This window comes from Anser cygnoides, chromosome 9 (genome assembly GCF_040182565.1).
Source record: "Anser cygnoides isolate HZ-2024a breed goose chromosome 9, Taihu_goose_T2T_genome, whole genome shotgun sequence".
Classification (NCBI taxonomy): Eukaryota; Metazoa; Chordata; class Aves; order Anseriformes; family Anatidae; genus Anser; species Anser cygnoides.
The window spans coordinates 1,641,215-1,929,572 of record NC_089881.1 but is presented as its reverse complement, the minus strand read 5'-3'; the positions used below and the strand labels follow the sequence as shown (position 1 = coordinate 1,929,572).

General features: G+C 37.8%; 2 long non-coding RNA genes across 4 annotated transcripts; one reads left to right on the top strand and one right to left on the bottom strand.

Moving 5' to 3' along the window:
* Nucleotides 1-53,839: 53,839 nt before the first annotated feature.
* On the top strand, nucleotides 53,840-186,044 carry LOC136791435 (uncharacterized). 3 transcript variants are annotated; one of them, XR_010833512.1, is made up of 6 exons: nucleotides 53,840-54,395; nucleotides 68,091-68,213; nucleotides 111,371-111,537; nucleotides 166,756-166,968; nucleotides 185,045-185,139; nucleotides 185,902-186,034. It is a non-coding gene; the product is annotated as an uncharacterized lncRNA (long non-coding RNA). The 3 variants fall into 3 exon arrangements; XR_010833510.1 differs by having other exon boundaries at nucleotides 53,860-54,395; nucleotides 185,045-186,044; XR_010833511.1 differs by lacking the exon at nucleotides 68,091-68,213 and having other exon boundaries at nucleotides 53,861-54,395; nucleotides 185,045-186,044.
* A 71,936-nt stretch (nucleotides 186,045-257,980) lies between these two features.
* Nucleotides 257,981-266,534, bottom strand: LOC106036224 (uncharacterized). Its single transcript, XR_007158602.2, has 3 exons — nucleotides 266,474-266,534; nucleotides 258,598-258,673; nucleotides 257,981-258,274 (listed from the first exon to the last, which is right to left on the bottom strand). It is a non-coding gene; the product is annotated as an uncharacterized lncRNA (long non-coding RNA).
* Between the last annotated feature and the right edge of the window lie 21,824 nt (nucleotides 266,535-288,358).

Sequence of the window (288,358 nt, the reverse complement as noted above, 5' to 3'; positions counted from 1 at the left end):
CAGTCTGTCTCAGGCTTTCATGTCAGGCCACCCAAGAGGATGCTTTGTGTGGAGGGGTTTTCCTAATCTCTGATCGGGTGTTCGAATGCTGAACTCAGGCTGCTCTGTTTGGAATTCAGTACTGCATCTGCCAAGAGTGCAAAAATGGTGTTACAGACTTGTCTCTTTTCTCAGGGAAGTTCTTGCATACACCTTAAAGGAATTGTTATCTATTGCAATGAGCTGTCTTGATAGATTTCATTAAGTGGGTTAAACATTGTATATTGGAATGTCATGTAAAATTTACTATCCATATGGGCTTGCTTTCATGAGAGATTTGCTTTGCTATATTTTTTTCAATATTTTATATTTTAATATTGTTTTCCATTCTAATAATGTATAGTTACAGAGTATCTAGGGCTTTCAGGGCACTGAAAGCTAAACCCTGCATATTACAAGGCAATTAATTTTTGAATTATTTGGTAACTTCAATTAGAGTTACTAAATGATATACATAATTGCTTCATTATATGCAAATATGTAATTGTGAAGTAATTACAGGGTATTACGTGAACCAGGTAAACAGTGAAGAGAGAATGAATTCACATGCATGAATTTGACTGAAGTCTTAAAGTTACCTCCAGATAGAGGCCGTCTACTTCGAATTTCTTTCTGTTACACCAGGGTGTAGGAACATGAACTCATTTTGTGAATTTTTCTTTCTCCTGAATTAGTGAACAAGCTAGCCACAAGAGCCACTGTAGAGTTGTTTTTTTTCCTTCTTTCCTTTTAAAAATACTTTTTCTCATGTCTTCCCCATCCCAAATAGTCTATAATTACCTGGATACAGTTATGAGAAACTTTATTTTTGGCAGGTAAAATGTTTGAAGAACAAAGCAAGACAGGAGCTTTAACGTTTACTAGCAACAATTTAAAGTTCACCACCCTCGTTTTGTATCCCTCTTGGCATTATGATAATGAATTCTGTTTTGCAATTACCTATTCTCATCACAGGCTTTGTAATAGGAGCAAGCAACCAGGCCGAAAGCCAGGTATTTGGTAGAAAGTTCTACCATGTGCTCTGTAATGGGAACCCTTGGCATCTTTTTTTCCCCTAAGTGAAGCTTCAGTGGTAGAAAAAAAGTGTAATAATAAACTGGCATGCTGTGATGAAGACATGACATCAGTGATCATACCAAAGGGGGCACCTTTGAAGGTCAGTTTTATGAGGCTTAACAATTTCTGTCATCCAGATGAATTCAAAACAGAAATCTTATAAATCATGTTGGGACCCATGATGATCCCTGTGTAGTTCTGCCCAAATACGGAACACCTTCCTGGGAATTTTAAGGAAGATGGCCCTAGTGACTGTTATTTCACCATCATTCCAAATGTGAAAATATGATGTTCAAGTCAGAGAGAGAGAGTGTGTGAGAAAAGGAGACAGAAAAAGAAAGTTCATCTTCTGTCTCCATTTCCCTTTAGTGCCAGTGACGGGCCCTGACAAATTTTAAAGCCTCATGTCTTGCAGAAATATGGTGAGAGATAAGAAATTTATTGTACAAATGGCTAGATAGCAGTAGAAACAAACTGACACCTCCTTTTGGCCAGAAGCTCAGTAACAGGTGACACTGAAGATCTCAGTAAGTGTTGCTCCCCAAAAACTATTTGGGATGGGGCTCTCGAGACAGGATTTACATAATTGTTTCATGGCCATGCTGCTTCTGACAGTGCCTCTCAGAGCTGTTTTTATTCCAACCTATTCATTGTATTGTAACCTACAAGCACGTATTTAAAGAACACCTTGTTTCTGCCAAGGACTCAAGGCAGCTGAGCACGTCGACACACTGTTCCATGGGAGATTTAAATGGTCAAAGATTGCAGAAATGCTGGGCAGCTTTTAATGGAGAGGCACTGAAAGTCTTTTGTGCTAGTCCTAATACAGAAAGAAGTTTTAATCAGAACACTTTTCAGAAATGGCATTGTTTCCTACGTGGAAAAGCACTTATCTAGCAAAGTAAATGAGTTCTTTACTACTTCAAAATGTAGACCCTTTTGAAATGTAAATGAGGAAAATGGAGGTCTCAGCACTTGGAAGAGCTCTGATGATTCATTTGCTTTGATGTACCTCCTTGCTGTGCTATACCTAAAGCCATAAAATGGGGCTGCCTTGCATAGTTCAGCTGCATCAAACAAGGAGATACCACATTTAAAAGATTAAGCTACAGGGATGTGTGTTGCTGTGGCTTATGGAAATTATTAGAGGGACAGTCTGTGAAAGCCAGGAAGATAAAGTACAACTGAAATTTCTTAGGTTGCCATGATCCTCCGGTTATTCCAATGTATGTTCTTTGCTGTGTGACATAAGGTCTGAAGAACTTTATGAGCTGACTTTGGGTGGCTGCAGTTTGCTTTTCAAAGATATTTTGTTGATGAGGCACTGGACCATTATAGTACAGGTGCTTGTAATTTGCAGTGGTATCACTGTGTTTTCAGATGGATAGAGGTAGACTAATGGCTTTGAAATATCTATCACTATTCGTTACACCCTGTGAAATGATTTTTAGAGGAATTATCGTAAATCCCTTAAATTTCAAGATCACAAAAACCCTGAAGTAATGTTAAGTCTGTTGAAACCTTTTCAAATTCAGTAGGCTCTGGATAATAATACTAGGTGGCTTAGTAGTGTGACTAGACCTAGTATCTCTATGCTTTTGGGGCAATGTAGACAGCTCATTTAGTTGTGCTGCTTTATTTTTACAATATATACACACAGGAAAAAAAAACATCCAGGTAAGTGAATCTGTTTGTGTCTTGTTCATTGGTTCTCATTTCTGGTTCATTAATTTGTTCTCTCTAAGAACAGTTGGAATGTTAATCATAAAAACTGTGAGCCACTGACAGCAATGCCACTTTAAACTGCAACAGCAAGGAAAATTTCCAGTATTCCTCTACATAAAAGTGGTTTTCTTTCTGTCATTGCACAGACAAAATTGCTATGGAGGCTTGCTCATGCCTAAGACACTGTTATTCCTGACCAGAATCTGCCCTGTCAATTAGCAGTCAGCATGGCAGATACTGCCAGGGACAGAGCTAATGCACTGTGTCATGATTATTGTACTCCTCTGAGCATAAATTGAATGGGGAACAGTTAGTAATTAGCTCAAGCCAAATAGACTCCACACTTGTCTTCTTTTGTCATTAAGGTCCAGGCTGGTAATGAAAGAAGCTCCAGTAATTAGCACAAAACCATGCAAGGGGCCTGACTGTCCTTCAAGAACGCTTTTGCACATGCATTTTTGTTGTAATGGAAATTTGACTTGAGAAAACAATGGGCAGTGATAAGATAATTGAACATTAATAAGCAATAATATTTTTAGAAAGAGAATCAATTTAAGAACCCTTTCTCTTAATGGCAAAGAATAATTAATAGAACAATTATACACAGGTTTATAGGTATGCAATCAGATGGCCCTCTGCCCCAGCTCTCAGTGGCAGAGCAGAAGAGAGCAAGTTTGGAATTTGACTAATATCCCGCACTCCCAGCAGTAAGATTTTCAGAATTGCATTTTGTGCACCTTTTTGGAGAAAAGCTACTTTTTGAAAGTTTTATAACATGTAAGGATGCTTTTTGGCTTTATTTTCTTCAATTTGATTTTCAAGAGTTTAAAAAAAAAAAAAAAAAAAACAAAACACGGCTCTGCTGCCTGAAAAGGTTGGAGTTACACTTATTTTCATTTACTTAGTTTCAGGAACTACATAATAAATGTCTCAAAGCCTTAAAATTGCACATTGTAACCTCTTCATGCATAACAATGTTATAATAGTGAGGTCTGCTTTACCATCAGGACTAGAGGCTCAGCTGTTGGGAAGGTGTCCATGGCTTTCTGCAGGTGTTGCAGGGGTATATACCAGACCTCTGACTTGCTTAAACATAATAGATGTTTAAAGCAACACAGAAAACTTGCATGAACTGTTTGGTATTTGTCGCCCAACCAAACTTGGAGGGAAAGAGATACAGAAATTTTTATGAGATTTTCTGCATTCCATTTTGCTTGAACACTGGAATACCTTCATTTTTCAATTGCAGCAACTCTATTTTTTTTTCAGGGAATGTTTTAGTTGATTTTGTTTGTTCCTTGCTGTTGTTGTTTTTGTTTGTTTATTTGTTTTTAAAACTCATAAGAAAAATCTGATAAGATTCCTTTTTGAGATAATCTATCTGTGCTTCCCAGGGCTGTAATACAATTATACATACCATCCTTGTGCTTTATAACTGCCTGTTCCCAAACTAATGTGAAAGAACATGATGCAAATTTTAGGAGAAGTATTTTTCTTTCTGTGCCTCAAAGCCATTGCAGCTTGCTTCTTCACTCTGATAACAATGTTTACACTTCAGATAGCAACAACCAGTACTAAAACACATCAAGTGTGTGTGTGCAGGGAATGCAATGCAGTGGTTTATCTGTTTTGGCAGCTTGGCTATATTCTTCTTTTTTTTCTAAAAGTGCCATCTAAGCACACTTTTCCCAGAGAGATCAATAGTTTCTTCATGTGTGTAAACTGATGTGTACAGCTTACAAGAAAGATATGATAGAGGAAAACTCTGGAATTGCTGATATAGACAAATTCATTAAGATAACAGTCTGTTTATCTGGTCTTATTGATGTGTTGTAGTTATAGATCACCTATTATTATAGGAATTCATGGCTATTTCTATTCAAGTGATTTTCATCATTAGTTTTGTCCCTACACAGATGGCTGTAAATCAATCCTCCCAAGATTTAGAGGTATGTCAGGTTTAAAAGACAAAATACACCTGTCATTTATAACGATAAAGACAACAATACGCAGCCGTAGTCAATGGGCCAATAGTGTGAGGTCTCCAAGAAGAGCACTAAAGGAAATCACCAGGACCAAATAGATCCTGCTGAAGACTAAGACAAGGTCTTAGCCTTTAGAGCTGACTTAGCAGCTTTAGAGCTGACTGTTGGGCTAACAGCAGGAATCTCTAGTCTATTGACTTGTATTTGCTCAAACCTGGTAAAGGTGACAGATCACTGGGACCGAGGAGACCTCGTGGAGCTCCTGTGAGATGCGCGTGGGATGGCAATCCCTTTAAAGAGAAGACAGAGCAGTTTCTAGAGCCACTGCTTTGGCTCCTTGCATTGGCTGAAGACACAAGGTGCCAAACGTGTGGTTGACGCAGGCACATATTTGCTTTGTGGCAATCCACACTCTGTTCAGCTTTTTTCCAGGATTATTTGTATCTCTTTCCACATCTGTTCTTGCCCATGTTCTTCAGCTGTGGTTCACACAATTGCAGGGTTGTTTTCTGTTTCAGAGGAACTGGTTTAACAGGGGTTGCTTTTCCCTCTGTGACCATATCAATAGCCAAACATGTCTGTTTGTTCAGTTGATAAATAAATAAATCTCTGTACTTCTGGCCTCAGTTTTCCCTTTATCTGAGCAGGTTGCTGCTTTTCTGTCACACCAGGCTCAAGATTTAGATAGACTAGCACTCTGCAAGCAAAATCTATTTAGATAAGTAATAGGAAGAATTATCTATCAATGATATTTCTATTTTCATGTCTCTCACAGAAGTTTTTAGTGGCATTGTTTTTGTCAGATTTATTAGGGGGAGGGATGCAGAGATGATGGAAAATTACTGGAAAGGTAGGTGATGTGAGCAAGAAGTAGCTGAGTGAGATTCCATTCTCCGTTGCACCGGTGTAGGTCAGAGTAACTTCAGTGCCTTCAGCAAAGTGTTACTGCTGGTGTATGGGCACATAAATGAGATCAGAAACTGTTCCTCTTTGTTCAGGATTATAATGCCAAGGTATCTCATGCATTACATATAGAAACCACCAATCATGCTAGAATCAAATCGCTTTTATTCAAAGGATGCTCTTGAGTTCAAAAAATACAAATGTTGATAAAATTCTCACAGTCTACCCAGGGAGGAAAGCAGATACATATTATCCCCCATATTTTGCAAAAAGTAAAGCTGAGACTTAAAAGAAAGAGTGATTTCCCTGAGGAAAATACCCTGCCTACCCCTGAAATATCCTCTTTTGAAATAGTCAGTGTATGATACGAAATGAACTGTGTGAATAAAGCATTGTGATGAATACTGAAATGGGGAGTGATGCCATTCCTTGTATTTAATGCTGTCATTGGCATCATGTTCCTCTTGGCTCTAAACTGTGTTTTTAAATGTTATTCATCGGTGTATTTGGAAAGGAAAAAGGATAGAGCTCATGCCATCATACGGAAACTCATGTGGATTTTTATATTCTCATTGAAAGGATTAGATGGTTGCCCCACTGTGAGCATGATGGTAAGGAGCAAACTGGTTAATGCCACTGACAGGAGTGACTGATGCTCGGGGGAGCTGGGGCCCCAGCTGTGCTCTGGGAGGTGCCCGGTCTGCTGAAGGGACAACTGCCGCAGAGGGACATTGTCTCCATCGTGCAAAGACGCAGCGTGGTAAATTCTGGTGCAAATTTTAAGCTGTCTTGGAAACTATCTTGAGTAGTTTTGCAACTTGCTCTCTTCCTTAGAGGGAATGCCTTTCCCTTACCACTTAAGAAATGTTATGAAAAAGTAAGGGTCTTAGATTTTTATCTTGAATCTAATACTTTGTTTCTAACAGTAAGTGCAAATAACAGGAAAATGTGATGGATGGTTCTAATGCTTTTATTATGCAGTTAGAGTATACATAAAAAAATAATCTGTTTTTAGTACATCGGTGAAAGTGGCTCTTCAGCACAGGTGTTTTTATAGTTATCAAGTCACTTTCTAAAATTTTATATAGTTAATGGCTGGCAGTACCAGGAAACCTTCACACCAGACAGGAAAGCATAAGTGACATTGTGTTAAAACAAGTAATTTTTCACAGCAGCCTGGATTACATTTTCATTGCTCAAATAATACATATTTTTGTTTAAATATGTACCAATGTTCAGGGGTTTTGAATGGAAATAAATGAGTGCTGATGGAATTTCGTGGTACAGGAAAAAAAGATTTCTATGTTTAGCACTTCCACAACTGCATTACCTAAAAGCACAGACTGTTGTTTTTTTTTTCCTTTCTTGTCCGCTGTCAGTTTTGATCAAAGTCAGTGGAAGCAGCAGTCCACTGCTGTTGTTTTGGACATCAGCTGTTTCTTTTTCTGAAAGCTTTTGATTGTAATCATTCATGAAATGGCTTGAGCGTCAGGCACATGGCTGCAAGGATAAGGGTTGATATTCCAGATGGCATCCCCTCAGAATTTGTCTCATCTACTGCTTTATTTTTTAGCCCTGTCTAGGACTTTTTTTTTTTTTCCCCCTTCTGATGAGATCTGACAAATGCTGGTTTATCTGAAGTGTTGACAGATTCTGATTTAATTATTGTCTATGTTCTCCTAGGGAAAACTTTATCCGTGTTATTTTTAATAAGATATTAAAGGAATTAAAATGCTGTGTTATTAAGGAAAGCCAAAATACGTTGTAACTGAGTAAAGGTTCTTATTTTTGGCAATACATTCAAGAAATGGCAGCTGGCTATGCTGGCCTTTCAGATGGCAAAACTGATAACATTTTATGGAGTAACTGTTCAGTTAATGACTAGGGTTTTAGCTGTCTTCCAGAGCAGGTTAGGAAGGGCAGCTTGAATCTGAGTGAAACAACCAAAACAGTAATCCCCAGCTGCTTTCTGAGGAACAGGTATCTTGGCTATCTGCATCTTTGCAAACAGGAGCAATGAAACCATTCACAAACTGGAGTGTGAATGGTTCACTTATTGTGAACTCATTGTTTGCACGCACAGCTCAGCCCTAAACTGGGCTCTATTCATGGATTTGGCAATAGAATTAACCTTGAAGTAACGGTTTTCTTTTCTAATCAGACGGGAATGCAAACAGTAAGCAATGAGTGGGTTTAAAGCTTTGGCTTGTTTGCCATGATAGGTGCAGCTGGCAGCTCCTGCTTCCCCATGCATGTAAACCCATATGGTCATACAGGCGCTCACAGAAATCTGCCAGGTGACAAGTGAGTCTGGCAAAGACTGAAAAATTGGAAAGCTCACTACAATTTAGCACAAGGTCTCATATGAATTCTTTGGGGAATGAGTTGAGTTGAAGCTTAAATTTTAATTTGACGGCATTGTATTTAACTAAGCAGCAACAAAAACTTTGCATTCCTACGCTGGTTCATGGCTCAAAACAGAGGCCAGCAAATCTTTCAAGGGTCTTACAGTAACACTAACAGGGTAGGTGGGGCATCAAAACTGTTGGCTCTAGAGCTGCAGGAAACTGATTTATTTCCCCTCATCCCTTCACAAACCTGATTAGAGTAGCTCTACAAAAGGCCAATCAACAAGAAATATTGGCACTTTTAACAACATTGCAACCTTTTATTATCTCCACCTGCACCACTTGACATTCACAGCTCCTGCTAGAAAGTGTGGGATAGTGTTCAGAGTACAGGAGCTTGTGGTAGGCTCTGGTATGCCATGCAATTAGTGCAGTACTTTCCAAATGATTTTTTAATGTAGTAGAGCTCTTCACTTGAGGATGGGGAAGTTAGTGATCTGTATGAATGCCGAGCTACCTTATACCATAGGGACAGAGTTTTATTTTTTTTTCAAAACAGCCGTGTGGCTGTATGGATACATTTTAAAGTTAGGATGCTGTTGGTGTTTTCTGTCCCTGGGCTTGGTCAAGCTGTATCCCAGGTGCTTCATCAAGTGAACTGGTAAACTAACTTAGACTTTTCTCCATCTAACTGCATTGTGGGACTGGATGTGTCTTGACAGGCTTTACTGATCTCATCAATATTGTTGGCAAATTTTAGAGAAGGAGCAGAGTATGACCCTTGCACTATCCAGTCCGTAGTGTCTTCTTGTTGGATGCTCAGCTTGTGAGAACAAGTGCCAGCTCCTTTGAGTTCAGTGAAACAACCGTCAGCTGATGAGTGTATCACTTCTTGTCCTTGACAAAGCAAAATGGAATTTCTAAGGCTCCTATGCTAATCAATAGAGCTACACAATCCTCTGTTGTATTTTCTTCAGAATGTATTCAACATGGTGTGCAATGAGTTAAAGCTAGGTTCAAATTCTTTTGTGAGTTATAGCAATGCAGATCCAGCTTAACAGCATTACTTTTATTGGAGCATCTGTATCAGTACACTGGATAGCAAAATCTCTCTTTTGTTCTGTTGGAGCTAAGTATTAAAATAAAACATCACAATTCAGCTAGAGAAGTTGTTAGGTATGAAAGGAAAAGCAGAGGGGAACCATCCACGTTTTTTTCTTATAATATTATAAAGTGCTAAAGCCATTCCCATTTGTACTGACCCCAGAATAACTCAGTATTAAGTTTCACAAATGTGTCCTTGTTTTTATCACTGTCATGGTAGAAAAGTAATAAGAAATAGAAAAAAAAGTAAGTTTAATGTAGAAAAGGAAGTGAGGACTGTTGCAATTGCTATTTTAATATGTGTTTTGCTCTACGTTTGTATTATCCACTCCTCTTTGTGCTACCTGTCTCTCTGGTTACAGCAGGTGGTTTATATCTCCTCAGACTTGTTTTAAATATATCCACCACCTTATCTGAAGCCATGCCCTTATGCATAGAGGCTTTCATCAATATCAGGCCAGATTTTGTTTTCGCTTTATTTGCAGAACAGTGTGAACAACTCAGCTGAGCCCAGTGAAATGTTTCAACTGTCCTAAAGCAACCTGTAACAGTCTCATCTGCCTCTTGGTGAAGCTTCTAGCAAAAGCTTCTACTGCTTGTTGCAATATCCAGATCTGAAGAACTATGGCTAATAAAACGAGCATTTATATTAGAGGAAAATCACTTTAAAAGCTGATAAGAGTTGTTTATTGCAGCTAGCATATCCATTTTCAGCAGCTAAATGCTTAGGGGGGAATCAGAGACAAAAACAGCTAAAGAAATTCTTCCTTGGCCTTTTGCTGTGGTTTTTTTTTTGAGTGGTCTTAAGCAGAGCCTCCTGTTTCCAGGCCTCTGGGATGAAAATGGACATTCCCTTGCTGTGCTGTCTTGCAGGGCAGGAAATTTCTGTCACCCCTTTAATTCTTTGAAGATTTAGCTGCTTTTTGTGCTTACAGAGGGTGATGGGAAATTGAAGAATAGGCAACCGATACCTTTTCCCATTCCTTGCAGAAGAGGAGAAATCTGGGCCTGTCAAGGGGGATCTGCATTAAGAGGCATTAAAATAACAATAGAAATGATTTTGAGACAATTTACACCTGATGGTCTCCATCGAGTTAATGATAATGTGTGACAGTGTTACAGAAAAGAGCGTCAGAGCCTAAAACTTCTTAAATGATATAAACAGGATGCACTGACAGACTTCTGGAGGCTAATTTGAGAATTCATATCTGACAGGGATAGAAGAATATGAGCTGTGCAACATTTGTCTAAGACATTTATTTTCAGCTCCTTGTGGGGAGAACTGGAGATCTTTCCACTTGAGCGATGATAAAGCAGAACGAAGAACCCAGCTTAAACAGTGTACTGGTGGGAATGAATCCTCTTCAGCAGACTGGGGCCTTCTCCTCTACTGTTGCAGGTTTTCCCACATCCATTTAGTCTTTTATTTCAATAAAGCTGTAGCTACCTGGGAATCCAATGCCGGGCTAAGATATGCCCCATAAATAAATATACATCTCCACTGAAGTCAGTAGAAGTGGCCTGATTTGATTCAGGAGATGAATACAGGATGAGCAAAAATGTCGGGATTGATTTCTACATGAACTTCTATATTGGAATTTTATGCCAACTTTTATTTTCACTTCTATCAGGGCAATCTCAGCTGACATTGAGTTGATAATAATAAAGAATTTGACTTTCTTCTATTGATGGAGAATTTAATTTGGAAGAAAATAAAACATTAAGATTATGTTGGGACAACAGCTCCAAACCTAATTTACTGAAAGCTTTCCTTAAATAGAATAAAAATCAATGACATTCATTCTGCCTAATCACAGTCTTTTGTTCCTAAACTGATGGAATAATTGTTAATGGCAATAATACAATATTTGAAATAAGAATTATTAGGAAGAGCATCTATTCCATCACAGTGGGAATTTACTGAGGAGTTAGCTCTGTAGGCTCTCCTTTGTGTAACTTCAAATGTCTGAATGCAGGCCTCATGAAGAAATTAAAATGAACACTAAGCAGAAGCCTATTCAATTTAGCAGATGGAGGATTTGGAGGATGCTGCTACTTTGGGGAATGTGTGGTCCTTGGGAGATTTATTCCTCAGCATGGTTTTGCTATGGAGCAAAAAGTCCAATTTAAATAATTCTGTAGACACGTTTTAATTTATGAACTAGTCTCTGAATTTCTTTAAAAGAATACCGCAGAGTTTTCCATGCCACTCTTTCATAGTGAAAAAAGAATTGTTAATCAGGACAGCTAAGATTCTGGCCTTTGGAGGGAATGCTTCCAGAACAATAATTTGATCAAAACATTCTCAGTTCTGTTTATGAATCTGGGAATATATATCAGCTGAATTGCGCCTGTGCTTTTAATATTAATGGAAACAAGAATAAGAATGTGAGAGACTCAGAGGTCAGCATATCCAGATTCCCCAGAACATTAAAAAGGGACACAGGGAAGAGAGGGAATTCAGAACGATTCTCCTCCTCTTCTGCTTTTTCATTATGACTTTTGCACGAGCCTTGTTTTCTGCTCTCAGAGGGCTGAGCAATGGTACACAGGAAAATGTGCACTCAGTTTCTAGGGATTAGTGTGCTTTCTGTTTTTAAATTACTTGACTACCTATAAGCAGAATGTTTGATAAAGGCCAGTCAGATCTCCCCGGACGTTTCATTGGTGTATTCCTCAAGTTTTTGCCCAGCCTTACCTAAAGATAACTTTCAGTAAGATTCTTTGTTCTATACAGTGTATTTGGTATAAGACTCAACTTGTGATCTCAAAAAAAAAAAAAAAGTTCACTAATTAAAAACAAAACAAAAACAAAACCACAAAATGATAACGCCCCCCATCTTGTTCAGGCCAGCTATCAGTTGTAGTTTGTTAAATGGCTGATGTTAGGCTTTCAAACCCTATTTTAAATTAAGTTTAGTGAGAAGCCAACACAGTATTACTATGAAATGATGCTGGCTGCTAGTGAGAGGATCCACGTGTTGCTATGAGCTAACGCAGTAAAGCACAATACATAACAGAGGAAATATCTACTCAGGTGTTTGTTGTTGTTGTTGTTTTTTGATTGCTGACATTACATGTGAAACGGACTATTCACTTATTGCTGGCAATTTATATACAGACCAGTGCCAATACAATGCAACTAAACTGTCTGTTTCATCCATTTGTTTATTTTTCCTGAGGTTTGGAAAGCAAACCCATGACCAGTATTGTTCATGAAAGCCTCTACCTCTTATTAAAGCCTCTTCACATGCTGCTCTCGATCCTCCTCTTTCAGCCTGACCACTGTTCCTATTAAAATGGTCAGCTTGCTGCAACAGGTGCTGGGGTGCTGGTGCTGTTTGCGTTTGGGAAGCTTTGAACCCAGCAGATCCATCTCTGTTTGTGCCAGACTGACCGAATTGAAATCATGTGATTTTAAAGGTGTACTACCAGTAGGAGGTTGCTCAGCATGGGACACAAAGTACACATACAGATTATTTTTCTCCCCTGTTTGATCCTGACTGGGAAGCAGGCTGCTCTATAGAGCCGACATTGCAGCGTCTCTAGCCAGTCTGCGGTTAAAACAGTTGCTGTCGTTTTCTTGCCCTTTCACCACATTCAGATAGTCAATGAGGGCTTATTCAGTTAAACTGCTGCATGTGTAGAGGAAGCTGTGCTGGCACCTGTTACCAGATATGGTTCATCTACATATGCAGGCTGCCAGAAAAGGCATTTTGCTGGTTCATGGAGTATGAGAAATTCGCAATAGAAAATGCATTTTTGTAGCAATTTTTCTTTCAATGTGCAAGTGAAACATTTTCACAGGTTTCAAAGTGTGCTTCAAATAATATCTGAAAAAGTTGCTAATGTAAAACTTGTTTTTCTTTGAAGCCCTGGAAAATCTTTCAAGTCTTATGGTAACATAAGGGGAGATGTTACTGATGCATTTAATCCATGACTTGTGTAAGGTGTATACAAAAGAATAAATAGATATCTGATACAGGACAGGTATTTCTATTGAGTTTCGTGGGGAGGGAACCAAGTGTAGTAGTTTGGGATGTTGGGAAGTTTTTGTTCAGAGCAGATGACCTGTGGACTCTGAGCTGCAACCCCCCCCCCCCCCCCCCCTTTGATGACAGGACACAAGACCCAGTGACCTGGCTTTGACTCCCAAGTCCAATTTTGCAATGTGAAGTAATAGTTTTATATTGTCTTTGCATGATACTTATACTACATCTCTCACAAAGCTTTCATTGTGGCGTAGCTTCAGTAGAACATATCTGCCAGTTCTACCGTAAAGCTCTCAGTTCAAAGTTAATTGCTATATTCCAGGAAACTACTGCTTCCCTTCTCCATTTCCTCCTCTGGACAAGTGAGCACAAGGGCTCAAAGGGGACCAGCAATGCTGTGAAGGAGATGGAAGAAGTTGAGAAGTTGAGGGTAATATCAGTCAAAGAACAAGTTGCTTCCCTCTTCCTAAGCCCCTCCAACAGCGAACTCATTCATCATATGTTTAGTCATACAAGAATATTGGGTTGTATATCTTAGATGAAAGTTATAGTCTTATCTGTTGTGTTTGTCTCTCTAGTTCAGTTTTCTATTTCTTTGTGCTAAATAATAATAATAATAAATACACTTTAACTGTTAGTTCCTGGATTATTAATGCAGAAAGATCATAATATAATGTCTGGATATTGCATTTTCCTCCCAGAGGCACACAGCAGTGTCAGAATCACAGGTCTGTTGTGTTTGCAGAGTGGGGACCTAGAGAAAGGGAAGCCAGTGAGCTGGGAATTCCCACTTAAAAATAAATTGAATGAGTGAATAAAGAAAAGCAGTAAGGCTTCAACAATAAATACCCTCTAATTTAAATTCACATCAACACAAAACTTTTAAGAATTATTTCCATAACTTTAAATAAAAGATGTTTGTTTTAGGGATGATTAATTCATATTGCTTTATGGGTAAGCGAAAGTTGCAGGGAAAGGGTAGTGTCAATTAATGGTTGGAGTACTTCTTTCAGTAAAAGTGTGAGACAATATTTTAGTCAAGTGTTTTTCTAGTTGCTTCTTCCTATTAACATAGTGTTTTAGAGTTTTATGATTCATTTGCGTTGAATGAGTACTGATCTTATCACCAGAGTAAATAAAATTATCGTCATGGTGGTTAAACTAAATTACACACATCAGAAAAAACAACGGACGAAATAAAGAAACAGAATTTATAAGCTGTTTTAGAGTGGGAAGCACTAAGAACTGTGTTGCTTAATGTTTTTTAATTTTGTAAGGAAAAATATAACTTCTTTAAGGAAAAAAATATATATGTATCAAGGTGTGATCATGCTGAAACTTTGTAAATATTATGTATACCAACTAGAGCTCAGGCACTGGGATCCTTCACCAAAACATGATCCTGCAAATCCACCAAAGCAGGTCCAGTACTCTTGCTGAGCGGACAGCAGAGTTGCTTGGGTGAGTTATTAGGGGGACAGCTGCTAAATGACAGATATCTCTGCCAGTGCTCACATTTTCTTTTCAAGGCAATTGCTTTTGAGCACTTGTGGAGTTGGGATACCTCTTCTGCAGCATTTCTTTTTAGTGTGCTGGCCAGTGCAATAACTTCTAAAAAGTTCTATGTTCTTATTTAACAATGTTAATGTTATCTTTCTTTCCTATGTTGTTATTGAATTGCCTGATATCCCTACAAGACTGTTCAGAGACTAGAATGGAAAGCACACCACAATACATTTTTATTTTATTTTATTTTATTTTATTTTATTTTATTTTTTTTAAGGTTGGTATTTATGAGGGTCATGATATTTTACATTCTAAAGACAAATGTGGCACCTTGAATGTGGCTCTCCTTTGTCACTCCCTGGATCCAAACCAGACTTGAGGCCTTGTTTCCATGGAGGCAATGCTTGTTATTAAAGATATTTCTTCTACAAACAGACTTGTCAATTCTCACGCCTTTGGTTCAAGCTTTATAGTTTTAGGCCTTATCTGGAGCTTTTATGTCCTATCTTCTTTGATCTTCTGCCAGAAGGCTTTACATTGTAGGCTAAGGTTATGATGTTTGCATGTTTTACTTGTCAGTTGCTCTGCGAACAGCAAGTAAGAAATGAAAAACTTACACCACAGTTCCTTCCTTCACACAGTGGTATTACAAGTCCTCAAACATGGACAAACCATGTGTTTTTATTTCATTACTCCTACTATTTGCACATTCTTCAAAGTATGTATATCTATTGGCAAGCACCTTAAGTTACAGGTAGTCTCCTCCCTTGCTCTCCCTCAAGATAAACCAGAGTTGCACAGGATTGATCTGGAAAAACATTTTTCTGACAACACTTTTCCCAAAGAATCCTTTAGATTTCTTCATTTATTTTATTTTATTTTATTTTATTTTATTTTATTTTAAAAAAAAATTAGTGAAGGTTTAACACTTCTGCAGTTTGGGTAGAAGCACGGTAAGATTTGTTAGGCCAGAAGGCTTTATCAGATTATAAAGTCACATGGTAGCATATTATTTTACCCATTATACCTCTTTGCATTGCCAGAATTGTATACATCAGTTTTGTTGCCAGAATCATGCAATTCCAACAGGCTTTCAGGTTGTGACAAATGGGAATCTACCATTGCTAGTGATAAACTGTTGCAGTGGCTAATTCCCTCTGTGCTTATTTTAGCTTTCCTTCATTCATCACTCTTTCATTTTCTGCATTATAGAGGCCTTACACTGTGGGTTTTCTTCCTGCAAATGGGGTTATATATCTTGTTCTGCGCACCATTCACTCCTTTCTAATGAACTAAACAGGTTGAATTGTTTAAGCCTCTTACAGTAAAGATTTGTTAATACCCTAGAATCATTACTGTTGTTCCTTGTTTATTCTTTTCTGTGGTCATACCAATCATAATCAATTGAATCATGCAGTAAAGGTTTTTCAGATGAACACTGTTTTCTTTCTTAGAATTTTCTGAACTTTTCCTTATGGAGGCTCAATAAGTGTTTGAAAACTTAAAACATTGTAATAGAGATTGTTCTTCCCGGGGCACAACTTAATGGTGATTAAGCACAAAGAGGACTATCAATTTTTGAACTGAAAGAGAAAGATCTATCTCTAAAATGAATTACAATTTTATAATTAAGACGTAAAACAAACAGATATTTTGAAAACAAAGTTTAGAATGAAAATAATTAACAGTAAAAATACATGAGATAGGTATGTATGCAATTACTCTGTTATGTAATTTGAAGTAACTGTTCTTTGTCCACAGTAGCTAATATACAGGCTATAGAGACCCTAGATTACAATAGGGATAAGTTTTGATATATTGGGAAAACTTGCTAGTGATAAATACACCTGAGTACTAGGAGGAATTTCCATCAGAGATTGTGGAATTTCCATCACTGGAGGATTTACTAGATTTGCTAGAAACAGTTCCATACAGTTGGTCCTAGTTTGAATTTGGGAGCAGAGTCAGTGGATGGCATTTAAGACTTTTTTTTGTGTGTGTGTGTGAATCTGTGGTCAGATTCAAAGTCACTGTCTTCCATTGAATTTGCAGAATGAGAAATTGAAACTTTCAGTCATCAAATAATCTGAGAACCTGAAGTTATTCAGATGCTCTTACGGTTAATATTCATTGGAAGTAAATGGTGCTGGTGATTTCTTCTCTCCCTGGATCATCTGAGGCTATTTTGGGATAGGTGAATGGATTAAGTAGCAAACCAAGGTACCTGCCAATCCAATTTTTGTTAATTCTAAGTTTTTAAAATTCAACTCTGAGCAGTCTCACTACAAATGGCCATGCAGACAAATGCCTTATAAAGAATAACCTGTGGTAAATAATGTTGTGAATTAACAAAGCGTTGGGATGACATTTACATTTTTGCAGTTTCTACTCAAAAGTTTTATTAAGAGGTATTCTCCTCACCACCCTATGTATCTCCTCTGTGTCTCAATTTCCTCTTACATCCAATGTAGAATAACACTTATTTTAGCCTCTAAGGAACAATAAAAATAGGTAATTTTCCAATCAAATTACCTTAATTCTTTCAGTCTCTCAGTCAGCGAGGAAAAAACAAACAAAAAAAAAACAGGCACCCCATATTATTAAGATAACCAAGAGAAGAAGGATTAAGTTGTGGGCAAAGTAGGTAAGGAAAGCTTACTGTCAGGAATGAGAACTCCTGCTGTGAGCCTGATTCATTGAGATGTAACAGAAAAGATCTTTTAGATCAAATGTCTGAGTTGTCTGAGTCTTTTGAACATGGAGAAATTGTGCTGGCCTTTATTGTGGTTGCTGTGTTGATTGATCGTTGTCATGGCTGACTTCTGAACCATTTTTTCAGAGAGAGTTTTACTAGTTAAACATGAGATTTCTCACATAACTGTGAAAGCTTCTCTCTTCATCAATTTCCTCTCATTTCCAAAATTAGACTGTTGTTTGCCTCAAAGTATCTATGTAGCAAACCAAGATCCTGTTTTAATAAAGTTATCTTAACCTATGATGCATTCCCCTAGTGTAATGGTAAAAGTGTGAAACTGTGCCTACAGAGGATATGGGGGCTGACTTTCTAAAACTGTTGAAGTTACACATATAAGAAGTGTCATATTTTTGCTGTGTGGCTATGGCCCCAAGGTGATATAAGGGTTAAAAAAAATTGTGTCTGTAGAGTTCTTAGGATTCTTTTAGGTTTGGTTTTGCAAGTGAAAAGCAGAATTATTATTTTTTTTTTTCAGGATTATTTTACTTTGATTACTAGTCTTGCTGTTTGAGGAAGAGGAACTTACTGATGTAAGTTCACATGAGGATACTCAGCTTCAGATAACCTCTTATAATCAGATTTTGAAACGTATTTATGCACTTAAGAATATAGAGATATCCACAGCAGGATTTCTAGAAGCCTCCAGGCTCACTCCCTGGGTAGGATCAGGTGATTATTTTAGACTCTAGCTTTAGAAAAGGGACACATGCAGCTCAGTTATGGCTTCAAAACAAGTTGTTGCCTGCTAGCTTAGACATCCCAATTGTCTTTGTGACTGACATAATGTCTGTCCTGAGCTAAAATATGTCATACTAACCCTCAGTTTAAGAGTCTTAAACAAAAGTATTTTGCCTAACACTTATGTGGGCTAAGGGGTTAGATATAGTTTTAATGATTCTACTAAATGCTATCTTGATTACATTCACTTGTGCATCCTTGCAAAATAATAATATTATTATAAGCCATTTATACTGATTACATATACTGAGAAAACATTCTTTAAATGTGCTCTGATCCCATTTATTCAAAAATATTTTGAATGACAGTATTCCTTTATCTAGTTGTTGTTCCTCGATTACGTATGTATAGATGAAAACAAAGCTCTTTGCCAAGTGGTCAAGTGACTGCAGAGGTTTGTTCCTCAGCTACAAATATAACTTTGTGACCTAGAGGGAATAACCCTGATCCATAGCTTAAGGAAAGAATGTTTGAAGAAATTAAAAAAAGATAGAGAACCACATACCACTGAAATTGTTACCTCTGAAAAATTCAGTTTTCAGTATTCCAGTGTTTTACCTGTAATTTAATGTGCTGATCCAAAGGTGTGAATCCTTCTGTTTTATCCAGTGGATTTGTTCATGTTCTGAATAATCTGTTGCCCTGTCCTTTTTCATTTTATTTTATTTTTTTTAATGTCTTTTTGTTTGGTCCAACTACTATGCTTCTCTGAGGTAAACAAGCTTTCGTTCCTTCCTCATTTGCAAAAGATTTGATTTAGATTCTCTGCTTTATATTTGTTCTTTAATAAGCATTGCTGACTGGAAGCTAAGCTGAAGATTAAGTGATCAGTAAATTTTTGGAAAATAATTTTTAAAAAAGGAGATAAATAGTACTCCTTTCAGCTTCTCTGATATTTTTATTTATCAGTGAGATACTGTCTAGGCTGCTATTCCTATTGATCTTGATGGGCAGATTGGCTACCTTTGTGAGGATTAAGGATTTGAGTCTGTAAAAAGGTGAAAAATCATTTCAAGGTTTGCCTTTTCCCAACCTCCTTTAGAGCTATTCAGCATTTAAAGAAATTCTATAGACATTGATGGTCCTTTTGGGCATCAAAACTTTTTATCCATTTTGTAAGAGTCACATTTTTAGACAGTTTTACTTGTTGCAAAAGGCCAAATAATTCAAATGTATCTCTTCGCTTCTATGTAAGTCTATTTCTTTGTTTGGGAAAAAAAAAAAAAAAAAGAGAGAGAGAAAAAAGCTTTCATTTTGTTTTTTAAGTTCTATATTTATGGTAGGAAAATTACAATTGGTTTTACATTATTCAGAGAAGAAAATGGGCTGACAGGTTCTGACAGGCTCTTAGTGAGCACCCACATATATGTGCTGCCCAATAAAGACAGACAGAACAAGAATAAATCTTGCATAAAAGTAATTTCAAGGTGTAGATAAAGATGTAAAATTCTTTAATATTTCCCACTGTGTAATAACCCAAACTATCTGGCTATATTTAAAGATAATATTTTAATGATGTAGAAACAGGGATATATGTTTAAATTTGCACATGATCTGCTTAAGAAAAAATAATTTAACATTTTGCTAACAGCTGAATGGGGGGGGTGTTAATTACCCTTTTGTGTGTGTGTAATTCTACAAGTCAGGAAGCAATGGCTTATGACTTAGGCTTGCTTTCTTCAGAATTTACAATATACTGAACTGAGGATAAAGGGAAACAATTGAATTCACAGGTAACTTCTGTGAGAGTTGTTCTATTTGTAGACTATAGTACTAATCTCTCAAAAAAAATTTAAACTAGCAAAACAGACAACAAAACAGGCAGTGTGTTTGTTAAACAGGGACTAATAGATTCACAGATTCACAGATTCACAGATTTCTCTAGGTTGGAAGAGACCTCAAGATCATCGAGTCCAACCTCCGACCTAACACTAAGTACTCCACTAAACCATATCCCTAAGCTCTACATCTAAACGTCTTTTAAAGACCTCCAGGGATGGTGACTCCACCACCTCCCTGGGCAGCCCGTTCCAATGCTTAATAACCCTTTCGGTAAAGAAGTACTTCCTAACATCCAACCTAAAACTCCCCTGTCGCAACTTTAGCCCATTCCCCCTCGTCCTGTCACTAGGCACGTGGGAGAATAGACCAACCCCCACCTCTCTACAGCCTCCTTTCAGGTAACTGTAGAGAGCGATGAGGTCGCCCCTGAGCCTCCTCTTCTCCAGGCTGAACAAGCCCAGCTCCCTCAGCCGCTCCTCGTAAGACTTGTTCTCCAGACCCCTCACAAGCTTGGTCGCCCTTCTCTGGACTCGCTCGAGCACGTCCATGTCCTTCCTGTAGCGATGGGCCCAAAACTGAACACAGTACTCGAGGTGCGGCCTCACCAGAGCCGAGTACAGGGGCACAATCACTTCCCTCGACCTGCTGGCCACACTGCTTCTTATACAGGCCAGGATGCCGTTGGCCTTCTTGGCCACCTGAGCACACTGCTGGCTCATATTCAGCCGACTATCCACCAATACTCCCAGGTCCTTCTCGGCCAGGCAGCTTTCCAGCCACTCATCTCCCAGCCTGTAGCTCTGCTTGGGGTTGTTGCAGCCCAGGTGCAGGACCCGGCACTTGGCCTTGTTGAACTTCATGCAGTTGACCTCAGCCCATCGCTCCAGCCTATCCAGATCCTCCTGCAGAGCCTTCCTGCCCTCGAGCAGATCGACACACGCACTTAGCTTGGTGTCATCTGCAAACTTACTGAGGGTGCACTGGACGCCCTCATCCAGATCATCAATAAAGATATTAAAGAGGACCGGCCCCAGTACCGAGCCCTGGGGGACTCCACTAGTGACCGGCCTCCAACCAGATTTGACTCCATTCACCACAACTCTCTGGGCCCGGCCATCCAGCCAGTTTCTAACCCAGCGAAGCGTACGCCAGTCCAAGCCCCGAGCAGCCAGTTTCTTGAGGAGAATGTTGTGGGGAACGGTGTCAAAAGCCTTACTGAGGTCAAGGTAGACCACGTCCACAGCCTTTCCCTCATCCACCAAGCGCGTCACTTGGTCATAGAAGGAGATCAGGTTCGTCAAGCAGGACCTGCCTTTCATAAACCCATGCTGACTGGGCCTGATCGCCTGCTTGCCCTGCAAGTGCCGCGTGATGACCCTCAAGATAATCTGCTCCATGAGCTTCCCCGGCACTGAGGTCAAACTGACAGGCCTATAGTTCCCCGGGTCTGCCCTCCGGCCCTTCTTATAGATGGGCGTCACATTGGCTAGCCGCCAGTCAACCGGGACCTCCCCCGATAGCCAGGACTGCCGATAAATGATGGAAAGCGGCTCGGCCAGCTCCTCCGCCAGTTCTCTCAGTACCCTTGGGTGGATCCCATCCGGCCCCATCGACTTGCGCACATCCAAGCTCCGTAGTAGGTCGCCAACCATTTCCTCATGGATAGCGAAGGCCACATCCTGCTCCCCATCCCCTTCCACCAGCTCAGGGCACTGGGTGTCCGGAGAACAACCGGTATTGCCGCTAAAGACTGAGGCAAAGGCGGCATTAAGCACCTCAGCCTTTTCCTCATCCTTAGTAACTAGGTTTCCCCTCGCATCCAGTAAAGGATGGAGATTCTCCCTAGTCCTCCGTTTCGCGTTGATGTATTTGTAAAAGGATTTTTTGTTGTCTTTAACGGCAGTAGCCAGATTGAGCTCCAGATGAGCTTTGGCCTTTCTAATTTTCTCCCTGCACAGCCTCGCTACATCCTTGTAGTCCTCCTCAGTGGCCCGCCCTTTTTTCCAAAGATTATAAACCCTCTTTTTTCTGCTAAGCTCCAGCCGCAACTCTCTGTTGAGCCAGGCCGGTCTTCTTCCACGCCGGCTCATCTTTGGGCACGTGGGGACGGACCGCTCCTGTGCCATCACGATTTCCTTCTTGAGGAGCGCCCAGCCTTCCTGGACTCCTCTGCCCTTCAGAACCGCCTCCCAAGGGACTCGGCCAACCAGCGTCCTGAGCAGCTCAAAGTCAGCCCTCCGGAAGTCCAAGACAGCAGTTTTACTGGTCCCCTTCCTGGCCTCGCCAAGAATAGAGAACTCTACCATTTCGTGGTCACTCTGCCCCAGACAGCTTCCGACCACCACATCTCCCACCAGTCCTTCTCTGTTTGTGAAGAGAAGGTCTAGCGGGGCACCACCCCTGGTAGGTTCACTGACCAGCTGCGTCAGGAAGCTATCTCCCACGCTCTCCAGAAACCTCCTAGACTGCTTTCTCTGTGCCATGTTGTGTTTCCAGGATATGTCCGGGAAGTTGAAGTCCCCCACGAGGACAAGCGCCGACGATTTTGCAACTTCTGTCAGTTGCCTATAAAACTCCTCATCCGTCTCCTCATCCTGGTTCGGCGGTCTATAGCAGACCCCCACCAGGATGCTAGCCTTGCCGGCCTTCCCACGGATCCTAACCCACAGGGATTCAACCTTATCATTCCCAGCCTGGAGTTCCACAACATCAAAAGATTCTCTAATGTAGAGAGCCACGCCACCACCCCTTCTGTGCTGCCTGTCCCTCCTGAAGAGCCGATAGCCAGGCATTGCAGCACTCCAGTCGTGGGAGCGGTCCCACCACGTCTCCGTGATGGCAACCAAGTCGTAGCCTGCCTGCTGCACAATGGCTTCCAGCTCCTCCTGTTTGTTACCCATGCTGCGTGCATTAGTGTAGATGCACTTCAGCTGGGCCATCGCCTTCTTCCCCGGCCTAGCCATTGTTTCCCCCGGCACAGCTCCAACAAGCCTTGTTTGAGCCCCGTCCCCCTTCTTACCTAGTTTAAAGCTCTCTCTATGAGCCCCGCCAGCTCCTGGCCTAGGATCCGTTTTCCCCTTGGAGATAGAGACCCATCTGGGGCCATCAGGCCGGGTGCCGAGTAAAGCTCCCCATGGTGAAAAAACCCAAAATTTCTATGCTGGCACCAGCCTCTGAGCCACCTATTAACCACATGAGCTTTCCGCGTCCTCTCCGTGCCTCTCCCTTCCCCCGTAGGGATAGACGAAAACACCACCTGCACTCCCGCTCCCTCCACCAATCGTCCCAGTCCCCTATAGTCCTGTTTGATGGCCCTGAGGCTTCTCTTTTCAACATCATCGCTGCCAGCCTGGACTATCAAAAGCGGGTAATAGTCAGAGGGGCGAACCAGGTTTGGAAGCTTCCTGGTAACGTCTCTGACCCTGGCCCCAGGGAGGCAGCAGACTTCCCTATGTGTGGGGTCAGGCCGACAAATAGGGCCCTCCGTTCCCCTGAGGAGGGAGCCGCCCACAACAATCACCCTTCTTTCTTTCTTGGTGGAGGCAGTCCTGAGGCGTGGAGTCAACTTCCTCACCTCAGGCATCCTCCCGGGTAGGCTTCCTACCTCATCCTCACCCACGGGTCTCTCGAGCCCCAGGGCCTCAAACCTATTGTTCAAGGGCACCTGGGAAGGCGGTGCCGGCAGGGGAGGGCATCTCCTGCGAGGTCGAGCAGGGACCTGTCTCCATTCCTCCTCAACTCGCAGGTCCCCTCCCTCTGCCCGATGGCAACAGGGCAGGGGGTCCACCCCCCTTTGGGGCGTCTCACCCTGGTCCCTCTCCCTCCGCTCCTGCAGGGAGTTACTCCACCAGTCTATCTCCCGCTCGCACTCCCTGATATCCCTCAGCCTCTGCACCTCCTCCTTGAGCTCCGCCACCATGCGGACCAGGTCGTCCACCTGCTCGCACCTCACGCAAGCAGTCTCTCTGCCTCCCGCCGATGGCAGCAAGAGGCTCAGACACTCCCCGCATCCGGAGACCTGAACTGCCGCATGTTTGGACGGGCAGTCGGTCTGGGTGTGCACTGACTTCCTAGAGAAAGCACCGTGTCTGGTGGAGACCATTGTAGCCCAACTGACAGGAGAGTGCCGTTAGAGGAGTTGTCCCTATGGGCGGGTGTGAGCGCTCCGCCCTGCCTGCGCTCACTGCCTCGCTAACTGCCGCGTCACTCCCACCGCGTCACTCCCTGTTTGCCGGCCCTGTTCGCCGCGCTCCTGGTCGCTCGCGCTCCCTAAGGGCTGCCTTTGAACGGCCGGGGGGAGGAGCTGTCGCTGACGCTGCTGGCCCCGCCTACGCCTCGTCAGCCTCCCTCACGAGGGCTGCCGGTGCCTGGCGGCTCCCTCACGTAGGCTCGATGCCCGAAAAATAGCCCTGCCTGTCCCGATCCCGCGCTCCGCTGCAGCACGCGTCTGCCCCGGAGCCGGTCGCCTCGGCAAGTAATAATACTTGGGTAATTGGAGAAAGAATTTATCAATTGTAGAAAAAAAAAGAAACAAAATATTGCTGAAATAACTTACATGAATTAGAAATCCCTGTTCGGTTCTAGACATTCTCCTACAGATCGTTTCAACAGAAAAGAAATATGGGGATAGGGAAGGGTGATGGCAACTGTTAGAATTTTAGAAAAATTTTTATGAGGAAGATATTAAAAGGAATGGGGATGTTAGATTTACAGAGAGAGCTTCATGAGCTTCAAAATAAGCTCTTCATAGCTAGCAATCTAGCTTTGCTGCTTTCTCACAATGAGAAAGCTATTTAGACTTTTTATTTTTTGGTGAGAAATAAAAAGCACAGATGAAATGGAATGGTAATACTTTGAAAAGTTATGACAACATGAACATTTTTTAACATTCTGGATAGATCTGTAAAATGATTCTTGCTTTCAGAGTAGATGATTAACAGATAAATATGAACACAACTATCTTTTCCCCAAAAGGAACAAATTTCTGAAAGCTTAGAAATGGTTCGGCTTTCAACCAGTACATGAATGTTCTGTCTTTTTAACCAATTATATAACAAATTGTTTCCTCTTGCGTCAACGATAAGATTGTTAGAAGTTTATTTCCTTAGGAAATAGCAAAGGAGCTTGAATATGCTCACCTGGAAGTGAGGAACCTCTCCACAAGGCAGCTCACATTTCTGAACAACTTTTTGCAAGCCCACTAGATCAGATGCACTTCTTGCAGTGCTGTAGAAGTGGAATACTCAGAAGCCAACTTCAATGTCACCGTTTCATTTGAAAACACCACTCACGCTAAAATACCTGTTCTGACACTTGTTCCCTATAGCCTGTAATTTATGGTGTAACATATCATTGTTTTTAACACAGCAGAAAGATTTCTTACATTAGTCCTTAGATCTTATTTTTTAATATCATATTGCGTGTTCATAGCTGAATGAGTACCTTTGAGCATTTCCATTTTATCCCCTATTCTTTTCCATTCGTAGAGCATAAGTGTCCAATTTAACATCAAATTTCTCTTCCATGGATTTAATAGCACTTAGTTTGGCACTTATGGAAATTTCATAGGTAGAACCAATCTCTGTCAGCTTCCCCAGGGTGGAAATTACAGGGCGTAGGAGAGAATATGAAGCTACTGAGGGAGAACTGGAGTGATCTCCCTATCTTCAACTCCAGAGCATATTAACAATCATTTCTGAAGTGCCACAGCTAAAATTAGGATTTTTTTTTCTGACAAATACAAGAAAAAAAGATAAAATCTTTTGCAAACTCTTAATCTAAAAGCTTTGCCCTCTGAAATCTTACTGCTGTATGAGTCAGCTGTGCTTGCAATTATGAGTAATTCCAGTGAAGTTATTAAGACATCACTATGTCCAATAGCATTTACAGCAGTGGAGGTCAAATTACAAAAGACACTATTGAAGAAGAGCAGTCCTTTTCTGCAGTTGTGAAATTACTAACTCTCAGAAAAAGGCAGAATATTTTTTATTATTTCCCTGCTTTTAAATTAATACCATTGCTGTTAATTAATAATAACTTAATGTCACATGAATTCTACAGAAAATGGTCTTGGATTATATGGATGCTGGTTTCTGTGGCAGCATAATTCATATCAAAAACCCTTACTTGTATTGTGAAACTTAGAGATGTTTTTAGCACCATAACCATAACCATAATTTGTTTTGAAATTGCCTTTTATCTTTTTTTTTTTTTTTTTTACAGTACAGTGTGGTGCAGATTTTTTACATTATCAAAACATAAATGCTTGAGAGAAGTTACTAATAAAATGTTGTGTTGATGGATTATCACGACTAGGAAAACATGTATGTTAATCAGCTGTCATTGCCTGCAACCTTGATAATATAGTGGGGGTAGCGTTCACAGTTAGAACTTTAGCTCTTTTGAAATGAGCTGGATGCTGTTCACAAGTACAAAACTTAAAACAAACAACCATACCCCCAGCTATTGTACATATATGCAGATTATATATCTGTATTCTTCAAGTACTAGGTGATATTTACATTTGCTTTATTTTGAAACTATTAGACAGATATCTTAACAGTTGCTGCAAAAATGAAGTAGCTGTTCCTCACACAGTTTCTGTTTAACTTCATGAGGTGACTGTAAGTTAAAAAGAATGAACTCTGAGAAAAGTGAAGGACTCTATTCACTGTACTGGGACAAGCTTTTTCCCTGGAGGTTTTGATGAATATTTCTAAACATGTCACTTGCTGACGATGGATGAATGGAAGTAGGTTTGTACTTACAAATTTTTCTTCAAGATAATGGCAAAATTCTTTAGAAGTTGTTTTTTGCTCTCTACTAAGTAATGTTGGTGTGATATTGAATTCACGCTTATCTTGTACAACCATAATTTCATTAAATCAGGGCAGTATCTATTCCTTTTCAGCATTGTCATTTTGGGGTGCAGTTACTGCTCTTAATTGTCAGTGTTTGATATCTTTGAAGCCCTCTTCCACCTATCTGAACAACCTCCAGTGTATGGAGCTTCCAGTCTTACTGAGCCATCCAGTTCTCCTAACACTGACAGCGGTAAGGAGGCTATGCTGGAAGACTAAATAACATCTGCAGGTTTTAAAAAAAAACTTTTTTGAATACACTAACTTGCAACGTAAAAGTGTGACCTGTGTTTCCAAGTAATTGAGACTGACAATAAAGTAAAGGATTTATTCCCTTATCTCTCTGACATATACTAAGCTCTCTCTCATCTGAGACATCCTTTGAAGGATGTGGCCAAGACTTTAAGTTGAGTGGAAAACATCACTCCTCTTGTGAGTAGGACCCATATTGAATATCAACATCGCAATCAGCAAGAACTGGGATTTATTTAGCAGGCATTTGACACAAATTGTATAATCACCCTTATACATAGCACAATGTGAAGTCTGAACTAGCCTCCTATCTCTTTTGTCAGGAGTTCAAGTATGAGGAAACAGCTGTCAGAAATAGCTAATGAGACATATTGATAGAGCTGTATGAATAATTTTGCACACCTGATGTCTATGCAAAGCCCCATAGAAGCTGTGTTATCATTATGCTAAATAATAGGATTTCTATATAATTGTATATTCAGACATGTCAAATATTTTCATGGTATGAGATATGCACATTGTTGTTTGCTGCTTCACATTCCCCACGGATCTGGCCATAAAGTGAAAACAAGACCTCTTGACACAAGCATCACTACCAAGTCTTATTATGTCTTGAAAGGTGGCCCACAAGACTGTATTTTGCCCAGTTACAGCCTGATAGTGAAGCCTCCATGTGAAGAGGATGAGGTCATCAATTTCTGACTCAAATTTGCCAAATTTATGTTAGTCTGCTTCACTAAATCAGTGATGAACAGGCTGGTTAGTAAAATATTTAAGCACAAGTTACCTGATTTACATCAATGGGATAGTTCATGTGCCCAAATATATAATACAGCGTTAAGGTCTATATTAATACTACTCAATCAACTATACCTATGATTAAGCTAAAAGATAAAGCTATAGCTTCTTATGTTTCCTTTAGTGGCAGAAAAATTCTAATTACTGGTATTATATGGTTCTGTGGAAAGTGTTCTTAAAAACCTCCTGAACAATGTTCCACGGAAGTAAGAAAGTAGGAAAACTAGTATAACAATATCCTCTTGTCCTGGTAAGCTAGTAGTACAGAAGCACAAGCCGTATTGATATTTGCTATTGATCAGTCTGTTTGCAGACTGGTTGTCTTATTTTTCTCTATTTCTTCCTTACTCCCATGAAATATTAATAGTGATGTTCTTTACTACATAAAAATGCAGAAACAAAGTGCAGATTACCATGGTTACTTTTTTTTTTTTTTTTTAAACAAGGCATTACTGGAGAGTCAGATTAGTTTAAGGAATGTGTAATTCATTGTCTGCATGATAGTTACTTTGGATGCTGACAAAATTCTATTAATCATTTTTCTAGCTAATTGGGATTTCTATGCCCTTTTCATGAAAGAATATCCTGTTCATAAATCTAGTACATCCAGGACTTATGTTGCATTGCTTTTATTATTATTGTATCACTGTTTCAGTAGTTCCCTTTGAGAACTGCCGACATAGCTGTCAAGGAGATTTACAACTGACTGTTATCCCAGTGTTTTATAGCTCAATCTGCACTACAGTTTCTTTAAAGACTTACCACTTATCCTCTGACTTCAGTTTAAAAATACAATTTGCTTTTTTCCTGTCAATAAGAGCCGTTGGTACTATGAGATGCTGGAATAATCTGTTGCCTGAAGTAGCTTTTAACTTACTTGGGATAGAATTCAGAGTATTCAGAGTATGCCAACAATAATGATTTCCTGTTAAACTAGAAGTTCATTATCAAAATGCACTTCTCGCCTGTATGCACGTCTTTCCTGAGTAGTTGGGCTCATAGCATTGCTGTTCTTTTCCATGTTCTGCTTTGTGCCTCGGTGAAAACACATGGAGAAAAAGCATTCCAGAACTGGAGAACAATAAGTGAAAAAAATATATAAGAAAACATGTCATTTCTTCTCCCCACCTTTTTTTTTTTTTTTTTAATGGTTTCCAAAGAGAGAACACAGAGGCTGAATGTAAAAACAAAACCACAAATAGGTCTGTTTTGTCAGGGTTCATCTATCACTATCTTCAGTTCTTTTTACTAACATTCTGCACTTCCCCAAGTAGTTTACTTCTCCAGCTACATTTTTGTCTTTCTTTCTTTCTATGTAGAAATAGCCAAATTCATCAATACATTTTTTTTCTTGTCATTGTTACTAATCAGAAATCTGATGTTTCCCTCTCTTCTGCCTATCTACTCTAAAAAAGAAAAAAATCCATGTTACTTCTCCTTTCTACCTGGAAAAATATTTACCACTCGGTGTTCTCAATATATAGTTCACCTGCTATTTTTCCTGCTACAAACTTTCTTTGATAAACCTCTTACTGAATAGGCTACCATTTCAACATCTCTTGGTAAATATGGCATGTCTGTGAGGTCCAGCTCTTTGAAGATGAAGGAAATAAGAAGTAAAACATGTACCTTTACTTCATTTCTGTATACTATTGAATATGTATACATGCATATTAAATAATTCAGAAATGCAATTATAAAGCAAAGTGTAGTTGTTAAGAAAGAGAAAATCATTTAATTGTGAACAGCAGAATTAATGAGGCCTATCTTCCTATGGATTTATGTTCTTTGTCTCTGAAATCCTCTCTTCCAGCTGCATTACTCCCAGTTCCTTCCCAAGTCTCCTGTGATGGTCCCACTGGCAAGAAATAACACTTTCTGCAGTTAACGTACAGCTGCCAAAAAGTATGTAGCGGCTGAATCCTGTCTGTATTTCCCTCTGTTAGGGCACTAATTTGCTTCTTTGCTATACAGTTGCTGATTTCCAGAATGCTTGCAGGAGTTTAATACTTCTGTGTCTTTCAAATTTGTCCACAATTGGCCAGTCTTTATGTGGGAAAGGAGTGCTAACAGACATGTAGTATTATTGTAGATTCTTGCTCCTTAGGTAAGAAATTAAAATTGAGGTCAAATTCAAACATACAGTTTGTGTGGAATGCAGTTGTTCTGGAGCACCAGTTATTCCATAAGAATCTTTTACCCTTCTTGTAGACTCTACTGAGTCTATTGAAGAAATAAAGTGCTGCAACATTTCATGTCCTTCTTCAGCTTCTAGTGAAGATCTACCGTCTAATTTATTTCTGCATTTCCATGCTCTGTTGTCTTAATTCATTGCCTCTTCTTCTGGACAAACTTATTTTCATGTTATAATAACATTTGCTGCTGAGCTTTTCCTAAATATGACTCTCTCTTTTATGCGCTATGCTTCTGACTCATGAAGATGTCAGTACATTTAAGAAGAAAACCTTAATAAGAAATTCATAAAACATGAAGAATTCTGGGAATAAACTTAATTTTTGCCCCTCAGGGCAAGGTTAAAAGGTTAAAATTGTTTCTCTCATTGGAACAGGACCTTGGCTTCACAGAACATCAGAGGTATCAAAGATTGCAATCAGTAACATGGGCTGTTTTGGAACACTAAGAGATAATTCAAATAGGAACTCACTAGAGGAAGAGACTCCTTGGTTCATTCAAGACAATATTCTACTTCAGGAGGCTGTCTCTCTCAATCCCTTCATAAATTTACTGATTTTTTAAAGTGTTTAGTTTCTTACTCTTCTTCAGTTGAAGGATTATTTTAAAACCAAAACCTGCCAATAATTTAGAATTTCTTTAATTGTGAGTCTTAATGATTTCATGTCAGAATTATTTTTAACTCAAGTGATCTTCTCCCCTGATGTTCATCTTTTTTGCCACCAGCCCCACTATCTATACATGGGGCAGTCATATCCCCTGTTCTACCCAAACAAATAAACTGTTTTTCTTCTATATGACAAGGTCTGGAATTAAGGTAGTCATTTTGTGCACCTGTATCAGACAGATCTCTTTCTTTAATGAAATAAAATATATGAAAGCTTACGGCCTAGTGTTGTTAATGACCCAGACTTAAAACAGAATTAAAAAAAGAATCAAGAATTGCATAACAATCTCACTAAAATATGTACCCAGCTCCTCAAAGGCTATCGAATATCCTGTTGAATAAATAGATGTGATGGTTTGTGTGTGCCAAATTGGTTGGTGACAAAATATAAACGTTGTATAATAAAGCATTGCTCTCTAAAGAACCCAGGAAGATATACTATAGAAAAGGTACTCTTAAGGAAGCACAAAATTTTTCTAGCTGAATATTTGCCTGTATTTGTTATTTCAAATAAATACCATTAACGTGTAGGCCCTGAATCCATATAAAAATAGGCTTGAAATGGTAAAAGGAATTTGCAATCTTAATAGATTAGAAATAATTCAAAATTCTAGCATGTTTTTGAGTGCTGTGTCAATTTATTTAAACTGTTCCAGTGCCTAAGGTTCTCCAAATCATTGTAATTAGTGTAACTTATTTTGGTGATAGCTTTGGCTAACATTAGCTGAAGGCAGGAGATTTCAAAGTGATTTCTAGATTATTCATAATTAAAACATAGCTATACATACAAAAATTGAAACTGAAAAGAATGGGAATAGGACAAAATGCTCTGGAGAAGATCAGTAGAAATATGCTGACAAGCACATTTGTCAGGTCTAGAAGGTCTAGACCCTTCTGGTGTTGAAGACAAAAAAACCCTCATGAAGAAATGAACAGAAATTTATTTTAAATGTAATTGACTAAATTTGAAAAACATTGATTGTGATTCTCTGAAATAATCATTATAAACCTGAATCTAAAGTATGATCAGCAAAGCTGCTGAGAACACAAACCTCAAGGAAAGGGAAGAAAAATTGGTGTGAGTCTGAAGGAAGAATAAAATTATCTGCAGTTTTATCCACTTTATTATTATTATTACTATTATTTGTTATTAAATACAATATATCAGTGCTGAATTTCCACATTGCTGGAAGGAGTCATTGCTTGCACAAGAAAAGATGTGGCAAAAGTTGTAGTTTTTTAACTGTTTCTCAAAAGTGGAAGCAGAAGATTTTTATAAATACTTGAGCTAAAACATATTATCTGGAATATATTTCCTTTGAAAAAGCCTCATGGCAGGAGTACTTTCAGTAAACTTTATGAATATTTACTAAAGTTTTTAACTCAGGAACAAGAAAGGAACACTATTGGTAGCTTATTGTACCATACTGCATTTAGTTGTCCATTAAGGAGACTCTGACTGAGGTTTGATAGCTATGCTGAATCTTTGTTTTAATTAGTAATAAACATGGAAGGAAGGAATTTGTGAAAGTGGAGTGAGAGATGCATGTGACTTTCTCCCAAGCAGTTCATGCAAATGTGGCATTTGGATCTTGATGCTGGTGTCAAAGTTACGTGTCTTAGAAAACTGTAATCAGGATGGTGACTAGAAGGGATTTAGACAAAACAGAAGTTCCGCAGAAATCTCTCTGAGGGATTCCAGAGGTTTGGAGCAGTTTTGCTTTCCCAGTTGATCACTTCTAGCCTTTGGAGAGGCCTTCCAAAATGCAGTTTCCTCACCCTGGCATTTTTGCCTTTGTTGGCCCATCATAATATTGATATTTTTCAAACTCTGGAATTGCAACCCTTAGAAATTTCAGTCCTTTCCAAAGCCATGGATTCAGATTTGTATTGCAAGCAGGGGACTGCTGCCAGATTCTGCTGTTCATTAATTACTGCCAGCGGCTTGTCTTTTCTCAGCAGCCTGCTGGATGAACAGTCTGTCACAAACTAGACGTCCCACTACTTATGTTTCCTTCAGGCATTGCTGGACAACTGGCAGCACTTCCGCACATGTATCTCATTGCTCTCTTCAGAATCTCATTGCTCTCTGCAGAAGTAACTTAATGATCTTGTCCACGAACATCTTGAAGGAGGAGAACAAACAAACCAACCAACAAAAAAACCCAACCACTGCAGCAGGGTGTCAGATCCCAGCGGAGTGTTTCCTATAATAACTCAGCCAGCTTCCTGCTCTCTCTATTTCACCTGTCCATTCGCAGTAGGCCAGATGGGCTCTGTTAATATTCCCAGGCAGAGCTGCAAACTCCACCACAGTTGAGGATATGTGATCATGTGTTGTATTTTGCTTTGTGTTTTTTTGTGACATAAGCTTATTATGATGTCCCAATATATAATAATTCTGCCTTTCACTTCCACAGCTCTGTAATTGGAATGATAATATGTGTTCTTGGTTTCTTACCAAATATGTAAGATGAATCTTATTTCTTTAGGTATTAAGTCTCCCTTATTCCAGCATTCTCTTTCAACTTTTCTGTGTCTTCATTTATTTTCCAGTTTGTTATCTTAGCCAGTCTTCTGTATAATCCAAATCTCCATGACCCCAATTATATCGTATACTTCTTTTTATCTACCGTGTGTTGTATCAAAAAAAAAAAAAAAACAAAAAAAAACCAACCTGCTAATTTGTTCCTTCTGCTGCTTCTATTTTTGTACGGAGAGCTGACTTGCACAGGACTTGTGCTTTCTCTTTTCATCTCCTCTTATCACCATTTCTATAACTCACCTTCTCCCTGCTGTGGGGAGTCTCGACTTCGTTACTTTTTTTAGTTCTTTCCTGGATCCCTGTTGCCCAAGATTGAAGTCTTGACAATCTGTATGGTGTTCCATAAGAATCAAGTATATCCCATATATCTTTTTCTTTAAAAGAAACAAAAAAGAAAAAAGCATCACTTTCTGAAATATATAACTACTGACTTCCATTAAAAATATCTTAGCTAACCTCATATTCCTCCCATTATAGTTGCTCTTATTTTTCTCTTCATCTTCTCTTTGTGATAATCCATTTGCCTTTTTCCACATTATTTGAAATAAACACTACCAATGTTTTCTTTAAATGAAATATGCTGTCACACAGAAAATCCTCTAAACACTGTTACCAAGAAATTCAAAAGCAGCTATGTGACTTAGAAAACAAAGGGCTGTTTCCACAACCTAGCTCTTATCTTAAATGTTCTTTGGTGGTGGCACTCTCCTCTGGCAATGTGGTGCTGTGCAAGGATACCAGGGTAGGTCTGGCAAGTGATGTAGCAGTATACTATTGGTTTTCATTTCCTAAATCATGGAAGCAGCAGTTCTGAACACATTTACATATCTAATTACAAGGCAGGATATGAAATTTAAAACTGTAAGGTAAGTACCAAGACAGTGCTGCAGTAAGATGCATTTAACTTTAATAATTAGGAGTCCTTGCTCATAAACAGAGTCTTAGAGATGCACAACAGGCCACATGTATGAATAAGTCTGTGCCTACTCAGTCTTTACTGGTCTCTAAGCAATATCATTGAACTGGATTCTCTCTGGGAAATGCAATCACTCATATGTGTGCATTTTCTCCACATCATCATCTCCATTCATAGCTGGGGAGAGTGCAGCTCTCAGGGACTGCTTAGAAGCTGTTTTGAAATGTGTTTTTCATGTTTGAATTGCAGTCATGTAGAGATTCCCAAAGCTCTCAAGGTCCCTCTGTACTATCTGTGTATTGAACAAACAAGTTGAGGGAGTGATCCTTAAAAACTTTGTAATCTAAAAAACAAGGAAGACTGGAGAGGAAGTGGACTGACATCCAAGCATTGCATACAGGAAGAGCAGCCAATAAAGCCTTGATCTTGCAGCAAGGCTTGCAGTGTAAATCTTTAGATGCTATTGCTGTGTCTTTCCCTTTTTCCCTGTTTCTGGATGCACAGCAGATAAAGTGCCCACCAAGTGTCGCAGAGAATAAATAGCTGGATCCCTAGCAGCTCCACAAACCACAGCAGGTTGTGCTCGAAGGTTATTTCAGCGCTTACACAGCATTGCTTTCAAGGAAGGGAACCCAGGACTGTGTTTCTCCAAAGGTAGATACTCCCATGTCTGGTTTCAGATATTTTAAGGCTATGTCTAGGTGGATGGCCACATTGAGTACTTCTCAATGCAGTAGTAATTACTTTTTAGACAAATAGAAGCACCCTGCCCAAACTGGGCATTTGAGGTTAATACAGAGAGTTTGTTATGGCGTAGAGTGTTTTGAATGGAAGCATGAAACCCTGGGTATCTTGAGAGTGTTGGAAGAACAATGGAGCCAGGGACATTTCTAGTTCATATCAAGTGGCAGAGAGACTTCAGAAAGTGTAGTGAGTTGAATTATCAATCCCCCTTATGTGGTAAATACCTCATGTAATTCTGAATCCCATTAGGTGGGAGAACCCTTGGAGTAAAGGTCATTCTTCAGGCTATTACTCATGGTTAATAAAGCCTGGTTTCTTCTTAACTGTGTCCACGCTTTTGACCTCTCCCCCATCACCTATGACAGATTGTCTTTGCTCTGGAGCTCCCACCTATGAACAAGCCCTCCTATGCCCCTGATGTTGAAGCTGATGAACATGCCAGCATGGATGTGGCTTAGACGCTGCTCTGCTCACCCACCCCATCCTTCCTGAACCTGCTGGGTAAATAGACTAGTGAGACCAAGAGAGAGCAAACAGATCACTGTGGGAAAGAGCATTTGAGGTTAGGGCAGTGTCACAGTTTCACAGATGTGTATGCTATGCACGACACACAAACTTTATCTCTTGTCTCATGGCCAAATATAGTGTAAAGCCTGTAATTAACCCTGTACTGCTTGAGGGGATTACAAAGGAGGCATTAGTGTGACAGAGAGACAGAGGGAGAGAAAGCCTGTGATAGCGATAGGTTTCCTTTTTTCTCTCAGTCATCTATGACTTCTATGACTTCTAGGTCTGTACGTAACAGTTTTGCTTACTTGTAAATTGTGCTGGAAATCTACTGGGCATGGGAAAACAGTACTGAAATAAACTGAAGAAAATAGAATGTTGTTATAGAGTACAAGAATTGTAAAAAGGGAAAAAAATGGGCTGAAGAGGAGGTTATGAGAAACCCTAGCTGGATCTAGAATGTATGTTGTATGCTACATGACGTTCTTCAGGCATTTCAGGCTACTTTTATGGGTCCAACAGCACATCTTTGAACTGCTACCATGGCAACTAGCTTGGCTTCAGAGTGCAAGGTGTTGAACATACCCAAGTGGGGTACCTGGAAATTCCTTAGCAGAGAAATGTATTCACTGTAGTGTTATTTGTGCTGAAATTGTCTGGCAGAGTCCTGGACTCTGAGGGACATGATGCATTGGTACATTGAACATCTTGCCGCTACAGCTTTACAAGCAGGCTAAGAAAAAGACTTAACTTTTTTCTGAAAATATTCCCTTTCAATAGGTTTTGGAGACAGAGTAACTGCACTATGGTGCCTATTAGCTGTCCTCCCACTGCTAGAGGTTTTTCAACTCTAGCAGACAGTAAAATTCCCCTGAACTCATTCCGCATACACCTTTTCATCCCCTAGCCCTCTGTGCTGCATGTAGATAGTCAGTCATCACAGGAGGCATGGCATTTTTGCAAGCATGTTCTTGCATGCCTTTTTTTCCATTGGGAGCATTTACAGAGTGGTGGGAGTTGTGTGGGAAGTGAGAGAGGTCTTCAGTGGTCTTGGAGCAGACAGTCAGCCTTGCTGGAGCACTGGAGCAGTGGTACAGAGCAAGGGCCCTGAAATGAAACTGTGCTTGCATCTTCCTTCTCTTTCAAGCTCTTTCTGTGGACCTGTAATGTCCTTAACAGCTACTGTAGAATTAAGCAGTCTTCTCAAATTTGTGTCAGAACTCCTAATTCTTATTAGGTTATTTTTAATCATGTAAGAAGCACTCATAGTAGTAGCAATTAAGTGGGGGGAGAGGGAAAGAAAGAAATAGAAAAAGAAAGGGTTTTGAAACAAACAGGAAAAAAATAAATTACCAACAAGATGTGTGATTTTAGATTTTTATTGCAATCCCAGGTTGAGGAGATACTTTGTAAATATTAAAATAAGAACAATGATTTTAAAATAGTGATTTGAATAACACCTTAGATTATTTTACGGTTTATATTAAACAAGGAAAACAAATCAGTCTACTCTTCAAGACTTAAAGAATACTGCATTCTTGGAATAAAAAGCAAGGCAGTTTTGAAGGAGAAATCAAAACGAGGGAGAAACTTCCGCAAGAAACAAAGGAGTAAGACTGAGTCAGGTCATTCAGATTCATGGAATTTCTAATCTGATATTATCGTGGAACAGAAGACCTAAAATAACTAAAAAACCCTAAAAAAAACTCTGTAAATTTGGATTCAGAAGACACGGGTTTGTTCAAAGCAGGACAGTGTGGAAGTTTTGGCAGGAAAAGGGTATAATGATGCAGAAACCTTAGTTTGCAAAACAAAAAACAGAAATACTTGCTATGCTGGAAGGAAAAGACAGAAACAAACAAACAAACAAAGGCAAAAAAAAACACACACCTGTTTGTGTGGTTTTGAATTAAAAAAAAAAAAACAAAAAACAAAAAACAAAAAACTTGCAAATAGTGCAGCTCAATTCTCAAAACTAGACAGTGTCATGCCTTTACACAAAGGTGCTATGTTTACATTAAACAGAAACGTTTTCTGAAAGTCTGTAGACAATGACAAATACGTATACTTACAAACATACTCATACATGTCGTCCATGATACAGATTGAAGCAGAAGTGAAGGTGATTGCAGAGAAAGAAAAGTCAAAAAATAAGAGGATTTCTCTTTAGAAACTGTTTGAAATTGCTGCACCTTTTGTTTGGAACATTTCCTTGAACATAAGCAGCCTTTTCTTCCTTTGTTTGTAAGATGTTCTCCATATACAGAGAGCAACCATGCAGTTATAACTCTTTTTGCTTCAAACTCTTTTTTTCTAATGCTCAGTATTGTCAACATTGCTCTATTAAAAGTTCACCTTGTTACATACTTGGTTGTGCTCATTGAAGCTCACACAGTCATGGACTGCGCCATGGACTTCCAAGCAGTGTGAGTTCACCAGGATGGTAGGGAAGCAGTAGTGCCATTGTCTAAGTAATGCTCTTGCTTTAACTGCAAAAGTTTAGTTCATTTCTGGTTCATCATGATGAAGGAAGGTACACTGAAACTGAGATTCAGGAAAAAGCTGTAAGGAAAGAGTGGAAAGATTATTATGGGACTAGAAAAACTTTGTTTATTTTAGTGCTGTAGAACAGAAGAGCTGATACAAGCTATATCTGATCCTTTTAAAGGGCATTTAAATTAATAACCTTAATTTAATTATGTAAACTAATTCAATTAAAATTCATTTAAGGGGATAAGAGAAGTGGTGGACAGGTGAAACACCAAGAAGGAGACAGAACTCTTTAAACTAAAAGACAATATCTGACACAGGCAAAGCTCTGTATGAATTACTAATGAATAAATATGACACATACAGGAAATTATATCAATTCATCAGTTCTGGACCAGCTGAGTAATATTAACAGTGCAATTAAGTCAACAAGTTCTGTCTCAAGAGAGACATTATATAATTGTGATTGCTCCAAATGGGATTTTAAGAAATGACAACTTTCAGTATTAGGAAAGGTTGGAATTGAGCCTATATCTAAATCCTGCATTCTTATGCCTCCAAGTTACTGATTAACCTGAAACATAAAGTCAGAATAGGTCAGCCCCCAAGGCAGGGCTAAATGTTGGCCTAGTCTCAAAATGTAATTTAGCTTCATCTGTATTAGTTTGTTCTCTTTCATGTTTTATAGACCTTATTGTGATCATTGCTTTGTTTGAGGCTTTTCAAAGTTTTACCTCTTTGTTTGTTTGTTTGTTTAAGTAGATTTGAAGAAATGTTTTTATTCTTAGTCGGCTTGTTGAAGGCTGAGATTGTTCTGAAGGATCAGTGTCATGCTGCAGGGACAGTCCATTTCAATGTTTTTCCTTGCATTCAGAACGAGATTCTGATATCCCAGAAAATATTGTTTTATGCATGCCATTCCATGTGATTCATGAAAGTACCATTGACAATTAATTTTGTATTATTTTGAAGTTATTTTTCATTGTTAGCACAGCGGTGAACACTTGCATGTGTGTAAAATAGAAACCCAATATGCCTTTTGAAAACTCATCATGAAAAATGTCTGAGGAAATTTTTAAACTACAGTTAATTTCTGCAGTCAGCTAAAATGGCATATATTTGGGTGTAGATATTATTCTCTGTTGAGGATAGCCACAATTTCTGTTTGTTTCTTTCTGCATCTTTTTGTTATATGATTGTACAGGTTGCAATGCAAAAGGCAATAATTTGTAATTCCTCAGTCCTTGATAATAAGAATTAATGTAAATCAAATTATTAAATAATGAATGAAAACTCAACAGTAACAAAAAGCTTTTCTATAATCTGTCTTTAAAGAAAAAGCCTTGAACTTTCTTTATGAATCTGGGCATGTGCTGTTGATTTATAACTCCTGCAGGATAAACAATCAGCTCAACCAATATTGTACCATTGGCAAGCTATTTAACAGAGCTTTCTTTCCAGCCCACATTATGACAGGTCTCATACTCCTAAGCAAAATCCTAATATTATCAATTCATTATTAGTTTGCATTGAAGGCTTAGGTCACATCACAAACTTTTTTTTCAAGGACCCCATCACTATTACTCTCTCTCCCAGAGATAAATAAGGAAATGATGGATGAAACTTACTTACCATAGTTAAATTATCAGTAGAAAATGCATCAGCCAGTCCAGCAGGGTAAAGAAATTTCATAAATTCAATAAACCACCAGCAGTATAATGTGTGTATGTACATGTGAGATGCAATAAAAGCATAGATAAACCAATCTGATTTGAAAGACAGGAGCACACAAAAATTCATGGCTGGCAAACTCTGAGGGAGGCTCTTTGCTGTGTATAAAGCTCACACGGTGTGTCTACACTGGTAGCAAGGATAGCTGGAAATTTCATTAGGGTAATCTTGTGGTGCAAGTGCTTGGTATGGAAGTCAGAAAAGAGAAGTTCAGTACTTTCTGGTTTATTTCTCCTAGGCCTCAGTGACTTTCTTCTTCACTGGTAATACTGGAAAACATTTTCTAAATTACATCAAAGAGTTAGTGAAAGAAATACATTTATTTAACATGAAATGCTTCTCGGCCAGTTTCTGATACTTCTGAGTCTGATGAGTAGGTAATTCCTTACTTGCCTACCAGCTCCATTGATTTTATTAGGAATATTTGCAGATGCCTCAGTATGACAAATATTTAAGATTACATTTGAAGTTTAACAGCTGCTGAATGCTTTGTTGGATCTAGTCCCGAGTGAGATGTCAGTCTGTTTAATGGCAGACAGAACCTCAGGGGCACTTTGCTTTGTTGGCAAAAACTTTAGCCTGTGGCAAGCAAAAGAAATCTTATCTGAGTGAAAAAGTCAAGAAAGATTTTTTTTTTTCCTTAGGACTAATGACTTAGAGTATGACTTCAGTAGGTTTTGTCTGCTTCATTGCTGATCATGAGCCTGATAACTTTGTTCATATGCAGAATACCTTGCAACCATTTTTGGATGTACTAAATGCTTGCTGTGCATGTACAGCTTCCACTCCCTGTTCCCCCCTTCACAGTCAAAAAGTAAAAACAAGGTAAAGACTTTGAAATATATTAACAAAAATTGTAATGATATATATTAATTAAATCCTTCCAAGTACACTATTTGATTTGATTCATAAAATCAATTACTAGACAGTATGCAAAGACAATTGTCAAATGTAAATGCAAAAATGCATTTTAGTAAATATATATTTTTTGTTGTTTTTCTGTTTTTAAAAAAGAAAATAAGTTGAAAGGATGGAAGGAGGTTGAAAGGTAAGGAAAAAGAAATGCAAAAATGAACTCATCTTTGTTCCAGATCTGTTGACAATATAACTTTTCAGCACTCTGCAAATCGTATTTTTACAGTTTTTTCTATCAAACCTTTGTATGAAAAATTAGAGAACAATGAATTCCCCCTCAGTAGTCTACAGCAACGAACATAAAACAGGTCTTTTGTGGACTTCAAAACATGCTGCTGTAGTATACAGTACAGAGAGCACCTTTACTGCTCAATTGATGCAAGCTTTTTCAATCCGTACAAATACATGAAAATTTTTGTGTGTACAGAGTTTCAGACATGAAGGCTGCTGATGAAATAAGCAATCACTCTGAAGCCTCTTTGAAAATGAGATCCCAAGGAATTTTACACATGGAAAAATATGAAGATCTTGATTATCATCCTAGCAATCAGCATGTCAGAAAGTGGGAGGGAATGTGACGGGGAAAGGGTGAGTGCAGTGAACCAAGCCTTTTCATAAGAACTGCCTGCTGGGGCTGTGTGCAGTCAGGCTGAGTGCAGAGCAACATCCGCGAGTGCCCCACTGTCTTCCTGGCCTTAGAGTTTAGAGGATCATAAAGTCCTATGTAGCAACACATCTGTTCCTATCAGATCTGCATTTAAGTGCATTTGGAAGGGTTAAGGGCAAGGGATTTCATTCCCTGATCTTTTTCTGTTTGGCACCTGGTTTTGTGTGTTTGGTTGGTTGGCTTTTGTTTGTTGTTTTGTTTTGTTGGTGTTTTTTGTTTGTTTAACTGAAAGCAAATAATGTGAGTTATTGGAGATTAGAAATGTCACTCACACATGAGAACACTAATCATCTTCAATTAATATAAAAACCAGCATATCGGTAACAATAACTATGGTCTATTATCTTTCTGTCTTGTCAGCGTTTTTTTTCTTGCTCTCCTTAGTTGTTTGATAACTAATCCTGAAGAGATGCCACTGAAAACCTTTGTTGCTGCTGTCAGTCTCAAATGCTCAAGAAAATACATGTGTATTACTCTTTGCATGAAATACCATTCACATAAAAGTCAACAGTTAACTCCCATTTATTTGAAGAGATTAAGGTTCTGTTTTCTGAGTCATTATTTGCACGTTAGCAATGACAGTTTTTATAAGTACTCAATTTTTACTAGTTTTGTTTTATTATTGTTAATGCAGTTAGATTGGGTCCACTGATAATTTTAACAAATATCTGTAACATACATCATTTCATCTCTGTTAAATTGCTTTTGTTTGTTTGTTTATTTATTTATAAAGAAATACGATACACTGATTTAAGTAAATCCACGTGTTGTAAAATGAGGATGGGTTGTGAAAATAGCAATGTAAGTTTGCCTAACAATTCTAATTTAATATGTATTTTTCAGTTGTTTTTACGTTTTTGAGTTGTAACATTTCAGATTGAAATTGTTTGAATTTATCTCCATTGACAGTCATCTTGAGTTTTTCAAACAGTTTTTTTAAGTTTCATCAAGTGATTCCAAACGTTATACATCTAGTAAGGGAGAAAAAGGCTGTTTGACAGCTGTCCCAGTTTATTACATTATTACAGGAATACAGTTTACTGTCAAGAGTTTGTAGATTGTTGATAATTGACAGAAATTTGAGTCAGAAATTTGACAGATGAGATAATGTTGTGGACTACAATTTTTTTTTGATCTTTTAGTGAAAATCCTTCAGGATGCTCTTATAAGCGTGACTGAATTTCCATGACTGCCTGCACAGTAAAAATCATTAGCTGATTGCTGCTTAAGTTTTTAAACAGTTTGTCTGCACGAAACGTGGATGGGACAAAAAAAAATGAATGCTACTGCCTGTCTTGTCCTTCCCCCCTCATTCCTCTTATGTTGGTTGCGTGAAGCAATCTTTGAAATAGGAGGTTAAGATCAGGGAGTGTAATCTTGGTGGTGGATTTAGGCAGTGACAAGTTGTTATTCTGTGGCCGTGCCTCGCATCTGCTGCATTTTGTAAGACTTTGGCCTCTGTTTTCTGAAGTTAAAGTAAAAACCTTGTCCTTTTATTAGAGGTAGTTTATTGAGACCTGTCCTGCAACAGGTAAAAAGACTAGGAATGGAATGATTTTTTTGCTCTTCTTCATTGAATTTTGGAAATATTTTCCAAATAATTTTCCCTTGAAAATATGAAATGAGCTTACTGATGGTGAGCCTATTCGCTCACCCTTGATTTTGCAAAATTTGTTAGGGCTGTGTTCTAGCTGTGCTATTTGTCATCCTTGTTTTGAAGTTGCAGCCATTGAGGACTTTACCTTTGAAAAGAGGCCACTGCTACGAATATGCTTGAGTTACCCTTAGTAGTGTTTTCACCAGTTCCATGAAATCTCCATCCCCAGAGATGTGATTTCAGTGGGAGCTTCTCTTACTGTCACTTCCACTGAGATCAAGATAGCTTAGAAGAGACAAAATAGGAGCTGTGTTATTGAAGTCACATTGTGTCTTCCAAGGCTTCACGGAGGGGAACACAAAGTCAATTTAAAGCATTACAGGTATTTTTTTTTGTTCTTTAAAATTGTAAATACCAAGGATTTAACATTTGAAAAGAAACTGCTTCTATGAATACACTTTAGTTACTGTTAATAGTGTTTTCATTGTGTCAAAGGTGTGTTGAATTTGTTCCATTAAAGCTCTATCTCTTGAGACACAGTCCCAGTGGGAGCATCTCTTACTGTCACTTTCACTGAGATCATGATTGCTTGGAAGGCAAAAAATAGCAACTGTGTCACTTATGTAGGACTTGAAAGACTACAGTGTTTCTGGAAAATGTCACATGCATTTCTTCTTTATTTTTTTTTTTTGGTGAAAAAATATTAAAAAATGAATATGTACATAAAGAGTGAATGTAACATTTTGGATCCTGTTTAGCTCCTTCAGTTCTGTTCTTGCGACCCAGTGCCTACACCAATAGCAGCTGCTGAGCTGCATTCAACCACAGAGACCTATGTACCTTTGGAAAAGAAAAACACATGCAAATTAAAAAGAACAGAATCTGCATTTGTCTTGTGTCAGTCACCAATGAAGCTCTGTGCCACAGAGGATTTCTCTTGCTGAATAAAAGGCATAATGAAAAAGAAAAAACTTGCAATGGGTCCTTGGTTACTGGAACTGGTATGGATGCTCTGAGTGTCAGAGGGTGAGCATACTGGTTTGTGAGTAGGGGGGTAAACCAAGTGTGATGAATTAAAAAAACATATTGCCTTACCCATGAATTTTCCTTCCAGTGACACCCCTGATTTTTATTCAACTTAATACACCACCTATTTCTTTGAGACCATATGTTGAAAATCAATATTGCAAGATATATTTACTAATCTCACAGTGTAACTTTTATCTTGGAGAAGGGATGATTTCAACAGATTTTCTATGCTCACATTATCTTTCTAAGTTTTGGATTTAAAAGATCGTATGTCACTGCATGGGAATCCTTTCCTTCTGCTTGTGTTCAAGCATAACATTTTGCAGAACTAAGAACCTGAAAAAGGGGAAATAAACAAAGCAAACAAAAATATTTTCACTAGAAATAACTGAAAACATAGCCAAAATAGGCAAACCAAAACCAGAGAAATAAATATTGTGATTCTTTAGGGAAGGAGATTGTATCAATGATGAGGTTGCTTCTAGAGCTGTTAGCTTCCCACATGGCAAATAAGCAAAAAAAAGTCTGGCAATTTTTCATATTTTTTTTACAGGAAAGGAAGACACTGGTTAAGGGAAAAGAATACATTCACTTGTAATGAAATCTTTAAAATACTTTGATATTTCTCCTTTGGCATATAAACACATATTAGTAAGATCAAGCACACTATTATCATGCCAATATTTGTATTAAAAATCTTACTTATATAGAAGCCGTTTTTCTTAAGTCTCATAAAATCCAGGTTTGAGTGTAAATAGCCTTGATTCCTCCGCATTTCTCTGCCTTTAGTTCTTATTATCATTTACACGGACTCAACCCTAAAATAATTAAAAAAAAAAACAAAACAAAACAAACAAAAAAATACAAGAGTGTAAAACAATGGATACTATACCACCAAACACTCCCACTTCTTACACAGAAGGACAGGAAATAATAGATTTACAATGTCTTTGGAAAATAATTGACTTATTAATGATTAGTGGCTAACAAAGATTTTTTTCATTCTGCAAAATATATTGATTTTGTTAACTGCGGTCTTCCCCCCCACCCCCCAATTTCTGACATTATCTTATGGAATATGACCTGATAAAAACTTTCTTCATTTTTAGCCTTCATGGAATAACATGAATAAGCTATAAATGGATTAGGATTTGTTATACTTTGTTTTCCTCTTTTATTCATGATGGAAGACAATATGCTTTTAAGAATGAAGGCTTTGTCTACTGATAGCCGTACTCATCCTACCTGTAAAACATAACTTCTTTCACTAGCCCCTTTCAGCTGCCTTGAAATAAAGCAGCTGAGTCCATGAGAGTGGTTAAACGTAATTTCCTTGACTTCTCTGGATTTTGTGTAGGGCTCAGGACTGGAACCCAGAATCTGGAGCACAGGGGTGTGTATGGTACAACTTACCCAACCACTTAACTAGTGGTGACAGAGTGTGTGCCTCTCATCTCACTGAGCTAATAACTGCTCAGCCAAGGTCTCAATTTTATAAGTTAGTTCTATAAATTACTTTGAAAGTGAACATGGGACCAAGATGCAAATATACATATAATTTCTTTTGTTGCAGGTACTCAGTTAATACAAATTTGTTGCTATTTTTAATATGTAGTTTAGGACTTTATGGCAAACATTTTTTTACGTGAAGCAGGCTGAGGAAAACTGTAATTTGACTTCTTAACTTATATGTATTTATTTGTTGTTTTATTCTCAAGAAGAGTTTAAATAGCACTACCAGCAGGGGATCTGACACTAACTTCAGCTGTGTGCCCCTTCTCCAGTCTGTTTACATCTCATTAACAATATTGTTCTAATTGAATAAAAATAGTTAACTTGTACTTCTTCACAGAAGACTCATACATCCCCAAGTAAAAACAAAATTCAATAATTTACACTTTCACACTTTGCTTGATTTAGTTCAGGATCATGGTGATCTTTGGCCAAGAAAATCTCAGACCTAGACAAGTAAAATAAGTTACTTGAGTTCTTGGAATTAGCAAGTCCCACATGCTGTTGTCTTTTTTAATTTTCCACATCATTAACATCTGCAAATGAATATGTAATGCTGAGCCTACAGAAGTCAAACTCTTCTGTCATTAAACATCTTTGCTGCTAGCAATAACTAGTTTTTCTAATGCTGTCTTGTAGATAAATGTGTATTTACCCACAAAATACAATAATATGGATAACTTGCAGAGTTGTGTAATCAATAGACATGTCCTGAGTCTCTGGGACGGTTACAGCTAGCCTTTCCAACTCAGTAGCATCTGCCTTAATTGCTCTAAGTTGCAAGTGGCTTCTAGTAAGTAACATGTAGTTAAAAAGTCAATCTACCGCTGTGGACAGATTTTTGTTACTCCAGGATAACAATGACCAAACCTCGACAGAAGATTCTTCTTTGGCTAAGCTTTATATCAGCAATCACACAGGCAGGCGGAGTTTTTCAGCAATGCTCTCATAAATAGTCTAGTTTGAAAGTAAATGTAAAACAGTTTCCTTTGCAATTCCTGCCTGCAAAGGGCTTGTTGATTTTTCTTCATAAAGGTGGGCCACAATCCTTTATTGCATATCAACTATATGTAGTATGTATAATATAATCATATCATGTATAGACTACACTCCCCCTTGTAATAACCAGATGGATCACACACAGTCATTATTATGGGACTGTAATTTAGACTTTGGATTTCAAACAGAAGCAACCATTAGCTATCATTTGAGCTAATGCAAAGTTGCATTCCTGTGGAAATGTAAAAGGACCATTTCTCAAAGCAGGGCAAATTTGTAGACTCTTCAAATAAACCGAATCCAGCAATTTTGTTAATGCAGCTAACTGGTCTCTATTGCGATAGTGATCCTTACTTAACACAGCAACACCTAATAACAAATATAGCATTATAGAAATCCTTAATAGTTTGTAAAAAGTGACTTTCTTTGTTGTCTTATGGCTAATACGTTTTCTATCCTCTGAAAGCTTTTCTATGTGAGAACTGGCTTTCAGGTCTCTTAAAACTGCTGTCATCCACATGTCTCCCAAAATCCATGTCCCTTGGAAGAGGATTAACAGTCTGACAAACCAAATAAGGAACAGCTTGACCTTTATGGTTTTGACTGCTCTTTCTTAACGCTAACACAAAGCAAAAATAAACAACATCTGATGGCACTCACATATCAGGAAAGATCGCAAAATGGCATTACTCACTCTTGACATTTTGAGTGGCAGATGGGTAACAAATAATTTTTCTCTAGCTTTTCTTGTCAATATTTAGTTTAAAGCACCAAAGCTGATAAATATAGTGCATTTTAGTTCTTGAAAATAGAAATATCATTATGCTTCTCTGGCCTAATTGCAATCTTTTTTAAAAGAACTGAATCAGAATTTGACATGAAAACAGATTTCTTTCCCATTTTGATACAGTGAACACGGTGTATTAAACTGCTGATAAAAATCAGTATCTCATTGTCAAATATTCTCTGTGAGGTTTTCAAAATATCTGTCTCAGTCTTTTGAAGTGTCTGTCACTGACAGGTTGAGAGCCCTGCCAACAATGACACCAAATATTTCTTGTTTCTTAGTTAATTACCCTGATTTATGAATGTTAAATGCTTTACATTTTAATTCAAACATTAAGGAAGTCACCACCAACTCTGTACAGGGTGTGTATGAGCTATGTAAATACAAAACAGTTAACTGTGCCTATCTTGCTCTAATTCTAGTAGCTGCCTAGACCTGTGTCATCACTTATTCCTGCTAATTAGGCTTGCTCTTTCTATCAGTCTCACCTATTCCTGCTAATTAGGCTTGCTCTTTTTATCAGTCTACTGATTTTCTACAGGGCCTATCACTACACAATTAAATTCCTCCCCTGTCTTTTCCCAAGTGTCTTCCAGTGGGGTTTGGAAATTATTTACCCTGTGTTCTGGATGTAAAGCCTTACTGAGTGCACTGTCCTATTAGTTAAGCAGTGCTAAAACCAAACACTACAGAATGCAAAGTATGTGGATCTGACTTGAATTGGAGATCAGCTGAAACTGTGGCCCTGTGCAATTCTTAAAAGGCACATATAGTGCCTAAAAATGAAAGGAAGCTTTTACTAGATTTAAAACACTTTCAGTAGGACTACTTAAGCACAGCTGAAAATCCCACAATATCTACTTCCTATCTCTTACCTGAGGGTGCCTGTACAGCCTGGAAAATTGTACCAATGAGAGGGGTGTTAGACAAATGAACATCTTGTATCAGTAATAGTTACAATAATAGAATTTTAATTGATGCATATTTGATTGAAAGCTCCAGTCATGGTTTGCTAGGCACTTTTTACTTTGGTCATTCTTTTCTACCAGTTGTTTCATGGAGTATAAATATTTGAAATAATATACATATACAGACCATTAGAGTGTTATGTTTGAGGCAAATATGCTTGAAACCGCTTGGAAGCTGACAGGGAAACCTGAATGAAATCTTTATTATGTTCCCAGATTATTTTTTTATTATTATTTTTTGTCTCTACAGATACAGGCCGACTCAGGTTAAAAGGACTATAGATGTTAAAACAAGTTACTAAGGAAGAAAAAACATGTGAAATAAATCTGACATTGATGTTCCTGATAGACTGTAAAAAATGTTATTTGTTAATTATCAAGATATTTCTTCATATTAAATTGCCACATTTGTCTTCCAGCTGGTATCAGTGTCATGTAATATCATAAATGTGTGACTTGGGATAACTATAATATGACATTCTAATATTTTTTTTTTGAAATTATTATTCTATGAAGTGTTGTTCCTACAATGCATTTCCTTTGTTAAAACTGTTAAAGCTATTTGCTGCTTTGAAAAATAATTGTAAAAAGCACATTTAACTTACAGTCTGTTTGCCTTTTTATTAGGTATATGTCTAGCCTCTTCCACCCTAATAGATGAATAAAATACTTTTAGGATTTTTGTCACGAAATCTCCTTAAGGAAATCTCTAGAACATAAAATCATGTATGTACCACCTAGGCACTACATTGCTGCACTCAATCCAATTTTGGATAGTTTTTTTCTTTACAAACATTCCCACTGAATTCAGGACTGCCATTGATGGCATGTAGATCTTCTCAGTCAGACCCTTACACTGACTGTTGTTCTTATTACTCAGCGCTGAAACCACATGTAAAGAAATGATGCAACACCCATGAGCTATGGAGGATGTAAGTGAGAGCTTTGCAAGGAGATAAAATGCTAGTGGATTATTTTCTGCAGATTTTCTGTTAGAAAATCTCATGGTGGAGCATCCTCTGGCCGATGGAAGAGTGAGCATACATTTTTAAGGACTGATGGGGCACACAAGCTTCTCAAATAATTTGTAAAGATTCAACAGAACCAGGAAGGAAATCATGGGGATGGAAAATTGACAAGGTTAAACATCAGTATTAAACCACTTTCTTCTTCACGGCTCTTTTATACATGTTTTCTCAAAAACTCAACCCAAACTGCTGCTGCTACTACTACTATTATTGTTGTTAATTTTTAGGTAAAACTGCAGTTACTGAGTAAATAATTCCCAGTAAGAGTGGTACAGCAGGAATAAATTTCCAAGTCCAAATTAATTTCTCAGAACTGAAAAGGACTTCAGTTCTCTTTTCAGCAGAAATTTGAACGTCTGTATTTTCTTCTTATATAGGGCTTTCCCTCCTTGTCTCTGAAGGTCTGTTAGGAGGTGACCGTGCATCCATGGGTGTGACTTTAAGTTCTGGGATAAGGTGTAACAAATACAGATACAACCCTTTTATCTTCTCATGGCTTAAGACCAGACAAATATAATTTTCCATTCCACCATTAACATCTTCAGTCTCGATACCAAGCTGATGAGGATTCTTCCTGATTATATTTTTATGCAAAATTAGTCTGTAATGTTCGTGCTGAGGATAGATTCTTCTGGTGTGAAATTGTACCCTTTGAGTGCACCCCCCTTTCCTGGCTGCACCAGTCCCAGACTGGAGAAGCATTTTAGCTGGCTAATATTGAAAAAACATGTGTATATATATATATATATATTTCTCTACTGAAAAGAAGCAACAATTAATTGCTTCCTGACTTTCACATGAGGAAAACAAAACCTGGAGAGGTTTCTACCCAGTCCAGGAGTCCTACCTACTCTTTATGTTCGTGGGATGTGAAGGATATCAACATACTGTTCTTGAGCACCAGACTGCTGTCCTTGGACATTATAGCAGTGTGTTGAGATTTCCATGTGTGAGAATAAGATAGATGAAACTGAACTTCTGTTCAGTTGAGGAACTCCTAACTAGACATAACTGTACTATCCTTCTTATTTTAGCTTTGGGAAAAAAAAATTACAGAATGATGAAGAGTTATAAAAGAACTCATAAACCAAAGGAGGGTCAGGAATAAACAGTCTCACAAGTAATAGTCCAATACTCTAACTCTTAAGCAATACTACCATGTCTTTGAAAAATATAGCTTTCTTAAAATATATATAGGTATCATTACCTCAGTCATATGGTGAAAAGTATTTTCCTCACCTTTAGGAAAAAAGAAGCAGGAACTGCTTCACTTTCTCAACCAGACACAGTGTCTGTACCTGGAACAGCTTTTCTCCTGTATGCTCTCTGTGTATAGATGTCAAAATTGTAAGTGTCAAACTTGACGTGAGGTTTGGGTGGGGACCTGTCTGCAGATTCCATTTTCAGTTTGCCAGCAAGCACTTTACCCTGCTCTGTAGCTTGTACCTTTTCAAGAAGCAGAATAACTTCAGGCACTTGTCACACAGTCATTAATAGGTTGTTTCTAGTGGGATCTCTTCACCGAGTACGTGTTAATGTTCGTGATGTGGGTCACAACTCAGTATTGCTATTTTTTCTAATTACCATACTTCAGTGTTTTTTTCCCTCAGCTGGAACATTGTGTTCTCCCAGGCACAGTGTATGTGAAAGTGGAGATATCACAAAATGAGAGGAAAAAATAACCTAATTATCTTCATGGTCCAGAAAGGTCCAATAAGCAATTAGAGAAATGTGTTGAAATAAAAATTGTACAATGCTTCTTTTGACTCTGTTTCTAAACTGTTAAGTTCGCTGCTCGGATTTATCATGGGACTAACTGCTGATAAGAACACTTTTAACACCAGAGTGTTAATGTATCTGAACACAGATGGTTTGAGGTGTTTGAAACTGCATGAATTACTGAACTATAGTATAATTGCAAGGTTGTTAATTGTTCACTGAGCCTTAACTGAAAATACACTTTAATGCATGCTGCACTGTCACTGGATGTGCAGTGATCATAAATGAACATACCCAGTTGCCACGTCAAGAATGCAAGAAAGTGATCTAGTGCACTGATTAATCCATGAATGTGCAGGCTCTGCTCATTCACGCTCCTCGCATAGGTGCAGAAAATTGATCATATGTCACAGAACCTTTGGTAAGAATAAGGCAATGACATTGCTTCATGCTGAGATTCTATAGTTCATAATGAATCAAAGAGAGTGGGAAAAAGTGATGTGTAAGAGGAATGTTTTATTGCAGGAGAGCTAACTGCAGTGATTTTCCATGTGAATCTGGCCCCATACTCATACTGAACCATCTTCAACATGAATCATACCTGAATTATAACGCATATAATTAATCTGAAAAAATATTTACAGACTAGGACTGCATTTGAGAAGAAACTGAAAAAAGGTGATGTTGTATCTGTGATCCATAGTCAAATCCATAATTTATATTCCAAGATTTGATGTGGTTATATAATAGTCTTAATTTATCACATACTATATATGCATCTACTTTATAAGGTGTCCATATTAATCTTTGCAATCTCTCTAGGAAGTGCTAAAGGTAGGCACAGATTCCTACTAGCACGCAGCTGAATCTCGGAAGTCTACTTGGTGAAATATTATTTGTTAAAGACTGAGGGGAAACTGGAAGAGATAAATGTAAGTGCACAGGTGACGAAGAATGTTAATGCTCCTCTGCAGAACCACTTTTTTTTTCCCTATTGTCCAGATGGTTTCATATTTTTGCAATCAGAAGTTCTGAAGTTGGCAACTGACAGAGATCTATATGTTTTGTTGTTGTTTATTTTTTTATTTTTTTTCTGTTTTTCCAGAAAAACAGTGTTCTGTATTCAGTGGTGGTGGGGCAGGCCCTAATGAATTATCATAAGAAAACTTGTAGGCTGCGCGATATGAAAGTTACAGAGGGTAATACCTTAATTTTCCTCCTTCTCCTGGACAGAAAAAACAGCAAAAAAGCATGTTCTGTTTTCCATCATGTATTATGCTTCCTCGTTCATCTTGTCCCTCAGTTGTTACAGGCATTTCTTTTTTGAATCTCTTTGTCTTGCAGCATGGACAATGTATAACCTCTTTTTTTTCCTCATAGACTAGAAGATCCTTTGTATTTTTAGATTTCAAGCTCAATGTACTTATTCTCTGGTTTTGGGTCACTCAAGCCAAACCAGTTCTTGACCATGCTTTGCTGCTCAAGCATAACATACAGATCAGGCCAGAAGAATAATGACAGATATAGGCAAAGGTACTCATGGTGCATAAGACTTAGAACCCAAGACTGCTTGCTGTATACAAGCATTTAAATACAGGAATGCTAGGGTATATGAAATGTAATGTTGCACCTCATTGTTACTCAGATGCATTCAGAAACTATTTTTAGTAGTTTCTCCTTGTAATAAAATTCTAAAAAATTGTATGTCTTGATTCTCCCTGCCTGTTTGCACTCCATTCCACTATGGTGGATCAGCTGTTATTTTTTGACATGAATTTCCTTCTCTCTCTCTCTCTCTCTCTTAATAATAATAATAATAATAATAATAATAATAATAAATGCAGAGAATACTTGCAACAGGCTTAGCTGTTAAAATATGTCAAAGAAGGCTGGGCCATATTGCTTCAGGGTACAGAGATAATTAGTAAGATCTGAGAGGGGAATCTGCTTCCATTTTTCCATTCACTGCATATCCACAAAGATGAAAATTAAAGAGAAAGAATAATGATGTAGAAAACATGAGGTATGAGAGTGTGGGGTGATTATTCTAGGAAAAGACAGTCATATTTCCTTCCTGCATAGGAAGGAACAAAATGTCACACCCAACAGATAAAACAAAAGCAAGGTGGCAAAGAAGATTTCAATTAGATGGGATAAAAAATTACAGTTGGCAAAGTGAAACAGCAGAAATTGAATGTAGAAATATGGCATTCTGTCATTGGTACTTTTAAAGAACATGTGAAATAAGCCTCTGTCAGAAATATCAAGGAACAGCTAATCTTTCCTTGGGGCAGGAGGATGTATTTGGTCATGACTTAAAATCTCCTTCAGTACTCATTTTTCATTGACTGATTTAAGATTTTACAGAGAGACTTTCAGCCCTGTGGGTATATACTAGGAAGTCCAGTGTTGTTTTGTCTGAGAATTTTTAGATGTTTTCTTTCCAGGAGTAAATGGAAAATGTCACACGGAGAATGACCATTCAAATAAATGAATGCTGAGAACTACAGTGTTTTATAGATGCACAGTGAGCAGCTCTGTAATGCAGATTCTTGTGATTGCTACAATCAATGTCAAAAATCCTATTGACTTCAGTGGTTAGAGATAAAAACCTTAAACTACTTGAAAGATCTTAGTTAATCAAGTTGTATAAAATTATTCTGCCATCTGTGTCCAACCAAGCAACTTTTCTGTTCTCGTGAGATGTGACACCCTGTCATGCCAAAAATCCCCCACCATTCTTGGATATTCATTTTAATTAACATTAATGAAATTTGGTTTGAGCAAGTTGTTTGGCTGGCCAGATTTTATGAAAGATTTACCATCCTTGCTGCCCGTTTGCTTTATCACCTTGGTGCTTCCATTTACAGAAGAGGTAGATGCAATATAAATATTAATTCATCAATTTACTGAGGTTAAAAAAGCCTTTCCCCCCACTTTCCTTTTAGTCGTTGGGACTCCACACCTCTGCCTGTTCAGCTGTTTGAGGGTGTCTTGGGGTGAGCTGTGTTCCTTTTGGGCGGCTGATAGGGAGCATCCAGAGGAACTGGTCTGGGGCAGGTGGAGCTGGTCTGGGGGCCACCCTTGGGGTTTGGGCCTGGCTGCAGCCAAGTCTTGGGAAACAGGTGAGCCTTCTCAGAGCAGCTGAGCTTGGTTGAGAGCTTGCTTCTTTCTGTTTCAGCTTAAAACCATTCCTTAGGTTTGGGACCTCCTGGCCCTTCCTGGGATGATGTCTTTGGGGGCTAAGCACTGCAAGGCAGAGCACAGCTGCCTGTTGGTGTGATAGCTTTCAGGTGAAAAACCCTTCCCTTCATATGGGGCCTTATGTGGCTCAGCTGCCCTATTGAAAAGGGGGAGTGCTGGTGCTACAGCACCTGGCAGTGATGTGGGGGGCTGGAGAAAGGGCAGAGTGAGGGGAAAAGGGCCATGAAAAGCAAGAGCCCTTGGCTGGCTTCTCCTTGGGGTGGTGCTGTGGGTGGCAGGGGAGCCACCCCTGGCTAGAGCCAGGCTAGAGCCTGCTCCATCTGGGCAATGCAAGGTAAGTGCTGTTCCTGCTCCAGAGGCAAATTCTTAGGTGATGACTTGCCCTAGGTGTGCTGTTGGTCTCTGAGTTCTCTAACCATGGGCAGTCTGCATACGTGGAGCCAGTCCTGGTGGCTTCGGTGAGTGCTTCATGCTGCTTAGCTCAAGAGTTTCAGCTTATTTACTTGGCTTTTAAGGTAGGGGGGAAACACCTTAGCTGTTGTAACAAAAGGTTTTGCTAATGGTCTTAAAAAAGCAAGTGCAAGTATGTGTTTCTAAGTAGGTCTTGGTGATTGTAGACGGGTTGTCTTTGGTGTGTGATGGGGAAATAATCTGGGGGAGGAAGAGTTTAGTGGTGATGGTGGTGGGGAACTTTCCTCCCTGTTGTTTAGGGTTAATCTGTATTTGATTCTAGACTTGAGCAGACCTGAAACCAAAGTCATATGGACTTGAAGTTTCTAAAGGTCTGAATCTTTGTGGGTAAACAGCCATAATTCTGTTTTTTGTTTGTTTTGTTTTTCATTGTTAAAATGTGATAGAGTACATATTGTTATTTTTGGGATATATCTCAAACTATAGCATTCCCCTGACTGTTTTATCCTGCTATTCTGTGTACAAAGAATGGAATAATGCCTCTGCCTGCAATGTAGAAAACTTATGGAACTCTGCTCCTCAAAACCAATTTCCCACAGAACATTATATATATAATAATTCTCTGTCTAAGTTCCACTTCTTTCATATCCTCTTCTGGTTTAAAACATACTAAAACTTTGCTCTAAACTTGGATTAACAGCTGCCTGTGCACTTAATCAGTAGAATAAACAGAGAATCTGTTATATTATTGCTCTTTAGGATATTGTTCTATGCTTATAAATATGTTCATCTGTAATTTAAGCCTTTTATTTTTCTCTATTGGGTGTTAAATTCAACGTTTTGTGAAGTGTGACATACTCCTCTCTAGAAAAATTGCTGTAATCTATGGAAACTTCATTGCTTGTATGGTACACATTGCTGTAGAGGTACATGCTGTAAGAAAAATCTAAATTACTTTCATTAGTGCATACAAAGCTAAGAAAGATTATACTTTCCATTTGAGGAATTAAGGGTAAACTTAGTCTAAAAAATCTATAATTAGATTTTTCCTAAAACTCCTGGAAAAATCTAGTCTTTTAACAAACTGATGTATTTTAAAGTAATTATATATTAAAGAATATATTGTATTATGCTCTTTGGAATCCCAAGGCAAGTACTTTGGCAGTCAGCTTAACCTTTACTGTGGGGGGGGGGAGCAGACAACTGGAAAAGTTAGATTACTGGTTGTATAACAGTTTTTGTTTTTGTGTTTTGTTTTGGTTTTTTGTTTGGTTTTTTTTTTTAGAAAATAAATTAATACATAGAGCATTTAATGCACAAATTCATGGAGAAATCTAGCTTCCTTGCAGGCAGTGAGAGTCTTATTGACTTGGGAGAAGGCAGGCCTTTCACCTGACCCTGACTCTTGCAGGAAGGGAGGACTGGAAGGGCTTTTTGAAGTCCTAAAGTCCAGTCACTTGCCCTCATAACCAGTTGTGATATCTGGTACTAGTCAGAAGTACACGTTACTTGCTCATGTACACATCTTCCGTTGCATCCACTCTTCTTCTAGTTGTTGCACCTCTGTTTTTCGCTTCCAGGTGAAACCTGCAAATATTGAATTTATTTCTGGGTGTTCCCTTTCCATAGGTGGATATCATTCTTGTTTAATAGACAACAATGGCCTGTCAGTTCTGTTTTTCTGGTTGAAACTCTTTAGGAATATGCAGATAATACTGATGAGTAGTCACTCCTAGTCAGCTGCTACAAGCTCCCTTTTCCAGGCAGCAGGTGATGGACCGACAATTTGTCTGACTGTGGATCCATGATTCCTGGGCAGAGTGTGCTGCTGGCCATAGTGACCCAGGCTAATACTGCTTTCTTTACCTGCATCTTCTTGTACTTTTTGTAGTCTCTCTGCTCCGTAGTGCCTCTTGCTTTTTCTCTTTCCCCTCTCTACCTACGTTCATTTCCAAATGGCCCCACTGAAGCTGGTGCCCCTGGGCCTCAATTCCCCCTGTGCCTCATGTCCCCCTCGACCATGGAGGATCCCAGGTGGCTGCCCAGCTTGCAGAGAGGCAGGAGCAGGTGACCAAGGGCAGCAGCCCTTACGCTGCTGTTTGTGACAGAGGGAACAGGGCCAGCCAAATGCTTTGCTTTATGCAGAAAGAGCAGTAGGCCAGCAGAGCAGCTTAGTGGAACGTATCCAGCTGAAGACCATATGCCATGCAGGCCTGGTTCAGCTCAGGGACTTGGTGTGATCCTCTGCATGTAGTTCATCCTCAGTTCCTCTGGGCTGAGGTCTGCCTGCCTAATGCCAGCTGGGAGTTTGTTGTACACCACCAGGCCTGGAAGTCTCAGCACAGAGATTCCAAAGCCTCGTGTTTGGGTTATTCCAGACTGAAAACTCTCCGCTTAGCGTACGTTATCCCTTAAGCTATTGGTATAACCATTATGTAAGCAATTTGCATAGGAGTCATCTTTTTTCTAAAAAAATACTGTTATCTGTCTGGAAGTCAGCTCCCATTGTATTGGATGGCTATGGGTACGTGTCTCTTAAATCTTGCTATGACCAGAAACAAATTAATTGTATTTGTAACATTTACTGATAAGTGCAAGAGCATTCAAAGTTATTTGTCCTACTCTTTCTACATCTAGGTAAGACCTACTAAGCCTGGGAGAACTAACAAATGCTCGGTTACACTATAGCATATGATGACACCCACTGAAAACTTTTGTTTCAGTGTTCCAACTTTTTAAAATGTTGCCCATAATTCTGAAAGAGGGGCCACACAGATAGATTAGAAGTGGGATCTGGTTGAAAGGTCAGTGTTTTCTTTCTGCTGCTTGGTAAATTCCTTAACTTTTCTGACTTGGATTAGATTAAACTCTTGTTTAGATAGTTTCCCCAGCAACGTTTTGTTTTCAGACATTGCATTTGTTTATCAGTGTATTTTTTTCTGTAACCAGGCCATTCCAAGGAGTTATTCCTTTTGGAGACTGCTAATTGTTTGATAATTGTGTGTACATGCTGGGCATGCCAGCAAGGTATTTGGAAAGGTATATTTGTATCAGCATCATTTGGGGCCATTAAATGAAAATAAGCAGATAAATCCAGCTCAATGAAATCCTGAAGCAATCTGATAACTGTATTTCTGTGTGTAAATAAATCTTGGGTTGCATATTTCCAAATAGTGCATTAGAAGCTAACCAATAACTGTGTTATTGCCAGATGGTTCTGGAGCAGGAAAACCAGCCTGAGGACAGCTGAGGTTCCTTTACTGGGAAGAGTAAGAGAGAGACTTAGCGACCTCAGAAATCTGGAGTCTCAAGATGAAAGCATATTTTGGATCTGAGAGGGATTCCTAGCTGTTAGAACACGACTGTTATTACTTGCTTAGTAATATTTATTACTAAACATTTCTGTTTTTTTTTTCTTAAGGAACTTTAAAGGCCATTTTATATATCTTTGCAACTGGAAGCAAAATACAAACACTTGAGTCCTAAATTTGATTCTTTTATGATATGGGCTATATATTTTGCTATGGAGCAGTACAGTGGGTGTACAGCCAGTTAGAGCAGATACCTGTGTTGAAGTAGAAGGGTTTAGGTATTGGCTTTGTGCAGTACATTCCCAGGTGGAAGCAATAGCCTCCTTCCACTGTACCCATCACCTTCTGGTGATGCTTTGGCTGAGCAGTGCTCTGCATTTCCTCAAGCTGCTCAACACTTCTGTTTGCTCTGTCTGCTCAAATGTTTCTCTTAGAGTTTATTGCTAACTTCAGGGCTGCTCCTTTGTCCTTTGAGAAAGAACTCAGCTTTGTTAGTCCTGTTAGTCTGTTACCATGGTGTTTCCTTCATTCATGTTCCTTTGTGAAAGATGCCCTGGTCCATATAGAATCTTACAAACTACATTTTCATTTAAATGGTTTTCTGCAAGACTTGTGCATATATTTTTGCTAAACTAATTTTCTTTTGGGTTCATTGATCTCTGTAATGAAAGTCTGAGCACTTTTATGAGCCAAAACCTCATTACACTGCACAGAGGCTATACTTTAAGCAGATGTGTTCTGTTACTGTACATTTTAATAAGACTTTATTAGTTTTCTTTTCTGATGAAAGACAGCAGGAAATGTTTCCTTCATTAGAAATGTTGAGGTGCTGGGAAACTTATCTGAAAACAAGAATGCAATGTTTAATTATGGGTTTTGTTATACCTGGTTAATGGGCCTTCTGTGGAAGGAAATCAGTTTATCCCATAGAATATCACTGCATTCATGTCAAGATTATCTTTATGCATCTGATCATATGGCTCCTTTTCAATGAATAATAGTGTTTTTAGTGTAGGATATAAGTTTTTCCTGTTTTAAATGGATATGATGCACATTTTATAACAAGGTATTTTATCTAAATTCTGCCTCTGCCAGTGACAATTCACTCTGATACAGCGGCAGATGCAAAAGTAATTCTACTGAAATGTATTTTCTTCCTTTTTTATGGAAGACTTTCTTTAAGGGGCTTCCTGTGCAACACGGGGTACTGTTATCTGTACATTTATTTAGGTTGTCTGAATGTTATGAAAAGAAATTCCTACTTCATAGAAATGAAAACACTTTCATGTAAATTAATTTGTAAAATCCTGAGTAGTATCTGGAGGGAAAAGAAATGATGAGAAATTAAACTCTGGAGGATTTTCTCAATATGGTGAATCTACTCCAATATTTTATTTCTTTCTGTGACTACTGCCTATGTCAGGGATGCTACTGAGAGCAGGAGAACATGCTTAACTGCAAGCTACAATAGGGTTTTTGTTGTGGTGTTTTGTTTTATTGGGGGGGGGGGGGGAGTCTAGATATAAATCATTATTTCTTCATTCTCTTATTACAGTTGCATTTTAATAGTTTCCTGCGTTAAATAAGAGGTTAAAAGCTTCTTGCATTTTCTTTCCTGCTACTGCTACCTGGAAGGCTATAAATCAAGCAATTTTTTTTTTGTTGCAGCAGTTAATTCTTTGTTCCTAACTTGTAGGTTTGGGGATTTATTTATTTATTTATCAAACAGGAATGTATTTAATTTTGGCTAACCAACGTATGTACTTCAAAACATCCACTTAGAGCAAACTACTGCTGACCTTTCATCTGCTGCAAGGAACACCTCTCTTTCCAGTAAGCAGATTGCTTTGATGTATTTCTAATGATAGGAGTAAATCATACATGAATACAGAGCAGCTTGCTTTTCAGCTGGGGTTTTGCTCTAGATATACATGGAGACAGTGGAATGGTTCAGATTGCAGGACAAATGTTTTCCATGTCTCTCAGGAAGCGATTTGCTATTGATCTACACAGAGTACTTTAGGTTTTAATTTCTTGCAGCAGTTGTGTCATAAGTAGGGAAGTACAGTAGGTGCAAATACCCTACGTGTTGAGTTGAACAATGGGTCACTAATAGTTTGTTGCACAATGAGTTTAATGCTTGGCTATTTGCTTTTGAAGGAAAGTTATACATGCAAGTTAGCCCAAGTGCCCTGACCTTAATACTCCTTTCCAGAAATGAAAGTCTCTAAGTTGTACACTATGGCTTTTTAAACAGAATGACATTAATGTGGTGATTTTCAAATGACGTCAGTTATTTAGATTAACAAGTGCAAAGTAACTGCTCCCTCTGAATTGCTTACAAAATAGTAGCGTATAAGGTAAACCCATAGGAGTTCTGTTAGCATTTAGTGGTCAGTGATTTGGCATCCTTATCCTAATAATGCCTGGGATGATGTGATGCATTTACATCATTAATCTACATTTTAATAATCAGATTTGGGGCCGTATTTTCTGCTGGATTCTTAGAGCTGCTTAATAAAAATGGGACACAAGGGCTCTTGGCTGCAAGTCTTCAAGCAAAAGGTTTGCAGTACAGGTCCTCTGAGCAGCATGCCCTAAGGGAATATGTGGGAGCACAAGGTATCTCAACACCTTTTGACTCTTTTTTTTTTCTAGCTGCAAGCAAGTCATGTTTTTTAGACTGGGAAATGCTCTAAGTTAGTGTTGGGTTTTCCCTAAAAGGCTTGTGAAAACTCTGCAAGCTCATCATTAGTGGACTGAAACATTTTATTTTTTTGTAGTCACCTTTTAAATATATGGTTTTACTTATTCAGTTTATTTTAACACGGAAAGCGTGCTTGTGCTTTGTCATCTTCTGCTTCTGTTGTAATTGAACAGAACAACTCAGGCATGCAATTTTCTGCGTAGTATTTCCTTATTCAGTAAAAAGGTTGGTGGAGTAGCCTTCACTCAAACCTGAGCAACCTCAGCATATCTGTTAATCAGGTGGAAAAACTTCAGGTAATGCAAGAGCTGTAGTGTGCTTCTGAATTTTGGATTTGAGCTCTGACCAAATGATGTGATGTTGTATCCAGAGCTGGAGCCGATGTGCAGGTCTGTGGCAAGCATAATCCTTTGGAGGTACATTTTTTTTTTCTGTTGGGAAGATGATGGGAGCTGGGTCCAGAAAAAGCTGCTTCTCTCAAAGGCTCTCATTGACTTCTGGCTCAGTGGGAGTCTTTACTAGTGCGTTAGCAAAGCTTTTTCTCCTTAGGTATGAAGAATTGCATGTACTCTTGTTTCAGCACTAATTCACAGTAAGAGAAACTTTGGGCATGGACTTGGCATTCTTGTTCCCATACTAAGGCAGTGTGGGGTGTTTTTTTTCTCTCCAGCTTCTATATTTGGAAGAAGATTTTACTGAGGTTTTTATTTAAAAAAGTCCACTTAGCCTTTGTTTGTACTACTGATTGACCTGATTGTTAAACTTACAAGCACTGTGGATGTTTGTCAGTGCCTAAGTAGCAGTATTTTTAAGGTCTGTGGTTCTGGATTTTTCTAGAATTCTACTGCCCAGTCCAGAAGCTTATTGAAATGCATCTCTTGAGATAATATCCAAGAGAGCATCAGAGGTGTAGTCCTTGACCCTGTTTCTTCTCATCAATAGCTCTTAATACTGTTCAATATCCTCTATGAATGAGAATAAGCTTGGGAAGTCTTGCAGGGTAGATGGGTTAATGGATCGATATTGACCTTTCCCATTACAACCGCAATTAAAACTCTGTATGAACTGAAATGACAGGAGCAGTTTCAGTGTAAGCAGGAGGTTAGAAGGGAGTTGCAGGATGGTGCTTTCATCTAACGTTCTTTAAGGCCTTTTAGATGTCTGAAAATGTCACTGAATTGGAATTAAAGATGTGTGAAGAACTCTGAGGATGTGCATAGTTTTTAAACCAAATCTATTGTATATTTCTTTGCTTAATATCAGCAGAATTAATAGATTTTTTTAAAGTCCCCTGATTTTTCTCCTTGTGTTTGTTATGTACTTTGGATTAATAAATTACATTTAGTCCAAGGATATTTTGCAAACAGTGACCAGACTGGGTTAACATCACAGTGCTGTTTCTGGGTCATACCTGTGCGAATCCAGAATGCACTCATTCCATGCCTGTTTGTCCTTCAGCAGGCTCCATCCTCCAGTTTGATAGGCTTTAAACACCCTTTGGCTATATTTTCACATTTTATATGACCACCTATTTCAAATGTTAAGTGGCCTGGTATTTCTGAATTTTGATGAGAGAATCCAGCAAGTAGGACACATCCTTATTAAAATGACTTCTTAGGCAGCTGCAGAATGGAGTCTCCCACCAGGGGCTTCTGTTTTTTTTTGAAATGCTTAATGTTCTGATTCATGCTCAAGTATAAATCTCTTGTTTTGGTGTTTTTTTTGTTTAAGAAAATGAGGTAGCAGTATGGGGGGGGGGGGGGGACACATTTCACATACTTTGTATTAATATAGCATGAAAATGAGAACCAAAACAAACAAAGCATGGGTGGGCAGCTCTATTTACTTGAGAATATATATGGTGTACCAAATCCCGAAGTGTATGTTTGCAGCTGGCTTTATCATTAGTCCTCTTTGTCTACTGTTCTCTTGTCTCTTATTGTATCTATTGTAAAATGCAGAAATATGAGAGGAGCTAATTCTTTACAAAGCATGTTGGACCACCAAATAGCTGAGCTACATTCTATATTTTTGGCTGGTTTGCATAAGAAACTCATGAAGGTTATGCATACAACTAGAAGGGAAAAGAGGAATGCTCATTAATTCCCATGTCTTGTGGTCACAGAGTGTTAATTAAAGGATGAAGTGGAATGGGGAAATAAAACTGAAAAATTTTAAAGGAGATTTAGAAGTAGTCAGGTGATAAGTTAACTGGTTGACAACAGCAAAATTTCATCATTGTGTAGTGCCAGATTTTGCTACCCTGATTTGTACTGAATAGCATTTAATATATGGAAAGAATAGCTCTCAGAGCTTCAGCTTGCTTAGGATGAGAGACCTACTGCCAGCACCAAAGCATACAATCTCATTTGTCCACAGAAATTTGTATGTGTGGAAAGAAAGTAAAATTATGTGCTTTCCAGGTCAAACTACCTAGTATTCCCTTCTAAAGAAAAAAATCCTTTCTTCCCAAGACTGGAAGGAAATGGGATGTGCAGATACCTGTCCTGTTTCTGCTACTACTGCTAGCTGGGTGGCTAGCGTTCTGCTGCAAGAGTTTGAGAAGTGAGCTGGAAGGACTAGGGGGATTGATCTTCTTGGAGGGCTTCACAGTGCAGGATGCTCCATAGCTTCTCTGGGAGAAGCAGGTGGTATTGATCTGTTCTGTGGGAACGCTAAACTTGCACTGAGCAGAAAAATCTCATTAAAGCTCCCCAAGATGCCCTTTGCAGCTATTTGTTATGTTTTAAACATTTTCTGTACAATGGTTTTCTTTAGATTAAATGGCCTCAAGTGTAGCAGGATCAATGCAGCTATCTGGAGACTTACTTTTGGTAAATAAAAATGATTGTAATACAGAAAATAAAACCTATTTGCCATGTTACCTAGCGAAGAGAAGGGAAGAATCTTTAATTTGCTCTGAAGTGATGAAAATCTATAATGCTATTTCTTTGGGCAATTCTTCTTTCCCTCCAATGCTGGAGCGTGTTTTCATCATGGCAAATAATCTTGCCAATCAAACATGCTTTACTTTTTTTAAAAAGAATAAGTTTTTGTGTGTTTGAAAATAACTGCACTTAAAGTGGGACTGTAATGACTATTACATGTCACCTCCTTTTAATCTAATCTGAATCAGACTCTCCCTTTTTTGTTCTGAGTTATTATACAAGCTGTTATATAAACTCATGTATATTTTATGAAGTCTGTCTTTAGATGTCTGCAAGTCTAAACATTAGAAATAGTGTATAGTCTCCTTCCCTTTTTAGATTCCATATGTAGATGTTTATATCTGTGTCTCCCAGTAGATGTCTTAGTGTGATTTAGTCTTGCATCTAGGTTAATAGCTTGGTCTTAAGTTGTTTCTGAAAATGAAAGTTCAGGTTCAATTTGATATATCAAACACATAACACAGCTGCACTCTTTATCTGAAGAGCTGAAAGTACTTTGGAAAAGTTTATGTACTTGTATTGCATAGGGAGCTTTAGGAAACTCTTGACCTCTAAAACCACATATAGAGATAAGTCCTATGCACAGAAGACTAGCAGAAAGGAGACCACCTCCACTCTTGTACTTAATCTGTGGAGGTGAAGCTCCCTCTGAGCAGAAGCTGACTGGCAAAATTCTTTGGTCTAAGTTCAGCAGTGATAAATAGTGGCAAGCAACTTGGACTTCAATTTAGATTTTAGTTTCTCAGTTTGCCTGGTATGCAAACATACCTGTACAAATGCAATCTGCCAAATCTTGTTTCTCCTCAGAGGAAACATTAGTATAGATTAAGCATCTGGAACAAGAGTAGTTTGGTTTCAGAGCTGGTACAACAATGGAGGACCTGGTCTCATAAGAATATCACCTCCAAAAAATGAAATGAGGAAAGCTAAAGGCTTCCTCATTTGATCTAGTTTAATTTGCCTGTGAATGTGACAAAATCCTAGTAGTACAATCCCTTAAATCATCATTTTTTTTCTTGACAGCAGTTAATTGCTCACATTTTTGACAACTTTCTGACCTTTAAATGGTGCCACTTGTGACAGCACTTAAAAATGGTGACTGCTTTTAGAAGAAGCAAGAAGAAACAAGCCATGTATTTCCACTTTAATTAGGATTTGTAGTGTATTAATGACAATCATGTTGTCAGGAAGCTTTACACACTTGGAAGGCTGTTGTGATGGGCAGTTGCTATTCCTTGTCATCTTCCTTTCTTCCTATCCATAAAAGTGAAGAGTGTCCCCTAGGGTAATGTGACTTGGTGTGTAATGCAGAGCTGTTTTTAATAGAATACTGCTAGTGACATGAGGGGAAAATCAGTGTATAATGTGCTGCTAGTCTGCATGTAGAGAGACCAATGGGGATAGTAGGATCTATGATAAACCCCACCTTGTGGTACCACTGCAAGTCATGTGGTGTGCCGGAGTATCTCCTACTATGCAAGCATAATGACTGACTTGATAGATAATCTGTACAAATAACTTCTGAGGGCAGGATAGAGCCCCAGGTTTGTGCTTCTGTCTGAAAGACCTAAGCGCACACAGTTAAGGTCAACTCTGGCCAGTGCAGTAGGTCTGGCTTCATCCCAGTGAGAGCTTGTGGAGTTGGGATGTGGGTCTTTTTGCATCTTGTCCCAAATGAACTGCTTGGAGCTGATGATTGCTGACAGCGCAGTTTGCTTTTGCTATTTTAGAGACCTCCTCAAGTGCTGGGTCTCCATCTCCAATTACATGGGTATTGGCCACATGTTAGTGAGGGAGAAACTGCAGGGGAAGGTGGTGGTGAGGAGGCAGCTGCCACCAGAATAATTCACTGAGCCTACAGCCATCTCTTTAATGTTATCACTGGCAAAAAAAAAAAAGCCTATGGGGCAGGCTGTGAAACATGTGAATTGCTTGTTTTCCCCTTACTAAATGTAATGCTCATCTATAACATGAATTGAAACATGAAACATCTGCACACCTTTTTATACCTTACAGAGAACACTACCTGTGGCTGCTACTAATGATAGGCCTTTCAATGATTCCTCCTAATTAATGGAGTCCTGTGTGTGGTGGTGTGTTATGTTTTTTTGTTTGAGATCATAGATTGAAGCCACAGCATTGGGTTATTAATGTGTAAACTGCTCTTACAGGATTATCTCTAGTACAAGTCATATTATCTCTACTGCACAAGTCCTCTGAGAGCAGTCACTTGTCATTTCTTTGGAAGAAGCTTAATTTAAAGTTAAGGTCACCGAGGAAAAAATCAAATACAAACTGAAGTGTAAATGCATATTTAGCGTTTCCTCTAAGACTCTCACTAGCAGGCTATTGAGAAAATAATATAAAGAATTGAATGCTGGTTCTTCTGGTTGTCTTTAGCAAAGATTCTTTTCTGACCCACTGTGGAAGCAATTTGTCATGTCGTCTTTTATGTAATCTCTTTTAATATTTAATAGTGGGTCATCTTATCTGAAGCAGTCTTATGTTCTTAGGAGAACTAATTACTGTCTCTATCCTAGATCTCTTTATCCTAGTTATCTTAACTTCAAAAGTTATTACCTGATTTCTTTGTACTGTCAAAGTAGGTGAATCAATTCACTGAGCTCTGCTATTATATTCATAAAATCTTTGTACTAGATGGGTAACCCTGTATCAGTGACTGGATGACTTCTGAACTGCTCAAAGAAAGGCTTATCTTAATTTCATCCATCCTGTCTTCCCCAAGTTAAACACACAGTTGCTCTGCATCGTAATAAACTTGGCAGCATTTAGTAGTAGTAAATCCACATAGCTAATATCACAAAGGCTCAACCTTTATGATAACAAAACAAGGCCATCTAGATGTATTGGATGCTGCTGCTTTAGGCATGCTTTTGATGCGGGTCATATTGCTAAGGTTGACCTTTACATACTGTCCTGGTCTGCTCTGGAAAAACTGTGACCTGGTTTTGGAGCTGTAAGCTATTTATGTTAGGCAAAATATGCCTGTTAAGAGTGTGGACAGCAGTTCTCTCTTGCCAAAAAACAGCATGCTAGCTTGAATTATACAGAAAATGACTTGTAAAATTGGTAATGACCAGAATTATGTCTGCAAACACTAGAACATGTGCAGGTATAACAAGTATTGAAGTTGAAGCACCTGTGCAGGTCAGTCTAGTTAGATTTTGATTTTACATCAAGGAAAAAGCTTATCTTCCAACTGCAGTAGTTTCTCTTTCTGTTAACTCTGGTTTTCTTCAGTGGTGACAGTAAGGCATGAAACCCCATTTACGTGCGAGGAATCTCCTTATCCCTGAGCACAGGATTCCTTGTAGTCTCCTGCTGTAGTCCAGAAATCACTGCATATCAGACAAAGGACACTTGCTGAATATTTATTAAAGGTTATCTGCATCTGGGAGATATCAGATGTCTACTCTTGTCTAGAGGGTCATGGACTTGAGTAGCTTTTTTTCCCTGGTGTTTGCAACAAAGGGGGAATGAATTTCTGTAAACAATTACAAAAGCATTTTTAAAACCTCCACTGCTCCAGTGTCTTGAATAAGTAAAGAATGTGCCCAGTAAGAGTTACCCCTCTGACCCCTTACTTTCACTGGATTTTCTTGCTCTCAGTTCGGTGTATTTCTTGTCTAATGGTGGCCCTGCACATAAGAGATCACTCTGTAAAGGTATATGCTACAGGCACTGAAATACAGAATAAGGATTTTATTTTTTCCTTCTTTTTTCTTACAAAAGAGGGACAATGGATAACATATATATCTTTTTCTTCAGAGGGATTACTTAACCTAGTGAGTCATCGTCTACATTTTAGTTCCTCCTTCCTTTTCTTATTCTAGAAAAATTCCCCTCATTGCAAAGTCCTTGGTGGCTGTAATCAATACATCATCTTCAGTTCAGTAGGCAGTACTCAGAGTCATTAGGAATTCTGGGCCATAATTGAAGTTAGCAGAGAGCTCTAATAGGTGCAAGGCATTCATTGTCTGCCTTGTCTTAGGATGGCATGTTTTAAAAACTGAATTGTAAGCTCTTCTGAGAGAGGCTGAGCCTCCAGGCAAGGGTATTTGATTTCAAGAAATGATTTACAGTTCTACAAAATACTTGTGAAAGCCAAGTGCAATTATCAAGATGGTTTGTGCTACCCTTAATCTGCTAGTATTTTGACATGTTTCTGCAGATATTTGTCTGAGGAGTGGATAAACATAGTAAGTCTGTTACTTCGTTGCACTTTGAAGCTTGTCTATATCTATTCGTCTAAAAGATTGCCCACTGAGTTTTATGTCTCTATCTGTATCTGCCTATTTACTTTCTAGTATTGTGGATTTTAGAAACTTGGCTTTAAATCTGTTTTTGCCTGAATGTTATAAATCATTTTAGCCTTCTGTATTATACAGATGTGAGAAAGTGATAAGACATCTTATGGCGTTCATTCTTCTGTGTTAGATCAACACTTGTTTAGAGGGGCATAATACAAATAATTTGTACTGAAGTGGTTTGTTGGACAGACAGTGGGTGAGTAGGTCATGGTGACCATATCAAAATGTATAGTCCAAAAACTGCTTGTAAACTAAATTCCTTTTTGTTCTTGAGACTACAATTACATGTCATCCTTGTGTTTTGTTTTTTTTAATTTCAAGATATTGCAGAATTCTTCGTTATAGTGTGTATCAACAGTGAAGATAAGCAGTTACCTCTTGAGACTGACGGTTACCTCACAGTGACTGGGCAATGGATTTATTCTCAGTTCTGAATTTGGAAAGGTAACTGATACCTAATAACCATCTCTTAACAATGGCTACTCTGTGGTTGTAAGAACCTTGGCAGATAATAAATGATGAATCAACTCCACTGCTTTGATGTCTCTCTTTGAAGAAATCGTTATCTGTCCATAGATATTTTTCAAATGGATTTGCTGTTCATTTTCTCTTCAAGTTTTTTCTTCACTGTGGGTATATTAAACTCTGCTATTGTTGCTGTATCTGTCAGCAAAAGCTCTAGCAGAGAAGAGTATTGTATCTGCAAGAACAATTACTACTTAGCTTAGTAACTTTAGCTCACACTTTGTAGACTGGTATAAGAGCAAAAGCACTGCTATGTCAGTATTTGTTATGATTGTAGGCTCTGCAGTTATGTTGAAGTCTCACAATTATACCAGCAAATGGTTGTATCTGACCAGTGTGCCCTATCACTCTATCCTTATTTAAGAACTCGGGTAGTCCCTTCAAAACCAAGGTCTTACACCCATCTCCATGTTTTTCTGTCCTGACAAGATTTGTGTGTCTTCTATATTGATAAATATAGCTTTGATTTCTTTCTCTCACACATAATATTGTGGATGCAGATTGCACTAGCTGAAACGATTGCAACTGTTTCTCATCCTGACAGCATATTATTCCTGTTTGGCTATATCTAGATGTGCAATATGATAATCTCAAAATTTTAAATATCATTTGTTTGAAATCTGCTATCCTAAATACCCATGAAAAATGTTGTGAATCACTAAAAATAGGAGGTGTTTACATTATTTTTTTCTCATTTAGGAGAAAAAACAGAATGAAATGAAATTGGATAAAATAAAAAGACATAATTTGCTCTATTGTTTCAACAACTACAAATAGCAGGCAGGGACTGCTGAGGTACTGAGGTGATACAAAGCAAATTAAATGGGGGTAACATGTATGTCCCTGAGGGCCTCAAGAGTGCAGCTGTGTGTGTTCTGGAGGATGATGGCATGTATTACTGTGAATCAGCTCAGAAAGAAGTAGAGATATATAGAAGAGGATTTCTTTGGAGGAAGCCCCTCTGAAAAGAGGGCTGTATAGTGAATAGGTTGTTTTCATGAGCTGGTTGATAGGGTGGAGCACCAACCCCCCGAGTCCCTCCTGAAGCTTGCTGCACTTCTCTTGTGATAGACATCTGGCAGAGTCCTCCAGAGAAGATCTTTTCTTTTACTGTATGATAGGAGCTAATAACAAGGGGTCTACTACATGTCTTCTAGTGTCTTGAGACAGAATGAATGGAGTTCAGATGGCAAAAATAGAGGGTTGATCTCTGATATAAATCTTCTAGCATAGTGTCCCTAATTTAGGATTCTGTGCTGTCCATAACAGTAGGTGTAGAATTGTAAGAGATTACTACTTTCTTCATATCAGAGTCCAGCCTGTTCTCTTGAAGAGATCTGCAAATGCTTTCAGTTCTGTCAAGAAATTTAGTTTCATCTGTCTTTAAAAGACAAATGTACTGACAGGACAGAATGGCTTCATCTGAACATTTTCTTTATAAGATTAATAGCAATTCAAAAACAAAAAAGTCCTGTGTTATGGAAAAGATTGATAGTCTATTCAGAGGAAAACAGTTGTATGAACATAAGACAAAGTATGGAGCATTACTAGGCAGTTTTGGTGGTTGAAGCAGTACTTAATTTAGTAAAATGGAAACATAAAGAGGCTCTGTCTTTCTCACTGTAAAGGCCTTCATAAACTGCAGAGTGACTGTGACAAGAAGTGTTCATCATGTAGTAAGCATACTTAATGGAGTAAGCTCGCTTTGATTTACCGTGAAGAGTTTACTTGACAGTATGCCAAACTGACTTTACATCCCCAAATAGTTATGTGACATGGGGGCATGAAGAGAACTACACAGCTTGAGCTATTGGGCTCTCCTCCTGCCCTCATGATTCTTCAGGGTGGTGTTGGCTCAATGGTTCTTTGGCACAAATCTTGTCTGCAGGTAGATGAGCTTTTTCCTCTTAAGAATAATGTATCACTTTCAGTTTATCAAAGTGTACATGGATTTCTCTAAGCATTTAAGTAGGCAAAACATGAAAAAGTGAATTAGCAATCCATTTATTTTCATTCTAACATGTAATTGTCTAATCTGTTGGAATGAAATTTTTCTGCGGAAAGTCACCAACTTTGACGAAACTTCTACCACAAGCACAGGAAACTGTCTTTGCAAGCAGCTTTTTTTGAGATCCTTCTAGTACAGCCACCAGCTGTGGTGAAGGGAAGACACTTGAATGCTGATCCCCTAAATGGCTTAATAGCTATGTTAGAGTGGAATTCCTTATTGTGCAGAAATTTGGATACACTTTTGTCTCTATGGGAAGAATGAAAATCTATGCAACTCCCTCACCTTCATGGACCTAAACTAAAAGTGTTTTCTGCTCACTTTTTTCTAACAAGCCATATATTTGATGGGTGAGGAAGAAGGAAAAGAGATGCTAAAGTGATTGTGGCTTCCTGTTAGCTTCCCCCTTCAGGTAGTTATTGACCGCTTGCTGGGGAAGCACTTGACCTCAGTGTCTTTCATGCCTTTCTCTATCTCCCATCAGAGAAGAGCAGTGTGACACCATTGGCAATAGTGTGTTTTTTTTAGTATCAGGACAACTCTTCTAGATACAACTCTTCTATATCTACGTATTTTCTGGTATTTGGCTGGCTTTAGTTTACTGATTATGCATCACTTTTTAAATAGAAAATATCTGGATGTATATCTAATGATGATTTGGTTGGATTTTGGAAAGTTAATGGTCTAGAAAGAGTTAGACAATTATTTCTGTGCTGATTAGTAAGGTTAATAGCAGAGGACAGGGAATAAATAGAAGTGACTGAAAGTAAGATTGGATTTCCAGGCATCGCTAAGGAAGAGATGACATAAAATTGAAGTACAGGAGAAAAGTCAGGAAAGGGAAGGCTGGCAGAAGGGTTGGGGACAAGTGAGTAGGGCAGAACAATAATCTATCTTATTTCTCATTTTTGAGTTACTTTTGGGAGGCTTTACTAGACCGCTATATTTCTTCCCCCTTTTTCGTTGGCTTACGTTCACAAGGGTGTTGCATGTCAGAAATTCTAACTGAGCTTTAACAGAAGTAACAAAAATGATTTGGTGTGCAAATACACCAACTGAAGCTTATAATGTGATTGGTCTTTATAGTTCAATGATCAAATCTAGGTATAAATCCTGCTGCATTTTTTTAACAGTTGATACCAATGGTATAACTTTTATGTAGCTCTGTTCTTATGTATTTATAAAAATGTGGAGGAAATTGCAGAATACAAAGCAGTTCTCACTTCTTAGATGAGCTACATCTCTTTAACTACACCTAACTAATTTCAGATCCGGAGGCTTAGATAATAGTCTCTATTTTTACTGCATATTCCCTAATGAAAGTGAACTGTATTGAGCTGTATCAAATTATTTTGTTATAACTAGCACTGGAATGTACTAATGGTATTGAACAGTGGTGTGGAAGGACCACTTTAAAGATAATACCCCAATTAATATCCTTCCTCAAAAGTGTGTGTTGAGAAATGAACCAAGGCAATAAATCAGCATGTAATCTTTAGAGGGGTAATGACACTTTCCACTTTTAGCTTTATGGAATATGATCCAGCAGCCTGTAGGCAAACACCTCCAGGTAGGCCCACCACTGATCACCTGGGCTAAGCAGGTTGCCAATATTTACTCAGCACAAATATGTTTTTTCAGGCAAAGGATATATTGCTTTTTTCCCCTATTCATGTAGCTCCCATTAATGTCAAAGGGAACTGTGTGTTTGCAAAAAGAAAATGGATCCCCCAAGGGTGTCAAGTTTTGTAAGGTAATGTTCTTCTGTTACATTTTATGCACTGCTTATTTTTATGAGTTGTAGTAATTGTTTAGTGTGTATGATTGCTTCAGGGCCTGCTGTCAGGTGTGGAATCACAGCATAAAAAGGGCTTGTGAATAAAACATAAAGAATACAGAAAAGTAAGCTCATCCTTTTAATGTAAGCAGAGCAAATATTACACATTTAGAATCTTATTTTAAATAAAGAGCAGCAGAAACTGAGACCTGCTTGGAAAGTGTGAAAATGCACAATCCTAACTGACCAATTAAAGCCTATAGTTATTGACATTTTGGTAATTCAATTAAAGTCTGTATCTGTTCTGAAACAACCAGTCCACTGGGAGGAGTGCTTATAAAGGCATCATTGATTAAATATGCTGAACCTAAAAGACCAGATTAGTGGTCATATTTCTAATTAGTAAATCAAATACACTTACAATGTAAACAACCTATTTATTCTTGTTTTTGGGAAAACCTTTCAACATGAACATGGAAATGCTGTTACCTGAGCTAAGAGCATTGTTACAAAGTAATTGGGAACCTTTTGTCATAGTTTATACCATCAGTCAGTGAAATGGATATTTCTTGGTAAAGAACAAATGATTTCTTGAGCTGTAATAATTGAACTGTCTTGAACCAAGCAGTTAGTGTTACTACTGCTACCACTAACAGTGGTAGAAAACTGATGGATGGATTTCTTTTGATGCCTGTTAATTGATCAGATTCACTGTAAATGCAGAGAAAAGGCAGCTTGGTAAGAGTTGTCTTGGAGGTGAATTAAGGATTGTCCTGGTTCCAGTTAGGACAGAGTTAATTTTCCCTCATAGTAGCTGGTAGGGTGCTATGTTTTGGATTAGGATGAGAAGAGCGCTGATAACATGCTGATGTTTTAATTGTTGCAGAGCAGTGCTTACACCAGGCCAAGGACTTTTCGGCTTCTCGCTCTGTCCTGCCAGCGAGCAGGCTGGGGGTGCAGCAGGAGCTGGGAGGGGACAGACCCAGGACAGCTGACCCAAACTGGCCAAAGGGGTATTCCATACCATCTGACGTCATGCTAAACAATATATAGGGGTGGCTGGCCCGGGTGGGGGGCCGGTTGCTCGGGGATAAGCTGGGCATCGGTCAGCTGGTGGTGAGCAATTGCATTGTGCATCACTTGTTTTCTTACACATTATTATTATTAATACTATTATCACTATCACTATTATTATTATTGTTATTATTATATTCCTGTCTTAATAAACTGTCTTTATCTCAACTCACCGGCTTCACTTTCCCGTTTCTCTCCCCCATCCCAGAGAGGGAGGGGGGAGGGTGAGCGAACGGCTGTGTGGTGTTTAGCTGCCAGCCGGGTTAAACCACAACAAGGATGGATAAAGATGACAAGTCATAACTTTCATAAAGAAAACTTTCTAAAAACTTTTTTAACTTGAGGTCTTAATCCAAAGGATCCATATAAGGAAGGATATTTTAAGTTACACAGGGTGGTGGTTCTCCTGGTCACAGTTACTAAACTCAAAGCTTCCAAATTTGGGTTCAACAGCACTGTAGCAGTGGCTGTAGTTGTTCTCTGCACGAGGACTTCTCAGGTGAATAATCTCTCCCATACTTCCACTTGATAGCAGGTTTCTTTTGGTGCAAATTTGCTTTACTTGTAAACCTGCTCATGTGAAGTTCAGTCCAATGAAGTAAGTGGTTCTACTGGGTAAACAGAAAACTATTCTGCTGATGTACTGTAATGAAAGTAACTGATTTAAAATACAATTATCTACTGAATCCTTGGCTGTGGGAGTTACCCTAGTGTAACCATGATTTGGGCTCATGTGAGGAACGGTGAATTAAACCTGTAGTCAAGTTTAGTTTGTGGATCCGTCTTGTGGTTCATGTTTGTGGGCTACCAGCAAAATGTGGGGACGGCCAGTTACCTGCTGACTTACACAGTTATCGCCTCTTTTCCAGTATATAACCTGTATTGTAGCTGCTACAAATAAGTCAACCCACTGATGTGTTTCTGAAGCAGCTTTTCTGTTCATCGCAGAAGATCCTTATTTCAAAACTTTCTTCTGCGTTGTGAAAGTGTAAACCATACTGTGTTGGTGCTTGTCTACTTCTGAAGAAGTTTCTGACAAAAGCCCATACTGGTTACTTCAATAGTACTTTTTTCTTTTAAATAGTGAAATCAGCTCTTTCTCCAGAAAATGAGGCAACTCCGTGTCTTTCGAGTGGATATCTGATATTGTAACTAGGTTACCAAACTGGCACAACAGGCAAGCCAGCTGGCTGGCCAAGTCTGTCTATTTGGCAAGACAGCACTGCAGGTGCAGGAACAAGACCTTCATTTTAAAGAACAATGTTCTATGGCTGACTTCATGTCCTAGAGCTTCTTGCAAGCAACAGATTTTTTCTTCTCACTGGAGAGCTGAAGACTAAAATTGCTTTAATCTTCTTATTCCTAACTTTCTACTATAGAAATCAACTCTATCAGAAGCCAATGTTTGTTTCTTTTCATACCAAACTGCTTTTTCACTCTTCCCCAGTAGTTCAAGAAACACTTGGATTGCATTTGAGCTTGTGAATTAATTTCAAATCCACTTATTACTTTCAGTGACCACTTGGGCTCATCACAATGGTGATTTTAAGTGTTTAATTCAAAACAGGATTCTGTAAGAATCAAATCATGTTATAGTCTAGGTTTGGGGAACAGGAGTAGGAAATTTTAGGAGGGATGTGTGTCTTTTCAATGGAAATATATAACAAGTTTCCAGCTTGGGAGAAATACACAATATTTTACATGTTGGCTTGTTCTTTTAACTTAGTACACCTGAATATGGAATACTCAGTCTCCTGTATTGCTGTTGAACTGAACTGGCCTTAGCACATGTGAGAGCTGGTCAACTAATCAAGATGAATTGCGGAATTCAATATTTGAGGCTTAGGTTTCCTAGCACAGCCTGTCCCTGTACGGAAGAAAGGATGTACTCTGCATAGCCAGGCAGAGCAGCATCTACTTGTAGGGTGAGGGGGGGGGCTCTAGAAAGCATATGCTGTGCTGTCCTAGGGAAGGCTGGGAGGAGGCTGGTCCCACAGACCAGTGGTACTGGCCGTGTTTACCCTCACCTCACAAAGTTTTCCGAGGCTGACTGAGCACAAACAGGAGGAGGTGGTAGGTTAAGGTGGAAAATGAAAAGATTGTTTATCAGAACATATTTTGTGTGTCAATTTGCCTTATGGTATGTAGTTTGACTTCACTACTTCTCAAGTCCAAGACTGGAAAGTTATTAAAACTCTGAATTTTTTCCTACCTCTTCCTGGCCACAGGATTTCAGGGATTTTACTAAACGTGGCAGTATGAGTTAGCTTAATACTAAGCATTTTTGAAACTTTTACCAGTAGAATTTCTAAAGAAACAAGCTTCTGTAAACTTGTTGTACAGGTTAATTTATTTTTTGGCATTTGCAGAACTTTGATTTTTTTAGTGTGTTTGCTGGGACATCATTCATTCTTAAAAAATAGAAATAACCTATTAGAGCAGCTTACTTGAAAACATCCTTTTGTTTTTGAAATGCACAAGGAACATAGTTTCCTTTTTGTCTGTCTTCAGCATGGTGAATACTTATAGCAGGTAACATATTCTGAGAAATGCAAGTTGAAAACGGAAGAGTTTGGGTTCTCTTCCCGAGAAGAGTTGAGCTGTTCAAGTTACCTTTCAGCTCAAACCCTCAGTTAATCAGGAAAAGAAATATCTAAACAGTGTCCTTGAGCTCTGAGTTTATATAAACATACCCATTAAAGATAAATGGGTATGGTAGTGCAGGGAATAGTTGTAAATAGAATTATCATAGCCAAGCAAGTATATACACCAAAAAACAGAGTGCTCACTCTGACTAAAGAACTTTGCAGGCAGTGATTAAATGATCAGAAGTAGCAGCTGGCTCATAGAAGAACCCATACAATCTGGGACTTAAAGCTGAGGTTTTTTATTCTATACATGAACTCTGTTCTCTCCCCACCACCCCATTCTCCTTGGATTCTACTGAATAAATTGGGTCATCTTCCGCTTGGTCTTGGTCTTTCCTTGTTATAACAAATATGTCCCAGAATGAGTTGGGGTGTGTAAGAGTATGGGTTGTTTTGCTTCCTTGTTTTTGAGGAAGGAGAATATGGAATATGTGCCTTTCAAATTCCCTATAATGAAGAGAGATATTAAGGTCTGATGTGCTTGTCTGTGACATGGGTTTTATGCTTAAGTGATTTTTATCAAAGGGAAAAGGATGTAAGCCAGCATTGTAAAACCACTGTTGGAGAAAGATGAACAAAATGTTTTTATCCTGTCGATTTATTCCTGCTTTCTGCATTGTTGAAAGAGGAGGATGTGACTAGTATGAAGCAGGGTCTTCAGAGGTTTTAAAAAAAAAAAGAGGGAGAAGACTAACCATTACTGGTTTCCAGTACTTGTAAACCCTTCCCCTTGCTTGGGAACTTGCTATACAACATCTTGGATCCTTGAGGCCCTATACTTCTCTAAGACAATTGTGGGTAACAATATCTGCAGGCTATTGTATTGTAAGGCAGACCTCGAGGCTAGAGGGTCTGTAAAAATCAAAACCTCTGTTACACATACAACTTGTGTATGCAAGCTCTTTACAAATTTTGTGCAAAACTAATCTCAACAGCAATATCCAAGTCCTTCTATAGACAAAAAAGTGTGTAATACTTTCAGTTTTGGGCTTGACAGATTTTTGTATTTATTTTGGTCTTGAAAGATTTACACCAAATCCAAAGGGTGCAGTTTGGCTTGGTCACCTGCCTGTGACCTGACTGAAATTGCTAGACTGACAAAGTCCAGTGAGAAAATTGTTGTTTAATGAGCCATATTGACTTGGCAAAAGGGTTGACTCCAGAGCAAGTGCACTGTGGTTAGGAAGAAGGAAGAGGAGACCCTCTTCGGATGGCCTCAACTGTCTTGTACAATGCCTATTTTTCCCAGAGAGCAACTACAGTTGAGTCTCAAAATCTGGAAGCCTCAATGCCCACACAGAGAATGCAGAATCACATACTGCTGTGTACTCGCTCTCTTCAGGCCCAAGTGTTAGTCTTTTGCAGCAGCTCAAAGTGATAACTTTTACACTACCTACTGAAGAGCCACACACCTGAGCTGCTGTGGAGCAAGGAGAATGGAGTCTAAAATCCATCATCTGGAGTTGCTCACCCTGTGTGGTGTTTTATCTAGTACTGTGTAAACAAAATGTGCTGGTCTTAAATGCCTGCCTGTGGGGATTTATAAGAGACTTTAAGGTGTGCTGTTTATGAATAAAGTTATCTAGTGTCATTACTTATATGTACTGCAGAATACTTCAGATCATGTTACTGAATAAAATAAAAACTGAAGCATACCTGTCATAAGAGTGAAGAACATATTGCAGTGTATATTACACTTTCTTTACTTGTATTTGCTCACTTTCTACCACGTTTTGGATATCTTTGGGTCTACCAATTGTTAGTGTTAATAAAAACCTTTCAATGTTTTTGTGAAAACTGTCATTTCATGTGGTGAACTTGACTTGCAACACTTGTCACTTTCCTTTCTTTGCCTTTTTCCTTCCCTTTGAAGGAAGGCACATAATATGTATATCTTCTGTTTCAAGGTGCCTGGCCTTAAAGGATCCTTTGAACACTTTTTTCTTCTCTTATACTAAACATCATTCACAGAATCCTGCAGAAGCCTTCATAGTCAAACCTGCACACTGAGATAGGTTATTAAATTTCTAGACCAAACAGTGGTGTTTTAATATCAACTGAGTGATTCCAAAGTGGAGTTAAAACTTACCTTCCCTCCCCCCCTCATGCTTCTGTATTGATTCCATGGCTATCTAAATGACATCTTAATGTAACACAACCATTTGGAACATATTTTTGGGAACATATTTTTGCAAGCTTTTATGTATAAAATAGTATTGCAGCATTTTTGAGTCTTTAGAAATGTTGGCTGCTGTTGGTGTGACTGTAAGTGGATTTATCTGTATTCTAGATGTTTTTGTTAAGGGGGAGAAATAATTTCACTTGTGTTTAGACTGTTTAAAATCCACTTTCTAAGAAATGGGGGAGAAGATCTCACAGCAATCTCTTAATCTAATTTGAGGACTAATAAAAATACTTCCTCCATGCTTAGTAACCACAGTGTAGTTATGGTCACCTAGCCAAGTGGCCACTTGACAAGTGCCCCTAAATTCCCTCCCAAATAGATAACAGAAGCAAGGAAAAACACTAATCAATGCTTTAAACTGTGGACTATTTAAAATAAATCCAGTCTTTAGCTTGAGAAGTCTATAAGCTCCATATTATTTTGCAGAGGATGCAAAACAATAGAGAGGATGAGGCTATCACTTATGAATGCATGTCTGAATATATTTGTTATTTATATTGAACTTCCATCCTTCAAGCAGGCAGATGGTGAGATTGCGGAGAAAGTTTCAGGAAACAGCAGTTTGAAGAGGTGGAGTTGTGTGTTTCATTGTTCTCCTTGATGGAAAGCAGACTAGTGGTAAAATGTGGTATACATGTGTGAACTGATAGCTCAGATTATGTAAAGCAAGTCTAATTTAGGTCTACTATTCTCGCCAGTCTTACTTTAATAATAGCATAGGCTTTATCTATCTTGTTGCTTGTCATGTTTTGTTCATTACCTGCAGTTAGTGGAACAATATTAGTTTATGGTTCTTCTTGTGTCAAAAATAAGCAATGATTTCATAGAAAAACAGTAGTTGTTTTAGTATTATTTTGAGTAATCTTAGTGGAATAATCTTAGTGGAAAATACTGTCATGCAGTAAAAGGTCATCCATAAGAAAAAACGTGTGGTTATTGATGTTATATGCATCCAGAGACAAAGAGCAACTTCTTTCTTTTTACACTTCCTTCTTTTTAAATAGTCTCTGAAGTTACTATACTCCAAATGCCTGTTAAAATGTGAATCTTACAGCATAGAACAATTTCTTCGGGTATTTTAAATGAAATCAACTCATAATATTTCCCACTTGCATCAGGACCAGGATTCTTTTCTAAATTGCATCTGGAGGATCTTGGGCAGCTACTCTCCAGCTCAGCATTTTTAAGGATCTGGTGATGCTTACTGTTTCTTGTCAGAGGTTGTGTATTTCTACATGGTTACAGTGGAGCTGGTGAAGAATTTCCATCCAAAACTACTTCATCCAAGGGAAAGCTGCCTTATCAACCTCCACTTCTCCCTTTGGTCAAATCAAGGTATAGGTTGAGTACAGAAATGTATTCAGGAAAAACTGATGGTTTCTGTTATACAGAGAGGTCTGGCTTTACTGGAGCATTCTAACAGTGCCTTTAATTCTAGACTCTGTGAATGTGAAGCTTTATGACAAAATGAAGATGGATTCAGAGGGTAATAACTCTCCTCTACTTGGCTCATGACAGTTGCAGCTGTAATATCAAAAAGCAAATGTTGATATTGCATTGTTAAATGGAAAAAATAAAAAATTGACATGCCAGCCAAAGTCTGAATCACACTATCACATCTGTGACTTATCTTCTAGCAATCTAAATCAGCTTTACTTCCTTTTCAGTGCCCTTCTTGTGAACTTTCTTGTCATGATATAACTTCACCTTAGTGTAATTGTGGGTGACTCCACCTATTCTTCTTGGTCTTTCTGTATCTTGTGTCTCAGCAGGCAAAACAAGTATGGAAATGTTTCTACAGCCTCTTTTTATGTCTTTAACAATGTGTTGCTTGACAAATTATTGTAATGTTTCTAGCATTTTAAACTTTTAAACATACAAGTATGTTGACAGTATCAGTAAAGAGCATCATGACTCCAAATATTTGGAAGAATATACTAAAAATGAATCTTAAAAATATACCAAGGTCAACAGAAAGTGAAAGTAATTATTCAACCTTTATCTGACTTCTCTGTCCAAAATTACTTTTTCTCTTACATACCATCTATACCCTTTAAAGAAGGCTGACAATACTTAGGTTTACCAATAATAACAAAAAAATCAAACAGCAGTTCTGCGTAGCAATCTACTACATTTATTCATAGCTTTGTAAAACGAAAGGAAAGTTTGGCAGAGAAAGTGTTTTCCAAGAGGCTGGCAGCTAGTATTTGGCTATATTGAGTAGCATATAAAATATTAATTACAATTACAGTTTCCCCTGTGATTGCTAGTACAAGTTTAATTGTTAGGGAAAGCTTCTATGTGAATCTTCAATAATTTTGTCATTTTACTACTTTTTTCCAAAAAATTTTTATTCTATTTTGAAAAATTTGTGACCTGTCAGAAAGTTCTGTGCTGTCTTCCCCAATAACTCTCCATGAGGGTTTGTAGAGAATCTCTTCATTAGCCCTGACATAGCAAGAAACAACTTCAACCTATTTAATAATTTAGTTGATGCTTTTTTCCTTACAGCATTCAAAAACAAAACAAAAACAATGAAAACAACACAATCTGATACTTTAAAAGCAAGTCCAGTGGTCCAGGGACATGAAACTTAACATGTGCTGCAGAGTGAAATGCTCTCCTCCCTGAAATCAGACCAGAAATAGGCAAATATAAATGCAAATTTCTTCATCCTCTCTGAATCTAGGAGGAAAAAAAATATTGCCCTGGTCTTAATCAGCAACACTTAAAAAGATGAATTTTAGTTCTTATGTGGTAGAAATTCGATTGTCATGGGCAGTGCAGGATGCCTCGTGAGACAGGGGCATTATCACCTGAAAACAGTAGCCGTTGTCAAATTGCAGTATTTTTCTTCTCAAATGCTGACATGAAATTAAAGTTCTTGAACGATCTTCAACATGTTGGGAGAGGAAGAGGCAGGTTTAATCTTTTCAGAGCACAGTTTCCTTCCTAAATGCATCCAAAACCAATTCCTGGTAGGAAAGATCATGGGGGACGACTCTTTGGTGCCAGTCCTGGATGTTTTCCATTTTCACAGATTTAGCTGAATTTTACATATGACTGTGCAGATATGCAGCGTTTGGAGTGATTGGCATCTGAGCCCAGAACAATTAATCCAATACAAACAGCCTTGTGGCCAAAGATCCTTCACAGATCTATGACAGTGGAGATACTTTGGGTGCCTGCTGCTTATTTCTCCAGAACAAAAAGACCTGTAAAAAGTACATTTGTGATTTACTCTAGTTCAGAAACAACCAAGAGTGGTTTTAACCTTTGATATTCTTACTGCCACTTACTGCCAGAAGCTGAATTTTCATTTAATATCTCCTTTTATACATTTATATCCTAACATTGATGCTGGAAATTATATTTCAGGAGAAGTTTCATTCAAAAGAGAAATGAGTGTCTAACTTAAAGAAATTTGTATTGTGCATCTACCAGAGCCTTTAACAGAGCTGTCAGTATTTTCCCCAGCACTGATAATTACTTGTTTATAGAAGTAACCACTGAAAATTTGGTATCTAAAAGTGGCACCTAGATTAGGAGCTTTATTACTCAGTAGAGAATGGTGTGTGCTTTCAGAGGCTGTTCAGATTGTTTAGCTGAAGCACTCTCTGAAGGTGCTTGTCTGCCTACGCTGATTAGAGGGAAATGAGGGTGTTTTTTCTTAAAAAGGTATAATATGGTCCAACTCTTCCCTGCTCTTCCCCAGTACTGTCTGTGCTAGGAGGAGCAAAGCTTGGTATGTGTAATGGTTTTCATTGTATTTGGAAGGTATATAGGGAAGACCTTGGCTGACTTTAAATTATAAATCAAAGACTGTCAGTTTGAAAACATCTCTGCAAAACTATAGCTTTCTTAATATATGTGAGTAAGAAAAAAACAGCATAGGATTTTTTTAACGTATAATTTCTCAACATGTATTTTAACATTACTTAGACTTCTCTGGAATCCTTATCAATATATTTTAAAACCTGTTTGAGCTTAATATTCAGTATGAATCCAATTACTGTTTTTTCAAGCTAAAAATGGTACAAAGTCTGTTTTTAGATGTCACTGATAATTCTTGCTTCATTTGCTCTCTCATTTGCCTATCAGATATCTGTTTTTTTAGATCTTATTGTAAATGCACATCTCATTGTTTATGTAAATTTGTTTGCTTTCTCAGTCCTCTGTCAGTTCTCCATAGCAATGAAATATGCAAGACAAAGAGTTGAAGACCACAAAAAAATCCAGAACGACCAGGGTTAGACCGTAAAATGTAGTTTTAAAGTATATTGTGAAGAAATGAAATCCTAATTACTATTTTTCGATCACACACGAAATGACAGATAGTAGTAGAGGACACAGTCTTTAGAATAAACCCTTCTGATCTGGAGCTGGGGGAGAAGCACAATATAGTCTTATCATATGAGAGTAACAAAGTTCACTTAAGTTGCAGGAATTACTGATTCATGATACTGAATTATAGTATTAAGATATATAAGTATCTGTAAGCAGCTGCAGTTAACTGGAATCCAATGGATTTAATCAATCACCAAAGGAGGCCTGATTCCAGAAAATGGTCTCAGTGATTTGGAGTTAGAATGAAGTTAGTATTTATTCATAACTTTTACAGATGTTCTCTAGAAAAATGAGAGAATGATAAATAATCTAGACATTGTGCATCGTTTGGGCATCTGAATTCAGTCAAACACATCCTTTGTTTTTAATAGTCTTTTAATCTCAGCATGCTCCAATAGACGTTGAGGAAGGGAATTAAGTTCTGGGAAATAAGGTTCTGGAAAAGGCAAGAGGATCATGATGATTAACATCTTACGATCACTCGGTAAAATTGATCTGAAAACCCTAATTCTTTTCTTGGATTTATAAAAAGGGAAATATTTAGTAGCAACAACTTCTGTATTTGGCATCAGTGTGAGCACTAGTGGAAGCTTCTGAATGAGTCCAGAATGCAAGTAGGAAACTGGAAAACTGTTCAGATTCATTTAAAACAAACAAACAAAAAACTTGTGCCAATTTATCTTAACAAACTGCCTGAGATATTTTCATAATTCTGTTCAACAAGTATTCAAGTCAAATAAGTCAAATTTGAAAAAGTTACCACATTTTTAAATGGTATAGTCACACGTGTATTTGACACTATCTTTGTGTTGAAGTTGCTTTCAAGAGCAAAGCAACAAGAAAAATTATACGCTTATTTTGAGTAATAAGTCCATTTTTTCTTCAAGAAAATAGGTATACAAGTACTGGAAGAAATACCAGCAGTATATAAACCATATCCATGTGAGGCATTGTTGGAGACAATAATGATGCATCTATCAGAAATCCTCTTCAGTTATCTTTCAATATTTATTTATTGCTTTACTATTGAAGAATGAGAAGAGACTAATGAAGGGAAAAAACAAACTTTCAGTAAAGATGAGCTTATCTATCCACAAAGATGACTAAAAGATTATTTTAGTGGAACTTTACTAATTAAAAGTTTCATGATAACTGTGTTTTGCTGAATGTAACCAATCAGTGGCAGTGTTCCCAGCTCAGATGTGAATACAGCCTACAGAAACTAATTGGCTATGTTGTTTTGGCCTTGCCAGAGCCTCAGTACTGTTGTGTTTGCCTAGTGGAAGAGAAAAAGCTTTTCTGTTTTGTGCAAACTGTGCCATGCTATAAACACAATGATGTAGAGTTTTCAGCTTCTTCAGTGGTTTATTTGATGAACATTAAGCTGGGTTGGTTTTAGCTTCAAATAATCCATGAAGGTCAAATTATTTTAAAGTTGAAAAATTCCAGTTGCTGTTTGAGGTTTAACTTGATTAAATGGCAGTGTATTTAACTTAAAATTCCAATTTAAGGCTGTAGTAGAATGCAGAATCCCTGAGATATCAGTCCTGCTCTTAAACCTTTTTTGTGATGAAACACCCATTTTTTTGTAGTTATACATTCACAACATAAAAAAAAAAAAATCTTTCCATGAATTACTCTACAAACAAAACCCAGTCCCACAGTTAGATGTTCATAAATTTCCTTAAAATCCCATTTATGCAAACAAAAGTCATGAAGACTATGCTTTATTGGCCTCTTGCTTAAGCTTTTTACCTACTGAGGTCTGTAGGCCGTGAATTGGCCCTTTGCATGGAAGGAGAACTTAATTTATTTTCGAGAAGTCAAAATGTAAGTTAAAGAATAAATACAGTTTGTAATTGTGGCAATAAATGTAATGCTGGTAGTGACCAGTGAACAAACTCATATATTGAAAAACTGTATCAGTAGTGATATTGCCTGTTTTTGTCTTGAGGAAAGAAAGGATCTTATTGCATGCATAGGAAAAGGGTAAACGTGTTACATGTTATTTGTTATTCATTGTAACTTCGTTATGAAAATCTAAGAATCATAAAAAATTTTGAATAGACAGGAGACTGCAAAGTGTGTTTAAGAAAAACTGAAACTGAGTAATTAACCTCTAGCATCTACTATTAAAAAAAAAAAAAAAAACTGCTCCAAACAAGAGCAAAGGGTGTTTTTTGTTGTGTTGTTTGTTTTAAACTAGGAATATGGCCATTTAAAACATCACAAAGTTTATATAGACTATGAAGCAATATTCTGAATGAGTTTCCAGCTTGTTTTCTGGTATGACGTTTGACAATGGAATCTGCATGCTTTACAACCTGATCAATAAGAATGTGGCAATCAGTCTTTTCCCTTCCAAAGCCATTCCTAACAGGGGGAAGGGAGAGAGGCAGTAAAGCACCATTGTTAAATATCTTATACATCAGTGCTTTAGAGTTATTTTCTTGAGGAATTAAATCTGTTTCTACTAAATGATTCAATCAGCTAAGAGGGTATTTTGTATTACCATGGAAATGAAATTGTAAAATGCAATTGTCTGGTTTAGAAAGACTAATACACAATATCATGGACTTTTTTTCTTCTTTTGTTCCCTTTCTCATTTCTTACTAATTAATTTCCTGATTAAAATCTGAGTGATAATCTTGTTTTATATTCAAGGTAGGATGCTGACATACAGAACAGAGTCATGCAGGTGAAATAGATCATTGTTTGAAGTTGTAGGAAACTTTTTTTAAAATCTCAGTATCTGGGGAAAGGTGGATATTTTATTTTATTTTGTGGTGACTTAGTACTATAGAACACTAGTTCTGCTGGGCTGCAAATATTTCTACTCTTTACACAAAATATCAACTAAGTGCTTTCTGAAGTTCACAGGTGATTTTTTCAGAGATGTGGTTACTGATAATGGGAAGTAAAGGTGTTTAGATTTGAATATTAAATCATCTTCCACATTTCACAGTTCCTGGCTATCTGTACTTTTTAGCTTAGCAATAGGAAAAAAAAACTTTAAATTATTACTACCTGCCTTTAGGCAAAGAAGTGTCTGCTGGGTTCTTGGCTCTTTTCGAAACCAGGGCATTTCTTTGTTATCTCTAGTTTTCACTGTTGGCAGTATTTATCTGCATTAAGATTTCTAAAATGAGCTAATTCCTTCTTTCATTCCATTTTCACTGCTGATATGAAGTGTTTGCTGTAGTTTTACTCTGGTCTCTTTATCTGACATACCATTTACATAACTTTTCATTTAGTGAATGACTCCTGACTTATTCATGCAGTTAAACTAAGGTCCGGATCCTGTACTTTTTTTCCCTGTAAGGTATAGTTCCTAATTTGTTACTTCTCTACTGTTTTATATTTAAAAAAAAAAAAAAAAAAGCTAGTTAGTTTCAAGGCTAAGGGAAAATAACCAAGTTAGGACAATTTTACATGTAGATTTGACTGTTACCTAAAAACCTTTTTTTCTTTCTTTTTTAAATCATTCCAGAGCTTGCAGCCGTTTTTCTAGGTATTTGAACTTGATAAAGGAGAAACTTCTCAGTATGTTACTGTAGATATTAGAGCAGAAAGGAGATGTAATCCTCCTGCCTAGTCCAACAGCTCTTCTTGCTTCCCAACAAGCAGTCTAAACTCAATGATGGTGGTCTTAGCTTTTTAAGCTCTCACAGGTTAAAATATGGTATTTAAGAAAAAAAGGAACATGAATCACAAATGCATGGGCTATTGTTTGCCAGTCTTGGAAACAAAGATGGTTTTTCTCAAGTTGTCTCACCGAACCCAAGTATTAGATAAAGTTCTCAGAGCGAGGAAGAGAACTGAATCCCAGATCTCCTGAGAAGCTACTCAGGGTACAGCAGGGCATGGTAGCACCCTGTCTGCACCAGAACCAAACAAATGACAAGATGTATGTGTTTTTATACTTCAGCAATTACAATTCTCTCAAACATCAGAAAAAATATTTTCAGGCTTTGGGGAATGAAATGAAATTTTCAGCTGTATAACAGGATTTTTCTTGATGTGAAATTGAACTATACCCCACAGTCATGCAATTTATTTGTCATAGACCTATAGTACTTTCATTTCTTAAGTTTATATTTCCTGGAATTGCTTTTACAATATATGTTTTACTGGAACCATGTCATTCATCGAGCCTGTACTTTTCAGCATAGCACATAAGAGGGGGAAAAAAAAAGGGGGGGGGGGGATATAGGAGGAGAAGCCAAATTAATGCTGAGAAGGAGGGATACTGGATCAATCACCTCTTATGAAATAGGCTTTTTCATGTAATTTAGTTATTAATTTTTTTTAGTTGTTTTGACTGTGTGTTCACAGTGGGACTTAGTAATTTTCAGATGTAACTGGCTTAAAAGATCTTAGTCATTTTTGAGATGTCTAAAACAATTGCAGTGGTCTAGTTCTTTCACGCTAGCTCACAACATTTTTGAAATCTTTCTTGAATCGTGATCTTGAATGAATTTCAGCTGTTGTCTGTGGTGGGCTGAGGGATGGAGGAGTAAGGGTTTTTAGTCGGGTAAAGCTGAAATCAACTTATTGGGTAAACAACAGCCCAAAAACTGAGGAATGGGTTTCCATGTTAAGTTCTTGCTGCAGATCAGTGCAATCTGAATTGTTTGTACAACTGCACATTTGTTTACCAGCTTGCAAAGTAAAAAGTCTAATGTAGTGTTCAGTAATACGTTTAAGGTGGGCTTCCTTCAGTTTTAAGGAATCACTCATTTGGGTAACAATTGCATGAGAAAGGGGTAGTTTATCATAGTCACCTCGGATGAAAGCTAAGTATTGGTAATACCCCAACCTCACCCACCTCTGCTGACCTTGAAGCTTGAGAAAAGATGCTGAATTAACTTCTGTCAGCTATTGGCTCTGAATTGCTTTTAGCTTGTAGGTGTATATATAGCCTTCCACCTCCTCAAGTAGTGTGTGTTAAATATAGGAATAAAGGTGCCAAGACCACCAGTGTACTGCACTAGAACTTTCTTTATGAGAAAAGCTAGTTGGAGGTTATAGTAGCATTATAATGCAGTTTCATACCTCTAAACAAGAATCAGCATATTATAACTGGTCAGTTCTGAAAGCATTCAGTACATGTCCACTTACGTGGGTCTTATTTAGACTCTTCTAAAGATAGCCTTCCTCAACCATGTTTTCTCTTGCAAAGAGTCTCTAAAAATGTGGCCTTTGTGGTTAAATAAACTCCGCATTACAGCATTGCTACTTAATTAGTTAATGATACCTTGATTAAGGTAGATAAATGGGTTGGAACAAAGCTTTATTCAATTAATTTTCATTTTCAGCTAATTAGTATTGCTAGTAATGCCTATAATTCAATATGTGGTTTTGCTATGATATCTTATTCATTTCTGTTTAAAACAGGAAAGCTGGATCTTCTCAGACTCAAATGAACTTATTAAACTGTGATCACACTTCAACTTGTTAATTGGTGTCACGGCACTTCTTACACATACAGGGTAATCTGCATCTTGCTAGTACTTGCAGGCAAGCTTTAGGTCAGTGTTGTGAGTTTGACAGTGTGGTTGTTCTGCATGAACTTCTTTAGGAGATGTTGGGAGATAACAGGGAAATAGGCTCACAGGGGTGTGGAGAAAGCAACAGCCCAACGAAATGCTAAGTGCCTCTGTCTAGCTTTTGGTTGTTTCCTAGACCACAAGAAATCCAAACAAACTTGATTCCTCTTTTTTTTTTTTCTTGTCTTGTTTCTGTAACTACTTATAAGAGTGCCTGCCATTAATCATGTTTTGCAAAACCCTGGTAAGGTGCTATTGCTCTGGAGCTGTGAATCCTTGCTAAAGACCAAGCCCAGTTAAGAATCCTGGCTCGTCCCTGTTTGCTTCCATAAAGATAGAAGTAGTTGTATGCTGTTCTATTAGCCAAGGGTGGAGAGATCTAATTCCATTTCATAGAGAATAACAGCATGCCAGAATCTTGTTTCTGTGCAGTTTGGAATGGGAATGGAGCCCTTCAAAATGATTTGGCCCTGGGATGGTGCATCAGAGGAGCAGCAGGGCAAGAAGTAATGCAACTTTATCCCTGTCTGAAAACACTGGATCCCAAGTTGGTGCCAGAGGGTCTTTGGTCTATAACAAAACTCGGGACACAAGGAGCTTGCTGCTGGAGGGCAGTCTGAGTCTTGAGTTTTTCATTGCTCTGCTGAGGAGCAGGGAGGCGGGACAGCTCAGGCTCTGCAGCAGCCATGGAAGCATCCTGCTGGGCGGGCTGGCAGCAACCCCAGGGGTTCTGAGGCCTTCCTGCTGGGTGGTTTGCACTGGAGCACTGCCTCTTCAAGGTGTCACTAAACTCATGAACTCACTTAAATGTTTTATTTTCACACTTATTCTTCGACTTTTTTTAATTTTAAAATACAGTATTGTGTGAGATTAGTAAAAACCAAAACCACCTTCGATGAAATAACAATGTATTACAGTACTTTTTTTTTTTTTACTTATAAATGCAAAAATAGCAAATTTTAGCTACAAGCAATGTCTTTGTGGTGTTTGGTCTGATGAGTGGTCCTAGTCTCCCAGTAAAGCATGTTTTTCTACCAGTAATGGCTTTATTCAGGTTTTTGCACAATTGATACCAGACAATGACAAGATGTGAGTGGGAGGAATTCACAAGACCAATTTGTACCATCTGTTTCAGAAATGTAAGCTGAGGTGATGCTGTAAAGCAGAAAGCCAAAATTATGTCTGGCATGGTGATCAGTGGCTGTTTTACATTAGTGGTAGGAAGTCATTTATTCTCTTTATGCCAGATCTGAAAGTAACAAACGTTTGATATAGCTGAAGAAACTCTCTCTCTCCTTGACTTTGCCTTGCCTAACTGGCTGACATGGCAGTTCAGCTGTGAATATATACTGCAACTTCGTTGAAGAACTATAGTGGGCTATTTTAAATGTTTTATTTATAGCAGTGAAGGTTCTTCAATTCCTGGTAATATCAATTGGTACTGTACTCAGACAATGCCCTTTTTATGTTGATATGCTGACATATCAACACATGATATAGGAATTGCAGAACACTGCAAAGCATCTAAAAGACCTGCTGGCAGTCGGCAAGTTTACTTACAAAAGATTACCTTGCAAGGTAAGGTTGCAATTTGTAATCCAGTCAGTCTTTCTGATGCTGTGGGCTTTCTCTACTCTTGAAGATTGTGTCCCATGTGTTATGGCCAAAGCAGAGTGCTTTTATTTGCTGCTGTCTTCCAGACTGTTTGCTGTAGTCTTCAGAAATGCTATCACAAATCCTGTTTTGTTCTCAGTTCCTGAGAAATGTGGTCTACTGTTTTTTTTATAACTGTGTAAAGTAGATTATCTTCTGGCCTTTTGTGTACAACCTAATCTTTCCACCCTGAAGTTCACCTGGTCTAGTCTAAAAACTAACACGGAGTTTTCATTGCGAAATATTTTTATAGCTGTTTTAGCATCATGTAGAATATTAAAATCTACAAATAACAGAAATTTAGGGCTGTATTTCAAGCCTAGTAAGCCGTTTCAACCTCTGGCCCTTTTTGAAGGTATTGTGAAATACTTTGGGGATTAGACCCATTATTCTGTCTCTTTAATATGAAACTTTATGGAAATGGCAGAATTTATTCTAATAAATGGCTAATTTCTGCCAAAGAAAGACTTCCTAGATTCATATTCAAGGAATTAATTTACACTTGTTGAAGAGCTGACAGTGTTGTGATTATTGAAGCTGCTCTGTTAGTTGTTCTTCCTTTCTGCATAGATTAATACTAAACTTAATTACATCTCTCATTCCAGAGGCAACTTGTCATTGTCACAACTCTAGATTTAATTTACAAATTTAGGAATAGTAAAATATTGTATGGGCCAGAGTCCAGGAAAACATGGATAAGAAATACTGTATGTTAAGTACCAATTGTTTAGTTTTCTGATTCTGATGAAAAGCGATTTTTCCTGTTTTTCATGTTGTTTAAGATGTGCCTGAAACTCCTTTACATCACATCAGTTTAATTGAAGCTTTCTATGAGGTTGGGTTCCCCAGTTGCTGTGAGGTAATCTGAATTTTTTCATCAAGCAGTACCTGAACGTGCTCACTGTGGCATGCCCCTTCTTTGTTCTCTCCTTTCCCTAAAAGACGATGGGACTGGATGAGAAATTCTGCTATTCTCCCCATCACTTGAGGAGACCTGGAGAGTGCTGAGGGGAAAGGAAAAATGTCCATCAGATCTGCCTGACTCAGTGTTTTGGATCAGTATGTAGAGGTTAGGAGGTACCATGTTGTGCCAGCCCAAAACACACTGCACCTCAGTGTCTTGAGCAGACATTGCTAAAGGGCTCATTACTATTCTATGTATAGCTCCACATAAATTAGTGGAGCTCTCATGTAGTTCTTCAGATATTTGCAAAGACTGTCAGAACTATGACAGGGCCTGTCATATGACTGACAGCATTTTTTCTTTAAAAGAAATGCATGTTATGGCAAAACCTGAAGCAAAAAGTCATTTGTGACAAGTGTTTTTTTTTATTTTAATACTAATAAAGGTCTAATACAACAAAACATTTATTTGCAATAGAATTCTGATCTTGTATACTTTAAGCAAATATTAGAAATTGTAATGAATATCCTTCTAAGGATAGTGAGTAGTTCATATTGGAAGAGAAGAAAATGAAATGATTGTCTTAATACTGACTTGAGTTTATTAATACTTGGAACAAGACGGAATGCAAATCTGACCCACATCGTGTAGTGAACATTACTGAACCGTTAATAATTAGTCAAGAAATGTATTTTCTTAATATACCTGTATATTTTTTATATAATATATATGAATCAGCTCATGTTTAATTCAGTTGTTGAAAACAACAATATAAATAGGTAAGCCAACCTAAGTGACCAATGAATTTCATAAGAATATCCTAATATATTAGCAAAATTCAAGATGCATCCAGATACCTGAGACACCAGAGGGATCTCTGTCACATCAGGGTTTAATGTCTGGCTATAAAATTATATATAAAAACAAATTTTCACTGAAGGTGAGGAAGCCAAACAAACCTGCTGCTTGGTGATTAAGATGCCTTGTATGATAGAGTTCATTTAAAGTGGCTGCTATTTTTTTGGTCATTTTAATTTATAAAAAATCCTCTATGTAGTCAATGTCCTTATCCTGTGAAGTTTATCTAAATTGTACTTGAGTGTCAAGGAATCCTATAATACTTGTATACCATTAACTGGAAAGGTCAAAGAACCCTATGCTTCTAATACCAGCCTCTTTTTGAATGCTACTGCCTTAGTAACTGAAACATGTCAGTGTCTTGATAAGAAACAAATGGAATAATTAATTCTTTTTGTAGTTATGTATAGGTTGAGACTAAAATGTATGGAAGAATGTATGGCTTGAATAGCATAAGTTCTTGAAAGTAAAAGACCCCACAGGTGCTTGCTGGACATTTATCTTCCTCCCAAATATTTAATGGCCTAATTTGACTTATATATGCTATCTGCTTCACGACACCCAACTATGCCAGCTATAGTCTATTTTACTATAATGCATGCTGTGTCACTGTAATTGAAATAAACCTTGGCATTTTGAATTGCCACTTTTTTTTCCTGCTTTGGCAATAAAATAAATCCTTGTCAGAAATGCAAGGCATTCTCTTCACAATCTCATTAAATAAGCAAAGTAGGTCACTCAGCATACTTCCAACAAGCTAATATAGAAACTACACAGTTGACACATTTTAAAGCTGTGTAGCTCAACCCTTGTTCCTACAACCAATGACCTTATATCAAAACTGTCAGTTCAAGGTTTTGACAAAATCTGACATATTGTAACTAACACCTCAGGAAGAAATAGGGTTGGCCTAGGAGAATCAATTGCTTCAGAGGCCAGTTGCAACCTGTCCTGTGAACTGAGATGAAGACACATTTGTCAGCGAGCTGTGCATGGTTAAAAATAAAAAATATCCCCCCCACCTCCAAGAAAGAATCAACAGAAAAGCCATCTCTTTTGTGATGCTTCCTCTTCCATGAGCAATATGATCACTGTGTTGTGTTTGCTCTTACTTTGGGGGAAAGAAAAAAAAAGAGGAGAAAAATAAAACAGGAAGAAAAACCCCACACCTAGTAATGCATTAATTAAAGATGTTTATAAAAATAATCATTCTGGTTCTCTACAGGAACGCTTGTGTCCAGAAGAGCCTTCCTGCTATGGACAAAAAAAAAGTTTAGCAATTAAGGAAAAGCTGATGTTACAGATGTGTGCAATTTTCTTGTTATCGCAAGAATTTCAACATGTAAAGCTGCTTTATTTTTGATGTTGGAGATTGATATTTTTCATAAATTGGCATAATAATGGCAATAGTAAAAAGGTATTTAGAACTAAAAAGTGCATTGTTCATATTGCAACAAATTCGGTCAATTACTGTTCATAAGTTGGGGAGAGTGGAAGGCCATAAGCAAGAGAGAATTTAAAGTTCAGTGAGTCTAATGTACAAGTCAACTGTGCCTGGATTTGATACTTTGTGAATTGGATCTATGCTAGTTTGTGAGTTAATAATTATGAATTTTCTGACTCATCAAAAAAATCTTCAGAATCAGCCAGCTGGTACTGGCACTAGCTCTGTGATATTGCCTGCATTTGAGATTATACCAATAGTTTCCCATCATTCTGGAAAAAAAAAATGGGAAGAACCAGTATGCTAGAAACGTAGATCTGCTTTGTAAAGGGCTTTGATGTTCAGTTAGCAGCTTTTTGGTCAAGAGGTGGTTGGTGCTAATGGAAATAAAAAGCAGATGAGAGCATAAAGTATTAATGGTGTGCATCAGTGGCGGTCATACAGTGCCCATTGCTTAAGTGCAGCAAAGAACATCAGGATATGAGACAGGCTGGGACACTTCAAATAGTGCCATATATTGACAACAAGGCAAGGCCTGTAGTATGTAATATGGCTTCCATATATATATTTGCACTATTAAAATGCATTGGACCTGAGGGTCATATTACACCCCTCTTCCCCACCACCATCTTTCTGGGAAGTTGTCTTAATTTCACAGACAGGCTTGGGATCTCATCTGAAGTTTGGTGTTCTCTGTTGAGTGGATTCTCATGGATTGGAAGAGGGCAATAGTAGGCTTCCCTGAAGGTCATACCTGTAGAATTGAATGTGTCCCTTCATCTCTTCCCTTTTTCCACCCCTTCCCCAGCTAATCCTGTAGTGGTCTTTGTCTGCAAATGGTGACTTTGATGGTCACCATTGCCTGTGTTTTTGCCTCTTACTGGGATAGGAATGCATCTGAATTTGGTACTGCAACTTAAGGCTTGCACCAGGCTGAAGCTTCTCAGTGTTGCCCAGATTGGAACAGAAGTCAGAGTGGTGTAATTCACAGGGTTGTTGATAGAGTGATGCCCTGGTGCTTGTCTTAACACAGCTGTACACTTTTTTTTTTTTCCAAAGAAAATGATAAAAATTGAAATTTCATCTGTTTACGCATTGCCCAAAGAAGAACTTGTTCTGAATGTAAGTCTTGAAATTCTGTGGCCATATAGTTACTTGCAATGATCCCATAGTGAGGTTTATGAGAGAGTAACTCCTTACATATGTTTGATGTGAGATGGATTGGTTAATTTGACTGTCACCATGGTGCATTCTTCCTTTGATGGGAAGCTATGGGAATAATTTCTGATCATAGAAATTTATTAGCAATTACTTAGATAATCCTTTCGTCGCTGACACTTTTAATTTTTTTTACAGTTCAATGAGGTGATAACTTTATTTTCTCAGAATTGTCTGTACTTTTTAATATTTCAACTCCAAAAACTCCTGTAAAATGGCTAATTATGCATACATCTATAATAATCTTATTCACAGTCGCAGACTGTAGCACTGCAATGTGATCTTTTTAGGGCACAATTACTGGCAAGTTTTGCAGGATTTTTTTCCCTACAATTCTGATCTTGTTCTAAGCAGTTACAACCTACATGGGGAGACATTAAACAGACATGAATGATGTTAGTGTGTTCATCAGTTAAAAATCTAAAGATAAGCAGAAGAAAATGAGTGGGGGTGAAAGAAAGGGAGGGGGCACAGTTTTAATAGAATTTTGTCAGAGAGCTGTTATACCACAATGAACATCTCCCTACAATTCTGGAAAGAGTACTGGAGAGACTTATAAATCTGCCATAGTCAAAGTTAGTGCCATTGCTATATGTAGGTGTTCCTGTTTAAATATACTATTTATGGAGATACTTAAAATATAAATGGCATTGTTTAACTTTGAAAATATTCTGATTTTATTGAATGCCCAGGAAAAATTAGCTATAGGAGATATGCCACATCTACAAAAAGTTGACATCTGAAGTATGACAGTGCTCAGTGCCTGATGTGATGAGTAGTTTATAGTAGTCACAGAGGGTGAAGATCATTTACAGCTATAAGCATGCTTCTGTTCCAAGGAGGGATCTAGACTGTGTCATATATACAACTTAGGATGGATAGGAAGGGGACATAATGTTTGACTATATCCTAAGACTATCTATACAGAAAAGAAGCATACTTACTCTATGTGACCACTTTGCTTTTCTTTAAAGTAAAGTTCATGAAAACCAGCTGAGTATGAATTACTTCCTCTGACCCCAGACTGCCAGCTAACTATAGATTGATTTTCCACCTTCCTATCTTCAAAGCAGTTTGCTACTGAAGTATACATGTAACCAGCCATTTATGAGAACAGATCATGTTCAATTTCAGATGGTCCAATTTTCTAAGTAGGAGTACTTCAAATGTAGGCTTCATTCATTAGTATTTTTTCTCCTAGGAATGCTACTTTGTGCATACTCTTTCTAGGATCCAAAATCTCAGTAGTTTTATGTGGCCAAAACTACAATCCTGAGAAAATGTTATATGCAGTAACAAAAGTTTTTGTAGTATAAGGCAAAAAATAAAAAAATAAAAAAAAAATCATGGTGTTTATGGTGTTTAAAACTGCATGAGAAAATATTATGCAACTGACAAGTCTCCAGGCAGAAACACTTATTCTGGTGCATTGCTGTAAAACTTCTTGTGTATCCTGAAAATCCATGGTTTTGTCTGCCTTGATAAGGTGGCCTTCATCTCCTGCTGATTTCACTGTTTGCGTTGTTTATTGCTTTACTGATTATAGCACAGAGCTGACCACTAAGTAGGGCATAGATAGATTTTTCTCACAATACTTTGCATTGGAGATGTTTTGAATGGCTGCAAGGCCAAGAAATCACTAGACGCAATAAGACATTCCAGTGGTGTGCTGGTCTAGAGTGTGCAGCCTGTGCTGCGTTTGATCAGGCTATGCCAGAAGTTAAAAATCTACCATAAACTCCTGTGCTCAGCATTTCTGATGATACACGTTGATTGTACTTGGACACAGTCATTCTGAGAATCATTTTCCTATCATGATTTATTACTTGACATTGTGAGATATTTCAAGTGCTTTATGCTATTGAACTAAGCTGTATTTATCATATATCAAGTCTATGTGGACACATACAGGGTGTTGGACATGTGCCTAAATTTTTGAATGGCTTTAAGTGTGCAAGATGCAAGAGCTTCGAAGTTCTAGCGAATTGCTTGTTTGCTTCTTTAATGCAAATAAAATTTTAATAGCTTAAGGAGACCTGAATACTTGAGGCTCTTATAAATTTGAGTTCATTTTTTGAAACAGAACATTCCATCTGAAAAAGGAGGACGTTGGGGGTGGAATAATCTCTATGGTCAGTTTAACTCACTAAGGTATTAGTGACAACTTGCAAGTTTCTTCATGAAGAAAATATATGGGGCAGTCTTTCCTGTATTCTCTCCCTGAGGGCTACTCATCTGCAGCTGACATCTCTTCTGTAAGATAGCTTTCTAATTGAGAGTCAGGGTGCTATTACAGCAGTATTGAGATGGCAGCCTCTGATGTGATGCTCAGTCTGGTAAAGGAACATATTTTTTTTCCTTAATTATTCAGAGGGTTCTCAAACTCTTTTGGTTTCTACGAAGTGTGACTTTTCCCAGATTAGTTCAGAACTGTGTAGCAGAGCAACCCTGTTTCTTGGAGGATGTTTTAAGGAAAAATAGGTAATGGCATCACATCATATAGCTGGACTGTAAATGATGTAATAATCCTTTTTTTAATGTTGACTGGATTATGCTTGTAATATCATGGGTGAAAGCATTAGAAAACATCCCAGTTCTAGGATTTTGGGTAAAACACACAGTTCTTGGATGATTGTGCCATCAAGACCAGTATGTGTGTTTTCAACTAACTTAAGTATGTTGCTAGAGGGAAGGGTGGCAGCTGTTAAAAGGGGGGCAGCAGCATTCAAGGTGGGGAGCTGAAGGCTTTTATGGGCCATACTCCTATGCTCCGGGGGTGTGAAGGAAAGTGGAAGAGAACAACCGTGGGTGAAGTTGAGGTGTAGTGAGGTAGCCTGGAAGCCCGAGTTGTAAACTGGGTTGGCTGAGGCATCTGTTCTGCTCCTCTGCCCCAGTTATTGGGAAAGCAATTTGGGGTAAAAACCTGGAGTGAGATGATGTCTACTCACTCAGCTGGTTTCACTGCAGGTGTGTTAACACCAGGCTTTGCTACTGTTTAAGTTTAGCTGCCCTCAGTAGCCACTGGTAGGTTCATTCCAACCCCTCTTGCTGGGTATTAAAGCCCTGATGTTATATTGTTGTCTTCATAGGGAGAAACGTGTATGCTGTAAGGTGATGTATAATGGAGAAGGGAATAACTCTGAGGTCTTTAAAAAGCTGGGTTATCTGTAGTGCATTCCTTTCCTCTACGGTTAAGACAATGAATTGAACATGGAAGTTCCGTGTGAGTAAATACTAAACTTAGTACAAACTACATCAGAGAAGCTTAATTTCCCTTAAAAAAAAAAAAAAAAGGAAAAATGCAAATTACCCTAAAGAGTGTGAGCCATCTTTTGTAGAAGAGTTTAATTAAAAAAAAATAAAAATGTTCTGAAATATGAAAAATAAGATGAAAAAATCATTTTCCTTTAGAATTTAGCAATACGTAGTATGCTTAGCGATGAAACTTCACAAATTGCTATGTAGTGTTTTTTTATTATTTAGCTATTCTAGGAAAATCAATTTAGCTGAGTAACAGTGATAGGATCTCTAGCTATTATCTCCTAATCATTAATTTCTTCTGGACTCTGTTTAATACAGTGGCAGTGGAATGTTTAATAAATCATTAAAATAACTTGGATTTAACTGAAAAATAAATTATTAAGCTGTAACTGCAACCTGTCCCCACTCCCAACCCCCCAAACCATCTTCACTTATTAAGGCATAATTGAATTAATGTACAATCAAACTATAAATACAGGAATCAAGAGCTTAATATATATATATATATATAAAGTGAATAAATATAGGGACTATTAGCTCTGTTCTCCAGAGGGATTTTCTGGTCTGGTTGTCTAATAAGCAGACTCCTGAAAGCCATCTATTGAGGTAAATAATGTCATATGATTGTCACATTGATGCTGGAGACAAAAAATTATACTGCAGAAAGTTTTGAGAAGAGGGGGAAAAAAGGGGGGACTGTGTGTGTGCATAAACTTTGCATGACCAGTGGGTGAATTCCTAGTGTTAGCGATCACAAGGGACAGAAATGCTTTGTGTTTTTCTTGCAAAAAGTTGGACCCATGTATTCGAAAGAGGAATAGACAATCCCTGACAAAAACTTTTCAAGACGGAGTAAAACTTTCTTGTACATAGAGATCTAATAACAGCCCACAGATCTCTGTATATATAGCAAGTTTACTTGCTCTATTTCCTTTTCAGAATACTATTCTAGACAGAAAAACATTAATTGTATTTTGATTGTTTAAACTTTATGCCCAAGTACACTTTTTATCATAGTGAATTTGAATAGTAAGTGGCAAGAATTTTGGGAAGGAATCACAGGGACATTTAATGACTGAGGAATGGATAAGGACCATTTGTGAGTGCTCAGTGTCAACATCCCTGGTTGATACTAAGTAATGCAAAACCTGAGGGTCTTGATCTGGTGTCTGTTTACCAGTACCAGTCTTCACAGTAGCTCTAGATTTCATCTTTTAATATTAATGAATTAATGTTGATTTATGAGACGAGTGGGAAGAACTAATGATGGCGAGCAATACCACTTGACTGGGTGGCATTTTATTTATTTTTTCCTTGGTAGCTTTCCTGAGTTCATCCAGCTTCATCAGTCTGGATCCTGATGTTTGCAAGGTTATGGGTAAATTCTGTGTTCATACTGATTGCTGTGCCTTGACAGACACTGTAGGGGGTAAAAAGGTTGTGGAGAAGGGAGAAGAGTAAATGTCAAGAGCAAATGCCTGAACCCCCTTTGTGTATTGCTTATTATGAAAAGAATACTGCTTGCCGCTATGGGCACAGACTCTTCAGAGTCCGTTTTACAATGGGTGTGCTAGGTAAGGACATACTTTGGTTTAGGTCTGGATGGAAATGCAGATGGAAACAAGGTGTTGAGTAGTTTCTCTGTTCAGCTTTCTTTGCAAAGGTCATGGCCTTTACTACTTTGGTTGTGGGATTATACAAATGAACCTGAAATAATTCAGGAAAATAGGCTCTGTCTGCACTTCTCTACAGCCAGAAATGAGAGCAGATGTATCAACTCATAAGGGAAGTAACAACAACTGTGTTTCCTACAAAGTAGAGATTTGCAGCATTTTTAAAGCTCTCTGGTCTCCCTAATAAATCTAGAATTTATATTTCAAAGAAAAATTTTGCAGTACCTCACTAAAAATAATAATAAAAAAAAATCTTAGCAACATACAAAAGTGATTATCACATACAGGGTTTACTCTAAGGGCCTCAAAGACTCTACATGTAACGTTTTATAGGAAACCATAAGGAAAACAGTGACCTTCTAATTCTGAAGAAAGGATACTTAATATTCTCAGACCCTGCACTAATATTAGCAATCTCATAGATAAGAAAGAGGAAGCAGATATATCTGTGTTCTCCTTAATCCTCCACTTTGTTTGCTGCCCTGCAAAGCAGGGCTTTGCGAACTTGGAATTACAGGGGCTCTTTGGAGGGATTGCTATTTCTTGAGTTTGCTGAGAGGATAGAAGATACATTGCATGGCTGTATTCTGCCCATCTAAAAGCACAGGTCCAGTGTGATGTGTTATTGTTAAGCTGCTCAAATGTTCGAGTTACCTGTCTCAGGGTAACCTTGTACTTTCATGGGAGAAGGGGAAATCATGTCTCCTAGTTTCCATCCCTGTGCTTTACATCTTAAATACTGGGTAGAACAGAGGAAAAGGTAAATGGTAACTGATATTTTTTTTTTCTGCTCCCTTGCACAGAAGATAGAAAAGAGCATTTGTAGGTGTTTTTAGCCGCTATTAATCTATGCAATTGTAATCTTGGTAATTTTCTCCCTTCAAACCATGGAAGACACTGAAATAACAGCCTAAGGAGGCTTGGAAATCGGGGCTTGGCATTAAAGCCTAGTCAGCTTGCATTGCATTGTGTAGTAATTGCTAGCTAATGTAATAGCAAAACCATTACAATGACAAAATCTTAAAGTGTATTTCTCTTTTGATGTGTAAATTAAGACTGTCAGAAAGCAGTCCCAATATTAAATAGGCCCCCTCTTCCATTCTAGTTGGAAAACACTGCTTAATCACTGGCAGCATATATATTCATTTGCTTGTGTCTATCATATTCACTACCATCATCTTTTATGCAGACTGGAGGATAAAGATTTACAGGGGCTATGAAATGTTCAAGAGTTCTTCTGTCTGAACAAGTTTCCTGATGGGGACAAAGAAGCAATGATTTTTAAGCGAAATTCTGCTAACATTTTCATAGCAAACCATGCAAAATTCAAGCTTCATAGGCCTGAGTATTTTGGTACTTTATATCTTTTCAAATAATAGTGCAAGATTAAAGAATTTCAGGAAAGATAACGTGTTTCCAGGGAATCAAAGAATTTTCAAGATAAGCTGCTAGCCTATTTGTAGAAATTACAGAAGCTTCAATAAACCCAAAACAGCAACCATCTGTTTCTTCCATTCTGTAAGTCTTAATTGTTTTTATTATGGCATAGACATAAAAATATAATTCTCCAAGTTATTTTTAGCTGCCCATATAAAAAGAAAATGGAGCAAATGTTCCCATATATTTGTGTTTGCTTTCTCACTTTAGCAGAATTCTTCACAGGTGTATTTCTTCTATCAAAGGCCTCAAGCAGTCTTGTGAATTGCCAAGGAAAGTCAGAGGGATATTTCTTCATAAAAGAATGAAATACGTTAGAGACTGTCATTGTTCCTCCTTATGTGCTTGGTTGAACTTCCTTGTTCTCTTTCTTCCTCTTCTATTCCTGCCTCTTTTTTTCTTCCCCCCCTTTTTTTTTTTGGATAATAGTCATGGCTCCATAACAGTGAATCTGTTCCACATAGTTTGGGTGGACATTGAGTATCTTATCTCCTGTTAGGGTGTAGCGAGGACCTTGGAATTATCAGTGGTTCTGTGATCCAGTTCAGTGCCACTCAGCTCTAGTTCTGTCATATTTGGCATCTTTTTTTCTAGCTGTTAGAGAATACAAACTAATTTGGGGGAGGTTTTCAGAGGCTTATGTAGTGTCCTAAACTGTTTCCTGTGGAGGTGGTAGTTTCATTATTTCGGCACTTGTGAATCCCATCAATTGCTTCTGGCAAAGAATAAAAACAACAAAAACACAACTACATTACTACATTTACCAAAAACAGAGAGCTTGCAGTATTCATAGTGTAATGCCATGGAGAAAATAAGCAATTAAGTTGCTAACATGTGATTCTACATCAAACAAATGACTTCATCTGGGATTAAGAATGAAGATAGGAATTGCACTCATCCTTCTTCCACACGACGTCCCTACTTTGCTGCTCTGCTGAAGGCTGTATTATATGAGGCCCAAGACCTCAGCATTGACCCAGAGAGCATTTCATTAGTGATAATACATATGCCTCATCTGAGAGAAGCTGCCCAAAAGGGCCTCCTTGACTGTAGTGTGACTCTGTAGAGCCACTCTCCAGACAGTGGGCCATGTCATGGATGCCAGCTATAAAGCCCCAAATACAATATTCTTTCCCCTCAGTGCTTTTGCTGCCCTGTTGTGTTAAGCATGAGCAGGTGGTTTGTCGTCATTGTATCGCTTAATGTGGAGGAATATTTCTGGTGACTTTGATCAATGTATGTAAGGTAATCGCTGTAAGACAATTAAAAAGAAAAAAAATGGCCACTTTGAAGTTGCTGGCAGGAGAAGGAATTCTTCCTCACAAGATTGCTTTTTTAATTTGCTCTATCCACTAGAGGAACCTAAAGTTTGCATAACACTTATTATGCTAATACAATGATATTCAGAAGTGCCTTTCTCCTCCGACTTGCTAATGAACAGGTTAGTCATGACCCCTTCTCTACTTTTGAGATGCAACAAAATGTAGAATCAATAGAATCTTTTTATTTCTCTGATGATAGAGAAAGTAATCTAAACTTCCAGTAAACCTGAAGTTATGTACTTTGTAAATTCAACAATTAAAATGTAAACGTGAGCACCTGGCTAGTTCCTTGAAAGATCAAGACAGGAACCTCAAAAATATTAATTACAAGAATGAAAGGGAAACTGTTCAACACTAATTTTTTTTTCTTGTTTCCCTTTCTTGGCTTAGGAGTTGAAAATATGCCACAGAGTTGGAAGAACTCAAGAAATGAGATCTAAAAATAAATTTAATATCGCAAAAACTTGCATTTATCTCTTAGGCTAACAGCCTAACCTCTTGGGAGGGAAACCCTTAGCTTCCTTCCAAAGATGGGAAAAAATGGCTGTTTTGAATACTGCTCTTTGTAGGCCTGACTCAGGCCTGTAAACCTGACTCGGGCCTGGAGGTAGGGACCTCCTTGCCCCAGGCATGGCGGCCTGGAACAGTGGGTAGAATCATAGAATCATTAAGGTTGGAAGAGACCTTCAAGATCATCTGGTCCAACCATTGCCCTGCTACCAATGTCACCCACTAAACCATGTCCCTAAGCACCACGTCCAAACTTTCCGTGAACACCCCCAGGAACAGTGATGCCACCACTTCACTGGGCAACCTGTTCCAATGCCTGACTACTCTTCCTGAGAAGAAATGTCTCCTCATTTCTAACCTAAACCTCCCCTGGCACAACTTGAGGCCATTCCCTCTAGTCCTATCACTAGTTACCTGTGAGAAGCGGCTGACCCCCGCCCCCCCAGCTCCTCACAACTTCTTTTCAGGTAGCTGTGGAGAGCAATAAGGTCTTCCCTCAGCCTTCTCTTCTCCAGACTAAACAACCCCAGTTCCCTCAGCCGCTCCTCACAGGGCTTGTGTTCCAGGCCACTGTTCACCACTGGCTGTTCACCAGCTTCATAGCCCTACTCTGGACATGCTCCACGGCCTTGATGTCCTTCTTGTACTGAGGGGCCCAAAGCTGAATGCAGTACTTGAGGTGCGGCCTCACCAGAGCAGAGTACAGGGGGGCAATCACCTCCCTGGTCCTGCCGGCTACACTATTCCTGATACAAGCCAGGCTGCCGTTGGCCTTCCTGGCCACCTGAGCGCACTGGTAGGTACTGGTAGCTTTTATTCACAAACTCAGTAATAGCCTGCAGTAGTTTCACATCAATGGGCTGCTCAGCTCCACCATGCTGCTTTCTTACTCCCCCTCCTCTGAAGGAGAGGGGGAAGAAAATACAATGGAGGGGGAGAAAAAAATTCTCCTGTGTTGAGATAAGGCCAGGGAGATTGCTCACCAATTACTGTCACGGGCAAGACAGACTCAGCTTAAGGGAGATTTATGTAATTTATTGCCTATTACTAACAGGGCAGTGAGAACTAAAAGCATAATAAAAACCCCTTCCTCCCCTATTCACCATCTACCTCCTCCCTCTGAGAGGTGCAGGGGAACAGGGAATGGGGGCTACGGTCAGTTTCTGATGCTTCATCTCTGCTGCTCCTTCATGCTCAGGCTCTGCCCCTTTTCAATGTGGGCTCCCTCCCACGGGATGCCATCCTTCCTGAACTAATCCTGAGGAGGCTTCTCACTGGCAACAGCTCTTCAAGAACTGCTCCCACATGGTTCCGTACTACGGGGTCCATCTGTCAGAAGCAAACTGCTCCAGCATGGGTCCCCCACAGGCGGCAGCTCCCCTCAGACTCCTTGCTCCTGCATGGGCTCCTCTCCATGGGCTGCAGCCTCAGCCTGGGGCCTGCTCCTGTGGGGGCTCTCCATGGGCTGCAGCCTCCCTCAGGCCACTTCCACCTGCTCCACTGGGGGCTCCTCCATGGGCTGTAGCGTGGAGATCTGCTCCATGTGGGACCCATGGGCTGCAGGGGGACAGCCTGCTCCACCAGCAGCCTCTCCACAGGCCACAGGAGAACTTCTGCTGTGTGCCTGGAGCACCTCCTTCTGCCCTGACCTTGAGGGCTGCAGGGCTGAGTCTCACTTTCTCTCTCCTTGCTCCTAGCTACTGTTGTGCAGTAGATTTTTCTTTTTTTTCTCCCGTCTTAAACCTGTTCTCCCAGCGGTACAGCTCACCATCTTGGCTCTGGCCACAGGTGGGTGTGGGACTACTCACAGAGGCCACCCCTACAGCCCCTCACTACTTAAACCTTGCCATGCAAATGTGTAACACGGCCTTCTTCTTTTTCTCTCTCTATAAGCACAGCAGGAATGGGAGGTGATTGTTTTCATTTTAGGTATTACTTTTTAATATATACTGGTGATTGCCTTACTAAGTAGCAGGAAGCCTTTTGCTTCCATGTCTTTTTCAACTTTACTTAGTAATCTGAGTTTCAGTATGAGAGAATATATTTGGGGGTGTGGGGTGGGGAAGTACACTATACTGTTTGAGATGACTGTATGTGTGGCTGTTGAACTTAAGGTTTGTTACAGAAAATACAGAATAATGTGTTGCAGAAATCTTTCCTGCTTCATAACCTGAGCAAAGCAAACTTTTTTCCTTTTTTTTTTTTTTCTTTCCCTTGTAATGTTGATTTCCCCCATTCCCTTTTCTAAATGCTCAGGACCTTTATTAGTGTAGCCAAGAAACCCAGTATAATAGGAGTCTATTGCAAAGAAAAGTCTTGATTCTGCCAGAAGAGTGAATGAGAGCACTTGAAATGATTACCCTGGCTTGCTTTCATTTCTTCTGGTGTTCTAATGGATGAATTTGACATGTTTTTATTTTCCATTTTCTTAGCAGCTTTGTCAACCAAACGATGAAATCTGATACAGGGTAGGCATTAAGATGCAAGTACTTTTCAACTTTGAACTCTGTAGGAAGACCTTTGATTAAGTCAGCATGGCTTAAAAGGATTTAGGCAATAACCTGAAGGCTGTGCTAGTGTTAGTTACGGACTGTTCTAAATGATGTGAAGTTGCTTGGTTTCCAAGATTTATCTTGCCACTGTAATCGAGCTACCTCACCTGCCTGTACCTGCATTGCTTCCATGACTGTAGTCTATGTCTTGGTGCTGTGTCTGGTCTCACCAGTATCTATTTCCCAGCTCTTCGTCTGAAGCACAAGCCTTTGGGTTCACTTTCAGGGACTTGAGGGGTCACAGTAGTCATCTGACTGTTGGTGTGCTTGGTCAAGAAAACTCTGCTTGAGTCATACACTCTCACCCGGTTCTGCAGAAAAGAAGGCCCTTCGAGGCTCTTCCAGCTCGGTGGCCAAGTGTAGCAGTATGTTAAGGGGAAAATGGGAGAATTGAAAGAAATATGATTTTATTATAATTCCTTTTCAGGTGTGCACCTGCAGTTTCACCTCCCCCTTGCTCCCTCTGCACTCATAGTACTATGTGTAAGCTATCTAGTTCTAAATATTTAAAGGTTGTGGCACTTTTTTTGGTTTCTAGATCCTACTGAATCATGACTGTTAGTGGAACAAATCTTGACAGTCCTTGGCCAGAATATCTTATTGGAGTTCAACGTTTAGTACTGTATTTTCTAGGACAATCTGATGTGAACAGTTAAACTAATGCATCATTGGAAAGAGCAGTCACTTTAATGATGTATTAATGTCACTTCCTATGAAGGTGAAATGCAAGGTAAAAATGTATTATGCAGAATGTGGTGCCCTCTGTGGAATAGTGGAATAGTGTCTGGAGGGCAGATGTATGCCAATGATCGTAGACCAAAAACACTCCCCAAAACACTTTTATTTTTATTAATAGTAGTAATATATTATTATAATATCTTTAATGTTCTCTAGACTGATTTTACTTTACCATTTGTATAGCACATATGGAGAACAGCATTACAATATCTGAGTGTTGTAAGTAAAGCGAGGGAAACTTTATTATAATACCGCTTTTAAAAATGCTACTTTGTTTCTGTTGGATTTTAACCAAGTTCACTGGACTGCCTGCAAGGTATGAGTGGACAGTTTGCTGGGGGTTCTGTCAGAATTACATGTATTACATGTGGAAGAGAGGCAGATGCATATTGGTTTTCCGCTACAGTCAACATCTTCCTTATCCAAACCCAGAAGAAACGAATCCGTTTTTGAAGGGTTTCCATTCCTGTGTGTTTTCTGCTAGAGGGCTCTGCAGTCTCTTCTCTTAATTAACTCATACCAGATATGAGATACCAGGCAGAATCTCTAGCTGTATCTTCCCAGAGGCCTGCAAAGATGATTATGGCTATGGTGAATGAACACCTCAGAAATTTTATGTCTTAGGCTTTTAATTGCTCTTGAATAAGTCACACTTAAGTTTTTGTGCTCCAGTAATCTGCATGGGAAGGATAAAATGTTGGTGCCAAATGTTTTGGAGCATTTTAAGATTGATGGTTGGTGCTCGCTAGGGAATGTGCAACTGGCTCAAAGGTGTCTGTTCAATGCTGTGCTTTCGCAGGGTTTCACATTGGTTAAAGATGTGTGCTGTAGGGTTGGGATTTCTTGAACACTACTAGGCTTTGTGGTTGAGGTGCTGCTGCTCTCACCCCTGTGATTTTTCCTCGGGTGTTTTCTGAAGCACAGGAAGCAATGCTGTTTGGAAAAACGTGATTTTGTTTGTTTATTATTGAGTGTAAAATGGGAACATTATTCTTGAGTTCTTGAAAGCGTTTGTGTGTATATTGTTTTGTTTTCTTCAATATTTATGTTAGAAAATGTTGTGCTTTCTCCATGGCTGAACCCCATGGCAGGGACAGCTGTATCGGAATCCTGGATGTTTTTGTGTGTTTTGTCAAATAAATGTTGCAGCAATTTTATTTCCGTGTGGCCTCTAGAGGATTGTGTGTCTGGCTGCTGTGATTTTTAAAAAATTTTTGACGTTGTAGCAGCGTTGCCCTAACAAAGTATTGCAGAAAAATAATATTTGGCTTAAGCATTTTTTTTTTTAACACAAAGTTCTGTGGTTGTTTTATTTTTTGACCCTTTCCCTATAGCTAATGGCTACTGTGGTACATTGTGCTCGTATGCTCACTCACTAGACCTATATGTGGTTTTGAGCATCATAGTCAGCTGTGGTTCTGGCTGCTTTACCAGTATCTTTCTCCTTGTTTGCCCTTTTACTGCACAAAGGGTGTGTGATCTCACCGTGGCTGCTTTCAAATCACTGCTTTAACTCAGATCACCACTTGAGATAACTAATCCTGTGATTAACAGTGTACTTTATTCAATTCTTTTGTCTGCTCAGACCCATGAAAGGGGAGATGAGTTGCCCTTAACCACAACCCAGCTATCAGGAGAGTGGATGATGGCAATTAGCGTGTGTATACAAACATATGTAATAAACACACCGGACAGCAAGTGTGCAGTTTATGAAGAAGTTGTGAGGGAAGAGGAGTCTAATAGAAAAACTTAAAAATCCCATTATTTCATAGAAAAAAAAATCCTAGTAATATCATCATAGAATCATAGGATGGCTTGAGTTGGAAGGGACATTCAAGACAGTCTAGTTCCAGCCCCCCTGCCATGGGCAGGGATGTCTTCCACTAGAATCAAGTATCAAGTAACGAAGCAAAAACCTGTGTATAATTAAAACATTTAAAAACTTAGAGTTGCTAGAAATGATTTTGCTATGTTATTTGCAATGGTTCCCCCTTCCCTTTAGCTTTAAATAAGAGAATATTAAAAAGACGGACTGATTGTTATTCACGAATGTAGAAGAAAAAAAGAAGAAAGAATATCTAATTGTACTTGTTAGAATAAATAGTCAAACTCTGATTAGTGTGGGATGAATTAATTATTAAATCTACCCACGCACTCTTTTTTATTTTTTTTTAATTCAATTATGCATCAGCAAATGTTACCATGCAATCACTAGCAACGTGCTAATTAGTATTTATGAATTGCTGTTTTTGATGTCTGACCTTTTGATAATTTCCATTTGTGGAGATGATTTTAGGTATACAGTGATCTTGGAGAACTGTCTTTTTTTTATCCCAGTTCTGAATTTCTGATACACTGTTGAGGTAGCAATGACTTACAATCACCTTTTAGTTTCTTTATGAAAGTGGGAAGTTTAATGCACAGAAAGGGCCACCATAAATCACTAAATTAAAAAGAAATTCTTAAAGTTAGGTAAGGGAATGTATGTGCATGAGCAACCACTGGAAAGTACTACGAAAGGCAGTAAATGGATGCCTTTCTAAAATCAAGCTTCCTGTCTTGGTGCCTGAATTGGATTTCGTTGCCCGTGTAGGAGAAGTCACTGGTGATATCTTTACTAGTTATTTATGCACACCAGTATGACTTCATTCTGAAAATATCCATTTTGATACCTTCAGAAACAGAAGTCTAGTGTTCCTAAATTCCCCAAGCACCAACTTGTTAATTGCCCAAGTTAAAAAGTATGGCATGAGTGCCATCATAACTAATTGAATTACTAGATGGGAGTGTGGTCAGTGCTGCTCAACCACTTGTTTACATGAAGGTTTCTGCTGTGTAAGAAAAACACGTTACTGGTTTGATTTCCTCCCTGTCCTGCCCACGCGCTTTGTGCTTATCCTTGAGCGAGCATTTCTGTGGGGGCAACTGTGCCAGAATGAGGTCAAGTGTTGTACACGTTAACAAAACAGCCCTACCCTGCTCACTTTTTTTTTTTTTTTATCTAAGGAAGAAGTGAAAAGAAGATTCCTGTATTTTTGATGTTATTGTTTACAAAATTATATATTTTGTTTATATGTTAGATCTCTGTAGTTTGGTTTCAATAGTAAGATACTCTTTCTTGGTGCTGAGTATTCATTGCTAGTTGGAGAACTTCACCATGTCTCACAGGCAGAACTTCAGGGCACCTATTCTGTTGAGGAAACAAGCTTGTCTGGGTAAGAATTGCAGAATCTTAAATGCCTCCATGCCTTTTAGATTTTGGATTATACTGCTTGCCTATCTGACAGAGGATTATTTTCCAGTATGCTATTTAAACCCCATTAGGCACTGAAAGATATTTTTTTGGCAAAACTAAGAACCGTTTTGATATCAGAAAATTTAGTTTAGTCAAAATGAATTAAGTCTTCTGTTCATATGGTACGATTAGTGTGGTAATTCTCCAACAGACTTCATAGGTGCCTTGTGTGCTAGGGGCAGCATGGCATCTTCATGATATCATTCATTCTCAGTGAGTAGGCCTATAAGTTAACCATAGTTGTTTTTTCTTTCCTTTTTTTCTCATCTTTTTCTTTATTTTTTGTTTTGTGAACTTCTACTACAGAGTGAAGTTAAGTATATTCATATAGTCTTGTGCTATCCAATACAAATATGCCTTCGTGACCCTTTTTTCCCACTTGAGCAGTATGAAGTAACTTTGTGGCATTGACTTGATTAAATATTAAATATTCCATTACGTTCTAGATGTAAAATTAAACTCAAGGACAAATTATTTTTATAATACCATTTGTCTACGTTCTGAGAGTGATTACGAAACTTACTAAATCATAAAGATGCTCTAGCTAGTCAATAGCTCAGAATTTGTAGACGTTCTTTGGGCATAACATTGACTCTGTTTTGAAACTGAATGTGAGGTAGAAAATGCACTGAATTCATTTGCTTTTCAGATTTGTTGTTGTGATTATATTTTGGACATTCTCCCTTTAAGTGTACAGAAACCTGACATGAACCTAGTGAGATTTAACTGAATAAACAATAATTTTTTGAACATCGACATAACTAATAATTTTACTTATGCAAGATGCAAAGTACCCATGGGTAAAATCAGAAATTTCAGCACTCCAAGGGAAGAATAGATCTCTTTTTGTTTCACATAAGGAAGTATAGTTTCTGTTGCTAGTTATGTTGCATTAATAAATAGCTATTCAGCAAAGCAAATAATTAAAGCTGCAGTGAAAACAGCAATATATTAGAGCAGTTCTGTTTTTCTAGAACTGATCTATTCTGACCAAATTGGAGGTGGTTTTTGTGTTCTACCTATTTTGCCACCTTAAATTTTGTTGGTTATTGTCCCTTATATAGCACCTACATACAACCATTTGGTCAAATGGTAAAATGTATTCTGGCATTTGTGAGATAAGTTTGTTCCGGCTGGTTTAATTTTGTGATCATAAGCAGGAAAGCCATGATCATCTTGAAACCTTTTTCATTTACCTTCAGGTCTGTCTGTGTTGGTTTTCCTTTTACTTTCAAAGGAATTTGAATGTAAAACTGCTCTGAGGAAAGCCCTGGTAGAAAGAAAGCCCTTTGTGTACACACAAAACTAAAGAGAACTTTATTTCAATTTAGGTAGAACATGACATTGCTGTACTTTGATTTCTGTACAGTTTTAGGGTGTTTTGCTCCCTATTGTAATTGAGCCACCTTAGCTGGGCACTGAACTGAGTTTCTTAATGAGTGGAGACTTCAACTGAAGTCAATGCTTCTTACACCAGGAAAAGAGCTAAGTAATAGTCGAGGGAAGAGATACAAAGGTAGCCTTTTTCAAACCCAACCAAAATGGCCTCATGCTAATGATCTACACTTTGATCTTCAGAATTCTAGCGTTGTCTCACTAAATGATAGATTTTAATAAGTGAAAATCTGTGGTATTCAACTGTTTGAAAAAAAAAAAATGCCTTTATTAGGAGAAAAATCTGGTTGGGTAGGGAGACACTGTATCCATTACCTAAATTAAGACCAATGTACATTCTCTGTTTTTTCTGTTATTGCTGAGACCAATACAATGGAAAAGTCCTCTTGCAAGTCAGCACTTACAAATATCACTGTGCATTCCTGATGTACAGTCAGCATGTGATGAGTGCTTAGTGCATCTCTCACAAATGTGACATGGTAATTTCATGCTGGATCAAAAAAGGAGGGCGGTGTGTGTGCTGATGAGTTTATGGATTCCCTTCACATGTTTTGCTAAGTCAAGACTGCTTACTAGGAAACAGCTCCCTCTGCTCGAGAGCAGGTTATGAATGCAGGTGGTGCAAGGACTTGGCAGGGTTAATACTCAATGGTTCTTGGATGTCTTGGAAGTTGGACGCATGATTCAAGAGGTTACTTTTAGACCCAAAGTGTCCCCTGTTGAGAGTAAAGTACAACCTCCACCCTGTAAAGCAGTGCTTTCATCTCTTGCTTTCTGTACTCCCTATTTAATAATCCTATAATGGAGTTCCCACTTCCTGTAGAGCATTTAAGTCCCATGGCCAGCCTTCTTCTTTAGTTGCCTTTTGCAAGCCCCCACAGAATAATCTGCAGGACTCTATTTGGGGGAAGGGGGGGTGGGGCGGGGGAAGCTGTTAAAAAATACATTAGGAGGAGAAATGCCTTTTTGGCTTTCTGGAAGGCAAGTGCTTTCACATGAACTGCTCCCTGAAGATCATATTTATAGGTTGACTGAAATTGCCTCCTTTTGCCTTTGGCCATATGCTATCTTCCACACAAATCTTAAGCTATGATAATAAACTAGTTTTGCTAACTAATGTTGATTATGTAATAATTAGAGGCATTCCATTCTTGGCAACTTTCCCTAAAACACTAAAACAAGACATGAAATTTATTCATACTGAATAATTTTTCCATTCACCTTCCAGATCCTGTGTAATAGTTCTGCTTCTCTGTGACACTTCATAAAGCTATGCATGAGATATGCCCGTGCTGATTCACGTGACTCGTAGTTGGCATCTATCAACAAAGAATCACTTGTTGCAACTTCATCTGGAGGAAACCCAGAGCAGTCAAAAGGAAATGTTTCTCAGAGGTAAGAGAGCTTAGAGTTTTGTCATTCTCTCTTCTAGAGATATCTAGAGATAAATTCTGCACAGTTCAATCTGTCCAACTATATGGACTAAAATTTCTTACAGGTAAGCACCAGAAATACAGGAGAAAAAATCTCTTCAACTTTGGGTTTTGAGTTTTTCCTGTGATGTTTATTTTCAGTTTTCAAAGTAAGATTTTTTTCTATAATTAAGGTACTTATTTCTGTTTGCTAGAGCATTTGTATGGCTTCCTCCTCTTAATGATCAGAAAATGGAAACATAGGACAAGAGTGATAAAAGGCTTCTGATCTGTATAGGAGTCTAAGTAGCACATTAATATGTTTCCAGGTTATGCATCCCTTTCCAGTTCATGGAAGCAAGCTACGCTTTCATCCTTGTATGATAAAGTAGGGAGGTGAGCTGTTCAGAAAGCAATGCAATACAGCTTGAACACAGGCCTGTTGAGAAGTAGAGATGGGAAATGCATTATGAGAAATGTGTAGATAAGACTGACTTAAAGAGCTTCCACAGGAAAATCTGAGAATAGGCTTTGCTGTGGATGCTTTGGGAATGGCACTTGCTTGTCTTGCTGTGCAAGAAGTCCTAGTTATAGTTGTTTATGTTATGTTATGTTATGTTATGACGGGTAGATAAAAACCCGTCCCAGTTGGAGGGGGCGCCTAAGACAAGGCGACCTACACATTGCATTGCCACATCATCCTTCAAAAAAGAAAGAAGGGCTATTGTTATGGGGGGCTCCCTTCTGAAAGGGACAGAGGGACCGATATGCCGACCGGACCCAACCCGCAGAGAAGTCTGTTGCCTCCCTGGGGCTCGGGTGAGAGACTTCGCCAAGAAAGTCAAGCGCCTGGTACGGCCCACTGACTACTATCCGCTACTGGTCTTTCAGGCTGGTAGCGATGAAGTAGCAACGAGAAGTCCGAAGGCGATCAAAAGAGACTTTAGGGATTTGGGGCGACTACTTAGAGGATCAGGGGCGCAGGTTGTGTTTGCCTCTGTCCTTTCGATAGGGGGGATCGAAGCTGAAAGGCGTGCTGTTCACATAAACTCGTGGCTTCGAGACTGGTGTGACTGGCAGAACTTTGGGTTCTTTGATCACGGGAAGGTCTATGCTACACAGGGCCTGATGGCACCGGATGGGATGTGCCTCTCTCGGAGAGGGGTAAGGATCTTTGGTCAGGAGTTGGCAGGGCTGATAGATAGGGCTTTAAACTAGAGTCGAAGGGGGAAGGGGCTAAAACCAGGCACGCCAGTGAAGACCTAAGGGAAGGTACGCTAGAATCAGAGGGGCTGTGTGCCAGTGAGGTCCTTCGGGCAGATCCACAAGGTGCTGAGTGTAAGGAGACACACCTGAAGTGCTTCTACACGAACGCACGCAGTATGAGGAATAAAATGGATGAGCTAGAAGTCCTGGCCCAGTCCCGCAACTACGACATCATCGGCATAAGCGAAACCTGGTGGGATGAGTCCTGTGACTGGGGTGTTGCGATAGATGGTTATAGGCTCTTCAGGAGGGACAGGCAGGGTAGGCGAGGTGGTGGGGTGGCGATGTATGTGAAGCAGGGGCTGGACTGTGTGGAACTTCAGGTCGGCGGTGGCAAAGTTGAGAGCCTCTGGGTAAGGATCAAGGGACGAACGAATAAAGGGGATGTCGTTGTGGGAGTCTATTACAGACCGACTGGCCAGGACGATAGCGCCGATAAATTATTCTTTACAGAACTAAGAGAGGCCTCGAGATTAACTCCCCTTGTCCTTATGGGGGACTTCAACTTGCCAGACGTTAACTGGGAGTGCCACACGGCTGACACGAGCAAGTCCAGGAGGTTCATGAACCACCTAGATGATCTTGGTGCAGGTGCTAATGGAGCCAACTAGGAAAGGTGCCCTCCTAGACCTGTTGCTAGAAAACAGAGAGGGTCTGGTGGGAGATGTGGTGATTGGTGGCTGCCTTGGTCATAGCGACCATGAAGTGGTTGAGTTCAAAATTTACGGTGACAGAAGGAAAAGTGCCACCAAAACCTCATCCCTAGATATGGGGAAAGCGGACTTCAGGCTGCTCAGGGAACTAGTCAGCAAGGTCCCCTGGGAAACTGCTCTTGAAGGCCTCGATGTCCACCAGTGCTGGTCATTCTTTAAGCGATGCCTCCTAGAAGCACAAGATCAGGCAATTCCTAAATATCGCAAGTCAGGCAGGCGGGGCAGGAGGCCAGCGTGGCTGACCAGGAACATTCTAATGGAGATTAGGCGGAAACAGAGAGTGTTTCGCTACTGGAAGGAGGGCCAGGTGTCATGGAAAGAATACAGGGATGCTGTTCGTGTTTGTAGGGAGAAAATTCGTGTGGCCAAAGCACACCTAGAGTTGAAGCTGGCTGTGTCTGTGAGAGAAAATAAAAAGGGCTTTTTCAGATATGTGAATGGAAAAAGGAGAACTAAAGAATACATAGGGCCGCTCCTTGATAGGGAAGGTCTCCTCACAGACAATGACATAGGCAAAGCAAAGACGCTTAACACCTTCTTTGCCTCTGTCTTCAATGCCGATGATGGGCTTCGGGACCCAGGGTGCCCTGAGCTGGAGGACCGGGACGGTGGGGATGACAAACTCCCAACCGACCCTGAACGTGTGCGGGATTTGCTACTCCACCTGGATCCCTACAAGTCCATGGGTCCGGATGGGATTCATCCCCGGGTGCTGAAAGAGCTGGCGGACGTCATCGCGGAACCTCTCTCAATTATTTTTCAACGATCCTGGGAATTTGGAGAGGTCCCGGTAGACTGGAAGCTGGCAAATGTTGTGCCGATTTACAAGAAGGGTCAGAAAGAAGACCCTAGCAATTACAGGCCTGTCAGTCTCACGTCAGTGCCTGGTAAAATCATGGAGAAGATGGTTCTCGAACTTACTGAGGCGCACCTGGGGGACAAAGCAGTCATTGGTCCCAGCCAGCATGGGTTTGTGAAGGGTAGGTCCTGCCTAACTAACCTGATTTCCTTTTATGATAAGATCACCCGTATGATGGACCAAGGGACACCAGCTGATGTGATTTTTTTGGACTTCAGCAAGGCTTTTGACACGGTTTCCCATAGGATCCTACTGGACAAAATGTCCACCATACAGCTAAATAAAAACATCATACGATGGGTGAGCAATTGGCTAACAGGCAGGGCCCAAAGGGTTATGGTAAATGGGGCTGCGTCAGGCTGGCGGGCGGTCACCAGTGGGGTCCCTCAAGGCTCCATTTTAGGGCCAGTACTTTTCAATATTTTTATAAACGATCTGGATGTAGGAATAGAAGGTATTTTGAGCAAGTTTGCTGATGACACCAAACTTGGAGGAGTTGTGGACTCGAATGAGGGTGGAAAGGCCTTGCAGAGGGATCTGGATAGGTTGGAGAGCTGGGCGATCACCAACCGCATGAAGTTCAATAAGAGCAAGTGCCGGGTCCTGCACCTGGGACGGGGAAACCCTGGCTGCACATACAGACTGGGCGATGAGATGCTGGAGAGCAGCCTAGAAGAGAGGGATCTGGGGGTCGTGGTAGACAGCAAGTTGAATATGAGCCAGCAGTGTGCCCTGGCGGCCAGGAGGGCCAACCGTGTCCTGGGGTGCATCAAGCACGGCATCGCTAGTAGGTCAAGGGAGGTGATTGTCCCGCTCTACTCTGCGCTGGTGCGGCCTCACCTCGAGTACTGTGTGCAGTTCTGGGCACCACAGTATAAAAAGGACATGAAACTGTTGGAGAGTGTACAGAGGAGGGCTACGAAGATGGTGAAAGGCCTGGAGGGGAAGACGTACGAGGAACGGCTGAGGTCACTGGGCCTGTTCAGCCTGGAGAAGAGGAGGCTGAGGGGAGACCTCATCACAGTCTACAACTTCCTCGTAAGGGGGTGTCGAGAGGCAGGAGACCTTTTCTCCATTAACACCAGTGACAGGACCCGCGGGAACGGTGTCAAGCTGAGGCAGGGGAAATTTAGGCTTGACATCAGGAGGGGGTTCTTCACAGAGAGGGTGGTTGCACACTGGAACAGGCTCCCCAGGGAAGTGGTCACTGCACCGAGCCTGTCTGAATTTAAGAAGAGATTGGACTGTGCACTTAGTCACACGGTCTGAACTTTTGGGTAGACCTGTGCGGTGTCAAGAGTTGGACTTGATGATCCTTAAGGGTCCCTTCCAACTCAGGATATTCTATGATTCTATGATTCTATGATTCTATGTTAAGCTGTACCCTGGTGTGATTAGTCTTGTGTAGATGGGTGAGAGGGAAATGACAGTTGTGTATAGCTGTAGTAAAAAGCCGGTATGAATGAAGGAAATTTCATGGATCAGATTTGACCTCTGCAGCAAACGAGCTGTGGAAATCCTTGAATCTTTCACCCAGAAAAACAGAAAGCATGCATTTTCCTCTTCAAATGGTCTTCAACAGTTTAACTTATTTTGCCATTGCTAGAAGGGCAAAAGCTCTTCCATACAAGTGCCTCTCTATTGAGCCTTATATTATTTCTAAATAGTTTTAGCTGAGGTAAGACACACTTGTCACGCTGGGCTCTATTTTATAACTTTCTTCCCGAGTGTGATTGTAATGAAAAATATTAGACAAAGGAGTCGGAGGAAGAAAAAAGCTTTTGGAAACATGCGTGTGGGCTGCAGCTAGAGCCCCATAGGTGAGTTAATTAGCATGGTGAGAGCCTGCCTCCCCAGTGTATTAGTACTTAGCATTATGGTACTGGTGTTTTGAAAATGCTCTTGAAACGAAGACTGCTCACAGAGCAAGATGATGATATATTGTGTTGTTGTTTATACATTTTTCCCCATATCCCATACTTCCAAGAGATAGCTAGCAGTGTTGCACAAGTTCATGCTGTTGCTGTGATTTTCTTTCAAACGTGATTATCTCAAAAACTGCAAATAAAAGCATGCAAAGTTAGGAAGTTGAGGGCAAGAAGGCGTTATGTTTGGTTCATCTACGACTGAAACTTTTCTTTAAACCTTTGTTGTAATTCAGACTTTCTCTCTTAGAAATCTGAGTCAACCTGCAGAAGCTAGAGTATTTAATGGTCAGTTACTAGGAAATTGAGACTGATCAGTAACTTCTCAGTCCTAAGTTTAATGGCACAGTAGGAACAGCACAAAAGGCACTGTATTTCAGTTTGTCTCAGAGGTCTCTAATGGTTTGTGGTGTTTGTTTTGCATCAGATACGCTATCACAAAGTAAAAGCAGCAAAAATAGGATATCATCGACTCAGTAGCATGTTGGCTTGTACACTGCCAGCAGCACCCATACTTGGCTGTGATGCTCAAAGCTTTTTTCCTTCTTTGGGGAGCAGTATGAAGAGAAAAATATAAAATAAGTGTGTAGCTTGCCCATAGATGTCAGATACCAAAGTCACTGAAACTTGTTGTTTAGATGATCTTGCAAAATTTTCCAATGCAGGAAAAGGTCTCCCTGGATCTTTCTATGATGTCATTTTTTTTCCTAAGCGTCCATAATTATTGCACAAAGAACAAACTAGTTCTCAGTTTTTGTTTCTTTCTGTATGAGGGTAATTAACTACCTGCACTTATGGCTGCAGTTCTTCATTTACTAGATAAGAATCTAGTACTTAATTCTGTTCGGTCTCAGTTGTCTGAATCACATTTACTTCCTGCATTTAGATAAGGACAGCAACTTTTAATACTCTATTAATAAATATTTGAAACCTTTATCTGTAATACTGTTCTCTCCCTATCCCTTTGTGTATTGATTTGTAGACTAATGTTGAGCTAATGTTAAGCTAATGTATGGAGTCTCTGTGGAAAAACTTCGTTTACCCAAATCTGCCAATTTTGGATCAGTATTCTGGAAGAAACTCATTCATTCATAACAAATACTGAGAGCTACGTCAAAGGAAAGTAAAAAGATCTTGTTGTGGGCAGAGTTGTGAATTTTTCTTTTATGCAAGTAGGTTAGATGTGAAGTTGATAATGATCACAAGGGCGAGGGGAAAGATTAATAAAAAGCCTCAGGGAAGAGGAATCTTGTGAACTCTAAGTACTGTTGAAAAAGCAGAAACTTTTACTGTGTTGTATAGCTGGCTTCTCATGTAGGCTTTAGATATTTACATATAAACAAAAGACATTAGCTGTTAATATTCAGGCAATCAGATGCTGAAGTATTTTATCCTCTTGCAGGAATTTGAAGTGCTAATGAATGATTAGGCTGCACTAACAAGCTGCCTAATTTCACTTGCAATGATTTAAGAAAAGTGTTTTACATCTGGGAGACACTAGAAATAAACAATTGTTAATCATTGGCAACAAATTTGTTGACTGTTCTTTCTGAGGTTACCTTATGATGGAGTCCTGTAGGGGAGCTGGTTGGTTTCTGGAGAGACCCCGTCAGAAAAACCCACATGGCTAATTTTGTTAAAGAGTACAAATTTATCCAGGAAACTATGCCAATGCATTTTCTACAGGTCTTGCTGTGGAAGTGTAGGTTGAGTATCATGGTCCTCCTGACTCTGTATATTGAAGTGTACTGTTAAAATCCAACTGGGCTTCCAAAGTAGCTTGATGAGTAATGGAGACGTATGAAGACACGGAGATAGTGGATCTCTGGGTACACTTGGCAGCCACATCTGAAACTAATTTCAAGATTAGAAGAAAATATACTGGTGTGAAATCCGCCACAGCAGATGCTGAGGGTTGCTTGCACTGAAGAGCATTAGATGCATCACCATCGGAATTTGTATGCAGACTGGACTTGCTCCAGTAGGATCGGTAGGTCAAAAAGAACAGATTGTTTTGGGCCATGGGAGAAGAAATAGACGTGAGGTGGGGATGTGCGTGTGGATATTCCAGGATGAATTTCACAAGACACAAAATCCATTGTAGAAGAGATCAAGTTGGGCAAAACCTCCTGTTTGGAGATGTGAAGTCTGTAACTTCTCTATTGGCCCCTGCTCCCGCCGCCCCCCACCCCCTCTTTCCTGCCTTCCGCAAGATAGAAGAAGAAAAACTTCATTACAGAGCTTTGAATACCCCATCTTATTTCTGGAGTATCAGTTTAGGAAGTTCTGGGAGCATTTTGCAAAACTCTTATAAGTGCATTACTAAGTAATATAGCAAAATCTGAAAGAAAATATGTTATAGATTTTGAACTGAAAAAACGTTCTAGCTAAAAGCATATTTATATATATTTTTTAGTCTCTTGGTGCACATAATTCTCATAATGCAGTATAATAAAACTTGATTTGTGCTTTACGTCAAGGACTATTCAGAAGGTAGGCATCTTTTTGCATTCAATCTGGACTTCTAATAAAACGAATGTCACGTGATACTGGCTGTCATATTCAGCATGTCCTTAAAAGCTCTGTTCCTTCTGCTTTCTTCATCCCACTTTTTTCTCTGTTCTAAATAACTTTTTCACTTAATTCCTGTAAGAATTCTAAAATTTGCCATTTCTTAAGTTAGCTGTTTTGGAGATGAGGACAAACTGGCCACTGTTTGGTCTAGTGCATATGTAAATTGATTCTGTAATTTTTTTTTCCTTCTCACATTAGATGAACAGGATGTACAATAAAAATGTATAACACAGGCATATTAGATAATGGAGAAAAATATTCTTTTTTTTTCTCTACCAGTATCTCTATTTTCTGCTCAGAGAGAAAAGGATACCTACTGTGATATTTTTTCCTTCCTTTTGTGTAAACAAGAGTCCATGCTTTATGAACTTTTTCTTATGTAGGTATTTAATGTATTCTCGCTAGCCAGTAAGGCATCAAAATGTGGATGTAACTGTATACATAAGAAATTCCATTAACTTTCACTATGGTTATGTATATATAGAGAGAGATAGATCCTTGGGTCACAGTTGATATAGTCAGCACCTTGCAGCATCGAACCTCCAGTCTTTTTAAATGTATAGTTTAAACATATATCAGTGCAATGCTGCTGTGTGCATGGTCACGCTGAAAGTAACAACAGGTGGTTCATTGTGCATGTAAATGTGTTTGATAAGAACAAAGGGCACTTGCCAAAAAATTATAAAACATTCAGGAAGGAACGTTGACATGCCACTGGTGAATACCACTTACAAAACAAAACGGAGTGACTTTTTTCATAGTTGGATTAGTAAGACAGATCTATTACAGGTGTATTTTCAATGTGCACTGCAGATTTTTTCTGCCTATCTGCTAAATATATGGACAGTTCTAACTTTTCTGATGTGAAACTTTAAAAATACAAAGTAATTAGAGGTCAGTAGTGCTGTTGATGATTTGGGAAGCTATATAGAGAAAATATTTACGGTCAATAAATTCTTATTGACTTCAGTATATTTAGGATCAGACAATAAATGACATCTTTCTCGTTGCTTTTTTAGCCTTATTGAACCTGTATAATCACCCCTATTTTATTTCTCTCCTTTGAACTCCTGGCAGTGTGGGCGGGAATCATCTCCCTGGCAGTAACGGAGTTGCAGTAACTTTGGTTTTACAACCTTGCTGTTCTGCACTGCAGAGTAGTGACTTAGATCTGAATCATCTTATTTTGCCAGGTTTAAATGCCTATTTTCTAGTCTTCCAAGCTAGAGGGACAAAACTTAGCACGTTCATATCATTTGCCATACTAATTAAACTTCATGTGAAAAAAGCTCATTTAAGTTAAGCTGAGTACAGGTGTAAGTATTACCACGCATGAACTTCTATCACAAGTCATTTTATAGTTATTTCTTGAAGGGGGTAGGTCCTGTGGGTTGTGTGTAAGCTTGTTTGATACAACTGTTAGGTTCTGCATGCTTCTCAAAGAGTATAAGGACTCTAATTAGGAAATTGTACAGTGGAATAAAAATGGGAAACAAAAACCTACATACCTACCAATACCAAAAATACTATTCCTTTAAATATTTTATATGCTGAGTTTATGTTAATGCTGTTTTCATTAAAAGTTTTTACTGAATCTCATCTGTTTGAATGTGCAGTGATGATGAATTATTTATACGCTGTCCTGTAAGAGAATAGTCCTTTGACAGAAAACAGCATTTTGTTTGATACGGGAAATTAAATCACTTTGTGCTTGTGAGGCTTGTTAATTATAACTGAAGTAAAGAATTTTAATTCATTTCCATACTTACTGTACAAAATCATTTTCTTCACTTGAATGTGGAAGACTGCAAATGCTCAGTCAGCTCTACATTTTTCTTTTTTTTGTTAATTAAAAACTTTCAGATATTCTGCCTACATAAAAACTCAAGTATCTGCCTAAAAAGTACAGACAGGACATTTCAATCCAATGTAGACAGAAGTCTGCCTGTTTTTTATTTTTATTTATTTTTTTGTCATTGAAGATTGAGTCCATAAGCAATTGGAATATCACAATAACTGTGTAACTCTTTTCTATTACATGTCTGCTCACTCCTTTCCTTTCCATCAGTTGGGATCACTTCACCAAGGCTGCCCATGTACAATGTACGTGACAGAATTTCTTGTTCTGTTGCATAATTTTTATGCAGTATTTCTCACCTGGATTATAGTAGACACCTTAGCTTTTTTATCATAAGATAAATGATGTTAGAGAGTAGTATGTTCTTGGCCTCTGGAACATACTGTTTTGCAAGAAATGGGGCTTTCAAATTCTGTGAAATCTTCATCTCTGTAAGCGAAGACAATGCCAGTGTGCATTCTTAGAGCTAAACATTTCTTAGATATGTGCTCTGTCTTGGTTCAGTCTTCCTGTGCTACCACCTTCTGTGGCCTGGTAGAAAAAGAAAGCTGAGGCTCAGGCAGGAAGCCTGAACCATTCCAAAGACCCGAGTCAGAACTCCTGGCTGAATTTGGGTGTTTCATTACTCTGACAGTAATCTGAGAAAGTTTGAGAGATACTGGACATCTGTTTTCTCACCATGCGCCTTCCCCCAATCGGGGGGGGGGGGGGGGGGGGGGGGGGGGGGGGGGGGGAGTAAGAAAAAAAGTAATATTTCTGGTTACTAATGAAATCTTCTATAAAAAAGATACAGTTCTGTGTTTGTGTAATAAGCTTGTATAGAAAGGAACAGAAAATGGCTATAAAATACATTGTGTTCTCCCAGCAGAAATGATCAACTTACTCCAAATTTTAAAAACCTGTTGGTGAAGTGGGGGATTTTATAGTTTAGATCTTTTAGTCTTCTAATTTGCTTTTTACTGTCTTCTCCCAAAAGGATGTATATACAGCTGGTTTCACAGTAGTTAGTAATCAGCATTGGAAAGGTAATACAGTAGACCTGAATCATAAAATAAAAAAAGTATTCATTTTTTTCGAGGAAAATGTCATCTGGATGGAGTTTAGTGTTACCTTGATTGAAACAGGGGACACGTAATGGGAACTACATGGCAGAGGATCAGCATTTAACATTTTTCCCATTAATTCCCTACCACAAATTCAGTGTTTATTTTTTATATTCTCAGCAAAATAGAAATAGAGCATTATTCAGAACTGACAGGCAAGAGCTGCCTTCCAGTGATCTTTAACGTATTTGTTTGCTGAGGCCCTGACTAAGGTAGTCCAGGCACAGCTGAAGACAGTCTTTGCTGAGAAACAGACAACGTGTAATTAATATAGAAGTGTGAAGCACTACACATGTAGTAACGTTGCTTAACAATAATTTGAGAAGGCTATGCAGAATTTCACTGTTGGGCCTGAAACTGGTGACAAAGCCAGTCTGTCTGGCTGTAAACCACAGTGCTTCCTGTAGCAGTTAGACTGTCACCTGCACCTCGGACTTTAACAGGGGGTTGTAGCATTGAACAAACTGATGGGTAATATTAGTTTCTGTTCCTTCCTGGAGTGATTTCACATAACTATGCTCTCAAATTAGGGAAAGAGCATTTCCCAGTGGAAAGCATCCTGAAAGGATCACTCTCAAATACCTGTTTAAGACCAGGTATTTCAACTATCCTCTGGTGATAATGACTTGCAAAATCATGCAATTTTTGCTACTGAATGTTCAGAATTTCCATCTAAAGTAATACGCAAACTGCTAATTTAATAGCCAATAAAAAAATAGTAATGGCTGATCATATTTTAAAATATTAACATTTATTAAATTTATGAAATGCTTATACCTGTGAATAAAATTCAAATGACAGTGTTTGCTTTGATCTCATGTATTCAGCATCCATTACTCTGCTGCAGATCAGACTAAGCAATCAAAAGAGAAATTTGAAGATAGTTTGTTTTATAATGATTTTTTCTAGACTGAGGACATATACCTTTTATATTTGCTTACTGTGCTAGGTCTTGCATGATGTTTACTGGTATGGAAGACTGCAATAGATAAATCTCCATCTCAGGTTCAAATATTTGTGATTGATTAACAAACTTAGGTTTATGTTCCAAAAGCACAGGTTTATGTTACAATTCCTGCTATCCAGCCTATGCAGGTGAGCTCTCCAAAGCTTGTTCAGGACATAAAAGATAAAGACTGGCAGATGAAACTTCTGTTGTAAATCCAGTTCCGGGAGGAAAACGCAGCTTTAGTTGTATTTTCTAGAAGCTTCTACGTGAGACAAATAGTATGTGTCACTTAGTCACAAGACTGGCATATTTTGTCTATGAAAGTTTTGGCTAGCTGACAAACCTGCTAACCTGAGGAACTGGTACCAAAACCTATAATAATCACCCATAATGCTACTTCTCAAAGTGTTAAATCCCTTTCAAATAGTTTTTGCTATCAAGTATTTTAAAGCTGCTGCAAATCTTTAGTAACTCGACACCTAAATTAATCCTACAGTGCTTTGGTGTATGTATGGTTTTCAAACAACACTTGTGACTTGTCATGTATTAATTTTACGTTATGTTTTAAGTTAGAAGTAAGTTGTTACTCTTAAGCCTTTGTAAAAAACACCCTTGTCAGAGTCCCAAAGGACTAATAGTTTCAAATGCTATTATTATAAATTTAATCCATTTAAAGCAATAGATTTGAAAAATAAAGTACTAATTAACTCTTTTGCAACAGTTTTCTTTATCAAACCTATAAACAAATCCTACAATCCATTTTTGTGCAATGAAGAGAGCATTAATAGAGAAATCTGCTTTATTATAATTATAAAAACAGACACCATGAGAAGCAGATGTTTTGAGAAATCTGAAAAAAGAGTTAAGTTTTAATGAGAAGTATTGTTGTGGTTAAATAATGCATACCTCCAGCTATATAAACATTTACGTTTAGAGATTCTAAAGTCTTACATTCTCTGGTGTGGGTTCAATTAAAAAGTTTTTTTTTTTTTATCACCAATTTAAGTAAAGCTTGAAAAGTAAGAATTTCAAGTGTCTTCCCTGAAGCAACAAGCTATTCAATCAGGATAACAATGGTTTATTCTCTATTGTACTGCATGAGCTGCATTTTGTAGCAGTAGCTTTTTGAAAAGAACTAACCTCCAACAACCTGAATTGCTGAAATCTTGAAGTCTTGAGACAGGAAGGAGAAAGAGATATGTGTTTTGCAGAACCACTATATATATTTTCAATGTATGCTGTTCAAACAGTTTTTCATGAAGTACCTTATGTTCAAAGTTTGTTTTATTGACTTTGTTTGGATTCACAATTCTTCTCCCAGTCAACTCTTTTCTTCCAAGTCTTCACAAGATATGCTAGAGATTTAATTGCTGAAGGTTTGGTTTAAGTGAGTTCAGGATTCCCAGGAAATTCCTTCCAGAGAGTGGAAAAAAGGGCTCTGAGCTGGGCTGTGGCGCAGGGAGTGAGGTGTAGTGAGATGCATCTTATTTCTGCCTCTTCTCTCAGGCATAGGCCTTTCTGCCCTATTTCATCAGCATGTGTTAATCTTTTGTTTTTATCATCCCTCAAGCCCCAGCCACTTGATCCACCAGGCAGTCCTGAGCTACTCAGGTCTCTTGTACCACTTGAAGGCTGCTTTACCTGCAGTTCTGGAGCACATCCTAGTTTTTCACTGCCCAGTTTTTCCCTTTGCCCCGATACTGGTGAGAGGCCTTGCTGTTAGCTCAGAAGACCATCAGGGAGGTATCCTTCCCAAAAAGTAGCTAGGCCCACCACAGGCAAATACATGTCCAGTGCACAGCCAACAATTTCTGTTCTCTAAGATCAAACTATAATGGGTATAAGTCCCAAAATAGTCTGTGTATTGAAGCTTTTCAAATAAAAGACTTTTTTGAATTTAAGCAAGACTGCACAATTAGTGTAGGTCTCCAAAAAGGCCAAAAGTGTATGGAAATACAGATAAAATAAAGGATGTGTCAGGCTGTCTTAATTATGGACACATCTACCATACTAAATTCATTCAAGTTATAGGGTTTCATAGAATGAATTATTTCCCCACTCACATATCCTTGTTAGAAATGTTTTAAATGACTTTCATAAATGCAGTTATACCTCTTAACAAATGGCAAGTTTACTGTAAGTGATATTTAAAGATGGGATGTATGCTGCATCTGAAGTATGCTGCTTGTTTAGTGTTGTGTGGTGATGATAAAGCAGTTATCAGAACAATATAATATTCAGTGTTCCTTCTGAAACACAGAAGGCATGTCACTGTGCTCTACTGCATTAAATATATTGCCATTTTCTTGGATTGCTCTGCTCTATCCTTTTCAACCTTCTCTTATCAATTTCAGAAGTCTTGATGGAAGAAGACGATAATAAAGATCACATTTTCGTATATAGTTAATCGGAAAGACAAAAAAAGGAGAACTTAATTGTCTGGTAAAGCCGGCAGTTCTTCAGGGACAATGCAGTTAATTTTTTCGATTTGTGTTTTGCATTCATATTGCTATTAATCATGGAGATCATAAAACCAACGTTCCTGAAAATGCGGTAGTTAAATAAATGCAACTGACTTATGATACACACCATAAGAAGTCTTTGGGGAGCTAAACATTTTGCCCTGCATAACAAGTTGTTACTGCTGTTTCTGAATATAATGGTAAAATGAGAGCAGAGAGGATGCAGTAAGGCTTTCCTAGGGCCTTGAATGAATGTAGTGGTGATTTCCATTCTGAAGTATGAAATTTACTTATTAAGCGATACTAAAATTCCAGTCCTAACATATTCTAGGTAGCTTGGTTGCTGCTGAAGCATCACAGCTTTGTTGCTGGCAATAGATTTGGGAATTAGGTGATTCCAGGCCAGTTTGTGTCTCTTAATCGGATACAGAATGAGTCTAAAGCATTTTACTGCTACTGGAATGGCACAAGGGTACTGCAGGTAACTTTTTTTTTTTTAACAGTGGTCATCTGCTTGTTTGACATGTTAATTATGTAATTTAGGAGTCTTCAGGTTGTAGAAAGCTAAAGGTCTCAGAATGTAAAATAGGAGTCAATGATTGAATTGAATTAACAGTTTTAAAAATTCAAATTATTTTACCACCCCATATGCTTGTCTTAATACTTGGTTTTGCAATGCTGCCCTCTGGATTAATTCATCAGTCTAATTGTATGACTGAAAAGGCCTCTGAGGTGTACTGTGAGTGCTGTAGGCCTAAGCTGCATCGCAGCTCAGAATTTGAGTGCACAAAGAAATGTAACGGATGAGACTTTTTCCAGTTGAAAATGAGAAAGGACTTGGTGTTTCTCCAGCATGAATACTTAAGGAAGACCTTGACAATGTAACTGCTTGTCTGCTAACATTAGTTGTATTTGAGCATTTTCGCCACCATCCAGCTGCTCCCTCCTCTGCATATAAATTATACATGTTCTCAAAATTAGCATTTGTCTTATTTTAACCTTAATCAGTTTATTAATAATCTGTATTCAAGGTACAAAGTAAACACCAGCCTAATTGCCTCCTTCTGTACCTTGAGTGGTTGCTCACTTAAAAGTCAAATGATTCTATTGAATTCAGCAAGTTTAAAAAAAAAAAAAAAAAGGATAACTCCTCTCTTCTGCAGCAGAAGAGAATGAGATCCATCTGTGTAGTCAGAGGAATATGACTTTTGTCCAGTCAGTTAGCACAACTCTGCAATGCTTTCTCTGTGCTAGGCCCCAGCAGACAGGGGCTAACTTGGTGAAAATGGAGCAGGCTGGCCTTCTGGTGCCATCAGCCAAAGGGGCTTTGAAGTGAATGTGTCTAAGAAACTGTCTCAGTAAGTTTCCCAAAGAAGGCCAAAGTAAGGTAATTAATGTGGTAAATAGAGAAAAAAATGTGGGTGACTAGAAAAGGCAGAGTGATTTAAGAACTTTTCCTTTTTCTTTCCCCTGCCGTAACCTTTGTTGCCAGGTCCTGGCAGGCATGTTGCTATTCCTGGGTAGGGATGTCAGTCAGAGACTTCATGAATTCTTCTGATCCTCACAGAGTTCCTGTGGTTCCCTGAGAGGCCAGATCTCTTCAGCCATCTCCTAGTCCCCTTCTGAACTTCACCACCATGCCTGCCACACTTCCTGTGCTCTGGAGCCTCCTCCCCTTGGAGCCTGCTCAGTAGCTCACCAAGCAGTGTTTTGAGCTGTCTAGGCTTATCTTCCAGTTTGCTGCTTAAAGCAATGTAATGGCAAGCAGAGACCAGGGGTTCTCCTGTTCTGTATTATCAGGGGCTTTTTTGTTTGTGATGTGGAGTTGTATGCCTGTGAGATGGCAATTGCTGGGCAGATTTATCTGGGGAAAAAACAACAAACACAACATTGAGCTGAACTAAATCAGTGAGGAGAAAAAATGGCAATTACCAGTAATTTTCCCCAAGATCTTGCTGGTCAAAATACTGGTCTAGAGCTGGAAGTGCCCAAATTCAGTCTCCTGAGAGAAGGTCATGGCTTGAAATACCAGTTGGTTATTGCTGCCCACATGGGTGTAGTAGAAGGTCTTTACTGTGAAAAGGCCACACATTTTTAATTGGGATAGGAAGAAAAGTCATGAGAAGACCTCTGCAGCCAGAGGGTGCTTTCTGTTGTGCCTCCCCAGGTCTGTATAGCTTTAGCAAGGTCACCCTCGGGCCTCCAAGCAGACCAGGCTGCAGGCCATGGCTCCTGCAGGGGGATGCACCAACAGGTTCCTCAGCTGGAGAAGGGATGTGAGTGCTGATCTCCATTGTCCAGCATGAGTTCTGTGGTCCCAGAAGCGCTAAAAGTGGGGAATTACTGCTCTTAGTAAGCGGCACGCAAGTGGCGCTTTCTGATTTGTTTTGCGTGACTGAAAAAGAAATGAAACAATTTGTTTAAAGTGGAGCAGAAAGCTTTGTTCAGCTAGGAAAGAAAGGTTTTCATTCTGCCTGTCAAAGAAAAGTGGGGGAAAAATGTAATTGTGGTTGCTCTGAATTGCGTGTATTTGGGATTTAATTTTTTCAGTTATTTTCATCCCCTGCTTAGGGCTTGGAGGCTCAATTTTTGTACACCATTACCTGTACTGAGGACTGGGCCTTGGATCTATGACAGGGCCAGTAGTGGCCGTGCGTCTCCTTTTATCTGAGGTGCTGAAGGTGATGAGGCACTTCGAAAAACTAGAGCTTTCCCTTAGTTTAGCTTGTTTTAAAAACTAAGCTTTCTCAACCTACTTATCTAAAGTGTTACTCTTAGTTCATGCAATTTTGAGTCAACTTACAAAAGGCAGGCCTGTTTTTAATGAATAGGGTAACTGTCATGCATGGTTTCAAGCGGGGCTTGTTTATATATGAGTATATATATATATTTAAAAGCTCTAGGGAAAGAAAGATGATAGTGCTGACTTTGACTTTTTTGACTTTTATTTTGGTTGTAATTTCTTTTTGTATTTGAAAATAAATTTAACTACTGTACTTACTAGGAGAAAAATTTAACTACTTGTATTACTAGGAGAAAAAAAAGCAAAACCAAACAACAAATGAACCAACCTAGTGCTATGAAGTCTTTTAAAATCAATAGGAAGATTGAAAAATTTGGAGTGTTGACATAACCTTTTCCATTTTAATGCAATTTTGTGTACTGATGTTAAATATTTAATGGAAACACTTTATTTTTCCTGTACAGAAGTCAGTTGTGATGTCAGCCTGATATTCACTGATGTGGTAGCAGCTCTTGTCTGTACCCCACTGCATTAAAGGCTGTATAAATCTTGCTGTGTTGGGAATTACTGTAAAAGTTCCTTAGGGGACATAAATGCAATTCAATCATTCCTCTGGAGTTATTGGTTTGATTGCATTTTATCCCTATTTTGAATAATTAACAGTTTATATTTAGCTGTATCATTAGCAGTTTATGCAGTTTTATTAGCGCCTGGGAATTTTCATACAGTAAATAATTTTGCTAAAATTTTCCAGTTTTCCTTTTGGTTTGGTCTGTGTGTTTTGTTTTTTTTTTTGGTTCACTTGAGGAAGTTTATCCCCAGCTCAAAGAGCACAACATTGCTGCTCTGCAATTCCAATTAGAGCTGTAAGCGATCATCAGTTATGAGTAACCTCGGAGTGCAAGGAGAGAGTTTCTCCTTTAAGGAAACTTTATATGTCACTGTTTTATTTTCTCCTTTTAGAGGCAGATTCCTAATTACAGCATTACATTCTAAACCTTTATAGTAACATAGTCCTTCAAGCTGTTTGTGTTCTGGGGAATAAAAAGCATAAGCAAATATGCAGGTTTAGTGTGCTTGAAATTTTTTAATAAAGCATTCCTATTTCTGTTACTATTGTATTAGGAAATGAGGAAGGAACCACCAACCCAGGTAACCAGGCCTGCAGCACTAGCTTGTGAGAAGAGGCTGTAGGTCCCCTCTTTCTCAGGACAGGGCGAGGTGATGGCCAGGCTAGTAGATGCAGTGCCCGTGTCTGTGTATGTGTGCATTTGGGGAGGGGAGAGATTCCTCAGCACACCTCAAAAACTCTTGGCTTCACCCCAACATAGAAGTAGAAACTTTATGAGATGGTACACACTTTCCCAGGATGATAAAATTGTTCTGCTACCAAGTTGTAAAGCTGGTGATAAACAGAGACAAATTATTAATTCACAGCACAGGACTGTGGGAGGATTGATACAAGTACCTGCTTTCAGCTGTTTTGATATATTTTGCAACAAACCTATATAGTGGCTGCCCATACCATGTTGAGTCAGAGTATAGCTCGTAACACTGCATATTTTCTTCTACCATCTTGCTGATTTGACATTAGTAATATAAGATTTTTTTTGTCTTTCTGCAAGCGTAGTTCTGAGAGGATGCTATTGAAGGTATAAGGGAACATTAATTGTATGGGAATGTGGATAATGAGGGTGGCACATATAATAACTAAGCTGTGCAGTGCCTAGCAGGAGTGGTTAGAAAATACTCAGGATTGCGTTTTAAGACAAAGAAACAAATAGATATATTGTCATGGAAAAGAAAGTTATCACTTCTGAAATACTTTCACTCTGAGATGGTGGCAGTTTATATTATTAACCCAGAATAATACTTTCATTGTCACTGAACTTTCTGTGACATTTATAGAAAAGGAAGCTTGCTATTTCACAGAACACTAGAAGATATTTGAGAATATATGTCTTAAAAAATTCTAGCTGTAGGGACTGAAGAAGACAGAGTAACGAGTTTTGTTGTTGTTGTTGTTTTTTTTCTTTCTATTAAATAGATGGGATGAGAGGTGGGAGGACTTAAAACTGAAAATTAGTACTGAAAAACTTCAGGTGACTGCAAAAGGCAAGTTTCATGTGTTATATATCAAGGAGAGGTAATTGATATTGACAAAAGAGAGCACCTTATATAGTCTGAGCTTCTGATGTGATCCTCTGCATTATTGGTGCATAAGCTTTTGTTGTTTAAAAAAAAAAAAAAAAAAGTATTTTCCTGGAGAAAAACTGAAATGTTGTGTCATGACCAGAAAAGTAGGCTTCTCGTTCTGTCATCACTTTCTTCGGCATCAGCTATTAGGTGAAGTGGAGAAACCATTTTGTGAGAAGGAAGCAATGCATATGTTAAACTGAGGTCATATAATAATTAAATATGATTCCTATGTTTTAAATGCCTGTAAAAATTCTGGGTTAAGTTCAATGGATTTTAGTGAAACCAGGCTCCACTAAACTCTATGAATCGAGGCTGTATTACTGTATTGATATGGTTATGACAGCTGTGTTTTTTGTTCAGAATAACTACAACAATTTTTTGCAAAATAAAGGGGAAAATTTTTATTCAACTCAAAAATTGACCATTTTTTCCCAAAAAATAAATGATCAGAAACCTGGAGGGCTTGATGTACAGTACAAATTGAAGCATCAGCTTGCATTTGGCTTTGCTAATAGAAGTTTATTCATTCTCTGCTAATGTGGCTTTATAGAGCATTTTATTTAACTTGTTGGTTTTGTAAAACTAGTGTTTATGCAAATGCATGACACAGATTGCTTCTTTTACTGCTGAATTTTAGTTTTCCTAATAACATGGAGGATGCAAAGAGAATACAGAACATAGCCAAAACAAGCAGCAACAGCAAACACAAAAACAAACTACCGCCACCACCAAAAACACTAATACAGGACCACATAAAATGATTTGTTACGTATTCGAGGGTTTTCTTTGATCTGTTCTCTACTATTTTAGTTTTTACTTTGGGGGGAGGTATACCTCCATCTCTTCTCCTAGTTATTCCATCAGCTCCATTAGGATTGTATCCAAAAATATGATTGAACTAGAAAATAAGAAACAGACAGTAATGTGGGTCATGATTTGCTGGGGAAATACATGCATTTGGACTAAGATAATTCAGGTGTTTGAATGTGGCTGACAGTCATTTAGACTACATGCTGGAGACATACTGATGCTGATAAGTCCTGGCACTATATTGTTTGTGAGATAACAGCATAAACTAATATGGCTGGATTATGTGGATGATGCAATATTAATCAAACTGAAGTTTACAGGTCTTGAGTTGTTCACTTAAAATTTAATTGTCCTTTTTTTTTTTTTAAAGTAAATAAGTGAGCTGTCTCTAAGATTGACTTATACCAAAACCAGCAAATTTCACTCTTATAGGAGGTTGCAGTTCAACCATGACATTCTTCATTGCAACGAATGCTATTTTAGACGTCACAAATTGAGCCAGACTGCAGATGAAGAAGCACCAGTACCTGTTCAGAAACTGATTTAGAGTTAACAGGGGGACAATTTTACTATGCTACAGTGCATAAAATGTTGTCAGTGCAAAATGTTTATAACTGGTCACAATGCTGATAAATGCATTTTTACGGATTATCTGCTTGTAATGTGCAGATAAAGGCAGCAGAATTCTTGGTTTTATTTTGCTTTATTTTATTTTGTCATTTTAATATGATTTAGAATAAGTCTGGTAGGCCATTAAGAACCAACAGCTCTACATAGTTCTTAGTTACACTGATGTAAATGACAGTTTTCTGTCTTTGGCAAAATTATTCCACAGTTATAGAGCACTTTACCAATTGTAGCTGTGCCTTATGGTACTACAGAGATATAAAATCAGAGCAAATGATGTAAGCATCAAACCTTTCCTGGAAATTGTTACCTTTTTTTTTTTTTTTAATCCTGCCTTTAAAAATAATAATAATAAAATAATAAAAACAAACTATACAAGATCTTTGTAGTATAGCCTTACATCCTGGAATAACAAAAATCTCTTCTGATAAACGCTGATTATTAAATTTACCTCGAGCTGCTTCGGACTAAAGAGACTATTGCTGGTATTGAAATAGTGGAGTCAGTGCCTGGGGAGGGTTGGGTTGCTAAGTTTTAAGTTCCTTAACTGGTCCTTCTTGTTTAAAATATCATAAACCTTGTAATCCTCCATTAGTTATTTATTGATATCTTTTACCATGCACATTAGCACAGGGAAATATAAGCCTAAAGAATTCTAATCCTGCTCGGTGTGAGAAACCCCACAGGTCCTATTTTTATCTTCTTGTTGTTGTTTTTACCTGAATAGGTCAAGAAGGCTGTGAATTAAAATTGCTGAATGTTAATTTTCAACACTGTCAGGGCACCCAAGGCAGCTTCAAAGCTGTCTCAGTCCTAAAGACTTTCCTAGGCTCAGAGGGTTTTGTCATCACATGCAGGAACCACCAGGGTAGGATGGGACTCTGTGGAGCTGCTATTTCTAGCTCTGTCTTCTATGCAGAGGACAAGGAAGGAGAACAGTAGAAAACAGTAGAACAGTAGAAAATGAGAGCCATCCTTAGTGATATCCTGCTGTTCGTTATAGATCTTTCACTACAAGTTTTCTTCTTAACCAGCTGGCTTTATTTGCTTAAGGGCCCTTTGGACTGGGGAAGAGAAAAATCTGCTTTGCAGTATTGGCATCTGATTTGTCACTTGTGACTTCTGAAGGAGCAGGAACAGAACTGCAAATATCAGACCTGCCCTACTGCAGAGCTCTGGCTGGGACTGTGTTGAAGGCAAGTGCCATGTTAATCCTCTTTTGTGTTAACAGGAAGCTATTGATACAAGGCTTCAGAATTACCGTGCTAAGTATATGATTTCCTATCTCTAGATGGTATATTGAGATTAGTTGCTTCGTGTCCTATAGAACAGTTAAGCCTACAGTGTGGATTTTTATAGTTTAGTTAAATATTTTCAAGGCATGATGAGCTTGGGAAGCTGGTTCCCCTGGTATGCCAGTACCACCTGCAGGGTGTCTTTGTTCAGTTTTGGGGTCGTGCGCTAATGACCGTGGCTTTGTATGCTTTTAGTGTTTCCTTATTGCAAGGGAGCTGTTCTGGCTGAGCAATGGTGTAGCCAAGTTAGGAGGAAAAAAATAATGCAACACTAACTGTCTTGATTCTTCTCACAATGCATTGTAATGTAGTAGCACTATTAGTAGTGACGCTTGCAGTTTGAGTTTTAGCATTGAATTTATGGGATATGTTTTACTTCTGTCTTATTGCTTCTTGCATCCCTAGGATGATCAGTCTTGGGGAAGAATCATGCAGTTCTTCCTTTTTGCTGCCCCAAACTGGCCATGCCAGAACCACAAGCCACCAGTTTACCTGGAGACTCATCAGAGAGGATTTTCAGACACTCAGGTGTCCTCAGGGGAGGACCAGTGGTCAATATGTTGGTGTGTGTGTGTGGGTATTGGAAGCAACAAAAAACCAAATACAGTTCTAATCTCAGCTAAACTGAATCTCTGCTACAAGCAAATGTTTTTTTTTTTTTCCTCTGAAATAAGTGTATTGTGTATTTTCCTGTCTTTTTTGTATGTGTCTCTCGAGCCACTCAGCCTAATCTCTTATGTTTGAACTTGATTTGGAATACACCAACAGGGCTAAAACATATTATGCATTATATTATGAATTCCAGAATCTGAAGCACACTCTGGATCCCCTCATCCCCACCCTGGTTCTGTTTTTTCAGCACTGCTGCAAAATGGCTGCTAAGGTGGATGTATGTGAATTCAGTCGTATACATTTGAGCACTGTTGTGTTTTATCATGCTAGCATGATAGTCCTCAGAAGCTAGAAATAAATCTTTGCTGATTGCAGAGCAAGAACTGAAGAGACATAACCAAGACATCTGGCTTTAGTGTTGCCCCTCAAGAGCTCTTAAATGTGAATTTGTAGACTTAAGTTGTGGGGTTTTTTTTTTTTTTTGACTTTTATGGTAGATGAAGATTCTGCCTTGTTACTTCAGCTAACGGTTATGTTTTTTATACCCTCATGGGTATGTCTTTTCTGTGCTGATGATTTTCCAAATCTGCATGTTAACAGGGTCTCTGTATTGGTAAGCATACTGTGAAGCTGTGCCCTTTCAAAGTGTTATCACCAGTTTTGCCTTTTTCTGCCTGACTGGGATTTATGGAAAAGCCTTGCATAGGCTTTTGATTCTGTTATGTTTCTCCTCTGCTAAAAGCTGAGCCGCACAGATTTTCTCCCCATGAATTGTGGGAGAAGTCGTCTGTCTGAACAATGGTAGAAGAATTATGGGCAGACAATGTGGATCCACAGGCATTTTACCTTTTGCAGAGAGAATTGGTTAGCAGTTCACCCTTGAAGTTGAGTTAAAAGCACCATTGATTTCAGGTTCAAATGGTTCTGTATTGTGGTAAGGAAGTGGTCAGGAACAATGGCTGTGGAAGAGACTGAATTAACTATGGTGTGAAGACAAATATTAGTCAGTAGTAATGCAAGTTAAAACAGCTGCTTGAAGTGGCCAAGTGCCAATGAGGCCTACAACTTGACAGAGATTTTGCTGGTTTTGCATTGGTGGTATTTTTTTAATAGATATGGATTTCAAGCATTGTTGCGTTGCTCTTGTATTTGTGTATTGCAGACCTCACCAGAAGAAAAAGCAGGCTCATCATCAGTATAAAACAGTCTTTGTACCTGGGTTCATTTTTGCTGATTAGCAAGTAATGCCACTACAGTTAATCCCATTAAGTTTTAGGGAGTGTATTTACTGCTATTTGTTGACATCTTGGTTGCTTAGAATAAAAAGATGACTGCAGTACACGTTCTTGCTGTTCTCCTGGCTCTGCTGTGCTTTCTTCCAGTTCTTTCCTTCCTTTGAGGTACTTGCAGAATTTTAGGGAACTGTCACTTCAGCTCTGAACACTACAATCATTGTAATACTGCTTCTGTTAGGCACCTTGCATCTGACATCTGATCCATCATCAGAAAGAAACTTAAATCATTGGAGAAAAGTAAATCATTTGGCTTTTTTTTTCTTCAGTGATCAGTTAAGCACAGGGAGATGTGGGCAAGCCAGAACTCCTAAGATATACATGTATAAGCACAGTCTGAAAGCAGTGGCATTTGGGCATCTTTATGAAACACTGCTGTAAAGACTTTTCCTGACATGATCTGAAGAAACTCTTTCAATGATTCTAACAAACTAGTCTTTGTATTTCAGAAATGTTCCTTTAAACAGAGCTGATTTTTTAGTGTAGGCTTTTTTCTGCCAGACATATTTCTACAGCTACTGCGTAATGATGCAGTAAATTCACCCAGGAGCTTGTTATAGTTAATAACCTGTAAAGGGCAAAGGTGTTTGGACAATGCACATTAAATTAGACCCGTATCATTTACTAATAGGGTAAGTTATTTCTTATTTTGTCCTTCAAAGAAAATAATTTTATAGAAAAAAATAGAGGTCAACTTATTTTCTACACATTTAATTTTTACAGCTGATGACTTCTTGCTAAATAATGCCTTGTTCAGAAGACAAGCATCAACTGCAAACAACTATCAAAAATTCATGCGTGAAAAGCTACAGCTGCCTGAAATTCATAGCAATTGATCAACTTTTTTTTTTTGCTGTTTTTCATATATTAGCAACACACTGGGGGTTATAATTATGACCCTGACTGCCCCTACGCTTCTAGATAGATTTACCGGTTATATTGATTCAGTTAATGTTCCTCTGTGGCTATTTTGTAAGAAGGTACCATTTCAGAAGAGAAACAGCCTCTTATTTCCCTTTCTGTGTAGAATGCTTTTCTACTTTTTTTTTTTTTTCAGGCAATTTAACACTTTGTTTGTGTTTGACTAGAATTACCTTTTCTACTATTACGATCTATAAATTAGAGAGATGAACAATAGATCTGAAATATATAAAGGCTTTGTCTTTCATAGCCTGTCAAGTCATTCTTCAGTTCTTTAATAATCTAAGTCTGGAGATCGCAGTGTGAGCCCTACTATAAAGTACTCTGTAAGAGAACTGCCTCCGTTTATTGGAACAAATGTTCGTGTGGTTGAGGTCAGAAAGGTCTTTGGTAAATTCTTGCATATAGAGTGAATTATTTCAAAACCTGTAAAAGCAGAGATGCTGGGGGTTTCCCAGGTCAAGGTTTATATTACAGGCAGAAGAATTTGTATTAAACGAATTTGCATTATGTGCTGCCTCCATTTAAAAGACTTCGGTTTCCAATCCTGTATTTCTCTTGACCTTCAGCCAGAATAGACTGTAATAAAAACTATTTTTAAAAGTGACAAAAAGGAAGCACAGGCCCTGCAGCCATAACAACGTGAGATTACCTGTGGATTTATGAGTAGGGGGATGTTGCTGCTTTGCTTATAGCAATGAATCTGTCCTGTGTTAATAAGCAGTCTTGTTCCTGCCCTGGCATCAGCAAGTCAAAGTCATTGTGGTGTTCTCAGCCAGAACTCTCTGCGTACTGGGGCAATGAGCTCAGCTATCTCAAAGTAAAAATGGAAAATACAAAATGCCTATTCATACCTTTGCCACTTTTTTTTTTTCCTGCCCTAAAGTAGTGCATCTACAATTCACTTGAAAATGAGTTTCTCAGGAAAGGAGCCTTTATCTTGCATGGTCAAAGAAAGCAACCGAGGCCTCATGAATCTCTTAGCATTCATCTCTTATTCAGATAACCAAGGAATAATAAACTGCGTAAATATTCCACCTCAGATGGAAGAGGCTGCATAAAGCTGCCTTCATGCTTCTCTTGTTTTACATGAAATTGGGGCTTGGAGAGGCCCTGATATATTCTTTTTAGGAAAGGAGGAAGAAAGGAAGGAAGGATGATCAGGATGAGGCTGTGTGATACTCCTCTCGTTGGCTTCATGCTCTGTGAAATGAAGAAAAAATGCACACAGAGAAATTAAAATAGGCTGTTTGCAAGTAAAAACTGTATTGCTAAGGTTATGCTCTGAAATGCACTATTATTTAGATGATATATACTATCTAATTTTGTGGTTATTGATGTAGCAATTGTAGGTAAAATATACTTGTACGTACATTTGTGGATTTTAAAAGTAGTTTAGAGCTATTTTAACTCAACATTTTGTGAGATCAGTAAAAATTTTAATACAGGTTTTGCAAGTTAGGCTATAATATTGATATATGACTAAAAGGTTTTTTGATGCAGAAGAGAGGAAAAATCTAGTTTACAGTACAAGTACTGCAGTAGTAAAAGGAATGGAGTCATTTTTATTTATCTAAAATCAGAGACTCTCACCCTGAATACAGTAAAGCTTGTAGTTTGCTACCACAGTGAAGAATGCACCTTTAAGATGGTAGCTTTGCTAGGCAGCTGCTTGTGTTGTTTAACGTATCTCTGTCTATTTGTAAGTACTTCCCTACCGAAAAGAAAAAAAAAAAAAAAAAAAGACCGATGTCTTAACACCTACTGTCAGTTTTAGGGTACATCAGTGGCTTGCTGGTTGAAATACCATAATTGTATCTGGGTAGGTCTGCTGGCTATGCACACAGAGCTATGCTCAGCAGTTTTGACTCCATATGCCTGGTTCCTTAGATATTAAGTTAAGAATATTTTCCAGAAAAATATATCAACTTTCTTTTACCCAGTGGTTGGTGACTAATTTATTGCCTATTTACTGTAGCTTTGTTGTCTGTGATGGCTGGTGAGCAATGTGCCAGCTGTGCCCTCTCTCAGGAAATGTGGAATTGTCTCTGGGTATTACATGAAAGAACAACTCCATGGTAAAAGGTACTGGAAATAAAAACCCTTAACAGCTGTGTTGAGATGAGTAGCTACAATTAAAAGACAAATGAAGGGGTGGGGGAAAGAAACTAACAACAGATTAGTGTTAATATAAATCTAAAGAAAGTGCAAGAGTTCTTGACTCCCATTTTGTAGCTGTCTTGAAGGTCATGCTTCCTCAGAGATGATGTATGTAAACAACAGCATTTATTAATCTCTATAAGCATCAAATGGAATAAAACAAAAGAAACTTCTAAATATGTTTACTGTGCCTGCAATTCTGCTTCCCTTCTGTGCATAAAATGATGAAACAAAAGTTAACTTTGTAGCATCAGCTGCTCACAGGTAAAGGTTTTCAAACAGACAAGCTGAAAGTATGATTTCCAAGTGTGTATTGATCTTTTATTTATTGAAATAAAAGAGAGGGGAGGGTGGAATACTTGCAATTGATATAGCTTACTAGTGTTGTCCTAGAGACTGCAGTTATTCCTCTGTGCAGGAACACTCATTTCAAGTTGAGACCAAATAATTTTTCCAACACTTTTCCGTCTTTGAATTGTGAGTTGCTGGCAATGCACCTTTCTCAGAACTGGGGTTGAATGATAACATTTTAAAATCTACCATCCTCCATTCAATCCCGCAGTTACCTTGTAAGTCATAGTTCTTTATCAAAAGGTGTGAAGTCCAGACTTCCCAAAGTTTTGGGGCTAAGCAGCGCTTAGTTGAGTTCACGAGCCTGCCTTTATACCATTTATTCTAACCTGCTGATTAAAAGGTTTTGGTTTATCTGGACGTTCATAAAGTCTGAATTAGTCTGCAGTGTATCATAAATTGATTGTAAAGAAAAAGCAATATTTGATCTGTATCTCTATCATGCTCTTTCACATCCTATATGGCATCCTGGGACAAGGAGAAGACAATCTCTAATGGTAAATTGTGGATATTAGAATCATGAAAAATCAAACACATTGTTCTTGGAAATGGGTATGTAATTAGGAGCGGTAGCTGTGATATGAGCAAAGGCAATTCTTTCACCTGTGTGTTGGTAAGGCTCTCAGCAGCAGCCCTACTTATTTTGGCACTGCACTTCAAGGAAAACATGGACCAAAGACAACAGGACAGATGTAATCTTAGGTTTGATAAACTTTGAAAGAAGGTTAAAGGAGAGGTATGACAAGTCACTGTCTTTTCTGGTATTAAAAAGAAAAAAGACACAGTCCCCCCCACACCCAAACAAACAAGTACAAAACTCAACCATCTGTGTTGTGCCTAGGCTGGCACCATAATCCCTGATGTTAGATTACAGCAGTCAAGGATCTGTGTATTGTGCAGAATGTAGCAAGCAGTTATATGGCTGTGAAGGTTTGGGGCTCAGGACTGGTCTGTGCTGCACTTTGCAACAGCATGTGCCACCTGGGTTGTCTGTAGTGCAGGTTGGATTGCCTGGACCAGACATGATGGCAATTTTCTGCCTATAAGGGTGATCATTGCTGTACAGACAAGCAAATGTGGGTTACCGCCATACATGTGTTCTGGAACGAGATTAAAAAGCTAGTGTCAGAAATGTTAATGTCGGGAATAGCATCTGATATGTTTTCGGTGGGAAGATGGCCCAGATGATCCCTTAAGATGCTTTATAGCTTTCCTGTGATTTGTAAGATAGATATTTTTCAGGAGTTCTTTAAGCCTAAGGTTGGTCATACTGCCCTCAGTGTTGTGATCATGGTACAGCTGGCTCACAGTTAATCTCAGGCTTGTAGATTTCTTCTTTTATAGTTCAGATTTTCTATCTGGAAAATGAAACTTAATGAGAAGCTTAAAGAATGGCCCACACCAGTGGGTTAATAGAGAGCAGAGTGAGTTTACAGCAGGGAGGAATGTGGAACAACAGTATCTGGAGTAGCACTTAGAGCTTCTGTCTTTACATTGCAGTTTGTTTTTTATTTTTATTGAATTTTTGTTACCTCTTCATCAAAGCATTAGTAGAATTTGTTGTTCTTTGGTGGTCTTTGTACTTGCCTTTCACATTTGGCAGGTTGTTTCTTCCACAAGTTGGAAGAAATAGGATTACGTGAAAAAAATAACCAAAGAGGAAGTGAAGAAAGGTAAGATAAAAGTAATGGAGACAGTTCAGTTGTGAAGAAGGAGGGGGGGAAATTTTCCCAACTAGTAAAAAATAAAGGCGATCAGAAGAAGTGTGACAGAGGGCAGAGAACAAAGACATATAATAAAACTCAGGAGGTGCAGTCTGTAATTTTTGTCTGATCCTGTACCCTCCTATTCCTTTTATATGGCTACAGTGAAGCAATATATGGTTTTAAATAAAAAGCACACTTCTTGTAGAGTCCTGGAATTCTGTGTACCTGATGATAAATGCGCTTTTATCTCAAAATTACAAAGGCCCGTACTGAAGTCTTCCAGTCTATATAAGAAAATATATAGCTGCTTTACTGTCAGAGCACAGGTGGGGTTGAGACACCTTTTAGCCCTTGGTTTCCCTTCTTCTGTGGCTAATGGTTTTTAATGGTTGCTTGGGCGTAGCTGGGCTGGCCATGGTGGTGGCAGAAGACCCACAAGACATCTTTCTTGAATCCCACCTTCCTGCAATTGCAGAGATGTCGGCACTAGCAAGATGCCACCTGCATGATCCGATGGATGCTCCCTTGGCTGGCCACGTAGTATTCCTGGGGACCTAACCCTGCTCCTTTCCTGCTCTTAATGGCCAGTCTTCTAGGGAGAGCATACCCCAAGGTCAGGGTTGGTGTGTTGATGTTTCTGTTTCAAGGTTTAAAGGGCACAAAAAAGTGAATGTTCTTTCTTGCTGGACATCTTCGTGTCTGTCAATGATAGGTTGTTTATTTGAGGGTCGGGTGGGAGTGTTACTTCTCAGTTATCTTCTGTGTGCTTTTTATAAAAATTAGCTGAAAACTTAACAAATACCCATTTGTTTTGCTCTTTCTTGAAATTGTTACTGTAAGAAGTTCAGTAGTTGTTACTTAAGTTAAACCTGCTCTCTGCAAGTGATAAGTTAGAAAGGGAAAAACTTGAAATAATTATTAAAAATAAAAAAAGCTAAATATACTAATAAAGTCTTTACAGTGAAGAAACAACATGAATATTTCATTCCTTATGCTCGGGAGCAACCATTTCAGTATGTTTGAGTAGCTTTGACACAACAAGTGCAACCAAGGTGGGGTTGTATGGGAAGGTAATGGGTGCCACCTGATGCAGAGGGCAGCTCTTGCAGCACTGGAGTGCTCTGGTGATGCCTCAATATCTCATCTCATTGACTGCTCAACAGGTGACAACATAGATCTAAAGAAGGTGTTTCAGAAACTCATTCTAAGAAGCAAAACACAAATTATATATTTTTTAATTATTATTTCCAAACTGTACTTATATTACTCATACACCACTGCCTTTATTTTCTCAGTATTATCACTTATTATTATTGGTATATGCAATTTAATAACACAGTTCACAGTTATACATATTGTATAATTGTTATACAATACAATTGCTTTATGAATGTTATCTTAGTAGCTTTCTTCTGATTTTACTTCAGAATCTTTTATCTTGTTCAGTTCTTTCTTTTGTACAGTTTTCATAACAAATGGAAAACTAAAATGAGATAAAATACCACTCCTTTTCATCCTGTTTTGCCCCATGGTACCCCCCTAGTTTTTTTTTTTGTTAGATCACAACTAACAGTGTTGGGTATGTATTATTTCAGTAAGGAGAACCAAGAGAGTGTGTGAGAGTGATTTCTTGAATAATATGCTTGAAGAAAAGACTTCTGAAGATATGGCGTGCAGTGCTTCAGGCTAATATGCAGCCTGAATGCCTAACCCTTGCTTTCAGTTACTAAATTTGATTCAGGGTGAGTTATGTTCTTTTCTATTAAAAATAAATAAATAAAATACTCTCCCCTCGAATCTTATAGGAACAAGTGGACTAAGTGCTAGGAGTGCACATACAATTATTGTAGTCTTGATTCTGTTTCACTTCTTAAAGCCAACAGATGTTTAAGGAACTGTAATTTGTTGGGGGTAGGAACATGTTTCTCTTTTTTTCTACTGGTTGTTGAAATTAATATATTTCTAGTCACGTATCACTAATCTCTTTAACTTGTCTTCAGGTAAAATGGCTTTCTCGTTTACAGTAATGTGCTCTTATTAAGAGGAGTAGACTTCTTTGCTAACATTTAAGTCTTTGTATTCTATACTACTTTTGCTTTCCAAGCTTGAGTGGTGACAGGTACTGCTTTTTATCTGCACTAAAAAGTTCATAAATTCTCCAGCCACTTGGAAGAAAAAGGAGCAATTATTTGGAGGGGAGAAGAAAACTTCAAACATAAAGCTAAAATGAGACTAGCTGTTGAATGGAAGACATGAATTACTGCCCTAATGTCATCTGTCTTAAAAATTTCAAGGTGGAAGTGGTTATCTTAACCACAGGTTACCATGAAAGGAAACTAATAGCTTATAGCTGGTTGTGCAGCAGCTTTATTTGCATACACATATTTAAGACTAAAACTTAACGCAGTTGACATATACCCAATTAAAAAATTGTGTAGAAGCTAGGTTTCCTTGTGAAAGTCTTTCCTGTAATGAAGCATGTGACAGGAGTTATAAAGGAGTTGTTTGTATTAAGAGGAACTTTAGAATGCAAATTAAAGGAATTAGCAACTTAAATGTATTTGGAGTAAAAAACAATTATTTTGATGCATACAGTTTTGCCTAATCTCCCAAGCTTCTAACCATGTCAATAAAGACTTATGTTGAGAAATAACTTTCTAAACATTTCCTACTTTTTTTGAAATTATCTCTATTTTATTAGGAATATCTCAACCTTTCCGTTGCGAAATGTAATTTAGTCTTAAGTAACTTTCTTTATAGGTTAGAATGGACTATTGGAATATGCTCAGAATACCTGTCTTGTATTATTAGTGCTTTGCAGATTAAAAAAAAAAAAAGGCAGTAGTTAATGGCATTGTTCCAACTGTAAGTACCATCTGCTGATCTTTTAAAATGGGTTAATTGGCACAAAAACAAAGACCAAATTTGTCAGGAAGAGGGGCAGAGAGAAAAGAAACAATGAACGTGAAGAAAGTCTCTATTCTAGTAATAAAAAATAATTTTGAGTGTAATGTTATACTTTATATGCCATCTGAGTCATCTTACTGTATTTGTATGCTTGTAATTTAGCCTAACCTGTACTTTCTGAATTCATCAATATAAGAAGAACCCAGTGAATGAATGCCTATTACATGCAAGATCTATGGCTTGGGGACAATTTTATTTTACTCATAAATTTTAATATCTATTCTCCTACTACAGTGAAAATAATGAGGCTGTAGTGGCTTTGTCCATCATTACAGAGAACTTTCTTAAAGCCACAAAAAGGAGTTGTGACTAATTGGGGTTGACCCACAAATCTGAGATCAACCTTTTCCTCAGTTTTGTGTCTGATACCAAACACCCTTTGGACAGCATTAGCTTATATCCCGCTATGAGAATGATTTTGCTTTTTTCCATTTGTCATAATTTCTTGATGTTTTCTTATAGAAAGAATGGATCGAATCAGTTGGTTTTTTTTTTTAATTATCTTGAGCAGCAAAGTATGGGTTTGGTTTTGTTCATAAGTGAAATACTGTAATTTTTAGGTTACCTTTGATCATGAATTGATTTTGAAAAAAATAAAATTTTATTTGTAGGATTATTAGCAATCAAGCTGAGTAATTCTTGGTGGATTTTGGTGCGGTCTTCTTGCCAAACCACCTCAGACATATCTAAAATCTAAACGATAAATTTCTAATGTTCACTTGTAGAAGTTAATCGTGGCTTTAAAAGCTTATCCAATCCACATAAATCTACACATGGAATATCCACTGGGAGTCAGCCATCATAAAAAAATCAAGAAGTTCAGCCTTTTAAATCTATAGGATCATCTGCCAATATTCTCTGAATATGTATTCAGAATATAAACATGGAAAAATAAACATTTCTGTCTGAGTGGAAGACATCTGCTCTTTTAGCTGAAACCAATAAATGAGCTGGGTACTCAGGCCTCCAAAAATCCTGTCCTTAATATTATTACTGATTACTTGGCTCCAAAGTTCTGAAATGATCATTTTATTTCACATTTTTAAATAAATTTTAGATCAAGCTCTAATGAACTTAATGTTCAGGTTGCATATGCATATAATTATTCTAACTGCAGGAATCATAAATTTTGTGTATATTTCAAACAGTGTATTAAAAACAATGTATTAAAAAAAAGAATTGGATAGTAGAAGACATCAGGAAAAGCAGTGGCAAACATCTTGAAATTAAAAGTGAACAGTCCTATAACAGTACATGGAATAAATTCCTGTATTGTGTGTTATATAAATTTAACTTGGAGAAGGAAAAAAGCTTTTAGAAAAGCTTTTTTAGCCAATAATTGCAAGACTTAATTTACTATTTTCTTTAAACTTTCAAGATTAACATTGCTTTCCAACCTTAATCTTATTCCTTAGAAACGTATAATATCTATTTTTTCTAGGTTTTGTGTTGTCTTGAAGTCAGAAGTGTTCATTCTTTCCGGTGTGTCCTGAGACATCTGTCTGAGGAACCAGGATGATCAGGAAATCACACTTGTCACTGAATCTCAAATATCTATGTCCTTAAAGTTTAGCTCTGTCTTCATTCACCCAAGTCTGCTTTTTAAAGTTATTGGAGTAGTTTATGTTCAACAGTTCTTTGAGCGACATATTATGCCCAAATTGGAAGGGTAAAGAAGTTTGTTGTCAGAAAAAAAAGTGGTTTTTTCAACCAACTATAATTTTCTGAGGCCTAGTCAGAGTTTTGTGAGGCCTAGTCAGAGACTTCAGGCTAGTGCTGCTGTGTACCCACATAAAGGCTTGCTTCCTGGGCTGCTTCAGCCAATTTTTTTATTTTTATTTTTTTTAATATTTTCACAAAGTAACTTATTTTACTCACAGAATCACAGAATAGTTGAGGTTGGAAGGGACCTCTGGAGATCGTCTGGTCCAACCCCCTGCTAAGCAGCGTCACCTAGCGCATAAATACTCTTCATTTACAGTCAAGCTTTCCTTTTAATTCAAATTACGTAGATTATTATTATTATTATTTGCTTCAGTACTTGCTCTGACCTTCCCTTTTCAGTTTCTGAATATGAAGTTATGGTTAGTCTTTGTCCTGTTGTTGCTCCCACCAGTCATTGTGTCTCTTAATTACCACAAATTTTCCTTGCTTCCCTAGTTCACATTTAACAATGGAAATACTACTGGCCTTGCACCAGTGGGCAGGTTGTTGAGGATCCTTGCCAGAAAGAACATTTTGCTGTTGTGCATTAAAAGTCTGCTTCTAAACCTTGCACTTATACGTTAAATAAACACAGTATTCTGACAGCATCTCAGATTTTGATGTGTACGCAGTTTTTCAGATTCATCTGTGCAGTGCTTCTCACCCTAATTGACATGTTTCTTCCTGGTCACCTACTGCTGTCTGCTTTTTGTCACTACCCATACAACAGGCAGCTGCTGATGTTCTTTGTTCATAATTTTTATGAAGGTCACTTTCTGTGGAAAGACATGCTAGCATTTGCTCTGTCAGCATCCCCAGTTTGGTGTTCAGACACCTATTTTTTTTTTGTTTCATCAGTGATTTATTTTCTGCAGAAGGCAAATGATAAGTGAAATAATAATATGATGTATTCATCTAAGTATCAGGATTGAAAAACAAAAGCAATTAACTCTTTGAGTGATAATGACCATTGGTTTAACATCTAATTATTCATTCTAATAACTAGGATGATGAGTTAATGTTATATAGCTCACATTGTTTGGTATATTACATTGAACTGTGGAAATATCACAACTGGCATATTATCCTTGGATGGTATTAAATCAATCTGTTTGAAAAAATTAATACTCCATCTCATTTGCCGAAATATCACAGTAATTTTCTTAATTCTCTCTTTCATATGGGTACTTTATGAATATGCTTTTACTTCATTTTCCTGACAGGTCTATTTTTTGAAGAGGATTTTAGCTTGGATCAAATTCATAAACATTATGGATTACAGTCAGTGATTTGATGTTTGAGGTTTAAATCGGTGACCACTTTTCTTTGATTTCAGTACAACTTTGATCTCTGCACTTTCACTCATAAGCAGAACTTCTATTCAATGGGGATGCTTAAGTTAGAAAAAAAGGCAAATAAACCCTCTAAATTTTAAATAAGAAAATAGAATGATCTCTGTCAAAGCATTGTCTTCAGTTTTGATCTTTTTTGCTATTTTTTTAGGTGAAAACTATAGAAAATGTTACAATTTTTAAGGGTATATTTTGAAAATCAGAAGATATTAATTTTGATAAATTCCGTGAATATTTGTTTCAGTAAATTGTTTTCATGAATAACATTAATTTAAAAAGCTACTGAGTTCTCAGTTAAGTTCACAGGGTTGATAATTAATGTGGGTGTCTCTTGGAGCTTCCTAATTGTTGGCCATTATATTTAGTAGGTGTAATTAATCTTTGGGGACAGTGATTTATTCAGTTTTATATTTTTTTTAATAAAAAAAGGCCAGTCATTCAACTGAAGATGAACAATATTGAATGCATCTGTATTTTAGGTTGGATCAATACAGACCACTGGAGCAGTCAGTATCATAAAGTAGTGCTGTTTTTAGGTGTGTATTGCATAATCTCAAACGTAATCTGTTATTTCTTACAACTGCTTGGGCCATTGCAAATTTTCGCTCTAGTACTGTGTCAAAAATCTCCAGATCAGATATCACAGAAGTTATGTGGGGCTGTCATTAAACTGCATTCATTACTTGGAATCTGTGTTGTTAAATGTTTCACTTCTCTTCCTGATTAATTCCTAGTGGAAGTCATATGATAGGCTACATACAAGCATACCGGGAGGCTAAGTGAAAGAACTGAAGGAATGCTATCAATTTTTTTTTTCTTTTTATCCTGTTTCTCAGTGATTAGAAGAAAGAGAACATGGCCAGGTATTGCTGCTTTCCAATGGTTTGCACTTTTTTAGGGTGAGGAAAAAAAAGTGTGAACAGTGAGAAGTATCTGGCAGAAGCAATGAAGGCTAAAGAAATAATGCTGTTCTGCTAACCATGTGTTCCTTTTTCTCCTTATGGAAAGTGAAATGCTGGAATGCATAATCAACAGCTTGGAGAGAGAGACAGTTCTGCAGATTCCCCAGCTCTCTGAAGTCTGGGGGATGGCTGTGTGCTCTTTGTGGCTGTGGTGGTTTCACCATGCTGCGCCACTCCTTGCTCTCACTCCCCTTCCTCAAAGTAAGATGGGGAGAAAATAGGATGGAAAGGGCTCAAGGGTTGTTATAAGGCCAGGGAGATGGCTCCCCAATTACTGTCATAAGGAAAACAGACTCAGGATAAGGGAGATTAATATATTACCTATTGATGACAAGCGAGAGCAGTGAGAAACTAAAAACAACCTAAACCCACCTTCCCCCCATCCACCGTCTTCTACCTCCTCCCCTTGAGCAGCACAGGGGAACGGGAAGTGGGGGCTGCGGTCAGTCCCTATACTCCTTCTCCACTGCCGCCACACGGTCACTCTCTGTTCCTGCTCCGCATGGGGTCCCTCCCATGGGATGCTCCTCTCAGAGGCCAGTCCTGCAGACCCCCCCACTACCAAAACCTTGCCACGTACATCCAGTACAGTGGCTTTGACAGTGAAGGTCACAGACGTCAGAAGGTCTGTCTGTCATGCAAGTTCTACCATGCTCCCTGGTAGCCCTGGGGACGTGGTCACAGTTTTATTTTGTTAGTTTCCCTTTGGGTCTTCTTTGTGGTGCTTTGGATTTTGTGGGGTGGGTTGTAGCTGAGGACAAGAAAATGATGGTGGGTGGAAATGTGTTTTTGATAGAATTACTCATTGTCTTGGATTTAGGTAGAAATGTGATGACTTTATTGATTTGGGAGGTGAGTTCTAAACCCAAAGATAGTTTATTTTAAAATAACCATTTTGTTGTTGAAATAAAGCACAAAAGATCAGTAGCAGAATAGCTTCCTGTAATATTTTCAACATACTAATCCTTGTCCTTGCTGCTGTTGGCTACAGACACAATTGAGTGATTATCACGCTCTTTTGAGAATATTTTAATGTTACGTTTGAATTATGTTGTATAACCTTCAATGCAAAACTGTAATGAAAGGCAATGTTTGTATATGATGAATATTTCTCCCTGATGGCTGCTTTTGTAGAGAAGTTGGCTCCTTTCTGACAAGGGTGCGCTACTCTGCTGCTGCTCTTCGTGTTTTTCGAATGGAAGCATTTTCATGCTAATTTAATGAAAGCATTAGCAGTTTGCCATTTGGTTACGGCAGGGCTAGGATTTCTCTCTTGGGATAGTAACTGTATGCCAACCAGTCTCATCAGTCCTTCAAGAATATTCTTTTCTGATTTCTATCCTATGGTGATTCTACCAGTGAAGTATCTGGAATTCTAGACAATGTTCCAGGCATACTTATAGGGATAAGTTGTTAAAAATAAAAAATACAAGTCCAGTCAGCAGTTGCTATTGCATACTACTGTTGTACTGGCTTTTTTAAAAAATATTTTAGTATTACAAACGTTTGTTTCCCCTTTTACTTCATTATACTGTGCTGCTGGTAAAGACGCACAACCATGAATTTTAAATGGTGCTCTAAGATCAGGTAAAAATACCCCAGTACACCAGAAGTGGATCAATATGAGCTTTTAGTGGTTTATAACCAAACGTTTGGAAGTAAAAGCTCTCACTTCTATTCAGTCACTAGCACTGTAGTAAAGTAGGCTTATGTCTTTCAGGTTAATAGCATGCTCAGGAAAAACAGGCAAAAGAATATTAATAATAATAATAAAAAAGTAGATCCAAATTAACAGATTTTTTTTCCTCTCTAGATCTAGTGCTATTTGAAGCTTCCAAAGGAGCGTTATTAAAAACACCTCAGAATTCCTATCAAGCAATTAAATAATCTTTTATTGCAAACATTTTTGTGACTGAACCTGTGCAACCACAAAGACTTCTTACACAAATGCTTAAGACCTCTTACTTGATTTAAATACCTTTTCTTTGCACAGCCTGAATCATACACTGGCTTATAGCCTTTTACAACTGCTGTAATGAAAATCGCTAGTACTTTATCTTTTTTTCACTTTCTCCTTATTTTAGCTTTTTCAAGTGCTTTTTTTATAGTGCCTCCTTTTCCTATCTTTCAGTATTATATTACACTCTTCATAACGTGGTCATAAGACCATGAATTTTTGTGGGATTTCAGTGAAAATAAGCATCAGCAGATCTCTCTTTCCCTTACATGAGTTCCATCCTTTTAAATTCTACCAATGCTGGAAACACATTAATTAAGCAGTTCAGAATTCTTTTTTCCTATGTCTTGCAACTTTGAGGTATCTTTTTGTTTTTTAAATATATTCCTGTGTCAAGATCAAAGTAGGATCTTTCAAATCTTTTGGAGAAGGAAGAGGAGGAATGATAACTCATCCACCCTCCAGGGGATATTAAACACCTTACTGATTATTGCTGAGGGACATCTGAACGTAGATCACTTTTGTCAGATGGATTCCAACCAGCTGCAGTCTGGAATGGGAAGTGTGGTCCCCTGTCAGCCTCGCAGGTGTACCTGACCAGCTTCATAAGTGAATTCAGATTCATTTTGAAAGCAAAGGCTGAATTACCTGTTTCACACTTCCTTTGGAAGACTACAATCAATCAACTCCTCATAAATTTTTCAGCTGTGAAGTCATGCTCCACCACCTCTACCCTTCTCATGGTTCAGTGTAGCAGAATAAATATTTAAGGAAGAGATTTCTCTGAGATTTGTCCTGTGATCAAATTATTTTACTGATAAGTTGATACAATAGAGTGATGCACGAGGACAGTGGAGTGATAGAGTACATCAACAGGATAAGTTAATTTAAAAAATATATTAAAGCCTTGCATTTTTTTTAAAGACAAAAAAATAAGTAAAGCTCCGCAGTGGGAGCTGGGTAAGCTAAGAATAGGCATTAATTTCTCTGAGGGAAAGGGGTTATTATTGGGGAGCTAAAAGAAAAATTAATCTGCATTGGAAGATGCATAGTAAGGTGGCCGACAACTTACACCATAGGAATTAAAGAAAAGGGTTAAATGACACAGTAAAAGATCTAGACAAAATGTTCTATTACTTGCAGAAAAAAATGCTGATACATGGGTACACCAAACTTGTATATTCTTCCTGCGGGACATAGCTGTTGGCAAGTTTCTAACCACACATCCAACTTCAGCAAAAGCAAATGCTTGATGTACAAAGCTAGATAAACTTGTACCTGATTGGGTGGGGTGATAAATGGATTTTGAAATAATTTAAACATAGAGATTACTAAGTTAGAATTGTCATTTGCCCTTTTCATTATTCAGCTTGCTCGACATAAGATTTATCTCTCTCTTTCTGGAGAAAAATAGGAAAATTAAAAAATAAAACTTGTAGCATTGGTTTTGGTGTTTTGGCAGTTCCTTTGCTAGTCCACATGGCTGATGATAAGGCACAGGCTGAGAATACAAGGTTTATATTGAGCTGTTTGGTGACACCTTTCTACTACTCTTAACTTTCCTCAAATATGCCTAATTGGTTGCAAAGGCATTATTGTTTCTTGAACAAGTTGCTCTAATTTGAGCCAATTAGAATATAATTACAGTATTTTATGCTTAATTAGACTCTCAATTATTTTCTTCAAGGTAAGGTTATCCCTGTGGCTCTGTATTTTGAGATCACTTGTCTTCCACTGGAAGACAAAAAAAAAAAAAAAGGTGAAATAAAAGGGCCTCTAAATTCAAAAAGTGCTGCTATTTTTAAGTTCATTAAATAACTGTTCGGGAACTTGGCTCTTCCATAGTTAATTTCTTCCAGATCATTGGAATGAGAACCATATGGTGGCGATTCGCTGCACTTGCATTTCTCAGGTTGCTCCATTATTTCCTTCACAGTGTTCAATCTCTTTTAAGGCCACACTGTGAATTCTTATGAGAAGTGCTCTTGGAATAGAAATTTCCTCATTATCCCTTATGATAAAGGCTTGTGCCAAAAAGTCCTTTAATTTCTTGTCCTTACTTTTAATTCCACACAGATGCCTAATCCAAAAAATGCTCAGAATTGCTCACACATTCACCTTGATATTAGAGCATTTAGATACTTCCCTGCATACAGAAATCTCAAACCCACGATACGATGCTGACTTCTCAAATACTGATGTTTGTGAGCCAACTCTGGACTACTTTCTTACATATTTAAAGGTATTGCGTTCTGTGTGAACAATTCTGCTCTTATAGGCCTAACTGAAAAAGGAATGAATTGTAAAAATATTTAACAATGAAAAATGAGGGGAATAAAATACTTCCATGCCCATGAAATCTTGATGTTTAAGCACTGGTCCGTGGTAATTCCAGTGGGAGTGCATCAGCAATGCATTTGTCCCAGTACCATCAGCCTGGATTAGTGTGGCTTTGATGTTAGACGCAGATGTGACCTTTGAGGTCACCTACCAGTAAGAGAGTTTTCTTTAATGTTTGCTCATAAGGAATAGATATTGCATAGATACTGTATTCTTTCACTTACAAGAGCCTTATTAAACCCGTATGTTCAATATGCTGAATATTGATTATATTCAGTGTGCTGAACTAAACAGCAGATCTTTATTTTTTTCAATAGCAGCTGATACTTGGTGTACTTTGAACATCTACGGGATACTTAAGTGTATAAAGAAAAATAATTACACTATTCTGTTTCTTAATGGATACTAAGTAGGTATTTGAGATTATTTTAAGTATATATTTCCAAATATAATCAGCATATGCTATTATGCTGCAAACTATATTTAATAAAAGTTACTGAAAAATTAGAAGTGTGGCTACTTTAGGAGAAGGAAGAAAATTTTTAGTTAATAGATGTATTCAACTATATTTAAATAGAAAAATTGAAGAAATTGGGTCTAGACATAATGTCATGTAACACCTCAAGTTCTTGGACTTTTCCTAGTGCTACAGCACAAGAATATTGTATCAAAGAATGATAAGGATATATCTTTCAGAAATAAGACCTTGATATATTATTTATTCCATAGAAACAACAGGCTTTTTGGCTGCTTTGGAAGACCACAGTGGCTACATTAAATTTTCAGGGGGAGAAAATTCTGACTCAAATCAACGTCACTTAAATATCTTTTGTTATACAGGTTTTAACCAGTGACAGTTCTCTGTGTGTTGTGTCCTGAGATACTGCATTTTTTGCAGCATTTTTTGGTGGATCAGGTTGGACATTAGGAAAAATTTCTTCTCAGAAAGAATGGTTAGACATTGGAACAGGTTGCTCAGGGAGATGGTGGAATCATTGTCCCTGGAGGTGTTAAGGAAAGGGTACATGTGGTACTTAGGGATGTGGTTTAGTGGGCAACATTGGTGGTAGGAGTGTGGTTGGACTAGATGATTTTAGGGATCTTTTCCAAGCTTAATGATTCTATACGTCAGCACTGCTTATTTCTCTGTATCTACATCAGGGGAGCTGTGAAGAGGTGTGGAGGGGATTATTTTATATTTTTATCTGGCAAAACCCTATTCAGTCGCTAGGTCTTAATGTTTAGAAGGAGAGGAGGGGAGAGAAACTTTCACCTCCTGATGACAGATGCAGTTATTTCATTTTAATACTAATACTTTATACTTGAACTTCTGAAGAGCTGACATCATCTAGAGGAAAAAGGCTTGATCTTTCTCACTGAGTACTCTTTTTTATCAGTAGCAAAATGAATCACCATCCTTACGATTAACTACATTTGAGATTTAAATGTACAGACACTTATAGGGGCCTGAGGTTCACCCAGATGAACTGACATAAAATGGCAGGAAATTACATCAATTTGAGACTGCCCCTACTCTAATTACATCTGCTATACGGCATTTAGTGTTATAAATCTCAAATTCGTGACAGAATAACGCTTTCTGAACCACCTTTTCACTGCCAACTAATGCAATGTGTAATTCCACCTGCCTGGGATCTATTCTTTGGGATTTATATCCCCTGCAGGTGGTAGAGAGATGCTGCAGCACTGCAGATGTCCAAAAATCTATGCAGATCCCTGTGAGCTTATTGTCTAGCAGCTGCTGATGGAGACTAATGGCACCCAACTATTTATATACCCAGCAATTATGTTTTCTAATTCACTGGTTTTAGCGGCAGAGAAAACTGATCTCTCTTGCTGCCTGGGGCTTTGAAACCTTGAAACTTGCTCATAAGTGTTGCAATTCTTAACCTAATCAGCAGTGCTAGAAATTGAAAAAATGCTTTGGAATGAAATGGTTTTTTGTTTGTTTGTTGTTTGTTCTAAAGTGATGTGCTAATCTCTTATCTTGAAATTGTTTTTCTGCCATAAAGGAAGAATTTTTGTTGCAAAGAAGAGAAGGACATCTGCAAAGCTGTTGATATAAAGTAACATTGTTAGGGTTAGTTTCTAGTTTTGTTTGTTAGAACTCCAAAAGCTAGTATCAATTTGCATAGTATCCCCAGATTATATTAATACCTGTTTTTATATCCTTTCAAAAAAATCCAGAACTATTTCTAATCATTCTGATAATTTTCTGTTTAGTTTGAGTCCCTGTATTTTTCTTTGGTTCTTCATGCTACATGTGGATTTTCCCTAAATGTAATTATGTTCATTTTTCCATGCATTTCTGACATGCTACAGTCCTCTATTTAATCTCATTAGTGAAGTCCTAATAGCGCTTTTGACAAAGGCAATATTACCTGCATTTTTTTAATGTTGATTAGTGTTCTATGACATTTCATCTGCTATTAGTGGTTCCAAAGCAGGGATACAGAAAGGAGTTCAAAGTAGTTCTGTACAAGTGAATGAATCAGTCTGCAGTGTTTTAATCTGGAAAAGCAGTTATGAAGCAAAATTAAACAAGGTGGGTACTGTTTTATGAAACCTAGATTGATTAAACATACCTGTAGCTGTACTAGAAAAAAAAAAAAAAAGTTAGTTTCTCTTTTCATGAGTGAACTGAGATAAAACATGAAAAGTTAACACAAGGAAACCTTGTTAGTTTTCAAATCTGCAATTTAATTTTTAATGCTACTTAACAAGCCCTGTTTAGCATGAGGGGTTAGCTAATGCAGTTTCTGTTAGCATTTTTATTGTAAAAACACAAACAGCCTTCAAAGAAATATAACACATACTTCTGTGTAAATCAGAACTAATCAAACATCTACGACTTAACATTTTATGTGTACTGGGAGGTATGGGTAAATAAGCAACAAAGGAGAGCTTAAGCGGTGGCACTTTTCTGTGCTTCCCTACTTTCAGCCATTCACCATCCATATGTCTCATGTATGTTTAGTGATCCATTGCTAATCTCTTCAGAAGAGAACAAAGTATACATAACACTTAATTTTCACCTGTTTTTTGGCACAAATGCTTTACCCACAATGCATGCATACATCTGATTTGTTTCAGAAAGCTTATGTAATTTGGTTGTATGGTTTGAGGATTTTTTTTTTTCCTTCAGGGATGTCTGTGCAATAATAAGCAAACAGCTTGCATTAGAAATAATAAAGCCTAGCATTATTTCAGTAAATGTCATGGTATTAAAAGGATTTAGAAACAGATAAATGGGTAATGTAGAAAAAGCATCTCTGAAGTTCTGCAGAGTGTTTATGCAATACAGAGGGTCCCTAGGACAAGATTTGGCTAATATTCAGCTGTTCCAATTTCCTGTTCTAGCATCCTTTGGATCTTCCTTCTAAACGTCTATTGAGCAATAGCGTTAGGTAGCGTTCTCAAACAAGAGGTTGTGTTTTGCATTCTGCACTTATCCAGGTATTGTGTGAGATTTTGGAGAAAATTTTAGCTCAGATAATCCAAGACTGGTTTGGCAACGAGTATGGTTGAATTTCTGTGAAAAGTTGTTGCTAACTAGCTCTGGGTTATGGATAACTCAGGAAGGTGAGACAAACCTTGGGCTGCATTCAGCTCCACGCTGCTGGCTAAGGGTGTTGTGAGGGTTTTCGTCATCCAGCCAGCTATTCTTGGAGTCCACTGAAAGGACTGGGACTGAGCATCAAGTAGCAGAACATCACAAAAATAAACAGCCTCCTCCTGTTCTGTCTCTATCACTTTATGGTCAAGTAAATGGTTAGAGAGGAAGCTTGCTGTGTGAGAGGTTACTTGAATGTTATGGAATTTGAAATTTAAGTAGTTGTAAGTACCCAATTGTTGCTTTTACATTTTGGGAATAGTTTTGTATTGTTCTTTTACTTTTCCCCAGTGCTTTAAATAATTCATTTGGATGCTGCAGTTCAAAAGCAGAATGAGAGAGACGCTTAGAAGTCATGAAGCTAGGTGTTTGATTTTAGTGCATGTAAGGTTCCAGCTGATGAATTCCTAGTAGGATGCATGCTGAATTTTGTACCTAGGCAGACTGAGTATGAAAACATACCCTTTTCCTGCATGCTACAGAGCCTGTGTGGTTTTTCTTTTTTTCTCTTCTCAAAAAACAAAATAGCAGCAACAACAACAAAATAAAACAAGAAGCATACATTGCATTTTTAAAGGTCAAAGAGTCTGCATGGAGTTGTACCCCATTCACACCCTATCGAACTTCTGAATGTTGCTAAATGTCCTGAGAAATAATACATATCATCACTGGGTCAGAGAAACTGGGAGTACTCAGACATACCAAGGACTATGTACTCCCAATTTTTTTGATCCCCATGAATTAGAACTACTCAAACTCAGTAACTAGTGGCAACTTCTTACACACTCTTTTTCCTCATCTAGCTAAAATTAAACCCATTGCTCTTGTCTTTGTGTCCCTTCAGATCAACCTTTTTCTGTTGTTGTTTCACTATGCACATGTTGTCCCTTACCTTTGACTGAATGTTGCTTATCCTTTAGATTGGAGAGGGTGCATTCCCAAGCTAATGCTTTGTGTATTGCTGGAGTTATCAATCCATCTGAGTTTGAATTCAGGATCTATCACTTCAGCAGCTAAATAAAGGAAAGGGAACAAATATGAACCACGTGATATGTGCTTACTGGATGCCATCCAAAACTGTAACTATGTAAGAAATGTAGACTAAGATTCTGCATATGAAGCAAATATTCAGACTATATACGGGAAGGTCCTCATTGAAAATTAAACTTGGGGTGTGTGTATACTTTTGAAGTGGTGACGGGCTCCTGGACTAACTGGGCCATAAGCATTGGGAAAAATTCAGTTAATGTCGGCTTTTATTTTCAGTTGTCTTGATATCTTTACTATTGATCACTGATCAATGAAGAAGTAATACAATTCCTCCTGAGGAATGTTGTGATGCTGACATATCAGCATTATTTACAAACTGTTCAAAGCATCTCAGCCAGAAATGTATGGGATATTAAATGACATTAAGTCACAAAAGGATGCAAATTAGTTTTCTCCTCTCTAGTGATTTACAAGGCTTTCATCATTTGTGAATTTTGAAAATTAAATTTCATTCTGGGTCAGAGAAACTGCATGTTAATCTATTATCTGCAAGCACTGTTTCAAGGGCAAAGTGTGACCGAAGTCCTTTTTCGGTTTATCAGAAATTTATGCTTGGGAATTCAACATTATTTCAATCAACTACCACCTTTGAGTGTAAGTTCCTTTGATGGCTGCTTAGGTAATATTTATTTCTGTGCCATTTCTGTTAGAAATAATGAACAATACAAACTCGAATGAAAGAGATACACAGGTGTAACAATCCAGTGAACACAAGGCTCTTGTTCTGAGTGTTTGGAACAGAAATCAGAAGCTTTCATTTAGTGCTAGGCTGTAATGTTTCCTAGGGTTTTAAGCATAGTATTTAGTACTTTAGTGAATTGCAGTGATAGAATTTGTTTAGTGAAGTCACAGGTGTTTTGCCTAAGGAAATCCAAAGACCATAAGTGTGCAGAATGCGAATCATTTGAGACTCATCATCTTAATCATCCACAACTCAAGTGCTTGTATACAAAATGAATTCATCCTAGAGAGACTGATTTCTCTCTGTGGCCATGCTCAGAGTCCTTGCCAAGAATTTGCACAGGGATGTGCTGGAGCTCCAGTGCAGTTGCACACCCTAAGAAAACAGAGGACGAAGCTATCTCGTCTACCTCCTTACTGGCAGTTGGGAACTGGTTTTGTCAGCACTTTTATATTAGTTTAGAGTAAATAGTTTCCCTAAAGAAGTGCTGAAGGCGATTTGGAGGCAGTCTGTTGGCGTTCACTGAGACAGACTAACAGTACTCTTGAGCTCATCTGTATTTGAGAAGCCATTTTAAAGACCGTGGTCTTGGTGCAAGTGAAAAGGGGTGCTTTGCACAACAAATGTACACAATGTTCATGTTGGCAGTTACATTGGGAATGAGCTCGGGCTTCTGAACTACATTGCATAGCTTAGTGTCACGCTTCTTTGGGTGGTATTGGAGACAGCAAGGTAAATTCTGTTTTGTCCCGCTGCAAGATAAACCGCATGGGTATTTTCTGTTTATATGTCCTGCATATATTAGCCTGGATTGTTGCTGCCATTGAAAGCAGCTTCAGAAGAACTCATCAGGCTGTGATGCATTGTTTTACTCATGAACATCATCTGCCAGATGTTCATGGATGTTGAACTTCTATGCTGCTATGAGGAGGCTGTTTGGGGGAACACTGAACAGCATCAATGCCTCTTGCAGTAGATATTTCACGTTTAAAGCACCAAGTTCAGCATGCAGTGGCATCAGAAATAGGGGGCTAGAACCTTGTTTGTTTGCTTCTTTCACATGCAACAGCACAGTTTACGAAAGCAAGTATTGATAATTGCCTATTTCTTTTCTACATCAATAGATAAACAAGAGCTTTTGACTATCAAACTTTCAAAAATTATTTTGAATATTTTGTGTTTGATCAAGCTTTCATGTGGAATACTTGCCACATGCTACTTTCAATACAGTTCAACAAACTTAAGTCTGGCTTGAGTTGAAGCTGATTTAAAGGTAACTGGCTAACAAGAGAGCTCCATCCTTGTTATTGTGGTGGTCCTTAAATTTGACATCAGGGACTACCAGCAGCTGCCTTTGCTGAGCTGTACTGGCTGCTCTGGGAACTGCTCTTAGAGGTGTGTGGGTGCAGGTATTATTTTTCAGTCATCAACATTGACAAAGCTGGCAAGTACTGCGGCTGCTGGAAGCAAGGGAGGGATGTCTTGCTGTGGTGGTCAAGAGGGAGTTATGAAATCTTTGGGACTGGTTTAATTAAAGATGTAGAAGTCTGGTACGGAAGGCTGATGTTCAAGCTGTCTGTGTGTACTGCAAAACAAACAAAAACTCTAATTTTCTTTGTGCAACATTGATTTAAGCTAAAGTAAGCTCAAACTGAATGGAGAATAAAGCCAGAGTAAAAAATGTGTATGTTTGGATTTATGCTAAGTTTACACATGCACAACTGAGGTTTTTTGCCATGACTTTTAGAATATTATTTCAAGATGGTTGCTGTAGCCTGGAATGTTCTGCCGCTGTGATTTGATGTTAGTTTTTTGGCATGAATCCATTCCTTTGAAACTAGTTAAAAGACAACATAAATGGTGACATAGTCCTAAAACCATATTGTACTGATAAAACATCCTATAAAGCTACATGACATATTATCTTGAAAAACAGAAAAATTCTGTAGAAATGGAACAGGCTGAACTGGATTCAGGCCACCTTTACTGGAGACTTCTGTACCCTTTGTGCTCTGCGAAGCCAGGAGATTTCAGGATACTGGAGAAGTGGTATGTTACCTGCAAGTCAAATTTTACAAGTGGAGAATGGCACTAATATTGGATCTAGCAGCTAACCTGAATCCATTAGATTCTAGGTTTTCAGCTCTGGTGCTTTTATTAAGATTGATAATGTTGGAGCACTTCACATCTCTGGTCAGTGGAGACTGGAAAAGGCCTAAAATCATTAGGGCTGCCATAAATAACAGAATAGGGCTCTCTGTGGTCAATTGTTTGTATAGATAGCTTAAATAGCTGTTTGAATGCAGCATTGAGACTGTTGAAGTGACTATTGGATTCATTAGCAGCATGTGGCCATGTAGTGCTGTGGCAGGAACCTGGAGGTGAGGAACAGCAAACACAAACCGATCTTTACTCCCAGGTCAGAAGTCCTCTGGAGGGTGTTTTTTCAGTGTTTCCAGTTCTCGTTAAAAATCCTAGATGGGCCGATGGAGGTTGCTGCCATGTGACACTGCAGGAGGCAGCACTGCGTCCTGCTGCCCTCCGAAGCGAGGTGCTGGGACTTGGCAGGCAGCGGTGGGCGCTCCTTGCATCCTTTCTGGGCACACACAGCAGAGCCTTTGGCCCAGAAATGGAGCTTCTAGGAGACCTGAAGCTCTGTCAGCTTGAGAAGGATCCTGTTCAACTGCATTAAAAGTGACCTCTTTCAGCAGCTGTGATGAAACTAAGGAACTACCAAGCTTATTACCTGTAATGGATGCAGTTAGTGTTGCTTAGTAGCTTGAATTGCAACAGTCCTCTCTGGAGGCTATAGCTCAAACATAAATGCCTATATATATATATATATATATATATATATATATATATATATATATTTCCCCCTGGTATGTGGATGGGGGAAAAAAAAAGTGGGGTAGGGGAGAGAAACATTTTTTTTAAATGGCAGAACATTTCAGTTGGATGTTTTCCAAATGAAACTTCATTTAAGGTGGCAAGGCTTGTTGTAGGCAGAGAAGGGTAAGAACAATTCTGTTTTGATTGGACCTGAATTGATATCCCTCCCACCACCACCCTCAAAATGGTCCTTTATCTTACAAAATTTCTATACAAAATGAAATGTCTCAGAATGTAATTTTAACATACACTAGCAAATTTGATAGATGTGACTAGGTTCATGTGTTTATTTGAGGCAAACTTGACTGTAAATTCCTAGTGGCTAAAGAACAAAATAAAGAGCAAAAGCATCTGACAAAGCAAACGTCTGACATCTGGTACGTTGTTAAAGCTACAGAATTGTTTCTATGGATCCAGCTTAGTAATGAATATAGTTTAATGAGCCATAGAATACTGCATTGTATAATATTAAAATTCATCTGTTTATATGTTATTTTACCATGTTATGTAATATTTCAATTTGTCCTGTTGAAGTACATAACTATCTGCAGGTTTTCAGGAAAGTAAACAAATAGTTTCAGAAGAAAGGACAAGAAATTCCTTACAGCAAGCAATTTACAGTGTAAACAATGGAAACCCCAGGTTCATCCAGAATGCTTCCTAGACTTCTACCCAAACATTGACCATACAATATTGTGTGTGTAAAACGTAACGGAATAAGAGTCCAAGGCACAATATTTTTTCCTTTTTTTAATGTGGATAAAGTGATTTTAAACATACTTTAAGTAGATAATTACAGTAATTTTGATTTTTAAAAAAGCCTGCCATGCAGTATTTCATTAATACGGTGTTACTTGTATAGCGTGTTTGTATAAAAGCCAGAAAGCATGTGATGAAAAACTCTAGAAATATTAATTAAAATAGATGGTGTAAATTTACTTCTTGGATACATATGTTTTGTTGTGTCTGTTGATACCATCAGAGATCAAAGTTTGATGTCTTAATTTGATGTAGTCGAATTGCACTAAGAAAACCCACAACAAAACTGCACTCCCTCTCCAAAGAAACCACAACCAAATGAACAAACAAACAACTAAAAGTACTTTAAGTTATGTGCTTGTATGTGGAAGCATTCTTTCATGGTTGTGAATGTGCATACTGGACATACAGTTATGTCCCCAAATAATTCCCAGAAGACACCCCTTTTTACTCTGGTAACTGTTAGTTTTAAATGAAATATACAAACATTATTTGACAGAACTGACAGATTTTCATTGCAACTTTCTTTTTCAGTACCTTGAACTATTTTAATTTTGATCCCTCAATAGAAACTACAGCAAAAATCTGTAGGTGAATCTTTCAAGGGTACTATGACTCTCCTGATCCCAACCTGATAGGCAAATGATCACTCTGATCACTTCGTTACAATGGCAATTTTAGGGAAGAGATTTTCTGTTCCTGTCGTCATATGTCCCCTTGGAATACTCTTGCTTCTAGAAAATATTTTGTTAGAATTTACTATTTGCTGGCTGTTTTTTTTTCACCTATAAATTCCATAATCCAGTTGTATTATTTTTCATGAGAACATAAAATCTTTACAGGCTCGGATCAAAGTCCGATTGGCTTGGAGCGTATCTCTAGGGGAAGGTACAGGGACAGAACACATCCGTAGTGATGCTTTACTATAACACTCTGTCAGTAAACAATTTACTGCTGAGGGATTTCCTGAGCCAAAGGTGATTTGTTTAAATTCAGTAATGCTTTGTAATTTTATTTTATTTATTTTACCCATGAGCTTCTCAGACTCTTCTTTAAACATCTATAGCACACCAGAGCAAGGAGTTCCACAGCTCATCCAGTGGCTGTGTGAAAGAGCCATTTTCTTCAGCTGACTTTGCAATTTCACCTTGCAGGCATGTAGTGATACTTCCAGTCCCATTCCCTGTGATCTGTAATTCAGGTGCTGCATGACATTTTTTTTATGCATTGAAAAACTCTCGACTGGTTTATTTTAAGTGAATTTGCATAACTACTTTTCTTAATCAAAGTTCGGAAATTCTACTTTACTGCACTTTCAATTCAATATTTACAAGCAAGATTTGTGATCCTGAAATTAATAGCCTCATCTAAACCATTTTGGGTTTTTACTGCCTTGGTGTTCAATTACACTGCGATCTGATACATTTGCTCTGAAACTGCCAGCTGCTGGGGAACTCTGATGCTTCTGGGATTCCCTGCTGAGTAACAGTGAGGTCTTATTCTTATCCACTCGCAGCTGAAGCATCTGGAGCGTTAAGCAGTAAGTACAGCATCCATTTCCTCCCCTTCTTTGTTGTACAACAGAAAATACTCCCCCTAGAATGGTTCTTTTTTTCATTCTACCAAATAAGAGCAACACTGTGACCCACAGTTCCTAGTTCAAATAAAAATTAGAGTTGGTAAACATAAAATGCTGAAATAAGCAATAATGTACCCCCGGCACTTACAGCCATCATGACCTTGTTGATTTTTAAGGTAGTGATGTCAAGTTCACAGTGCAGCTTTCAGTGCTTTTGTAAAGCTGGCCATAAAGGTAGACCAGCCAAATCTGGAGATTTGTAATGGTGAGACTTAAAGTTTATTAGAGCGCTGTAAGGAGGATTGCTGATTCTGCACGTATTGGTAGCTCTGTGTTAGGAATTACACCACACAGAACTATTGCATAAATCATCTGAACTCATAAGAGTTGAGATAGCATGAGTTTCTTTCAAGAGAAGTTGTGGCAATGGGTGACTTGTATGGGGGTATGTTTGCATTTATACATATGTATTTATGTATATAATTTAACTGAGTATTTTGGTTATAAAGGACTTTTCTAGTAAGATCATGGGTATGTATGAGGTTCCTTAAATTAGAAAAGTCCTATTTCTCTTCCTGTTGTCACTGTAGGATTTATAATTGAATTTTTGCTCACATTTCCCTGATAAAGTTCATGACTTTAATGCATTATTGCCATTCAGTATAGCAGTACAATTGCATCCTTGGATTTTGATTTCAGGCAATGTGTACTTTTAGCAGGTTCTCATACCTGCTTCTTCCCAGTCATGTGTCCCTGTCTATCGCTGAGGCCAGAATCTTGATGATATGGCACAAAATGCTGAAACCTGCATTAACTCCTCATCACGTTACTGTGCCCAATATAGGCTCTGTCATTCTGAAATTGTTTGGGTCATGCATGCGTTTGAATTATGGCTCAAAAATTTATCATCTGTTCAGTTGTTTAGGGAGCCGGAGCACCCAGAATGTGTAGAAACAGTATTATACTGATTTTTCAAACCTCACCTGTGCTCTCAGGCATCACCGTTGATTTTAAAGTAAAACAAAGTTTGAGGACTCAGTTTCTTCTCCTTTGCCTCCATTTCCCTTATTATTTTGGTATGAGCTTTGGGCCAGATGATATTTAGTCAAACACTAATGAAAGAAAGCATTAGAATCAGCTGAGCTTTTAGGAGGAGGCTGTCTGCCAACTTCCATTCATAATTTATTTCTTCCCATCCCAAACACCCGTAGATATGGCAGGAAGGGAATAATATTCAGTTCATTTTGTCTTTCATAACTACTGGCTAAAATAAGAACCTTTGGGCTTGTGCTGGTGGTGAAGAAGCTGCCAATATGTGATTATGATTTATAGGAAATAGCTCACAAAATCCTAGCGCAGGCTGGTTACGTGGGAACAGACATTAAAATTGCAATAACACACATGGAAACTAAAGATACATTAGGTAACTCTTACAAGGTACTGAAGTTTCCTTACCTATGGATTTTTTCCTCCTCCCCACCCCCTGCAAAACTTACACCACAAGAATCATAGTGCTGCAGGAACCTATTTTGCAGGCAAAGGTATGAAAAATAGGACAAATAAAACTTGCAACAACATAGTAAAAATGAAACTTCTGAAAATCATTTTTCTATTAAAAAAATGTAGTATGTGTAGAAGTCCTAGTGCTGTGGTTATATAAATACCTTCAGACCCTTAGAAATAATGCCTTTCTAATTCATCATACCTATAAGAGCTTGATATTGTGCTACATCATCTATTTCTATACATGCTCTATGCACATATATATTTTTATTAATACTTGCGATCAGTTGCAGGTTCTATGTACCTCTCTTTCACATCACATGATAAAATCACAGTTTCTCTCAACATGTTCTCTTCCTACCTTGCTCATAGATGATCCTTGCAAGTCACTGTGCTGGTTTTACTTGAGAGGGCAGCTGAGTTCCACCACAACCCACTCTCACTCCCCTTCCTCAAAGAGGAATGGGGAGAAAATACAATGAAAAGGGCTCAAGGGTTGAGATAAGGACGAGGAGATCGCACAGTAATTATTGTGACGGGCAACACAGACTCAGCATAGGGAGATAGTAAGATTTATTGCCTATTACTAACAAGCTAGAGAAGCGAGAAACAAAGGAAAGAAACCAAAAGCACCTTCCCCCACATCCACCCTCTTCCACCTCCTCCCCCCGAGCGGCACAGGGGAACAGGGTTATGGTCAGTCTATAGCGCTGCTTCTCCACCGCTCCTTCTCAGTCACTCTTGTCCCCTGTGCTGTGGGGTCCCTCCCACGGGATGCAGTCCTTGCTGAACTGATCTGGCGTGGGCTGCCCACAGGCAGCAGCTCTTCAAGAACTGCTCCAGATATGGGTCCGTACCACGGGGTCCATCCCTCAGGAGCAAACTGCTCCAACCTGGATCCCCCACGGGCAGCAGCTCCTGCCAGCTCACCTGCTCCTGCGTGGGCTCCTCTCCACGGGCTACAGGTCCGGCCCGGAATCTGCTCCGGCAGGGGTCTTCCACAGGCCGCAGCCTCCGTCGGTGCAGGTCCACCTGCTCCACCGTGGTCTCCTCCACAGGCTGCAGGGTGGAACCCTGCTCCACCGTGGTACGCCATGGGCTGCAGGGGGACAGCCTGCTTCACCATGGTCCTCACCACAGGCCGCAGGGGACTTCTGCTCCTGCGCCTGGAGCACCTCTCCCCCTCCTTATTCACTGACCTTGGCGCCTGCAAGGCTGTTCCTCACTCCTCTCACTCTCCCAGCTGCTGTGTGGCGCAGTGTTTGGTTTTTTTTTTTTTTTTTTTTTTTTTTTTTTTCCCCTCCCCTGTTTTAAATATGTTCTTACAGAGGCGCAAAACAACGTCACTTATTGGCTCAGCTCTGGTCAGCAGTGGGGCCCTTACCAAACATGGGGCAGCTTCTAGATCCTTCTCACAGGAGACCACCCCTATTGCCCCCTGCTACCAAAACCTTGCCATGTAAACCCACTACAGTCACTCCTTTCACCAGGTTGGATGCAAAGAAATGAGGCAAGGATTTTGATTTACAAATATAAAATTGTTACTCATTGCAACTGTGAATTGATAGGTCTGTGTTTTCCTGTAGTTTTGTTCTTCTCTGACGTGTTACGGTTCAAGGGATCCTGTGGGATCCTGAATTTATTCGTTTGTTTGGGAGTTCAGCGTTCTTAGAGGAGAATCAATGTTCAGTCAAGATATGAGGGGAGTGGTAAGTACACTGTATACCAAAAGCACAAAGAAAATTATTTCTGTATTTAACAAGCTGAGAGCATTCTTTTAAAGGATGTTGTTTATTCAGGGCAGCAATACTGTACAGTGACTCTCCAATATGTGCAGTGCTCAGTGAAAGGACCTAAAGTTTATAACAGGGCTGTGACTTTTTAATTGTAAAAACTTCAGAGTTGACTGTGTTCATGGCAATCTGTATGGAGATATTCTCAAAGTAGTTCTGTAGTATTCTCTTATTTTAGAGGAAAGGTGTTTCTTTTTATCATCCCTCTGCAACGCTGTCATCTTCTGTGCTGGGAATTCTCCCAATACACGTGAAATAGCAGAGTAAAGACTACTAGAAAACTTACCACCTTCTTCAGAATCAGATTGTCATGTGAAGGGAAAAGACAGATACGTTGGTACAGTTCTGACTCATTTGCTGGCATAGGTTTGAGAATTACTGCAATGGGAATGACTGCAAACTGCCTTATGTCTTAAATTCCAGATTTTTTTCCTCTTTGCCTGGTGACAAAAGTGAGCAAAGAGAAAGAAGGGCTGGTCATTGGTCATTGACACAGTTATACAGCAAGAAAAAAGAGAGGGAGTAATTACATGAATCAACTCCAAATGTCTAGCAGAACCCAGGAAAGTCAATGGTAACAGGTTCTGAAGGGGTACAAAGGTGAATGAAAATGCAGTGGATTGCCATTCAGAAAGCATGTGAGAGAAGAATAATAAAATCTCCACCTCCTTACAACAGATTTCAAATCCTAGCCATATGGAAAGCGGTCAGAGTTGCCTGTCCTAGCTTGGTCTTTACCTTCTGGCAGTTCATGGGCAGTTTTAATCGACTCCTCTCTGCGTTAGTCACCGTGTCACTGCAGAGGACACGCAGTCTGGCTGGAATGAGGTGTGCAAATCCAAGCTGCTGTGCTGTTTCACAACCATTGTGGCACTTCTTAAAAGTTAAATCTAAGAATATGCAAAATATCCATTTTTGATTCATATTAAAGACACTGCGCTAATTAGATTAATGCATATGCAAATGTAATTAGGGAGGACATGCATGAAAATAATTTAAAATTCATCTTGATAAATATTTGACTAATTCCATAACAAGGGTGACATTTGATCAGGAAGCAGTTGCTTAGAGCTGCTTTTAATTGAAATGCCACAAACATTTGAGGAGGAATGACTTGGTTATATAAATTCTCTTCTCAAAAATAACAGGGTGAGTGCTAAGTTTAGTCCTTCTTTAGAAATGCCTGATTAAGAATCCATTTCAAGCGAGCACAGTTTCTGTCTTTGAAGACTTCCTCAGCTACTCAGTTGTCAGCGTTTTAAAACACAGACTGTGTGCAGCCTCTGCATGACCAGCCAGTGACCAGAGAGCTGTGTGTGGTACAACAACAGTAAAATCAACAGGAGTCTAATTATGACAGCCCAAAGCTGTTTATAATTATAATGCTTAATTACATGAGACACAAACAAGGAGAGAGTTCATTTGGTCAATGTTCTCTACATTACTGTGTTCTGACAGGAGATATAATCTCTGTACCAACCAAGTAATTAAAACAAAGTTTTAAGCTATTTATTTCCTTTGGTATTAAACCTCATAATTGTGAAATTTAATGAAAAAAATTGACAACATTTTACCTCTTTTTTTTTTTCTTTTTTAAAAAAGTGCAGCTCTTCGTCTTGTGAAAATATACATTCTGGATCAGACTTGTGGCCTCTCCTGACATTTCATCCCTCACAGTGACAAACACCTAGGAAGGAGAATAAAAGAAAAAATCTTCGGTAACAGTTTCCCCAGAAGACACCTGCAGTCTCTGGCAATTTTGCTCCTTGAAGTGGATTCTGAGCCAGGTGGATCTTGCATGCAGCTGCCCTTGAGGTATTTTTCTATCTTTTACCCTTTTTTCTCTGCCATCTGAATCCTTTGTCCTGTCCCAGTGGCGCCCCAACAACACGATTCCCTAGTTCTGTAGTGGAAGCAACCCTTACCTTTAGATGATCTCAGTACAGTGCAGTTTTGATAGGAGACTTTGACATAGTCCTACTAAAGGATTAGAGTCCCAAACACAATTTGATTCCATTGAGATGAGAGGGATGATGCGAATTTAAAATACATACTTTTTGCATGATGCATATTGCATCCACAGTACGTGGTTTTCACTGTAGTGGAAAAAAAATCAGATTAAAAGAAGAAATTAATGTGTATGTTCTGGCTGCAGAGGACTCTTACACTGCAGAACGGCACTTGCTGATTCATTACTGTCACTTAATTGCTACTGAGAGACAACAGGGACATTTTTTGATTGAAATGTTTTGCCAGAAATGCACTGAGAGTTACATGTTTTTGTTTCTTTTTTTTTCTGCTAGCTTTTCTCAAATTGTTTTGGTTAAAATGGGAAGGAGTGAAAATTAAAAAAAAAAAAAAAAAAGTTAAAAGGAAATTATCACTTAAAAGTATCTTAGTTTAAAAAACGAATGCCTATGCACTTAAAACCAAAAGGAAATGTTTTGCTGGAGCTAACGCTTTTTTCAGCTATAGAGGGAGAAAAGCAGCTTCATTGGTTTTCTACTGTGGTGATCACCACTCGCTGGTATAGTAGAGAAAGCACAATGGTGCACTGTATGTAAAGAAGAGGTGAAAATGCTGCAAAAGAAATATTGGAAAATTGTGGCATTTTGTCACTCTTAGCTTTAGTCTGTCAGTCGGACTGGAGTTTTAAAAAATTGTTAAACTAAAAATTAATTTGATTATTTATCTTAAGTCAGAATAGTTCTTTAATATTTGTAATTGTGTGGCCCTTACAACTGTAGAGTGAGTTAATAAAAATGACTTACAGTGGGACTTTTTTTTATTTTTTTACTAACAACTTGTAATGCTCACTTCTGTGCTTCAGGGATTGTTCCTTCTTTAATGCAATTAGCATTTTTATGCTGAAAGAGGCATGTTCTTACTCAAGCCATGAATTATTGAGCAACACTAAATAAAAAAATCTCAACTATGCATGTGTGCATTTCTGTATGTTTCTTCAGGCAATTAATTTTTAATTTAACAATGTCGTATATTGGCAGTAACTTTTAGCACAGTAAGGCTGTTTTATACATTTCATTGTCATTTAGTAAATCAACTGTAGCCTTGCATACACAAGGAAGTACTTTTTGAGCCAAGGTGTCGAATTGAATTATTTTATATTTTTGTACGCTTTCCAGGAAATAAGCATAAACTGGAGTGATAAAGCTGCCTCAGAATAAATCATATTAAAATGAGGTAGCAGAGTGTATTGAAAGATTATTTAATAGAGTTTCTGAGCATCAATCTTGGAACCAATATTGTTTAATATTTTCAGGATCAGGTTTGGCACAATATGTGTTGTATTCTGTTGAAATTTACTAACAATTCAAACTTTGGAGGCATCATAAATAGAGGAGGTGTATTGAATTGCTAGACAGAAAGCGTGGAATGGACATTGAGAATGGATTTTTATTTTTATTTATTTTAAGACAGATGAAATTCCATAATACAGAACAAAAATATACACTTGGGGAACAAAAGAAAGATATTCTAAAATAGTCTAATTTCCCATCACTTTAAGGGAAGAAATAGTTTGAAGTACTAATTGATCCAGGTATGATGGTGAGTTGCCACATTGGGGGAAAAGGGAAATTCAGTTGTAGACTGCATGACTTAAGATTCTTGCAGGAGAATTACTGGTGTGCTAGTCCCATATGCAAAACCCTGTTACTCTATAGGGGGATATGCTCTGCTCAGTAGGGGGTTGTGTACAGTACTCCTGGTTAAGAAGCATGAATTAGTACAGGTGAGGATTGAATTTGACGTGGAGTTTGAACATCTTATATAAGAGTGCCTTTGTAATTTGTGTTTTATTTATTAAGTTTTATGTTAGATGCTAGTGAAATACTATAATTTAGTAGTTAAATCCTTAGAATTCAAACTCATATGTGAGAAATAGGAGTGACTCATTTTTATGTAAGTTCACCAGAATTTTCAAAGGTGACCTGGAGTGCTTTGATTTGGGGATGAATAGTTTTTGATGCTTGCTTTGATCCTTTTCCTTTCTGAAAATCACTTAGTGTTTCAAATTTCAGATACATAAATTGAAGATCTATAAAATTCATAAGTCATGTCATTTCTGAAAATTTGTACTTAAGAACAATTAGTCTATTCTTTCTGCCAGTTGGATGATAAATATACTTCATGCCTTTTCCTTTGAGAATGTTGTCTAATACTCTATTTAACATTTCATATAATTTTCATTATATATATATATGTGATATTATATAGTAGTTTTAAAAAGGACTAAAAGTACTTATTGTAAATGCAAACATATCTTAATATTTTGATTATCTCGAAGGAATAAAAAAGCTCACTGCACATATAATTTTTAGTATATAGTATTTTTATCTAAAGAAAACTGGAGTGTTAAGCAGTGGAATAGTTACAAATGGACATTTACAGACACATCTACTGTGTTACTTGATGCTATGGAAATATACAGAAGAGTGCAAACAAATAATTGCACAATAATAGAAGAGATTCAGACTGTCTGTTTATACATATGAACACTGGATTGTACAAAAGTTGTGTGTACTGAAAAGTCCTTATACATTGGTATTTCCATGTCAGTAAAAATAGCTACAGCTTATGTTGACTTTATTCACTGTTCCTCAAGTCCTGTTGGGAATAACTTTCAGGAATACATGGATTTTTATAGTGTGAATTTGCAGTCTTGGAATCTAGGAGTTAATGAACATGATGCATGTCTAGAGGAAGGGCAATGAGAAGGGGAGAAGTGAAATTCTTCCAGAGAACAGACATGGGTGGTGAATGGAGTTAAATTCAGTTGGAGGCTGATCACTAGTGGAGTCCCCCAGGGCTCAGTACTGAGGCCAGTTCTCTTTAATATCTTTATTGATGATCTGGATGAGGGGATCGAGTGCACCCTCAGTAAGTTTGCAGACAACACCAAGTTAGGTGCGTGTGTCGATCTGCTTGAGGGAAGGAGGGCTCTGCAGGAGGATCTGGTTAGGCTGGACCGATGGGCTGAGGCCAACTGTATGAAGTTCAACAAGGCCAAGTGCCGGGTCCTGCATCTGGGGCGCAACAACCCCAAGCAGCTTTACAGGCTGGGAGAAGAGTGGCTGGAAAGCTGCCTGGCCGAGAAGGACCTGGGAGTACTGGTTGATAGGCAGCTGAATATGAGCCAGCAGTGTGCTCAGGTGGCCAAGAAGGCCAACAGCATCCTGGCTTGCATAAGAAGCAGTGTGGCCAGCAGGGCTAGGGAAGTGATTGTCCCCCTGTACTCGGCTCTGGTGAGGCCACACCTCGAGTACTGTGTTCAGTTTTGGGCCCCTCGCTACAAGAAGGACATGGAGGTGCTCGAGAGAGTCCAGAGAAGGGCAACGAAGCTGGTTGAGGGGTCTGGAGAACAAGTCTTACGAGGAGTGGCTGAGGGAGCTGGGGTTGTTCAGCCTGGAGAAGAGGAGGCTCAGGGGAGACCTCATTGCTCTCTACAGGTACCTTAAAGGAGGCTGTAGCGAGGTGGGGGTTGGTCTATTCTCCCACATGCCTGGTGACAGTACAAGGAGGAATGGGCTAAAGTTGTGCCAGGGGAGGTTTAGGTTGGATATTAGGAAGAACTTCTTTACTGAATTGGAATGGGCTGCCCAGGGAAGTGGTTGAGTCACCATCCCTGGAGGTCTTTAAAAGACATTTAGATGTAGAGCTTAGTGATATGGTTTAGTGTAGGACTTGTTAGTGTTAGGTCAGAGGCTGGACTCTGTGATCTTGGAGGTCTCTTCCAACCTAGATGATTCTGTGATTCTGTGGGTCAGAGCATATTGTATTCAAAAGAAAAGAGTAAATTTGCTATGGCTTGGGATCTATCTCATAACTAAGCCCCTCTCACAGCAGGTGTGGCACTGTCCAAGTCTGTTCTGGGCTTCTTTTATGTTCAGTGCCATAATATCTCCTTCTCTGTGTAATGTTTAAATTGAGATTTTTTTGTTGTTTCTTTTTAATACTCTTTTATTCATTATAGGCCAGCCATTGGTGGACAGGTGATTTAGTCTTGTAAATAACAAATCGGAGAACTATTGCCATATGATTTTTTTGATAAATTGACCTATTTGACAAATATCTGCTATTTTATTATTTTTTTAAATGTTCTCATTTAATATATAGGATATTTCAAATATTTTCTCTCTGAGACCCTTGGGCATTTGTACTTTTGCATATCCAGCTTGCATATCCCCCCACTGGTGGGAATGGGATCAGGAATTTACTCCAAATATGCTTGTTATTGTGTCTTGTTAAAGGGACATTGGGTAAACAGTCACGAAATAAATGCCAAATGTTCATCATGGACTATGAAATATTTTTTTAATGTGGTCTTCCAAGGAACATAAAATTATCATTCAAAATACAAGGAAAATTCAAAGATCTTTCCCACTGCCCATCCCCAACTATCTCCTTTGACCTAATGTTATAATTTTCTTGCAAACGTTGGCTTCCTGTATATGAGAATCTTGAGTATTAGCTATTGCCAGTCTTGTGAACTGTGAGTTCAAGAAAGCTTACCTTGACAACCTGGTAAAATGTTCAGTACTCAATATAAAATGTTGTTTCTTTAGGCTCAATATTTTTTAATGATTTGTAGGAAATTGAAAGCCTGAATTGTAGTCTTAAGTCTTTTTCTTCAGTACAGTTGGTGTTTGATCTAGAGATAAATTTATCAGCAAAACTCATGCATTTATTTTATTAGTAATTTTCACTATTATCCCTTTTCATAGTGTCTGGTAGGAACAATTGGGGAAATCCAATTCAATCATAAAAAAAATACTGTTTAATGCAATCTTGTTCCCCCCAGAAACAGTCTTAAAAAAAAAAAAAAAAAGAAGAAAGAAGAAATGTTATCAGTAGGACATCAGAGAGAACTGAATCTTTTGCTAGCTCAGAGATATGCTGCAGATCAGCTTAATTCCTAGTGTGTTCTTAGTGGGATCCTTCTGTAGTGAAAGGGGTTTTTCCAACATCTGTAAAGCTTCTTCTTGCCAGCTAGGATCTATGCAACTCTAAACCGCAACTCTTTAGCAGCAATCTGAAAATACACTTGAAGCATATGGGTGTTGAAGTATGAGACTACGGGCCATCTGGTCATCATATGTCTGCTTTGCATGCTTGGAGCAGTTTGTCAAGGGGCTCAGAACTGTTTCTGAAGGATTATTAAACAAGACAAAAACAGAAGATTGGTGCAAAGTAGTGAAAGGTCTTGGGCCCCCTTTGGCATGTGTTTCTTCAGTCTTGAGCTGTAAAGTAAAATGAATACATTTACCAAATATGTTTACTGTCACTTGCTGGGTGGCTTCAGAACCATATCCTCCTGGTGTGTTGGCTCTGGTGCTCCTCAAAGAAGCCTTACCCTCAGGGTTTAACTACAGGCTCCTGGTGTGTGGCCGTGCTCGTACAGCCGTGGCACTGTGGGCATGGACTTGGGGAGAAAAGTGCAGCTTGGTCCTGTGGGACGTGGTCAGCAAACTGGGCCTGCTGGGCCTCCTGCCACACTGCCTCCGAGTTGTGTGGCCTGTACGGTTGCTGCACTAAGATGTTTTCCATAAATGTGCAAGTTCTTCACTGCTCTGTGTACCCAGTGACAATGTCATTTCTGCAGCTTTTTTAGGGTCAAAGTATTTAAAATGGGAGGGGAAAAAATAACTCTGTCTTCCTCAGGTAGACATGTTTCTGTCTCTTGGCACTCAACATGAGACGTAAAAGCTCCAAGAGTTATTTTTAACTGTGACGAGAGGGAGTTTAGGCTTACGGTTTTTTGCTCCTTTCTTTTTGTTCTTTATTTTTTCATGTATGGAAGGGAGGGAGTTTTATATACTGTACAATAGATCTCTTCCAGAACAATATTTTTCTTGCCATCCTTCTCTGGAATTTTTAATGCTGTAACTAGTTGCACGTGTACTATAGAGCATTGAAGTCTTTGTGGAGAACACTGTCTTAACAGGAGACATGTGCCTGGAAAGATGCACGTAATCATTCAAATCTTCTTGTCTTTATTGAACTGGAAATTTGATCAATACACAGGAAAAATATTTAGGGGAGTGTTAATAAGAACAGTTGGAATATGCTGTATTCACATGAAAAAGTTTGAAATATTTTTCAGTCAGAAGCTCAATGACTAGTACACAGGCAGTGATGTATAATTATTCAGTAAGTCACGTATTGATATGTCCAGCTGTGGCTTTTAACTGGCTAACAGTAAATATAGTATTAATTATTATTAAAACTTTGGGTATTAATATTGAGAATTTTATATAACTTCACTGTTTTCTGTTTTTTTTTTCCCCTTGCAAGATTTCATTTTTTCCTCAACAGTATGTTCTGCCAAATTTTGCTGATGTTGTAGACAAACCTGTATTATTATTTGTGTAAAAGGAAGAGGCAACCAGTGAAAAAGCCAAGCTCTCATAACTTTCTGGTTTAATATAATCTTTTATTTTTTTTTATTTCTGTTCTGGGCAGAGTGTATGGGGCCGTGCTACTTCCTTTTCTCTCCCAACAGTCACACGCAGAATCCTGCGATGGTCTGAGCTGAAGCAGGTGATTGTTGGTGTCTCTTGGTGTGAAGGCAGAGGGAGCATTACTGATTCACACCCACGGTATGCAGTAATGGAGGCACCAAGCACCCCAAAGTTTAAACTAAAGTCTACAGCGATGGGCACTTGAAAATGAATATATTTTCTGGGGGGCAATATTTTAAGATTATTACTGTGTTGAGTTTTTGTTTGTTTTGTGGTGGGGTTTTGTGTTTTCTTTTGTTTTCCTGCTGAGCTGAACAGTTTGTACTTCACTGTACATTGACCTGCTAAGATTTCAAGAGAGAGAGGTCTGTGTCAGAACAAATCCTCTGCCATGGACACTGCTGTGGGGAGTCTTGCATTTTTTGTGATTTCCCTGTAAGAGATCCAGAACAACTTTTTGTGTGTGTGTTTTTATCTGTATCTTTGAACAACCAGCCCTCCTCTTTTAACTGTGTAGTTCGGTTCTGATCAAATACTGCACCAGCCACAAAGCCAGCAGGCTTTCTCTTCCCAAATCTCTCTTTGAAGTTGACTTTGGCTACAACATAGGCTGCAAAAACCACAGCATCCTGCATCCTGCCCCAGAGTGTATATACCTTTGTGGCTTTTGGTTCCTGCATCCTGCCCAAGTGTTACTGCAGGCTTTGGCTATTTGCACAGGTATGGGGCTGCTACCTGAGCTGTAGAGGGTGCCAGCTGCTGTGGGAAGGACGATGGGGCTTGGATACTGCTGTCACCTGGGCTCCTGCATCTGTGCCATCACGCTGTGGCCTCTCCAGCACATCTGCTGCCAGGTTCTGACCAAAACAATGTCCCCTGTTGTTCTTACAAGTTCCTATCTCTTGATTTTGAAAAAAGTATTTATGCTGCTGAAAGAACATCAAAAGTGTTAATGGCATTTGTGCCAAAAGTAATGACATCGGTTACTGTATAATCAGCACAGGATGGTTTTGCCCCAGTGTCAAACAGAAAGGCAAACCTGCCTGTAGTTCTGAATTAAAGGCAATTGTTCCCTATGAGAATATTTATATACGTTCATGTGGAATACACAATTTAATTTATTAAGTATTCTCTCATATTCAGATTAGTTTTTTCAAATACTTTTTCTTCTTTGAAATCTAAGATGACTCCACTGATTTAGAACAATATTCACTGTTGTAAGAGCCGATATAAAATGTATAGATGGTAGCACACAAATATTTATGTTTCTATTGTAGCTGAACATAGTTACTTCACATATGTATTTTAAAACTCACAGACATAGTTCAATGCTCATTTGACTTCTTGGAAGATAAGCATGAGTGAAATAAGATGATAATAACAAAAACCTTTAGGCTGAAATCCTGCTTTCCTAACTCCTTTCAGGTTTTCACTGAATAAAGATCATTCTTCTACGATTTCATTTTATGACTTCAGTTTATCCACAGGGTTGAATGTGATACTGATTGCTAAAGTGTCTTAGCCTCCAAGCATATTGTCCATATTAACCTTGCACCTTTAATAACTTAAGATACTTCTACTTGTAAGTCTGCTTTCTCTTGTGATGCTGTACTGCCCCAGGCTAACAGCTGCACTTAGCTAAAGCATGGATCTGAAATCCTCTTCACTGAGTCTGCAGGGGCAACACAAATGTTTCTGTTAAGGAACTAAATTTGTCCATCCCCCCCCCCCCCCCCCCCCCTGAAATTCCTGGTACCTTCCATTTCCTTATCCGTGCAAAAAATCAGGTCTCTCCTGCCTTCTGTTCTAGCCAGAGCTGTGGCTTCTGGGCTGTGTTAGCCTTCAGACTCAGCCATGGACGAGCAATCTCTCCACCCTTCACTGTGCTGATTTCCTTACAGGTTCGCTAGCTGCCCGTTCCCTGCCCTGCTGCTTTTGCTCTGTTCTGTGTTACCTACTCAATACGTTCATGAAAGGATATTTCTAGAAGCAGTAGAAAAGTAATGATATTTTGGAAGACAAACTGCTTCCTTTGACAATATTTCACCCATTCTTGGCAGTAAGCTTTAATATTGACAGTACTAGCCTATTTATGGCTCACACTGCAGGCTAAAGGCTTTAAGTTCAAGGCTAATAGATTGTGATAATGAAATGGGTTTTCCAAATTCTGTTGAAATATGAAACTCCTACTTATGCACCTTGAGGTGCAGTGCCACCATCTAATGATAGTGGAGCAAGAAGCGAACTCGTTTCCTTGAAAAGGTCAGAAGCATGCTGAAACTGGAAGGATTGTGTAGAGATAGATGTATCTGAATTCCTAGTCCTTACTTATTGCTCTCCCTCTCTTAATGAGCAGGGAGTTGCTGGAGTAATATGTAGGTGGAGATTATTTGATTCTTGTTCTTGCTCATATTGTGGTTGGTTTCTTGTTTGCAGTTAGCAATCCTGCAAAGTATTAGAATTCAAAAAAAAAAAAAAAAAAAAAAGGGGGACTGAGGGCCGAGCTCTAAATTACAAAAAGAATCATTTATGTTTCATTAGTGACATAAGATTAGATGCACTATGCTGCCTGTGATTACTCTTTAAAATATAAACATCTCAAAAAACATGAACATAAAGAGATACTGAACCAGGTGTTGTAACTAGAAAATTAAGACTGAAGATGGGTGTTATTTTAAGTTAAGTATTGAAAAAAATAATCTAAACCAGAGTAATAATATTGAGAACTCTTCCTAACATCTGCAGCTGGTTTAATGAGGTTTTTACATTAGCTTGTTTTTTTTTTCTTATGTAGAGGAGATGCGTTCTATTTTGAGCAGGTTTTGTAAGATTTGGGGGGGGGGGGGGGGGGGTGCAGGGGAAAGAGTGAGCAGTGTGAGCAAAAAAAAAGGGGAAATACTCAGGGAAAGACACTGGACTGACTGATGTAGGAAATCTCTTTCTGGTCAATCAGGATCCTTAATTCAAGTCTGTAGTCTGCCATCCAAGCATGGAGTGTCCATGAGAGAGAGAGATGGGCGAGCAAAATCTCTGTCATAGATATTGTCTAGCTACTAGGCTGTAGGTCATCACTTGTTCATTGATAAAAGAAACATTGTTCTTAACTGTCTGGGTAGATCTAAAGCAATTTCTGAGGAACATAAGTAGATGGTAGTATGTAATTAAGCATTCAAGTATGTTTGGAAAGCCAGATGTGTCCTGAAACCTCAAATTTTTGTTGTTGCTTCTTCTTGCATGTCAAGTCTATGAACTGAGAGCCAGGAAACCAGTACACATCTCAATTGTTCAGTAAAGTGTGATACTGTATACACTCTTGTCTCTGTGGAGACCTAATAATATTAAAAATAATATTAAAAATAATATGTAAAAGGTGATTTATGCCTCCAGTGTACAACTACCGAAATTAGAGAGAAGTTTTCTTCGTAAAGATTTCATCCGTTGGTGGAAGGTGGTTTTGTTGTTGTTCTAAATGAACACTTCTCTTGGGAAATTAAAAAGATTGGTAAAGCTCCTAAGGAGGGAGATGCACTTCTGAATAGCAAATAATTTCATTGTTGCAGTGACCTCTGCCCATTGTAGCAGACCAAAGTTCAAGTCCCTTCTCAAATAACTTCGATTTAGGACTTGCATTTGGACCCTTGGACTACTTTCTCTAGTCTCTGTCATTTTTTCACCTGTCTTCGATATGTTATTCCACTTGGGAGTACTTGGGAGTTTTTGAGGCTAAACGAAATCTTCAATTCTATATGAATTTCAGTATTTGTTTGTTTTTTGAAAATAAGCTTTCCACACTGCGTGTGGAAAAATGCAGAGCATCTTATGTAAAGATTCAGAGCCTGAATATGTATACATTAATTGATGCTTTTTTAGCCAGGAGCCAGTGCTATTCCTACAATTAAGAAGGCAGTGTTTGGAGAGGTTGAACTCTGCCAACTTCAGATGTGGTTCAATATGAATCAAATCAATAAAGTGATTATTAAATCACTTTAATAAAGATGATGAGTATGATTAAAGCTGCAGACGCTTTGGGTCACAGCAGAACAGATTACATTCAGCTCCATTAAATAAAAACGGGATTTGAAGTTTTTAGCAATTACAGGGGCTTTGGAGTCATGGAAGAATAAATAAAGGAATATGATTTTGTATGTACAATTCTGGAGCAAAATTTGGAACAATTCTAAATTAGTATTGAATTCAAAGACACTTTTTATTGAAGGTTTCAGGAGAATTATTTTGGAGGAAAAAAAGGTAGGAAATTTTCTCTTGAGGGAGGTCCTGAATTTTGTGTGAAGAGAAGCACAAACAAACTGGAGATGTGAGGTTCTAGTGGAATTTAATCTCAAATTCACAATATGTGCACAATTAACTTTATTAATACCTGCAACAAATAACCCCTGCCTTTACAATTCCCCTGGAATCTAACATACAGATAATACAACTGTTTCTAACTGATAAAATTGGAAACTTAGTAGTCATTTATACATGAAAATATTGAATTAAACAGTACCCTTACACCTGTTTTTATTTTAAACTTGGTTAATTTTACACATGAATTTGTATAGTTTTATGGTTCAATATGTAGCAGCATTTAAAGAGGAAAAAAATATTGAACATTCTCCCAAGGAAAACTTGTCAGTTTAGGTTATGTAACAGCTAGGGCTTTTGGTACCATGTTGTGTCTGGGAATCACCTGGGATTTACAGCGGATGCAAAGGGTGGTAGTTTGATCACAAGAGAAATAATTAATTGACGTATCTGTGACTATCTTTCAGCTAGATCATGGCTATTATTTCAGGATGTCTGCAAATTTGGGATGATATAAAGCATTTTGTTGCCTTTGTTTCCCTTTGGTAATGTATTTTTAGTAATATTAAGCCTTTGAAATCTCATTTCTCCCAACCCTAAATACTGTGGCAGAAATTGTGCTGCTTCAGTGGTCATGGCATGTAGTCACCTGGGAAAGTAAACTTAGAACATGAATTTCCTAAGCGGTGTGGAATTAGTTTTCAACAGAAAACTTCTGAAAGTGTCTAACAACACTCTTTCTGGATGGCCAAAGATATTTGGATTAGCAATTTTTAGAACTGACACTTATTTATACTTATTTATGCATACTTAGGTGAAGCAATTGCAGAATTCTGGTCCTTCACATGTATCAACATTAGAGCCAGTTCGGGTGAGTATAGGTGATCAGTAACGCTGCTTGCTCTTTCTAATGGCTAGGGTTCATTATCCTGTATATCACGTTGGCTATGGGTCTTTTGAGTGATTTCAAGAGAGATTGAGAAAGAAGAGAAGGGGAAGGGGTCTTTCTGCACAGCAGCAGCTATGCCATAAGTCTGGCAGAAGGCCCTGATGAGCATTTGGCAGGATTATTATTTTTTTCCACTTAAATGGACAGCGGTATTCAGATGATTCTGCAGAGACTCAAGTAAGACCAGATGGGCATTCTCATCAGCTTTTTTTTTTTTTTTTTACCACTGTAAAGAGATATGTAGTTAATGCAATTATTAAATTATGGTTTTCCTCCTCATTCTTAAGCAGGTTCAATAGAGCTAAACCTCTATTAATATCTGGCTTACATAGTTGTCTTTCTGCCTTTCCCCATGAATGAAATCTAACAATTATTATTTGTTTTAAATTTGATCTCTTTAGCTTGTTGTTTTTACTGTTGAAACAACAATTGGTCTGTTATGGCTTGTAAAGTCTCCTAGCGTGGCTCCACAGCTGGAGAGGATTTGAGCACACACAGAGCTTAGCTCCCAGAGAGCATCCTTCTGACCTGAAAGGGCCACTGAAGGCTTTAGTGCAGCATTTTGCGTACAGCAGCTTTGTTCCAGATGTGCAGCACACAAGTCTCAAAGTGCTGCTTGTTATGACTGTCAGGAAGAATGGGTGGCTGTGTAAAACTTCTAGACCATAGAACAAGAGCTGCTTAAAAAAAAATGAATACATCCCACCCCCAATTGCCTGGCGTATCCTTCAGGAATTGGGTTCTCTGTCAATCTGCTTCTTTTCTCAGTCATTGGAAACCACCCTCCTACCTTGGCTAAGTGTATTGGGGCAATCGTTAACAGTGCAGTAGTACCTCAACCATTAACAGTGCAGAAATACCTCAAAATTTTTGTTTGAGCACAAAATATTTTTATTAGAAAATAACATTTTTGTAGAAAGTATTAAAAAGAAAGGTTGGGTTTTATTTTCCTTTGTAATGCCTTTTATGTGTATATATATATATATGTATTTACCAAGAATTGTAGTCTTTCTTCATGAGTGGCTTGCCTGTTGTTATCAAAGAGACTACCTGTCTTTCCTGAAGCTGGAACGTAGACTAAAATGAATGCTGAAAGTGGACAAATGCTTCTGTAAACTCCAGTGATAATTCTGACAGCACTAGTGATAGCCTTTGTTTTTGACAGGTGAAGAATGAACCTAAAGCAGGACAGATCTTTGAGATTAACTCTGCCTGACAGTGACTGAGCTGACTTCAGCTTGCTGGGAAGTAGCTGTTATGGAATGATGTGCTGTAGTTCACATATGCGCACGGCAGGTTTTTTAAATATATATGTATATTTAGATATTGGAGATTGAGAATTGATACCTGATAGTGATCTTTTAGATTCTCTTTGGACACAGGATTATAGGATTTTGAGTAAATGGTTTATCCCTTGTATGCTGAGCCTCTCTGAAGAGAGGTGAGTGAGCCCTGTACTAGTGGAACTGTGGGAGTGTGGCCATGGGAGTCGAGAAGCCCCATGGTTGGTGATAACATCGGCCTCTTAACGATGAGGCCCTCAGGAATGTAAAGAGTTTAGAGGGAACAAAGAAGGGTGATTCAGGAGAGGCCTTGCCGTCTCGGGTTGCTTATTCTCCAGCCGCTAAGGCATGGAAGTTGCTGGGTGTTTGCTGGTTGCCGGGCAAAGTTGTTGACCAACGAATAGTTAGTGGAAAAGGACTGCTGTGGGGCGAATGGTATAAGAAGGGAGCCTGTCCTCGATATGGGGAGGCGACAAGGATAATGAAGTTATGCCCTCAATATGAGAGATGAAGTTAGGCCCTCAGTAACAGAGAGATGATATGTCATCAATAAAGAAGTAGCAGTTACTGATCCTAAAAGAACCCTGATGTTCGTGTGGCTGTTATGCCACATGGAACCACAAGTTTTGAATAACAGACTTGTGTGGTATCATGTGCTTGATATAGAAGCTAGATCCCAGTGTTGTTTTATCCCAGACTTAGTTTGCCTTCTCTGAAATGTTCAGACTGTGAAGAGAGTAAGCCTTTTCCAGAGTCCCAGCTGAGCAAAACACTCAGTGAGCCAACATGTACTTTCTTCTGGCTTGAGGTTTTGGGACCATGGTGTTTCTGAGCTTCAAACTGTGAGAAACACTCCGTAGCCAATAACTTAGGCTCAGGCGAGGATCTCAGTGAAGTAGTAATTTATTCGCGATTGCAATGGCGGGCGCCCCACAAGCAGGAGAGCACACCCATAGTTCCAAAACACAGTTTATATACTTTTTGATGACAGGACCCTCCCCTGTTTCCCCACTGGAGTGGGTAATCCAGGTTCACAATCTATCTGATGCTTCACAGACAATGCCTGGCCTTCAGTTGCCGGCCTGTTTTTGAGATGGTAATGTTTTCTCCCCTTATCTGGCTTGACTTAACATAGTGATTTTCACCTGATTGCTCTAAGGAGTCTGGTTGTCTGCATTTTAGGAGGTCACCTGCTGAGCTTTCTTATCCCTGTAAGCATATCTCAATACCACATTCCTTCCTTCTATACAATGTAACACTGCAAAAACAACATTTCTATTCCCACAAAACTGTGTTCTGTGAAAGCACATAAATTTCAGCTCAAGCTTTTCAGCAGACTTCCTAAATGACCTCTTTGCCTGCAGAGCCCCGGTTGTCCTGTGGTGCTCTCTTGACTGTATTTCTGTGGCTGGGTGGGCTGCAACTTCTGATCTGCCACATGGCACTGGGTAATTATCTGGAGACATTGCTCAATATAGTCTATAAGCCTCCTTCTATAACATCTTGTAGGGAGGTGGAATCAGGAGGTGGACCAATATTTCAAAGAGGCCATCTGGGATATGAAGGCAGACTACAATAGCAGATCTTGTACATATTGATTCCAACTGAAAAGACTGAAATTTAAAGAGCCCAACACCCTGTGCCACCAGGAGCTATCAGCTAAAAGCTATTGCAAAAGGTTCTGCCTTTGAGCTGAAATCAGAGCACTAGAAACAGGTTTTTTTGTTGTTTTGTATTTTTTTCTATTTTTAGATATTTTTGTGATAACAAAAACAAAAAAACTTACCTTTTTGTAGACTTTCCTTGGGTTTAATTTCCATCATATTTATGCAATTTTGCTCAGAATAGCTTCTTTATTTATAGGAATTTGGTAAATGCTTCCAACATGCAATGTGTCATAACCTCAAAAATCTGATCTAATTTTCTTTTCTACCTGCTTTAGTTCCCTACTGGTTATGTTGCCATGATGTCTGTGGGCTTCATGAGGGTTTGCTATATTTGTATGCATATCTAATCTGATAGCTGGTTTTTAACTTTTGACTTCGCATATTTAAACGCCTTACTTCATTTGAGCCATGAAGGATTTGTTCTTTACATATAGAAAAAAGAGCAGTGGATGCTCCTTTGTGCACTTTCAATCCAGTTATCTTTGTACAAAAATTGCAAGACTGAAATTTAACTGACCTCCATCATCAGTGTTGCTGCAGTTTAATGATGCTGAAAGAAATTCAGATTAAGAGGATCAAATGCAAACAGAAATGTGGTAGGTGAAAAATTGTATTTTTGGTGTCTTACCTCTCTTCAGTTGTGCCACATGCTACGCTGCGATTTCACGGTATTTCCACATAGTCCATGACTATTGAAAATTTAAATGAAAAGTTGATGAAAAAAGACTGAGGTATTGGTAGTATAATAAAGAAGTGAGTAATGAATGATTCGGTACACGAGTTGTACAATCTGAGGGCTGAAATTTGTGTAGGACCACCTACCTCACACAGTTCATGTGAGAGCTGCAGATGTCTGATGTTGGAAGAGAAGAAGCACAGAAAGCCAAGGTGGGTGTCCCAGGGCAAGCAGTTGCACACTGCATGCTCCCCATGTGGGAATAGAAATGTTGTTTTTGCAGTGTTACATTGTATAGAAGGAAGGAATGTGGTATTGAGATATGCTTACAGTGATAAGAAAGCTCAGCAGGTGACCTCCTAAAATGCAGACAAACAGACTCCTTAGAGCAATCAGGTGAAAATCACTATGTTAAGTCAAACCAGATAAGGGGAGAAAACATTACCATCTCAAAAACAGGCCGGCAACTGAAGGCCAGGCATTGTCTGTGAAGCATCAGATAGATTGTGAACCTGGATTACCCACTCCAGTGGGGAAACAGGGGAGGGGCCTGTCATCAAAAAGTATATAAACTGTGTTTTGGAACTAGTAGGGGCGCTCTCCTGCTTGTGGGGCACCCGCCATTGCAATCGCGAATAAATTACTACTTCACTGAGATCCTCGCCTGAGCCTAAGTTATTGGCTACGGAGTGTTTCTCACACCCATCAGCAGTTTGCAACTGGCAGTGCCCATATTGTCATCCCCTGCCCATTGCTTCCCACCTGAGCTCCTGCTTACCACAGAGAGGGTGGCCAAATCCTGCCTGTGTGGCCACTGGTGCCTGGGCGCTGCATTGTGCCCAGCTGAGTGGAAATCTGCTTTGCTGCTAGGGATGAGTGAGGTTCATAGTGTCATCCGTGCACTGAAGAAACCAAACGGACCACATTCTAGCAAGATTTTAGGTTACTTCAGTATTCTGTATTCTCAGCTCTAGTGGGCAAAAAACATTTATATTCGTGGTTACTGAATCATGAAGCAAGAAGTATTTTTATTTGTATTTTATTTAGTATTTCTTCATCCTTGGAGTAATCTACAAGAATATTGGCATAGAGTAAGAGACATATGAAAAACAGTATGTTCAAAATAACTGTGATCACTTGAAGAACTTAAATTATGATAATCAGCTGGCAGGAAAAAATTAATTCCAGAGATAACTGTGTATAATTAAAATAATGTTCTAGTGGGGATTGACCTCTTCATATACTATTACTTGTGTAGGATTTATTAAATTTGTGGGTAAAAACGTACTGCTACCCCTTCCCTGTGAAATGAAAATCTGACCTACTTTTCTCTTTAAAAATATATATATATTGCTCTATAAATTAAAAAAAAATAGTTGTGAAAGAAAATGAAAAGTAGCTCTGATCCAAAGAAAAATTATTTAAGGTTCAGTAATTTCTTATTAATATTGAAATCTATATTAAATACAAATGAAAGAAAATACCCATTTGAACAGAAATGCCTTTTGACTGATTAAAATGAGAAAACATTAGAATGTTATATACAAAAAAAAAAGTCTAAAGAAAAGAGATATTTAATTATTTTTAATCAATTCTGAACAACAACAAAATCTAAGTTATTCAGCCAGTAGCTATAATCAATTTTGGATGGACAAAATAGGCGTCTCAACAACATACAGGATTTTCTGCAATATTTCTGGCAAAAGGGATGCAGTTGGTATGTGATGGTGCATTCAGAATGTAAAGACATAGCTTACCTGGGGTGGGGGGGGAAGGAAGCAAGTTCATTAAGAAGGGCCATCTTGTCACAGATGACATTAATTAGCTGTGACAGTTTCTGGAAGAGCAACAAGAAAGAGTAGCTCTCAAAATCAGAGCATGCACTGGACTTAATTATCTTTCCTTTCTGCTGTTTGATGTCAGTTCCTCAAATGAGAACAGACCCCTGGCCAGCTCTGCCAGTGCTGCCTCTTTCCTTCAGAGCTGTGCAGCCACCAGCGCCTTAGCATCCTGTCCCCAGCTCATTTAGTGGAGAATTGCCACTGGGTATTAGTTTTAGCTTGTAAGGCTCTTCCAGCATTTAGATTTGCAGTAAAAAAAAAAAAAAAAAAAAAAAAAAAAAAAAAGTGGTTGATTGTCTTAATGCCTGACCCGCATCAGAAGTGGGCCAAGTGCCATGTAAGGGTGGGGGGGCATGTCTCCGAGTAGGGCATGCTAACCACGAGCTCAGTGTCATTGGCACCCTGCAGGTGGTCATGGTAAGCTGAGCAGGGAAAGGGCAACCAGCACGTGCTGGGTCAGCACAGCTTGCCCTGCTCTCACTTTTGTCCTGGGAAGCTGGTGTTTGAAATGTGACTTCTCTTAACACGCCATTTGTGTGTGTAGGAATATGGAATTCCTAAGTATATGTGAGAGCATTGATTTCTTATGCTTCCCCTGCAACATCTTTCTGTGCAATAACGAGTGTTAACATAAACCTTGATAATCCTGCATTCAGTGGCTAATCTACTCCAAACTTGTATCACTATCAGGGCAGCATAGAGGTTGAGTACAATACACATTGGTGTTTACTGATCATCTTCTGACCGTTGGAGCTACTGCTGTGATATGGAGTCCTCTGTCACAGGTTTGTCTCAGAGCCAGGCTTTTTATTAAATTAATTTTGTATTAATGTTCAATTTTGTATTTTACCTTCGTAGTTTTATCCAAATTTTCATAATACTCTATACTTGAAATGTTCTTCCTGTTCACTTATATTTTTGACTAAATGCACTGGCAAGGGCATTGCCACTCTAGGCTTACTATCTTCTGCTTTAAGTGCACTATATTTTTAAATATTAGTTTATTAGAAGAGCTGTAAGAACTGTAAGTTATGGTATTCTTAATGTTCTGCTAAAAAATGAATTTCATAACAATAGCTACAAAACCGTGTTTTGAAGAGCCACTAACAATAGATGTATTACATACATGTGCAGATGCATTCTCTACACGAATCTTCTGACCTGTCTAGATCAGGTTCTTCTAATGTGAGCTCAGTCTTCAAGGAGTTTTTTCTAGACTAGAATAGTGGAATGGGATTCCGAGCATCTGAGATCATTGGTAATAACGTTACCTTGCATAGACCACTTTAGGCACTATATACATGCAAGATTTTTCAGCGGTATCAAGAAATCTTAAGGAAGAAGTTTTTAAAAGGTTCAGTTGAAACTAAATTAGGTTGGAAGAACCGCATGAAAAAAAAATCAAAACCGCAAATGCGGAGCAAGACAATAGCTTTTTAAAATGTAAGCTACAGGATTTATTTCTGATACAATACTTGAGGAAGTTATTAAGGAAAGGAGAATTTGAGATTAGCTTTACTTTATTGCTGTTTTGTTTTGTTTTAAAGTTTGAACAGCACACTGTGACATCAGATCAGATCTGGAACATGCCTTCTGACAATCCTGTAAGTGAAGATAATTCACAAAATCCTTGAAACTGGTTACATGAATTTAAAGCTTTGTCAGATGTTAAAGAAATTAAAAGCAAACCTTGTGACTCACAACAGTATCTAAACAGAGGACAGGCCATGAAATAAATCATCCGCATCCAGAAGATACAAGATTTCCATTTTTCCCTCTGAAAATCTCACGTATCTTCATAGATGTGCTTTGTCCCCCAGGCTGTGGGGAGCTGATGCCAGATGCAACTGAATGTTCATATCTGGCAGACAAAAGGTGGGTCTGAACTACGTCCTTTGTAAGCAGCCTCATGAAGATAACAAATCTTTGCATCTCAAGCTTTGTTTGTGTCTCTGTCCCAGCTGAAAATTCTGAAGATAGGGTTGTTCCTGCGTGACTGGGAGTTTACATGACTTGATAACAACAAAGTGTGTTAATATTTGGAAAGTTGGAAATGTAAAGTATTGGAGATTTTTTTCTATGTATAGCCAAGCAGTCATATGCAGGTTATTGCCCTGAAGAGTGTTCATTTTTACTGTTGTTTTTATTTCTATCTGTGGTTTCCTAAATCTGCTCAGATCTCCCTTTGAACTACAGACATGCATAAACCTGGCTGCAAATAGATGCAGTTAGGTGAGAAATAGGCTGTGCTTAGTCAAGTTTGCTTAATTTGTGAGGTTCTTTATTTTTTGTGTAGTCTTCTGGTACAGGCTATGTCACAATAGCAAGAGTGGCTGATTCATGGTTAATAATCAAATCTCACATGTAATTCCCTGAGAATTAGGGGTATCTAAAAGATGTTTGGTTCAGATTTTATGTTTGTAATTATGAAAAAATAACATCCACAGAATAACAATTTCCAGATTATCTAGGTGCTGTTTTAAAATAATGCTTAGAATACAAAGAAATACTTGTGCCAGTTTAATGGTATTTAAAATTAGCCAATGCATTAGAGACTGTTTAAGTAGGTAGGTGCAACTTAATGTCAAACTTTTGACTAGAGCATTTAAATTTGAAGCGATAAATACATCACTAATGAGCATTAATGTAACATGATTACAAAATAAACATTTGATTAGTACATTTAAATTTCAGCGTAATAAACTGCTGAGCTAATTAGTAAATAAAGTGCTGATAATGCCAACCTTTAGATGAGACGTTTGTGTTGCATAAAGGGAAGGTGTTTATACTTACAGTGCCCTACCTGTGGGTGTGGAAGCTAAATAGCCTAGTAAATAAACAAAATCTTTGAAAATAACTTTTGAGCCCTCACTTGAATTTTCTTGTGATGCAAATTGAGTAACAGGTTCAAAAGACGATGGCTTTATTAACCCTGCATACAAATGTTGAAGCTGAGCAGAGATAGCTATCAAGTCCCTACCTGATCAATTATGTGATTATCTGAATCTGTTGTTCCATGTGTTTTTTTTGGGAAACTTTGTGCTGAAGGAAGACTTCGTGAAAAACATTAGCTTGCAGGAGGATCTGGATAGGCTGGACCGATGGGCTGAGGTCAACTGCATGAAGTTCAACAAGGCCAAGTGCCGGGTCCTGCACCTGGGGCGCAACAACCCCAAGCAGAGCTACAGGCTGGGAGATGAGTGGCTGGAAAGCTGCCTGGCCGAGAAGGACCTGGGAGTATTGGTTGATAGTCGGCTGAATATGAGCCAGCAGTGTGCTCAGGTGGCCAAGAAGGCCAACAGCATCCTGGCTTGCATAAGAAGCAGTGTGGCCAGCAGGTCTAGGGAAGTGATTGTGCCCCTGTACTCGGCTCTGGTGAGGCCGCACCTTGAGTACTGTGTTCAGTTTTGGGCCCCTCGCTACAGGAAGGACATGGACGTGCTCGAGCGAGTCCAGAGAAGGGCGACCAAGCTGGTGAGGGGTCTGGAGAACAAGTCTTACGAGGAGCGGCTGAGGGAGCTGGGCTTGTTCAGCCTGGAGAAGAGGAGGCTCAGGGGAGACCTCATCGCTCTCTATAGGTACCTTAAAGGAGGCTGTAGCGAGGTGGGGGTTGGTCTATTCTCCCACATGCTTGGTGACAGGACAAGGGGGAATGGGCTAAAGTTGCGCCAGGGGAGGTTTAGGTTGGATGTTAGGAAGAACTTCTTTACTGAAAGGGTTGTTAGGCATTGGAATGGGCTGCCCAGGGAGGTGGTTGAGTCACCATCCCTGGAGGTCTTTAAAAGACGTTTAGATGTAGCCCTTAGTGATATGGTTTAGTGTAGGACTTGTTAGTGTTAGGACAGAGGTTGGACTAGATGATCTTGAAGGTCTCTTCCAACCTAGACGATTCTGTGATTCTGTGAAATATTCATGTCTCTGGCTGGTGATTCTTCCAGTTGACTGGTGAGTTGTTGAGAGGCTTAACATTATGAAGCCTGGAAGAGCAGCAGTGAGCTGCTGGTTCAGATAAATCAATGTTGAAATGTGGACTGGGAATCTCAAAAGGTATCAGCTATTCTTTGAAAACCAAGGTGGATGTGGCTCTGTTTTAAGTTTTGACTAGAGTTGTTGCAGCCAGTGAGTTTCATTTTTCACTTTCCATTTCAGGTACAGCCTTTTGTTGGTAGACTTGCAATTTCATATGGAAGCTGTCTGAGGTTACACAGCATGACAGTACCAATTATTGAATGAAAGGGGAAAAAAATCATGCTAGAGTTTTAGCACAAACTTTTAAAAATACTGCTCTGCTACTGAGTTTAAAAAAAAAAAAAAAAAGCGTTATGGAACCCAATGTCTTCCACTCAGTATACAAGTGAGCCTGGATGTCCCTGAAGGAAATATATAGAATGTTCATAACAGCATTTTAATGTAATCTAGTTTTCTCCAATATTCAGGGCTTATGTCCTAGTCTTAGCTTCAGACAACAGAAAAGTGTTTTTTTTTTTTATATTTGAATATTCTCTTAAGCCAACAGAGACATTTTCTCTGAAGACCAGAGCTGCTATTACAGATATGAGTTGTTGCTTTAAAAATAATCACAATTATAATGCTATGTAGAACACAGTAATTTTTAAGTTTTTGAACTCACTTTCTTTAAAGTATAAGCTCCATAGAGTAATCCTAGAGCCCTGAGCAGAAAAAGCTATTTTGCACTTCTTCAGCCCTACACTGAGTGCCTACTCAGAAACATTTCAAGAACAGCCTATATATCTTCCAATACACAAAAAGCTTTCTTGGAGAGCTCTCTTACTCTTTTTAAAGCTTTCTTTATTTCTTTTGGCATAAAAGGCATTCAGAAACTGTAAAAGAAATCTTTGCTGTAGACATTATTCTCTAGCTAGCTCCTAGCACAGAATGTGTTTCAGTTCCCTGTTATAAGGCAAACTTGTTTCAGCCTTTTATTTTTGCAATAAGATTTAAATCAGTTAACTATAGCAGCTAATTTAATAGAAGGAGAGAGCAATTCTTCCTAACAGCTTATCTGGGTTCCCAGTGTTATTTGCAGTATAAAGTGTAGCTATAAATAAATTAAAGCTCTTCTGAATGGAAAGTCATTCCTAAGGGGCAACATCTTTTGTTGCCATGAAATATGATCTATTCTATAGTGACTTAAAAGCTGTAACAGGGGAGATATAATTAGGTCATATCAAGAATATTTGCAGTAGGATTGTGTTTCAGTCTAGGAACTTCTGGGATAGCTGCAGTTATTTACATTGCACAAGAGTATAAGTGGTGGATGTAAGGTTTTACATGTTAGTTATAATAGGCTTTATAATAGCTGCAAAGATTCCCATGTGTTTTCAAAATGGAGATTCTTAAGAAAAAAAACATTAATCTTGGGTGAATAGTAATTTACACTTCTTGTATATTTGGAACCGACTGTACTTCAAATGTACATTAAGTAGAGCTTACAGCCTATGGTTAAAGCAATCCACAAGCAGTGCCCAACTGTTCACTCCCACTCAAAATATTCTTCCATAGGTGCAATTTTACTGCTTATTCTACTGAGTCCAGTGCCAAGCATCTTGCTAGTGAATTGCACTGTATGGCTGTCTTCTTCCTTCTCGATTCCCATTTTCATAAAAATCAGTCATCTTCCCTCATCTGAAAATCCCCTGTGATTTGGAAGCATTAGCAAATGTTAATACAGTGGCGCTGTGAAGTAAATTGACTCAGTGGGAATGGCATACCCATTCCAGTAATGTGGTACCAGAACCTTTATTCCCTCTACTCCTTGGTTATTGAGTTGGAATTCTTTCATGACTCTGTGAGATTTTGGATGGGGATATGGCTTTCTGGGTGTTTGGGTTTTGTTTGTTGATTTTTGTTTATTGTATTCCTGGTGATTTTGTTGTTGTTGTTCCCATGCACATATTCACATATTGGAGGCCTTGTTTTTCTGGGATTTCGAGGCCAGGGTGGAGCACAAAAGTATTATCACAATCCTGTCTGCGGCCAGATCACAATCGATTTGCCCCAGAACCCTTATATATAAAGGATTTGTGACTTCCATCTGGACAGTCATTAGGGTACTGCTGTCATCTGTACATTGGGCATACCAAGGCAGTTCTTTCTGTTCAGCCCTACCCACCCCCCACCACACACACACATGCAGGGTTTTTATTGGAATTGCACAGATTTTCCTAGATATTTATTTTATTTTTTTTTAAATCAAGGAAGTAAACATTGCTCAGATGAAATCACTCCTTTACCTTTACCTCTTATATTTAACTTTTCCTTAGCCTTCCAGTTATAATGAACTTTGAACTGGTAATCTGTGCTCTAAAAACAAAGACTGTACAGAGGAAGTGTTGCAGAACTGCAGTGATATAATTGCATTAGGTGCAAACATAAGAGTTGCACCTGTTGGTTTAAAAAAAATAATAATAATAATCAGGCCCCTTGTATCGGATTGATAGAGCTGATGTTGAATGACTCAGTACAGATGATATCCAGAATGCTATTTACTTGTGATTAAAGACTGATTTAGTCACTATTTCTGTAGTCATAGTTGGTTTTGGCATTATGACAATAATAGAAGCAGATAATGCATGGATTAATAACATCAAACCTTTTTTTTTTCTTCCCAAAGTTCTTAAGCGAAGCAAAGAGAAAAACATCTGATCTTCTATTGCAGACAGTATACATAATTTACATATTTCATTGCAGGGCAGCATTTGTAAGTTTTAATATTTTAGTCCAGGGAAATGTTTTTTTTTGTGCAAGAGCACATTCTCATTTCCATTGGAAAGGTTTACAGTAGTTGAAAGTACATCTTTATTTTGTGAAACCATTTCACCTGTGTTTTCATTTTAAAATATGCATGCTCTGATATGCAAAAATTTATTTAAGTATTATGAAGGAAAGAAAGAAATAGATTTAATGTATATAGTGAAATTTACTTATTTGTCTTCAGTCTGGGATTTCTCATTCTTGTTCCAACTTAACAAAAAGCATACATATTCTTGCTGCTGAATGTTTTCAGTATAGAAGTAACATTTCTTTGGGCACATATACAAAGTACATTTTTAAAACAACTTTACAACTCCAGAAAAATGTATTTGAATACTACCTAAAAAATACAGTTATAGTACCGATTAATTGTAAGACCATATTTTACAGAAGGGATCTATATGCTTTGAGCATTCAATAACGTGTAGTTTTATTCAGAAATCAAGCAACAAATCCCACAACCGATACAAAAAGCCAATGTTACAAATCCAAGTGTTTCATTAATAATTTTCCATTTTTTTTTAAGCAGAAAAACAAAAGTTATTGTTCATGACTTAAGTAGCAGGACTAATGTAAAATATTATAGATCATCACAAAATCTGTGTTATTGTGAATGAAATTCAGATAGTTAAATCATATGGATATGTTGAAATATATTTTCATGGTATTTTTTGAGTTGCTTTTGGTTATGCTCATGGTGTGTAACTACTTGACTCTGCTCATCTAATACAACTTTTACAAATTCTGCATTTTTAAATCTCAAGCAATTACAATGTATTAGATATGCCGCTTTTAGGAAAAAAAAAAAAAAGTTGGATGACCAATGCTCAAAAGTACATACTTGGATCTCAACCTGTAGTCTATCACTTTTTTATTCATCTAATTTATTTATTGCTACTCAGCATGTCAACTAATTTTGAAATATTTAATTATTGAAATATTAGTTTGAAAATATTAATTGAAATATTTAATTTATGTATAACTCTGCTACATTTGGACAGAGGTGTTTCCTGCTTGATGCAGCCAATCTGGGAAACTCAAGCAGGTTCTAAGAGGGTGAAATCTTATATTTTAAAACATTACAGTTGTTAATTTGCATACTAACTTCTGGGTTGATATTTTAGATTTTTTTTTTCATTTATCAGCTTTTGAAGACCCTTACTTAAACTTCAAGGCCAGTGGATGGTGGCAAGTTAAATTTAAGACAAGCCTTGGGTGCCAGGTAGGCTCTCCATCAGGGCGCATTAGCTGACCTCGTGTAGCTGCTGTGCTGCTTAGTGAAAGTACTCCTGCTCCTGTGTGCTGTAAGAAGATTCTGTTCCTACTGGCATTTTCATGTTCTTCTGAACGTTATCTCTGCTTAATGAAATAAGAATCACTGGATAAATTATGGGAAAGTATGTTGTTACCTGTAGTTTAGTTATTTAAGCTCACCCATATTTTCCAGAGCCTTTACAAAATGAATACGTCTTTTTAATTTCATATTTAAATCTTGTAATAGTTCTGACTCCTCCAAACATCAAATCATACTTAAAGATCATTTTGTTCACTTAGACTCAAGGCATATCTGAATATCTGTTTAAAAATGTTCAGTTATATTGTGTCATATTGACACATTCACTTTAATTTCAGTTAAATTTCAACTAAAGATAGTATCAACTATACTGGAATGATGAAATACAGTGCACATATATGGCGATTTAATGTCAATTTTTTCAATATAGTGATCATAAAGGAGTATATATAGAGAGATGCTTCATGTAACTTGTTGATATATTTTTCATGTGGAAAGCAGAACTGAGTCCTAGAAATAAAATGGGATAAAAGAAATCAGCTGGAATTTTAAACTGCTTTTAGAATGTTCTTGCGTACTGTGAAGAGGGCAGCGGTTAACTGGCATGGGTTAACTGGCAACAACAGGGGAAGCTTGTGAAGGCAGAAAACATGAACACTTCAATAAAAGTTGAGCTTGCTATTGAGTGTACGTATCACTTTGCCAGAGATGAGATAATTCCGATCCAGCATTATTCAGTATCATTCAAGTCCAGAATATCCAGCACTTTCAATTGAGATATGCCTTTGTGCTTTATAACCATCAGTGGACTGCCCACTGCTGCCCTTGTGGAGCGAGTGGCTGTTCTCTGCAGCCGTCTGCAGGCATGCTGACCCCTGCGCAGGGGTGGGCCTTTTCCCTGGTGGCCTCAGGGGTGTGAGTGGGGTCAGGGTTTTTCAAAGTTCAAGTTGCACTTCCTGAGTAATCTGGAATAGTGGCTTGTGTCTGAGCTGTTTTCCCTTCTAATTTTTTTCCCTGAGACTGACTGGAAAAATAATTTATATTTTTGGTCTTGCTTCTTCTTCTGGACTCTGAACAGAAAGGAAAAAAAAAAATTTTTTCCCCCCCTCCTCTTCATTCTTCTTTAACTCCTAACTCCCTTTTTTCCTTGATTTAAACAGTCTTCACAAGTGTGCCTATTCCCAGTTCTTCAGGTAGGCATCATGCAGGCTGCCTGCAGCACCCGGTGCGATCCTGGTGATACGGCTGTGTTAACACATTGCAGCTTTCTGCGGTTTTCACTGCCAGCTTTTTCTCCTCTGGCTGCAATCAACCTGACATTTCTGGTGCATTAGCAGCAAGTCCATCGGCTTGTTGGTATATAGTAATTACCAGTGTAGATACTTCTTTTAAGGCTGGCTCCTCAGAGGGCACTTAGGGCTGTGTCTGAAGACATTTCTTCTCCCTTTGCTTTTGGGACACATCTAAATACAAGGGCCAGTTGTTTCTCAACTTTTTGTTCTGCAGTAATTTGTCACAAAAATCTGGTTACCATTTATGATTTGTATGTGCATTTATCATGAATCCCTTGTCCTTTTTCCTCCCTTCAGTTCTTTAACCTTTGGTAAGTTTTGTGGCTAATGAATAGGGCATGTGGAAAAAGGTCCCTCTTCTGGTCAAGCATGGTGGTAGTGAAGAAGCAAATAACAAGTGCTGACCATCAAGACTTCATGTGAAGAGGGCAGGAGGAATGTACAAGAAAGCTTTCCTACTACCCCATTGCAGTGTTTCTGCAGGTGTAACTGTGGATGGGCAATTTCTAGAATGCATATAGCTGGAGAAAGGAGCTGTGCCGAGATGATGACTTATTTGCATGGTTTCATAAATCAGGTCAAAAGATACTCGGGAGGATGGAAGCCAGTTCTCACTACCTCTAGCAACATCCTCGTTTGTATTGAACCTTTTATAAATAGTTTCTTCATCAATATATTGACCTCTTAACGTCAAATAATCATTCCTAGAGTAGGCACAAGGGAAAGATATGTCTTGGCTGGAAATTCAGAAATGGAGTTTAATCTGTGGAACAAATACTGGTCGATTTATTTATTTATTGCACCCCTTCAATTTCACTTCGGGTATCTAAAAGCTGACCTTGGCCCTCAATAGCTTGAACCTGTCTTGTGCCTTCAACTTGCAAAAACATCCCTGCCTATGTGAGTCCTTTATGCCCTTTAACTTCCTGGTCTAAAAAAGAGGTCATTTCACCAAAAAGGGGGTCAGTTTGTCTGCTGCTTGGTGGGGTGGTACTAGGATATTCAGCATACACGCAGGTCAGATGAAAATAACCCCAGCACTTGATTGCTTTAGTATGCAGTAAACCCAAGACAATTAGATGCTTGGAAACTGAGGGGTTATTCAGGTGCTAATTAGAAGCCTCCCAGAGGACAACATTTGTATGCATTAGTGCAGGTGAAGTGGCTGTAACTTCAGCTCCTTATTGTTGCTGTTAGTTTTGCCTGAGACAGTTTGAAATAATTAGATTAAAACCTAGTAATTAAGCAAAACAAATGTAAACCAACCAGCAAAGTTTAAAGTTATTTATGACAGAACAGCACATAGTAAAACTTGAATAGTCTTTATCACTTACTGAGCTAAAGTTTCATGTATTTATGCTTTTATTACTAAATGGTTCAGGATAATACTTTTCTAAGAGGAGATTTGTCAGCTAAAGCAATAAGCTGAATTGGTTAGTTATTTTTGTTCCCTGATTCACTTTTTTTTTTCCATTTTTTTCCTCATGAAGTTCTGAACCCTCCTTTAGAGCTATTTACACTTGATAATTTATATCTTGCTCTTGAGGTAAGTCATTTGTAAATATAGACTTCCAGTATTTAGTGGTACTCAGATTTATGTATCACTTGAGTGGAGTATTGATTCTGCTATCTCCTTATTTTTGTAGGCTAGTTTTTAAGGACATAAAAATGAATGCAACGCAATTTTCTGTTGTTAAATGTAGAGTAAATAGCATTTCTTAGTGGGAAGCTGTTCTTGGATTTTAAGGAATAGATGAATAGAAATACATCTTTCGCAAATTTAATTGCGAATTGAATCAAGATAGATATAAATTCAATTGATAATTATTTTCAGCTATACACCCACATATCAATTTTACACTGATGCCTTTGAATATTTGTATAATGACTGCAAATATACATACATTTTTTAGGGTTGGATATGTTTTATAACTTAAGGACATAGCTTCATGTTATTCTCAAAAAGAATGTCTCCATTTTTTTGTTGTTATTTTGTTGGTGGTATATTTTTATGTTCAAAAACTCGAAACTTTTATTGATATTCTCAATCTAGGGCTTCTGCTACCTTTATGAAGAATATTAGCCTAAGGGAAAATAAGATTATTCTTGACATAATTAAAATAATAAAAAAAGATTTAAAGAAAGAGAAGGAAGAAAAGATAAGGAGGAAAACATCATGTTGTCTTTCCTTTGTAAGGCAAAGTGGAAACCACTGCAACACCTGCATGTTTATCAAATAAATCATCCATGTTTGGCTCATTCTGTGGCCATTTTGTGACACTTGTGGCAATGGGAAAGTAAGTGGCAGATGGGCTTATCCAACATAAATTCAGACAAAATCTGTATGGTAGCATATTATATCAAACAAAAGCACTTCTGAAGATACCCAAGAATAAGCTGGTCATATCCCAAAGATAGTTCCAAGGCAAACCTCTTCACTTTTCTTCTCAGAAATCCTACATTTCTTTTTGTTGTGTATCTTTATTTATTGGGGGTGGGGGGTGTCTGCCTGACATGTTTTAATGTACACAGAAAGCTACTGGCAACACTTGTAATGCCAACATGTTTCTAAGTCCAACTCATCAATCATATCCTTTCATGAGATGCCATTTCTTTAAAAGGCTGATTTTATTTCCATCTAGGTAAATCCAGAGGGCTCAGAGGGGAATCCCTGTCAAATTCAGTTCATTTTTTCCAAGAGCAGTCTGTAGCAGTTGGTAAGGTCCAAAGCTGTGATTCAAATGCTCTTTTTCCTTCACATTCAAAATAACAAAGCAAGCTTGCTTGTCTTTCTCTGATCAGGCTGGGGATCTTTACTGGTTATCCTGCACCAGTTTGCCATGTGGGATAGCCGTTTGTGTTGGTTCTGCATCGGGAAAGAGTGAAATATTCAGCAGAACCCTGCAGTTCAGTGGAAAGGGGAGTTTTCTGCTAGAAACAAAATTAGAAAGAAATCACAGGCAGCAGGAGTACTGAGAAACCTCAATGTTCATGGAAATTCTACATACAAAGGAAAAATTGTGTTTAGCAACATGTTATACCCACTGGGCTAATGGACTAATTTGTATAAAATAAAGGTACCACCAACAGAAACGTTATTAAAAGTAAAGGAGTTAAATTGAGCGAGATCCAGAAGAATGTACCTCTCTTACCATGTTATTGTCTGCTCCCGGGGGTTCAGCTTCTCTACTGGTGTCTGACCAGGCAGAACCAACTGGGGTCTGACATTCCTGCTATTTCCAACCCTCTTATGGGGAAAGGAGAGAAGAACCACTGCTGTAAGTTGCAAGTCAGCCATCCCTGAGGAGATCTGTTTTCCTCCCATTTTAGCTACTCGCGTCACCAGCCTCTACAGCTCTGTGCCCTGAAGGACAGGAGCACTGAAGTGGGACCGTCTGTCAGGCCTGTTTCTTGCATTTGATCTCTTCCCTCCTCATATCACTGCAGGATAAGGTAGCATATTGTCACTGTGCTCCACAGAAACATGCCAGATGCCAAAAAAGTGAATGTGTTTAAATCTGTCTGACCCACCTGCCAGGGAGCTTGAAAATGCCTTGTAAAGGTGTCATCTCTGAGGAAAGAGTCTTGAGTAGTTGGCAGCTGCATTCCAGCATTGCTGGCTTATACGTATGTATAGAAAGTTCCAGATTCATACAGACCGACCTAAATTTGGTGCCTTGTGTTTCCTGGTGGCTCTGAGTTTTTAGATGCAGATGTAGATGTATGCTATGATGATGCTATTGATGCTTACTGATCACAGGATAAGGTCAAAATATTTGTGTAGGGCTTTCTAAATTTGAAGATGTTTTTAAACTTACAGAATGGGAAGATATCAGAGATGCAGACAAAATAATTGCCAATGGTTTATAGGGACAGGGATAAGGATATGGGCTGCCTGCCTTTGTAAAGAGATCACACCACCTCTATACCAACCTGTCTGAATTCGGTGGAAAGATATGAAAACAAACCTCAAGGATGTGAAAACAGGTTTTCAGTACTTGTATGTATGTACATGGGAGCTCAGCAAAGAAACAGTTTGGGCTCCATTCGTGTAACATGCACGTTACTTACAGGAGTGTAAGCACAGAGCTATTCAGGCTGTCTGCTCAGGCACTAGTTTGGGGCTGCGCTCGGCTCCCTGGAGGACCCTCTCCAGCGTCCTTTGCTGACACTGAATAGACTGTATTAATGCTGACACTCTTCAGTGCTGCTCAGTTGTCCTCCAAGAATAAATTTAGGTTTGTTGGAAGAGAAAAATGTACTGTAGTCAAATAAAAATATGAAAGAACACATCATATTAAAGATGAATTGAGTATCGCTTATGACTGATACTTCTTAACTTGAGATTTTATTAGTTTTTGTTTAAATCATTTTTATTATACATAAATTATTCTTATTTAACACTGGCCTTCATATAGCTGATTGGGTTTATAAAGATTTAATGTTTAAGGTGGATTGTATAGCTGATGACAGTTTGGAGCAGGATAAGAAATCTCAGTGTGTATGTAAATTCTTCATATTTTATTTCCCGTAGTTTTACAACTTAATTCTTCAGGATGTCTGTGTGGCTGTTTGCAACACTTCCAAGTACACCCTGACCCAGCATGTATTTTGTGGCATACAAGAAAGTGAACAGAATTTTTAAAAAGCAGGAAAGACAGTCCATAACAGTGTGTTATTAAGATAGTATTTTATTTGTGAGGGCCTTGATTTTTGGAACCAGATACTTCAGTACATAGCTTTCTATCCTGTTGATTCCTATTTTTTTTGTAACAATGCTTTAATTTGGAATTCTTTTAGAAGGCTCTCTCGACGTGCATTCTTCTTGGTCTACCTAAACAGCCTTACCTTGAGACAGTTATTGGCAGCAGTACAAATTATCTGGCTCATGTAATGATCCGTTAGAAAAAAAATATGAGAAACCAGTGCAAATTAGCAATAAAGAAAAAGCTGAAGCTATATATCACTGGCAACAATTTAGGACTAATATCTCTGCCTGAAGCAAATTCTGGTGATTCACTGGTAATTTGCTAGAAGCCTTTTAACTTGATTCTCATTTGTAAAGTTAATGGTAGGCTATTTTGCATTGTGATGGAAAGACCTGAAATCTTACTTATTATTTAAGACTATTGATTTCTCCAAATTGAAATTTACCCGTATATTAAAGCTCTTCCTGTCGTAAATGATAAAGGCAATAGTAAGAATGTTGTTTCCACATATTTTAAAATACTGTTTTGGTATGAATGGTATCTTTGCTTGGCATGAGGTTAGTGCCTGCTGGTTGGCACACACAGGAAGGCACTGCTCTCAGGCTAGGGAAGCTGCCTTTATGACAAACGTCAGAACTAGTGTTGCAATAATGGATTCCATTCTGATTCAAAGGGTTGATGCTATTTCTGCAGTCAGGGCTAGGAAACTAGGCAGTTGCCTAGAGTGGGCAGCTGCAGGAGGCAGCAAAATGGATCCTATACCCCAACACCACAGAGCCAGGTTTTCTAGCTTCAGTGCTGCTGTTGACAAGGAGGAAGATGGCTGTAGCTGGAGGAGGCTTTCCTGGTACAGCCACTGTCCCTCCTGCTCTTCATGGGGCACCACAGGAACCCAGAGCTCCAGGGCTGCTTTATGGCTCATTATGCCCAGATAAGGGTTTTCTTCTTCCTTCAGAAAGAGAAGGAAAATTTGGCAGGAGCAACATCGTCCCAGCCTTGTGCTTCAGCCTGTACTGCTAAAGAGCCTTGAGCTGTCTCTGTGCTGACGATGCTCAGTATCTTTGTGGAAGACACAGCGTGATGCTAGCATTGGTATAACTCAGCATCACTTTGCACAGGGAGAACAGGAGGTCAGAGGCTTTTCCCCAGCTCTGGTGGGCATGATACAACTTAGAAGTAAAATACTGTACTGCTCGGGAGCGGAGTGCAGGTCCTGCTGGATCTTCATGCAACTCTTCAAGCCATACCGCTGAGACCAGGGCACATAGATTTTGACATAACTATGAATAATTATTTTATAGAAAGTCAAACATGTAACAGTTTTTACATCAATATGTTAAATCTTTAGTATTGATCGAATAAGATTGTGTTGAAATGAATGTAGCAGTGATATCTCTTTCAGTTTCATTTTAGGTAGGAATTTATGACCGTTTACTGATTTTTAGAACACTGTGAGATCTGCACTACTGGCAGGATGCTGAATGTGCTTCTTTACAAAGGTTACCAAAATGAAATAACATAAACTGTTGGGGGGAAAAATGTAGAGCTCTTTTTTCAAAGGTCAAATCTACTATGCCAGATGCTTTGTTTAATTCTGCCCATTACTCACAGAATAAAAGCAGTCATAGTTGATTGCAGTGTAGTAGCATAATGAAGCTTATCTGTGCTACAAAAGAAGGCTCATAATACTTAACATTAAAGAAAATAAATAAATCTCTATGGCATTTGTCCTTTTCATTTGCTGTTTGGTTTGCCCATGCAAAAGTTGTAGGCATGCACTTCCTTTTAGAGGTCATGAAATGAGCCATTCACTCTGTGTGTATGTTTTTCTTAAATAGTGTTAAAGGCAAACTGGGAATTTAATGAAATTCCTACTGAAATTCACTCTGAATACTTTTTCCACAGGAAGTCATCAAACCCAGTTCTCTGTGTGCTGTGCAATTCACCTAGAAATACCTCAGTGAACTGGGAGAGAAAAGAAACCTTTCATAATGAGGCATGTTTGAGGAAATAATATTTTGGGCTCCATTCCTGGCTATGCTGCTGTAAACTCAAAATAATACTTTAACAGATTTTTTCCTCTTCTTCCGCTGTGATAACTGACAGCAGAGTTTCTGTCGCTGTTTTCCAGTCAAGCTGCTGGAAAGGTGCCAAGTTCTATGAGTTATGCATGCATATCTTTACTCTCGATTTGCATATTTTGATTCTTGCTAGTGGAGAATTAATATGCAGATGCATTCGTTAATATGCATTATGTTAATACCTTGGAGGAAATCCTGGCTTCGGTGAGGCCAGGACTGTACTCTTAAATGCAGGATGACATGTAAGGAGAAAATTTGTCTGCTCTTGTTTAAAACATTTCAGTTCTAATAGCTGTGTTTTGATAATGCTTGAATTTCAGCCCTTGCTTGTCAACAGTATGCATGTGGAAGTCTGTACAACAAAACACATCGGTATTCAGACCTTATCTGTCTTAGGATCAGAAAAATGCTTTTCAGTGTTAACAGATCCTGAGATACTGTCATCTTAGTTGTTTTGAGAAATGAATTGCTAAGTAAGTGCTAAAGCTGAACAGACTACTATTAATATTAGGAACAGAGCACTAAATTCTATTTTTAGTGTCTTGAAGGATGCTGTGTATACTCTTGACTCTTCAACTCCTATAATGTATTTAGGCTGTGGTCTATATGGCCCATTGTGACAGACATTTCACCAAACAAAGAAAAATAGGAGTGATGTCTGTCTTGATTTTATTTTTCTTAAAGGAAAAAGATATAAGTATTTTAGAGAACAATTGTCTGCTTAAGTCTGCTTAATTAAGTCTGCTTAAATGCTCATTTTATAACGGAAAAATAGAGTAATGAAACATTTAAAATGCAGAAAAGAATGCAACAATTTCTTCATCACTGCTAATTTTCAGATTGCACAAAAGGTCATGTGGGTCTATTTTTCATGGTTCCCTCACATGGAAGGCTTTCTTCTTACCGGAAAGTTTCCTGGTGTATTGTCTCTTCAGATTTCTCTTTGAGCAGCCCATTATTTAAAAACTTCTGTGAATATATCATTTCTTTTTTGTTTGGTTGGTTTGGTTTGTTTAGATAGGAAATTTAGTAGATCTGTAGTCAATTTAAATGTGCAGGTTTCTGAGCTTGTGCTGTTAGTATCTATTGTTTCCTTTAACTGTTACACTGCCAGATGCTGTTTCTATAACACAAAAGAAAAGTATCATTTTCCCCTTGATATCTAAGCTCAATGTCAAGAAAATTTACCAAATCTGGAAAAAAAAAATCCCAGAAATCAATTTATAATAAGTTACCTTCTTTTGTTGTAATGCTTTCCCCAGTGGAAGTGGCTTTTCAGGCATTACAGATGTTAGCAGCAGCAAAACAGTGATTATAAGGATCTGGTCTGAGACTCAGAAGATCTCAATTTTAATTCTGTTCATCATCTGTTTGCCCATAGGCAAGTCACTTTGCTTCCAGTTATGTCACCTGAGACCTCTGGGTCTGATTGTGACACAGATAAGGTAGTAATAAGTTGTGGTAATAACTTCTGCAATGATTTAACAGTAATAAAGAAATACAGTTTACCCATCAGCTCCTTCATCCATTGTGCATGGTAAAGGTCCTGTTACAATTGTATGCTTAAATCACTAATTTTGCTGCTAATATGAATTAAGAGCATTGTACTTCTATATCAGTAGAAGATCCAAACAGCTTGTTTTTTTGTTTGTTTTTTGTTGCTGTTTCTTTGTTTGTTGTTACCTCAGATTTTGTAGCAGAGCTTAAGCTTGCAGAGTTGCAGCTGGCCCCATTCCAGCATCCTGAAAGTTTTATTTCCGCCTTTGGGGGGTCTGTATTCCTAGGCAGAAGATTTCAGCAGGTGTCACTTAAATAAATCTTCCTGCAATAAAAGTGCATTTAGTTTGTCGTCTCCTTGAGTAAACTTTTTGTGAAATGTAATGGGTATGGTGTGATGACTGGAGACTGAAATTACTTGTATCTTTTAAATGGAACATGTGTAGCAGCTGTTCAAAAACTGTCCGACTTCTCCTCCAACACTAACCTGGAGCACCTCACAAGGCTGGGATGGAAATGCAGCTGATTTTCCTACCCAGTCCTTGGCCTCTGCTCTGCTTAGCAAGGAATTAAGTTGGTGGCAGGAGAGCTGGAGCTTTCAGATGTGGGGCATTATAACAAGACTGGTATAAAGGCAGAACAGATCGTGGCAACAACTTCTGCTTGCTACCTAACTGACTTAAATTCAGAGTGGCACCTGGTGCAAGGGGCTGTGCTCCAGTCGAGCAGACGGTGGTGTGTGCTGCTTGTGCATCACCCTGTAGTGCACGTGCATGTAGCTGGGTAAAAAAATGCATGGAGAAAATAATGTTAGGTACTCTCTTGCCTGTATCTAAACTTCAGAGGTGTTGACTCAAGTCGCCCCTTTACTTTCTGTTCAATCAGAATAAAAATTAAACCTCTCCTGCTCTTTCTGGAAATATAGATATATATAGCCACACACAATTAATATTCATGTAACTGTGGGGTGGAAATAAGTAGCAGAGGATAAAGCAGTGGGGAGAGAGGGGGAGAGAGAGAGAGGGAGAGAGAGAGAACTCCATGGTGTTTTCAGCCCTGAAGAAGCAAGTTTCACTTGGATCTGCTTTAGTGGGTTCCCAGGTTTCCCTTCCATCCCCCTTTTGACCTTCAACACCACCAATTTGTTTCCATAAGTTGTACCAAAGTTCGAGCAGCTGTCTGTGGCTGCTGAGAAAGCAGAAACTTTATATACGGGGATAAGAACAATAGGCCACAATAGGAAGCTCCTTTTAAGAGCAGAAAGAGAGGAACTGATTATTATTTATGAAAACAAAACTCATCAAACAGGCTACCATTGGTAGTTGATGTGTCTTCTTCCAGCAGAAGAGTGCCTTTTTCCATACTTCCAATTCAAAATGTTGCTCTGACTGTACCTGCTGAAGTATGTCTCAGAGTTTAAGAAAGTATCTTACTCTTTTTTTTCTTTTAACGCAGATGTGGATCCATTTTAAATGGTCAGCTCTCTTATATACAGTAGGGTTTGTACTGATATTGATGACGATTCAGCAGTAAAAAGAGTCCTTAAAAGTAAGTGTTGCATTTCTCAAGATTTGAGGGAATATGTTTCTCTTCCAGTGCAGCCACTTTTCCGTGCCTGCCTCCCAATTTGCACAAATAATTGACAGCTCATTAACAACCCAGTAGGAGCTCTGAAAAGCAACTGAGAAAAACAACTTCAGTACAACAGGGGGAACAAAGTATCTGCTCGTCAATTGTGCTGAAAATCTCCAACCAGATTTAAAATGAGGTTATGAAAACAACCTAAGTAATAAATTATATAGGAAGAGAAGATTATGCTTGCATTGACAACTCCTGCAAGCGTTCACCAGGTTGTGTCGGGTAACTCGTTTGAAGTGTGTGGATGCGTGATGCTTCCTGCCTGTGCTTGCTTGCGGGCTCTGCGGATGTCTGCTGTTCTGGGAGAGGGCCTATGGTCCTTCCGCACCTGCTCTGGTGATGCTGAAGGCAGGGGAAGGACATTGCTTTGCACTACTCATTTGCTATGCTTTTGCTTGGATTTTACTCCACACCTTGCCAAATTAGTTAACACTATTGTTTTTATCTGGATATTGGAGCTTTAAGATTTATTTATTTATTTATAATTGTGATTAATGAGCTGGACTGAAGGAAAACTTTTGGTATTTATGGAAAAATGATGTTCCATAAATATGTCAAAATCAGTGTCGATAATGACTGCAGCCCACCCTGCTCCCAAATCCACTGGCTTTTCTTGTTAATGTGACTGCTCATCTGTGTGAGAAATAGAATGTAATTCTTCATTTATTCCTCTGGGAAATTGACCTGCTCTGCCCCTGCCCTCAGTCCAGCACACGCTGCAGCTTTTGGCACCCAGGACAGTGAGGGATCTTCAGCCAGCTGTAACTTGCACCCGTTTTCCACAGGGAGAAAGGTATTCCCAGCTGGCTTTTGCCTTCCTCATTCTGTCTCATAAGTACAGTCCTGTTTGGTAATGTTATGCATGTGTTGAAGATTTAGACTGGCTACTGGAAAACTGAGAAACAATTTTGTCCAGAAGCAAAAGGTTTCTGGAGCAGCTTTCAGAAAACAAATTATGACCTTTGTTTAAGGAACCCAATTAGTAATTCATATCTGGCCTCATGGCAACATCCCCTCTATTATTAGTCTGATATGATAAATAGAATGACGTTTGAGAACATCAAGAGAAAAATTCAACGCAGCACTTTCTGATCTTGTAAAGAGCACAATTACGGGTATGTCTACAACAACTCCAGTTGTTGTCTATATTATTTCAGGAGTACAGCATGCCTGCAGAGCTTGAGCTCTGGGTCTTGGATGTTTAATTCAGATCATCAGAGTGTATGGGTGAGGTAAATACATGAAAAGAAAGTTGAAATTTGGGAATAGGTTCTTTCTTTATCTCTTTCTTTCATTTTTCAAGTGTTCTAGCAATTAAATGCTGTTCTTGAAATAATTTATTTCCTTAGGAATCAAATTAAGCTTGCAGCAGCATGTGTTTTTGCCATGGTAAATGAAGAAAACTGTAGTTAATGATTTTATCAATATTTTATGACCTTGTTCTTTGATGTGTAATTGGTGATCCACAAGGCACTGAGTAAAGCCATTCCCATAAGTAAATATTTTGATAAATCCAAAAGGCAGTGGGCTATGCTGAATGAAAAGAAATATTACTTGGAAACAACCATTGCCAGCACTTCTCGGAGTATTAGTAGTGCTTGTTTTTGTGTGACATTTATAATAATACAAAGACATTCAAATGAAACTGAAGTATTTGGTCCAGGAAAAGGCTATTTTCCATGTTGAAGTGCTTCTTGAGAGGAAGGCAAAAGCAAAATTTTTGTTCTAGAATGTAATGGTATGATTAAGGAATTGAAGTGCTATAATGCTATTGCAGTAATATGATATAAACTGGGTAGTGTTCTCAGTATAAACGTTTGTGTGTTGCAAGTGGTAGCTGAGCACACAGCCCTTTAGTCTTCAAAATATGCATGCATGTACATAATAAGAAATTACCAAAACCACACCACCGAAATTAAATCACTGCATGTCACGCTGAACTCAGAAAAGCTGATGAGTGCGGTCCACAGACTGACCTTTTCTCAGCAGCAGAGCTGTGTTGTTGAGGCCAGAGCTCTGCAGTCAAGGCTTTCGTTGTTGCCTCTCCCTGTTCTGATAAGTGGGTGAACAAAGAATTTGCTGCTTCTGAAGCTTTCAGTAAAGTAGTTTTAAATTTCTGGTTTGCAGATATATTTTAATAATAATAAAAACAGTTTTACACAGTTCTTTATTTACAGAGGAGTCTGGGCCTGTTTTGGTTCCTTTACTTTGTATGCTACATCCTTGTCTCTGTTGCTTACTGAGCAAATAGTGGTTTCTTCATTATTTTTGGTTTTCAGTCTTGCATTATTCACAAACTTCTGTTTTGAATCCCAAAACACAGGAAAAACTTCATTAGACATTCAAATCCACACAGATATTGTAAGAACATCCACTGGTGATGACCGTCATTGGCAGCTTTCACAAGCTACCGTTAATTATGCACATAACTAAAAAGCACCGTGACTGGGAAATCATCATTTCTGATAAAAACACTGACTTCTAGTCATGGATCATTTTATCCCTTCTTGGGCTATAAATCACTCGTGTCAGTAAGATATATGCTTCTTTTTGTGTGTGTTTTTGTGTGTTATAGAAAGCTGTTGCTTGGAATGTGCTGGTGTGGTGAAGGGAAGAGGAGAAAACTGTCTCACTTTGTCTTTCTGTCAGAACCTCTTGGTCTACAGCGAGATGCCGGGGTGGGTTTTATGCCTGCAGGCTAGCTACAGCAGCAAGTGCTGAGACTGAGTGACTGAGTGCAAGGAACAAAGCAAAGACACTAGATTATGAATATTCAACAGTTCATTTCCTTTCTTTCAGTGCTGTAACTACTTTTTCTTTTCCTTTTTTTTCCTGTTCTATCCATTTAAAAAGGTCTTGTGCTGCTTCCCAGTCCTACTGCATATGCAGCATCTTCATATAGTTTTAGGAGAAAAGGTGCAACAATAAAGTAGACGGTAGACTCAATGCAGTTACTACACTTCACCTTCTCAAAGTAAAAGCTTTATTTAGGGGAGAGTTATATTTTTATTAATGAAAGCTGTTGCATCCTTTTTCTGCTCTTAGGTCTGTGGGACAGCAAGAAGCTTTCTTTTTTGGCACAGAAGCTTTTCCAAGAGAAAAGGCTCTGTTGGTGTTCTCTAAGGGTGAGCAGGTGTAGGATTAATCACCTGTTCACTGAGAGCCTGATCTCATGAGACATTTTTAGTCAGCAAAACTTTTCCCTTGGTTCTTTTGATTCTGAGCTTTGTAATGTAATTTTATTTCATAAGGTGACCTCATTGAATTAATCAGTTGTAGAGGAAACTTTGATAACCTATACTGAAAAAAAAAAAACAACAGATTTTCTCCAGAACATCAGTCAGGTCCTTTCTGTATATTTCTTATGTATTATTTGTTTTCTTGCTTTTGTATGAATTGTTAGATTGTGTGTACAGAAAAGTTGTTCAATTATTTCTTTCTAATTTTACTAAACAATGGGAATACTAAGAATCATCTTTATGTATCGTTTACTAAACCTTCAGAAAAATGTTTCAAAAATGCTGACTGTTACATAGCAATTGGTGTGCAAGGTGACATAGATGCTGGTCACAAACATTGTACAGACCTCTCAGCTAAATGTGCCCTAGGTGGCATTGGAAACTTTCTGGGTTACCTTCTTGAAATAAAACACCCCAGCCCCTGTATTGTGTATTGTGTATATGTGTATATTGTGTATATGTGATCCTCTTCACAACTCATTAACTCAAAGAATTAAATTAGCAAATGAAAATCATTTGGCAGCTGAGAGAATGGGATCTAGAAGATTGTGAGCTGTCCCAGGCTCTGCTGGTTGAATTTGTGGTGCCTGAGTCTCCTTTTAATTCTACTGGCTGGGTCAAACAAAATATTTCTTTTCAACCAAAATTGTATTTAATCCAGCTTCTTTAAAATATTTTCTTTAAGACAGGCCAAGTTGATATAAATACTTCATTGTTTCAGCCACCAAGTTGAAAACTTGCTCCCTTTGTTTGGCTGTTCTTGCTTCCTACTTCTCACTGCTGGCCAGGTCACTTCTGCCTTTTTTTGTGTTTGCCCATCTCTTGTAGTCTGCTGGGCCACTTGGGCATGCCCCAGCTCTGGAATTAATGAAAGGAGTAAGCCAGGTATAGGGAATGTATGAAGATTATATTGCCTACTTGGAAATGTTTGTCAGTACAACAGTAAGCTTGAGAGTAGTAAGATTTCCTGCAGGAGCAGCTGTATTTTTTTTACAGAATTTCTAATTGATTTCCTGAAATCCTGAAGAAATGCTTACTACTATTGCAAGATATTGTTCTCAAATGTTCCGTAGACCTTCTAGTATGCCTACATACAAAACAGAGAGGTATATTGCTCCCCATGCAAAGAGTGACAAATGATGGTTAACCGTTCAGATGTTTCTGAACAAGCCATGTGTCCCCATTTGTGTGGTGCAGCATCTCCAATGCAAAGATTTGCAGGTAGTATATTGGATTCATATACTGTTTAAATCTAGTCATCTGAGGATTGCTGGTCAGATTCTGAAATAGCTTCTGGTTAATGTTGAGATTGCAGGCCTTATGGTTTATAATTTTTATTAATGTTTCTTTTTCTATTTAAATAATTTTAATTTGCGGGCCTTATTGTTTGTAATTTTTTGATGTTTCTTGTTTTCCTTTTGTACTTCCCTTTTGAGACTGTTTGCTGCCTGTTTAGGGTATGTCAGAGTGAGGAAAAAAAAGTAACGGGTGAAACTTGTGGGATTTTTTAAAACAACCTATTTGTGATAAATGGCAAATTTGCTGTGTGTGACAAAATTGGGAGCATGGAAAAGTAGAGTAAAACTTCTCTAAGTTTATTATCTAAGAATCAGAGTTAACAAGTCACTTTTCTTGCTCCCTTTTCAAGGCTGGAAGTTTCAGTTTATCATCTGAAACTTTTTACTGAAATGATTTTATAAGATTTCCAGGTCCTCTGTGCAGTATTTTCTGATATAATCCATGTTTAGAGAAGCCATCTATTTGAACAGCATTCACTAAGTGTGAAGATACCTGATCAGGTCCACAGTTTTGTTCTAGCTTCCAGAAAGGTTAGCACAGTTATTTTAAAACATGTATGCCTTGAATTACAGCACTTTTCAAGCTGTGAACACACCTTAATTGACTTTGATCCAAATGTTTGAACAGGTAGTGCAATGAGCAGTTCACTCCACAAACATTCAATATTCCGCATTACAACCAGCGCTGAGGGGCTTAAGAATGTTTCCTATTTAAACATCAGGCCCTTGAACCAAAATGAAGCAATTTTAATTATTAAAAAAAAATATATAAAACTTTGAGTTTATAAGCCTTAGGGTGGCTTAATTAAAACTGAGGAGAAATTCCAATTATCAGAATTTAGGGCAGCAGGAAAATAAATGATAGGTAAGAAATTTCAAGCAATAAGAAGACAAGAACTAGCTTTAAGTCGCATGGCAATTGTAGAGTAAAACTTACCTCGTGTGCTGGCTCAAGTTATTAACTGACTCAAATCTCTCTAAAGCATCAAGGTCTTAACCTAAAATAAGCCATTTAATCTATAGTTACTTCTACAATAAAGTGACTTTACATTCTGCTAGCTATCATGTTAATGGAAATAAACTACTGAAAATTTATCATAAACTCTTATGACTACAGTTCTTAGAGTTGTAGATTAAAGTGCTTTTAGATTACAAACAAAACCTCAATTTAAATTTAGACTATTTGCACTCACCAGTGTAAATGTAGTTTCTATTGGTCTGTAGTATATCTGACAAGTGGGACCTGCTTCTGTGAGAATTGTTGCAACTATTGTCCTCGCAGTCCATCTGCTCAGGAAGATTGCTTAAGTTTCCTCAGCACTGAGAATCAAAGGGTTTTTTATTGCTGTTTTTGTGAATAATTGATTTCTATGTTAGATGTCTCATGTCTGATTTCTCAGAGACTGGTTGGGATTTGCTCTTGTTACTCCTTCTAACGTATTCTTGCAAGGTTGTTGTTGTTTTATTTATTATTTTTTTTAAAGTTGAAGGAGATTTATAGACCAGGAATTGGAGTGTTTTATTTATTCCCAGCAAAAAGCCAGCAGAAAAGATGGCAATAGAATATTTCCCTAAACTCACCATTAGTAATACCTCATCTCTAAGCTGGGAAAAAGGCTTTTTTCCTGCTATGACCATTTTTTTTTTTTTGAGACTTTATTAAGGGTAGAGTTTGTGGTCTGGATTTTCTTGTTTGTCGTATGTATTCACTGGTAACCCGATGGTTTTTGATTACCCCAAGGCATTCTGGCTTATTTAGGCAAGTGCACAGCTGTGTACTTTCTTAGGGATTACTATTTGAGTCCTATTCTGAGCATTACTTAGATTATAAAGTATAAATTTAGAGGAGGCAGGCTTATGTATTTTTCATAAGGGATATGTAATGGTTGGTACATACCGGGAGTTTCAGAGGAATTAATCTACTGCACAGTAGCAAGCCGATTGTCTGAATCATCCCTGTACATTCAGTTCTGATTCAGGTACATTATAGTACCATACTTTAAATGCTCAGTATTCACACTCTTCAAATAGGACGTATTTGCATACTGTGAGGACCCTTTGAAAAAAAAAAAAAAAAGTTAAAATGCGTTTTGCAAGTGTTTTCATTTGAATGGATTTACCTGCCTGCATTTGGACTGGCAAACACTTCAGTTCTGGCATGTGTAAGTTATTCAAAAGGGCCTTGTACATCACTTTATATGCTTTCTGTTGTGGTGTCTAAAAAGTAATTTATCCAAAACACACATGTGGCCAAGCTCAAAATGACTATCTATCCTGTTGATGAATTTGCATAAAGCTATAACCAACATGTTCCTCAAAACACTCGAAGTGGAGCCTCTCTGTTGGCTTCAGGAAACCTGCCTCTTTGTTTGCTGCTCTAACAATGACACAGTGAATAATAAATTATAATTTTAAATTCTAGAACAAAAAATGAATATTGCAGAAGTGTAGTAACAGTACTGAAGTTTGTTTTTTTGCCTTTGTAACAAAAGATCCTTTTACTTTCAAAAGCTTTAATTAATGAGAAACCATCTCCAAATACTGTTGCTATTTTCAGAGATGTAAAGTGAGCACTAAGCATTTAATAACAAAGACTTAATTCTTTGTTAAAACTAACAACAAATCATAGAATCATAGAACATCTCGAGTTGGAAGGGACCCATAAGGATCATCAAGTCCAACTCCTGGCACCGCACAGGTCTACCCAAAAGTTTAGACCGTGTGACTAAGTGCACAGTCCAATCGCTTCTTAAATTCAGACAGGCTTGGTGCAGTGACTGCTTCACTGGGGAGCCTGTTCCAGTGTGCCACCACCCTCTTGGTGAAGAACCTCTTCCTGATGTCCAGCCTCAATTTCCCCTGCCTCAGCTTAACACCGTTCCCGTGGGTCCTATCACTGGTGATAACGGAGAATAGGTCCCCTGCCCCTCCACTCCCCCTCGTGAGGAAGTTGTAGACTGCGATGAGGTCCCCCCTCAGCCTCCTCTTCTCCAGGCTGAACAGGCCCAAATGTTAATACACTGGAAAAAAAGAAAGAAAGAAAAAAACACTAAAGATTTATTTGTTGATGCCGAGAGAGAAGATGTAACATCAGTTAAGCAGATCACTTAGTTTTACCTTGCACTGACTGCAGTGTTTATAAATAAGTTATAAATAAGGTACATTGCCCTATTGTGCTGGTATCAATACTGCCAGATCTTGTACGGAAGTGACAATATCCCATTTTATGGTTGATGGAAGAACTTTAATGGCAGGCTATACTTCTCAGTCTGGGGATTTTCAGATATGCTGGTGCTGGAACTTGATGGAGACTGATGCTTGAGCATGGTGCAAGAGTTTGGATGGGCAAAGCAGTGCAGCACTGGAGGAGCAGTGTTTGCTCCTGGCCACCAGCACTGACATAGCTATGCTGCCATCCTCTGGTGCTGTGCTACGATGGGCACCTCTGACAGGAGAGCTGGTACAAATAGACCACACCGATGCACCTCCAGGCAAAGATGACCTCTTTTTTCCCTCACTCTAATTCAGGAAATGCTCGGCTTTTTTTTGCCTCGGGTGTGCCCTTGCATCTCCAGTGGTACTTCAGTGACCTGGCTTGTGAATAAATTCACTGAGATGCCCTGCCAGCTAGGTACATAACAACAAAAACTTTATTTATTTAAATAGCTCATTTCATATCTTCAAAATTTGTCAAATCTTGTTCTCCATCTCTTTGGTCTTAATCTCATCCTCTGTTGGAATGGAATAAAGGAACTCTGCTCAAATCATCTTTTCATTTAGCAATAGAGGGAAAAACATCTGAAAAGAATACTCTTTCTCTTAAAGATAATCATTTGTGTTTTGCATAAACCTTTTAATGTGCTAGTTTGCTTAATCATGTAAAAGTGAGACTCAGCTGTTGAGCTTTTGTTTTGTGCTCATAGCTGGTGCCTTGCCTGTTGAATTGCTCTGAACACCTTCACTTTGATGACAAGATATGTAATGAGTTATACAGCTATCTGTGCATCTGTGTCCACAGAAACCTCAAGAAGGGAACAATATTACATCTTAATATAGGATATATAATTAGACAAGTTATATATGCATTTCAGGGTATTTTCAAAGTTTTTCTCTTAGTAGCCCATCCTCATTCTCCTTTTTTTGTCAGCCATAATTTAAAATCCATTTCTGTCTTGCACAGGGTATATTAAATGCTGCTGTATTGTTTAAAAATACATTAAAATGCATTAAAATGTCATGTTAACAAATATATCAATTTTTACTTGACAAACTTTCAGGCTGGTCTTGTGTCCTATTAGAGGCCTTCCTGTGTAGACCAGAGAAAGAGTGGATGTCCCCATGTTAGGTAACTATTACTGTCTTTTCCAGTGAAGCAAATTAAACTAAGCTTCTATATTATGGGAAATAATTGCACGATTTTGTTCCTTAAAGTAGGCTGTTTCTTCCTTTTTGCTCTTAAAAATGCAATCCTCATGTATTGTATCTGATAAGAAGTTACTTGTTATCAACAAACTAGGAATTAATATTTTCTTAGTTTCCCACTTTTTTTTGGTTTTTCTGCCAAGATGTGGCTGAATATAGCAAAGTCTCCAATTAAATAATCTCAACCTACATTTTATGAAAGATTCTTTTATAAAAATATGTTTTAAATATGGTTTTTTTTAAAAGAGTCTTTGAATATTTCCACCTCTGGATTCTTCTAGCTCTGGAATGATAGATGGAGAGGAGAAATGTACTAAGTCCTTAATTATTTTCCTCTTTAGGCTTGACAAGTCATATCAGAGATGCACCATGCTATCTTAAGCTAATAATTTTAGTTCATTCAATGGGAATTAAGTATCTGCGATCTCAAAGAGTGCCTCTTTGAGAGTATTAACTTTAATTTCTTTGAATGTTTCTGTTATTTCTTAAAGTGATAACACTTTCCACTTTCCCTCTCCCAAAAGCTCAGATTATAGATTCTTGGTGAATACTCTGTTACTATTTGCTTGGTCAGAACCTGACTGAACATCTTTACAGGTTTCTGTACACAATCATATTGCAAATAATTGTAATGACTACATTAATGAAGTTATTCTTTTTTTTCCCCACCGTTTAGCATGTACACCTTTATTCTTTATAAAAGAAAACAAGCAGCCTTTTTTAGTCTAATGCCAACAAAATATTTAAATCACTATTAGACTACTCTTTTCCTCTTTTAATTTATTTCAGGATCAAAAATTATCTTTCTAAAAATAATTTCAAAGTATTCTTTATTTTTATTTCTGTCCCTTTTTACCACCTAGAGTCTGTCAGTTTTATGCTCCAGAAATAATGCTTCTTTTACCTTTTTTTTTTTAGTATTGCGTCCTTGTGAAGAATTAAAGTATCTTGTGTAATTTAAAGCCATATGCAATATGAACAGAGTTGATTAGCTTACAACAGAATTCTGTTTCTTTTGGGCTGGGTTACAGCAGCTGCTATAATTGTTAAAAGCAAAATTATATTTAAAAAAAAAAAGAAAAAAGAAAAAACAGAACACCATAATCAGTTGTACAGCTACCAGAATAGTAAAAGGGTTTAATTACCTCGGTTGGCTGCATCACTAATGAGTACAGTTTCATTAGAAGTTCCACAGGCTATTTAATTATAACTGGTAACTTGTATCTCTATTTCTTCTAAAAGATTGCATTTCCTTGGTGCACCTCCCTGGTGAAAACCATATGGCAGACCCAGGGCTGCTATATTTGGAAAACCTCAGGAGGTTGGAGCCCAAATCTCATCTCTGCCACTTTGATCTGGTGAACATTTTGTACTGAATATGATAACATTCTCTGCCCGTGGTGATGGGCAGGAGGATTGCTACATGGTTTGCAATGAGAGTTCCAGAGTTGGAAAACAATTTTAGATTAAGGGGCAGAGTTACTGTATATCTTAAAGGTTGTTTATATTCTACTTTGTACTTATGCTCTTCAGAATGCCAGAATTCATCAGGTCTGCATGCTTAAAATGATTCTTGGCTTTTGTCTTGTGACTTTTTTGGATAAAAGGAAAAACAGATTTTAAAGAAAGGCTTATCAAACCGTATTGAGGTATAGCCTCCTAAAACAGAAAATAAAAGTGAATACATTAGAGCAGAGATCTGAGCACACAGGGAATAGGAGAGCAGAACCATCCAATCATTCACAAACCAGTTTAGCATTAGATAAAGTTAAGGAGGCTAATCATATGAATGCTTTTTGATCCTCTCTTAAAATATGGATAACCTGAAGACCATGACATTCCATAGGATTTAGGAGGATGGCGGTCTTCTGTGAACATCTATTTTCCCCATGTTCAGCTGGTTCCATGGAGATCCCAAAGCCGCCTTCTGTCCTATGTTGTTTGTGACCAAAAGCCTTGGGGCAACTGGTAAGGATGCTCCTAAGGAGGGTAGAGATGGGTGCAAGATGTGCTGGCTAGCAGCAGACCCAGGCTGATGAAGAGTGAGGTTGCAGACATGGGTGACGTGGTTAGGATGTGGGAATATAGCACAGCACAGCATTTGTACAATGTTTGTTGCCATCAGGACCTCGTTCTCCTTTCGTCCACAGTCTATTCCTCCCTGTGCAGCCCAGGGTGTCTTGTATGATGGCTATGACTGTAGGCATTAGGCGACTGCAGACTGCACTTCGCTCTGTTGCAATACACACATCTTTGATCCTATAACGTGTTATTCAAAGGCTAGCTGTAACACCCCAGGGCTACTTCACTCATCTCTGTGCTAGGAGCCAGATTTGTAAGCTTTCAGAGTTGATAGATCATTTTCTTTTATGTTACATTAAAAGGGCTGTAAGGAACACCTAGTGATAATGTATTGAAAAAACAATTAACAATGAGGTTAATGACAGTGATGCATCTGAGCTGTGACTCAACCTAGTAAAATAACTGGTACCTTCAGAATTACATAGGGTCTTTTTTTTTTTTTTCCTCCACAGTGGAATTGAATATAACTGTTTTCTTGCAGTCTTGTGGGTTCATAGTTTTCCTCCAGTTTTTATCATAATTTTGCCATTTTGAAGCTTTATATGTGAATTCCTAACTCACAAACTCTCCCAACACTCTCAGTGCTGGGCATGGTAGGAACCACAGACCATAGCAATGTTTCAGAGGGGTTTCAGGAGACTGTCTGCATTTCCTCTTGGTCCATGTATCCTAAGCATCACAACAGAAGGTGCAATAGTGTTAAAGCCTACTTTTACAGCTATTTCAACATCCTCTGAATGCTGTATTCATCAGGTCATTTGCTGTTAAAACAGGGAAAATCTGTCTCCACTTTGGTGGCTAAGAGTGATGGCAGAGTGTTCAGTGAAACTAACAATCGGGCTTTTTCTGTCACCCAAAGTCATATTTGTTGCCATAACTGTGAATATTCTTGGTAATCATTCCTGTTGTCTATCTCTTATACTCTTTCTTCAAAATGAAAATTGTGCTTCTAGGCTGTAAATCTGTTTAGATGAATTTGTCTTTGTTTAGTGAGAGGTTTGTGTTATATTTGAGAACTAATATGATTAGTGTCTGATTTCTGGTATGATGTGGTTTGGGTTCTATTCTGGTGGGGAAGACTAAAAGCAAAGACAACTGACATTCAGTAATAAGCTGTATGATATATGAAGATATTATCATTCTCTCATACTTAAAAAGTGCAGGAAGTTGATTTTCCAAGCAAAGATGCATTTAAGTTGTAACACGCTTCCATGTGGTGAATGTACTAAATTCATCGAAGCATAACTTTTCATTTAAAGAATGTTCCGTTTTCACTGAGTGTATCTTTGAGTTGTTTTGACATTCGTAGTTATGTGTCTGTAGTGGGTTTACATGGCAAGGTTTTGGTAGCAGGGGGCCATAGGGGTGCCTTCTGTGAGAAGGATCTAGAAGCTGCCCCATGTTTGGTAAGGGCCCCACTGCTGACCAGAGCTGAGCCAATAAGTGATGTTGTTTTGCGCCTCTGTGAGAGCATATTTAAGACAGGGAAAAAAAAAACAAAACGCTGCGCCACACAGCAGCTGTGAGAGTGAGAGGAGTGAGGAACAGCCTTGCAGGCGCCAAGGTCAGTGCAGAAGGAGGGGGAGAGGTGCTCCAGGCGCAGGAGCAGAAGTTCCCCTGCAGCCTGTGGTGAGGACCATGGTGAAGCAGGCTGTCCCCCTGCAGCCCATGGAGTACCACGGTGGAGCAGGGTTCCACCCTGCAGCCTGTGGAGGAGACCACGGTGGAGCAGGTGGACCTGCACCGATGGAGGCTGCGGCCTGTGGAAGACCCCTGCCGGAGCAGATTCCAGGCCGGACCTGTAGCCCGTGGAGAGGAGCCCACGCAGGAGCAGGTGAGCTGGCAGGAGCTGCTGCCCGTGGGGGATCCAGGTTGGAGCAGTTTGCTCCTGAGGGATGGACCCCTTGGTACGGACCCGTATCTGGAGCAGTTCTTGAAGAGCTGCTGCCTGTGGGCAGCCCACGCCAGATCAGTTCAGCAAGGACTGCATCCTGTGGGAGGGACCCCACAGCACAGGGGACAAGAGTGACTGAGAAGGAGCGGTGGAGAAGCAGCGCTATAGACTGACCATAACCCCCGTTCCCCTGTGCCGCTCGGGGGGAGGAGGTGGAAGAAGGTAGATGTGGGGGAAGGTGCTTTTGGTTTCTTTCCTTTGTTTCTCGCTTCTCTAGCTTGTTAGTAATAGGCAATAAATCTTACTATCTCCCTATGCTGAGCCTGTGTTGCCCATCACGATCATTACTGCGCGATCTCCTCATCCTTATCTCAACCCTTGAGCCCTTTTCATCATATTTTCTCCCCGTTCCTCTTTGAGGAGGGGGAGTGAGAGAGCGGTTGTGGTGGAGCTCGGCAGCCCACTCGAGTAAAACCACCACAGCGTTCAATAGATAAGAGGTGCATTGTTGGTGATAGTTTCATTGCAACTTTGGAAGAATTAGTTTCTACTTCCTTACCTTCAACTTCTCCAGCATATGGTCAGTGTTTCTCAAGATGTTTTGCATTAGATCACATAACTAAATGCATCAAAATGTATTTTTTCTCAGATATGAGAGACAGGCTAGAGATTGAAGCACAAAGCTATTCTTTTTCCATAAGAAGTCCTTTCCCCTGGTAAAACCATGCAATAGAGTACCTGTCCCTCATCACATTTTAGATGCCAGTAATAAAAAAGTATTCCAGTAGTAAATTATTATATTGAAAACTGTCTCTTTGTTATCTGTGAAGCATCTCTTTTCTGTTATCTTCTGTGGGTAGAGGATGCTGATCCTCATGTAGTGTTGAGTTGACAGTAAACTTGAAAAAACAGCAACTTTCTTCCTTGTCTCTCACATTGAATTGAGTTGCAGTATCCAAAGGTGAATTGGGGCTAACACATGCTCTTTGGGATGTGTGTTACTTTCACAGTAAAAATTCCTGAACTGTGGAGATATCACCTCTGTATTTAGATATCTTAAGATTTTCTTAAGAAGTTTGATATTTCTGCTTTTAAACAGATTCTGTTTGAAGTCTTACTCTTCCTGCTTGTACAGAAATGCTAATGCTTCGCTATATTGTCTGACTGGTTACCACTGTAGAATGTTTTCTGTGGATTCTCTATTTTCAACCTGAAAAATCTATGAATTTACAGTTTCTACTGTGAGCCTTAGAGCATGGGCTTTGTGTTCTGGAAGTGCCCGTTTCCCCATCTTTCCTGTGTATGTCTGTGTGGAAATCCTCACTACTGCTTCACCTTGTGAGGCTATTCTCACAGTTTGTAGGGATTCCATGATTTTGCAAAATTTGACATTCTTTGTGGCAATCTCCAACAAACTACTGTTTCTAATGAATGCTCCAAGAGCAAGTTGTTGGGTAACTTTATTTTGCACGTCACATTTTCTTTGCTCCTTTATTGGATGTTTCCATTTTCATTCACAAAGGCAGAAGCTGTCTGCCAACATGCTTGGTAAAAGGGCCATCTTTTTCTTGTTACCCAATTTTCAGGTTTTACATATTCTTTCATGATAGATCCCAGCTATCAGTGCACTCTCCGCACACGCTGGAAAGAGATGAAACCCCACAGGCATGGCTGGTGTTCAAATAAGCAACTTTGTTAGCTCTGTAAAACTAGAAGCCCCAGTTCCTTGTGTCTGCTTCTGCCTTAATGCCTTTTGATGATTCGGGCAACAGAGGAAAGGAGCTAGCTAGCGTGCATAGGGCTAAAAAAAAAAAAAAAAAAAAGGCTATTCATTCTATAAAACCTAAGCGGGGAGAGGGGAGGCAAGCATTCCCTATTCCCATTGCTCCCATTTCTTCTGCTTTCCCTCCACTGGGTGCTATCCTGACAGAGATTATCCAACATAGCCCTTCCAAAGGCTTTTATGTTTTTTTCCCCTCACACGTTGTGTGTCTATAACCAAAGCAGTGCTATGCTCGGTGTAATGCCAGCGAATGCTACTGGCTTAAAATGCTGCTGCTACAGACACCAGCAATATGTCCAAGCATGGACCAAAGCTTCCAGATTTTTCCTGTAGAAGTTATTCATTGTACTATTTGAAAGAACTTCGTGATTGCATTTTCACGTCATAGGGTTTCTTATTGTATCTTTTTTATGATCTCAGTTATGCTTACTATGATAACTTTTTCTGCTGGGAGGTGTTTTCAATTAAGCACCAGGAATGCATTTTTATTAAAAAAAAAAAAAAGCAAGTTCTTTCTGGAGTGAAGGGGGTGTGTAGGGAAAGTGACTCCGTGTTATTATTCAAATGTATTCTTTGCTTATTTTTTTCCTTTAATACACATATCATGCACTAGGTGTTCATTGTAAATGCTTTATGCAATACCTGTCATGCTTTCTTCCTTAACCTTAAGACAGAAAGAAAAGACAAAAACTACATAGGTGTGTAAGAATAATCTCAGTTGCATAATTTCTCCCCTAATGTCGTCTTTATGGCAGTGTGAAGGGTTTTTTTTGTTTTGCTTTACTTTTGGTCCAGAAGATTCCCAGCCTGTTATCAAACAATTATACCTGTAGCTCTTATGTTATAAAGCTTAGTCTGACTTGATTTACAATTATGCAATCATAGCACAGAGTGATAAGACATAACCTTTGTTTGGGAAAAAATGTTTATTTTTTCTCAACAAATGCTTACTTAAAATTTTCTGTAAAACTTCAAATTTATTTTTTTTTTTCTGAATGTAGGAATTCTGTAACACAAAAGCAGTGACATGGTATAGGCATTCTAGGATGCGCTGTGCCTCCTGCCTTGCTAGCAGTGCTTATATCTGAACTGTGGGAGATGTGGGTCTGCAACATGCCCATGAGCACTGTCTTCTGTTATCCACACTGAAGCCCTGCTGCAAATGACCACGGGCTGCTGCCCAGCCTGAGTTTCCTCTCTAAGGAGACTTTAGTGCAGTGTCAGTGCCTGCTTGTGAGCGTGGAGGGTGACAAAAGTGTGGTGCTGTAGAGCTTTTACCTTTATGGACACGGTTTGGCCACAGAACAAGCAGGCTGTGCTAGGATCCAGTGAAATCTTCTAAAGTTCATGATTTTTATTTCTTTTAGGGTCAGGATCAAGGCGAGGTAGACCTTAGATTTTATAGTGGAAAGGAAAGATGCAGATTTCAGGTAAAGATACCAAAAGGTAGCAAAATGCCCAAGGATTGTGCAACATATGTTGTAGCATAGGAACCTGGGAGAGAACAGTGAATGTGCTTCTCTAACAACAGAATAGAAGACAATACTCTTAGGTGGCATAAACTGTTTTCCCATCACAAAAACTTCTGAAGATGAGTCAGGCACTATATGACAGGGAGATTACTTTTTAAAGGCCATTCTGTGCAGAAGCAGATGGCTTGCTGCACTCCTAAAGTTTGCCTAGTGCAAGTGAGAAGGCCTAAATATGTCTTACACTGCCGTGACTATTAAGCTTCACAGACAATCCTGCCTACCTCTTGCAAACACTTCTGTCACACTTAGATCGGCATTTTCCCTTCAGTGTGGATGAGGGCACTGCTGAACTTAACTGGGAAGCTGAGCGTTTTACATAACCTGCAGAACACTGCAATTTTGTGTTTGTTTTCCTATCAAAGTGACTGTACATGACAATGTGCAAAGTACATACAGATGGCAAGAACACTTATGTTATCAAGTTTGTTTCCTCTGCAGATGCTTACAGAAAAATCGTTCTAGCTTCATATCTAAAAGCATAAATAAACGATGAAACAAAATAGCTTTTCCCTCTACCAGCAGAAAAGATGTTTCAAAGTGTTTTTTTTTTTTCCCAGAATACTGTTACATGTGATTCAACGGGACAAGGATCTTCTGGTGTTCACTATTTCTTAGTCATGTGCCTTTCAAATTACATCATCCATTTAGCCCTTGTTTTATACTGATTAAGTGTCCTATTGTGTTTATTGTTAGAGGTTATTCACAAAGCCTATAATGATACACTTAACAACAAAGATGACTGATGGAGGGAAGCTGCATTTTGTTGCACATCTGTGTCTAACCATGGGTCCTTAGACACTTGGACTTGCCAAAACTTGCTAGGAAACCTTGTTTGTTTGCAGTTTTCCTGGAAATGTTTTGGGACTTGCACAGCTGTGAATGCTCAGTTTGTCATAAAAGAAACTGAAAAGCCCAGATATAAGAATCCTCCCAAATTAGTTCTAAAAAGCCCCTAATCCACGCCCTTCAAAGGCAAGAGGTTCAGCTAGGACCTAAGTTTTCTTTCTAATGAAAACTGTTTATTTTTATACCCCTTTAAATAGACATATCAAATAAAGAGATCCCACTTTCATGCTGGTGTTAAGTACAACCATATTGGAGAGTTTTCAAAAAGAGAAGAAAGGTCTGGAACAGAATTAAAACTACCAAACATTTTTACTGAAGAAGGAAAAAAACAAAAATTGAAAATAAGAATGTATTTGGCCTGTATGGATTCTTTATTCTGAATCCCCTTCCTTCTTAAAAAAAAAAATAATTTATTGTGTTTTTGAATGTTGTAGGAACCAATACTGTTGCATAGTCTTTGTTCTGATGGATTTGTATTGGCATTCGGCATTTTCACATGCACAGTGTCACAGCTCGAAAACAATTTGTGCAAAAAATAAAGGTAAAGCATCAGAAAATAAAGCAGTATGAAATATCTACAAGAAAACGAAGCCTGTTTCCATTTTTTTGTTGCTGAAACAAATAATGCATAAACAAAATTTCTGAATTCCCTTCTCTGTAGCTCTCACTGCTTTTACCTCCCTCAACATATAGAGAACCAGAGAACCTCCCTTGCTAAAGAATTTATTTTTAGCAGCTTTTATACTAGATTTCATGGCTATGTTCCAGTTTAAACCCTGTGGCTATGTGCTGGGGCAGCCTACACTACTGGCTAATGCAGTCTCTATAGAGAGAACCCCATAACGACCCTTCTTGATGTTGGCAGAGGACTTGGGTCATTTACACAATCGGGATTTAGGAGTGTTGAGTATGACAGCACAGCATGTGCTGTTCAGGCTGACAGATAAGGAGTGTTATAGAGAGCTGTCTGTGCTACAGACAATGGCTGACAGTAATACAAAAAGCAAGATCATAGGTAATGTTAAATCTGACATCCCTTAACTCTTGACAGTAACATTAAATATATTTTTTCTTCTAGAACTTCTAGCTACTGCAAAATTTAAATTCTGATTTTGCACTTGTTCTGATAGTAAGACATATCTGAAAGATGTTAGGTAGTGTAAATGGAGTGAATCTCATTGGAGAAAATCTGCCTGAAATATTAATCCTACAAGTTGAAAACTAGAAGAGAGAGAATCCAAGATGATCGGTATGAAGCAGAACTTTCCTTTTCTCATGTACTGGTACATTTCAGAAGCAGGAGTTCCAATAATATTTAAAACCACTACTGGCAATAATTTGAAAAGCTATCCATGGTAATGCATTTTGTGGTAATTATACATCATGGCCTATACATCAGTCAGGTTGTATTGGTTCGATCTCCTAGAGGGAAAAAAATCACTGATCAAACAGACATCACGGACTACAAATAGGAATATCAGTGTTCAGTCTTTAATATGAGTTATATAAAGATTGTAAAGTTTGGGACAAACTGAAATTGTGGGACTGGCACTAGGGAGTTTTCATTTTCCAGCTGTGTTATCATTTATAACAAGCAGCTCACAGGAAAGAAGTACTAAATGTAGTCGAACGCAGTCAGGTTGTTTGCCCAGAATACAAACAATCCAATATCGCTCTGCTGTGATTGGGACCAGTGTGTATTTTCCACTATTTTTCATAAAAGTGTAAACCTCGTGCTTCCTCTTAAGCACTTTTGATCCAGTGAATAACCCTGGAGTCTATAACACTTGAGTGTGATTTTTGCAATTGCTTTGAGTTTAACTACTTTGTGTTTGTCCAGTGGAATTAGAAGAGTGACTTTTGAGGGAGCAGTGTTAAAACAACAAATGAGAACTTATGATCTTCCCAATTTATGTTCTTATATTCTATATCTACAGATGGGATGTGACCATGGGTGTAAATAATCTGTGTGTGCTGGAGTTGGTGTGTGAGGTTCAGTATTCCTGCAAAGAGCCGCATGGGTGAAAATGAAGTTTGCAACTCAGTGTGCCCAGCTTTTACAACAGAAAAACTCACACTTTTTCTTCACGTTAACAGCATTTATTGACTTTAGCTGAATCAGTGCAGCAAGTGCTGAATAATTTATGAAGTGAAAAAGTGAAACTCCTAGATTTGCCCCACCCCAGACCATTTCTCTTTACAAGCTACAAAAGCTACACTGATTTTTATGGAGGCCACAAAAACTATTCCATCCAGTTCTGTCCTGGGACATTTGTTTTTCCAGCATTGCTCATGATATATATTCTCCTTTGTTTTGTATCATCTCTATTTTCGTATTCTATCGTATAGAAAGATAAGGATGAATTAATTTGATATTTGCAACTAGCCTAGTTGTTCTTAACCCTAATTACAGCAAATGTATACGTGATGTATACTGATATATGTAAGAGGTCATAAGTGGACAAATTATCTATTCTGTTTTTGATGGAATTTATCTTTCCCATCTCATAGGCATTAAGATGAAATCCCACACTAATGATACAACGCAGTGTTCTGCCAGAACACTTACATGTATAAACAAACTATCATAATTTGCCTGATGTTGTTGAAATTATCCTAAGTAACAAAATAACAATAAAAAAAACCAGCCTGTACTGTTTAATGCAAATTTCATTTAGCGTGGGTTTTGAGTTTGCTCTTTGAAAGAAAAGAGTGAAAGGAATGAAGAAATATAGCTTCCAATTTAAAAACAAAACCAAAACCCAACAAAACAAGTTGATAATGTCCTAGAGTTTTCACTTCTCAGGCTAGACTCCTAGGTTTCATAATGAACACACACTTTAAAATAATGGGTATTATGACCTTGCTCCATTCTTTTCTTGTAACAGATACTGAAGGATACAGATAAGGAATTGCAGAGAGATTTTTTCAGAGGTATACCTGTACTTTTCCATTATGATTTATTGAACTTTAAAATTGTGGTAAACTAATATTTGAACACTTTTTGCCTAGCATTAATAAAGGTAGTGTAACAGCAGAATAATTGTGATAAGTGGAGTTGAAGAAAAATTTAACAAACATCAAAATAATTGAATTTGCTACATGAGCTGTATGTTGTGAAGGAAAACACAATTTTTTTGAAGGTTAACTAAAAACTTCTATTATAATGTGGAAGAATTAATTCTTCAAACTAGAAAATTAATCTTAATGAGGAACGAAAAATTCCAAAGGATTCATAGTTGTGAATGGATAGAATAAATTAATATAAAGTACAAACAGTTGAAGAACTGACTGCTTTACAAACTTGTGGTAATGTGCAGGAAATCAATGTTATATGCACTGTAACACGGTTGTCTCCTAATAGGATAAGCAGACTCCTAAAATAATCCCGTTCAAACAGTTGGTCAAAGTGGTTGTATTTGCCTTAGAAAAAAATAGTTTGGCATATGTTCAGAAATGGAACAGCTGAAGAAAATGGAAAACTTAATACCTGTGGATGTATATCCTTGCTAAAGTAGGATTTATGTAAAATATTTGCAATACAAAATATTTTGAAAATAAAATATTTACAGTGCTGTTTCTAGTTCATATTTTCTTCTTCATCAGAGTACTTCGACTCCTGGCCTTTACAGGCAGTTCTTCCCTAATTCACTGGGGGACAAGATAGGTTTTATGTCAATACATGGGCAGTCCATGCCGCTGCAGCGGGCTGGTGCCGCTTCTTCGGCTGCCTTGGCTGGGGCTGCCCCGAGGAGTGATGCACAGCAGTGGTTTTGGCCTGGCCGTCTCTTGGGCACATGTAGGCCTGGCTACAGTACAAGCTCTGATACTGAGGATTGCTTCCCTGGAAGAGACAGAAAGCTGACACTTCTGTGGAAGTGCATGAGGAGAGGGCACCGGGTGCTTAGGGCAACAAGAGTCTTCCAAAATATTTTGACACAGCATTGTTTTACAGGTTAAGGACTGTCTGGCATAGAATTGCTCCATAGTATCACCTACCAGTGCAGTTTGATAAACAGATGGAAATAAAGACAGCCTGGGGCTTTGAAACAACCGTGCATAAAAAAGGGAGGAAGGAGGCCTAGGATACCAGCTAGTAGGGCTGAACGTGTCTTAGGGTAACTCTTTTTAGTGTATTTTAGTTATTAGTGCTAATTTTTTGAAAATGTCCTCATGTCATGTGGTGTGTATTGCACTGTATTTAATCCTTTCCTTGCTTCATTTTTTTCTCTTAAAAAGACATTTTTCTTTTAAAATAGAGGAATTTTCAAGTTGCTATTGAGCAGGGCAGTAGTTACGGTCAAGTGGTGAAGGTGTTTATGCATGATCTCTGTAATGGTGTGACATCTTAGTATGACACGTATTTGACTTATATGTATGTTTAATATATATTAAATTGTGTAAGTCTAAATAAAACACACATAGTTTTTCTTAAAAACAGAAATCAATATCTCCTGTCTGAATTATGAATGCTTGAATTGACAATTTTTTTCCTATTCACCATTGTATCTTCTCAGCTAGGGGAGATGCAGAGAATAGTGCAAAGAAATGATAATTACTTGAGATTAAAAACTACCACCAGAGAATTGAAACAAAGGCTCACTCACCAGATCAAACCCACCAAGCTTTATTGTAGAAAACAATGCAGTTCTCTGTCTTTGTCTTTCAGCTTACTTTTCTTTCAAGCAGATTAGACAATTCCTGCTAGCAAAGCTGAGAAAGTGTGGGATAGAGGAGTGGACAGTAAGGTGGGTTGAGAACTGGCTGACTGGCTGAGCTCAGAGGGTGGTGATCGGCGGCGCAGAGTCCGGCTGGAGACCTGTGACTAGCGGCGTTCCCCAGGGGTCGGTGCTGGGTCTGGTCTTGTTCAACATCTTCATCGATGACCTTGATGAGGGAATAGTGTCTGCCCTCAGCAAGTATGCCGATGACACAAAGCTGGGAGGAGTGGCTGACACACCAGAAGGCTGTGCTACCATTCAGCGAGACCTGGACCGGCTGGAGAGATGGGCAGGAAGAAACCAAATGAGGTTTAATAAGAGCAAGTGTAGAGTCCTGCACCTGGGAAGGAACAACCGGACATATCAGTACAGGCTGGGGGACGACCTGCTGGAGTGGAGCTCTGAGGAGAAGGACGTGGGGGCCGTTGTGGACGAAAGGTTGACCATGAGCCAGCAGTGTGCCCTGGTGGCCAAGAGGGCCAATGGGATCCTGGCGTGCATTAAAAGGAGTGTGGCCAGCAGGTCAAGGGAGGTGATCTTCCCCCTCTACTCTGCCCTGGTCAGGCCTCACCTGGAGTACTGTGTCCAGTTCTGGGCTCCCCGGTACAAAAAAGACAGAGATTTCCTGGAAAGAGTCCAGCGGAGGGCCACAGAGATGATACGGAGCCTGGAGCATCTTCCCTATGAATAAAGGCTGAGAGACCTGGGTCTGTCCAGCCTGGAGAAAAGAAGACTGAGAAGAGATCTTATCAATGTTTATAAAAACCTGAAGTGTGGGAGACAGAGGGATTTGGCCAACCTCTTTTCAGTGGTTTGTGGGGGGACAGGACAAGGGGTAACAGACACAAAATTGAGCACAGGAAGTTCCGCACCAACATGCGAAAGAACTTCACGGTGAGGGTGATGGAGCGCTGGAACAGGCTGCCCAGGGAGGTTGTGGAGTTTCCTTCTCTGGAGATATTCAAGGCCCGTCTGGACGCCTACCTGGGCAGCCTGCTCTAAGGAACCTGCTTTGGCAGGGGGGTTGGACCCGATGATCTTTCGAGGTCCCTTCCAACCCCTTCAATTCTGTGATTTTCATTGCCTTTGATGTGTAATCACACCCTTTTCTCATTTCTGTCTTTTCATGTCCTTGTTCTGAGAAAACTGACTATAAATGATCTGACTTGCCCCTGCCGTTGGCTTGCCTTCCCTTCCCCTCACAACTCTTTTTGTCGCTTGGCACTGGATGTAGAAATCTCTTGCCCCCTGTGCCTGATCTTATCCTCCACAACGCTCCAGTGACCCGCGCTTAACTCATCTCCACATCTCTCCTGTGGCCCTGGCTTTCCCTTCCTTATCATTCTTCTGAATCTCTGCTTTTTTTGCCACCCACAGCACAATGCAACACGTGCACTAAAACCTTGTGGCTCATGTGAGTACCTCAAATCCATCTTCTACCACTAAGCGCAGCTAACATTCACACCACTGTCCTTTTTCTCTGAGTTTGTGGATTACCTTGTTCTCTGTACTGCTTAGACATCCTAGGCCTAATATATTAGAAATCATATGAACGCAACATACCTATGTGCCTAGAACTGTCCAAGGACTGACTTTTTATTTCCAAAGAACCCAACACAAAGATGAGTGTATGTGTACACAAAATACATACATATTTATATTTCAGTCTACCTTGTCTTCCAGACTATTGGCAGGATGTAGGTGTTCTGACTCTTCTGTCCCAGCTGGTACCAATTCATAAGGGAAGTTGTTTCCTCTGTGCTTTTGCACTTGGAAAGGACACGCTTTGTTAAGCGAATTTTTTTCAGTCTTCTCACAAGACTACCATTTACTTTTTTTTTTTTTTTTTTTTTCCTGATTTTTCTTCATATGCAAGAGCTTATCATTCACATGTGGGCTTCTCACTAAGTCTTGACCACTCCCTTGAGAAGTTCAGAATCACCCTATTTCTGCTAGATTAGAAATCTGGACAGATGTGATTAGGAAGCAGATGCTGAACTGTTTGATGCCAAAGCCTTTGAAATAGTTTTAATTCCATCCCTCCTTAAATTCAGTTTCTCATCCCTTTTTTAAAAAACCAATTTTTCTTGAAATATGGGTGTTTACTTGTCATTGTAAGGCAGATACCTACAAGCAGAACATAAGGTGTTTATCTTTCTTTGAGTTTCAACAGGCTGTCAGGTTAAAAAAATAATCAAATTTGAAATTTATAATTTCTCAGAGGTCTTTAATTTTGTTTTTAACAGAGTCTGCTCCATTTCTGATTTCCATTATTATTTCCCTCTGGTGATGCCTCCACAGACCTACAAAAGCAGAAAATTAGAGATGAGTTAAATATGGAAGATCTCCAGGGTCTTTGGAAAATAAGCTTAACTCTCTCCAACAATCCCAAGCAAACAGTAATATATTGTTTAGGTATGCCTAGGTATAGATTCAAAATATTTGCGTGTGAAAGGGAATAGCTTAAGAAAGAAATATAAGCAGTTTGGATTAATAATAGTTCATTTTTTATGTCTGCATGCTGTAAAATCAAATGTGCTAATTTTCTGCCATTTCATAACTCCCCCTTCTGGTATGCTGCAAGAAGCTAGTGCTGTGTCCAATATCCTAGAAAGAAAATTAAGGGGGAACTCTGAAATAGTTAACAAGTTCTAACTGCCTTGTTCATTTGTACTGAATTTTTCTTTCTTTGTAAGTGGGAAAAAAAGTGATGCCTTACCTTTGGCAGGTAAGATTTTATAACCTTGGAACTGTGAAGAGTTCATTTTAGCACAAAGTTATATTGAAAAGCAGAACATGGGATGAAATTGCAGGGTGTTGTTTTACTATAAGTGGTTTAAGTGTCTACAATATCTGTGCTTCAGTTTTAAAAGGGAGAAAGAACACTCTAGTGAAATGATAGAAAGAAAACCATTATTGCCTGGTTCCAAAACTTACACCTTCAGAAAACACACTCAGCTGCTCACTGACATTGGAATCCCTCAGTTCCAATGCTTCACCAAAATGATTTGTGAGATAAAGACAGGACCAGTGCATCTAACTCTGCTGAACAGTTTGCAGAAGAGTTTGAGGCCCAGGTCTCCATTTTCAAAGGCATATGCTTTGAGTTACTGGATAAAGGAGGTAAAAAATATTGTTTAAATATAGTTCCAGACTGCAGAAGGATGCTGTATCTTGTACCTTGAGCTTGGGTCAGAAATCAATGAAAGCATCAGAATTTCCTCCTAACTGTAATAATTTCACATTCACAAAAGCTGCCCACTCAACACACTTTGTTGGAGATCTTGTTATTTGTTTGCTTTGTTTGTTTTGTTGGAGATCTTTTTATTTAGTGTTTGTAACTCATCTAACAGTTAAGTATTATGTGATTTCCCCCAGTAATATTCCTTCTTTACTTAATACTTATCAACTGGCTTTTCTTTCAGGTAGCACAACTCGTATATTTAGCCCTGTAGCTTACAACTTATGTTTAGCTTAAAAGATTATTGATTCTGTTTCTGAAAGAATTTTTGTGCATAAAAGATTATTTTTTTTTTAGCCTGCATGATATCTGTCACCCTATTGAAGGCATAACCCCTCCTACAAAAAACTTTGCCTTAAGTAAAGCATATATACAATTTTCCTGCAAATTCTGCAGGGTTGCTATATGTTGAGTGTCTAATTAAAAGGTGTGACTGCTGTAACGCAAGGCATGTATAAATGAAGAACTTTGACTCTTGCAGGGACTGTTGTAAAAGAAGTGGTTTCAAGTCTGTTGCAAAGAATCAAGTTCAGTGCTGTGTCTACAGAATAGGCTTTCTACATTAACTCAACAATTTGCCATATGAAAAATCAGTGGGGGTCCTGTAGTACCTTAGGCAAAACCTCTCAGAACATATGTATGCTAACAAAGATTTCACAATAGAAGGGAAGACTTCGAGCAGTCCATGATTTAAACATGTTAAATGTTTATGAACAATATGTCAAGCAGAAATAGTTTTTTAGCAGTTTGAGAACAGCTAAGACTTGGAATATCCCATGATCTACATAACATAAGTAGTTTTAACAATGTAATAAAAGTACACGCATCTTGTCCAAATTCTCTTAAATACACTTGCAAAAAATAGGTTGATGTTGTCTACCTCTTGGCTTTTTTTTTTTTGTAGCATATGAGGAATTTTTATTTGCATATATGCATTTTATAATCCATAGAACTACACCTTTATATACGGAATATATGAACTATACTCATTTATACTTTTTATTCCTGGTTTAAAATTCTGCCTTATTTCATATTTCCCTGAAGATGTGATGTTAATTTATTCCATAAAGACCTGTTATATCAGTTTGATTTTAAATGGGGTATATAATTTGTTTAAAGGGAAAAAAAAAATCTGTTGTTTGTGAAATATAATTTGGCTAAGCTGTGCACTGAATGAATTAACATATCTGTTAAAATCTATTCTAACTGCAAGATTTAATTTTGGTTGATTTCATTGACATAAAAGCATTTTGTCTAATTTGGCTTCTCTGGGGTTTTAATATTATTGCCTGAGCTCTTAAAATATATAAAAAAATAAGCTGGACTTTTGATACCCCATGTAATTAAATTTCAGTGACATCTGCAATGTGATCAGACTCTTAACATGGGCCCATAACATGGAGGCCTGGGGCCATGTCTCCTCCAAGTCACAATGCAGCCTATTTCCCATTTGCTGGGGAAGCTTGGTGGACAGAGCCGCAGACACACAGACCTTTGCCCTCAAAGGATTTGGCTCCAAGAACTCTGGCTGCTGCCTAATGCTTCCTGAGCCCTGCTAGCACCAGAGACAATTGAGTCTTCTGCCATTTGTGCATGTTCCTATTTATATAGATTTGGCCAGAGCTGAAAGCTAAAATGCCAACATCTGTTATCACTTTTGTTTTCTCACAATTTTTAGCTCCACTTTTGGGAACTGTAAAATTCAGATGATTTGGATTTTTGTTGAAACACCTACATACTTAGATTGAAGCATACATCAAAACATTGGAGAAATGTTTTTCTCTGATAGCTTCTGAGGGCATCAGCTTGATTGTGTGTTTATATATATATGTGTGTATGTGTGTGTGTATGTAAAAGTATGTATAAATCATGAGAGGTGTAGTGGCCTGATTCAGAAGGACCAGGAAGAATTTTCCCATAGATGATTGCTGCAGAAACAGTTACTGGTACGCACCTTCCTTTAGACTGCTCTTGCCATTGAGTACGTTACAGCACATCAGTATAGATGACCAGAAGAGAAATCTTTGCACATCTTATGTTGGGATCATATCTATGCTTTGTAAGATATTCAAAAGTTTGTGATGAGGCAACCTGAAATACTCCAGATTTTCACGTATTGTATATATTTGAAATAGTTGTATAAAAACCTGTGTTTTGCTGGTCCATCATCCATGATCTCTCCTCACGTGGTGGCATTCACTCAGTTACTGGCCATACTGGAAACAAGCAAAAGCTTTTTCTGCTTTAGTCTCAATAGCAAATGCTAAGCACTTGCATAAAGGGAAAAGCAGCCTTTGAAAGATACCCACAAGAAAAGGGAAGGATCACAACAGAGTTGAACCAAGCTAGCAGGCTTTTAAAGCCATGTGCTGATGATACTGGTTGGTAGTCTATAATGGATGGTAGCACAGCTACAGAGACTTAAAAGGAAACAGTGTACTTTCTCCTGTAGTTTGCTGTACATTTATAATCCATTCTGTAAGCAACAGTATGTTGTCGTGTCACAGTGCTAAGTGAGATTACAGCTGCTTTGAGGTAGATGCTGCTCTTATAGTTCCCATACCGTGTAGCTATATCCTTCTCCAATGGCTGGTGCACAGGTGAAATTCTGAGGTTTGCATAATAATCCTCTAACTATCCAGGTCTTTTGATTACTAGCTGTTCAGCCACAAGCTTTTCCACTTACCTGTTTAGGGATGAAGGAATATATCAAACTTCATTTTAAGTACGGTCTAGTATTTTCCCCATTCAGAATTTGTGGCACCATAACAAGAGGTGCTTACATTTGAATAACAACTACCCTAAAAAGCTCTTCTCTCATATGAGGGCAAACCTTTCAACTAAGTTTTTCTTACATAGCTATATCAGCTTTGATTGTTTATTGTTCTTTTAAAGTAATTGTAGATGGATTCTCAGAAAACTTTCAGATATATAAATCCTTTCTTAATCTGGAGGAAATAGTGTAATTTCTTTTTTGTTTCTCTTAAAAGTCAGGTGAAGTATGCTGAAATTAAGACTTGCATGTTATGCTCATGATGTAATTATTAAGGTGAGAAGGCGTGGAAAATTCCCTTAATAAAATATCAGGAAAACCATCTATCTTAGGGCAAAATATTTTTTTTCTAATTTACATTTAAGAAAGAAAATATAATTTCATTATATTGCTTTTACTTTGAAATACTATTTTTTTTCCTTGTTTATTCAAATCCTGAATAATGTTTACTGATTGAAAACTTTTATTCTGCTCCCCTACAATATCACTACATACGAAATGGAGAGGTGAATTTTGGATTCAGCATTTCTCAATGCTACGGGTTTGATTTTACTCATATTTTTCAATGTGAATTTCTAGTTCACATTGAATGGGGGGCTTTTTTTTTTTTGGTACCAATTTTATAGACATGATAGTTTAGGTGTAGCACCTAGCTATATTCTTATTCATAGCTATTTATTGAAATGGTTTTCAAAAATAGTTTTTCTACAACACTGAAGGACAGACTAATTAAGCTAAATTTTTTGAAAGTTTTGGCTAAACAGATTAGTTACTATATGCCAGTTAAATCAACAAAATCTGTTCACACAGGATTGCATTTATTCTATTTTTTAAAAAATATAATTGCATTACCAGGTGAGGGGTTCAAATGCATGGATAAAATTTAAATTCCTTGTTTGTTTATTCTCCTCTTCCAAACAATATTACAAAATATTTTCTGTTTTTCAGGCAAAACCTAATGGAAATTTTGCTGATGATTTTTTTCTTGTATTTTTCATGGTGGCCAGGTAGATATGAGATGTTGTATACTTTTTTTTTCAGTGCCGATACCTTTTAATGTGGCATCAGATAGTGAATTTTAAATCAGACGTTCAATGTGCCATTTACCCAGGTGTTTAGTCTATTAATTTTAAAATAGAAATTAGAATGAGGAGTGACTTTAAATAATAAAACGTGAAAATGAAAGTAATCAATTCAACTTGATTTTTTAATTATCTGGAAGGTTATCTATTTGTAATGATTCTGAACATCGTTTTTAATACAAAATGAGCTTAGGGCCTACCTTGTTTATTATTTTAGAGTAGTAATGTTGATTTTTATAGCAAAATAAATATATAAATTAACTGAGATAGGATAGAACTTAAAGCAGGTGATAAAGTGTGGTTTGTTCTAAAATAAATTTTGAACAGACTGTCACATGGTTATTAAATTCAGTAGCAAAATTCCTGAGATATGGGGAATTACTGAAGAAGCAGTTTTAAAGAGAAATTATTCTCTCTTGAGCTCCTCCTGACCCTCTAAGCAGAAGGATCTCTTTGCAGTATTGATATTTCCCTTCCTACGGTGAAGACAGTCAAACTGGCTTGGCTACTTGGAAAAAATATACCAAAACGATTATCTCGTGGTTCAACTGACGTGAGACTCAAAAAGTTGGGCTGTCTTCTCCTGTGGCCCTGTATGGTAAAGTGTGTTAGGCATCATGTAAAAGGGACTTGATGCAAAAAAAAATGCTTGCTTTTTGGTTTACTTGCTTTCAACTGGAATGTGAAGGTACCTAAACTAAAACTGATCAGAAATTGTCAGGAAAATGTTCATTAATGAAACACATATCACTTTTAAAACTTTCTGGTTTAGTCTCATCTCCATAAGGGAGTTGTGGTTTAATTCAGGATGATGTCTTTCTTCATTAAACTTGTGTTGAGAAGTGGTGTCTGATGCTGCAGAATCTTCCAATGTAGGTCTTATATCAACCTGCTGGCTGTGACAGGTACAGTTGTGCTTTCTCACTGAGGGAATTAGATTTTCTTTCATTCCATGCAAAACCTGGCTCCATAGCTAGTGTTCATAGGAGGTGTGGGGAACATTGATTTGGAACATGCTCCTTTTCTAACCTTTTCATATGCAGTAAAGCAACTCCAACAGGAATTATTCACACCTGGAGAACCAAAGGCATGGCAGTTTACTAACTCTAGTTTCAGGTATTGGACAGCACAGGGATTTCATTTCAGGCATTAGGCGTTCGATGCTTTAAACCCAGAGTAGGTTTGTGTCTGTGTGTGTGTGTCTCATTCAGAAGTGTGTTTGTTTAACACAAATGAAGAGTGGGGAGATTTTGTTAATGTAACAATTTTCAGCATGGAAAAAAATAGTTTCCCATTCAACATTATTTTCAGCTTGTGGTAGGACCGCACATGTCTGGTACTCTATAAAAGTTTTATTACATTACATGACCATCAGTTTCTGGGATACATAAAAGAACATATAAATAAATTGTTGTTGTTTGATTCATCCATTTCTATATGCAAAACTTGCATTTATATGTTTTGTGAATCAGCATCAATGTAGAAGTTAACGCTTTAAGACTGTGAAATAATACTACAAAGAAAAAATAACTTGGAAGGAATAGTATGTTGCATTGCCAAATTTCATTTATACATAATTAGGTTTTCTTTGTGCTTTGATAAAACACCACAAACACTTACATCTTCCAAGTTATGATCTTTTTCTCTCTACAGAGTTAATTAAGCCTGTTGATTGGTATACTCAGTAACAAGAGTAAAAATGAATAAGCACCAATACCTGTCTAGCACTAACTCATCTTGCAGTCAATGGGCACATTTATAGCTTCCTTCAGCAGTGAACTTGCTTTAATAAAAACACATTTCAGATGCCAATAAAACTAGGTATTAGGTGGAATTTGAAAGAAGAGAAACAGAATTAAAAATTTGTCTAGCAGCAGCTAGTAAATCTTTGATATGTATACAGTCTTAATCTTGCATCTGATATTTATAGCCTTGTCTTCTTCAGAACAAGATTCACCTTATTTGCAGTTGAATACAAAAGCCTGACAACCTTAACTTGGTTTTGTTAGCGAATTTGATTATTTTTCCATCATCCTTCAAGTAAGTTAATATATCTAAATATAATTTTTCTCACAGCATGTAAAGAAATTGGTCATCTCCACAAAGAATACCTTCCATTGTAAACACACAAGGTGCTTTATTAGCAGTGGTTCTTACTGACATCAAAAAGTTCATTAATTGAATTTAATGGGCAGTAATTTAATGGAGACTGTTTCACTCTATCTTTGGTTCATATAGAAACCTTTTCAACAGCAGGGAAAAGCAGACAGATTGTTTTGGACCATGAGAACACTTCAGCGACTTAAATGTTACCCTGCAATTCAAACAACAAAAAGCAATTTCAGAAACAACTGAAACAGGCAGAATGAAGTTGTGTAGTCTGACATTCTAAAGGATGTATTTAATAGCAGCACAGAATTCTCTATTCAGTACTTTCTCTGCCTAATTTCTTATTTGCACTTCTTTTTGAGCAAGTCTACTCTAGAGTTCTGAAACTATTCTGGAAGGGTGTTTTTAGTATCTTGGTGATGAACGTGATTTGTCAGATTTCTGAGGTTACTGCCTTTATGTCCCAGTATTGTTTTTGAAGACCTCGAGTTGAAATATTGCCTCAGCCTGATTGTTTATCTCATGAGACTTGTTGAAATAACACTCAAAACTGATATGTCTGGACGCCACAAGAAAATGTCAACAGACTTTCAAGTTTTTTGTTCTGTTGTTGCAATACTCCTAGTACATAAATGGCACTACTGATTTTTAAAATAAGAATAGAGTTTTGGGAGTAGAGGCATGCAAATATGGACTTCTTTTCAAAGTACCTTGTTGGGTGACTGAATTAAATCTACGAAATCACAAGCCTGTAAATTTTTCATAAAGGCTGCTGAAGGAAATGCAAGCATGTGTAAAGCCAATGAATTTTACAAGGAATTTGTATTCGTACAGACTAACTGTAGAATTACAAGTAGAATTACAAGTAGAACTGTAGAATTACAAGTACCTCTATTAGAGGTACAAAGGTAATTAAAAACAAACAAGAAAAAAACAAACATTTCCTTTGCAATTACTGTTAAATCACAACAAAGTAATCATTTCTTTTCTTTTCTTTTTTTTTTTTTTTTTAAATAATAAGCTTTAAAAATATCTGAATTGTATTGTCAAATCCAGAGCTTTCAGCAAGGTCCATTGCTTGCTGCTTGTGTGCATAGTCTGGACATCTTAGTGCTATATGTTGTTGTTCTGCCTATTAAAAAGATGCCAAATTTAAAGTAATATTTGAATTCCAGTGCTGAAGCTGATATTACTTTGGATAAAATTAACATTTAAAAGAATAGGAAAACAGACTCTGAAATTCGAAAGTTCTGCCAAATGAATTACTTGTGTATTGGATAAATATATTTCAAGAGTTATTATTTTAGAGGAAGTAAACTAATACGAAAAATGTCAACTAAGGCTCTTAATTGTGATATATTAACACGTATATTTATCTTTAAAAAAAAAAACACAACACAAGCTCATTTAAATTAATATCAGGGAAATGAACAGAAATGCCAACCTAAATCTGTAATTTGCTAGTGTGAAATCCAACTACAGAAGCTACTTTAATGCAGCACAACGTCAGAAAGCAGGCTGTTTTCAACACAGTAAAGAAATAATTCATATTGAGGATGCAACACTATTCTCTCTTCTCACCCCTGTATTTTGTTAGATTAGCAGTTCAAATGGAAAAATGCTTTGGTGGATTAAGAACCCCTGGGGACAGTACAGGAGTTCAGAATTTCTGCTACAAGCTTTTTATCCCTTAAATATTTTTCTCTGTATATATAATAAAGCATGCAATAATCCTTAAACCTATAAGATATCAAAACCATTTGGGCTCTACTATGTGCAGTTAACTGAAGTTGACTTAATTTGGTAACATTTCTGTCCTTTTTAAATGGTTTTATTTTCTTCCTCATCCTCAGTTAATGATAGATTTTTTTGTACCTTGAAGAGGATTCGCAATAGGTTTTCTCTGTTTCATGGCACTTTATAACAAATGGTCCTTTATCCTCATAATGAAATTATATTCAAATACCATATAGAAAAAGATATTAATAGCCTATAACATTTGCATTTCCCTACATTTATTCCATTGTTAAAAATAATACGTCAACTGCACAAATGAAGTATCAGTAAAATAGAAGAGTATTCCCTGTATTTAAATAGTTCATATGGTGTCCAGGGCAGTGAATCCATTAAGCTATGTTATTACAGCATGCATAATGTTATAAAGCCAGAACTCCATTTCATAAGCCTTAAAAACTTCTTGGACAATATAATTTTTAACTGGTGAGTATGATCAAATTCAAGTCTAGGTTTTCTTCAGCTGAATGTGAATAACCTATTGGGTATAAGTTGTTAACTAGGGACTTTTATTGCCATTTTGAAGTACTGAGGACTGCTTCTCCAGGTTTATTCACTACTTGACTACTGAGAAAATAACATTTTGTCTTTATTGATCCTTCAGGAAGTCAGGAACCTCTTCTAATTTGGATTTCCCAAATTTCTTCCCATTTTGGCAGCATATTTTCTGTACTGGAGTATTTCTTCAAATCCTTAAGCAAGAGTCTATCCTGTTTGTGATCTTTTTGCACTTGTTTTTGAGTCTTACAGAAATTGAGCTTCATTTGCATGAATATTACTAAAGGAAAAGTTAAGGTGAAATGCTTGTGTAATCACTGAAAATGAATTCTGAATTACATACCCAACTGTAAAATCTGTGGTTGCACTAAGTAGTTACACATGCCATTTAGTTCAAACGGTGCTGTGTAATTTGCAGATATTACAAATGGCCAAGGAATTCTTACTAAGCATCTGGATAAAAGACACATTTTCTCTGATACAGATACAGTTTATTTTCCATGAACTCATATCTCATGTCTAAGCTATCAGGCCTAGTTTACAGATAATTGTTATCTGAACAGTTGGAGAATAGAAGGCTAGAAAATGTGAATTCTGTCTTAAACCATTTCCAGTGTTACTACCAATCTCCTCTAAAGAGAGGAAAATATTGCCATCTGTTGTTAGTAAGGAGATTAGTGTCTTTGAGGGCCTGTCAAAACCCCACTTTGTAACAAGTCGGAGATTGATATTTAAATTCCTCGAGAGAGATCTGTAATGCATCTTGCTGAAAAACTTGTCTTTTCCAGGTATTCAAAATGCTCTTACATTATCTCTTTGCAAATTTTCCTAACAGAATATATTGCCTGTTGACCTTATGGTAAGAAATCAGTTGTTTCCTCTGGAATAGAAAAAACAGCTGGAGGGAGAGAAGAGATTCTTGTAAAAATATTTGTTGGAAAGTACAAACCAATTCTGTTCTCATACAGTTATGTTGTATTTGGTACCAGTAGAAATCTAAGAAGGAACTTACGTAAATTTACGTAACTTAGTTTGCTAAGTAAATTTAATTGTTTCAACTGTATTTACAACATATATTTTACCAAAGTGCTGCAGCGGAAAAAGTAACTATTGTTAGCTTAAAGCATATTAGGAGATTATCTTTCTCCTTCCAGATTAAATAACTAAAATATTTGTATTGTAGGGTGAAATATTTGAATTTAAAAGCTTTGGTGCACAATCAGAGGAAAATTATTCAATGAAAAGGCTGACCAGTTTTAATGCAATACTCAACATTTCCTTATACACAAGGAAGTTTAAGTTCAAACTCCAAAGAGTTGATATTTGCACAGTCTTAGCAGTTCTTCAGAAGTCTTCAGTGTAGACCAGCTGGTAATTGCTTAGATGAAACCTGGGTTGTCATTTTGTTAAGAACAGTTTAATACAATTTATTATGGTTAATGATTACATCTGGTATTCCAGGTTACTGATAAAATTATCAATATCAGAATCACGATGAATTGTTCTTTCTGTGCTATTTGATTACTAGGCTGAGTCACTCTTTATCTGAATAGGCATGGAAGTGTCTTTCGTCTGGTAAAGTCTGTTTTCTGCGGGTTTCTCAGCGGCTGTGTACATGCAAGTATATGAGCAAGTGCGGACACCAAGTGCAATTGTTGGAGTGTGTATAAAACTAACCATTTTTAATCACTGAAGGCCCTGGATAATCTGTGCCTACTTTCCCCTACAGTGTCTTGCTCCCCTATCCAGCAGCTTCTGGGAAGCAAGGCTCTGCAGTTCTGCTGGGGTGGCGGTTGCAGAGAACTGGAAAAGGATGTTTCTGAAAACTCATGAATATCTTGCTGTCTGCTTAAGCCATTTTCTAAATTTGGTGCTCTTTCATTGCTCAGTGATGTACATTTCTGCTGTGCTTTTTGAAAAGCGATTTGAAATGTCTGTAGGATTGGAGCAGAGTGGAATGCCAGACATTGACAGTGGTGAGGTAATTTTTGCCACAGTGCTCATCCTGCTTAGTCTCATCCATGTTGAGGCTCTGCAAAATCTCTGGGCAACAGCTGTGAGATCAGCTCCCTCATGGATGGCAACTCCTTAGTAAATGTGCAGAGTTGCACTGCAGCAGTGGGGCTGTCCCAGTTTGTCACTGGAATAGTCCTGTTCCATTCGCAGCTTACCAATACTGAAAACTCTCTTTGGAGATCTCTTTCTTCTATACATCTTTAGAAAAAGTAATCCTAGAGAGACAGATTTTATGTACATTTCCACCATCTTTCAGATCAGCATTCTATTCAAAAAAAAACAAACTGTTTTTCCTTTTATTCCCTTTTCTGGACCCTCTACCTATGGGTACGGATTGCCATGATGAAAAGCACAATGGGAGGTGTATGTCCATTACATTATTTGAATTGAAAAGGCTATTAGATCTCAATGAATTTTCTGATGTAATTACTGCGGGAGCAAAACAAAACAAAAAATCATTTCGTTTTCTTGCAAATTCTGTAATCTGAAATGTAGTTTTTCATGCTGGACTGGCACTGATACTGGAAATCTGTCAGAAGGGAACGGTAGATGAATTGGATGACCTAGAATTAATCTCTGTTAAGGCCAGACGGCCAGATGGTGGTCAAAGTGCCAAAGTTGTTTGGATAGTGCTGTGCTGTGTGCATGTGCATTGTACTTGAATTATCCTTTGGATGTGGGCTGTGGTAGTTGAGGTTATCAGTACAAATGCATCTGCCTTGTATGGCTGTAGCAGGGTGGTAAAAAGTGACCGTATCTTATGGGGAATGTATATTAATACATCTTAGTTTTCACTTGGAATTTAGATTATGTTCTTGTTTTGTGATACCATTTTGATTACATAGAAAATCGATTTTGCATGGTATATTTCCTCGCTCTTAACAAAGCTATGTTCCAAGCACTATCATCTGAAATTTCAGGGAAAGTAGCACTCAGTTTTCCCATACTAATTGGAATACCACATTGAAATGCTTAGATAAAATATAGCCTTCAGATGAGACCTTTTCTGAGTATCATCACAATACCTTTAATTGTGTGTGGAATAGAAAGGAATGGTGGTCACAGACTTTCATTTTCCTCATTTTCTCAGTAATGGCTAAAAATAATATATATGAGCTATACAAGAATACAAATAGGTTTGCCTTACAAATAAAAAGCAAACTTGTGCAGGATTCATTACAGAAATAGTAACATAAATACCTCATTCCTCTCCTCATGACTTCACTGGACATAAGGAGGTAACAGAGAATGTATCCTGCAGTCAAATTAGTAATCCCAGTTTTCCAAACTTAAATTATATTCAATTATAGCAGTTTTTGAGAAATAATTTTAAATCTTTTTTTTTTTTTTTCCTGGTTATTGGACTATAATGAGTATATTCCTGTTTTCAGAATGGGACAGATTTTTTTTCATATTATTTGAACTGTCTTACCTAATCAGCATAATTGACATACAAAACTGGCAATAAGAATGCAAAAACAAAATGTAATTCACAGATTCACAGATTCACAGATTTCTCTAGGTTGGAAGAGACCTCAAGATCATCGAGTCCAACCTCCGACCTAACACTAAGTACTCCACTAAACCATATCCCTAAGCTCTACATCTAAATTCAGAATGATCTAATACATAAACAAGCAAATAAATAGCTTTTTGGTCTGGATTAGGACAGGTTGCATCCTCATATCAAACCTTACTAGCCAACATACGATGTTTTATATTCACTTGTGCACTAACAAAGGTAGAAATTAAAGTTGCAGATAAATGGGAATGTCTTTTACTGACTCCACAAAAATTCAGTAGGTCAGAGCTCCTCTAGTTCTCTTCTATTTCTGTTCCAGAGTTTATCTCTGAAATTTACTAGAAATTCAATATAGAGGTTGAAACAATATAGAGGTTGAAAGAGGCGTGGAGCTAGAGAAAAGAATTCACAGTTTTGGAGGATCTTATGTTGGCAAATAATCTGAGTAAATCTGAAAGCTACTCCTCAATATGACTAGGGATAACCACTGAGCCTGAGGATTGAGAGCCTTTGCAGAGTTTAAAACACTCTATTTCTTTACTGAATACAAAATTAATTAAATATCCTTCCTGGTGCATGTCTTCATATGGGATAAGGTACGTAACCCCAGTGCTGCTTGCTTGGTCTTGCCTATAGCCCTTTGGTCCCTTGAGTTCTGTCGGGTGGCAAAAAGGGCAGCTCCTGCTATGTGCTTCAGGATACCAAATGTGTAATACCTGTATTCAGCTGTTGGGTAAAGCTGCCATTGGAGATGTAAATAAATAAAAGAAATCTGAGTGATTTTAAAAGCAAACAGTTTACAAAAGCTGCCTGCAGCTTGGAAATCTTCCACAAAAGATCCTGACTGCTAGAACAGAATGATGTAATGGTCTCTATTGCTTACAAGAGCTCTCACAATAGAAAAAGCTAGAAAACTCAATACACTTTTTCAGTACAGTCAAAGCTTGAAATATTTCATTTCAGTGACAAGTGGTAGATTTTTATTTAATGAAAGCAAGCAATTTCTCATGCCAGGATTAAGTAAGTCTATTTTGTTTGGTTTTGTTTCAGTGGAACTGATTAAAAACCCTGCACTAGATAGTTTAATGCAGGTGTGGGTGGTAGAAACGGGCCACAAATCTGGGTTAATGTTGTGTGTGAATCCAGAGTAGGCTTCCCAGCTTCCAAGTAGCTGTGAAAAGAAGCATGGAGTCACCGCAAAGTTACTTCTGGAGAGGGGAAGTCCAGCAATGTGGCTGCCAGCTCTGCTGGCCAGCTTCAGTCTGAGATTACCCTGTGCTCTAACTACTGCGGTGTTGTGTTCTGCTAGTATTTGTTGAATTTCTTCTTTCCAGCCACTTTCCTAACCTAAGGAAGGATGCCTCATTTGAATGAGGCTAAGAGCTAATGGTCTCTGTGCAGCCTGTAGCAGGAAATGTTCAATATATGGCAGAGAAACTCAGGTGAAGGGGTGGTAGAAATGGCCCAAGTTCTTCACTGAGACATGATGTAAAAGACATTCGTTTTGGCCTTAGTGGAGGAAAAACTGTCTGTCCTTGTTCTTATGCTTTTCCACTCCACATTAGCTCAGAATGGTAAAGAAACAGGGCCCAGACAGTGCTCTCCACTGCAGCTCTGCATCTGTGTTTGCAGCTGAACAGGACACACCTCCTTGTCTTTCCACATGTCAGATTTTGTCCTTCTGCTCATACAGCTATGGTGTACACATATATAATAACAATTTTATGTTATCCTTTGACCTAAGTTTGTCAGCAAATGTCTCCGTATGTGGGTCATTATGTCCTCAGGGCTGCAGTCTGACATTTCCTGTGTGGAGCAGGTAATTAGAAAGTCTGGAGGAATATCTGGGTAGGAGGAAATATGACATTGAAATCTGAAAGGATTAAAAAATATTGATTTTCATCAGTGATGAAGGAAAATGTGCCAGAGCCATCTTCAGAAACGTTGCAAGTTCTGGAGACTGTTGCCCGTGTGTACTGGAGGATGTCAGAAAGAAATTCAAGGACCAAGATCTGTAAACTTTGAAATGGTGTAAGGAGAAACTAAAAGCTGAAAATGTTCCCAAAAGGACAATAAAATTTAGCCAATAAATCTCAAGTCTTTCCGATCACTTTATTCTCACATTGGACATCTTATCTGAATCAAATTTGAAAGTCAAATCTATAGCAATAATGTATCCGATGTGAGAGGCAAAACACTGTGATGCTTGTTTGCTTGTTTATTGATGAGGAGAGCTTGTACATGTAAATTAAAACCTCTTAATTTATTCAGAAGCTATTGGTCTACTCAAGCAACATGGTTTTAACATCTTGTAAATGCAATGTGGTAGATGAAGATAATGGGCATACATGCCAAACAGTATAAAAATAGAAAATGGATTTTGAGTGCAGTTGCAACATCAGTGGAGGATTCAGGGAACAGGGGTGCACTAAGGGTTTACTGAGCAGAGCTGTAGATGGAATGAGAGCTTTGTAGGCACCTTCATATGAAAAAGGCACATTCATTTCAACAATAAGGAATCTTTTTGTCCTCAGGGAATAGGGGAAACATCTCTTTCATTATACTAGCAGTAAAAGCGGAGATCCATCAGTTGTTACAGCAAAACACCAGCTTGTAGTGGAGTTTGCTTTTTTTAATTTATTTTTGAAGTATTTTAATTAACTCAGGATTATGAGGCCACCAGGTGGATGGGCCAGTCAAACCTCACAGTACCTGCTGGTGGAGTTTAAGTGTAAGGAGAGCCAAGAATGATTGGAAAGTACAAATTATACTGTCAAAAAAGCTGCAATGTACTACGTGACTTAGTTTAAGAGACACCCCCTCCTCTGTAGACCTCATAGTGTAAGCAGATAAGACTATGGAAGTGAAGCATGCATTCAGATCAGCTGTAACTGGGACGTGGTTAAATGTTGAATCTGGTGAACAATTTCCATTGTTCTGTTTCTTTCTTTGTACTGTGAGGTAGATGAAAAACTATTCAAATATTCCACCTAGACAAGCGAGATAAAGAATGGTTGTTGGAAATGATGTGGTGTAAGTCTCTGATGGCATGGACAAGTTACAGAAATCGATGCTGTTTTAGAAGACAGTTATACAAATGCTGAAAAAATAACCACACTTAATTGCTTTACTAGTTTCAGGCAAATTGTGAACTTGTGCAACTCACAAAAGAAGATCAAGTCATGTTTAAAATTGAAGGCAGCATGTCCAGCATACTATCCCAGAGTTTTGAATCTATTGTCATCTTTCTTTTTTTTCCTTGAAATAAATAAATCACATATTTAAATATTTTCTTTTATCTTAAAACTAAGAAACTAAAGGTTATTTTCATGAATTACATGATTTATTTTATATTATGGAGAATACCTATTATTTGAGGTGAAAACATGTATATCTTTTTATAAAATATTTTCTTTAATGTTTAAGTGGTGCAAATCGTGATACTTCACTGATCATATTTTTCATAGGAAAGCAATATGAAGGTTGTCCAAAATGATTTTTCATTCCACTCTTTGTTAGGACACTATTAAAAGCAGAAAAGTACAGGTTTTTAAAATCAGGTTTTACATTTGGGCATCTATTTTATGCATTTAAATAAATGTTCTCATTTGCTTGAAGGTCAGTTATTCTGACATGTAGTGCATGGAAGTTCGATGATTTTTGTGAACACTGGTTAAACAAATAGACAAAATATGTACTTTTTTTTTTGTCTTTTTTTGTAACAGGGCAGTTTCTCTGTAATCCTGGATGTACTTCCTAGTTTGTGTCCAGCTCTTATTTGGCCAAAATATGAAATCCATCATATATTCTGTGCACACAGTAATACTGTGTGAGAGAGTGTCTCTTGTAGGTGAGAAGAATAACCACCATGGGCAGAGAATTCTCTGCCACTGATGAAATTTCACGAAGCAATTCATCAGGGCCAGCTACTATCAGCTATGTTTTGGTGTATATTGAAATAAATAGGAGTAGGAGCAAAATATTAAATACATTTAATGAAATGGATTTCCTTCTCTTTTATGCATGAAATTTCTCCCTAATACTTAATCAGTTAGGTTTGAAGCTTCAGTATTTACAGTTTATGGCTCACTCTGCTATCTATTCTCTAAATTTGGCCACGTTGTTTAATCCCTTGGGTCATGAAGATGAATTAATGAACACTATTTAAGCAGGTTGAGATATCAGCATAAAAGACCTTGTAAAACTGAAGCTATACATATTACTGTAAAATGACATAGGCTGTAAGGTAAAACTTTTATTGGAAAATATATTGCCCCATGAACTTTTCATGTCAGCTGTCACTAAGGAGTTGTTTTCAGTAGGTCATTATACACCAACATGTTTGAGCTCTGAGGAAAGCATAAAAGCACATCTTTGTAATTCAAATGAAGACTATCCTATTTATAATTTCATTATTATTTTTATTGCTGTATGACTTCCGTTATTTGTAAATGTCAAATAGAGAAAAGAGTGCTTCAATTTAACGTTCCCTGTCATAAAATAAAAGCTTTATTTCCACTGTCTTTAAGGAAGTATTTCTTGGCTCAGGGTAAAATATAATAGACTTAGCTCAACAGAGAATAATTTTGATGTGAATGGAGATGCAGAAGGATGGCATTATTCTTTTAAAGATAATTTCATACACACAGGACATACAAGCATGCAATGTTTCCAATCAGGTTAATCAGGAGATGCTTCAAACATCCAATGGTCCTATTCTCCCTTTGTTCATTTTCTTCTGCTTTCTTTTGAAAGTAGGCAATTCATGCAACATTGACTATATAAAGCTCTAAAGAATGTAAACAGATTTCTCTGTCTCAACCTGTTATAAGCATTATGTCATCAGCATACTTTTTTGGTTTTCATTGAAACCTATTGAAAAACTGGAGTTCTTACCATAGACCCTTCATGAATGCCGGGAAAAAAAGAGAGAATGAATACTATACTGATAGAACTGAAAAAAATACCTTTTCTAAATTCATTTATCACAAATGTAAAAAAAAAAAAAAAAAGGGGGGGGGGAGATAATGGAGATAATGTACTTAATTTGCTGTTTTGACACAGCAGAATCCTATTCTAGATTTAGAGATCAGAAATCTCTCTGATTTCAATGGTGAGCCTTCGGTGTTCTCACACTGAACTTCATGAGGGTCTTAAGTACCTTGCTGACCCTATCTTGGTTCATAAAAGTTTACCTTCATAAAATGTTATAATGTCCTGTTCACTATGAAGTACTGATCCATTTTTTTTGCAAAATGAAATTCAGTTTTGTTCTATCCTTTTGTTCTGTTTTTGTTTTGGTCATGAAATCTTTCTCAGTTGTCTTTCAGCACCAAGCTGATGAAGTAAGAAGCTGTTTGCTCCCGTCTCTCAGGGAACGCATTTCATACCAGTCTTCCATCTCCATGAGCTTGCTGTGCAGACCTTAGCAGGGTGCAGCTCTTGAAAGCAAGGTGCTCTCTTCTTCAGAGTAAAGTCTTGGTAAACTTTGAAAAAGTATACCAAGGAAGTTTCACTTGCTTCCCATTCAGCAGTCTAAAATGACACAGGGCAGGGGGAAGCCACTAGAACTAAATACAAATTCAGAATTAATTGACTAGATCATGCAACTGAAGGGCCTGAAGGACCATCCTTGATAACTCCGGTCTAAAGAATGATGTTTTCTGTGCCCTACTAGTTAAGGTCAGTGTCACAGCAGTTTTTAAATTTCTACCCAAGCAGTGTTTTAACTGATTAAGACTGGATTTTCTCATGAGCAGTGTAAGCCTTTCCAGAGACTTGTGTGGGTTCCTGGTTTTAAACCCAGCTGCCATTTCCACGTGTTACTTGACTACAAAAAAGAGTCAAGCTCTACTGTCCCTTGGCTGTGCTATATGCAGATAGCATCAGGAACAAGGTCCAAGGAGCTCCCTCTTACATACTCTACAGGTGAAAGGGAAACCTGGCTGATTTAGGGAATGGAGCTTTATCCTTGAGCTGGCCCAAAATAAAACAAACAAACAAAAAATCAAAATTTTATTTTAGTTGTATTTGTTTTAAAAACAATATATTTTTAATTTTTTCTCCGGAGTAAGTTTTGAGAAAGTGAAATCCTAGTGCATTCTCCTGCCACCTTCTGTGAGTTTGGGGAGTGGGATCCCACATTCTTTCTTTCAGCTGTGACTACAGTCAGCTAGAGTAGTCTGTATTCATCCCTGCAGTCTAATTTTCCTTTTCTTCATGTCTTCATTTCACCCATACACTTAACATTTCCATAGGGAAGCGCAGTCTCTTTAAGGGTATATTTGGCCTAGATATAACCAAGATTTCAGGTGAGGCTATTTGTTACTTTCAAAATGGACTTCTTTCAGCCTCTTTCAGCTGTTTTTTTTATTTCTGACTATACTTGACAAAAAGCATTCCCTGAGGAGGTTTTCAAACTAGAGAGAAGTGTTTTCTGTGAGAGAGTGCTAACTGGATGAAAACAAACTGTTTTCAGGGATCATGGTTATTTCATTTTTTTTTTTCATGAAGCACTGATGAATTAGATGACTATTTGTCATTGTCAGTTTGACCATTCCATTGTATAACTGGAGGGGGGAAAAAAGTTCTTCCAGCTTTTCCAAATAAAACGTATCAAGGTCATTTTTATATTTCCTGAAAAAAAACTTGCTTGGAATTTTTTTTTTTTTTTTGAGAAAATTTCAACCTATTCTTCCACTTGGAGAAAAAAAATCAAAATGAGAAAATTTATCATTGAATGCAAATATAAAGATGTTACTAGCATGTTAGCTGCATTTATTTGACCTTGACATTTCAGCTTTTCATTGCAAGATGAGTAGAATCAACTTTGCTGAACTATCTTAAAGTTACTACAAGTGGCTCACTGCTAGTCAGATGATCTGAGTAGCTGATAACTTCAAGCTTTTCCTTATAGACTCCTAAATGTATTGCAAGCCTAAATTTACAGCACTGAAATATTATCAGTGAAAGAGTAAAATTCTTGGTGTTTTCCTGTAGGACTCATTCACAAGACATCTGTTGAAGAACTATATTTTAATTGTTAATGAGGTTTTAAGAAGGCTCACCTGGGCATTTTACAATTATCTACTAGGAAAGTATGTCTAAAACCTTATTAAATACTTTTTTTCTTGGAGAAATGTTGTAATCAATAAAATCAAAAATGCAAAGGAAACTATCTTTTAAAGAAGGGCTAAATCTTAAAAAAAAAAAAAAAAGGTTAACTCTTTTCTCACAGTGTATGTACTCATCACCATTTAATTTAAATACATTTATTTTCTACTTTTTACATACTTGAGCATGTTATAGGGTTGGCATGATAGTTATGAAAAGTCAGTCGCAGCCTGTTTAGTATTCATCAGCATTGCCCAGTCTGCCACCTCAGCTCCTAACTGAAAATGAAAGTTGGAATTGTCCTGTATAATCAATTAGGTTTTCAAGATTTATTTTTGGTTGAGAGTTATACTGCACAGGGAGTTGGGGGTAGAGGAGCTTGTAATATAATCTGACTTCAATCATCTTAAATAGGGAGGGAACAAAGTTGTCAATGTTTAATTCTCTTAAAGGCAGCAGTCTGCTGGAATAAGAGCAACAGTACTTTTGCTAGTACTAGAGCCATGACATCCTTCTGATTTTAAATTTTCGCATACTATGTTTCTGTAACTGATGCTTACAGCTGCAACAGGAGCAGTAAATCATCATCTGTCTAGAGCTGGTTTATCATTTTGGGCAGCCAGGCTCCAGCAGGTACTAAATAATGTCCAGCTCTGTCACGTGTATTAGGCTGAACTAACAGCCCTAGAGGAAGACTTTCTACTTCACTACAAGGCTGTTAATCAGTTACTTTCTTAACTGGTTCTGAATGCTAAGTGTGGATTTCTAGCAAGCTTTCAGTGTAGTGGTTATTTTCATCTATCAATGTAAACTAGCGATGCACATTGTATATGATGTGTATGAACTTCCTATATTAGTAAGTTAATGTTCTAAAACATTACAGAGCATATGTGATCACTCTAGAATCATAGTACTGCGAGGGGCACAGGATCTTTTCCCTTGCAAAGTGCTAGGTTAAGGAAGGTCCTCACATCTCTATACACTTTGTGCCTAGTGAGAGAAGGAAGCATGCAAAGGAGAAGGGCTATTCAGAAATAAAGATTTCAGAGACATAGCAGATATTATTAGAGAATAAAAAACTTCTCCTTCTAATATTGTGTGTTTTTTTTTAAATCATTATTATTTATTTTTTTCCATTGATCAAATAAAAGGTAATTTCTAAACTGAAATTTGCCGAATGAATTAAATTCTGCACAGTACACGTGAAAAACAGATCTGAAACTCTTCTTCTTGTCAGTGCTGTTCATGAATTTCAGCTGAGGCAGCCCACTTCTTGAAGGTACTTGAGCTAGCATTCTTGGTCACATCAAAAAACCTTTTGTCTAAACTTTCAGGGTTTTACTGACTCACTGGGTCTAATTCTGAGTTAATTTGAGCCAATGCCAATTGTAAGTAGCTAAAAAAATAAGGTATTTCAGAATTCTCTCTGTATTTATGGATATAACGTTGAGTAGAAGCAGTACTATCCAGATGAATGGAAAATATTAATTTATCTGTGGTCTGCTGGTTCCAGCCTTTTTGACATCAAACAGAACATTCAAAGGAGATTTACTCTGAAACAGAAGCAATTGATGGAAGAATTTGGAACTCTGGAATGCTTCATTTCTTTGTGTTTTGAAGGCAGAAGCACATGGCTGTGTTCCAGTACAATCTGATCTCAATTTAATGACCCTTTTCACCTTAATAGTGTAACGGGCATTAGTATAAACAAGAGTTATATAATGTGTTTGAATCCGCTTGGTTTTATTCATAGTTGTCTATTTCTTTAACTATAAATATATATGCGGGGAGGACAAGAGAGGGAGGTATGTGATTCTGTGATAAATTGCGAGATATGCATGATATTGGTGAAGTGGCTTCCTAGGTGAAGATGTGAAAGATTCCATGTGCAGTTATATTTCTCTGCTGAAATGGAAGATTAACTCTTGATACAAAACTCATCTAAATCAATTTGGATCTTCCCTTAAACTTCAGTTGGCACTGCATCAGGTTCTGGAAGCAGATGTATAAAGCTGGAAGCTGTTCTAGTGGAAATAAATGATTAGTCAAATCACTTACAACACTGTGAATTATGCTGACACCAATAATTGCTTTTCCAAAATTGAATATGCTTGTAGATTATGCCACTATAAGTCTTTAGTGAGAATAATTCATTTTTTTTATGAGAATATCCCAGTCTGTATTCCCAATATCTATATTTCTCAACACAAAAAGTGAATTACACTTTATTGATTCAAATCAGATATATTTATTATTTGCTGATGGATCTCATTTTAGTATTTTTAATAGAAAATATTTCATGGCAAATAATATTTCTGATTTTTTTTTGTTGCTTTTAAAATATTTTTTTGTTTATTTTAAGAAACAGAAGTTTAGATACTATCATCTGGGCCACTTGCTACCCTAAGTAGCTATTATTTCTTAAAAAGTCAGACAAGTAGAGGAAGCAAACTGATTAGATTTAGCACGTTGCCCACAGTAAAGGCATCGTTGCTTAAATCTCTCTATTGCATTTATGCTTTTCAACATATATATAATTCCATGAGAGAAGTTTTGCCTCAAGGGCTCCAGCTCTGTGCATTTTGGATGCAAAATCCAAAGCAAACAAACAAACAAAAAAGGAAGCTGATATGCTATTAAAACTTTTCATTGAGGACTGAATCTGATTTTACTTGGCTTCTACGTTGGTGCCCAATGTTTTTTAAACTCAGCTTGTGATTTTGCATGGGTTTTGACCTCTAGAGCTCAGAAAGAACTTCAGAATTACCTTAAAATGTATAATTTTTTTCTCTATCAGAGCATTTTTACGTATTTGTGCTCATCACGCAAATGAATAATACCATTGATTTCAGTTAGCTTGCTTGTATGAGTTGGTTCAACACATAACCTTGCATATAAAAAGCTTAGGAAACAAAATAAAAAATGTGTGTATCTGTAAAAAAAGATGGTTTTGATTTACTGAAACACCTTAAGTGTTGGTCACCTTCTATAAATGCAGTTAAATTTTAGAGAAGAGAAATGTGATAAAACTGGACATTTATTAAATTAGAAAGTTCACATTTATTATTCCTGAAATGCTGTTGCCATCAGTCATATCACCAAAAACGGCTTTCTTAGTAATTGTTTGGTTACAGTACATAACAGAACAAATAATAGTTAGCAGGCTGTCATAAAAAAAAAAAATAATAATAAAGGTGTGGCTGCTATAAAAATAAAATAGAACATATATAGAAATCAGAACTATTTGCTGCAGGTAATTAAATCTTGCAGAGAATCTCGAGCAATTTCTTAACTGTAAAAACTATTCTATTTAGTGAAGAGAGAAATTGTCTATCTTAAAATGAAGCACCATAGTGTGAGATAACTTTTTGTTCTGTACATTGGATGTATCTGTATTACTAGTTTTGTTGTTGTTGGGTTTGTTGTGTGGTTTTTTGTGTGTTTTTTTTTAATAATTTACATAAATAATTTTCTTCAAGTGTCTGTGACATGTAACTGACAGCTCTAAAGACGATCCTGTAGAAATTAAGTAATGGAACTGGATATGCTTAGATAGAGTTCTGGGATTTTCTTTGGTAGAGAAAAAGCATGCAAAGCAATTTCACTTGAGCTGGTAGGAATAAGAAATAACTTGTGAACAAGGCAGTGTAGTACTATATATTCAATGCATAGCATCTGTGTCTAGACTGTTGATAAAAATGCATGCCCCTTTTCAGACCAGTGCCTGAATTACAATGTTAGTATCAAACTGGAAGTTGCACATGCTAATGACTTTCTTCCAAGCACTAGTTATTAGTGAAGTATCAATAGCATATATTCAGCAATAGTTTTATTCCTAATCACATTTAACATATTTACTCTGTGAGCTTCAGTTGGCTGGAAAAGTTATTCCTCATTATCTGATTTTTCAAAATTGTTCAAACTTCCTACAAAAATGTAAAAAGCCCTTCTGTCTTGTATAATGTGGTCTATTTCATTGATACAGGTCTTGAAATATTTTTATTGGAGAGAAGAATTAATAATTGGTAGGAGGGTTTAGCAATAGCACTGTTATCAGAAGGTGTATTTTGCCATGTCTGTAGTCTGCTAAACATTAATCTGTTAAAGTTCATCATGCTCCTTGAGAGTTCGGTTCTGTAGTAAAATTCTTGTACTTTTTTAGAAATCAGAGAATTCTAGAGGCAGTTGATGTCAAGATTCCAAGTAATTTCAGGTTGTGTGGATTTTTTTTTCAAATGTAATTTCTGGTCATTTCCAACAAAAATGACAACTTCTTTAAAGATCATTTCTTCTTCAAATATACTTCAGAAAAGTCACATTTTCTAGCAACTCTGATACTTTGCCTTCTTATTTTTTATTTTCAGTATTACTTCTGCATGTTGACATCCTAAAATACATGTCAATACAATGAGAAGAAGACACACAGCATATGGAATAGCTTTTTAATGGGACAGTCGTGTGTTCTAGTTTTTAAAATAACTGCAGCTGAAAGTAGAAACCACCAAACCACCAATTTTTCCATGCTCTCTGAACTGTTGAGAATAGGGGCACTTAGTGTTTGAAAAGTTTCTAGTACTATCTTTGAAAGATTCTTATGTTTGAAAGTTGCTTCCTTTTTTTCTCATTAAATGCTTAGTTTAGTGACCATTTAGTGATCTTTGTCTTCACAGGCTTTTCCCAGAATATCGAGTATCGGATTCTTCTCGGTTCAGACATTCACATAATTTTTACTTACATTAATTGTCCTTTATAAGAAGCATGAATGGAATGGCAGTGAATGTAGGACAGCTTGTGCTGTCATGGTGACTTATTTCTGGGGATCTCTTTCTATTTTCATGTTGCATGTAACCGAGTGGGATAAAGATTCTCCTTTTAAAATGCCAAGGATAAATTAGAAAATAAAATGCATATTCATATGAATTCTTAAATTCATTTTAGATCTGTACCATTGAAGTCAATTGGATTTTACAGTAAATGACCAACACTGTTAATTAGTATTTAATATAAAGGCAAAATGGGAGAAAAATAAAGATGTGTGTTTTTTTGGCGATTCTTCTATAAATGAATTTAAGATTTCCTGATGGACCTACAAGAAATTTGGGTACATGAAGGGAGTCAGTGATCAGGCTCTGTATAAGTCTCTAAGCTGTAATGATGAACCTAAACAAAGAACAGTACGTTTTAAAGGTATTTTTTGTCTAAAACTATGAAGCTCTTCATAGTTCAGCTTGTCACACAGATATGGTAATTTCAAATTTTCAGTCCCAAATTGCTAATAAGGTAAGGTTTAATTCAATTTATCATTTCCAAAAAGGTTGCAAGTAAAACCACTCTATAGAGAAAGTAAAATTAAAAAAAGAAAATACAATTTTATGTCACTAAATTAAGTATAGGCAAACATCATTTCAATACTGGAATATAGAAACAGTATTTTAGAAGAATATTAACTGTCCTGGTATCTGTGTTACAGTGAGAGAATAATGTAAGATCTGTGGCATTGCAGCTGTTAGGATCTGTCAGCATTTTTTCCCTGAGGGAGGCCCCAGCCATTTCTCCAGTTATAAATTCTGAAGCCGCCCCCGAGTCTGAGCTGAATGTCAGCATCTTACATCGCAGACCCTGCACTTACTCTGATTTTCAAATGTTGTTCACTGATTTTGATGCTTTTATTCCTGCTCCACACTAATGAGGAATTCAAGTTTATATGCATCTGCATTTATAAAACTGTTTAAGTGGTAGATATAAATGACAGGTGCATTGTCCTCATGGCTCCTTCAAGGAAGGCCTCACAATGCCTTGCACAAAATTTACTTATTTAGTTAATGAGGCTCCTTAGTGCCTCATGGACATGGTAAATAATGCAAGACAGTGAGATGAAAAGTGTGCTGGGCTTTGGACATCATCTGGATTGTTGACCCAAGCAGAAAGTGCTAGTTATCCTGGAAGATCAAAGAAAGTGTATGTCAGGGTTCCAGCAGTGCCCACTCTGTGATGGCATCCATGTGAATCTAAGATTTAAACAGCAACCTTGAAAAGCAATTGATCTCATCTTTCTGGCCTTGAAACTTCAATGTATGTTTAGGGGGTGATAAGTATTTAAGTAGTCGTTTTTAATTATACAACATTGCTGGATAGTTGTAAGCAGGTCGGGTAATGGGTTGTTTAATTTAGCTTTTAACATTCTGCAATAAAGTGATTTTTATTTTTTTTTGATATGTATAAGTTCAGTAACATCCACAAGTTTTCCAAACAGACTGCTCATCACTCTTGTTTTCTTTATGTCTGTTATTAATATTTATTTACAATTGTTACCTGATTACCAGGCCCTTGAACATGTTTTATTATGGGTGTATTGCTATGCTATTATCTTGAAAGCTGGTTTTCAACATGGTAATCCAAAAGTTCTGAGGGAGCTGTTCCAAGCACTAGTTTCATTTCCATGTGGACTGTCGTGGCAGTATAAACTATCCAAAATACGAGGTACATTGGAGATCTGCAGATCTGGGAGATCCAGCTGACCGTTGCTATTGTACATATGAGACAACAGGTGAGCAAGATGGGGGACCACAAAGGGATTTCACTCTGTAGTCAGCAGCTATCTAATAAACAGAAAATGTGCAAAAGGGCTCCAAATGTTACCTCAGTGACAACACTGCACAAGCACTACAGAGAAACTTGGCTTCTTTTCTCACCAATGTCAGGGTAATTTACCTCGAGCCAGAATGAGAATTTGCATTTCAGAAAGGGCTGCTAATGTGCAAGTAATAACCGTGCAGATTAATTTGTTCTTAAAGCATGCAAAAAAATCTATTCCGTACTCTTAAAAAAATAAAATAAATAAAAATCTAGTTTAAATGCTTCTTAAAACCCTCCAAATATATATGAAGCAGTTAAGATTATATAAACTTCAAATAATAGACAAGTAAGTTTTACATAAGCTTCACATTGTATAATTTACATATAGTCTCTAAATGTCAACTTTGGTGATCTATGGCAGAATTAAAAATATTGTTCCTGAGTTGGAACACTCAAATGACTCTTGGCTTTGGAGGAGAGCTCCAGATGACAGAAAGGATATTAATTTGTAGGATTTAGAGAGGGAGTGGAGCCCTGAGTACTTTTGACTTCTCTGTGGCATGAAAGGAGAATGAACAATAGGAGCTAGTGGGAACACTCATGCCTCAAGGCTGCCTGTGAGCTGGCACTATTACTTAGTAAACTCACTTTTAATATGCAGTCCTATTTTTAAAATAAGCAACCAAGCAATGAATTTCCTTCTCTTATTGGTGCGTTGTCATTTACAACAGAGAAATGTTTTCCATAAAACCTTGATTATCTTGTTTTTCTTTTTCTTGGGTATAGGGTGCAGAGCTAGGGAAACTCTGCTTTTTGGATAGCTGAGGCCCTTGCATCTTTTGCCATCTCATCTTTCCATGATAGCATTAAGTATGCTTTCTCTGGAGGTTATATTCTCTTTATACATGTAATACTATTCTATAATCTAGATACAGGGGGTGAGCTTTTTCCTTACTCTTACCACATAGAGCTCTGCAGTGACTTTCTGCTCTTGTTTTGGGAATTTTGGAAGAAATCAAGACCAGTGCTTGAGGAGTGCTTTTGTGCTATGGTGGTTCTGCTGGCTAGCTGAACAGTTATTATGATGTCATACCAGAGCAGAAAAATGTAATATTTTACTCTCTGACAGGGGTACATAACAAATTCTGGAAAAAATTGCAAGCCCCATACAAAACCTGAATAGAAAATATACCCAGAAGAAAAGCTCCCTACCAACCTCAGGAAACATCTGCTGTCAGGGAATATGAGAGAAAATAAGTCACTGCTGTTATATGGTGTTTTAATAACTGTTTTTGTAATCTCAGTGAACTTGCAGCCCATCTAAAGTAGCATCTCTGAAATCCGTAGCATCTTTATTTATTTCAGTTCCCACCCTGACATAGGAAAGATCATTCTACTTTTATTGTATTTCCGGATGTCATAGAGATTCTCATTATTTATGTAAAAGTTGATATTCTGGTAGCCAATTAACATTTCCTATTTTTACTTGCAGAATTCAACTATGTAATGAGCATAAAACAAATAACTATGAAGCATGTTTTGTCATCTTTTTTGTCACTCCCCATCTTTTTCACTAAAGAGAGGATACAGTGCAGTTTCCTTCTGTCATTCATAATTACATATAGGGTTTTCACAGACAGTCTTAAACTTTCCATTCACCTTAAAACGTCCTTCCAAGTTCCAAAGGCTCTCAGCTAATATCAGCTCAGAACTGGGCATCTTGCATTTAAAGCCCTTTCAAGGTCCTTATCACAAGCTGATTGTTAGGATGCTTTGTTGCATTAAAACCCCAAACAATGGCTTTGTTTCTTCTTAATATCCAGCAATAATTATTAGGGCAGTGTTAAAAACAGACAAAATATTTTGGAGCTGTATTTGATTTTTACCCTAAACTTCATTTGCATTTACATTAAATCTTCCTACCTGGAGTAGCATATGTATATGGTTATTGCTGTGGGAGAGCAATGCGGTGGTCAACACAGTGTGGGCTTTGCGAACTAGCACCTGGAGAAGTGCTGCTATCATATTTTTCATGCCTCAGCCTGTATCCAGTTCTAAATGCCAACAAAACAGATGCTTCCAACAATTTAATAAGTGCAGTAAATTCTAATATTTACAACGGCATTGCTTGATATATAAGCGCTAAGCATTTTCAGTGTTTGCACTTTATCCTAAAAAAAAATTTGCTGGGCAAGACAGCGTGGTAAGTCATTGTGATTCTTGGTCTGCTTTTTTTCTGATGACCTGAAAAACAAGTGGCTGTAAAAATTCTTTACTATATTTTTTGACACTCTGGATCTGCATATGGTTAAATGTTTGTGCTATGAACATACTTTCCTCTTTATAAACATTTTCAAAATACTATGTTTATGTAAATGTGCTTTTGATAACAACTGAGATTCAATCTGCTCTTTAGGGATCATGAGCTGATGTGAGATCCATTGGTACCATTATCATAGGCATAATTCACAGCATCTGCTGGATGCTGTAATTGATAGAGAACCAGGAATGAGCCTGAAGGAAAGGCAGCACAGGACTGGGGAAATCCAGAGGTGCCTCCCATGAATATCTGCCAGGTGGATGTGAAGAAACCAGGTGGATGATTGACCTGGAACCAGTTACAGGGGAAAGTGATTCAGGGACACCCTAAGCAGACCTCAGGTTAAGCCAGTTGGGTGCAGATGCTGAATACTTGCAAGGGATGTGATGCTGAGTCTGAGCTAATAATCCTTGTCAGCATGAGCATTGGTAAGATGTGGCTATGGATGTTCCCTCATGTGGTGAACGTGGTGGATATAGCCCTGGGGTAATCACCAAACTGTCAACACTTTGCAGCATAGACGTTGCAAGTTACCTCTGTGCTGCACAGTGGGCAGTTGAGGCTCAGATATGTGCTCTGCTCATGAGTGAGTTCATAGTTATCTTTGAGGAATTCATTCTTTCTGCTATTCTAGCAGGCTATGAATACATAAATATTTCCTTTCAATGAGAACTTAACAAGAGAGAAAAGCAAGCAGTAGATATATGGAGTATTTTGGTAGCTTCCTCAAAGATTTCCTCTGACACTATTGACTTCCATATATTGAAGTATATACCTTAGTACTGGTTTTGGCTGCAATAGAGTTAATTTTCTTCATAGTAGCTCACATGGTTCTATGTTTTGGGTTTATGACCAAGGCAGTGTTGATAACACACCAATGTTTTAGCTATTGCTGAGCAGTCCTTACAGAGTGTTAAGGCCTTTTCATTTTCTCACACTGCCACACCAGCAAGCAGGCTGGGGGTGCACCACAAGCTCGGGGGGGCCACAGCCAGGACAGCTGACCCCACTGACCAAAGGCATATCCCATACCATATGATGTCACGCTCAGTAATAAAAGCTGGGAGAAAAGAGGGAGGAGGGTGGTGGTGGTGGTGGTGGAAGTCAGGGTTACGGCATTTATTTTCCCAAGTACGTATTACACATGATGAAGCCTTGCTTTCCTGGAAATAGCTAACCATCTGGGCACCAATGGGACATAGTGAATTAACTCCTTATTTTGCTTTGCTTGTACATGCAGCTTTTGCTTTATCTATCAAACTGTCTTCATCTCCACCCATGAGGTTTTGCACTTAGCCTCTTTCATTTCTCTCCCCATCTCACTGGGGAGGAGTGAGCAAAGAGCTGTGTGGTGCTTAGTTGCCTACCAGCATTAACATGCAATAACTTCCAAAATAAATGTGTGCTTGACTTAATTTTTGTGATGCCAGTTCTGATCTCCACGTCAGAAAGGGCATGCATTTCAGGACAGACCCAGAAATTCTGATATTTAGATGATGGCAAATACCCAGCTTTTGATAAAGCTGTCAGTTTTCTACTTCATGTATCTAGAAGTACTTTAAAGGGGCAAGACATGAAGGCTAATTTTATGCTAGTTCTTTGCCAGAGGCTCAGTATCCCTAAGCCAACTGTGGAGTGAATGTACCCTGCAGAAAACTAGTGAACACAAGCAGTAATTAAGCTGTCTATTTAAAACAGTGTTTTGAAGGTGAAAGAGAAGATTGGACTGCACTTACAGGAAGACATGTACATCACCAGATCCCCAAACAAACATCTGTCAAAAGAAAGTGGTACAGTTATTTCCCTAACTATTTTTTTTGTATCATCAAAATATTGTATTTATTCATTTTATTTTCAAGTTTTATGTATAATCCTCTGCTGTTCTCTACCTCTACCATCCTCTGCAACAAGCTGATTTTGTAGCCAATGGCAGTATCTTCTTAGATAATCAGAAATGTTTAAATAATAGAATTCTATACAACAAATATATTTTGTACTGCTTCTGTAACCTCTGGCTACTTAATGAGGAATACTACTGACATATAAATAACACAAACTGTATCTGACTTGTCAGTCCAAACCTCTGGATAGACTTACTAGATTATCCCTGTGGTTTTATCTTTCTTGCTGTTCTCTCCTGAACTGCAGAACTCACCAAACATTTCTTAGGAAGCTGCAGAAAAATGTTTGGTAAAGTTAAGGTATAACATGCTGTATTTCATCTGAAGTAGAGAAATACTGAAAATCCATAACATAGATCCAAGAGAATGACTACAAGACACAATACCATGATGTGTTGGAGATACCCAAGCCACATTCAAACAAACATATCCTGCATGGAATAATGCTTTATCACTTGTAATTAGTCACAATATAGCGTTTTGCTGCCCTTGGATATTGAGGTAGCTTCAGCACACTCACCTGGCATTGCAGTGCATTGTAGAAACACCCTGGTATTGTTGTTAAGCGTTCAGCATATACACTACAATGTAACCCTGAAATCTCTTATATTAAAAGAAACAGAAAGAAGAATCATGAGAATGCACATTGGAGATAGGATACTTAAGACATGATATATCAAATTAAAAATTAAAATAATTCAGAAATTATTTCTCTGTTGTCTGCAGTCATCTAATGCACACCACAATGATGTCATGGAAGCGGGAAATGTCCAAAGATTTCTGACCCTCAAACTATGGCTGCAGTCCCCTCAGTATTCCTCCTGTCTTTTCTAAGAAGACTTAGCCTATGAGGAAATGAGGTTTATGTCCTGCTTTACAATTTTTGCTTCACCTGGGAAGTAACATCTATTTTAATTAATCTTTTCTTATTGGGTTGAAGGATTGACAGTTGTCCCAGCTAAGGCGTAATATGTATGGATCATGATAATTTAGGGTTTGTTCAGTATTGATCAGTTATGTGACATCAATGCTGGAATTATTTGAGAAAAACTTTGTCTCATCAGTGTTTTGCTCGTTGGCCCCTTAATCCTTTGTTGTGTTTCTCAGATCATAGCTTGGACACTCAATAGATAGGATTTTAAAGAAGGTGGCAGACTCGGTCAGAAAATGCTTCTGTAGCATGAGTGCATGGAGTGTACTGTTCTTGGCAAAGATTTATTGCAAAGTATAAAAGAAGAGAATAGCAGAAGTCAAACAAGCAGGAGTGGGTGTTAGAAAAGAGCAACATAGTGTGTTGACAGGCAACTACAGTTACAGGACAAAGGGGAAAAAAAGTTGATAGAAACAGGAAGAGGTGAAAAATTGATGTTAATCCAAAAGTGAATGTTAGCAATGCAGAGAACTCCCCAGGAGTCACTGGGTTTAGGCAGAAGGACATTTGCATTTTACAAACAAGCTGATGTCATTTTAAAATGAATTATTAATTTTGTTTTTCTTCCATTTCAGGGTTATATGGAAATAAGAGAATATTTAAAAGCATCTAGCAGCTGAGAAATTCAGCATCTCTGTCCGATTGTATGCTTTTGATTTTTTTTTTCTTTAAGAGAATTCCAGTTTACATATAAGTAATGAGAATCTATACATTTGACATACTATGGCAAAATTCAAGTGTGGGCATAGTTCGGATCTGTGGTCTATGAATCTTTCTGTGACAGAGGAAATGCTGCACTTAGCATGGCCTTATCTATTTACTGTGAATGAATGCAGACACCTGAGGATGCTGGAGGAAGGTCTTCCTCCTTCCAACCACAGGTGAATGCCTAATGCATTCTGTATGCACACTGTAGGTTCAAACACTTTCCCATTAACTATTTCTGTTGCAGCGAATCCTTATTCTTATCTGCATATGGAAATAACGGCAACAGGACGAAATGGCAGTGCCCAGTCAACCGAGAATATAAACAAGTATAATTTTCATGATGGTTTTCTGCAAACTGTATTGGATTATAATGAGCCATGACATATGAATTTGAGTTTGCGTTTTCCAGAGCTGCTGTTTATTCACTACTGAGTGTGCAGTAAAGATCACAAAAATTTTTGTTCATTCTGGGAATCTTTTGCAGAGCAAATGATACCTGCTGGTGGTCTTCAGTATGACAAGGTGCACGTAAGCAGAGAGAGGAATTCAGCCCCTCTGCTGCTGAAAAATTCCTGCTTAAGTATTAATGTAAAGCTTAATTTAAAGCTCTTTTGATTACTGCCATCTATTGCCAGAAGCAAAGCAGATCAGGAGCACACAACTAGAATAATACCCTTGTAGAAAGTGTCAAGATAGATGCATTTATTTATTTATTTTAAATATAGAAGCAAGCAGAATTGTAAGTATCCCAGCAAGTGAAAGATGGTAACAACAAAAATGTAACTTTGCACCATCAGCTATGTCTACGGTGTCACTGCCTGTGGCATTGATCAAATTCTTTGCTTATTTCTCTTGCTGTGAAATACACTGTCCTGCAGTTTGCAAATGTGTTTCGGGGATGCAGTACCTCTGTGTAGACATAAAGACTGAAATGGCCTGAGACACGTATAAAGAATTGCAGAACTCAGTGTTGCTGCTCTTTTTTAAATAGGCTTAAAAATCAAAGGAACTATTTCTGTCAACATAATTGTTGTGGTGATCTGGGTGTGTGGCAGCCTTTAGAGAAGTGGATAAACAACATAGTTTATAAAAGAAAATCATATGGCATATCTAATTTGTAATATCCAAAGAGCCATTTGCTTGTCTAAAATAGATTCATATAAAAGACCCACTGCATAAGTGTTAAGAGTTGCCATATAGGTTTCCGGGTTTCTAGTTTCTGACTTTTAGCTTGTCAAATCCATTCTTTTCCTTGGCCCATGTCCATCCAGACTTCTCCCTCAAACTTGTTTATTTTTACTCTGTATTCTTTTTAATTTTGAGTTCAATGAGTTTTGTTTGTGTCGAGAGCATAGTATATGAGTTGCCTATGGTATGTTTTGTTTGTTGTGGAAGGCATGCTTTAGAAACCTTTGCAGAAGGAATAATAATTAAAAATTAATAATAAAGGTATCTCAGCTGCTGAAATGGGAGTCATTCCTTTCTTGTCCCTTCTTCACCCTATTGGACAGTCTTCCATAGGAATGAAACTTGCAAGCAAGAGAAGAGCTTTTAAAGAGGGACAGAGGTAAAGGTTGTGCCATGAAGCATTACAGGGATATGTTGTTCCTCATTACCTTAGGGGATTTGGAAGAATTTGCAGAAACCATGGTAAAAATGAGCTCAGAAAGTACTGGGGTGTAACCAGCCATTAACCCATACTACCGCATGGATTTTCATTGTAAAACGCTTGGTGAGAAAAAGTTGCTTTCCAAACCTTAAAATAATAACCCATTTTTCTGTATTTTGTCCATTCCAGAAAAAACAAAGCATAGCTTTGACCTAATTTCTGGTGCAGTACTCTCTCAGAGTAGGGAATCCAGGTTTCTAGTCCCTAGCCAGAGATAAAATCATATAACTAATTGTACCTTCAGAAATGTACAGATGAGTTAAATATTCATTGAGCAGAAACTAGAGTCGTTATTGTCACTAGACTAAGTGAAAATATTTGATATACTGTATAAGGAAATCCTGGTGCAATCTAATGAAAATTTTGCGTGTTTGAACTGTATTACAGCTTTTTGTTCCCTGTTTAAAAGAGCTTTCTCCACAGTCATCTGAATACAAGTACAAAAGGCTTTTCTTTACCAGTGGTTTCATTTTTTTGTTGTGATCCATTTTGTAGTTTATTTTTCCATTATTTGAAGAAAGCAATTAGGTCACTGTATTTCCTAAAGTTTTGCCAGTTACACAAGCATAAAGTGGTTAATTGATTAATCATTGGCAATCCTTATTATCATTGTTTTCTAAGCTATAATTAATTTAATTAACTTATGAGAATGTAAGGATTAAGACTTTTATAAAGCTATGCTATTCATGTATCTCTTTCTTTTAATGTTTATGTTATGCTCTAATTCATTTGATCTACTCGATATTATTTTCAGTAACAGGTTGGTTCCTTGTTCTTGTTTCAAGATCAGCACTGATAAATGGGACTTCTGCTTTAGAAAATGCTTCTGAAAGTGCTCTTAATAACTAAATGATTTTTTTAAAGAGGAAGGGCTCTTTTAACTTTAGAATGCTGACACAGGTGTTTATCTATGTATCAGACATGGTGGAAATTATGAGACTTTCTTTAGATTGTCTGTGAATCAACTAAGCATTGATTTGGAAGATCCATTTGTCTCCAGCTGAAAGATAATTCAGTGTCTACTGGAGGACACCTCCTCCCACCTGCTACACCAAAATAGCTCTGTCTGCTGACATGGCTTGATCATAAATGCATTCTCAGATCAGACCAACAAGTGCTATTCAAAATGTATTAATCTGAAGACTGAAACAGTAACACTTGAGGATTAAAAAAAAAAAAAAAAGGACAAAACAAGCAAACAAGCTCATTCAATCATTAAATGTCTAAGTATATTCTAACTTAACTTTAGATGAATAGTACTTTTTTCCTTGAATACTTGTAGGCTACTTATCAGAAAGACAGTGAAAAAATAAGCCTAGAGAACTGTTAAGAGCTTTTGAAAACTAGTGACTAAGGAAGGATGAAAAGAATATTGGTTTTCTTCCCTTTTATTTCTTAATGAGACCAAACAATATTCTTATAGTGATATTGACGATGTCACCTATGTCAGTGAGAATTTTAAAAATGTTCAGAATGAGAAAGCTATTGAGCAGTTTATCTACAGAAATTATAGAGAACACAATGTTTTTTCCTAATATTGGCAGAATCCTAAGTTATTTTTGTTCTGTCAAAGAAAAAAAGAAAAAGGGTCATATCCCGTTATAATTGGCTTTTAATAAAAATAATAAAAATATAAAAATAAAAATAGAATTAGAGATTAAGAGAGTACTATTCAGAGCAAAAATGTGAACAGCTAAATAGGAGAGATTTAAAATACTGGAATCCTCATACACACTGAGAGGATACAATTTCATGTGTTGGAGTTTGCCTGTTTTGGAGTCAGTCAATTAAAGAACTACCAACATAAATTTAAGTTACTCCTACCAAAGGTGGTTTTGGCAGAACAGTTTGGGCCTTTCTCACAAAATATTTGAATTTTCTACTGGCTGTTGATTCATCTCATTGGCAAATCTGCCATTTATCCCAACAAGAACATGAACTGACTTGCATTTGCATTTTTCTGGAGATGCATGTTGGATGTCCAAAATCAGTGTTGGAGAAATAGGCCTAATTTACAGTAGCTAGACTTTTGGACCTACTTCTTTTCTTCCCTGCCAAGGAAAAATCTACCTATTGTCTTAATTACATGCTTGTCATTTCAATTTCCAACCTCATTCTTACTGAGATGTAAAGCTTTAAAGTTTATTTTCCTCCATCCTAAGATACAAACTTATACCTTCCATTACAAGCAGTTTAAGAATTTCTGTATTCTGTTCCTCTCTTTACAAACACAGCAGAATTGTTTTTTAAGAAATTCCAAGTAATGAGCTGTGCAGAACAAGGGTCCCAAAACTCTTTGCAATTGACTTCTATAGAATGTTGCAAAGCATCCATTTCTTTGTCTCCATGTCTGTCCCCTCTCTTCATGCAACACTGGAAGAACTTAATGGATTTGACTTAGACCTTAATGGTTTCTTAGTGACATAGAAATTATATGGGTATTTAATTCTTTTATCTAGATTTTTGTTACATTTACATATATTTTGGTAGATGGAATAATTATTCATAAAGTAGTGAACTAGGTGTCATGAAATATGACTGCTGAAGACAAAAGAGAAGAATCTATCTTATAAAAGACCTTCTTCTTGAAAATTCTTATTAAACGAAACAGTATATTGAAGAGAGATACTATTTACACTTTGGTCTGCTCAGATATTGCCAACACAGCAATATGGAATGTAAAATCTATCTGATTAGATTAAAAACTTAAGTAGGCTGTTTTAATTCTTGAGCTCTCCAAAGTAGATATTTAAATTAAAGCTGGTTTAGGTACTTCCAACTGAATAAAATTTGCTGTGTTGCACCTGTCTTTCATGTCAGATGAAAGAGGCAACTTCTTCTCAGAATATTATTTGTGCTAATGTGACATTTTCATGTGAATGAGTTTTCAGAACATAGGATGTGCATACTCTAAGCTTAATTCAGAAACAAACTGAGAGAACATTTGCTTGGGTTTTAAATATAGTTTGGATTGACTGGAGTTGAATCACATACAGAGAAGATAGCATTGTAAATGAATGGAATGGCAGGAAAATCTTTTTGTCATAATAACTTGTAATTTCATTTAATCAGTACTAACAAGCATCTAAAAATACATATACTGACATTTAGAAAAATGTTCTCAATTTTTTGCTAAATCATACTGTGTGTCAAGAGCAAAGTTTTGATCATGCTCTAGAAAATATTCAGTTGAAATTATTTTTACAGTAAAGCAGATTCGGTGTAAAGGTACTATAACGTGTATTTAATACCTATTTTAAATGGTAATTGCCTCATATGATTTGAAAAGTAACATAGTCTATGAAAGTTTTCTATTTGACAACTTTAGTTCACATACATTTTTGAAGTAAATGTAGTCTTTCCTGTTGAAGTCTCAAGTTTTAAGATTTGTTATGCATTTAATATGCTGTTCACAAGATACTGCTTCGTTCTGAAAAGGACACAAAACATCAGCTCTGACTCCATACACATGCATTCAGTCTTCTGTTGGTGAGCATCTGAATCAGTTCATATAAAGGGTAAATGGCAATCAACCCCAAGCTGGCACAAAAACAAGTAAGCTATTGACCTGCAAATTAAAAAAAAAAAAAAAAAAAAAAAAAAAAAAAAAAAGGGCTATGCATAATATTTCCTATGATATTTGACAGGAGTCAAATAAATAAGTTGAATGAACAACCTCAACTGGTATGTCTGAGCTTACCTGATTAGAACATACAGATGACAATGTTGGCAAAACATCTTTGTTCCTGATGTGAAAACATAGCTGCATTTAACTAAGTTTTGCATCCTGTCTTTCATTATGAGCTTGAATAAAATTTTAAATCATGACATCTACAAAATTGATTATGCATTTTCCAAAATAATAGTCCCTCTGCAACTTAATTAACATTTCTATTTGCCCTTAAAATAGATGAAGCAATTAAATTCTTTGTTTCTAATTTCTAGTGAACTTGCATTTTTCCCCAAGAAATCTTTGCAGATTTCCTTGCTGCAAGATAGCTCAGTTTGAAGCTCACGGCAAATACTTAGAGATTTGCTTGATATTCATATGATATAAATATTTAGTCAGATATTATGCTGAATAACCAGTACAGGGTTCATAATGTTAATTTATGACACAAACCTATTTTGAAAGGGCTTGAGTGAGCCAAAATTCTGATTGCAAATAAGCACAAATTTTAGATAGTCATTTTGTTGTTTCCTTGGTGACCTAGTACCCAGCTTACATTCAGCATCGTGTATTTTACCACCTCCATGCCAAATCACAATGTAAAAAATATTAATTGCATCCCTGCTGTGTTTGTAAATTCCTACCAGAGAAACGTCTGTGGAAACTGTGTTCTGTGATTTTTGCTGTTTCACTTATTAAAACATTCAAAATTGGTACACAGAATTTATCAACTATTCTTTGAATAGATCTGCCTTGTCGGATGTAAAACTCTACATTTAGTGTAGTCTTGTTTGCAGAAATTCACCAAGAAGAATGAAACTGAAACCATCCAACCTTTAATTTACTTTCTAGAGGGAAAGAGAATTGTTTTTAAATCTTTAAAGCATTCAGAAATTTCTGTATTTCTGTGCTTGTTTTTTCACTTGTCTGATTCTTGCTGGTCTCTTTAGTTATATCCATCTTACATCAGCAGAAGGCTAAAAGCCTTGATAGCCAACCAGCAAACTCCAACTCAGAGGCCCATAATTAATGATCACAACATTATTGGTGATAAATCATATAATTGTGTACCGATTTTTACTGTGTGGTGCTACCTTAGTGGCAAATATGTTATCTTGAATCAGCAGTTGCTTAACAGGGCAGGCAGTAGTTGAGTATTAGCAACTTTCTCACTTATGCATGTTGTGTTCTATATTCAGGTGGTTAGTAACAGTGTAATTGCATTATTACATCAGTGTGCATGTTAGGACAGCCCATCAGATTCTTCAGAGCTAAAGAATAGCTAACCAGAGAAGAGAACTTGGGAGAAAAAGTGCAACCTACATTATACCTGACATAGCAATTTCTGTAATGTTACTTTTATTTATAATAGCTGTGGAGGGGATTCATGTTTCTTTGAATTGAAGAGAAGCTAATATGCAATGAATGGCTCAGGCTTTATTTTGCCATGCAGTGTCATCCTTGTTCCTCTGCCCTGCTGTGAGCTGCTCATTATATGAGTATCAGGCAGCAATTTTCATCTCTGCTGTTTCTCCAGCACTAGGCTGTATAGGAGGCATCTCTCTACTCTTCATGGAAGCTGCCATTTAATTTTTCACTGAATAAAGAGTGGGATCAGATTCTATGATAGCTATACGGCTTCATCTCTTATCTTCAAGTCACTTTGACAGAAGTAGACTGTTAAGTTGTGACAAACTCGTTGTCAAAAGCATGACGGGATGGCATGATAACACACAAATATTTCATAAGTCTTCTAATGTCTTTGTGGTCTATTTTCTAAAGATAGCAATTGCCATTATTTTTTTTTACCACAATTCTTATTGAAGATGCTTGCTATGATATTCAGTTCCTTTCAAGCAATTTTCAGGTGGAGATAGTATAATATAGTAATCATCTTGAAGATGTAGTGTGTTTTTTGTGTTTATTATTGTTATTATTTTTTACCTACTTCTGTGCTATTGAGCAAGTGGTGTGTATTTTTTAACTAGAAAACAATTGAAAATAATTCCTCTGTTTCACAAAGGAAGGTTCTTCAGAATATTAAAATATTTCCACATGAAAAAAAAATCTACAGCAGTTTAAACACTTCCATCATCAGAACTATCAAGCAGATTCAATAGCATGAATATATTTGTCATTAGTGACTGGATTTATTGAATTTTCTCTGATCAGAGCATATGTAGCATAAAAGTTTTCTCTGAGGCTGTATTCCTAACAATAAATAACTCAAACTATTGAAGTAAGCAGAGTCGTTAATGTAGTGATGCAAACATTCACTTACATTAAAAACAACAAAGAATGCTGATGTAGTATTGGTTAGATTTTTTTATTTAGCCTGAGTTGCCGTAGAAACCACAGTACACATGAAATCACACCTCAGTTAAGAATTTCCTAGCAATCTTGGTTCTAACAATCACATACCATAAAAACATAGTATTCTAATATGCTCCTTAAATGCTGAAGAGTTTGATAAATATACTGATCGCTAGAATTTTAGTTTGCTTCCAGGAGGGTAAGTCCAGCCTCAACACGTTATGAAAATCTCTTTCAATCTTGAGTATTATTGAAGTATGACAGGAAAAGTAAAAAATCTTCACCAGGCAATATTCTAGAAAAAGCTGTAAAAAGTAAGAAATATTGCTATGTCTTTGCACATGCTGGAATAAGCATAGAGTCAGATGGTAACAATACATTCTACATTTGACTGCAGAACTTACAAAAATATTACCACCCCTTCTTAAATCAGGTGCAGATCTCATGGCCAGTGAATTTAAGAGTGACTGCTGTATAAATAAAATCAGAAACCATGCAGCATGTTAACTGGAAGATTGTGTGTGTTCTTGAGAACTAAATATCCATTTAGGTTGTTTGTCATGCACTTGAAGAGCTCTAAAAATAGCTGAATATCTGAATGTTACCACTCTACAGGTTACAGAACTGTCTTATTAAAATACAAAACCATTTATGCAAGAATATAATTAAGAATTTGTTTTGAATTGGCTGAATTCAGCTTCTTTGCCTGTCCTTTTCAGTAAGCCAAACACCTCTACATTTTGAACGTGTTACTCTGTGAGCTTTTGTATCAGCAGAGCTAAGAATGCAAAGCTGTCAAAGCACCTGTAGGTACCCACCTTATCTTACTTGAAATAAATAATGGATTGATTAAGCTATATAAGGGGCAAATTTTTTGTCTGTGAAGAAGGACTTTTATTTGTTTATTTAATTTTATTATTTTATTTTATAAAGATGTAACAATTTCTTACCAATCCTAAACTGAAACATTTTAAACAATAACAAAAATAAACAAAACAAAACAAAAAAACTCAAAATATAATCATAAATCAAGTTAACATTAATGTTGATGAAGAATGGATAGCTAGAAATCAAGTACTGAGATAAGCACACTGGAGAGTTACTTGAGCATCTACTGGAAAAAACTGTTTTGGGGAGGAAGAAGGTCATACAAGAAAACTTGGAACCACTGCTACTACTCATGCAGTCTCAGAAAGGAACAGGCATTGCAGAATTAAGTTTCATAATATAGCATAAACTGTGAAAGGTTAAAATGTTACTAAATTATTTTTCTTAATGCTATTCAAAAGTATTTACCTTGCTATTTACAACTTACATCCCCACCATTCCACAACTTTATAACTCCCTGCATGTCTTTAACCTCTTTGATCTTCTGTAGTGGGTTTACATGGCAAGGTTTTGGTAGCAGGGGGCCATAGGGGTGGCTTCTGTGAGAAGGATCTAGAAGCTGCCCCATGTTTGGTAAGGGCCCCACTGCTGACCAGAGCTGAGCCAATAAGTGATGTTGTTTTGTACCTCTGTGAGAGCATATTTAAGACAGGGAAAAAAAAAAAAAAAAAAAACGCTGCGCCACACAGCAGCTGTGAGAGTGAGAGGAGTGAGGAACAGCCTTGCAGGCGCCAAGGTCAGTGAAGAAGGAGGGGGAGAGGTGCTCCAGGCGCCGGAGCAGAAGTCCCCTGCGGCCTGTGGTGAGGACCATGGTGAAGCAGGCTGTCCCCCTGCAGCCCATGGAGTACCACGGTGGAGCAGGGTTCCACGCTGCAGCCTGTGGAGGAGACCACGGTGGAGCAGGTGGACCTGCACCGACGGAGGCTGCGGCCTGTGGAAGACCCCTGCCGGAGCAGATTCCGGGCCGGACCTGTAGCCCGTGGAGAGGAGCCCACGCAGGAGCAGGTGAGCTGGCAGGAGCTGCTGCCCGTGGGGGATCCAGGTTGGAGCAGTTTGCTCCTGAGGGATGGACCCCTTGGTACGGACCCATATCTGGAGCAGTTCTTGAAGAGCTGCTGCCTGTGGGCAGCCCACGCCAGATCAGTTCAGCAAGGACTGCATCCCGTGGGAGGGACCCCACAGCACAGGGGACAAGAGTGACTGAGAAGGAGCGGTGGAGAAGCAGCGCTATAGACTGACCATAACCCCGTTCCCCTGCGCCGCTGGGGGGGAGGAGGTGGAAGAGGGTGGATGTGGGGGAAGGTGCTTTTGGTTTCTTTCCTTTGTTTCTCGCTTCTCTAGCTTATTAGTAATAGGCAATAAATCTTACTATCTCCCTATGCTGAGTCTGTGTTGCCCGTCACGATCATTACTGCGCGATCTCCTCGTCCTTATCTCAACCCTTGAGCCCTCTTCATCGTATTTTCTCCCTGTTCCTCTTTGAGGAGGGTGAGTGAGAGAGCGGTTGTGGTGGAGCTCGGCTGCCCACTCAAGTAAAACCACCACATCTTCACACTGTTTAACAATTTTGGGATTACTGGCATAGTTTGCAGTGATTTCTGAACAGTGATACATAAACATTTCAAGTATAATAGATTTATTCTACGTGATGCAGCAATAATTTCCTGTCCTCGGGTAATTTTAATAAACAAATCCAACTAACCTGTTTGCCTTCAACACAGTATGAAGTACTGGCTAAAGATTTCTAACAGATTATATTTCCCAACTCTGTATAACAGGACTTTCTTGGTGTAGATAGTGTTAAACTGTAGCCACATTTTCCAGTATGACCATTGTACCGCATCTGCTTTTTAGTGCTCACATAAGAGGCATGTTCAAAAAGGAAATCAGGAAATAATATTTGTTTATAGATCAAACTAGGCTGAAATAGAACATTAGTCGCTGGATACCCACTGGATGATTTAGTTTATTCTCTCTGCGTTGACTGAATAATGTTTAAATGATGGATACACTTATTTCAAACTGACCCGGTTATGACACTTCATACTATGCAATTCGAAAGTGATATAATTCAATATCCTCTGCACAATCCGTTAGCTGCTTAATTAATTGCATTAATGACATTGTCCAGCATTTGATGCTTAGTAATAGAATATTAGGTCGAAGCAAAATTCAGCCTAAAATCTATTCATGTAAAAATTCAGTAAAATTATCCCAAGATACCATCTGCAATGTGCTCAACTATGAGTATCTGTATGGCAGACTAGAATGAAATCACCCTACTGAAAAAAGCAGTTCTAAGAAGTTTTTGTATTAGGATTGTATGCTTCCTGGCTATGTTATTAGTTAGGGTAGAGTTTGTTGGTTTGTTTGTTGTTTGTTTGTTTTCCATCATTTCCACTGACAAAATTAAAAATTAGGAGAAAAAAAAAAGTTTGGGGACAGAACTCGTTACTGTTGTTTTGACCATATAGACTTTTCTGCCTACTCAGAACACCATTTTGTGAAAATTCATTACTGCTGCATGGTTGTGTTATGAAAGCTCATTTTCATAAGAAATTCAAGAAAAAATGAATATAATTAGAGTTTAATTCTTTGCAGTTAATACACACTATTCCATGACAAACTGTGTTTTATTTATTTTTCTTTGTTTTTGTTGTCTACTTAGCATGGCAAATAACCCACAAGTAGAACTTTAAATTGAACTTCACATTCTCTATTTTCACTCTCTCCAGACAAGGAGTTTGAATTATCAAATTTTAAAAAGACATCTGGAGCATCACAACAAAATAGGGGCTTCTAGGATCTGAACAATTTTTAATATCTTTTTTTTTTTTCTACACAATAATATCATGATTTTGTCTATACAATCCCTAAAACTTTATTTTGGTTATTGCAAAGAAGATGTCAAGTAAAGCCAAGCTGTTATATGCAACAGAAGGCCTCAAGATTTCCTGTGGTGAAATAAAAGGTTAAATAGAGGCTAACCTCCTCCAGTTTAGCAAAAGAGATTGAGGGAAGCATTCTAAAAAATGCTAAACAGATATTAAGAATGTTTCATGATCTGATGTTAAATGATAATACAACCTAAATGAAAAAAATGTAGTATGGAACTACTGAATGGGATACAGATGAATGTTTGTACAAGGAGTAGAAAGCTCTTGCAGAAAATGCTAAGTAGAATTTGTATGCCAAATACTATGCTGGTGACTGCAAAAAGTATTGTATACTGGCAATTTAACTAATTTTGTGATTAAAATAAATAGCTGATTAGGAACTGCATTGGGAATGTATATGAATGTCTATAAAAATTATTTCTAAATCATAAGAAGGTTTTATCAATATCTAGAATTTTTCTGATGATGACAACAAAGAAAACAATTTTCCATATGGTGTTTTCTCTCTGGCTCAAAACATTGGTTTTCATGTAGAGCAAATCTTTTCCATTTCTGTGCTATCCTTATGCCACTAGGATAAAAGTAGTATCATTAGTGATTTTCAGTAAGTAACTAAACTTTAGGGAAGCTGGTATTAGTGTTTTACAATTGTGTGATCACCTGCTGTTACAACAGATGACATTTTCCCTTTTGAATAGCTGAAGGGGGAAAAAATCCCATATGGGAGTCAATCCTGAGACATTTCCAACATGCAGAAGGTAAGTATAATTGCATGAACTTGATTTTTTTTGTGTTGTGTAATCTTTGAAAATAGGACTAGGAAACTTGTATGCAATTCTGAAGGTAATGATACAGTAATATATTATCGAGATAATTCCTTGTATTTTTTAGAATTCAAAGTTCAGGGTGTATTCTATGAAATGGGATTTTCTTTTGTCTTTTTTTTTTTTTTAAATATATTTTGTTTTGAATAAACATTTACTTTTCTTTTTCTCAGTGTTACTTTCTACCTTTTTTGTCATTTATTCAAAAGTGTTTGTTTCAATATTATAACGTCCTTGCCTGGAAGAACTTTTGTGCAGTCAAGTAAAGCAGTGTCTAGGTTTGTTACACAGCTTCTAGTGTGATATTTTTAAAAATCTCAGGTAGGCTTTTATTCCGTACTAATGGTGTTCCTTTTATATCTGGTTTCATTTATGATTTCTTCATTAAATATAGAATTTCCTGCTGTGCAGTATATGGAATTTTTCATTCTCTAGTCAAAGCGTTTTTGTCAGTCCTGTTGTGAGATGTTTCAGCAATGCAGGAGTGTCTGTGTGAAACAAAAGTTTGCAGTGTTATCATTTTTAATATCAGTCATATGTAGTTCTACTCTCTCTACGGTGCCATTTTGTGCCTTTCTTTATTTCCTCTCTTATTCCCTCCTCCACACACACATCATCCACCACCACCCCGCCATCTCTCTTTCTCTAGAAGATTCATGCTTGTTCAAGTCGAGTATGTAACAGTTTCTGATAATTTTTGGTCAGTCACAAGTTCTACAGTTGCCTGACATTTGTCACAGTTAAGGGGAAGTCCATGTAAATACTGGAACTTGGATATTATTAAGCTTTTGCAGCATGTAAAAGTCATTTATGAGACATATGTAAAGCTCAAGTCTTATATTCTTTAGCCTTTTTACCACCCTCCCGCGACCTTGCTTTTCTAATCAAGTTAATACCATGGACGGTCATTTAATTTCTAATTAATTTTTTTCTTCCTGTGTTTTGGACACTGCTATGTTACCTACAGCTCTTTTAAGTCATTATTTCAGCTACTCACTTCCATGCACTGTTGTCCACCTAGGTATTAGTAGTGGTAGAAGGCTATACGTTAGAGCAAGCAAGGCAAAGAAGTTTACTGACCATAGACCTTTCACTGTTATCAGCTTGACCAGAAAAGCAAATTTTCAGGCAGCTTCTACAACGCTCTCAGAAAAGTGAGGTCTAGTTCTCTAGTTATTTTATAAATACTTTTACTAGTTTAATGTATGTAAAATGCATGTATTCTCTCATAGGCATGCCATTACTCCTTAGAATAATTTTATTAATTTTATTTACAACATTTAAGCAAGAGGTATATGTCCTTCTTGTAACCACATGTGAATTTGAATTTTATTATAAAATAGTTGGCATTTGAAACTGCATTTGTGAATGCCACGTTCAGCAAATTTGATGAACGATAATTATAATACACTTGATAATTTCCATTTCGTAATCCTTAGTGCTTTTTTTTTTTTTTTTAATTTACTCTGAAAAATGAAATGCATAGATGCTTGGGAATGAGTAAATAATATAGATTAGAACATGTTCTAAAGACATGACACATTTTTACAATTAAGATGGAGAAAATATGCAAACAGACTATAAGAGTATAACAGTTGCCACAGTTAGAGGAAGATAAGCAGTCTTTTGATTGAGAAAAATAGAGAAAAGAAAAGGCCTTGATCTGAGATTTGAAAATGTGGCTTCTTATCCTTTAAATCTTACCATTTATATATAATAAATATATATAATATATATAATCTTAATATACATAATCTTAATATTCTTAAAAATAATAATCTTATTTTATCCTTCACAAATAGAAGCTGAAGCTGAAAAAGATCCTGACAGGAAACAGGAGTTCATATTTTGATTTTAGGGTATTCAGTTGTAGGACCTTCTGTTATAAAGACAAGTACAAAGAGGAGCTAGTGGACTTTTGAGTACTCATGTAAAGGTCCTTCTGTGACTTCTTTTGTATTACTGCTGCATAATGTATTTTTGGCTAAGCAACATACCCTGCCTTGAATAAAATTTTCAAGTCTTTTTATCATCTCCCCTAGACCTGATGCATAAAAACAAAAAATCAGTCCTCAATAGACTATCTGCCATTGCTGCATTTGTAAAGTGAAGTAGAATCTGAAGATTAAAATTGGGAAAGCTTCACTTTTCTGCTTCTCCAACTTTGTATTTTTGTGCAAAAAGCAAATTAAGCTAAAGCAACTGAAAAGCTAATGTATATTTCTGATAGATGATGCTCTTGGCAGAGATATATTTCTAAACTAAAACAGCTGTGAGAGCAATGAAGTTCTGTGGGGTTTGTTTTTCTTGTCTTGGATTCTTTTTTTCAATAAATTAATAGAATTTTAACATGTTGCATAGAAGCAGTATTTATTTATTTATTAATAGGGAAGGTATTTGATGGGATTTTTTCTACATGTACAATCTCATTGTTTACCAGTGCAGGACACCCAGGAACAGTGCAAAGCTGCGCTGGGGATGTTCGGACTGGACATTAGGAAAAATTTCTTTACCATAAGGGTACTCAAACACTGGAACAGGCGTCCCCATGAGGTGGATGATGTGCCAGGCCTATCAGCATTCAAGAGGCATTTGGATAATGCCCTCAGTAATATGCTTTAACTTTTGGTTAGCCCTGAAGTAGTCAGGCAGTTGGACATAATGATCTTTGAAGATCCCTTCCAACTGAACTATTCTATTTTGTTCTGTTCTAAATCCAAATGTTTTGTATGAATGTGTTAATATCAGTGATGACTTAAGTTGGGTTAAAGTGAAACTGAGTAATTTTTTCATTGTTTCCACAGTAGTGATATTTTTCAATATCATGCCCTTTTATTTTATTTATTCATCCTTTTTTTTTCAGTGGTCCTAAGTTGAATTTTGTGGGAGGAAAAAAAATAAAAATATTTTGAATGTAATTCAACTTATGATGTTGGAATTTCATACGTATATACTTTCCTATAATATTTGTTTTTAAAATGAAAAATGAAAAAATAAAAATCTCTTTCTGCAGAACCAAACAACGTCAGGATGGGATAGTAATTTGAAGGAGGAATTCTCCTTATTTTCCTTGTGGTCCCTGTAATCAGTTGTCATTAGTAGTAACAACTTGTCAATTGACCTGATATTTCAATATTGATACTACAATATCAATACCTGATACTGGACTTCAATATTGATCTACTAGTGTCAGTTTGCATTTTCACAGAATAATAGAATAGAACCAGAGAATATGCCTTGTTGGAATGGACCCACAGGCATCATCGAGTCCAGCTCCTGCCCCCATACAGGACTACCTAAAAAAAACGCATATGTCTGAGAGTGTTGTTGAACTCTAGCAGGCTTGGTGCCATGATAACGTCCCTGGGGAGACTGTTCCATTTTTTTCTGGGGATTTAGCACTACATATTAGATATATATTGTGCATACAGAAAGTTAATGTTCCTCAAAAATATTTTTAGCAATAAAACACCTACTTAATAATATCAAGTCATGTATTAAATGTTACCATGTAGTAGTTCTAGAATCAAGCCTCAGGGTTTCAAGTTATATCAAGCAATGTTAAAGAAAGGATTAATCTTTCAAAATAGAGGGAGGGAGAAATTGAGAAATTGAAACACAAAATGTTATATAATTTATAGCAGGACTTTGCATCCTGTTCTGTTTCTAAGATGATTGCATTTGACTGTGGTTGATGGACAGGCATCGCAAACTACTGCTTATGAATGTTTTCATATTTTCAACTAAACATATTTGTCTGTACTCTATGAATACCATAAGCAGTAAGAATGTTGCCTAGAATAGTTGCAGAAATATTTGTAAATTATTAGCATTTTTCGTAGAATATTGCAGAAAGGCAAATTTGCTGTCATGAGCGTTCACACTGAAAATCTGATGTGAAGACTCCTGTACATCTACTCAGAGAGTAAAAATGCAGTAGAGTCAGACTTCAGTCTTAAAGTCAGACTTTTTTTTTTTTTTTTTTTCTACAGTGAATGTTCTCTGAATAAGCTTGGTATCATTGTATCATTGCATTATTTGAACATGACAATTCAAATGGAATCTCTTCATGTGGGCCATGTGGAAAACTCTATTATTTTTATGAAGGCATCATAATGTTTCGTATTTGAGTAGCAACTGAAAAAATCATAATGGGCACTTTAAGATACCATCTTTAATTTTATAACTGTAGCTTATGGCCATTACGTATAGTGTAATCTATATTAGGAAAAAAAAGTTTATTTATTGATACCCAGAGATTTTCCATATGTATTAATCTTGTTCCTGTAATATAAAAGAATATGAAGACAAATTTTCCTTCTTTCCAATAGGAAAATTTTGGAAAATGAAAGGGCAGATATAGCCAAATGATTACAACTATAATAATTTGTTTAAATACTGAAATTTTTATGGCTTTGATGTTGCAAAAGTGCCTGTGGTTGATAACTGGAGTTAGAGAAGCATTACTTAATATAAATTCTGCTGCATGAAACTTGTAAATTACAAAATTAACAATTTTCTTCAATATTCTGTTTAGGGAATAAAAGAAAAAGAAACGAGAGGTATACTGATCCAGGCTGGAAAGTGACTGACAACAAAGTGTGTGTAGAAATCTATTTAATTTTTTTGGTTTCAATGGTTGTTTTATTAATTTTTATTTATTTTATTCTATTTACCTGTGATAAGGGCTTGTGGTGTATGAAAAAATTATTTGATTTTTCAAATATGTATTTTTCAAATACATAATACAAGAAACACATTTTCCATGATTATTTGAAATATTGTGCATTATTTTCAGTTCCACAAATCTAATCTTCTTACATTCAGTGTTTTGTGTGTGAATAGCAGACTAGAGAAGATTTCAGATCCGGAATTTTTTATTCATGTTCAAGATATTTAGGGTTTAGTTTCAAAAAAGTCATCTGGTCTCTGAATGGGACTGTAAAGCCCTGAACTCTTAACACCTTAAGTTCTGTCTATGTCCTACTACTTTGCTGAAGCAGGGATTGCTGGGGCATACCTCTTAAATGTTCACGTCAGGAAACGTCTCAGGACAATTTATGATTTTGCTTATGAGTTAGTATTGGTGAAGACAGTCATCCTTTTCTAGGTTCTCTATAGCATAAACAGAATTTCAAAGTCCCTAAGACTTTGATGTAAAAGATGATTTTGGGGGGTTCCTTTGGGGACCCAGGCGTTGAACTTGATGTGGGTCCCATCCAACTCGGATATTCTATGATTCTGAGAGACAACAGAGTAGGGAGATGACAAAATTTTATGTGGGTATTGGTATGTTGGTATAATAAGCATTCTAAACATACAGATTTTCAGCATTGTCATTACAACTACATTTCCTTTTTGGATCACTTACAGTGATCACATAGTAAAGGAATATTTTCCAAACAAATTTTCATTGATGTTGGTGAGGAATTACTGAAAAGGGTGAGGTGGCACACTGAATTAAAAAATGAACATACTTCTGGCTTTGCCTTTGAGAGCGTTCATAAAACATAAGTATGACAGGAAGAGTGTGAAGACAAAGATGGATATACAGAGGGAAGCAAAGAAACAAGAGATGTGATCCTATCTCTGGTCTTTGCAGCATAATTCTGCAGAATTTGCTGTCACATACTGGAAAATGGAGTTGAAATTTGGCATGTATCTAGTTAAGAATAAAGGATGTTATAGGAATAAAACATTGGATAATGTCCTGGGCAAACATTTTAAATATGAGGTGTTGAGTTAGAAAGAGAGTGGCATGGCTTTACCTAGTCTGGGTAAAGAGAAGTTTCCAGCAGAAATACTGCCAAGGTGGAGAGAAAGGAGAAAGATGAGCCTTTTAGATAGCTGCAAAATACTAATTTTAAGACAATAAACATAGTATTTATAATTTACTACATTACAGAGGCTTTACTTACATCACTGCAATTCATACTCCCAGGGCAAAATGTGTGGGTAAGGAATGGAAGTAAAAGATTGTATGGGCAAAATGAGGTCCATTCTTGGTGTAGTACTATGAATTCCTATGTACATGTACAATGTGTTGTGATATGGGATTCTTCTGAAAGGGTAGCATAATGCAGCAGCAAAGACTTTCTACACTCTTCCATGCTTAGCTTGTGACTGCTTTGTTTCTCTTTTAGTACTTTACAAAGGATATTGAAAGATATTCTGAAATATCGTAGCTTCATAAGCTGCATTTTCATGCAGTAAAAATACAGAGGTAATAGATAACATTTTAGACAGCACTTACCGTAAATGACGGTTTATTGTTTTGTTTTGTTTTTGTCAGATAGGTAGTTTAATGTATTATTTATGACACTTTTTTCAAGCTCGTTTTACTGTACAGTCTTGATTTTTCAACTGCAATATGAAACCATGCCTAATCTGGCAATAAATGTTGTCACAAACGGTGTATTATTTGTCTTTGTAGAGGTGTTCTGTCATACTGTGATTGTCATGATGACAATTTAGTTACATCACAACCAGCATTCGCAATACTACCCATGCTGCTCAAACTACAGCTTATGTCAAAATATTTCATCATCTGATTGGAATGAGTTTTACTATTGTAAAGCACTGAGTTTGCTGGGCCCAAAGTACTGTACTCCTAATCATCTAGGTGTGTAACCTGTGCATTCAACAGTTGTGTTGTTATATGTAAAGGATAGTTCATTCAGAAAAAGCGAAGTGACAAATCGTGCTCTATTGCTTAGCTTTGTTACACTCACACCGAAAAGATTATCTTGTGTCTGAGAACATAGTGGTGGTTACTTTCTGGAAGCACGAGATATGTTCCGTATGGGTTTGTTCTCTATAAGAACTTACTTTTTTCTCTGCGTTCTTCCTGCGTCAGTTAACAAGGGTGATTCTCAACACTTTGTTGCAGTAGGGTTTGACAGGGTGAGCAGTTGTGCTGGATTGCGATGCAGCACAGCAGGCAAAGCTAAGAAAACCATTAATGCAAGCCATGGTGTGGTGGGATTCAAGATTAAAAGTTAGTTCAATTTTCTAATCACTGGGAGGGCTACTTAGAAAAGGTCTGTTTCCTGTGGCAAGCGGTAACTGTAAATAACAAGAATGTGTTTGATCTGACTGAGAGCTGAACTTTTGCCTTCCTAATGCAGCATGGAAAGCATATTAATATGCTGAAGATTGTGATTGTGATTCCCTTAGCATGTTTATTTGCAGCTGGTGCTTAACACTGTGCAATGGTGTGCTGTGCAGGGATGACCGGTTGGAGACTGCCTGCCTGGCAAGATATCTTGTCTGTGATATGTCTTAATCTAGTCATTTTGTGTCCAAAGTGAAAAGAAAATTTACATTCAGGAGCTAAAAATAAAATCCTCAAATCTTTTCTATTCTTTGACTGTAATGTTAACATTACATTTAGACTTCACATTCACAAGTGTTTCTTTAAAAGAACTCAATAATTCCTTTTGCGTTTCAGACCTATCAAATCCGGACTGATTTGTGTAATCTACTAAAGTTCTTTCTGGTATTTTAAAAATCCCCATCCTATCTCAGTTGACCTGGTTAAAATATGTAATAACTCACATTTTGTGGTTAAGCAGGACAGAATTACAATAATGTCAAAGTCTATTAAAGTAAAAGGCTATGTTTTTTTTTACTTAAAGGTCACTGAAGTCTTCTCAGTGTTATCTATGTTGCTGTAATGTGTTTTCAGGCTTTAGATTTTCATATGAACAGATACTGGCACATTATATATTAAAATTTATTGTGAGTATTGGGGAAAGACTATTAGAAAATAATTCATGTTTAACATCTTTATAACCCACTAACTTGCTATTGCAGCTTTCTACAATGTGATTGCTTTTTCCCTTCAGCAATGATTATACTATTCCTTAACTTTTTTTTGTACAAAATAGTAGTAACTATAGGCAATTACGCTGAAACAATTTGTTGGGTACTCATTAGATTATTTTTAATATCTTAAAGAATTAGATGCTTGAAAATGAAACAGTCCAAGGAGCTGATTTTATTTTATTTGTAGGACAGCTTCAGAAGAAATAGTAGCTGAGCAGAGTTCCTGCACTGCCCAGCAGTGCTCAGGCCTCTCTGGGCCCTGAGGCGTGGTGTGGGCCATAATGGCAGCCCCCAGGCCCTCCCCTGCCCTGCCTATGGCCCAGGACTCCATTTCAGCCCGCCTGTGAGTATCCCTGCCAGCTCCAGCAATGTTGCAGCAGGGCCATACTCCAGCTTTCCACTGCCCTGCCATGCCATGGGCACTGCTGAGCCTTTCCGTGATGGTGTCCCAGCCTGGCCTGGGCCAGGGCCCATTCCTAGGGCGGTGCCTCCAGGCCTGCCCTGCTCCTGGCTGGGGCTGTGGGATGGGCCTTCCTGCCGACCCTAGCCCTGCCACCAGAGGGAGCCCCCTCAGTCAGTTCATCACTTGACCATGAGGTCATGAGCTGGACCTGATCAAGGCTGTAAAAGGACCAAGTGTTATCTAGGTATCTGTCCAGTGCCCTAAGGGACTTTGCCTTGAGAAGCTTTAAATATTTTTCACAGGCTTAGTCTGGAATTGCCATCTTTGACTTCGTTTAGCCTGAGAACGCCTCACCCATATGAACCCCTGAGCTTGGGACTGCCTCAGCCAGTCAGCAAGAGGGAGATGTCTGTGGTTCCGTGGAGGAAATTCATCCTCCTTCCTCATGGGAGTTCAACTTCCTCATGAGGGAGGGAAGAGAGAACAGAAGGAAGGCTGCTTGGGGTGAAGCTGTAGTAGCTGCCTGCCTACCCTGAGAGGTTTATTAGAAACTGTAGTTTCTTCTTGGCTCATGCTGCATGTTACTATATATTGCCAGAACAGGTGAAACACTGGAAGATTTAGCGTTTCTCTCCCAGTCCAGCTGAAGGAACTGTTGCTGGGACCTCTGCAATAGAGATTCCTGTGGCCGTCCAGACGGCATCTGCCCATCCTGCTTGAAAGGTTTGATTTCTCAAGTGTTACCCTATGTCAAGGGCTAGATAATTTTATATATATATATATATATATATATATGTATTTAATTATTAACAAAACCTCTGTCCATGGGCATTCGTTCAACAATATGATATATGCACAGAGACATCAGGTCACTATGAAACTGAGCTCCACTTAGGACATGTTGGGGGAAAAAGGCCAAAGGCTTCTATCTGCAGTACTCTGGAGAAGCTGTCTTAATACATTGGTCTTTGTTCCCCAAATCAAGGAAAATAGGGTGAGCCGTGTTTTGCTGGATGACAAGTTTTTGTGAAGAACATCAGTTTTTGTCTCCAGGATTGCTTTGATTAGGAAAGTACCTTATTATTATCAACAGCCTTTGAAAATGTTCATTTCAGGTAATTTTCACAGATCACATTGACATTATTCTAGCACATACTACACTGCATTTGCACAAATGACATACTGCCACAAGCAATTAATCTTACCAATTCTAAATGAATAAATATTCCAATGTGTTAAATTCTCTTTAAATAATAAGCATGCAATGGTTGGTGTGCTGGCTTAAACAAAAGATACATTTCATCCCACCTTATTTCTTGACAGATAACTGACCATTACACTGCCTTGTTCTCTTTCATGATTATTAACAGCTTAGACCTACTTCTTGTAATATCTCTCTATAAATAATTCTAGGCTCACACGTTTGTTTCGTTTATAAGTTAAGCTATCCAAAAGTGATAGCTCATTTCTCCATAACTAGAATCTGTCCCCTCTCGGGGCAATTTATCTTTGCAGCAACTAACCTTTAGGCATTATTCCCCTCAGAAACTTGTATTAATCATCCTTGCCAGTTTCCCTTTCAGTTTTTCTCTTCCCACAATCTTCTGCTGCAGTCAGAACACCCACCAAGCTTTCAAAATATTTATACTACTGGTTTTGAACAAGGAAGAGTTATCTGCCAAATTGCGTTTTATTAAAACTTGATTGTGTAAACATCAGTTGTCAATAACTGCACACTGAAAATTCAAATCTGACCTTTCTTGTTGAGTAGGGGGTGGTTTTATAAAGTCAATCTATATGAAAGATGCACATACACATAATCGCTATGAACTGTACTCTGGGAGAGACACATGCAATAAATGAAAAAGAATTTGAAGCAAGATGACAAAAAGTAGACCTATTATTTTGAGTTTTCCTTGGAATAACCAGAAGGGAAGAAGCTATCTTGGCAAGATTGTCTTTCCAAGCCTCTGTTATGCTAGCTGCTAGACCTTAACACCAGTGATTAGTATAAAAGAAACCTAAATTTCTGAAACATTCCCTTCCATTCTTGTCTACTGTTCAAAGTGTATCTGTGGTTCCTTGGTTAACCGTGACATGGAGGGACTTTATGAGGGCAGATTAATGTAATTGTCACCTTCTACCTTGCCAAAGTTATAAGGACAACAAGCTATGCAGAGATGAGAAACTTGTGGTAAGGGTGTGATTATACAGACTGCAAAGCTGATTTTGTGGGTGAGGAGGCATACCAGACTAACACACACATTTATGTTTAGGGCTCCTTTTACATCCAATGGTTAAGATGTGCTTTAGAGAATTTAATGCTGTTCTTGTATCTGTAATTCACTCCAATGGAACATTTGCAGTTCATGTGCTCTATGGAAGTCCTTTAGAGACTATTTTAAACATTAATGAGCTAGGTGCTGCTGGCAGTGGCATTATTTCTTTTATATTGATTAAAAAAAAATAATCAAAAGGATTTTTTACGGCTTCAAACAGTCTGAATGATTCACATGCTGCAGCTTTAACATGCTGTCTCAACAAAAGGTAATTCTTTTGTGTTAGAGGTTATAAAAGAATTTTTTTTTCATTGCTATGTGCATTATTGTGAAGAAAAGAGCTTGTGAAAATTCACATAAATGAAAGTATTATTTCATTAAATTTTATACTCCTGATGTTTGTGATTGATTAATGGCAAACAACAGAAAAGTATGTAAAAATAGAGCTCTTAGATTTTAAGATGACATGAACTTAACGTTCCCACACCAGTCCATCATCATCTGTGCCTAACCAAAAATTTATCGGTAGTGGCTAAGTCTATCCATGAAAACCATCAGTGTAAGAAATTGTACAACCTTTCTAAACTATATATTCCATTATTTACTTCTCTGTACTTTGAGAAGGTTTATCCTAATGTCTGTCTTTACCTTTCTTGCTGCAATTTAAACCTCATTCCTATTTTTCTTACCAGTGGTAAAAGAACTCATTATCCCCTTCTATTTTGTTGAAGGATATGTGAAGGATATATGAATACTGTTATCCTGGGTCCCTTCACTCTTCTCTTTTCTAGACGAAAATGATGCTATCTAGTCATGCTTCTTCTGCTTTCTTATTCTATTATAGAAAATTTGTTCCATGATTACACAAAGCTGACAGCAGATTCTGCTGTGTCTCAGTGATTTGTATACCTCATCAATATCATCAGTTGATCAATGTTAAGTTTGTTGTATAGTCCCCATTTATTATATTGTTTTTTTCCTCTACTTTTTTTTTTCCTGCTGACTTTTCAGCTGTATGAAGAGCAACTTCTTTAGTCTTTTATTTATGGCATGAACTGTTTTCTCATGTGATCTTAGTCATAGCTGCATATAACCAAATTGTTTAAGCTAGTGCTAGAAGCTGTTCTCCTCAAATGACTGTTCTAAAATGCAATCCTAGACTTCATTGTCTGGGATCAAATATTTTAATTTTGTCATGTTTAAAACTGCATGATACCAACAAGTTCCTTGCTTCAGCTGGAAGATGCTCAGTGTATGAATGCCGCAGTGGCCCATATTAAAATGACCTTGAATTCTTCATTGTATTCACTTTGTCTCCTAATCCTCCCATGAAATATTTCCAATGTGTCTAATTTCCTTATCCTTTTCCAAAATAGTTTTCCTTTAGATTTTTTTTTCCATGATCATATCATTCACAGGTGATTTTACATACAGTCCCTATAACCGTTAGATATGTAAGCTGTTGTTTTTCTCTGTATAAATGTTTTAGTATAATGTTCCAATAGTGATTCACTTCCAGTTATTGGGGCATGTAGAATAGTTCAGTTTTACAATCAAAATATGAACATTTCCATAGAAGTCCAAATGCAGGTAAGGAGGCATTCCTTTTTGCCCATTGGCTGATGATAGAATAGACTACAGATCAGCATCTGAGAATAACTCTTCATTTTTCTTTTCTCATGTTAATCATTATGGTTTCTGACTCCCTAGAAGATGAAATATAGAAAATGCTACTGCTTTGAAATGAATCCACTCTAAATTAATATTATATTGCTGTGTCTGTTTAAACAGACAGAACATTATTTAGGTTTGGTGCAGGTGAAAGCACTTTTTTTGTCTGATTATTTTTCCCCTGTCCCTGACAGAATAGTAATTTTGGAAGATATATTGGTATACTTTGCGCAATTTGCAGATCCAGACATTACCAGTCTTCAGGCTTTGAAAGGGTAATGACAAAGAACTGCTTATAAATCTTGTGTTAATTTAAGATATTTAGTCTTCTGTCTCTTAGATTGATATATTTTGGCACTTTAACTAACTTCTTATTAACTATAGACTTGCATGTTGTCCTGTGTGGAGGCTTTAAACTAGATAAACCTACACTGAAACTATGTTAGCTGGCATATTTCAACAGTAAATAGATTCCAGCTCTATGTTTTATGCATCACATATATTGCTTACGATTCAAAACACACAAGACATGTTTCCAGGGTTTCATGTACTGTAAATAAATGTAAAACAAGCTCCTTGCACAAAAGTGATACAAAATAATCAGCACCGAGAAGGCTAAGAAGCTAAATGGTACTTGGAAGACTGTAATTAATATTAATTGTTTGCTTGCTAGAACAAGTCATTAAACTACTCCACCTCTTTTGCTTGTAATGCAAATCCAGCTGAATGAAAATAGTGTATGATAAACACACTACTCTAAGTCCACTGGTTAAATTTTGAACATCCTATGTAGTAGAGGAGTAGGAGAGGCAGAACTTGAGAGTGTGCAATGGTTAAAGAACTGCAGCAGCTTAAAACCTGTCAGTGGTTTCCACTGATTGTAGGAAAGGAAAAGAAAGTATATATTTTTATCTTTTTCTTATTGTGAACTAGCTTGGACAGGTGGAAAAAGAGACCTCCCTTATTTTCTTTGCCAGCATTTTTTTTTCCTCATACTCAGAAAATCAACTCACAAAATTACTGGTACTTAAGACTGAACAGTGAACCTAGTGACTGCTGCAAACTATGTGTTCTAGCTTTCTCCTCACTTCCAGTGTCTCCCTAAAACACTATTCCTTAGTTTGTGCTATAAAAGCTACTTACCTCAGTAGCTCACTTCATTTTCTCCTCTCTACCTCTAGGGAAGCTCTATTCTTCCACCGGTGTCGGAAGAAAGTCAGGTCTCCCTTTGTTTTTTGCCTACCAAGGAGTTTACTCAGATTGCTGTAGAGTTAGCACAAATACAGAACTCTTTGACCGAATGCTCTGCTTGCATGTTTGGAGTCAAGACTGCTACTTCAGTCTGGGCCTTTTTAGTTCAAGGCTTTGTGAAATACTTTTCCTCCTTCTGTTCTGGAGTTTCATATTTAGACAGCTGATTTCTTCCTGCCTCTAAATTCAGAATCATCTGGGACAGATGAGATCATTTCACCTATGGCAAACTGATAGAAGAGAACAAGCTTCTGTGATGATTTTTTTTCTAATTGTGAGAACGATAGAAAAATAAAGTACATTTATGTTAAATTCAAGTTGACTTTTAAATAATATTAAATTTCTCATTAGATATGCAGTGTGACTAATAAGGTTTAATTATTTTTGATGAAAGCTAAATAAGTTAAGCTGTAGAACATCGTAACAACTATGCATACTCAGTCAATTTTTAAGTGTCAGCATTGCAATAAAATTAAAAAGATTAATGCAGTTTATTTTTCTTCTGAGGTAGCTGAAAAACTGTGTTTTGTGCTGACTTGAAGCTCTTAATATTCTTGACATCTTTTTGGATTTTTTTTTAATTTCAGTTACACCCGTAAATTTTAATCTTTGGTTTAGGTCTTTATAACTTCTGCAATGGCAGAGTATTACAAAATTAGCTGTGATAGTCTATGTAGGACAATAAAATATATGTCAATGAAATACAATGTCAGTACTTCTGACATTGTCAATCTACTTGATACTTTCTTTAACTAGCTTAAGAGGAAAATTTCCAGTACAGCAGAGAACTGAGAAGATAGCAATTGCCTATATCTTCAAACAAGCTATTTTATTCACAAATCACCACTTTATAAATAAAGTTTGGAATTATCACAAGAAGTTAAGCATTGACTTAACTATTGACTTAACTCCTATTTTTTTTTTTTTTTAGCCATTATTAATGAACTTAAGGATGTTTCTGCTGTTTCCAGAAGCTGAATTTACTATTCTGGAAGTTTAGTGCCTCACTAGTGAATGTAAAGAAGATGCAAGTTCTGCACGCATTTTTATAATTGTTCTGTCGACTTTCCTATATCCTACACATCACTGAGTTCCCTAATTTCAAACAAGTGGCATTTCTAACAATATTCTTTTGGAAGGCTGATTTCTTCAATCATCTAGTCCAAGCTTTTCATATACGCTGATGAAAAATATTGGCCATGATTTCCTTTTCCCTTTTCTGTCTAATTTCCTAAGCAATACACTATACCATCTGGCAAAATACATTCTCTAGCACATTTGAGTAATCATATAAGGCCTTTTCCATTATTTCTGGTCCCATGAGCACTTAAGTTAACTGATGCAGTTCTTCCCCCCCCCCATTAATGTTCAAGGGCATTTATTTATTAACAATGAGAGTTGTTTTCAACCTCAAATATTTATGTCAAAGATATTAAACCTGGTGTTAATACAGAATTTCTGATATGTTTGAATTTTCTTTTTTCTTTTTTTTTTATTTTTGTTAGGTTTCTTTTTGGCTAATAGATGGGTTGCTCCCTATGTTTTGAGAGTACTTCCCATTTTAAAAATATTCCTAATACTTAACTGATGTGAACCATTTTTCTTCCTGATATTTCTCTGTACTATTGGTAAACTGTGGCTTTTTTGTCCTCAACAGCTTTGTAAAGGGCCTTCTGTGTTTTTTATACACTTTTTTTTGTGTGTGTATGTGTTTTGTTATTTATTTTTCTCATTTCCTTGTATTTAATCTCAATTTGTCTACTTGACTGTGCATGCAGCCATCCCAGTTTCTATTAGCTTGATTTTCCTGAAGAATTTCTAGGAAATACATTGCCAAATATTTCCTTCCCTCTGATTATGCCTAAGAGGTTCCTTCTTTGTTCATTCCATTTGTATTAATCTTCCTCCTTTTGTATTTGTGTATTTGGGGCTGTTGAAGTATTGAAATTACAGTTTTCTTGTCATATTCATGGCTTTTACCATAAGCATTGGTGGTATTTATTATTGGTGATAGTATTAAAAACTCCAGAGAGACAAAAAAATAACCCTTTTCCTTTGCAGTGTAGAATGATAGACAGTAGATGTAGAATGATAGATAGTATGCCAAAACCTTTTTACCCCAGAACCGTTTAATCTGTTGTTTGTGCTTTTATGAACTTAGCTTAGTGAATAAAATGAGTATGTTGGATATAGTTTATCTCTGCACTTAGGGGGTAATGATTAAGCAAAGATCTTATAAATTGATAGGAATGGAAGGGCTATAAGAAAGAGATTGCACTTAGGTTTTGTATTGTTTTATAAATAAATATATATTTAGTGTTTTGTTGTTGTTGTTTTGTTTTGTTTTTTTTTTGGTATTTATTTGTAACCACTAGTGTTAGGGACATAACATCTGAAGTAAGGTTGTATAGCCCTGCTTAAACAAACATTTCAGAATCCTTACTGTTGCATATAAAAGAAGGAATCATACTCTCATGAAGGCATCTTCTGCATTGTATGGACACAGCTGCACTCACAGAAATGTTTTTTGTTATGTCATCAACTCTAAGTAAGAAAATAAAAATCCAAATAGATTTTTTGTTTGTTTGTTTTATTCCTTTAATGAGAGCCCGATCCAATTACAAAC